This window comes from Pristis pectinata, chromosome 23 (genome assembly GCF_009764475.1).
Source record: "Pristis pectinata isolate sPriPec2 chromosome 23, sPriPec2.1.pri, whole genome shotgun sequence".
NCBI classification, from domain to species: Eukaryota; Metazoa; Chordata; class Chondrichthyes; order Rhinopristiformes; family Pristidae; genus Pristis; species Pristis pectinata.
Genome location: NC_067427.1, coordinates 19803280 through 20005427, shown reverse-complemented (window position 1 = coordinate 20005427; position 202148 = coordinate 19803280). Strand labels below are relative to the sequence as shown.

The window sequence follows — 202148 nt, the reverse complement described above, 5'->3', positions numbered from 1 at the left end:
AAACACATAGTATGGGTAATGTGGGAGGTGATCACTCCTTCTAACGTTTACGCTGGACTTCTGCATAAACCCGAGGTTCTCAGTGCCATCCAGGATGCTCCATCTCTGTTACGTTTGGTCGTGAACCTGGTGTTCCTGTGAGTCAGTAAGGATGTTACAACCTTTCAAGCAGTCTTGAGTACATCCTTGAAGACTCTAACCTCCATATGAGTAATATCAAAACAGACAGTGTGGGCTTCTATAAAGAGAGTGGCAAAGGTGAGTGTGGGATACTCAGGGGACGAGACTGGGGAATTAATAACAGTAAACAAGGAAATGGCAGATAAGGCAAACCAATACTTTGCATCAGTCTTCACAGTGAAGGACACTGCGAATACCCCAAAGACATCAGACGTGTTCTAGTAACAAACAGCATGGAAAAACATGTAACTATCCCCATCATGAGGGACAAGGTACTGGAAAAACAGATGGAAGTAAAGGCAGACGAGAACCAGGACTCAATGGCATGCATGTGAATGTTTTAAACGAGGAAATTGCAGAGGTGGTACAGCCATTGTTTGAAGTTCTTTTTGTCAAAAATCTTAGCAGACTGAATAAACGCAAAATGTGAATGCCTTGTTCAAGAAGGAATACAAAAAGCAGGTAACTATAGGCATGTTAGCTTAACATCTGCTTTTGTCAAGATACAGGGGTCTATAATTAAGGAAGAAATATCTAGTCATTTAGAGAAGCTTAATGTAATCAAACCAAGTCAACATGAATTTATGAAAGATAAATTGTTTAACAAATTTGCTGAAATCCTCCGTGGGCGTAACAAGCAGAGTCAATAGAGAGGAATCTGTAGATGTAATGTATTTGGATTTTCAGAAGGCGTTTGACGAGGTGCCACATAAAGGGCTGGTGCACAAGAGTTCGTAGTATTGGGGGAAATGCATTCGCATGGATTGAAGATTGGTTATCAAAGGGAAGACAGATAATTGGAGTAAACGGGTCTTTGTCAGGCTGAATGGATGTAGCTAGTGGAGTTCTCCATTAATGACCTGGAAGAGGGGGACAGAGTATATCTAAGTTTGCCAGTGACATGAAAATAAATGAGAGGATATTTAGACTCTGCAATGAGATAAAGATAGAATGAGTGAGTGGGCAAAAACTTGGCAAATGGAGCTTAATGTGGGTAAGTGTGAGGTTATGTAAAGGCAGACTATTATCTAAATGGAGAAAGAATGCAGATGAGTGAAGCATGGAGGGATTTAGATTTTCTTGTGAATGAATCACAAAAAGTTAGCAGGTAGGTGCATCAAGTGGCTAGAAAGGCAAATGGCATATTAGTCTTTATTGCAAGAGGTTTGTGGTTTAGAAATAGGGCAGTATCGTTGGAATTATACAAGGCAATAGAGAGGCCATGTCTGGAGTACTGTGCACAGTTTTGGTCGCCTTATTTAAGAAAGGATATACTAGCACTAGAGGTGGTGAAGAAGAGATTCAAAAGGCTAATTTACTGGGATAAGAGGTTTGTCCTATCACAAGCAGCTAAAGAGAAAAGAAGTATCCTTGCCGAGGGAGTGCAGCACTGTCACCGGGCCAGTGCCGACGGAGTGCAGCGCTGTCACCGGGCCAGTGCCAGGGGAGTGCAGTGCTGTCACCGGGCCAGTGCCAGGGGAGAACTGCACACTTTTTGTATTTTTTTCTTGACTAAGCAAGTCACATTTGTGCTTCTCCAATCCACTGATACTCTCCTGGAACTCAAATGAGTTTTGATAAAAATTTCAAACAATAGCTCCATTATCCCTCAACCTTTTTTTTAAAACCATCAGGTGCAGCCATCAGGTCCTGTCTCTTGTCTGCCTTCAGTCCCATTAGTTTTTCCAGTTCCCTGTCCCTCCTAATAAGGATTATTATAAGTTCCCCCATGCTCTTTGAAACTGGTCCAAATTATCTCTTTGGGATAAAGAAATTGTATTCAGTGGAGTTTAAGAAATGAGGGGTGATCCTCCTGAAACATATAGGGTCCTGAGGGAGCATGGCAGGGTAGATGGTGAAATGTTTCCACAGAGTCTCAAAGAAGAGGACTTTGTGGGGGGGTTGGTCACTTAAGAACAAGGTGTGCAGGGATTTCTTCCCATGGTGGTAAATCTTTGGAATTCTCTACTCCAGAGAAATGTGGAGGCTGAATCATTGGAAGTATTTGAAGAGAAGACAGAGACATCTTTGAAATGTCAAGGAATTGAAGGCTGTGGAGAACTGGAATGAAGAGTTAATGCCTGGGGTAGATCAGCCATGATCATGACTCCTGCTCCTATATACCTATGTTCTCCTGGGAAGTTCTTGCCATGATGGGACTGGGTGCAGTGCACTCATCTTGGGACTTTGGGGTTGGCCATGTGAATGATGTGGCCTGCACAGTGATGCTGTCAGAGTGTAAATAGAGGCTCAATGCTAAAGATAATGACCTGGGATATTACTGGTTCACTTATCCTTCCAGTGGATCTGCAGGATAGTGCAGCACTCCCTCAGCACTGCCCCTCTGACGGGGCAGCGCTCCCACTGCAATGCAAGTGTTAGCCGGAACTATGAGTAGAAGTCACTGGAGTGGGTTTCAAATTCCAAACTTCCATTTCTGAGGCAAGCACACAACCTGGGGCTGGGGCTTACCCTCCAGGAGGAAGCAATGGGCAACAAGCAGAAGTATCGTCGCTGAGCTGCTGTTCTGCAAATAAAGTGGCACAGATGTGTGATACCAAACTCGCAAACCAGACCATAATCTCAATTTGTCTGTTTATTATTTGTTGTGAAAGAGCACAGAGATTTTATCTATTAATCCATCATTTGTGACTGCATGCAAATAGGTAATTATTTCAAGCAGGATTCAGATCAATTTCATCACAAAACAGAGGACATTATGCTAAACCTGTGGACAGAACAGGCAGGAGTGAGACACTGATTGCCACAGATGCTGTCGACAGAACAGGATCAAGGGGTGGAACGGGATTCTCCTATTCACTGACAGATTGATATCACATTTACTAGAGAATGCAGCCATGAGAATAATGGAACCTAGAACAGTATAGTACAGGAACAGGCCCTTCGGCCCACTATATTGGTGTGGATCATGATCCCATCTACCCGTACAAGATCTATATCCCTCCGGCCTGTTTACATGACTCTTAAGCATTGCTATGGTATCTGCTTCCAACACCTCTGGCAGTGCGTTCCAGGCACCTACCACTCTATGTGTAAAAACTTGCCAGGAAAATGGAAATAACATGCCTGGAATGTGCTGGAAGCGGATACAATAGCAATGTTTAAGAGGCATTTAGACATTTAACGTGGTTCCAAGGGGAAGTGGTGAAAGCAGATAATAGATTTCTGAAAAAGGTGTAAGGGCCACTGCAGGTCCAATATACCCTGGAACATGGGAATCCTACCCCAGCAACACCCTGCTCCTGACAATCTCTGGGATTCCCATTTGACAGGAGGATATGTGTTGTAACCCCACACTTCTCTCCAACCAACACTGGCTGCACCCCAATTCACCTCCCCCTCCTCAATCACCCCTCCCCACCACATTTGGGTCCCAGCTTCAGCAGACAATCTTTCAGTATCCATATAAAGTTTAATTAGTAAAATTTTGATTGTCAATAATTATAAAGAGTTTAAAATTGCTTTTGATTTAGAAAAATATTAAAAACACCGTGTAACTCTGGAGCAAAGACGTGATCTGTAATTCATTAGTAGATATTCCAGAGTTCCATAAAGGGACCCTCAATCAGTGACAATTGCGGCATATTCCTGGATGCACTCTTCTCAAGGTCAAATCATAGGGATCATGGCAGCTTCCATTTCCAGCTCTTCGTTATAAATCCCCTTTACTCGTTTGTTGTTGGGATCGAAGGGTGATTTGAGGTGGCCTTTGGCTGGGTAGGAGACACCCATCCTCTCCAGCGAGTACTCACCATGCTTCACGAAGTCAGTTGTCACCTAGAGTGAGACACAAAGACTAGGGAAACATATGCATCACACAGAGAAACCATGAACTGTGTACTCAGTCATCTTGACAAGGTCAGAAATAATAGATTAATGTAAATTGGGGACATGCAAGAGGTCAAAATTAGAGGAACGTAGAATTCACAGGAGGCTTGAAGAAAATTGCAGAGATAGCAAGGTGTGAGGTAACAAATAAGATGGATGCACATTCTTAACCTCAAGGTGTTTCCCAATCAGGAGCTGATGTTGGTCAGTGAGCCATAGGCAATGGAAGTTCATACAGTCTGAGTCAAGACATGTCCAGAAGAATTTTGGATGACCAAGTTTACGGAGAATGTGAGGCAAGAGGCTGGCATGAATAGTTGACCAGGGAGGTAATAATGTTTCAAAAGTGGCTGAAGTAAAGCAAGACTGGTGAAAATAATTGATCTGGATGATGGAGTAGTTGAAAACTCATCTCAGTTCGCAACATGGCACCAAGACTGTACGTGGTCTGGTGGAGGGAAGGAGTCTGTGGGGAGGGAGCTTGTAGTCGGCACAGAGAACAATGGCCTAAGTCTTAATAATTGATGGAGGACCTACTCATCAAATAATGGTCATCAGGTGTTGAAGTAAAAGGCGGCAGGGTGGCAATAAACTAGTAGAGAGGGATCCAAGAGGGGGAAATAGAAAAGAAAGGCAAAGAGAATTGGATAAATACATATAAACATAAAATTTCTAGGGCTATTTGGAAAGGCTAGTGGAACTAATTAAGCAGCTCTTTTAAGGATCCAACACAGGAAAGATGAGACAGATCATCTTCTGTGGTGGTCAAAGTGTGCACAAAGCAGAGGAGAGAGGTTTCCTGTCAAACACTCCCACACCACAGTCCCACTAAATACGCTTAGGAGTCTATATGACTTCTACTCACCACAGCCCCCTCGGGATCCCTGATGTAACCATAGGCTACAGACTTATTGAGCGCAAATGCATAATCTGCCCTCCGGATAAGTCCGACCACCTTCCCATTCCTCCAGATAGCTTCCAGGCCAAGCAGCGGCACCTTCCTGCAGGATAACAATCAGCTTTTATATGAGCAACCAACAGAGATTAAAACACATTCAGTGCTTTACACCCATAAACATACAGGAAATATCACCAAGGCAGGAGCAAAACTCTGGTCTGCTATAGTCATAACAAACATTAAAGTAAGGGTGACTTGGTTCGAGGCCCAGTCAATGAAGGGACAAATATAAAGCAGAGGTCAAGGACTGAAACTTGCCCTAATCAGGAGAAGTGATTACAGGAGGGCTGGGATTTCTGTCGGAGTGATTACAGGAGGAGATCAGAGGCTAGGATCCAACCCAATCAGCTGGAGTGGGTACTGGAGAAGGTGAGGGATTCCCTCAGATCCATGTGTGTTCTGGGCACATCCTGCACTGAGCTTCTTGGACAGGAGAGATAAACCAGAAGAGAAGGGTCCAAGAGGGGGAAATAGAAAAGAAGGGCAAAGAGAACTGGATAAATACCTATAAACGTAAAACTTCCAGGGCTATTTGGAAAGTTTAGTGGAACTAATTAAATGGCTTTTTTTTTTAAGGATCCAACATGGGAAGGATGAGACAAATCATCATCTTCTGTGGTAGTCAAAATGTTCACAAAGCGTGGGAGAGAGGTTTTCTGTCAAACATTCCCACACCACAGTCCTACTAAATATGCTCATCAGGAGTCTATATGACTTTTGCTCACCAAGTTTGGCTCAAGTTCCTGATTCTAAATTAATCAAGTTATGAAATACTCAGCTTTCTGTCATTCTTTTCCACAGCTCCAGTCCCTTGCGTCAGACTTCAGAACAGTTATGCTGCATTTTAATTGGCAAAACTACCTCTCAAAGATTATTAATACATTGAAGCACTAATGATGGAAGCTGTTTCAGCATTAAGTAACTCAGCAACTAAGAATGGGTGAGAACTAGATCAGAAACTCACTCTTCAATGGTGAAACACACCAGGCGTTTAAACAGCCCCTGTGTCTTTTGCAGCTCCAGCGCTTCTCGGCCAAGAAACGGAATCTTTGACTTCAATTTGCAAGTGAAGGCGAGCCCAGCTTCAAGAGGAGTGTCATCGGATCGCAGATCAGCATGCCAGTGTCTGTACCCTGCAAAGGGAACATGACAACAGCTAGAGGTGTACAAGATGATAAGAGGCATAGATCGAGTGGATAGTCAGAGACTTTTTCCCCAGTGCAACAATGGCTAACACAAGGGGACATAATTTTAAGGTTAGTGGAGGAATGTACAAGCTGTCAGGGGTAAGCTGTTTTTTTTATTTTACACAGAGTGGTGGGTGCATGGAAAGCACTGCCTGCAGAGGTTGTAGGGGCAGATACATTAGGGACATTTAAGAGACTCTTAGATAGACACATGCACGATAGAAAAATAGGGGGTTATGTGGGAGGGAAGGGTTAGATAGATCTTAGAACAGGATAAAACGTCGGCACAACACTGTGGGCCGAAGTGCCTGTACTGTGCTCTAGCGTTCTATGTTCTAGACACAAGGCCTGCAGATTCATTGATGACCCTTCTCATCCCTCCCACGACTTATTTGTCCCACTGCCATCTGGCAAGCGGTACCGGAGCATCCGGGCCAGAACTACTAGACTGTACAACAGTTTTTGCCCCCAGGCTGTCAGGCTCCTGAATACCCTGGAGGCAGTTTCAGACAAATGCTGCATCAAAAGCCCTTGTTTGCACAACGACGTATAAGAACTTCAGCTGCTGCCGAACATGTTTTTATATTTAGTGCAACCCACTGAGTTCTGTATTTTCTTCGTCCAGCTCGGTTTTGCATTAACCCTGCACTAATTTTTAATTCTGTATATACTGTTTTTCACGCTATTTGTACTTGCACAATTTTTTTGTCTGCATTTATTGTATGTCCTCTGTTCTATGTACGTCATCTGTTGTGAGAGTCTGGGGGACACGACATTTTGTTCCTCCATGTGTTTTTATAGCATATGGGTGAATGACAATAAAGTAGAACTTGAACTTGAACTATGTTCTATGAATTATCTGCATCTCAAAGTCCTGCAAAGCTTGGGCAGACAGACAATGCACAGACAAGATCTATCAAAATAAATGACTGAGCCCGGAACAAATGCTATCCAAATCCAATCAGAAGGCTAGACAAGGCCTTGGTTTAACATCCAAGCTGAAAGACAGCACCTCCAGCACTGCAACATTCCCTCTGCACTGTTCCTTTACTGGTGCCACATTCTTTCAGGGTGGGTTGGTGTTGGAAGGGTGGACAATCTTTTAGTTCAGGTTTTAGCCAGGCAATGGAAGCAATCTTCACGAGTGTAAATGCTGATCTCTCTCATCTTCTCTGCCTGCTCCTTCTCGGAAGGGAATTAAAGTGGAAGCGCTTTTATCATTTGATAGGAGGTTGTTGGAAAGTGAAACTGCAGATCGATAAAACAAAAAAAGGCAGCTAGTATTCTCATATTCATATCCTCTTATGACAAAGGCCATTTGGCCTATCAAGATAATGCTGGTTCTCAGACTATTCCCATCAGTATCATTGCTCCACTTATTTCCCTATAACCTCTTCTCTCTCACATACACATCTGATTTCCCTGCCACCCACCCACCCTCAGGGAAATTTACTGTAGCTAATTACCTAGCAGCATGTCTTTGCTATGTGGGAGAAAACTAAAGTACCTGGGGGAAACCCAAGCAGTCACAGAGAGAACATGTAAACTCCACACAGACAGTGCAAGGTCAGGATTGAATCCAGATCACAGGAATCTTAAGGCAGCAGCATTCTGACACTCTACTCGGAGGTAAACCAGAAAGCCAAAACTTACCCGGCCCTTTGAAAACAGAATGTATAAAGTTCAGTGTTTTTTTAAAGAAACCAACTGTTCAACCCTCTTAAAGGGGAGCTGATCCCTGGGGCCCTGGTCTGGACCCAGCATCATCTGGGCTTGAGAAAAATTAGCCATGATTGAATGGAGGAGAAGACTCGATGGGCTGAGATGGCGATGAGGAGACGTACAGGAGTGAGGTAGATCAGCTGGTTGAGTGGTGTCGCAACAACAACCTCGCACTCAACATCAGCAAGACCAAGGAATTGACTGTGGACTTCAGGAAGGGGAAGTCGGGAGAACACACACCAGTCCTCATTGAGGGGTCAGCGGTGGAAAGGTTAAAAACAGCTTCAAGTTCCTGGGCATCAACATCTCAGAGGATCTATCTTGGGCCCAACACATTGATGGCACACCAGTGGCTCTACTTCATTAGGAGTTTGAGGAGATTTGGTATGTCACCAAAGACTCTTGCAAATTTCTATAGATGTACGGTGGAGAGCATTCTGACAACTTGCATCACCGCCTCGTATGGAGGCTCCAATGTGCAGGATCGCAAGAGGCTGCAGAGGGTTGTAGATTCAGTCAGCTCCATCACAGGCACAACCCTCCCCACCATTGAGGACATCTTCAAAGGTGGTGTCTCAAGAAGGCACCATCCATCATTAAGGACACTCACCACTTGGGACATGCACCCTTCACGTTACTACCATCAGGGAGGAGGTACAGGAACGTGAAGACCCACACTCAACGTCTCAGGAAGAGCTTCTTCCCCTCCACCATCAGATTTCTGAATGGTCCAAGAACCAGTGAACATTACCTTGCTATTCCTCTTTTGCACTATTTACTTATTTTTGTAGCTTATAGTAATTTTTTATGTCTTTATGTCTTTGCACTGTACTGCTGCCGCAAAACAACAAATTTCACAACATATGTCAGTGATAATAACTCTGATTCTGAAATGGCCTCATTCTGCTCCTCTATCTTACCGTCTTATGGCCCAGAGGTGGCACGGGCAGTGGGAGAACTAAAGTTCTACCTCAGGTCTTTAGCTGCAGCCTCCACATCACTCCAGACTCCAGGTGCTTCCAACTGTACAATGACAGCAATGGTCACTCCTTTTAAGGAGCTGTGACCATCCTGGGGATATCCATCCACTCAGGAAACTGACATCCTGTATCAATGTCATACAAGAATAGCAATTTTCCCTTCCAAATGTTGGATCTCCTGTACCATCAGAAACTGTTGGAAACCCAATCGCACTGCCTCTTTCTATCCAGATATTGGAAATGGAACCGGGAATGGATGGGGAGGAGGTAAGCCTGGCCTGCAACGGGAACAGGTTAACGCTCGAAGGATCATCATTCTGATCGTTTGGAACGTCCATGTGACGTGGGGCTGCGCTAATGCTGCAATGCTTTTACCTTTCTCAATGCTGAGTGAATCAATGGCCCTGTAACCAGCGTTAACTATTCCAAACTTGGCACCAGACTGCATCACGGCACGGTGAACAGGCACACAGGCTTCCCTTGGCACGTGGAGCTCCCACCCCATCTCACCGACGAACGACAGTCTCATAGCCCGCACCTTCCGAAACAGAAAGTTGGATTAATAGGAATTCTCAGCAGGCCCTTGTCAGCAGCAGCTAGAAGCTTATGGAATTATAGGTCCTCACTGCCATTTGGCCAATCATGCCTGTGCCAGCCCTTTGTAAGAGGTATCCAATTTGGCCTATTCTCCTTGCTCTTTCAATATGGTCTTGCAAGTACTTCAAGTTTTTATCCAAGTCCTTTTTGAAAGAGATGATCAAATCTGATTCCACTGATCCAAACTTGTAGCCAATTACAAACCTGTAACCCTTGGCAACTGATCCTCCTAGCACAGAGAACCATTTCTCCCCATGAAATCCATCAAAAGCATTCATAATTTAGAACGCTTCCATTGAATCTGGCCTTAACCATCCCTGCTCCAAGGAGAACAGCCCCAGTTCTTCACAAGCTGGCCTGGGATGAAACTCCTGGTACAGAAAGGCTGTGTCCAGGGACATCTCACTAATGAGCAAAGGAATGAAAAGGGGCAACCAGTGATAAAATAACTTGGGCTCATTAACAGTGGAGTAGAGGTCGGGATTCAAACTGAAGCTGAGATTAATGGGAATACTTCACAATGCAATTATCAGAATATAATTCACTCAAAGTGGTTATTACTTGAACAGGGTGTCAGTTTAAAGGGTCTTACAGAAATAGTTGAAAGAAATATTAAATGAGGGAAGAGAGCGGAGAGACAACAATAAATTAGAGAGCAAAGGGACAACAATAAATTAGAGAGCTGACATCCAGAACACAGCTAGTAGAAACACAAGAGGCTGAATGGCAATTTCTGTAATTCCACTTACAATGCACACAACAGTTTGAGCACCAGCAGCACAAGTGGATGAGAACCTTCCTCTAATGACAGGTAACCATCCCTCACAGGCAGTCGGAGCTGAGCTCCATGGGCCCAGGCATGTCAGAACCTGCAGAATCACTTCACACAAATGGGTATTAACCCTCACTAACCGAAGTGTTTTCACCCCAAGAAGGATCCAGCTGGAGGGTTACTCCTATTAATGCCAGTAAATGAACATCAAGAAACTGCAGGTGCAGAAACACTCAGCGGGATGGGCAGCATCGGTGGAGAGAGGAACAAAGTTAACATTTCAGGTCAAAGACCCTTTTCTGTTCTGACAAAGGGACTTCAACCTGAACAGTTAACTTTGCTTCTCTTTCCACAGATGAGACTTGATCTGCTGAGTATTTCTGGTTTTTTCTGTTCCTGTTAGCACCAATCTGAAGCACAGCGAGTCTGGGTAACGGACCAAAATGTATCCAGCGGTCAACTCATTTATGTCCAGCTCCTGTATATAAATATTCTGACTCAGTAACATGAATTGTTCTCAGTGTTGTACTGCACAAACTCCGGGCATATTACCATGACTTTACTCCATCTGCACCCTGAACCCTCCCCCTGTCAGTGTGCTGACAATGTCAAAGTATAGTCACTGCTCCACCGGCACTCAGTGCTGGTGTATGCTGACAATCATCAACATTAAGTGCAATAAAATGACTTTGTCTTTTCCTCCCATCACAGACCAACATGTGCACAAAAATACAGAGCAATGCACATTTCAAATCAGCATGTGTGCTGACCCCAAGAGTCATTGAACAAGTGAACTACAGCAACCCTGATGGCGAATCAAGACTCAAGCTCGACCAGATAAAGAGCATGCATCCTCTGCCACGTGGCACACTCAGCTTCATTTATGCTCAGTCCAGAGTCATTGACAAAATGAATCCGCTCCGCCTGGCTGGAACAACCTGCTCCATCGCAGAGGAGGGACCAAGCCTGGTGAGCGGTCCCAGGAATGGGGCGGGGAAGCAGGATGGGACCCATAGAGCCAGGCAGCACAGAACCAGGCCCTTTGCCCCACCATGCTGACCATCAGGTAACCATCTGTCTACATCGATCCCATATACCAGCACTTGGTCCACAGCCTACTATGGCTTGATGTTTCAAGTGCTTGTCCACAGGCTTCTTACATATTGTGAGAGTATTTGCCTCTGCCACCTTCTCAGGCAGTGCACTGCAGATTCCAAACATCTGGGTTAAAATGCCTTCCTGAGATCCCCTCTAAACTTCATACCTCTTACCCTAAACCTGTGCTCTCTGGTCTTAGACACCTCTGCAAAGGAGAAAAAGTCTACCCTATCTAAGCCCCTCATAATTTAGTATGCCTGTATCAGATCTCCCCTCAGCCTCTCTACTCCAAGGAAAGCAAACCCAGCCCCTTCAGTCTCTCTTCGGAGCTAAAACGCTCCATCTCAGGCAACATCCTGGTGAATCTTCTCTGCACCCTCTCCAGTGAAATTCTGTCCTTCCAAAAGTGTGGCAACCAGAACCGTCCGCAGTACTCTAGCTGTGGCCTAACCAATGTTTTAGAAAGCCGTACCAAGTTCTTATATTCTATGCCCTAGCTAATGAAAACAAGGATCCCTTATGCCTTCTTCACCATTTTTTCTACCCATGTTGTCACCTTTAGAGATCCATGGGCTTGTACACCAAGATACCTGTTCCTCAATGCTGCCCTGGGCCCTACCATCCATGATATGCCCTAGCCTTTTAAGGCCTCCCAAATGCATCATCTCGGACTTCTCAGGATTAAGTTCCATCTGACATTGCTCTGCCCAGTTTCCCATCTGATCAGTATTGCCCTGTGGTGCAAAACCACTGCAATCCTATCAACACCACCACCAATTTTCCTGCCATCTGTAGTGTGCGTTGTCAATCCATTGGCCGGCCTGGAGGAGGGGGGCCAGTAAGGGGATCCAGGAGGAAGCGGGGGGGGGGGGGGGGGGGGGGTGGGCTGGAGGGTGGGGGATGAGGGCAGGGCCCAGAGATGCCCTGGGGCCGTCTTTTGCCTGCTGAGGTACCCTGGGAGTGGGGGTGGAGTGGGTGGGGATGCGAGGTATGGACAGGGCCCTGTAAGGTGTTCTGGGAGGGAGGGGCTGGCAGGAGCCTCGGGAGTGATGAGGGGTGTGGTCTTTAGGGGCTCCGGGGAGGGGCAGTAACACAGTAACTCCTGTCCACAGCTCAATTGTTCCAACAATGAGCTCTTGACACTGAACAGTGTTACTCCTTGTATTAACTGACTGGTTAAATCAGGCTCTGATTAACTTCCTCGGACAGATTTGATGTTCGTGGGCAGTAAGTTTAGCACGCATTTACTGCTCTGAGTAGTCCCAAAACCAGGGCCCAGGGCCAGCTCTGTCTCTCCCCTCCGGACCCATAACCTCCCCTAACAAAACCCTCGCAGCCTGATATCCCCTTCAGTCCAACAGCTGCCCACAGGTTCCTGTACGAAATGATCAACCCATTCAAATCTCATTCCCACAACTCAATGACTTTTGGTTCCCCAGAGGATCCAGTGAGACCTTTAACCTTTAACCCCCGCTCCATGACAACAGGTACATTAGAAATCCATTAATCCGGCAGGTTCGGAACTTTGTTAGCACAAGACTAGTAGATTTTCCAGACTATCCAATATTATTTTATTAATACTTCAACACATTTTAATTCACCTTTGTAAAAAGTGTTAGACAACAACATATCATTGAACCCGGTAAATTACAAGGGAGGGTGGGAACTGGGGCTGCAGCCAAGTGGTTTGGGGAGCGAGGGGGGGAAACCACCATTCCAGAGAGTGCAAATTATGCACATTACCTGGTGAGCCAGATGCCAAACCATTGGAATTTCCAAGTGGACAATGGATTATCAGAGTTTTAATGTAGCTACCCCCCCAATAGTAAAGGAGCAACTTACCAAATGCCCAGCAGCCTTCACCACCTGGTGTGTGGAGAAGGGAAAAGCCTCATTACTCAGGTCCACGTCAAGAACTTCTTGCAACACTGCTCGACTGTGGAGCAACAGAGAAAAGGTCACAGCATGACCTGAACCAGAGTGAGACCATCTCACAACCCAGACTACACTCCTGCCCCAACTCCCCCATCACATCTACCCTCTCATTGCCCCACACCCAGACCTGGAATACACTGCCACATACCCCCACCACAACACTTTCCCTTTCTGGCCTCTCCCTGAGCATTCCCATCCCAACTTCAGCCCCTCCTCCAACTCCGCCACCAAAACCTGCTTCACCGTCCCAATCGCTTCCCCAGGAGATCCCACCCAGTCCTTTGCTGCCCCAACATCACCACCCAGTAACCCCAAATTCCAGCCCTTTTCACTGCACTTCCCTTCACCTGACCCTTCCTACCCACCTACACCATTTGCCCTCTCTACCAACCCAACCAGCTCAAGACATGCCACCTGCCCTTTGTGTCTCCCACAGTCTCCTTCCTCCACGTGACCCTGGATATCACACACCCTTTCAACCTCACTCCTACCTTCCCCATGTCCTCAACCCAGCCAATGCCTCCCCTTTGCCCAGGCCCACCCATCACCTCCACCACCCTGTCACTCTGCTCTGCACCACCTTCTCCCCAGTGAGAAAGCAGCGGCAGATTTCCTCACCTCAGGGGTCCCTGCACACTGATCATTCCCAGCTCCTCCGAGCAGTCGAGCAACTGGCAGTTCAGCCTTTGGTCCTCAAGCACGGAGATGATGTGGGACCAATTGTGCTGCGCCACTCCACCTCCAACCGCCAGGTAGTACCCATCACCTACATCGGAATACAGCACCGGTCAGGTGCTCAGCCACCCAGTACCCAGCCCAAGCAGACAGGAGGTGAGCAATAGTCATGCTGAGACAAGGCCCAGAGCCAGACCTGGCTCTAATCTAATTATATCACTGCTCAGATTAAACACACTTCAGCTGCAATGTCACTGCAATTGAATTATTCTTGCTAGTGGCTCTTTAAAAAGATAAAATCTAACAAGAAGCACAAGGAAAGGTACAGCCCTCAAGGCTGGAGCCCTTCAATTGAGTTACTGCAGCACAAACAGACTATTCACGGTGAAAGAAAATTTAATTCTGTTGATCACCAAAAAGCCCCAAGAAAAGAAAATATTTTTTTTATATCTACAATTGTCTGATCTGCAGTCACATTTTCACTGTCTCAATATTAATGATCAGGCTACAGACCGTGACTGTGAGCAGAATCCTCCATCAGCCTGTTGGGTAATGATTACTACAAGGGACCTTCACTCTGTATCCAATCCAAGCTGCCTCAGGAATGTTTGGTAGAAGCTTTGCACTGCTTATAAACAGTGCTATCCCTGTGTGTTTGGGCAGACAATGTAGGAGAAGATTTTCTCCAACAGTGTTGCACTTTCCCGAGAAAGCTTTGATGGGATAGTGTCGAGGGAGCACCATCCGATGTCTGCCCATCTCTCAGTACATTTCCATCTTTTCCAACCCAGCAATGGGAAGTCTGAAACAGTCTCAAAGAACTGCAGAACCTGGTGATAAAAGTTCACTGTTACCAAGACTGGATGAAGTTACAGCCACTAGCAAACACTGTTCACTCTGAGTTCAGTTAATCAGCACTGAGTTGGTACGACCTTGCACCTAAGGCATATGATACCAAGTTCAAATCCCACTCAAGATGCATAAGAATCGAGGCTGACAGTCCAGTGTTGAACTGTTGGAGGTGTTGTATATCGAATTAAACATTTAGCCTGAGATCCCATCTGCTCTCTCAAGTTGATGTAAAACGTTCCATGGCACTATTTTGAAGAGGAACATGGAAATTCCTCCAAGAGTCCTCGGAAATATTTAATGCTTACAAAAACAGATCACCCGGTACTCAACAATGCATCGTTTGCTGGAACTTATTAAACACAGTTTGTCTTGAGTTACATTTAGGAGGCTTTTAGATAGGCAGATGAATTTGCAGAGAATGGAGGGATATGGATCATGTGTGGACAGAAGAGGTTTAGTTTAATTTGGCATTGTGTTCAGCACAGACATTGTGGGCTGAAGGGCCTGCTCCTGCACTGTACTGTTCTATGCTCTATGGCTGCTGCATTTCCTACATAATGACAATGTCCACAGTTCAAAAGTGTACATTTCCACGATATCAATGCACGTCTTTATTCTGACTCATTTGTTGGGATTCAGTAATTACCTTCGAAGGTAGGAGTGAGCGAAGATCTTCGTGGAGAGGACTCAATGCGACTAACTGTGAGGTCACTCTCTGCCCCACCTCTACTGTTCAGCATACAGGTATAGACAGTTTTACCTGAAAGTACAGCAATACCTCACTAACAGTCACAGATACAGAAACACCACACCAACTCAAGAACAAAAAGCTAGTGGTCAGCCTGAAGAAAACATTGTAAGAGACGCTCAGGGTAGGTATATAACTGGGAGCCTAACACTGAGGGCAGGGTAAAAGGGAGAATGGTACAATGGGACAAATAAACTGAGGATAGGATTTCACAGAATGACAATCGAGAGTCTTTCACTGAAGGTGGGCTTTACCAGACTAACTGAAATCATTTTGAGAGTGAGATAATTGAGGTTGGGGTGTATGGCAGACTCCCAACACCCCAAGAGAGGCAACTGAGAAAGAGATAAAGAAAGGGCGAGGGACAACAAGAAGGGGGATGGGGGCAGAGGAACGGTGTTGATAGGGAAAGGGAGGATGGGAAAGGTGGGAGCAACTGAGAGGGAGAGACACAGATTGTGGCAGAGAGGCAGTGAGAATGAGAGGCAATGGGGATATGGCACAATGGAGAGGGTGCATGATGAAACAAAGTGTAAAGAACACAGAGAGCCATCATTACCTATCGATGTGCTGACATCAGCAGAAAACAGCCAATCCGCTGCCTTTTTAGCATCTGGACCCACCAGGTAAAATTTGCCAAAATACGACATGTCAAATACTGCGGCTGCATTCCGGCAGGTCATACACTCGGACTTAATCTGCACCAATACACAATAATATCAGCCGGTCTCCTGATGCATCAGGACCCAGGGGCAAGGTTATTGTTGCAGCCTAAATTCCACAAACCCAATAATGTTGGGGAGGGTGCATTTAGAACAGAGATGAGGAGAAATTTCTTTAGCCAGAGGGTCGTGGATTTATGGAATTCGTTGCCACATACAGCTGTGGAGGCCCGATCATTGAGGGTGTTTAAGGCTAGATGGGAGAATAGTTTAGCTCATGGTGAAGTGACAGAGCAGACTCGATGGGCCAAATGGCCTACTTCTGCTCCTTTGTCTTGTGATCTTGTGGCCCCTGGGTGGGATGAGGAATTTTCACCATTTGGGAAACAAATCAGTGCCTTCTGTGTTGGTTAGAGGACAATCAGGAAGCTCACAAATATGCCCCTGTCAGTTGGGAAAGCCTTAAAGGATGGTGAGAGGGTCCTGTGGATGGGAGGTGTGTACAGGAGGTTGCAGCAAAGGGGGCTCACTTTATCCCCCTGACTTCAGTGTCTATTCCTCAGTCTCTGTTGCGCTCACTCTGAACACACCAACTCACAGACACGCATGCACACAGACACTCACTCTCTCTCTGATGAATGGAAAATTGTTGAGTGGCAGGCACTCTACAGGAGCATCTGATTTAGTCCAGACTCTGCATCCTCTGCTTATTTAGCTGGTTACTGTGGAGACACATTTCTGCTACTTTAAAAATAGCAAACTTCTCTCTCTGGAAGTAGACGATGGTGAAGAGGAAACAGGTTCCTACCTGATCATGGTGCGAGGGAAAATCAAAGGTGTAATCTTGCCGCAGCAGCTGATTGTACCTGTAATCCTTATGTTGTTTGTTATCATAAAATCCGTAATAATCATAATCCAGAACCTAGAGGCACAGAAAAAGTGACAACATGACAGCAAGGTAAATGATAGGCAGAACAAGACTGACTGCAGCTAGAGGGGAGGGGAGGTGAGGCAGATAGAGACCAGAGTGGAAGACAGAGACTGAAGGTGTGTTAATCAATGAGTGCTGCCCCCTATTGCCTCAGCATCATTCCTAGAGTGGGGAGCTCAAAACAGCAGAGTGTCTCACTGTGGCCTTATTGAGCTTCTTCATTCACTCACCATTGTACTTCAACTGGAATAGGCCATGCCCTGAAATTAACACATTTGCAAGTTCCTTATTTTCAGTCAGTCTCAAAACAATGCATTTCCAACAGGTAACACACCCACCACGCTCCACCCTCACAAGGCATCAGGCCCCAATGGCTGGGTACAGAAAACCTGTGCCATCCAGCTGGCTGGAGTGTTCAAGGACATCTTCAACCTCTCACTGCTGCAGTCGGAGGTTCCCACCTGCTTCAAAAGGGCAGCAATCATACCTGTGCCCAAGAAGAGCAGTATGAGCTGCCTCAAGGACTATCGTACGGTAGCACTTACATCTACCATAATGAAGTGTTTTGAGAGGTTGGTCATGCCTAGAATTAACCTGCCTGAGCAAGGACTTGGACCTGCTGCAATTCGCCTACCACCACAACAGGTCTACAGCAGATGCAATCTCCACTCTGCTTTGGAACACCTAGACAAATGCAAAACATACATCAGGCTGCTGTTTATTGATCAGAGCTCAGTGTTCAACACCATCGTCCCCTCAGTTCAAATCACCAAGCTTCGAAACCTGGGCCTCTGTACCTCCGTCTGCAGCTGAATCCAAAACTTCCTCATCGGGAGACCACAGTCAGTGCAGATCAGTAGCAACATCTCCTCCTCGCTAACAATCAATACTGGCACACCTCAAGGATGCGTGCTTAGCCCACTGCTCTACCCTCTCTACACATGACTGCATGGCTAAGCACAGCTCAAATGCCATTTATAAATTCACTGATTAAACCACTGTTGTTGGTAGAATCTCAGATGGCGACAAAAAGGCATACAGGAGTGAGACAGATCAGCTGGTTGAGTGGTGTCACAACAACAACCTCACACTCAGTATCAACAAGACTAAGGAATTGATTGTGGACTCCAGGAAGGGGAGGTCAGGAGAACACACACCAGTCCTCATTGAGGGGTCTACGATGGAAAGGGTGAGTAACTTCAAGTCACTGGGTGTCAACATCTCAGAGAACCTATCCTGAGCCCAACACATTGATGCAATCATGAAGATGGTACGCTAGTGGCTCTACTTTGTTAGGAGTTTGAGGAGATTCTGTACATCACCAAAGACTTACAAATTTCTATAGAAGTGCAATGGAGAGCACTCTGACTGGCTGCATCACAGCCTGCTGTGGAGGCTCCAAAGCACAGGATTGCAAAAGGCTGCAGAGGCTTGTAGACTCAGCCAGCTCCCCACTATCGAAGACGTCTTCAAGAGGCAGTGCCTCAAGAAAGCAGCATCCATCACTAAGGACCCTCCCCATCTGGGATATGTCCTCTTCTCATTGCTAACATCAGGGAGGAGGTACAGGAGCCTGAAAACCCACTCTCAATTCAGAAACAGATTCTTCCCCTTCGCCATCAGATTTCTGAACAGTCCATGAACCCTACCTCGTTATTCCATTTTATTTGCACTATTTGTTTGGTTTTGTAATTTATAGTAATTTTATGTCTTTGCACTGTACTGCTGCCTCAAAAGAACAAATTTCACATCATGAGAGTCAGTGATAATAAATCTGATTCTGATCCCCACTTATCCCACAAACCCACCCATTCTTCCAAAATTCCAGAACCTGCAACCCCACCTCCTCACCATCCCACCGGATCCCTCGAGCCCCCCTGTCCCACCAGATCCCTCACCCCTATCTTGCCATTGCTATTGACCCCACCCCTTTTCCATGTCCCTTGATCCCACCAGTTGCCTCCATCCCCACCTTCCCACCGTCTTGCCTGACCACCCAATCCCACTGGCTCACCCAATCCCTCCAACCTCACCGCCTCGCCCAATCCCTCCAAACTTTTCTGCAGGGAATCACTCTGTTAGATACAATATCCTCTGAAGCTTGAAATTTTAATGTGAATATGCCCAATGTCTTTTCAAACCAATTCATACTTCCCTAAAAACAAACTCTTTTTCCCAGATCCTCTCTTTGTTCCCTGTCTAGTCAGCATTGTTACCTTTAGAAAATGGCAATGACCTCAAGGATCAGGAGCTACTCACCGGAGCAAGTCCTGTGGGACTGAACCAGCCTGGTCTCTCCCATCCATGTCGCTCCTGGAATATGCAACCTTGCTGAAGGAGCTCCTGCCAACACAGAAATGTTGAACATCAGTCGCAATTGGAAAACCATCGGTTAAAAGCGTTTCACTGGAAGCAGTGGATGCTCCTGTTGAATTACAGTCTGGAAAAACTCATTTGGGTTTGGAGATGAACCTGGAATTCACCATAAATCACAGCAAGTCTGTACTCCAGCCCCATGCCCCATACTGCTACTTCAACTCACCCCGTCACCATGAGAGGCTCAAGGAATTATAGACAGGGTAAGTGAATGCGTGAGGATTGGCAGCTGGAATGTGGGTGCCACAATGCCACAGCATCAGTGCTGCTGCCATACATCTCCAGTAACCCAGCTGAATACTGACCTTTGGTATATCTGTGTGAAGTTTGCACGTTCTCCCTGAGACCACATAAGTTTCCTCTAAATGCTCCAGTTTCTCAACACATCACACTCGGAGGGGTGAGGGCGGGTGGTGTTTGATGGCAAGGACAGGTAGGTGTTTGGTATCAGAATACAATGTCTATGAACAACTGCAGGACCCAACCTCTCCTCCATTCTCTCTCCTTCTGATCTACCCTGGCCCTCTCACACACACACACTCTCTCACACATACAAACTTCTTTCCAGATCACCCACCCCAGTCTCCCTATCTCCCAGCTTCTTTCCCCTCCCTCACCCACACACCCCTCCCACTGGGTCCCCTCCCCCCACTGTTCCCACCTGCCCACCCCACCTCCTTTATTTGGTTCCACTTCACCTTCCTTTCTTATTCCATAATCTGAAGCCCTTCGTTGCCTCCACTAATCACCTCACTGTCGCCATCTCCACCCTTCCCTCCCGCACCTGACTCCATCTGCCAATCACCCCTCCTCACCTGGATCCACCTGTCACCTGCCAGCTCTTGCCCCAACCCTCCCCCTCACCTCTTTATACTGGCTGTCCCCCCTCTACTCTTTCAGTCCAGATTAAGGGTCTCGATCCATGACATTGACTGTCCATTTCCCTCTATGGATGCTGCCTGACCCACTGGGATCCTCCAGCAGCCTGATCTTTGCTCTCCTCCATTCCTGTACGCCAAGACTCAGCGCACAGATTTTATTTCAGTATTCAGCTAATATGAGGATCTGGAGGATGTCATTAGCAACAACATTGATTTCCATTTATATAGCACCACAAATCCACGGGAACATCTCAAGGTGCTTGTCAGCAGCATTATCAAAGGTAATATACAGGAGTCGCATACAGAAGCTCCAGGGAAGATGACCAAAAGCTTCGTCAAAGAGGTACGCTTTCAGGAGCACCTTTGCAGAGGAATGAAATGGCGAAAGGCAAAGTTTAAGGAGAAGGTTTCAGAACTTGGAATCTGGGAGCTGAAGGCAAAGTCATCATTGATGAAGGAAGTAAATGTGAGATGTTCAGAGCACCAGAATTGGAGCACTTAATATTCTGGTGAGGGGAGGATCAAGTGACTTAGGGAGTCAGAGTAATACAGCACAGAAACAGGCCCTTTGGCCCAACTGGTCCATGCCGACCATAGCATCCTCCCTGCTTGTCCCAGTTGCCCATGTTCGGCCCATAACCCTCCAAGCACCTATCCAAATGGCTCTTAAATATTGCAATTGTACCCGCCTCAATCACTTCTCTGGCAGTTCATTCCAGGTACCCTCCACCCTCTGTGCAAAGAAGTTAACTCTCAAGTCTCTTTTAAATCTCTCCCCTCTTATCTTGTATCTGTGCCCTCTAGTTTTGGACTCCCCAACCCTGGGGAAAAGACTGTGACCGTCCACCTTATCCATATCCCTCATGATTTTATAAACTTCTATGAGGTCACCCCTCATTCTCCGACGCTCCCAGGAATGAAGATCCAGCGTGGCCAACCCCTCCCAATAACTCGGGTCCTCCAGTCCAGGCAGCATCCTCGTAAATCTCTTCTGCACCCTCTCCAGCTTGACAATGTCTTTCCTATAACAGGGTGACCAAAACTGTACACAATACTCCAAGTGCGGCCTCACAACAATTTATAGAACTGCAACATAATGTCCCTACTCCTGAACTCAATGCCCTGACTGATGAAGGCCAGCGTGCTAAACGCCTTCTTCATCGATCTGTCTACTTGTGTGGCCGCTTTCAGCGAACCGTAGATTAGACTTGTAGAGTTAGCAGGATGACAGGCAAGGCCAAGATCATGGAGGGAATTGAAAACATGGATGAAAATATTAAAATCAAGGCTTTGCTTATCAGGTGAATAAGCATGCGAGTGATGGGTGGCCAGAAATTAATCGAACTTTGGAAATGTACCTCACAACACAAGGTAGAAACTGTTGCTATCCTGATATCAAAGAAGCCATTCAGTAATTTTATTTATCAAAATTATTCGACACATTTTCTTCTGTACTTGAACATCCGGCACAGTTTTGTACAATGTGCAGGACAGAAATAGAGTTGAAATGCTGGGCTTCACAGGTGTTGGGGGGGGGTTTAAAGGGCCATTTCTGTGCTGTACAACTCTCTAACTCTGACAACGTTCTACGACACACCCCACTTCACACACAGACTGAGATAGCGATCCTTAGACGGGAAATGTGGGATCTGCTCTCGGTCCATTCCACATTCTGATGGATTAAGAAACAGATGCAAAAATTGACCATTCAGCCCTTCTTGTCTATTCAATAATATCATGACTGATCTTCTACCTCAGGACCACTTCCTGCAAGAACCCCATATTCCTCAATATACAAAAATCTGTGTCTTAAATACACTTCCACAACCATCTTGGTCAAAGAATTCCAAAGATTTACTACCCTCTGGTGAAGATATTTCTTCACATCTCTGTCCTGCACGGCCAACCATTCATTTTTAAGACTGTGTCCCCTGGGTTTTGACACCCCAGCCAAGGGAAGCATCATTCATCGATTCAAGCCTTGTAAGAATTTTGTTTGTTTCAATAAAATCATCTCTCATTCTTCCAAGTTCTTGTGATTAAAGGGACAGTCTGCTTAATTCTCTCATGCATCAAACCCACTGCTCCAATGATCAATCTGGTGAATCGTTGCTTGGTTAGGAAGACCTCTCCAGCACACAATATTCCAGATGCCATCTCATCAGCCTCCAAATAATTGAAGGTAGACATCTTTACTCTCGTACCCAAACCCTATCGCAAAGACTTTCCTAATCACTTGCTAAACCTTCCTGTTAACTTTTAGTGAACCTTGAACAAAAACATCCAAGTTCCTCTGAACACCAATATCTTTCAATGTCTCACCATTTAAAACAATGTTCCGCCTTTCTATTTTTTCTACCATTGGCGATGACCTTACATTTTTCCACATTATATTCCATCCATCATGCCCTTGCCCATTCATTTAACCTGGCTGCAACTCCTTGGAGTCTTTCTGCAACCTTCTCATCGCCGACACTGGCACCCCACCCACAACTCTGCCACTGTATTGTCTAGAGGATCATCACACATTTAAGTGGCGTTTCCTGGCATCAGTCAAACAGACAAAATAAGTGGATTACTGTGTCCAGGGAGGGCTCTCCGAAAGACATGCCCCTTGCAACCCTGTTTCTCCACATGTTCACCCCTCCCATGGTGGTCATCACTGACCTGATGCAGTGGGTCGAGCCTCATGTTCCTCCCAGCAAGGGGCTCATCATGGGGGAAAACCACAGAGTAATTCTTGACATAAGACTCATGGCTTCGCTCTCGGATCCAACGATTATCATTGGTCACTGAGTGATGGAAACGGCTGTGCCAGGAAAGAGGCATTAGCATATATCCTTCCAAAGGTGACACCCCCAGCCTAAGCCCTGCTTTTCAAGAGCCGATCACTGTGCACAACTGCAGCCCAAGTGAGGAAAGAGAGTAAGTTTGGGGGAGGTGGGAGGTTGCAAGTGGAGGCTTCGACAAGCTAGGGTCTTAATGCAGGCAGATTGAAGGAGGGAGTGAAGACCTCTTGAAGGGCCTTTGGTCAGAATGAGTTAGAACAAGAAATCATTCCACACACCAGGGAGCAGGTTCCACAAACACTGACCCTCACTGGGGGACGGGTCCCACACACACTGACCCTCTCTGAGGTACGGGTCCCACACACACCGACCCTCACTGGGGGGCAGGTCCCACACACACCGACCCTCACTGGGGGGCAGGTTCTATGGGTCCTTAAATGGAATTCGATACACTAAGGAGTAGGCAAAGTGGATGAATGGATCTGTGTGCATGGGAGAGAGCAGAATAGTTGACGGAGGGAGTGATTTTGGAGATGGTGAGTTCTGGCCAGGGTGGAATTTGAGGGGCGATGTGCAAATTCACAGGGGTAAGGGGAGATACACCGGTGAAGCGCATCAAGATTGTTCACTGTTCACTCACCGGATGTCGTAACCATACATGTCCTTCTCTGGTCGACCGTGAGTGACCCAGTGAGCGAGCTCCTTCCCACAGCCACCCCCCAACATCATACCTGAGCAGGGGAAATCAAGAGCTTCAGTTACCTCCCTTCACAAAGAACACATCTTGCTTCACAATATCATTGTGTGTTTGCTTCAACATAAGCAACACTGACTCATCAACAGGTCTAAGGGGAAGCTATGGACCTCAACCTCAGGTTGTCGTTAATGAGCAGCATACCCGACTGAGTCAAAAGATCCCGGATACCTGTCCCACTCCACAGAAATCAGCTAATCCATCTAGTGCAGCAGTACTGACCAGGAGTCACACTTGGAGGATCGGTACCTGAGGGAGTCCTACAATCAGAGGCGATGTTGAGCGAGTGTGGTACTGCTGAAGGAGTGCTACACTGTTGGAGCATCTGTAGTGCAACTAGTAGAGCTGCTGCCTCATACCTCCAGTGATGTGGGTTCAATCCTGACCTCCAACTACCATGTTGTGTGGAGTTTTCATGCTCTCCCCCTGACTGGATGCACTTCCCACGAGTGCTCTGGTTTCCTCCCACATTCCAAGAAAATGTGGGCTGTAGGTTAATTGGCCCCTGTAAATTGCCCGTAGAGTGTAGGTGAGTGGTAGAATCTGGAGGGAACGTGGGGAGAATAAAAATGGGATTCATATAGGATTTGAACAAAAAGGGTGCTTGACAGTTGGCGCGGACTCTGTGGCTGAAGGGCCTGTATCCATCCTCTATGAGGGCGCTGAGGGAGTGCTGCAGTGTTGGTCAGCGCTGAGGGAGGGCTGAAGTGTCGGAGGGTCAGTGTTGAGGGAGTGCTGCAGTGTTGGTCAGCACTGAGGGAGTGCTGCAGTGTTGGAGGGTCAGCGTTGAGGGAGTGCTGCAGTGTTGGAGGATCTGTACTGGCAGAGTACTGCGCTCTCAGAGAACAGCACTGAAGGAGTGTCATGTTGTTTATTGCAAGACTGCTACACAGTGGGGCAGCGCTCAGGGCATGCTGCACTGTTGAAGGTTCCATCTGCCATTAAGTGGCACTTCATCACCAAGCTGACACATAGATCTTTCATGCAGTGCTTGGATCCCATCCACACAGGGCGAGACCAGCCTGCAGTTGCCCTGAAGCTGGTCCAGCAGCTCCCAATAGAAACCTGGGAATGCAGAGGTTCAGCCTGATGGCCGATAGTAAAACTATTTCTGTGTCGCAGCAAGAAGGAACTGGAGGAAACTTGCACTGCCCAATGCTCTCACCGGCACTGTTGAATCCACATCCCAGGAAGAAACCTCTGAGTTCCGGAGCCTCACCCATCAGCGGCTTGTGGTCGGCAGTGAAGGATTCTGCACAGACAAGAAAGCATCACCAAAAGGCTCTGTTTAAACAAGAGAGTCAAAGTACATCTGAAATGCAATAGTGCCTGTAGACCCCCAACCCTGCCCCTTCACTGCAGGATTCACCTCCCCCAAAGTTGGACAATACCCAGAGTCAGGGCTGGGACAGAAAGCCTTCAGAATATCCCAAATCCAGGCTCCCAGTCTCACCAGCATGCAACAGCTCCATCTAATGGCCATTAATTGCAGAGCAGGAGAAATTATTTCTTCAAATTCCAGCCTTGGCCAATGCCACAAAACTTCCAAGGATAAATACCCCGTAAACAAGGTATCTATCCCACCACAGAGCAGCGTTCCCCATAAGGATGGATAAGCGACTGCCACGGACTCATTAACATGGACACGTGACTCCTTAATTTCTCTGACACCTTACTGTGTCAACAGACTGGAAAAATCTAAGAATCTATTCAGGTGCTGCATGTTACCTGCTATTGGCTGAAGTCTTGCTGGGGCCTTAGTTAGCCCCTGAGAGGAGGAAACTAAGATTAGCGATCATTACTGTTGATAATTCAACACTCGAAGATGGCAAAGGGTAGAACCCAAACTGCCACCCTGCTAAGTCCTCACTGTGGCTACTGATGATCTGCTTCATACCTGGGCCACACACAGTTGATTTCACCCCGGTCGTCTCCAGTACTGGAATACGCTTCATAGCTCCCTCCATCAACTGAGTGAAGACATCCCAATCCAGGTCAAAGAGGCTGAAGGCAAACTTATCCAAGACCTACATCAAGAAATGGCAAAACTCAATGGGTTCAAAGCAACAAGGCCATTCTACTCACTTCATCTCTTCTGACATCTCATGCATCTGCTCCTCTTGCAGGGAAACTACCTTACCTTATTTATCCCCCACACCTCATGTACACTCCCCCATTACCCCAGGCTCCACCCACCCATGTTACAGGGTACTTACAGCTTAGAAAGAGGCCATTTGGTATAAAACAGTCCATGCTGGTGTTTATGCTCTGTTTGTCCCTCCTCCTGATCCCTTCGTTTGACAACATTAATATTCTAGGAACCTTCCAGTCCTTCTTCCACGTGTACATCCAACTCGTCCTTAAGAACACCTCGGTCAAATTTTCTTTGAGTATCAAGTCCAACATTCTCGCTACTATCTGGATAAAGAAGTTTTTCCTTTAACTGCTGTACTTATTAAAAGCTATTTTATATTTGTGGCCCCTAACTCTCATTTCACCAGTGAAAGAAAATATCTTCACTATGTTTACCTTATCAAACTCTTTCATTAGCTTAAAGACTACCAGCCAGTCATCCTGAGTCTGTTTTTTTCACCCAGAGGAAAGCACTTCATAGTCTACACAACATTTCCATGTGGCACATTCTCTCCATTCTGTGATCATTCCCACAAATCCTTTAAGCCTCTTCAAGTAATGCAGAGAACAGAGTTGTGCACAGTGCTCCATTCTAGCTGAGGTCCCTTTCAAGGTGCTAACTTCTGACTCCCTAAACAGACGCTCATATCCGAGCTCTGTCACGGAAAGGGGAGACCATGTGGACAGAGGAATAGAGTCAAGACTCTTGAGAATCTCTGTAGAGGAGATTTCAGGATGATGGCGAGGATCTCGGGTCCAATTGACAAGGGCACAAAGAAGCCAAGTGTAAATGACGGAACGAGTGAACCACTTTCCAAAGCAGTTACGCATCCGTCCTATCAGGCATCTACTGTCCAGCTTGTGGCAACGTCTGCCCACACATGGACCTTGTCAGGCACCTCAGAATTCACAGAATGGGAATAGAAACAAGTCATCCTTGATCCCAAGGGACCAAAAAGGAGGAAATAAAAGGCTAATATAACCTCCCTATCCCTGGAAATGCACCTCAGTATTCTGTTGCTTTTTTTTTATAGCCTTATTGTCCCATGTTGCTACATTTAGCTTGAGAACATGTACCACCAGGCCCAAGGACAGCTTCTATCCTGCTTTATAAGACTCTTGAATAGACCTCTTATGATGAACTCTTGATTTCTCAATCTACCTTGTCATGGCCCTTGCACTTTATTTGTCTACCTGCACTGCACTCTCTCTGGAACTGTAACACTATATTCTGCACTCTGTTTTGCTTTGCTTTGGTACGAACTTGATGTAATATATGGAATGATCTGTCTGGATGGCACGCAAACAAAGCTTTGCACTGTATCTTACTGTACATGTGATAATAATAAACCAATTATCAATTACCAATTTGTTGTTATTTCTTTCCTAGATCTATTGTTCTCTTCCTCCTTCAATTACTCCCCCGCCTCCTCCCCCACCCACGAGGAGCTTGTGGCCTCCTTAATCTTTCTCCTAAAGCGCCCCACCTCACAGTTGCCCAGGTTGAAATTCATGCAGAGAATTCTTACCTCTTCCCAGAAGTTTGGATTTGGTTCATATCCACCAACAGACAGGGCATCGCCTTGGAGACGGAGATACACCGAGGCATCGTGATCCCGAACATTCGGCATGTTCTGGGAGCAGAAACAATACACACCAAGTGGGCTTGGAACACAAATTATCCACACACAGACTAGCGATCCTTCAACACTCCAGAGCAGGTACAGGCAAATCCTCTAGCCCCTCTCTTCAGCAGAAACATGGGCTCCCAGATGGTTTATGTGGAGATGGATTGTACAAGGTGAGCAACCCCACCAGATCTCAATGGGACCAAAGGTCTGGGAATGCTATATTGAACCTCAGTGAGGTGGAGTAACTCCACTGCCCACCATGAAGGAAGGGGAACAGGTAACCAGTCAGTAAGAGGGCAGCTGTAGATAACCACAATGCTCTCATTCCTCACCAGTGACACTAGCTGGAAGGTACACTGGAGGTCAGGTAAGGGGCCTGTTTACCACGCTGTAAGTAAAAAAATTTTTAAAAAAAATTTAAGGGTAGGATGCAACCGCCTCTGAGGTCAAATAGCCCACTTATGCTTTAAGATTGACCAAGCAATGAATGATCTGACACCAATGAAGCCCTAACCCCTGGAACAGAGTAGGAGCTGGAACTGTTTGCCCCTCTAAAGGAACCAGTCACATTGTGGCATATAAACTGTCTGGTCACATTCACATAAGTGTCAATATAGAACCAACGGAGTTGAGCCCCTAGATTCCAACATGTACCTGGATTCCTTCGATCCGCTCTGTGACCACGTACGCGTGGCGCATGGCAATAAGTGGGACATTAACCCCCGCCATGGCCCCCAGCTTCCGAGCCCATACACCTGTTACCAAACAGAGCAAGTTAGCATTGCCCAGCTCACAGCCTGCCCTCTGCTGTCACACTGCTCTGACAATTCTCCCTTGTCTGAGAATCAAGGGAGGCTTTGTGCAGTTGAAGGGAGCATCGAGGGGAGATGGAGGGAGGAATATAACAAAGTCATTCAGAAATATTAAAAACACATCCATCATATCTAATATTTATCCAGTACACAAAATATCATATTTTATCATACAACATATTAACCCAGCTGTTCTCACCTTCTTTTACCCCAACATCTTTTACCCCCACTTTTCATTTACCCCAACGTCACAGCTAACCTCAGTATTGACGCTGGCCCAGGATTTTTTTGGAATTTCACACATCAAAATGGAGCACCCATTCCAAAGGGCCCACTTTATGAAACAAAATCAGGTGAATAGTCTGGTGCTATAAGACCATAAAATATAGGAGCAGAATTAGGCCACTCGGCCCATCGACTCTGCTCTGCCATTCAATCATGGCTGATTTTTTTTTCTCAACCCCATTCTCCCCGTAATCCTTAACCACCTTACCAATAAAGAACCTATCAACCTCCACCTTAAATATACCCAATGACTCGGTCTCACAGCCCTCTGTGGCAACAAATTCCACAGATTCACCACCCTCTGGCTGAAGAAATTCCTCCTCGTCTCAGTTCTAAAGTGGTGTCCCTTTATTCTGAGGCTGTGCCCTCAGATCCTAGACTTTCCTACTAATGGAAACATCCATATGTAGGCAGAAGTGCACCATTGGACCAAATAGCAGTAAGCAAGAGCTTCAGGTCACAAGGGGTGGCACTGAGGAAGTGTGTGACTCACCTGCGTGGGCGGAGAGAGGAGGGGTACTAGCCCATTGGCACACCCCCCACCCCCACTGACTCCTGGCAAAAGATGCAACCCAAGGCTGATCCCTGTCATCCCTGATACCCCCCCGAGTCCTGATACAAGACTTGTGACCCGCCCCAGACCCTAACATGACAAGTCTCAGGATCCAGCCCTGACACGTCTCAGAATGCTCTGACCCTGGCATCACCCAAGACCCCTGACCCCTGGCACAAGTTAAGATCCCAACTGACCCCTGACACAACCCGAGACCCACAACTGACCCCTGACACAAGACTTAAGACACGTTGTAACCCCAATATAGCCTGAGACCCATGACAAGATCCAAACTCACCCACTGCACCTAGGAGAGGGACTTGCCCCAGGGTAGTTCCAAGGATTGGGAGGTGGGTGGGGTGGTGCACTTGCCTTGGGGCAGCACTGAGGCTGAAATTTTACATCATGTGCAACTGCTCAACCTATCCCTGACTCACTTTGTGCCCTGAAACATATTAACCCCAGTCTCGAAAATACTCAGCATCCAAAGGTCTATGAGATACAGATTTCCAAAGATTTGCATCCTCCAAATGAAATTTCTCCTCATCTCAGGCCCTAGTGCTGAGACTGTTCCCTTAATTCTAGCCTCTCAGTGTCCACCAGCCAGGCCCATGAAGAATTTTATACATTCAAAGAGACTGCTCCTAATCTCAATGACAGTGGATCTTGCTGAGCAGAAATTCCCCACATTATTGTGTTAACCAGAATTCAGAAGTATCTTTTTGTCTGTAAATTACTTTGGGAGCACCCTGAAGATCAGATAATGGGAGATATTAGACCATGCCTTCCACATGAAACCATTCTGCATCAACGACTGGAAACTGTACTCCAGGTTAGTGAACCCAGCGTTTCCCTGACTCTCCCTTTGTCTCACCTGCACAGTTAATCACACAAGCTGTCTCGATTGTTCCATAGTCTGTCTCTACACCAGTGACCCGTCGAATTCCGAAATCGTCCACCTTCACTTGGATCCCCGTCACTGGGCAGTTCTCAATAACCTTAAGAGAGATGAAGCAAGCATGACGTAGTCACAGAGTGCAAACGTTATCCCTGAACCAAGGGCCTTGACACAAGGCTCTTTACCTCAAATCCCCTTGAACACATTTCAATACCCCGACCCCATGACACTGGACCTGCTTCCACTGAACTACAACTCAAGGACCCCCCGACCACAGCACAGGACCTAAGTTGCCCTCCGGCTGCAGACACAAGGCTTGAGCTCTCCCCAACCAAGCCTGTCACCTGTCACGCAATTCAACACCCCCACCACCCAACTCACCCCTCTGCACTAGTACTGCTCCAATAACTCTCCCCAGTTTCAGAGGTCAATCAAGAGAGGCTTTGACTTGAGACCACACCCCCCACCCCCCAATGCTGACACAAGGAGAACTCTCCTTCCCCTGACATGATCCAAGAAGAGCTCTGACTTCAAGATCCCCTCGATCTGAGACCCCCACCTCAACCCTTGACGCAAATCTGCAGAACACCTTCCCCCTCAGCAGCCCCTGGCAAAAGATGCGACTCAAGATCCACTCATCCCTGTCATAATACCTGATAGCCCTCCAAGTCCGGACATATGACTTGAGACCCACCCCAGACCCTAACATGACATGTACCAGGACACCCTCTGACCCTGGCATGACCTAAGACCCCTGACACAAGCCGAGATCCCATCTGACCACTGACACAATCCGAGACCCACAAGTGACCCCTGACACAACCCTGGAACCCCCAAGTGACCCCTGACACAACACAGGATCCCCATGACCCCTGACACAACACAGGCCTCCCAAGTGACCCCTCACACAAGGCTCGAGGCACTTTCCAACCCCAACAAATCCTGAGACCCATGACATAATCCGAAATCCCCCAAATCCCTGACACTGGAGACCACCTCCCCAATCCTTGACACAAGACTCAAGACACCTCCAAACTAACACGAGACTCATGAACCCCCCGCCTCCCCCCCCACCCCCACCCCCCAACCTTGACACAGGACACAGGAAACCTGAAAAAAGACGACGCCACTGAAACGATGCAAGGCCCCAATCTGAAAAAATGAGACACCCCCCAACACAAACACAAGACCCCAATTCTTGATATGATACAAGAACCCTCAGCACAGGGACCTAAGATAATGGAGCCTTGACTTCAGATCTTTTATGCAACAAGGCAATTCACTGCAAATTTTTGATTCAGTTAGAAGTGGAGTGATAATGTCATGCAGGAAGGACACAGGCCCTTCAGCCCACCATATCCATGCTGCCCATCAGGCACCTATCTATTCTAGTGCATTTCCCAGCATTCAGCCCATAGCCTTGGAAGTGTATTTGGGGGAAGAAAACACAGCCAGTATCCAGAATCAGGGCGGTACACAGTGGGGCAGCTCACTGAGCTGCTCCAGCGGCCCGGATTAAATCCTGATCTCTGGAGCTGCCTGTGTGAACTTTGCACATTCCCCCTGTTAATGGGTGCATGTCCTCCTGGTGCTCCAGTTTCCTCCTATGTCCCAAAAACACACTGGCTGACATGGCTAATTTGTAAGTTGCCCCTAGTGTGGTTGAATCTGGGGAGTTGATAGGGATGTAGGGAGAATTATGATGGGTTCGGGTAGAATTAGTATAAAAATGGATACTTGATGGTCATCTGAAGTTGGGCTGAAGGGCATCATTCTGTACTGTGACTCTATGATAACCGTGGAACTGTGTGGCACAGGAAGAGACTATCCATTTCCATTTATTGCTCTTTGCCTGATATCCCTCAGTAATCCTAGTCAGGAAAACCCATCCCTCAGGCCCCTTGTCTTAATTCCCCAATTACAGGACATAATGATCTTGTTGAATCCCGTCGTCGCGCTAAAGACCCGTTAGGTCCTGAACTAACCTTAGTCCACTTACCTGTTGCCCACAATTCCACAAATGCGGATGGGAAAACAAAGACAGAGCTGGTTTTGGCCCTTTCTGCCGCCCAAGGAACAGTTGCTCCCCGTCCATTAACCAACTTTCCACATAAGCTGCCACGCTTCCTTGTCGACTAAACACCCGAGTAATTTTAACAAGCTGTTCGATGAGACAACTCAGTGGATGCCTTCAGAGATGGGTGCAGTGAAGCAGAAACTCACTCCTGCTCTGGCTTGGAGCCCTTACACTCTGATGCATTACCCCGGGACTTCTGTCTACATTAAAGGAGCTGCATAAATGTACGTTGATTGTGATGACATTAACTATTGAGATTTTAAGGCGGCAGCAAGCAAAACTGATGTTTACCTGCAGATGAGCACCATTTAGGAGGTTAAGTGGTGCTGAACAAGTTCAAGTGATTTCAGGACACATTCTTACAAACAGCGCTAAAAGAACATGGAAAATGAACTGCAATCGGTATGGGACAGGGGCACAGATGGGACCAGATGGGAGATGTCTCCTTGATTTACTCTGAATTAGTTCAATCAACCCCTACTACACGTGGCCCAGAATTTAAGTTACAGCTGTTCCTGTGCAGTCCCATTGCTCTTCATTTCAATGGATGTGTCAACCAATTAAACCAGAAATTATATCTGAGTGTTGGTGCTGTGGGCCAATTGTAATCGCAGGTTGGGGGGCAAGAGATGCCACGACCAACTAGACAGAGGAATCAGTATTCATCTGATCCAATAAACGAAAGTCAAATATTTCCACAGTGTGAGCAGTTATAAAATGGAGCCTGGTTGCTTGTCACTGCCCTATAACAGGGCTGCGCATCCAAGTACCACATACAAGCAACTGGTGTGAGGGTGAATCTAAAATCGTTTGTCACAGGAAGGAGCCAGTAACTTACCGTTGCCCCGCGAGTGGTTGCAGCCCGTGCCAAAGTGCTACAGGTTCCAGCAGGATCCATGGTGCCATCAGAGGGAACATATAGAGTGCCATACAGGTCACTCACGTTCATCAATGGGTAAAGGTCTTTTGTCTCCGAAGGTGACAGCACATGAGAGTCAATCCCATAGACTTTCCCCAACTAAAGTTGGGAGAAAAAAAATTTGGTTAAAAAAAAATTTGCATTCATCGGGATGTGGATTCCCTAGAACTGGCACTTCACTGGATACAAGTTCACAAGCACTAAGCTCCACAGTCATTGACCCTCACTGGGGGACGGGTCCTGCACACACCAACCCACACTGGGGGAAACAGAATTCATTGTGCCAGGGCATGGCCTTTAAGAGCATATGACAATAACTTACTGGAACTGCAAGTGGTACATTGGAGGAGAAATAAAATTGTGAAGAGATATTTTAGAGATATCAAGTGTGAAGGAAGCTTGCAGAATGAGGAAACATGGCCAGTCTTGTGGAGAGAGCTATAATTTTCCTGTTTTGTGCTAGGAGTGGGTAATTTGTGGAAATTCCTTCAACAGCCTTCTCCCAACACAGATTACAATCCCCTGGAAAATGGGTTGAAAATCACATAGATCCAAATGGCTGTTTGTGTCTGAACAAGGTGTAGAATAACCAGCTGGGTTTCTGCTTCTGACTGTGTCCTGAATGAGACACCATCAATTTTACAGTCAATAATAAATCAAATAGGGAATCCAGAGATGTCTTCGTGTAGAGAGAGATGAGAATATGGAACTCATGACCATGGAGAGATTGGGTGAATCACAAAGACATACTTCAGAGAAAACTAAACATGCAAAGGGAAAGGTATAGGAGGATATTGTGATTGGTGAGATAAAGAGAGAAGTGACAAAGAGCGTAGTTCTCTGGAGCGAAATGGCTGCTGACTGCTGTATGCTTGATCTAATTTGTGATCAAGTACTGTTAGGAAGACAGGAACATATTCGGTAGCTTCAGGTGTGGCAAGCACCACTTGCTACAAACCATAAATGTGTTCCATTCCCCTTTTCTGAGCGGGAATAGCTTACAATGAGCACTACACTCATATGGGAGTTGCTCTTCTGTGACTCAGTTTCCCCCAAAAAATATTGCAAACAATGCAAACCAACAGTGAGCAAAGGGAAGGATTTAGCAATTTAAATAGTCAATTCCTGTTTGCACATCTCTTCCCCCTCACAAGAAACAAAGCAACATAAACAGGTTGCCATTCCATGATTAAGACCCTTGAAGCTCACATTTCCTCACACTCAGCACTTGGAATGCCCATCCTAGCCCTCAACCTCTGCTCACTCACACCACAAGTGACACCAAACCCATGATCAGGGGATGTTGTTTTTGCTCGTTTAGTTGCAGTGACCTTGCTGCTTGTGTAAGAGTTTATTTAGTGATGGACTTAAACACTGACTGATGCCAGCACTCCTGCAAATATGAAAAGTGATTAATTATTACTTTCAGCCTCTGGTTGCAGTATGTGGCTGTGTTTAATCTAGCATGTTTTCTGCTGTGTATAATAATTCAAATCTTTAAAATGCAAGTTTGAAAAAAAACAAATGTGACACACTGAGTGAGATGCTACACACTCAATGTAGATAAAGTTGGGATGGGGACAAAATAAGAAAAGGGGAAGATTGTTGGCTTGTGGAGAAGGCAGGGGTGTGGGACTAATGGGATAGCTGTTTCAAAGAGCTATGAGAAGTTGAAGAGCCTTGCTCTGTGCTGTGTCATTTTGTGATTCAACCTCAAACCCCTTTTACCTTTTTTTGTTATATTACAACTGAACATCTTGCAATTCAAATAGTGTGTGGTTCTCTGTGTGTCTGTGCCTCTATGTATGTGCTTGACTAGAGTTGCAAATAGGCCCAGGGCAAATGAAACAAATTCCCTTCTCTGAAGGACATTGTGAACCAGTTGAATTTTTATGGCAGTCAGACAGCTTCAAGGCAACTTTTATCTGTCCCATCTGTATTTTCAAATTTCTAAGCAAATAGGAATTCAAATTCTCAAACTGTCTATCTTGTTTCTAGAATTATTGAACCAATAACAGCACTCCCAAGCACGATTACCAAATTGTGTAAACTAGAACAAAAGGCATTTCTTTAGGACAAATGATGGCCTCAATGGATCTTGTCACCATTGTAACATAGGAAGTGCAGCTGCCAAGTTGTCTACTGCAAGACTTCACAAACAGGAATGAAATAAGTGATCAGATAATTCACTTAAAGGCAGAAACGAGGGAGAACAGTCCCGTTCTGCTTAAAATAGTGCTCTGGGATCTTTTACATCCAACTGAGGGAAAGTGGGGCATTGGTTTAATGCTACATTTCTCAGATGGAATGGTGCAGCACTCCCTCAGTACTGCAGTGAGGGGTTTCAGTCTGCAATGGGTAACATGAAGGAGTAAGAACGTACCATGGTGGAATAGAAGTTAGGGCTCCTGCCTCACAGCTCCAGGGACCTGGGTACAATCCTGACCAAGGGAGCTGTCTGCATGGAGTTTGGACATTCTTGCTGGGTGCTCTGGCTTCCTCCGACATCAAGGTACGCCAGTAGGTTAACTGGCTACTGTAAGTTACCCCTTACAGAAGGCCAGTGACAAAGGAATCAAAAAGGGCAGGAGAGAAAGAATAAGTTGGGCTTTAGGGAACTAAAGAAGGGAAATTGGCCTGATATATATATATATTACTTGGATGAAGATGTAGATGAATGGGTTAGTAAGTTTGCAGACGACACAAAGATTGGTGGACCTGCGGACAGTGCACAGGGCTGTCAAAGGATAAAACAGCATGCATATCGGTTACAGATATGGGTGGAGAAATGGCAGATGGAGATTAATCTGGGTAAGTGGAGGTGTTACACTTTGAGAGGTCTAATGTAAGGGCCAAGTATACAGTTAATGGCAGGATCCTTAACAGCATTGACGTAGAGAAGGATCTACCTGAAAGTGACCATGCAAGTTGATAGGGTAGTTAAGAAGGCATATAGCTTGCTTGCCTTCACTGGTCGGGGCATTGAGTATAGGAGTAAGGAAGTCATGTTGTAGCTATATAAAACTTTGGAGCACACTTGGAGCATTGTGTACAATTCTAGTCGGTCCATTACAGGAAGGATACGGTGGCTTTGGAAAGGGCGCAGAAGTTTACCAGGATGCCGTCTGAATTAAAGAGTATGAGCTATAAGAAGAGATTGGACAAACTTGTTTTTTTTTACTCTCGAGCTTCAGAGGCTGAGAGGAGATCTGACAGAAGCTTATAAAAGGCACAGATAGTGTAGACAGTCAGAGTCTTTTACCCAGGGTAGAAATGTCAAGTACCAGAGGACATGCATTTAAGGTGTGAGATGGGAAAGTTTAAAGAAGGTGTGCAAGGCCAGTTTTGTTTTTACATAGAGAGTGGTAGGTGCCTGGAATGGGCTGCCGGGGTGGGGAGGGGGGGGGTTTGTGGAAGCAGATACAATAGTGGCATTTAAGAGGCTGTTAGACACACAAATATGCAGGGAATGGAGGGATATGGATCATGTGCAGGTAGAAGAGATTTTGTTTAATTCAGCATCGTATTCAGCACAGACATCATAGGCCAAAGGGGCTGTTCCTGTTCTGTACTGTTCTATGTTCTATGACACAAATAGCTGAATGGATTCTTTGTGTCAAAGTAAGTATTATGGGCTACACTTTCTGAAACAGGGTTTGATCCTCCAACAAAGTGTCTTGGATTTGAGAATGTAACATGCTGAGCCTAGTGTTTCTGTGTGATCAGAACCATCTCCAAGTTCTCTTCCAAATCACATGATACCAGCTTTGACATCTTCATTGTTATCAAGTCAAATTTATGGAGTATAGAACTCAAGAGCACCTTCACCACATACACTGCAGTCATTAAAGATGAAGGTGCCTCACCACCACCTTCACAAAAGAAGTCAGAGAATGGGTACTAAACACCAGCCTTTCTAGTTATGCACTCATCCTGAGAACACATTTGATACAAGGATTTGCTTACTTATATCTGCAAGATGAAGCAAGGCAAATAACTGACACAGGAGACAGAACTGGCAAACAGCATGCGAACCATAGTTGGGGTTCATTGTACAACAAGATTATTGAAGAGTCTAAGCTGAGGGGGAAAGAGAAGGTTCTGCCATTTAAGATGATCAGCCCCAAACTGAAATGAACTGGTAAAGGAGCCACGAGTAACATTCGCAGTGAAAACGTTCAAATTTGAGAAAAAGGGAGACCCAGCAAGGGGAGAAGCAAATAACCTCCACATAAAACAAGGAATAGACAAAGGATGGTAATGAGGCAGAGGGGGAAATTGGGCAAATGGGGGACATGTCCAAATACCAGTAGATACTGTGAGGGCAATCCAAGCTGTACAGATGTTAAAAGAACAATCACAGGAGCTGGACTATGGATAAAGGAGAATAAAAGTATAACTATGATCCTGAAGTAATTTGATTCTGTTTTCACAAATGAAGATTGGAACAAGACTATACATCATCAGAAGGGGAAATGGAATGAAATTTGGATTGGGGTGGGGGGGGGGGGGGTGTGCCGGGGAAATCAAATCTGGCACTGAATGAGCTGAAGGCAGCAAACAGCAGCCAAGAGAGGACACAGCAGCTGTTGGCAACAGAGAACAGACCATCTACTTAATGATAGCAACATAACTCCTGCCTGCTGTCAGCAGAAGCATAACCAAGTGAGCCATGCAGGATTTACAGAGGGAGACCAGCTTCTGAACGGTATCATGTTGACATAAATCTGCTAACTAACCCATCCACATGTATTATTGCTGACTGCCTCACACTTATCAGTCTAAGTATTGACTCATCTCACATGTGTCGATGTGACAAAAGTGGAAGTGCATTCTAGTGATTTCCTGGAAGTCTACACACTGCCATGGAACTTACCGACATGAGGCGTTTGTACTCATCCATTCGCTGCTTGTTGGAGGCTACGAAGAGCCCACCATTCTCAATCCAACCGGTGTGTAGCCCAGTCTCCTGCTCTAGATCTTTACTCACAACCTCTCGAGTGTACTTCAGGAGCTCAACCTCAGTGTCACTGGGTCGCAGTTGCCACAAGAGTCCTGTGGAAAGTGAAGGGGATTGAACTGAGGAAGGTCACAGCCCTGGGGACCACAGCACTCATGATACACTGGTGTTGGGGTGAGAGCATTGGCAGAATGGATTTATGAGAATGACATGAGGAAATCAATAGTTAAGTTACAAGAGCAGGCTACGTAGACTAGGCTTATATTCCCTTGACGATGGAGGTCTATAACTCTATAGTCAAGTGGTAATCTCATTTAGGTCACCTTTGGCCCGACAAGTCCACCCCGACCACCAAGCACCCATAATCCTACACTAATCCCATTTTATTCTCCCCACATTCCCATCAACACCCTCCACTCCCAACGCCACACCTGCCCCAGATTTTACCACTCTTCTAAACGCTAGGGGCGATTCACAGTGGCCAATTTACTGACCATCCTTCACACCATCAGGAATGTGGGGGAAACTGGAGCACCTGGAGGAAACCCACACAATCACAGGGAGAACATGCAAACTCCACACAGACAGCCCGAGTCACAATTGAACGCGGATCACTGGAGCTGCAGGACAGCAGCACTGACTGCTGCGCCATTGTGCCATCCTTCCTCTTAAGCTGTCGCTGGAGCTGTGAGGCAGCGGCTCTACCAGCTGTTTAAGATGATCAAATGAGTTGATCGAGAAGGCACAGAGAAACATTCCCTCCGGTGGAGTGTTGCAAAGTAAATAAAACAACCCATCTGTTCTGGAAACACTTTACTCACACAAGGGTTAATGAAAATGTGGAACTCTCTTATCCTCCTCCCCACATCCCACCAAGAAGTATTTTTTGAGACTGAGTCAAATGAACATGAATAAAATGAGAACGAGGGATTTTACTGAGGGCAATAAAACAGAGAAAGAAATTATAACAACTATGATCTGATTAAATGATGGAACAGGCTTGAGGGGCTGAATGGCCCAGTCTTGCCCAAGAGATATGTCTGTGGTGTCCTTGCTGGGGCACAACCTATGATTCCCTGAAGGGTACACACTCCTCCTCAGTTCCCCACTCATTCCTACTGAGCGACACTATGACCACTTTGAACCACAATAAACTTTGATTTCTTTGTTCTAATGATGTTCTTTATGTAACAATTGTAGATAATTTATGCTGTTTTGTGAATGGTCATTATCTGATGCTACGTGCCTGTGATGCTGCTGCAACTAAGCTTTTCTGTGCACCTGTGCATACTTGTGTATATGACAAGAAACCCGACCTTGACTTCGGACATTGACTTTGAGCAGTGTTAGGCTTTCACTCCATTGGCTCCTCCATCGTGGATGTGAGCTGCCTCTGCCACTCTGACCACATACTTTCCCACCCTAACCCAACTCTCATCCTTACCAGCTGTGTGCCAAGTAGTCCCAGCCATCAGCTGATCCCGTTCCAGCAGGACCACGTTGGTGATCCCCATTTTTGCCAAATGGTACAGTGTTTGGCAGCCCACACTGCCACCACCCATCACCACCACATCGGCGCATTTTGGCAGTGATTTTGTTAAACCTTTACTGTCTAGTTTCTCTTGTCTGAGAGATTTTCCCTCCAGCGTCGAGCTCCGAGTAACTGAGCTGAAGTATCGTAGGCCAGGTTTTGTCAGGAAATTCCGGGAACTCCTGCAGAAAGTAGCTATTCGGAGAGTAGAAGCAGGGGAGCTCATGGTTATCTGTAAATCAAAGAAATAAAACTTAGATTGGCGACTCCTGGTCCATTTCAAAATTCTCATTCTTGTTTTCAAATCCCTCCACATCCTCACCCCTTTCCATCTCTTCAGTTCCATTATCCAAGAAATTTTCACTCTTCTGATCTCTTGCACATCCCCAGTTTCCATCATTGGTAGCTGTGTAATCAGTTATCTCGGCTTAAAACTCTGAACCTCCCTTCTTAACTCTCTTTTGATCTCTCAGTTTCTAGCATGTTCCCTAGCACCTACCTACCTCTTTGACCAATTTCCTTGCACTTGTCATAATACCTCATGTGGCTTCATGTCAGTTTTCGACTGATGATATTTTAATTATACTAAAAGGTGCTATATAATTGCAAGTCGCCATAAATTCTCTAACTCCCTCATTAAAAGTAGATGGCACTCTCAACCATTGAGGCTCTAGACTCTCATCAATGGTCTTGATGAGCTTCCTACACTATGTAGCAAGGTCTCTTGCTCCCATGAAAACCAACACCCTCCTTTTTGTCCCTTACTTCCACAATAGACTGGTACTTTGCAGTGTTGCCAACTTTTCGGATCTGAAAGTGGCCAGACAAGCCTCAGAAAATTGCTATTTTAAAGCAGAAGTTGTCAATTTGGCCAACTATGCGAGGTAAAATGGGGCAGAGTTGGTTACAGTAATACAACTTGTTGCACCAATGTATTACATACAGTTCTGATGTTATCAAGTGTGTCACTTCACTTGTCACCATCTTACACTCATTGTATATAGTCTTATTCCACCCGTCCTTTCAAACAAATAATAGATATTATGGGTGTTGCCAAAACCATAGGAAGTTAGGTAAATGCAGGAAGAGAATATCAATGCTGATAAAGAAATATTGCTTGTCTACATACTATAAGTATCTAAAAGGTTTCAAGGACTGACTTGGAAATTGCTGGACTCATCACCATTTTCTAGCTCAGAGAGCCAAAACTTAATATTCAGAAAGCAAAAATTTGCAGAAAATGCTAGGGATACTCAGGCAGTATCTGTGGAGAGAGAAAAATTGTTAATGTTTCAGTTTGATGACTTTTTGTCAGTTTTGAAACATTAACTCTGTTTCTCTCTCCCCAGAGGCTGCCCGAGCTGCTGAGTACCTCATGCATTTTCTGTTATATTTTGGCAGTTAAAATGTCTCAATTTTGTGACAAATCCACTAATTTGTCAACATTGCTGTTTAATTTTGAAAATGAAGCGAGGGGGTAGGTTTAATATGCAAACTGTTTGTGTGCACCCTGATGGGAACTTGTGGACCATTAATGGCCTTGGTAAAGACTGTCAATTATTTTTTTTGCTTTGTCAGCAAAGCAAACATTGCTTGGCACAACATTGTGAGCTGAAGGGCCTGTACTGTGCTGTAGTGTTCTATGTTCTATGTTTATATCCCATTAAAGAATGGGGTGGAAGGGGAAGGGATGGTAGTAGAATGGGAAAATGAAGAAACAATCTTGTAAACGCTGTCACTTCATCTGAGCCATGGCATTTCAGAATGGGCTGCAGAGCTGAAGTTATACAATGTGGGACGATCCACCTTTTTTTATACCCGGGGGTTGAGCACAGAGAGAAATCTGTCCATGTTTGCAGATGATACAAGCTCAGAGCAATGAGTTGATTTGGCTAGATGATCTCCTTTTGTCCCTATGTAACAAACCAATAGTCAACCCTAAAAACTATTACAGCAAGTGAGAAGGACAAAGCAAGGTGTAATCTACATGAAACAGGTTGCTGGAGGGTGGATGCTGGGGGGGGGGGGGGGGGGGGGGAGAAGGGGGGCGGAGGGGGGCTCATAGTGAAAATGAGCAAGGATCAGAAAATTCTGGAAGTACTCCTCAGGACAGGCAGTGTTTGAGAAAGAAGCATAATTAAAATTTCAGGTCTGTGATCTTGCATGGAAATAAAACTATAAAGGTTTAAAGGAAATGCAGTGGCAGGAAAATGGGGTGGGAGGAAAGAACGAAGGGTATGTCTATGATATTGTGGAAGGCAGGATAGATTGAAAACCAGGACAATGGTGTTAAAAAAAAATGGGACAGCTAAAGGAACAAAAGATGGATTAAGGTTCCCTTCGATTTGTTTTTCCTTATTTTCCCATTTCCCTCTCCTTTTGCCTTACTCCAACATCCCTTCTGCCATTTAGTCCTTCCTGCCTGCAACCTTGGCTGCCTCCTGACTCTATTTAACAGCAGAGTAGGACAGCTCCTGTGTCTATGTAGCGTTCAAAAGGATAGGATGGTCTCCTCCTCATCCTACACAACACTCAGAGGGCTCAATGATTTCCTCTGGTTGCCTTTCCCATAAATGCAAAGAAGTCAAGTAAATAATTTGCTGAACTGCACGTACAATTACCCAAAGTCATTGGAGGCCGAGCCCCGACCCGACCAGCGGGGATGCCCGACCCAGGGCCCGACACCAGATCCCCTCTGGATCAGAAGCCCGACCCTACGGAGCACCATGGGCCGAGTCCCGACGTTGAGCCCCCCCGACACCCCCACTTACCTGCTGGGGCAGATCACTCCTCTTCAGGATCTTCAGACCTGTATGTAAACAGCAACTTACCTCACAGGCCAGCTGAATCCATTCCAGGTTTTCCAAGCCTGTTCACAAGCAGTCACCTACCTTCCAGTCCAGGAGAATCCTCTCCAGGTCTTCAAAATCTGCCCAGAAGAAATCACCTACCTTCTAATCCAGGTGAATCTGCTCCAGGTCTTCCAGGACCGACGAGTCGCAGCCACTTACCTCAGAATCATGGTAAGAGGACTGGGCTGCAGGTGAGGCTGAAACAGCGTGGGTACAAGACACCCCGCCCCCCCCCCCCCCCCCAAGCATACTACTAATTAATGTCCAGGCCATTGAGAACAAAGTTGATGAACTAAGGGCAAGACTAACCTAACAAAGAGAACTGAGGGACTGTTGTGTTCTATGTCTCACCGAAACATGGCTTACACCTGCTTCACCTGACTGTGCCATACAACCAGAGGGCTTCTCAATCCACCAAATGGACCGTACAGCGTCCTCGGGCAAAGTTAGAGGCGGAGGGGTCTGCTACTTAATCAATAACTCGTGGTGCTCGGACGTGACAGTCCTGGCGAGCTCCTGCTCACCCAGCCTGGAATATCTAACAGTGAAGTCTCAACCATAACTACCTGCCACAGGTGTTCACTTCAGCTATCCTGATGGCAGTTTACATCCTACCCCAGATGGACATGAAACCTGCACTTAATGAGCTTAATGGTCAACAGCCTTGAGACAGGATACCCTGAGGCCCTCTTCATTACTGCAAATGACTTCAACCAGGCCAACCTCAAGAGCGTGTTATCAAAGTACTACCAGCATGTCTCCTGTCCCACCAGGGGCCCTAACACCCTTGACCATTGCTGTACAATCATCAAAGATGACTCTCGAGCCATCCTTCACCCTCAATTTGGTGAATCAGTCCACCAGGCTGTGCTCCTTCTCCCTGCCTACAAACAGAATCTGAAATGGGAGGATCCAGAACAGAAAGTCATGCAGTGCTGGTCCACCACAAAACAGGGCTGCAGTGGACACCATCTCCCTGGCCCTACACTCATCTCTGGAGCATCTGGACAGTAAAGACATCTATGTTAGACTATTGTTTATTGACTACAGCTCCACCTTCAATGCTATAATTCGAAGAAAACTCATCACCAAACTCTGAGACCTGGGACTCAACACCTCCCTCTGCAACTGTATCCTTGACTTTCTGACCAACAGACCACAATCAGTGAGGATAGGCAGCAACACCTCCAGCATGATTATTGGTGCTCCACAAGTGTCCTCAGCCCTCTACTCTACTCCATATATACTCATGGCTGTGTGGACAGCTTCTGCTCTAACTCCATCTACAAGTTTGCAGATGATACCACCATCGTGGGCCATATCTCAAATAATTGTAAAAGGCACACAAGAACAGCTCAGGGGTATCATTGAAAATAACAGAGTAGGTTGAGAAAGTGGCTTCAGCACAAAAGTATACAGGATCCTGGGCTGAAGAGGACCCATAAAAATTCTTTGTAAAATACCCATTTCTGGTCACGCTGAGGTATTGTGCCAATTACTGCAGTTTGGAAAAGATGTGTCCCAGATCCTTCATAGCCTGCATTAACTCAATGGCATGAATTTCCTATGTTATAAGGAAATACGAGCTCTGAAGCTCTTTAACAAGGTATCAGAATGTGTCCACAGGGACTTTAGGACGGTGTTGTAAATAGACTGCAGAAGCCAGTGTTCTCCTTACAACAGAAGTTGCAAAGAGATAGAAGTGTTTAAAGTCATGAAGGGACTACATGCAGAGAAACTGTTCCCACTGTAGGAAAGGTCAAGGACCTAGTGGACAGGGATTGAAGGTGACAGACAAAACAATGCAAAGTGACGTGAGGATAAATTTTTTAATACGTTAAGAGTGGCTAGGGTCTGAAATGCAATGCCAGGGTTATCAGTGGATGCAGATTCAACTGAACATTCTAAAGGAGATAAGTACTTGAAAGGCAAGAATTTGCAGGGATATGGGAAAACTTGATTGCTCTTGATCACAGCCAGTAACAGTACCATGAGCCTAATAGGCTCCCTTCCTGCTGTAACCTTTCTGTGACTCTGAATTTTGAAACAGAATTTTGTTCATCAGCTTCCAGGCGAATGAGCAAGCAGTTGTTAAGTACAAAGTCCCCAGCTCAACCATGTCACCACTTCCACAAATATGTAAATCAGTGGATACACAGATTCTGGACCATCAATGTTAGGCATGGACATTGAACCTCTTTCTGTTCAAGCATTACTTTGACATCAATATCTTTATACTTTGCATTCCATGGTAATGACAACCGCTGGGAAATTACAAATGTGTCTCTTCTCCTCCAAACATGGCCAGATACCCTGAGTGCACTCTGACCCACTCAATGTCATAACAGGTTGTTATGCTCGGGAGTTTTGATGTGTGAATGAGAACTGAACTAACGGGTTCAATAATAGGGGAAGGGGCTCCAGGAACACGGACCTTCAGCGATGTCTCAGTTGGACTCCAGATCCAGATGGGGTGGGAGAGAAGAAGGGGTGGGAATCTCAGGACATACTGAAACGTGGCGGGAGCGGATCCCCGACGCAGAGAGATGGCAGGAAGGAAGGGGACTAGATGAGAGATCGAGATGGGGTGACGGAAATCGGGGGGGGGGAGGTGGGGTGACGGAAATCGGGGGGGAGGTGGGGGGAGGGAAATCGGGGGGGGTGAGGAAGGTTGAGGTGGGGTGAAAGAGATCGAGGGACAGGGAGATCGTGGGGGGGGTGAGGGAGCTGGGGTGGAGAGGGGAGGGAAGGGAGATTGAGGGGACAGGTCTAGAGGGGAGGGGAGGGGAGGGAGATTGAGGGGACAGATCTAGGGGAGATGGAGGGGGAGGGAGAAACCAGAGCGTACGAGAGGGACATCCGGGCAGGAGGGGCTGAAGTGTCCCGGGTCTGGCCCCCACTTCCAGACCCAGCGGGGACGAGGAGTCCCGCTCCCAACCCCGCGCTCTCTCGCACACCGAGTACCATCGGTCTGACTCGGCGAACCGCGGCGGCAGGAGGACACAGCCCATGAGTGCTGTCCGGCCCCGCTGCCGAACCATCTCCCCTCTCCCCACTCCAGGCCGCCCTCTCCTCACCTGTCTTCCAACCCCACCCCAGAGCTCGGCACCGCGTCGGCGAGTGGACGCAGCGGCTGGGTTGGCCGTCGATCAAATAGAGGACTCCGGCCGGACTCAACGCAACCGCGGGGGTCAGTCCCAACCCAAGGTCCCTCAACCCCCCCACCCTGCCCACCCCTTCAGCGAGGGGTCACACCCACTTTCCGGTCTCACCTCCCCTCTCCCGGATCACAGTTGAGGCTGCCCAAGATCGAGCGGACTATCCTCTCACCAACGAACAAACCAAACACGGGCAGCCTTCGGTGCGTTAAAAGTCACATCATCAGGCTGACAACAACACTTCAACCTCCAGCCATGCGTGAACTCAAAGAAACAACGGTGGCGGATCTCAGCAAAAGTCCAACGTGGGACTGTAGAGAAAAGAGCAACGGACTGAAAATGTCGTTCAAAAGAAAGGACCATAGGAGATAATACCAACCTGCCGATGGAGCGCTGTTAAATGCTGGGTTAAGGTTGAAATTCTGATCGGTCGGTGGTCACGTCCCAGGACTGAGAGCTTGGGATGCATAGGGACTGGGAGATTAATTGGAATTGGTTCATTATTGTCACATGTACCGAGCTTGTCTTGCATACCTTGCACACAGATCAATTCATTACGCAGTGCACTGAGGTAGTACAGGGTAAAACAATACAGAATGCAGAGTAAGTGTCAGAGCTAGAGGGGAAGTGCAGTGCAGGCAGAGAATAAGATGGAAGGACATAACAAGGTAGATTGTGAGGTCAAGAGTCCATTTTACCGTACTAGATGGACTGTTCAATAGTCTTATAACAGTAGGATAGAAGCTGTCCTTGAACCTGATGGTATGCGCTTTCAGGCTCTTATATCTTCTGCCTGATGGGAGAGGGGAGAAGGGAGAATGTCTGGGCTGGGTGGGGTCTTTGATTATGCTGGCTGCTTTTCTGAGGCAGTGGGAAGTGTAGACAGAGTCAGGGAGGGGAGGCTGGTTTCCGTGATATGCTGAGCTGTGTCCACAACTCTCTGCAGCTTCTTGCGGTCACGCAAGAAGGAACAAAGGAGCAAAACCAAGACACAAGAAATTCTGCAGATGCTGGAATCTGGAGCAATACACAAAAAGTGCTGGAGGAATTCAGCAGGTCAGGCAGCATCTATGGAGGGAAATAAACTGTCGACGTTTTGGGTTGAGACCCTTCAACAGGACTGGAAAGGAAGAGGGCAGAAGCCAGAATAAGAAAGTGGGGTGTGGGGGAGGAGCACAGGGTGGCAGGTGATAGGTGAGTCCAGGTGAGAGGGGGAAGGTAGGTGGGTGGGGGAGGGGGGTAGATGTAATAAGCTGAGAGGTGGCAGGTAGAAGAGGGAAAGGGCTGAAGAAGAAGCAAAACCCCTGGTTCCCTCCATTGTCCTTCCAGGTGTTTTCCACCCCCTTGATCACGACCATGCCCCTGATCCCCTCAGAGAGTTACGCCATCCCGTTGGTGCTCCAGTAACCCGTTCCCATCTGGGGTGAGGCTTTTGCAACCACAATCTGATCGGCAAGTCATCATGTTAGTTGTTAGTTCTGTTTCTCTCTCCACAGATACTGTTGGACCGGCAGAACCTAGTTCTTAAGTCACATTTTCACTATCCACATAATTTTGCTTTTCTACCTCCATATTAGGCAACCTCCATCGAGTTTTTAAATACTCTGGATGTTCCCATGTGGGCCAGTATTTTTTGCCTATCCCTGATTGTCTTTAGAGAAGTCATTGATGATCGTGTTGAATTGTGGAGTGGTTAATGTGTTCAGGCCGCTAAGATGGAGGCTGTTGGGGTGGGTGGTGACAAACCAATCCCCTTCTGTTCAAAACTTGAATAGAATACACAAGCTCATTGGGAAGGGATGTGCTGTCGTCAGCGATGCTGCCCGGCTTCGTTTTGTAGCCCGTCATAGCACGTAAGCTCTGCCATAACTGACAGTTGGTCTGGGACTCAATTTTGGACTGATGTTGTCTCTTGGCATCTATGTTAGCTTTATGGAGGGCTTATAAAGGTCAAGGTCACTTGATTTGAATACTGCAGTCCCGGACTTCAGTAGGGAGTGGATTGCCCTCTTTGGTACACAGTCCTCAACACACTTGTTGATAAAGTCCGTGACAGTGGTGACATACTCATCCAGACTGGCAGCTGAGTCTTTGAACATGGACCAGTCTACTGATTCAAAGCAGTCACATAGAAGCTCATCTATTTCCCCAGACCAGCACTGTCTGCCTTCCTGTACAGGATGCTTTTGTTGCAGCTTCTGTTTGTACACAGGGAGGAGGAGCACAGCCTAGAACCATACAACACAAAACAGGCCCTTCGGCCCACCATGTTGTGCCGTCCATCAAACCACCCTCACACTACCTAACCCCTTCCTCCCGCATATCCCCCCATCCCACACTCCTCCATATGCCTATCCAACAAGCTCTTGAACCTGTCCAATGTATCAGCCTCCACCACCACCCCAGGCAGTGCATTCCATGCACCAACCACTCTCTGTGTGAAAAACCTCCCCCTGACATCTCACCTGAACCTCCCACCCATAACCTTAAAGCCATGCCCTCTCGTCTTGAGCATTGGTGCCCTGGGAAGGAGGCGCTGACTGTCTACTCTATCTATTCCTCTCAATATTTTATATACCTCTGTCATGTCTCCTCTCATCCTCCTCCTTTCCAGTGAATAAAGCCCTAGCACCTTAAGACTCTCCTCATATTCAATACTCTCTAATCCAGGCAGCATCCTGGTAAATCTCCTCTGCACCCTCTCCAACGCCTCCACATCCTTCCTATAATGAGGTGACCAGAACTGAACACAGTACTCTAAGTGTGGCCTAACTAGAGTTTTGTAAAGCTGCATCATCACCTCGCGGTCATAAACTCAATCCCGCGATTTATGAAAGCCAACATCCCATTGGCCTTCTTAACTGCTCTTTCCACCTGTGAGGCAACTTTCAATGAACTGTGAATATGAACCCCCAGATCCCTCTGCTCCTCCACACTGCCAAGTACCTTGCCGTTTACCCTGTACTCTGCCCTGGAGTTTGTCCTTCCAAAGTGTACCACCTCACACTTCTCCGGATTGAATGCCATCTGCCACTTGTCAGCCCAGCTCTGCATCCTATCAATATCCCTCTGTAAGCTCCGACAGCCCTCCACACTATCCACAACACCGCCGATCTTAGTGTCATCTGCAAACTTACTAACCCAGCCCTCCACCCCCTCATCTAAGTCATCTATAAATATCACAAAAAGTAGAGGTCCCAGAACCGATCCCTGCGGGACACCACTAGTCACTGCCTTCCAATCCGAGGGAACTCCTTCCACCACAACCCTCTGCTTTCTACATGCAAGCCAATTCCTAATCCACACAGCCAAGCTTCCTTGGATCACTTGGCCTCTGACCTTCTGAAGAAGCCTACCATGAGGAACCTTATCAAACGCCTTACTAAAATCCATGTAAACCACATCCACCGCACTGCCCTCATCAATCTTCCTGGTCACCTCCTCAAAGAACTCTATCAGGCTTGTGAGGCAAGATCTTCCCTTCACAAAGCCATGCTGGCTGTCCCTAATCAGTCCATGATTCTCTAGGTGTTCATAAATCCTATCCCTTAGAATCCTTTCTAACAGCTTACCCACCACAGATGTGAGACTCACCGGTCTATAATTCCCTGGCCTATCCCTATTACCTTTTTTGAACAAGGGGACAACATTCGCAACCCTCCAATCCTCCGGCACCATCCCCGTGGACAACGAGGACTCAAAGATCCTTACCAGCAGTTCAGAAATCTCCTCCCTAGCCTCTCAAAGCAGCCTGGGGAAAATCCCGTCAGGCCCCTGAGATTTATCTGTCTTAATATTATTTAACAACTTCAACACACCCTCTCTCTTGATATCTACAACCTCGAGAACATTACGCCTACCAGCACTCCCTTCCGCGTCATCAAGACCCCTCTCCCTGGTGAATACCGAAGAGAAGTACTCATTGAGAACTTCTCCCACTTCCGCCGCCTCCAGGCAAATTCTCCCACCTTTGTCCTTAATCGGACCTACCTTTACCCTAGCCATCCTCCTATCCTTCACGTACTTGAAAAAGGCCTTGGGGTTTTCCTTAACCCTACTAGCCAAAGCCTTTTCATGTCCCCTTCTAGCTCTCCTCAGCCCTTTCTTAAGTTCCTTCCTCGCTACCCTATATTCCTCACGGGCCCTGTCTGAACCTTGCTGCTTATACCTCATGTACGCTACCTTCTTCTCCCTAACAAGTTGTTTCACCTCTCTTGTAACTCACGGTTCCTTCACCCTGCCATTCCTTCTCTGCCTCACCGGGACATATTTATCCCTAACATCCTGCATAAGATCCCTGAACATCGACCACATCTCCATGGTACATTTTCCTTCAAAAAGAACATCACAATTTACACTCCCAAGTTCTCTCCTTATAGCCTCATAGTTCCCCCTTCCCCAATTAAAAATCCTCTTGTCCTCTCTGCACCTGTCCCTGTCCATGACAATTTTAAAGGTTATGGAGCAATGGTCACTGTCCCCCAAATGCTCACCCACCAATAGATCCTTCACCTGTCCCAGTTCATTTCCTAAAACTAGATCTAACATGGCATTCCCTCTAGTCGGCCTGTCAACATACTGCGTCAGGAATCCCTCCTGGACACATTTAACAAATTCCGTCCCATCTAAACCTTCGGCACTAAGCAGGTTCCAGTCTATATTTGGGAAGTTGAAGTCTCCCATTATAACAACCCTGTTATTTTTGCTTCTCTCCAAACACTGCCTGCCAATCTGCTCCTCTATATCTCTACTGCTACCGGGGGGCCTATAGAATACTCCTAGTAGAGTAACTGCTCCTTTCTTGTTCCTTACTTCCACCCATACGGACTCTAGAGATGATCCTTCTAAAACATCCATCTTTTCCACAGCCGTAACAGTGTCCCTGACCAGTATCGCCACCCCTCCTCCTCTTCTCCCCCCTTCCCTATCCCTCTTAAAACACCGAAAACCAGGAATATTCAATATCCACTCCTCTCCTGACGTCAGCCACGTCTCAGTAATAGCCACGATATCATAGTCCCCCATACTTATCCAAGCCCTCAGTTCATCCCCCTTATTCCTGACACTTCTTGCATTGATCTGACTTACCAAGGTGAGGGCAGGGGAGGGGAGGTGGCTCGGTAGGCATCTTTGATGGTTGTATAGCAATTGATGGGATTATACTACAGTCCCCCAATAGTCACTGGACATTGAGGAACAGATATGCAGGCAGATTAAGGAAAGATGTAAAAATAACAGGGTTGTTGTAGTGGGTGACTTCAACTTCCCTATTGTAGACTGGGACCTCTTGAGTGCAATAGGTTTAGACAGGGCAGAATTTGTTAGGTGCATCCAGGAGGGTTTCTTAAATCAATATGTAGAAAGTCCTACAAGAGGGGGGGCCGTACTGGACCTGGTGTTGGGTAACAAGTCTGGCCCAGTGACTGACCTTTCAGTGGGAGAACAGTTAGGGAACAGTGACCACAACTGCTTAAGTTTTAAGATACCTATAGATAAGGATAAGTATGGACCTTGTGGGAAAGTATTAAATTGGAGTAGGGCAAATTAGGAGACTATTAGGCAGGAACTAGGGAGAGTTAATTGGGAACAGCTGTTTTTGGGCAAATCCACAACTGACACATGGAAGGTGTTTAAAGACCAACTGCACAGAGTACAGGACAGGGATGTTCCAGTAAGAAGGATGGCAAGGTAAGAGAACCTTGGATGTCGAGAGAGGTGGTGAATTTAGTTAAGAAGAAAAGGGAAGCATATGTAAGGTTTAGGAAGCTAAAATCAAACGGAGCCCTTGAAGAGTATAAAGAAGCCAGAAAAGAACTCAAGAAGGGAATTAGGAGAGCCAGGAGATTGGCAGGGGGGTGGGAGTCTGAGAGGAGCAAGTCATGGGATAAAGCAGTTGTATTGTGAAGGGTTGTGGCTGTCATGTGACAGCACTGCCACCTACCTGGTCGGAAGACGCACCACTGCCAATCAAGGTTTGGCCGTGCCCCACCCATCAGTGCACACCTGACCATTGGCTTTTGTAATTGATTAGTCCTTGCTGGCACCGGGCCATTGGCCTTTGTAAATTACCTGGGCTGGACCCCCCAGCTCTCCAGCACTATAAAGAGCGCCACATGTGCTCGGCTCTCTCTTTGCCAGCTTTGAGGGACCACCCTGCTTCGCTCCAGGCTGAGTACCGTGGAACAGTGCTGGAGAAATCATTGGTGAGGTGTGCACTGTTAAAGGGTTGGGAGCGTTTTAGTTAGTGTCCCTACTAGCATAGATCTGTGCCTGCACTGAGTCAAGGGGTGGCAGATATTGTACTGTTTTTCCTTGATTTTATGTACTTAGTTTGTTGTGTGTGTATTTTACCCCCATTGCAATTTTCCCACGCTCGCTATAACCCGTGCGCGTGTGTTATTCCCGTTTCCATTTTCCCACATTCGTCTTTTGTAAATAAATCATTTACTGCCAGATTGTGTTCAGAGTCCTTGCCCTTTTGAGACCCCGAATCTGTTTCCTCACTCACAACATTTGGTGCTGCGAGCAGGGTCTCAAAGGTCTTGGCTGAACACAGATGCAGGGAGGGACGTTATGGAATGGGACAAGAAAGCCAGTGCAGGCATCAAGGATAGGATTCCCAGGTGGACCGATAAGAAGGAGGGATTTGGGAGCTTGGCCAGCTTGCTGGCAGACCACGGTAAGCCAGTGGACTGGGCGGAGCAGTTAGACCCGCATGGTGAGAAAATGGAGCACAATGTGATCCTCTTCCTTAAGAAGTCGGGGTTCCCCAAGGCTAAGGGGAGTCAAAAGGGTGCCTTCTGGCTGCTTGTGTCCCTCCTGAGATGCCAGGTCAGGATTAATGACCAGATACAAGATATGTGTCACCGAAAAGATAAGGAGATAGAGGAGCTCCAGCAGTGCTGCTGTACGCTGCAGGAGGCAGTCCAGGCTGCCCAAACCCAAGCCAACGACCTCAAGGCCAGAGGAACTGAGGTCGCCTGCAGGCTGATCCAAATGCAGCAGGCGCAGGCAGCCCGCCAGTCTGGCCGGCAGCCAGACCCGATCAAAATTCGAGCTCTGGTCCGGCGCAGCAACAAACTGGATACATGGCTGGGGGATGGGAATATATGGATGGATAATGACGAGGAGGGGGTGCCCAAGGAGACTGGGTCCCATCACACCCGGCCTCCCCCAATGCACCCAAACCCCTGCATGCTCGACCTGTCACCACGCAGTCCCAGGTCCGCCACGGGGTGGGTGGGGGGGGGGGGGGGGGTGGTGGTGGTGGTGAGGTTTAGGAGGCCACAGGGGAACGTTCCCCGTGGTCACTCCGAGACTACAGAGACCGGGGATTTCTCAGCCAAGGAGCTGACCCAGGTGGCGGATCGGTACTGCCAGCGGCTGGGCAAGAACCTGGCCGCATGGCTTCTCTGACTGTGGGATGAGGGGCCCTCCCAATGTGAGTCTCTCTCACCAGGAAGCAAGCTCCCTGGAGAGCCTGTCCAACCAGTAGAGTGTCAACAATGCCCTACAGGCGCCACAGGAAGGGATCTGGGACAGCACTACACTGTGGGATCAGGTAGTGACTGCCATGAGGGTCCAGTACCCTACCCTTCTCGAGTGGGACTTACATGGGCGACCGCAATGGAACACGGTCAGTGAGGGCACCAGGGTCATTAGGGAGTGGGCGCTGGTGAACGGCATTTACGAGGGAGCCTGCGATCACAACTTTTTAGAAAATACCAGGGTGACCAGCGCGCTAGCAAAATACCTGGTCACCACTGCACGCCCCGATTTGAGGCCAGTGGTCCTGCCCCTCATGGGACCAGCTAATGGGAAGACCGTCTGGGATGCTATCACCCTCCTGGCTACAGTACTTGCAGCAGGGGCGCCAACCCAAGTCTGTAGGGCAAAGACGAGGGCTGGAGACACAACCCCTCGTTTTACACGCAAATGGCTATACTTGGACCTGCGGCGCTCAGGGGTGGACTGTGCCAGCATAGATGGGATCCCGACCTCCACCATTTACATGCTGTGGAAAGAGCTTTGCAGGGGGAAATCTGGCCAGGGGAAAACCCACAACCACCCTGGGATCAAGCCAGACACAGGGGGCGCCCCCAACCTCCGGACCACACGGGCTGCCCCCGCCGACACTGCCTCTGCTCCTCCCCCACTCAAAACAGTCTCTCCTGCCCTCAAGGCTGAGCTCTGGGACCTGCTGAGACAGGAAATGTCCCACCTCTGCCAGCAGGAACCTCCACCCATGGGGTGGCAGTCCTCCACCTCCCTCCCACAGGATGAAGGCCAGGGGCCCCGGCGCACATGCTCCATCGCCCTCACCCGCCCAGGAGACCTGAAGCCACATATACCCGTCGTTGTACATTGGGGAAGGGGGAACATACAGAGGTGGATGGCACTCATCGACACGGGTGCCCAACACACCAGCATCCCGCGTGACCCTGCTGGGTGGAAAGGGACACAGATGCAAATAGAGAGGTTAGGGGGCTCCCTTTTACCTGCGAGGGAAGTCACGATCCGCATGGCCATTGGGAACCAACCTCCTCGACCTGTAACAGTTTTGATAGCTGCTTCGCCTGAGTGCATTCTGGGAAGCAATGTTTTAGTGGGACAGTCCCTCCATACTAACAGGGGCAAGTTTACATTCGGGGTCACACGGGCTACAGTTGTAGTTGGGGCAGCCAAATGGGAACCAGTTGTTGTCTCCCCTCCCTCCAAGGTTGTCTGTAGCCGACAGTACAGAGCGCCGGGGGGGGGGTGGGGGACACCAAGATATCACTGAGGCTGTCCAAGCCCTACTGCGGGAGGGTGTCATTAGACCCGCAGCCTCTCCCTTCAAGTCCCATCTGGCCCATCCACTAAAAGAATGAGACGTGGAGCATGACGGTGGACTACAGCCACCTCAACAAGTCTGCCCCCCACCCCCCTCACTGCCGCCGTGCCTGACATAGTCACCTTAGCAGAGGACATTGCGGGGTGCAAGGCCAAGCCTTAGTATGCAGTGGTGGATTTAGATATTCATAGCCCCACTGTCTGCCACGGTTTAATCTCCCGTAAGAAAGTCACATTCTTATGGGAACCCAAACAACAGGCTGCTTTTGAAACAGCAAAGCAAGCTGTTGAACAAGTACTGCCACTTGCTCTCTGCCAGGCAGGTGTCCCTTTTGAATTACAGGTCTCGACCAGTGAGACGGTTGCTGAATGGAGCCTCTGGTAGGAGATCCAAGGGCGCAGAGTCCCGCTCAGTTTCTGGACCAAATCTCTGCCTGAAGCTCTGCCACTTATGCCGATCCTGCTGGATGACTTTCAGATGAACTGATTGCATAGACTATTTGCTCCTATGGGTTTTGGCATATCTGTTTGGGGGGCCCAAATGGCCAAATCTCACCACTCCCCTCACCACTACATAACATCTCTTCCAGCGATCCCCGATGGGGTGGATGTTTCAGGAACTAGTATTTCCCTCCCTACAATTTGACCTCCACCCAAGTCCTGACTCTCAGGGTCATTCCACAGTCAGTGAGCAGACCTAAGGAATGCTGGTGCAGCTCCCGAATGAGCACGGTTCCACCCTTTCAGTCAGTCACAGTGACTGTGAGCGAGACTGGTATCCGGGTGCCTCAGTGACCACTGCCAATGGTGCCGCTAAGCTGGGGGCTCCCTGGACTTTGAATGGGACTCACTGGATTTGCGGCCACCGTGCCGAACCGTGGCTCCTTGCAAGCTGGTACGGTTGCTGCTTTCCAGTGTTTATGGTGCCCTATATCCACGCCCTAGACGACATTGGGAAGCACCCGGCATACAGCGGCCACTGGAACTTGAGGGCCATTATGGAGGTGGAGAAGTTTTGGATGATAGCCTTTCCCAAGTATGGCACGGCCCGATTGTCCCATGAGGTCATCTAGATGACCAGCGTGCTCGAGACGCTGCGGACAGTGGCAGAGCTGACGGCCGTCAGGATGGTCGGTCTGCAGAATCGAATGGCCCTGGATTACTTACTAGCTGTGGATGGTGGTACCTGTGCAGTGATTGGTAAGGGGTGCTGCACATTTATCCTTGATGAGTCAAGGAACATCACGCACTTGGCTGCTCACATTCGGGAGTTGGTGGCTAAAATTCAAAAAGGGACCAGTTCCTCCAGCACGACACCTCATGGGGAAACTGGTAGCCGTTTGGGTCTCTAGGGGGAAGGTAGGCAACTGTCATCCACTGGGTGACTGCTCTCATTCTTGTTGTTATTGCTGTCTGTATATTATGTTGTGCTTGCCAGATTATCAAGAGCACACCTGCCTTTCATTAGTGCTGTATATTAACCTAAAGCTTTAAGTTTAGAAATAGTTGTTACCATGATTTATTGGTCTGTTAAGGGTAAGACTTCTATTATGATATATGGGTTTTCTTCTCACCGTATTCCATGTAATGATTGGTGAGTGGTGTGACTTCCGATGGGTGGATTGTATTGTGAAGGGTTGTGGCTGTCACGTGACAGCACTGCCACCTTCCTGGTTGGAAGACACAGCACTGCCAATCAAGGTTTGGTCCCACCGCACCCATCAGCTCACACCTGACCATTGGCTTTTGTAATTGATTAGTCCTTGCTGGCACCAGGCCATTGGCCTTTGTAAATTACCTGGGCTGGACCCCCCCCCCCCAGCCCTCCAGCACTATAAAGAGCGCCACATGTGCTCAGCTCTCTCTCTTTGCCAGCTTCAAGGAACCACCCTGCTTCACTCCAGGCTGAGTACTGTGGAACGGTGCTGGAGAAATCGTTGGTGAGGTGTGTACTGTTAACTGGTTGGGAGCGTTTTAGTTAGTGTCCCTAGTAGCACAGAGCCATGCCTGCACTGAGTCAAGGAATGGCAGGTATTGTACCGTTTTTCCTTGATTGTATGTACTTAGTTTGTGTTGTGTGTATTTTACCCCTGTTGTGATTTTCCCATGCTCACTATAAACTGTGCGTGTGTGTCATTCCTGTTACCATTTTCCCATGCTTGTCTTTTGTAAATAAATCATTTACTGCCAGACTGTGTTCAGAGTCCTTGCCTTTTGAGTCCCCGAATCTGTTTCCTCACTCAACAGCAGTAGCCAGCGAGAGAAAGGTTAGTAATCAGGAGAGCCAAGGGCACAGTAAAGGGAAGGAAAAAATACTCAGTTAAATTGCATTTACTTCAATGCACAAGGCTTAACAGATAAGGCTGATGAACTGTGTGGATTGGCTTTGGGGGCTGGGATGTTACAACCATAACAGAAACATGGCTGAGAGAAGGGCAGGACCGGCAGCTCAATGTTCCAGGATAAAGATGCTTCAGGCATGACAGAGGTACAGGTAAGCAAGGAGGGAATGTTGCCTTTTTGATAAGGGAGGACATAACAGCAGTGCTTAGAGATGACATTCTTGGGGGGATCACCCAGTGGGGCCATATGGGTAGAACTTTTAACAAGAAGAGGAGGGTCACTCTGGTGGGGCTGTATTATAGAAACCCCCCCCACACCAAATAGTCAGTGGGAACTTGAGGAGCAAGTGTTTAGAGAAATTGCTCATAGATGTAGGAAAAATATAACTTCCCCAACATTGACTGGGTCACACAGAGTGTTAAGGGCCTGGACAGGGTGGAATTTGTGAAATGTGTCCAGGAAAGTTTCCTGAGTCAATATATGTAGGGCCCTACTCGGGAGGATGCAATACTGGACCTCCTCTTAGGGAACAAGCAAGGGCAGGTAACTGAAGTGGCAGTCAGGGAGAATTTTGGCTCTAGTGACCATAATTCTAATAGTTTTAAGATAGTGACGGAAAAGGATAGGACAGGTCCATAGGTTTGCGTCGTAAACTGGAGCAGGGCTAATTTTGAGGGAAGTAGGCAGGATCCAGCAGAGGTCAATTGGGTGAGGCTGTTTGAAGGGAAAAGAACGAATAACAAGCGAGAAGCTTTTAAGAGTGTGATATTAAGAGTCCAGGGGCAGCATGTTCCTGTTAGGGTTAAGGGTAAAGTTTAGGGAACCCTGGATGGTGAGAGATATTGAGGCTCTAGTCAGGAAAACAAAGGAAGCATACATTGGGTTTAGGAGGATGGGGATGAGTGAATCCCTTGATGACTATAAAAAGATTAAGAATACACTTGAGAGAGAAATCAGAAGGGCAAAGAGAGGGGATGAGATGGATCTGGCAGGTAAGGTTATGGAAAATCCCAAGAGGTTCTATAGCTATATGGAGAGTAAAAGGGTGACTAGGGAGAGAGAAGGTCCCCTTAGAGATCAGCAGGGCTGCCTATGTCTCAAGCCGCAAGAGATGGGTGGGATTTTTAATGAATATTTCTCCTCAGTATTTACTGAAGAGAACATTATAATTGCTTAAGAGATAAGGGAAACAAGTGGAGATGTTTTGGAGAAAATTGATATTACCAGGGAGGAGTTGTTTGTAGCCTTACAGCGCATTAAGGTGGATAAATCCCCAGGGCCTGACTGAGTGCATCCTTGGACTTTGCAGAAGGCCAGAGGAAAAATTGCAGAGGCCTTTGTGGAGATATTTGCTTCACTATTAGCTACTGGTGAAGTTTCTGAAGACTAGAAGGTGGCTAATGTCATTATATTGTTTAAGAAGGGCTGCAAGGACAAGTCAGGGAACTATAGGCCAGTCAGCCTGACATCAGTGGTGGGGAAGTTACTGGAGGGAATTCTTGAAGGACAGGATCTACCAGCACTTGGATAGACAAAATCTGATTAGGAGTCAGCATGGCCTTGTGGTTGGGAAGTTGTGCTTGATGAATCTTTTGGATTTTTTTTTGAAGAGGTCATCAAAAGGGTAGATGAGGGTAGGGCAGTGGATGTTGTCTATTTGGACTTTAGCAAGGCCTTCGACAAGGTCCCACATGGCAGGCTGCTCTGGAAGGTTAGGTCCCATGGAATCCAGGGAGAGCTGGTTATGTGGATTCAAAATTGTCTCAGGTAGGAAGCAGAGGGTGGTGGTTGAAGATTGTTTCTCGGAATGGAGGCTGGTGACTAATGGTGTGCTGCAGGGGTTGGTGTTGGGACCCTTGTTATTCATTATTTATATAAATGACTTGGATGCAAATGCACAAGGCTTGATCAGCAAGTTTGCGGATAACATGAATTTAGGGGAGTTGTTGATAGTGAAGAAGGTTGTCGCAGATCACGGGGGATCTTGATCAGTTAAGGAGGTGGACTGAGGAGTGGCAAGTGGATTTCAATGCAGATAAGTGTGAGGTGATGCATTTTGGAAAGTCAAACCAGAGCAGGGCTTACTGTATACTATGAATGCTAGGGCACTAGGGAGCGTAATTGAACAGAGGGGCCTAGGAGTACAAGTGCATAGTTCGTTGAAAGCAGCGTCACAGGTAGACAGGGTGGTGAAAAAGGTGTTTAGCATGCTGGCCTTCATCAGTCAGGGTACTGAGTACAGAAGTTGCAGTTGTATAAGTCGTTAGTGAGGCCACACTTGTAATACTGTGTCCAATTTTGGTCACACTGTTATAGGAAAGATGCGGTTAACCTGGAAAGAGTGCAGAGAAGATTTACGAAGATGTTGCCAGGACCAGAGGGCCTGAGTTATAGGGAGAGGTTGGCCAGGTGAGGTCTTTGTTCCTTGGAACATAGGAGAATAACACCTTAAAGTGTTTAAAATTATGAGAGGCACAGGTAAGGTGGATGGTAACAGTCTTTTCCCCAGGGTAGGGGAGTCCAAAACTAGGAGGTATAGGTTTATGGTGAGGGGGAAAGATTTAAAAGGGACCTGAGGGATAACTTATTCCACGCAGAGGGTGGTATGTGGAACGAGCTGCCAGAGGAAGTGGTTGAGGCAGGTACAATAGTATCATTTAAGAAGTACTTGGATAGGTACATGGAGGGGTGGGCTTGGAGGGATATGGGCCTAAAGCAGGTAGTTGGGACGAGCTGGGCCGAGGGGCCTATACCTATGCTGCATTGCTCTGACTCTATGAACACAGAAACTGACTTTTGTAACATTCCCCACTTCTGGCTAGAACGCAAGTGTAGTGGTTTTAAGTGCTGGATTGTGTCTGACAGACATCACAAGAAAGATTTGAAACTTCCTGAACACAACATTCAGAAAATTAAAAGAAACAGTTGCTTTTATTTGTTGTTTTATGTGAAACATTTACAGTCTGAGTTGCAAATCTCTGCCCAATCAGCTTCTCTGTCCCAAAACTCCAGTCAGTGACTTGCACTGAAATCCATGCCCTGGTTCTTTCCTACAAGCAGCATACCAGGAATCAGATTATCCCAGTTTCTCTCCAAACCAGTTGCATTAACCATGTTAACAGTGCAAAAAAATTGTACCAATTTACATTTTCAATTCATTCCTAAACAAATTCTGTGATAATTTTAACTAGAATTCCATTCAACCCACAATGAACCCAAATATATACATTGGCATCAGCCTAAAAACATTCCTTAAAATATTCACATACATTGTGGCATTGGTAAAATAATTACAATGATTTTAGAAAGGATTCTCACACTAACAGGCACACATCAACAATACCCCATACATCCTTAAAAAAAACCCCACTTTCCCCCAGGAATGCACACAAACATACACACACACAATTCCATACACACATGCCTCTGCACACCCTACTAAAAATTATTTCTAACTCTGACTGGCTTTTCTGAAAAAGGAACTTATATACAACATTGGGATACTCGTGGCAATCAGTCTGAAAGTTATGAAAAGTCTCAACAGAAAAAGCAGTAAGGATGATGAAAGACTGTTTGTCATCAGCACTCTCTTTCTGGGTTTTGGATATCAGATGTGCATGCTATGTTCTTCCAGAATGGGTGATATTGCATCCACCAGTCATGGCATTCCTTCCTCATCAACATACGTTGAGGGAAACCAACCAATCTGCCGTTGAGGAAAAAAAACAATTACACTCAAAACAAAAAGCAACCACTAAACACAAAATCCAGGAGCCAATTACTTCCCAGGCTCTGGATATATCAATGTCAAAGGACTGTAGATGCCCTTATTATTTATTTACTCTTTAACAAAAAGAGTTTGCTCTTTTATTACACTGCAGTGAAGTTCTATGGACCATTATGCAAGGACAAGATCAGAATCTAATGTACACGAGAGTGTGTTTACAAGCATACTCTTGGCATTAGTGTATGTGTGTGTGTCCATGTTTGAGGAGGAAGTTACTATTAGTTTCACCCTACTTTGATATCAGGTTATCATAATCTGGTGAGTCTTCAGTTTTTTTGAAAGCTGCAAGAGTGGTTGAGGAGCTGTTGGGCATATGTATGAGAGAGAGGTTACATGGAAATAAGTGGGAGAGCAGGACTGATGCCAGCTCAAAGGACAGACCAGCCTTCTTTTGTACTGTAAGGAAATATATACTGTATGTGTGAGAAAAATGAGAAAATACTAAACACTTGAAGAAAGAATTTAATCAGGTCAGTCACAGGTACTTCTAAAGATAGATGATTCAGAACCCAAAGTGGTACACTACACTAAAGTGTAACATAATGTGTTTTCTCTATTTAAGAAAAATTGATTTAAGTTTCCAAGGGCTTTTGCTGACAGTACTGACAAGAAAATGTTCTGCAGATTCACTGGATGTTAACTGGGATGAGTGGCTGGAATTAAGAAGGGAAAGTTAAGTTGTTAAGCTTCAGATCAAGATCTTGAATCTATTTGTTCATTTGATTTCGACAAACAAGATGCTGGAGGAATTCAGCCGGTCAGGCAGCATTTGTGGAGGGAAATGGACAGTTGACGTTTCCAGTTGAGATCCTTCATCTGGACTGAAAGATAGAGGGGAGAGAGCCTTTATAAAAGGGTGAAGGGAACCTTTTATAAAAGGCTGAGGGGACCTCTTTATTCTGGCTATCTCCCCTCTATCTTTCAGTCCAGATGAAGAGTATCGACCTGAAATGTCGACAGTCCATTTCCCTCCATTGATGCTGTCTGAGCCGCTGAGTTCCTCCAGCATCTTGTTTGTCGCTCCAGATTCCAGAATCTGTAGTCGTGTGTCCCTATTTATTTGAATTGTTTGCACAATCTGAATGTTGTTTGAGCCCAGCATTTATTGCCGTGCTAGTTTCTAAAAGAGTAAAGAGTTATTTGCTCCTATTTCCAATGACTAATGAGATGGTAAATCAACAGCATGAGGAAAAAAGCAGATAAATGAACTTAGAATGAGAAGAACATTTTAAGGTCTAGGAAGTGAGCATAACAGCGTTAATCAAGATGGGATGTAAAAAGACATTGGGAGTAAGGAGGAAGCAAGATATGGTTTGGTGAATCACGTGCCCTGGAACATACTCCAATTCCTGTTTCACTGACACTTACCTTGCCATTTGCTTCACCTTTCCACCATCCCTGGTCACCTCCGATCTTGCTGTAGATCTTCACTGTGTCTCCTTCTCGCAGTGAGAGCTCTCGCATGTCACGGGCTGCAAATTTATATCGTGCTATTGCCATGCCGATGGGTCGAGGATTGAACACTGTCCAGACACACAAACTAAACTTCAGCAAAGGTTAACAAGAAAATAGGCAAACAACAGGAATGCAATCCATGTCACTGGTGCATGGCGGGGTCTTCAAGCTTTTTGCTCATTCATGCAAGACCTTATTGTTCCTGGCAACCATTGCTGTTAGGTTCAGCCAAGGTTCACCAAGAAACAGAATGGCAGCAAATCATAGTTGCTCATTAAAGTTCCTTTTGAGAAGCGTGTTGCTCACTGAATTGCACTCTTCTTGTAATTGCAAGAGCAACTACATTTTAAAAGTACTGTGTAGTACTTTGGGATGATTTGAAATTATGTAAAAGTACGTTACAATGGACGTGTCTCTTTATTGCTCACACAACATTGATATTCATGTTTCAGTTATAATGGGGCCCGAGAATCTATCTCACACACGGAACTAGTTTTCTGTCAAACCTGCAGAGTAAATTTTGGTTAGTGCAGAAGGAATTTTCCTCCCTGATCTGGAGTTGGCTCAAGGTTTCTGGCTTTGCCAGTGATACGTCAACACAGGCACCTGCGCTTGTCTCATGGGCTTTGGTAGTGAGTCAGAGATGTTAGTAAAGGGAGCTGTACCTGACCAGAAAGGAGCAGAATTCTGAGACCCAACACTGAAGCCCTGAGGACTAAGGAAAGCAAAGTTGTAGGAAGAGGAGGAGGAAGAGGCTGCAGGAGGTTAGAAAGAAAGGAACAGTCAGTACATGAGCAAGGAACAGAAGAATCATATATAACAGCATCACGAACAAAAAAGGAGAAAGCAACAATTTTCAGAAATAATATCTCCTTCTATAAAATAGCACCTGGATTTGATTAAACTGGCTGCAATATTTGCTACCAAACTTCAGCAAACTTACTGCCTCACCATGAAAGAGAAAGGTCCTCTGATCTCTCCATGAAGGGACACAGAGGCAACCAGCTCATCATACAAAAGAGATTAGTCTTTTGTTAGTTCTGACAGAAAACTACCTTCCTGAATGTTCTTGGATTGACTCTAGCTGAAAATGTAGCATAAAATGGGCAAAAAGATTGCAACAATCTATTGAAATAATTTTCACTTAATTGGCACCCAATCCAATATTCAGAATCACCCACTCACTGATACCCCTGTTCCTTACCCGTCCTATTGATATTTACTCCTTGTATTACTTGTGTGACACTTATTAACCTCACAAATTGCATACTCATCACGATATTTACATACTCCCTCATGTTAATCACTCTCTCCCATAATTTACTTAAACTCTTGGGTAATTTATTTACCCCCCACCTTCTAATTTAAGGGAACTGACCAGTGGATTAACTTGTTTCCTACCAATGATCTAGTTACCTGGAGTCCGTGAGTTTGAACGCTGAACAGTCCTATCCCGTTGTTTGTATGGAAAGCGTAATGCTGTATCTAGCTGCTTGAAGCTCTCTTTCAGCGAGTGTGTCTGGTAATATTCTACCAGCTCCTACAATTAGAGAGTTTACATGCTTCATTATTTCAGTAACCTGATTCCACATGGATAACTTGTGCATAACACTTGTCTCTCCCAGTCTCTTAATAACACTTCACCAATTCCTTTCTCATGTCTCCCGGTGCTTTTTCCCTGCTTCAGGTGGTTTGTTTGGCATCTTCCCTAACACATGCCAGGGTAACAGAATACAGTGTGAATCAGAAAACCTTCTTGAGTTGTAGATGGAAAGCCAACTAATGAAGAATCATACAAAGATAAGAACAAAGGTGGGCCATTTGGCATCTCTGGCCTGTTTCAATGGAATCATGCTGCTCTGTGACAATGTATGTTTTCTCAATATCCCTTAATACTTTTGCTTACCAGAAATCTCTTGGTCTCAGTAGTAAATGCACCAATCAATTACTACTTACAGAAGAGAGATCCAAACTTATGTTATTGATTTGGAATATCTCCCCTGCCAATGGAATCCCCAGAACCCTCCCCTGATCCACATAATGCATCCCTAAATTTCACCTGAGAACCATTGAAGCTACATTAGAATCTTGGAACCCTATCCCATTAATAGAAAACGCGGCTCACTGTTCCCGGAGGTATAACACATATACCAGTCCCTCATGACGTAACTATCCAGCCCTGTATGGGTCTGAATTTGAAAAAGATTCCAAATTCTTAAGCAATGGCAGTAGCAGAAACCCTACATAAGGGGAAGCTCAGCTACATTCCTTCCAGTGAAGGATGTGTGACAAGACTGAGCTGTAGTAAGATGTTAAAAGAGCCTGGTAACATGTTCTGATCTGGGAAGTACAGAATGGTCTGGGAAATACAGGAATTTTAGGCTGACAGGGAACATACCAGCAGACTCTCAAACTTCTTGGCCTCAGTGATGTGGATCCAATTATCCTTCTCTACAACTTTAATGTGTTTCACCTCATCATTAAACCTAAGGAGAGAAACAGTTATTATTCGGTATTGCAACAAGCAAAGCAACAGAATATCATAAGAAAAAAATTTGCAAATCAATGTATACATCAGATTGTACACCAGGAGGTTAGAAAGATCCAAGCCAACTAAGACCAGATACCAGCTGAGGCGAGACCAGTTAATCTTAAGCCCACATCTTCATGTGTCACAGGTTGTATTGTGGAGGGTCGTGGCTGTCACGTGACAGCACTGCCCCCTACCTGGTCGGAAGACACACCACTGCCAATCAAGGTTTGGCCCCGCCCCACCCATCAGCGCAGACCTGACCATTGGCCTTTATAATCGATTAGTCCTTGCTGGCACTGGGCCATTGGCCTTTGTGAATTACCTGAGCTGGATGCGCCCCCCCCCCCCCCCCCCCCCCCCCCCAAGCCCTCCAACAATATAAAGAGTGCCACATGTGCTTGGCTCTCTCTCTTTTGTCTCTGAGGGATCACCCTCCTTCGTTCCAGGCCAAGGACCGTGGTATGGTGCTGGAGAAATCATTGGTGAGGTGTGCACTGTTAAAGGGTTGGGAGCATCTTAGTTAGTGTCCCTAGTAGCATAGAGCCATGCCTGCACTGAGTCAAGGGGTGGCGGGTATCGTATTGCTTTTTCTTAATTGTCTGTACCTAGTTCGTTGTGTGTGTGTTTGTTTTTTTTTAACCCCATTGCGATTTTCCCACACTCGCTATAAACTGTGCTTGTGTGTGTGTTATCCCTGTTACCATTTTCCCATGTTCGTCTTTTGTAAATAAATCATTCATCTCCAGATTGTGTTCAAAGTCCTTGCCTTCTGAGACCCCGAATCTGTTTCTCAACACAGGTCCACACATCTTTGCAATAAAAGCAAATGTTCATCACCAACCTGATACTAATTGCAAATCTCTCAGCCTCTGCTGTCCGCTCACGAATAAGATACGTCCCGCTGACATGTGACTTTAGGAGATTATCGGCCTGCCCTCGCTCAAGGTTACCTGCAAACCTAGAGAGAGAAGAAAGTCTGGAAACTGCAGTTCCTCAGTTGCACATAGGAACCTGAGAGAATCACTGGGACAGTGTAGAGGGAACTTGATATATAACCCCTGCTATACCTGTTCTGGAAGTGTTCAGTGGGGCAGTGCAGAGGGAGCTTTACACTGTATCCAGTATTCTTAATCTAACCTATACTATGTGTGTCTTGGGTGTGTTTGATGGGTCAGTGCACCATCAATGACTTACCAAGGATACGTGCTGTAGTCAAGGTCTTTTGAAGCTGATTTAATAACATGCTGAAAGGAAAAATAAAAATCAGTTATTTTTCTATTGGACATTTCATTAAATGAGAGAAACTTTCACAACTGCACAGTAGCTCAGAGTGTGGGAATCTATCACAAAAACTCACCACAAAACTCAGCACAAGATATCCTTGAGTTTGGTGCATTTGCACAATATTGGGTCAAGGTTCCTTCTCCAACATGGACTAAGTGAGGTCTTAGTTAAACACAGAGTGCAATTGTAAGTCATGGAGCTTACATGGATCAGTAAGTGATCAATGATCCACTGCAGTACAAAGTTCCACAGACAGGATCAATCTTTCCAGTGAGATACTGAGCTCCACAAAGCAGTAACAATCTTCCCAGCAATATTAATAAGCCTCACGAAGCAGTAGCAATATAGCAGAAGTAATTTTCCCACTGTGATCCTGACCACTACAGCAGACTCTCCCAATTTCATCCAATTTTTCTTATTCCATCTGAACCAGTCAGTCAAGATATCTTCTTTTCAACATCCTAAATCTTGCTGCTTTCTATATTAAGTACCATTTGTCACAATCCGCCCATGAACAAATAATGTGCATCCTTCTATAACTCCTTGGCTACTGCTATTCCTTACTTTTCTTCCCTTACAGTTTAGTTTCAACCATTCATCTGACCAGTCTATTCCGTACCATTGCATCTAGCTGTTCTGCATGGATGAAAGTCTGGGAAGATCCTCAGAGTTTGGTATCATGACTGACCCAGCCCAGAAGACGGACATGTTTCATATACCTGATGCTTTTTTTATACTTACTCGGCAGTCAACTGGACAAGGCTTCACAGATGAGCTTGGAAAACAACCAGACCTTTTGGTTTGTATTACCCTCCCCTGGAACAGACACAGATTGTTATATTGTAGGTCCTCAGTAGCGGTGAACCACAGTGAAAAGGACAAATACAGCAGAGGTACCGCTGTGAGACAAGCAGCCTTATACAAACTAAATGCCTCGCACTCACCCCAGCATACCATGCCCTCCCAACATGGTGCATGGTGGCCATCCCTAACCTGACACATCGACCATCCAACCCTTCCCCATCTCCTGCACCAGGGTATTGTCCTCAACCCTGCCCACCTTAAGCTGGCACACTAGTTCCTCCCCTTCCCATCACAGAACTGGTACATTCACCTTCCCCACTCCAACCTGACAAGTTAATCTCTCCCTCTCCTGAACCTGGCACTTTGCCCAGCAACTCCGCCCCCACGCTCCTGAGCACAGTGTGTGGAGCCCAGAAACAAAGGCTATTTAGTTCCTCAAGCCTGTTACAGCCTGAATGAGCTGGAGAATTAAATCAATTTCTCTGCATATATAGGTTAGGATAGATATGGAACCTAGAAAAATAAAATAAATACGATGGAGTGGTTAAAAAGAAATTGAAATGAGCACTGTAAGTGCAGTAAATAAATTGGCAGCAATTATATGACATAAGTGACTCAACAAAAATCTGTCTGTAAACTGAAGGGTGGGTATAGATATATTGGAGTATAATATACTTATGATAAATGGAAAGAATAAAAAAAAGGTTACAGAGAGGACATGTAGCAGGGAGGTGCAGACACAGTTACATTGGGTGTAGCTCAAAGAGTTGTTCCATGATATGACTTAGAACCACAAATGGAGGTAAGGGTGGGAGAGAGGATATCTACTTAATGATTAGAGAGAGCAGCTGGAATTACAACATCCCAAAAGATACTTTTTTGCCAGATTCTGGTGGAACCATCAGCTAGGTGCTCTTCATGGGTCAGTTCATCTCTGAATGGGGCTGCATATTGGAGCATGGAAGGCAGAGGTGAGCTGGACGTCAAATGCCGGAACATCTGACCTCTTGCTCTGCCAGGGGTGGGACACAAACGGACTCAGCTAAAGGACTGAGTGCACTTCACAACCAGCCCCACGCAAGGCTCATCTATTGTGGGCCTATCTGAATAGGGTCAATAGCTAAATTGAAAAGTGTTGGTAAGCATTTTATTTCTCTCTTTATTTACTTAATGCTTCTATTTGATTTATATTCCTTATGTGATTTTGTAAATGTAATTTTTTTAACTTTATTTAAACCCTTTTGCATTCTTGTTAAATATCTAATCTTCAGACACATTTAAACACATCTCTGTGGCCTTTGTCAGCAGTGCAGTGTCAAGAGGACATCGGGCATTCAGAAGGTGGGTGTTCAGGACCTGCTGCCTGAAGCTTCTTCACTACTCACAGATCTACTGAGGACATGCAGGGCTGCAAAAAGTGTGGCCACAGAAATAGTGTCGGAGGCAAACATGAGAAGTGAGCAAAATTGTGCATGATCTAGTCCTGTGGTAGTACTCCGCGAGTGTTTAATTATCCTGTGATTTTTGTTTAACTTGTTCAAGCACAGGGTGTGGACATTGCTGGCAAGGATAGCATTTACTTTATATCCCAAATTGCCACAGGCATTCAGAGTCAAGTAGACTAGGTCACATATAGGTCAGATCAGGATAAAAATGGCAGTTTACCTTCTGCAAAGTCCTCATGTGAACCAGATAGGTTGTTGTGTCAAAGGAAACAGACAATGTTTCAGTTCAACAACTTTTCATCAAAAAACTATCCTTGACCTGAAACAACTCAGGATCTCTGTCACTGACTTGCTCAATATTTCCAGCACTTTGTTTCATTTCAGGAAACAAGACTCTGAAGAGTGAGATGGGACCTCCAAGGAGAAGACCATCAATTGATAAATAAAAGTGGCATCGTTTCCTGTTGACGTTCACCGCAGAGAAGGTTGCGGATGAGAAGTCCTGAAGGTGTTGATTCAAGGAGTCTCAGTCTGATTACTGACACACAACAGCCGGATGACAACTAATCCTGGATATAACCCGCCAGAACTGGCCTCTTCCCTTCTCTGAGTGATAGCTCAGTCCTAACCCCAGAGTAGACAAGGGGATTTGATATGTATCTTGAATCTGTTTCAAGACACTATGGGTAGGACAAAATGCCAGTGACCTTCAGTGTCTGCCTCTTGAACTGGGCCAGCTGAACATGGAGGAGCAAGAACAGAGAACACAGGTGTTTCAATGAGTCACAAAATGCCAGTCTTGTAAATTGGGTGTCTGCCTGTAACCGTTTAAGCAGAGACTGTGGCGTTCAGAGCTTTTGGACAGGGGACAGTATTTTAGTTGTACTTGCGTCCAGTCTGTGAGGAAGGAGGGGTAGGAAGGGATGGAGGAGGGGGTGGATAATCCTCTCCATTGAGGCTGGACCTTGAATTCTGTGCGGCTCATAGAGTCAGACAGCATGGAAACAGGCCATTCGGCCCACCACATCCACACCGACCAGTGCTCTCCCGCCTGCGAGCAGATATTCTGCCTGTTCTCCACCTCATCACAACCCCAACATTCGATGGGCATGTCATGGGTCTCAGAGGTTTGACTCCACTGAATAAGGGTGAATAACCTTGGGTTTGATGAGACCTATATTCCAAACTGCAATTGTTTGATGTAACTATTTTTGATTGAGAAATACACTGGTCATACTGCAGCCCTCTAACTCAATGGAACTATTGTTCAAATTTCTACACTTCAACCATCTCCTCTGCATCTCCCTCGGGATCCTGCAAGGTATCCTGCAGCCCCTCACCATGTAACTTACCTTCTTCAGCCCGATGATTCTGTTACCCAGCACAATACAACTCATCTTGCATCCTGCCCAGTGTATTACGCACTGGGAGAATACAGTGACTGCAGCCCTGCTTGGTATTGGTATTGGTTTATTATTGTCACCTGTACAGAGGTACAGTGAAAAACTTGCCTTGCGTACCGATTGTACAGGTCAATTCATTACACAGTGCAATTACATCAGCTTCAGTCACAGACATTTCTGTATTAATCTCGGTGAGTTCAATCTCGCCTGCTTGGTTCAGTTCTTCATCAAGTGAGTCTCACCTCCCACCATGTTGAATCTGGATCTCCCTTGAGTAGTTCAATGATTTCTCCAGTCTGGAAACTGAGGACTGGTTTTCCAGTGGGTGGAGGGGGGCTGCCCTGGTAGGAACGGATCGCAAGCATTCTAGGACCTGAAAAACAAACCCACAGGAGATCCATTTCCATCACATTTCCAAATCCCAGCGAAAGCAGTGAAAGGGGCAGGATAATAGCAAGTCAATGAGGAAGCACAATCTGCATCAGTCCACTGTTCACAGACACAGAAACAGGGCACAGTGAGCACCAAGTGTAGTTTGGGGATTGGAATTTTACCTCAAAGATGTTAATTTCCTGAACCTGGTTTTGGTGAGTTTCACTTGCACAGTTACTATCAACAAAGGTTTATGGTCATTGGGAAACCACAAATGAAAGAAACTGTGTCAGCTGTGGCTCAGTGGTACCACTCATACCTGTGTCGAAGTCTGTAAATTCTGCTCCCAAGATACGAGCCCACAGTCCAGAGGGAGGAATGGGGAGGGTGGCAGAGAAGTGTTCAGGAATGCTGGGGTGGCAGAAAGAGTGCCAAGTAGGGGAGGGGAGGCGGAGAAAGAATGCCGAGGAATGGGAGGGGCTGTGAAGAAAGACTGTTCAGCAGTGGGAGGGGTGGTGGAGAGGCAGTACTATGGACATGCTGCTCTGTCAGAAGTGTGACGGTTAGGACGTGCTGCATTGTTGCAGATGCTGCATGCTCCGCTCTACCAGGTGGTATAAAAGATCCCTGGACCACTGTCCATACAAGGGCTGAGCGTTCCTCCCCATTATTTACCTCTCAGCATTAAGATTAGATAAGATATCTTTATTAGTCACATGTACATCGAAACACACAGTGAAATGCATTTTTTGCGTAGAGTGTCCTGGGGGCAGCCCGCAAGTGTCGCCACGCTTCCGGCGCCAACATAACATGCCCACAACTTCCCAACCTGTACATCTTTGAAAAGTGGGAGGAAACCGCAGCACCTGGAGGAAACTCACGCAGACACGGGGAGAACGTACAAACTCCTTCCAGACAGTGGCCGGAATTGAACCCGGGTCGCTGGCGCTGTAAAGCGTTACGCTAACCGCTACACTACTGTGCCTGCTATGTGCCTGCTAAAACAGATTAACCATTCACATATGCCACAGCTTGCTCTGTGTTGATTGACTACCACATTTTCCACTTTATAACAGTAACGGCAATTCACTTGGGCTGAATGCTTTGGCATATTTTGAAGTTTGGAAAGGTTTAAATTTGCATTGAAATTGCCTCAGCCGTGTGCTGACTGTACTTACCTGTTGTCTGCTGTTGCCCTCCATCCTGTAAGGAAGAAGAAAAGGATTATTTGTTTTGCATAAATTTCATCGATAGTTTCTTTTTATTCTGCAAACCTGTGTTGTAGCTGGTTCGTGCTGTACTGTGGCGGTGCAGCATGAGAGCCTCAGCCACCTCCAGCAGCCTCTCAGGTCCTCCATTCAATGAGTCTCAGTCTAATCACTGGTGCACAACAGCTGGATGGCAACTCATCTCTGTTTCCATGTTTTTTAACACAGAGAGTGGTGGGTGCCTGGAACACTCTGTGTGGTGGAAGCAGATATGATAGTGGCGTTTGAGGCTTTTAGATAGGCACAGGAATATGCAGGGAATGGAAGGATATGGATCATATACAGGCAGAAGGGATTAGTTTAATTTGGCATCATGGCCAGCACAGACATTGTGGGCCAAAGGGCCTGTTCCTGTGCTGTGCTTTTCTGTGTTCTATCTTGGCTTCAGTCCTCCAAAACTGATCCCTTCTCTTCCTCAAGTGATAGTTCAGTCCTGACCCCAGTATAGACAACAGGAGTTAATATGTATCTTGACTCTATTTCAAAACACTATGGGTGAGGCAAAATGCCAGCAACCTCATCTCCTAACCGGACTTTCAGCCTCTGCCAAGGTCTTCCTACGCCTTAAGCTGGGCAGACAGAGAGATGAATGTGAGTGAATTTGGGAACATGGACACGAGGAAGGGTTCAGGGAAGGTTTCTAAGTTTAGAGGGAGCATGCAGGGGCACAACGTCAGTGGGTTGCTGTTAGGACTGTTAACGCTCAGTGTCTATGGAACCCATAATCTAGTGAGATCAGTGCAGATCAATGCCTGCAGAACCTTTACCCCAGGAAGAGTCAGCAACTTGATGGGGAGAAATCTGGCAAAAAAGTAATTGGCATCTCTTCATTTCCTACTAACTTACCAGATCATCGACTGGTGTGTCTGTAAGAGGAGACAGAAAGAAAGATTTAAAACTTGCAAAGAGTTGGCACCTTGTCTTATACTTCCATTCACAACTGCCTGCCTTCACCTCTCACGGCCTTCCCTCCAGCCCACAACTTCCCTCAGTGTACTACAGGCTGCCACTAACCCACACAGCCAGCCTACACCAACCAGCACCACCCCCTCCACCCACCACTGCCCCCCTCCAATCCACCACCATTCACCTCCTCAGGTGAAGGCACATTGGAGCGATGGGTGTGGGAAACAGAAGAATGGCATGAAGTAGAGGGTCTGAATATGCCATACACCATTGTGAAGTTCAGCTCCACACAAGGCATCACCTGGTGCTGTTGCACTTTTATAAACTGCAGATAGGAAAGTTCAGGAGTCTGCATGAATCAGATCATTAGGAGTCAAAGGTGACTACACTGACAATGAACTTCACAAGTGATAAAACAACATTATAGTTCACACCGCAGATCTCCATGTCACTGGTAAGAACTGTTGGAGAATCAGCTCTCTGAAGAGTGACTGCACCTTCAGCACCCACACGCACCAAGATGACCTCCCAAGGCCACATTCCATGACTCTCAATCAGCAGCAGCTGCTGTTTCCCAAAACCCAAATGCTCATGTCAAAAGATGCAGTTCATTGAAGGAGCCACGTCGGGTGAATGTGGGCATTGTGAATCCTGCTTCTAATCCATGTCCTGGGAGGGTTTAATGGGACAGAGTAGAGGGAGCTTCACATATTATCTACTTTGTGTTGTGCTTGCCCTGAGAATATTGGAAGCTTGGTGCTTCAAGCTCAGGGAAAGTGGAATCCCCCAGAAGTTTGAAGAGCTGTGGGGGTCATAACTCCTAATGAAGCTTGCATGCTTACGCACTCAGCTTGCAGGTTCCCAAAGGTATTTTACATAAATTCATTCTATTTCATCAACCAAACTGCAATCAGAGTTTCCTTTGTGATGAATCTCTGAGTCTAGTCAATTGAGAAAGATTTGCATTTATACTGCACCCTTCATAATCTCCAAATTGTTCAAAGTGCTTTACAGCCAAATGTGCGTTTTTAAAGTGTGGTCATGGGGGAATGTTGGAAGCATGACAACCAATTTATACAAAGCAAGCTCCCATAAATGCAAATGTAAAAATGGACAGACTCTGTTTTAGTGATGTTGATTGATGAATAAGTATAGGAATGGGATAAAATGCAGATCGCAGAATAAGGGTTCCCCAGCAATGCTTGACAATAGCACAAACCTCGGAGCAGGTGCCTCTGGCACAACTAATAACTACAAGCAATGGGTTACGTACTTAACTTGCATTGTGCCGCCGTCTCCAGACATTCTTTGTGGGCTCCAGCCCCACATTTGGAACAAGTGTACCCTTGGTAAAAGATTCCTCTGCGAGAAAGGGACAAAAGAAAGAAACAAAATTTGCATATAGACTAAAACACAAATAGAAAATGCTGAGGGTGCATCAGTTACAGTAAAGAGATAACTTGATCTGTGCTCACTCAATCCAATTTAGTAGCCTCACACTCAATCTGCTTTTACTCTTGAAACACTGATGCATTGCTGTGTGTATCAGGAACGACCAATTCTTCCATCTCAAGTACAACCTTTGAGATATTCTTTCACCAGATGTTTAACGAAGAGCCCATCTGCCTTTTCATGTGAAAGTTAAGGACCAGGTATTTCAGAAAGCCTGCTGTGTTCCTCCAGCATTTTGATTTTTGCTCCAAGTTCCAGCATCTGCAGTCTCCTGTGTCTCCAGCCTGAATTATGGGCTTGAGTTTCATTGATCCCCAGAGGCAAGAATCATTTCTCAGGTCTCCTTTTCAATTAGTTACAACAAGTCAATGTAGAATTAAAAAAAAACAAGATACTGGAGGAACTCAGCAGGTCAGGCAGCATCTATGGAGCAAAACAGACAGTTGACGTTTTGGGTCGAGATCCTTCATCTGGACTGTCCACTATCTGCAGTCTCTTGTGTTGCCAAAGTACAATTACCTGCTTAATTTACACAGTGGATTCCTGACCTTCATCAGACATTTACCAGGAATCCAGCTGTGTGCAAACTGGCAGCACTATGTACTTTGGAGTAGTTAATTGCACCAGAAGGCAACACTAGCAGTTTCTCTCTGGACAAAAGAGATGTTTTACCTTTTATATTCTTAACCAGCCTTCATTATACCTCCAGTCCAACTTTGAGATATTCTGCACAGGCCACTGCTTCTATTCATGGTGTTGTCAAACCATGTGGCATGCATTGTGATGCTGCAAGGCACTTCAGCAAATGGTTCCACCATCAACTGCTCCTCAGTTCTACCCATCAGTTACTAATTAATAACTTATTAATTAATAATAATTTAATAATTATTATTCATTGTTAACTATGTCTTCATTACGGTTCCCTGGGACCATCACCCCAATGCAGTCTGAAACCCAGCCTCCATGAGGGTCACCCTACAGCTGCTCCGTGCTCCCACCCCCTCACCTTGGGGCCACACAGCTTGCTTTCAGTTTTACCTTAACAACATCCTGCAGGCTTTACAGTTTGTGAATTTGTCGAATGTTGTCATTTGGAAATTGTGATAATTTGCTGTCGCTTTCTCAGGTTTAATATTTGATCTGAAAAGGAAATTAATTTAAGTGAGAAAAGAAACATCATCAGTAGGCACTTCTTTTAAATATATAATTAAAGCTTTTTAGTTTTATTTATCCCCTCAACAGAGATGAAACTACTTCTGCAGAGCACTCAGGAGAGCAGAACTGAATGCCATGGCTGATGTGCACCGTGGTAAACCTGGGATTGGGAAGAAGTCACTCAGCTCCTATCCTGGTGTTCAGTAAGATCGTGGATGATTAACATCATATCTTCACTGACATATTTTAATCCCGTAAACCTAAACAACCTAACTCAGCAAAAATCTACCTACTTTAAACTCTAAAGTTGTGAATTAATCTCTAGGTTTTTTGTGGGGAGAGTGCCAGACTTCCACCACCTTTTGAGTTTAACGTGCTTCCTGGCAAAACCCTGGAGCAGCCTGACACTCAATTTATTGCCGTGCCCGACTGTTTTGATCTTCCTACCACAAGAATTAGATTCCCTGCATCTACTCTATCAAATCAAATCCTTTATTCAACTAGAACACCTCAAAAAGATTTTAATCTCCAGGGAGTACATTCTTAATCTATGAAAACTGTATTTGTAAGTTAACCCTCATTGTATAGGTATCATTCTGATACATCACCTACGCTGGACCCTTTCTGAGTGTTATTTGATCCTTTATTTCTGGGTCTAGCATCTCAGAAAGGATATAGCATAGGTGATGTAGTGCAGATTTATTAGAGTGGTAGTTTGAGATTAAAGTCTTTTGAGGTGTTCAAATTGAACAAATTATCTAACTTAATAGGGTAGTCAGAGGGAATCTAATTCTTCTGGCTGGAAGACCAAAGCAAGTAGCAAACTGTGAAGACATTACTGAATCATTCCCTTCGTTACAGATACTGATCACAGAGCTCCCCCTGCAAACTTCCTGGAAGAAGTGGGAGCACATCTCATTTTGCTTCATGGAGCAGACTCTGGATTGGGAGATGGTTTTGGAGGAATCTGAGGAAAATAGTGAGGCTTGCAGGTTCTTTGCCATTCGAAACCCCTCCTCAACATCCACCCCCATTGACTGCAGCAGGAGTTTCTTCAGTGCACACAACCTTGATAAGGCAGAGCATTTTATACATTGTGCCTGCAATGAGGAGACGGCTGCCACTCACCTCTCTGACTTAACTGATGGTGAAGTTGTTTCCCTACAGCAGGATCTCCTGGCCAGAGGAACATTTACCTTGCTTCCTGACCAGATTGATCACCTGTAGGACTACTGACAACACCCTTCTGATAGTTGCCGAGATGAAGTAAAGCTCCCGTCCTACAAAAACAGGCCAACAGGTATCCCAAGGTTTCCAAGAAAGTGTGTAGTGCTTTTAACACTGTGCAATTGTTAAGACCATCACATTGCAAATATATTGTCTAAAGTCACAGCAAAAAAAGTTCAGTTACATTGTCCCAATGCACCCACACCCCATGTAAACTGCTGCAATTTCCCTGAGCAGGTCCTGATCTTCCCCAGAATCCATGAAACAGGCAGCATTATTGGCAGAAGACCCATTTGCTTCCCAGTTGGAAGGATGTCCTACAGCTGCTTCATGTCTCCAAGGTTGCAGCTCCCAGGTCGTCCATGCCGGTGTGCTTCACACTGTGTGGCTATCCTGATGTCCCTGAACTGGAGGGCATCAGGCCTGCTGCTCCACCACTTTGGTTCCCATCTTAACCCATCCTGAGGCGTGTTGGCAGTATCACCAACTTCCCCCATGCTGTGCTGATTTCCCTGAAAGCAGAAGAGAGGTCCAGACATCCAAAGCCCTCCAGGCATCCCTCGCAGCCTGTAATTCCTTGAACCCTGGCACCTCAGGATCTACAAGCCTTTGTCTCCCCTGAGTGACTAGCCTACCCCAGTCCCTTGCTCTCCATCTCTGCAGCCTCTGGACTGGGTTCAGTAGTAATTGTCAGAGGTTCATTGGACTCCTCCTCCACACTGTCCTGTTGCTCTATATCCTCCTCCTCCACATGGTCCTGTCTTGCCAGGTGATGGTGGAGGTCAGAATTCTGCTCTCCTTTGGAGCAGCCGTGACTGGCGCTATGTTTCCTCCCGTCCCACTGCCTGGCCGTGGCTGTGCTTGTGAACTGGGCAGTTTTTGCGACAGTGACCTGCCTCCCCACACAGTTTGCAGCATTTGGACTCGTCTTTAGGCAGCCCTGAATTTTCTTCCAAGAAATATCAAAGTATCCACTCCAAGATATAAAAGTCTTGGAAGGTTAAGATACCTTCAGATCTAAAGCCACACCTCAAGCAAGACAAACTTCATAAATGCTCCCCTGGTGCATTTGCCTCAGAGGACATAATCTGTCGTCACATAGTGTTCCACACCCCACGTCTGTCACTACCATGGCTCTTGACCAATCTCTACCGTGCCAACTTACTGCCCAGCCGGTATAGAAGGGTGCACAATCACCAACAGCATCAAGAACCCCCTTATAGCCTTCTACCAAACCTTTCCCAGGCAAGGTCCAGGCAAGTGTGGAGGAACGAAGAGGAACTTTTAAGAGTAGTTATAGAGTCATAGAGAGAAACAACAGGGGGAACAGGCTCTTCGGCCCACCATGTCCATGCTGACCATCAAACACACATTTACACTACTCGTGCGTTAATCCCATCTTTTATACTCCTCATATTCTCATCAACTCCCCCCAGATTCTCCACTCACATGAGGGGCAATTTACAGTGGCCAATTAACCTACCGACCCATATGTTTTTGGGATGTAGGAGGAAACCTGAGCCCCCAGGGGTGGAGACCCACGTGGTCACAGGGAGAACATGTAAACTCCACACAGACAACACCGGAGGACAGGATTGAACCCGAGTCACTGGAGGTGTGAGGCAGCGGTTCTGCTATCTGAGCCACCCAATTAATCTATATTCATCTTAATCAGCACATGTTTTACCGTATTAGGTTATGCATCTAAGTTTCTGATGCTCACAGTCAGAAAGAAGTGCTAAGTATCTTGTCAGCTGTGAATACTTATTACATAGAAACATAGAAAAACTACAGCACAATTCAGGACCTTCGGCCCACAAAGCTGTGCCGAACATGTCCCTACCCTAGAAATTACTAGGCTTACCCATAGCCCTCTATTTTTCTCAGCTCCATGTACCTATCCAACAGTCTCTTAAAAGACCCTATCGTATCCGCCTCCACCACCGTTGGCGGCAGCCCATTCCACGCACTCACCACTCCGAGTAAAAAACTTACCCCTGACATCTCCTCCATACCTACTCCCCAGCACCTTAAACCTATGTCCTCGTGTGGCCACCATTTCAGCCCTGGGGAAAAGCCTCTGACTATCTACCCTATCAATACCTCTCATCATCTTATATACCTCTATCAGGTCCCCCTTCATCCTCCGTCGCTCCAAGGAGAAAAGGCCGAGTTCCCTCAACCTACTTTCATAAGGCATGCTCCACATTCCAGGCAGCATCCTAGTAAATCTCCTCTGCACCCTTTCTATGGCTTCCACATCCTTCCTGTAGTGAGGCGACCAGAACTGAGCACAGTACTGCAAGTGGGGTCTGACCAGGGACCTATACAGCTGCAACAACACCTCTCGGCTCCTAAATTCAATTCCCCGATTGATGACGAACAATACACCATATGCCTTCTTAACCACAGAGTCAACCTGCGCAGCTGCTTTGAGCGTCCGATGGACTCAGACCCCAAGATCCCTCTGATCCTCCACACTGCCAAGAGTCCTATCATTAAGACCATATTCTGCCATCATATTTGACCTACCAAAATGAACCACTTCACACTTATCTGGGTTGAACTGCATCTGCCACTTCTCATCCCAACTTTGCATCCTATCTATGTCCCTCTGTAACCTCTGACAGCCCTCCAAACTATCCACAACACCCCCAACCTTTGTGTCATCCGCAAACTTATGGTTATTATGGTTACATAGGATCTAGTGCAATATATTTAAATTATGTTTACCATCCATAGCACATTGCAGTGTAATCACTTCATGATAAGTGAAGCTCAGCTGTCAAGCAAGACCTGCAGTATACAGAGGATACAATTTCCCCAAAAAATCTTACATAAATCCTTAAAATTATCAGAAAAGCAAAAATCTGAAACAATCACCAGATTAAACATTTGAAAAAGACCTGAAGAGAAAAATAAATTAGCTTTGACCGGAACACACAATCTGAAACCTAACTGCATTAGCAGGGCACTCTGAAACATTAAACCAAAACAAGCCCTACCCATGAATGTTGCTGGGGCGTGCCCTCTTTTCAAATGGCATGCTTCCCATTCGATCACTTTGAAAAGTTGCTCACCTTCCCTCCATCCATTAATTTTCCAGCACTCCTGGGTTTTAAAGCCAACATTCCATTAGCCTTCGTAAATATGCTTTGCAACTATACACTAGCTTTCAGTCATTACTGTTCTTGAAAATCCTAAATTTCTGCTTTGTCACAGCTGAAAATGCCCCACCTTTACCTAGGAACCCCACCTGCCACAGTTATTCCTACTCATGTTCTGCATCAATGTCCAACGCACTGGGGGAGGAGAGAATTCTGGTTTTCATTTCTAATGATAGAATAGAACGATTCATGGACGTCACTCAAGCCTGATTTCAAAAGTTAAATTTCAGTTCAGAATAACCAGTGCAGTGACCTTTGAAAAACAGCCCACTATAACATCTTGTGCAGCTTATTGCATCAGCCAAGAGGCTGTTCAGAGACTTACAGTGCCATTTCAAACTGTTCCATCCACTTCCTCTTCATATCCTCTGTTTTACAGAACAGCTGGAACCCTTGTTTGCCCTGAAGGTGAATCAAATAAAATGCGTAGGACCACTGAAAAACAGAAAAGCAAAGTCCCTCAGTTATAAACACAGAGAAACAAGGTCACGCACTGAGCCCTCAAACTTAGCCTTGCTGAAGACCAAATACCCAATGAGGGGCAACTCATTCAATAAAGGGCAACTACTGAGGGGAATTACTGAGAAATAAAGTCACATTACTTCTCCTATTTCATTTTATTTATTCATTTTTCACAACCTGGGAGTTATTAGCAAGGTCACAATTTATTACCCATTCCTGATTGCCCCTGACACAGTGGTGAGCCGCTGCCTTGAACTATTGCAGTCCTTGTGAGGGTTGGGTTGTGAGTTCCAGGACCTAGATCCAGCAACAATCACGGACCAGTGATAGATTTCCAAATCAGGATGGTGTCTGTTTTAAGAGGAACCTGCAGATAGTGCTGTTCCTTTGCACCTGCTGCCCTTGTACTTCTTGGCAGTAGAAGTTATCATCTTGAGAGCTGGTGTCAGAGTAGCCTAGGTGTGTAAGTTCAGTGCATTATGTAAATGGTACACACTGCAGTCACTGTGCACTGGTGCTGAAAGGCAATGAAAGTTTAGGGTGGTTGATGGGGTACCAATCAAGTGGTTTGCTTTGTCCTGTATTGATATTCTTGAGAGTTATTGCAGCTGCACTCATCCAGACAAGTGGAGAGTACTTCTTCATATTCCTGACTTATGCTTAAAGGTGGTGAAAAGGCTTGGGGTCTCTGGAGGCTAGATGCTGCTACAGGATTACCAGCCCCCAATCTGTTCTTGTAGCCATGGTATTTATGTGGCTGCTCCAGTTGAGATTCTGGTCAATGGTGGCCCCCCCCCCCCCCCCACCACACCCCCAGGTGTTGATAGTGGGGGACTCAATGACGGTAACGCCATGGAATGTCAAGAGTTGGTAGTTAGACACTTTTCTTGGAGATGGCACTTTTGGTGGCACAAATGTTACTTGCCTGTGACTACATGTTGTTTTAGTCTTGCTGTATGTCAGCTTGGACTTCATTTGCTGAGGAGTTGCAAACAGAATTGAATCAACAAATATCCCCACTTCTGATCTGACGGAATAAAGAACATTGGTGAAACAGCTGAAGGTGGATGGGCTTAGGATGCCCCAAGGATGTCCTAAGGATGTCCTGAGGCTGGGATGACTGACCCACAAGGACCACAACCATCTTCCTTTGTGCAAGGATTGACTCCAACTAAAAGACATATTTGTCCTTTGCCATTGATTTCAGCTTTACCAGGACTCATTGATGCCACACTTGGTCAAACGCTGCCTTGGTGTCAAGGGCAGTCACTTTCACCTCATCTCCAAAATTCCAAGGTCGTGATGAGATTTGGAACTTAGTTGTTCTGGTGAAACCCAAACTGGGCATTTGTGAGCAGGTTACTCCTGACAAAGTACTACCTGACAGAACTGTTGATGACACCTTGCATCACTTTGTTGATAACTGAGAGTACACTGATTGGACAGTAACTAGCCAGAATGGATTTGTCCTGCTGCTGTGAACAGGACATACCTGGGCAATTTTCACACTATCCAGTAGATGCCAATGTGGTGTCTGGATTAGAACTTGGCCAGAGATATAGGTCCTTAGTTGTCTGGTCCTACAGGTAACCATTACCTTAAGCTATTTCTTGATGTCAGGTGAAATGACTTGAAATGGCTGAAGATGAGCTTTGATAGTGGGATTTCCGGAGGAAGCGGAGATGGATCATCCACTCGGCATTTCTGGATGAACGTGACTGCAAATGATTCAGTTTGGACTTCAACACTGACAGGCCAGGACCCACCATTGTTGAGCATCCTCCTTCTGTACACCACGACTAGATAGAACCATACAGCACAAAACAGGCCCTTTGGCCCACCATGTGGTGGGTCTGCAGAGCTTTGGTCTGATCCATTGGTTGTGAGATCACTTAACTGTCTACTGCATGTGGTTTTTACTGTTTAGCGTGTTGCAGCTTCTCCAGGCTGGCACCTCAGCATTTTCAGGTGAGCCTGATGTTGCTCCTGTCTTGCCCTTCTGCAGCTCTCATTGAACCACAGTTGATCCCCTGGCTTAATAGCAGTGGTAGAGTGAGAGATAGAGCAAGCCATGAAGTTACAGATTGTGATGTCTTGGAGCACCTCATGGATGCCCGTTCCATTTAGCACAAATGTAGTGTCACACAATACAATGGAGGGTGTGAAAATGTGACTTTATGTCCACAAGATCCATGCAGTGCTCAGTTCTACTGATAATATCATGGATGGGTGCATTTGCTACAAGTAGACTAAAAGAACATGGTCAAGTGGATTTATCCCTTGTGTTGGTTCAGTGACTACTTGCCACAGACACAGTCTGGCAGCCATGTCCCTCAGCACCCAGCCAAAGTCAAGCTTATTGTCATGTATGCACAGGTGCAATGAGAAACTTCCTTGCAGCAGCATCACAGACACATAGCATCACATAAGCAGCATTCACAAGAAAAACATAAATTAAACATAAATTATATACGTTTTACAACAAAGAACACAATTACAAGAACAGAATTAGAACAAAATAAAATAAAGTCCATTTTAGTGCAGTGATCAAAATAGTCATAGCATTGCTAAACTGTAGTGATTATGGTTGTGCCGGTTGGTTCAAGAACCAAATGGTTAAGGGGAAGTAGCTGTTCTTGAAGCTGGTGGTGTGGGACTTCAGGCTCCTGTACCTCCTGCTTGATGGTAGCTGCAAGAAGACATCATGGCCTGGATGGTGGGGATCTTCGATGGTGGATGTTACCTACTTGAGGCAGCGCCTCCTGTAGATACTACTGATGGTGGGGAGGGATGTGCCGGTAATGCATTGGGCTGAGTTCACAACTCTCTGCAGCTTCTTACATTCCTGCACATTTGAATTGCTGTACCAGACCATGATGCAACCAGTCAAGATGGTCAACTTGGTCTGTGCTGGTCCTCTTAGTGATGAACTGTGAAGTCCCCCACCCTAAGAACATCGTGTGTCCTTGCTTCTTCCAGTACTTCTTCCAAGTGTTTGTCATCACAGGAGTGATACGTGCAAGATACGATTCCATGACTATGACTATTTCAGGCTGCACTTGACTAGTCCATGGGATTGCTCTTCCAATTTCGATCCAGTCCAGGTGTTGGAGAGGTGGGATTTGCAACGTTGACTGGGTTGGGAGCAACTCTTCCCTGTCTGAATTGAGTGCTGACGTTGACGCCGGGTGGTCTTCCTGTTGTTCTTTCTGTTTGAACTCAGCAGTAATGGTACACAGAACGACTTGCTAAGCCACTTCACAAGTCATTTGTGGGCCTGGAGTTACATACAAGCCAGACTGGGTTAGGATGGTGGATTTCCCTCTCCTCATAGATGATAGTGAAGCAGATGGGCTTTAACCATAATCTGATTGTTCTTGAAGTCATCATGACTAGGTCACGTCGTTGTTTTTCTAAATTCCATAATGTTATCTGAATTTCTATTTCATACCTGCCATGGTGAGACTTCAACTCGGGTCTCTGGATTGTTAGCCCAGGCATCTGGGTTCTTGGTTTCTGCACCATTGCTGCAGCCAAATATCTTCATACAGAACCTCACTCCTTCAGACTGAACCTCCTTCAATTTTGCTGCAGTCTCCAATTTTCTATCCTGTACTGACACCCTGGCATCATAAATATTTTTGCTCTAACCTCCTAGCCTCAGAGTGATCCCTTGGTCATAAATATAGATCCACCTTGATCTTGCCACTCACCACTGGACACACCAGCCTACTCCCTCTGCACCCACTTTTTGGTCCCAGCCCCAATGGATACAACTTCCACTTATTTGCCTGACTGAGCTAATGGTGACTGTTTAACCTAGACCAAGCAGCTGGTTACCAGGGAAACATTTGCTCATTGATCATTTGGGCTTGTGGTTTTCAGGTTGCTATGTTGATGAGTCAGGTTGTACAGTTAGACCCAGTGGATGAGTACACTTAGCCCGGGAAGCTGCTCAGTACGATACACGGAGCTGAAGAAATGTGTTGTCACTTTTTGACTACAATTTCCAGCTGTCATTCCTGCCCTTTCCCATTAGTTATTCTTTCCTTGTTATGTAACACTCTGCCATTTTGTTGGAATCACCCTTTCCATTCACACTCCAGATTAGGATATTATGAGTTGCCTGCAATATAAAAAGCCACTGTTAACTAGTAACAGCAGATTTGTGGTTAGGCTGAGAACTCTCCCTTGGTCCAGACTCTCCCGGATGCTCCAAAGAGTCAAATTCTTTCCCTGCTTGAACAGCTGGGAGAAGCACACGCAGTAATTAATTTCAGCTGTGGAAGACCAGAGTCCAGACAAGGATCCCAGATCCAGCGGAGCACAAAGCATTAACACTAAACAGTCACCTGGCAACTATCAACAGGTAAGCATTTGCCTCATAACCAGCCCACATGATAACACCTTACCCAGCAACCAGCAGCCCAATCTATCAGTCCATAATCAGCAGCCCAAACTATCAAGTACACACAGTCCTTGTTATGCACAAGGGATACGGGCAAGGACTTTCCACACATGAAACAACCCACAGATACTCCTCAGGCCCTTTCCTATGTAAAAGCTTTAACACGAGTGGCCATCTCATGTTCCTAATCACAGCTGTGGAAGCTTTAAACGTATTTTGGTGGTGGTGGTGGAAGGGGAGATGCCTCGCTGAGATTCTCCCTCGTCTCCACAACAACCTTCATCCTAACGATCTCTGTGAATCGAGGCCTCTCATGTCACATAGCCCAACTCGTACTGCTGGTGATATACTTTTGGAGCCATGTTGTTGCTTTGCTTGAAGTGAGACTACAAAGATTTCCAGGTGTTGTACCTTTCATTCAGAGCTCAGACCTGCTCCCAGTCCTGTTCCTAATTAGGGTAAAGGTGAACGTATGGTTCACTGGGAATCTCCAGGCAGAAGTTACCCTACTACTCCAGACACCACAGGAGAGGGCTCTGGAGGACCTTTTGGTGTTTACTGACATTGCCACCAACAGTCTGAACTTGTGAGTACATGGAGAGCAAGTCAGCAGATTAACAAGGACATGTGGAGTAAGCACTCGCTCAACAACTATCACCCAGTAACGAGTCACGCAAACTATCACCTCAGGCAAATGGTCACCTGATAACCAGAACTAACTGTCTCCAGGTAAGTGCTCACCCAGTCACCGACACCCTCAACTATCAACTGTAAATGTTCACCTAGCAACCAGTTGGCCAAAGTAGGCAACCAACCAGCAGCCTAAAGTTTCACCACAAAACAAATATTCAGTAATGAGTAAAGAAAGCTATCACCCTGGATAAACATTTGTCCAGTAATCAGCAGCATAAACAATCATTAGTTAAACATTTCCTGGTAACCATTAGGACAACCTACCACCAGTAAACATTCTACCAGTAACTATCAACACAGATCATTAGCAGGTAAATCAGACATATCAGGTAAATACACATGTTGCCATAAACTATCGAGGTATGACACTCAGGCTCCAGATGCCATTTCATAAAGGAGGTTAAAAGCACTGTCCTAGGGTTGCTTCCTCTGATCCATTCTTCTGCTTATCAAATATTTTCTTTTATTAAATATTAGAGCTCGAGCCAGCAAATATAGCAGTAAAATCCAGGGACACCGGCTCAGAGCAGCTGGTTAATTAAAACCAATATTTAATAGGGAGAGAATATGGAGCCCACAAGTATTTCTCAGCAGATTACTTGCAACTACTCACCATTTTCCCATGGGACTAGGAAGCATGAAAGAACACAGCAGAGAAATCAGTCAGCATGGTGCTGGATTTAACAAACATGAAAAATAAATGAGATTGATCATAGGTTTTACTCTGCTCAGGATTCTCTTATTTACTCTGTCATATAACATTGCCCAAGATGCCAAATAAAACTAGTGACAACTCTCTTGGGATTTGTCCCATTTGGCAGGTTACGGAGTAAAACAGTTCAGGGAGATCCATCACCTTATTTCACATTCAGAAGGGGCCTGCAACTGATCTGCAAGGGGAAGGTGGGGAAGTGCGATGGTGATGGAAGGGAGGAACTGCGTACGAAGGGGAGGGGCAAGGGGAATGTACAGAAAGGAGCATGGGATTAGGGGAGGGCTGTCAATGATGGGAAGGGGGCTCAGGGGATTGGGAAAGGGCTGCGAAAGATAAGGGAGATGTTGTGTTTGATGGTAAGGGGCTGTTCAGGCTATCATAGAAAGCCATGGGTGGAGAGGTGTGGATAAACCAGCCTAAACTAAAGCGTAAAAACTTAATGAGTGGGTTGGGAATGGGTGGTGTTGAACCAGTTTCTATTATAAGATATCTTTATTAGTCACATGTACATCGAAACACACAGTGAAATACATCTTTTGCATAGAGTGTTCTGGGGGCAACCCGCCAGCGTCGCCACGCTTCTGGCACCAACATAGCATGCCCACAACTTCCTAACCTGTATGTCTTTGGAATGTGGGAGGAAACCAGAGCACCCAGAGGAAACCCATGCAGACACAGGGAGAACGTACAAACTCCTTACAGACAGCGGCGGGAATTGAACCTGGGCTGCTGGCACTGTAATAGCATTACGCTAACCACTGCAGCACCCAACACTGATGTGGTTTAAATTCCAATTCTGAAGGTATTTCTCCACTTTAAGGGCAATCGGCACTGATTGGAGCCCAGGTTTCAGTCACAGGAGGCATGTACCTTCAATCTCACTCATGCACAAACAAGCACAATCTATCTACACACGTTCTTATGAGCTTTTAACAGACCTGGAAGCAAGTATTTCATCACCCCAATAACACTGCAGCTTAATGAAAACTGCCTGTTGGAATGCAATATCGTGAGCTCACAGGCACAGTTACCTTTCTCAAATCCTTGTTATTCATGGGGTCATCAGTCATTTTATGAGTCTGTAGATCAATCGTCTCTTTCAGTTCATAGTTGTAACCTTTCCGCTTACATACAATCACCGCCTTATCAAAGAGGAACAGGTACCTGGAACACAAACAGCAACACTCCAGTAATACTCAGCTCCAACAGGGCTGCACATGCTTCTCACGCACACAAGTCAAAAAGACAAGACAATACAGCTTAGCACCTCCACTTGCAAAGCACTAATTCAATACGTTCATAGGGATCAGCTCTGCTGGGGTACAGGTTCCCTGGGCACTGGTTCACACTGGTGGATGCTCCATAGGAATCAAATTCCTGGTGTCCATTCTTCCACAGACTCTGCATCCTCACTGGGGAAGGGGTTCTTGGGATCCTGATCCTCATATGTATGGGCTGAATGTCCTTCTATTTCCCGTGTTGCTCTAGGTTATTCGTCAATACACATCGCTAAAACCAATGAAATGGTCAGTTATTCCTTTGATGCTGGTGGGATCTTGCTGTGTGAAGTACTTGTCACATTTTTGACTGGAGAGAGTGAGAACATGACAGAGGTACCTCACTGGTTCCAAAGAGGTAGTGAAAAGCAGAACAGTGACGCAGGGCTTCTCTTCAGACTGAAAAACATGTAAATCAACAGTCTCCAGGGAGAACACAACACCTTGATCATTGGCCCCTGACCCCAACACAATCCAGGACAGCTAAACACCTTGAACCTGACCTGACCCGGGGCAGATTCACATCTCAATTGCCGACCTGGGCAGCTCAACCAGGTGGCCGGCAGACAGCTGAACCTCTGAGCTGCAGGTTGACCCCAACCTGGGACAAACCAGTTCCTGAGCCCGGTCCCAGGTTAGTTCAGCAGTGTATTTCCCAAGCCTGTCCCCAACCTGAAAAACCTGATGATGCTGGAGGAAGTCAGCAGGCCAGGCAGCATCCGTGGAGAAAAACAGGCGGTCAACGTTTTGGGTCAGACCTGAAGAAGGGTCCTGACCCGAAACGTTGACTGCCTGCTTTTCTCCACGGGTGCTGCCTGGCCTGCTGACTTCCTCCAGCATCATTGTGTTTTTTATCTAAATTCCAGCATCTGCAGTCCTTTGTTTCTCTGTCTGCGACCTGACACTGGACAGTTTATTACCCCAAATCAACACCTCAATCTGACCCCAAATCACATCAAACTGAACTTCCGAGTTTTTCTCTGGACATTTAACACCAACTTTCTAATGCTGCACAGCTCAACGATGAGGCTCTATTATCAGACAATTACTTGGCTCTCAATCCCAGATCTGAGTTATCTTGGCATCCAACCATCCGAGACCCTACCACTGACAAAATGGGTTCAACACCCCAATCCTGTCACTCTACACCTAGGGAACTCCACCCCCAGGGAAGTCCACCCCCAACCCCAGACCCAGACCCAGGGAGCTCCACACCTGACCCCAGACCCAGGGAGCTCCATCCCTGATTCCCCCCATCCCAGACCCAAGGAGTCCCACACCCAACCCCAGACCCAGGGAGCCTCACACCCAACCCCCAACCCCGGGAGCTCCACCCCCAACCCCAGACCCAGGGAGCCCCACACCTGACCCCTGATCCAGGGAGCTCCACACCTAACCCCTGACCCCAGACCCAGGGAGCTCCTCACCCCAACCCCCGATCTCAGACCCAGGGAGTCCCACACCCAACCCCAGACCCAGGGAGTCCCACACCTAACCCCAGACCCAGGGAGCCTCACACCCAACCCCCAACCCCGGGAGCTCCACCCCCAACCCCAGACCCAGGGAGCCCCACACCTGACCCCTGATCCAGGGAGCTCCACACCTAACCCCTGACCCCAGACCCAGGGAGCTCCTCACCCCAACCCCCGATCTCAGACCCAGGGAGCTCCACACCTGACCCCAGACCCAGGGAGCTCCATCCCTGATTCCCCCCATCCTAGACCCAAGGAGCTCCACACCTGACCCCAGACCCAGGGAGCTCCATCCCTGATTCCCCCCATCCTAGACCCAAGGAGCTCCACACCCTGACCCAGACCCAGGGAGCTCCAGACCCAGGGAGCCCCACACCCCGACCCCAGACCTTGGGAGCTCCACCCCCGACCCCAGACCCAGGGAGCCCCACACCTGACCCGGAAGCTCCACCCCCTGACCCCAGACCCAGGGAGCCCCACACCCCGACCCATGAGCCATTCATCACACAAGGACATAAGAATTAGAAGCAGGAGTGGACTATTCGGTCCTTTGTGCCTCCTGCCCAATTCAGAAAGATCAGGGCTGATCAGTTATCTAGGAATCACTTTCCATCATAATCCCCATATCTCTCAATTCCCTTACTATCTAAAAATCAATCAACCTCAGTCCTGATACACTGTGAGTGATCCACCATGGCACTCTGGGGTAGGAACTTCCAACGATTCACCATTCTCAGATGCAAGAAACATTTTTTGCATCTCTTCTGAATTGCCAACAACTTATTTTCAGACGAGACCCTCTGGATGACAACTTTCAATCCCTCACCATTTAAAAACATACTTTGCCTTCCAGTTCCCTCCATCAAAGCTCAAACCCTGTCGCCAGGGGTGGAACAACACCCTGACTGCAAGTCAGGGCAGCTTCACTGATGGTTCCATCCCCAATCCTGGGAATATTAAAAACCTAACCATATCTGGGCAAGAGTAATCCCTCACAGAGAGCTTAACCCTTACTCAGGGTAGGAAATGGGCTGTTAAGTGACCAAAGTTAAATGGGAGGGGATCATTTAACACCTTTATCTCCCTGACCTAGGGTAGCTCAGGCTTCATCTGCCACACTCAACATGGTCACCTTCGACATACTCACCGATCCTGTTTTGTTCTGTTAACTGTGGAACAGACCTTCAATTCACCATCAATCTTTGGTCTCCCGTAATTTGCCAGTGACGTTTGCTGTGAAAACGAAACCTGTTCTCAGATAAATTTTAACTTCCATGGACTCCTAAGAAACCCCAAAATCTGCAACTCTTGATCTTCACTCCTTGGTAAACTCCCATCCCCCCCACCAAAACAAATAAAATCCCAAACCTCTCCCCCCAAAGAACTTTGACTCCCAGATATTCAGCAACACAAAAAGTCTTCAGTCCCCAACAAACCCCAAGATTTCAATATACACTCTTTAAAAATCAACTTCAATATTTAACCCAACATCAGTATTTAGCTGCCGAAAGATACTGGCAACTTAACAAATCCCAGTCTTCAAAGAAACCTGATCCCTAAAGGCAAACCAACCACATAAAAAATTTCCCCCAACCCTATAAAACTAAAGGCCCCTATTACACTGACTATAGCAACACATTGCAGAAGCCCTCAATTAGTACGACCCCTTGTAGGAAGCCAACAAGTCATCAAGCTAGGGCTGGTGAGTCAGCCTGCCAGGGTCAATGAGTCACTTTATCCTCTTGGGCACATGATTTATTGAGAGGTCAAGGTGATATTAAGATTCTCCATGAAAGAAACACCTTGGGGTATTCCGGTCATTGACTGAAACCAGACACAGTGATTGCTGTGCTAATTCAAAGTGTCCATTTGGAAGTGTGGAATTTGCAAACAATTTTGGGGCTAACTGATGTTAGCATGATTCAAATTCATCTGGAAATGCTGAATCCTGAGTCAGATACCGATTATCTGCAATTCTCCTGGAGGTACAAGTAACCTGTACCTTTAACTCGACGGAAATATCGAGTGCACACGCTGGAAGAGCAGCAAACACAGATGATTCACGCATTAACAGGGAACCCAGGTTCACCAATGTGACTGGAGGGTATATTGATGGTGGAGGTAGAGCAAGAGGGCAAGGAATATCCTCTTCTCTATTCTCATAGAGGCAGCTAATGTGGCAGAAGTGTGAGATTACTTGAGAGTGAACACCCAAGAGTCCCGGCCTCAGAATGTGGCTCCTTTTTGTAAGAAATGTTACAACTAGACAGGAGTCATAGCTATGATAACATGTAGCCTCCGAGACCCCTCTGCCTGTAGTCTCTCATCTTGCCTGTAAATAAGAAATAATAAATTCACTCCTCAGAGCACAGAGCCAGGGAAACCTCCTTTATGCAGGTGCACAGATACATCCAAGATCACACATATCCATGCATGGAAAGATTTAATATTCTAGCATGCTGTTTCAACAGGGCAAACATCACTTTATTGAGATCCAGCAGCTCATGATGTCCCACAATGGGCAGATGAACAAGCTGTACAAACAAAATGTGGGAGATCCAGGAATCTTCAATGATAACTGGTCTAAAATGTTACAAGATATAAAACAGTACAAGAAGTTTCATTGAAGGCAGTCAAGGAAAAGAGAAAATAACCTTTTCCCAGTGGAATATAGTAGTATTGTGTCTGTTGTTTTAATCATTTCTCAAGAAATAGTCTTCTTAACTCTGTGACTGCCATGTGCTTTTTTTCAAAATCTACTAAAATAGAACTCACACTGATTTTTCTCTCCTTGGGAAGGTCTTTAACAAGAGGTTTGAGAAATGTGGCTTTATCACTCATGTCAAAAAGGTTAAGTGCTAAAGTGCTACTGTAAACTTGACTGGCCTGGATGTGTTGTGAAGACAGAGTCTTTTCTTGCCAAGGTCACATGTCTTTGTAACGACTTCAATACTGAAGTATAGCCACCTCAGGCACATATACAAGGTCATTTGAAGATAGGAGTGCTCTCTAAAGATGGCGGGTAGAGAGAGCACTCCTGCTGAGAACTCTCCTCACAATACTGCTCCTCTCCCCTTCACCATCTGGTGTGGTTTTGTCTGGTCTCATTTGTTATGCAGGACAAAAGGAACCCCAAGCAAGATATCCATGCATGAGTTCTCCTGATTATTTTTGGTAGGTGCCCACTGACAGAGATAAATGTGCTCAGTCTTTTTAGGTGAAATACAGAGAGAATATCTGAAAAAAATAGAGGCGTTGGTGAAGTCTTGACAAAGTGTCCAAAAAATAGTTCCTAGTGTGTCTCCAAATAGTTGTCAGTTAATCTCAATCAACAAGTGAACATTAAAAGCTGAATGTAGCTTTCTGTAGCATTCAAAATCCTCAGTAATGATTGGTTTACTGGTGTCCAGCTAGCCACTGGTAGTAAGTGCAATGTTACCTATCAAAATGACTTGCAGCCTGCTTAGTGGTTTGGAGTGGTCAATTTACTTGTCAGTCATCCCCCTGACAATCCTCTGGGCATCAGTTCCCAATGCTCACTTCAACTCCTTTACCAAGCTGCTGACTTGTCCATTTACATTGTAGCTTACACCATCTTTGCCATCTCTTTACTGTCCATGGTATTTTGCCAGTACTGCAGATCCCCTTAATACTTATCTGTTAATTACTGAAAAATATCATGAAAAGCTATATGAATATTCGTTGACTTCAACTTCACTGGGGCTACTTGTTGTCACATTTGGTCAGTCACTCTCACCTCACCTCTGGAGTTCAGTTTTTTGGTTCATACTTGGGGCAAGGCTGGAAGAAGGCTAGAGTCAAATGGTCCTAGTGAAACCCTAAACTGAGCACCAATGGTACCTCCCTTTATGGTTGAGAGAAGGATGGGCAGTTGAGGGTAAAAAGACTGAGTGGTAATTATCCATATTGGATTTATCCTGCATTTTGTGGGAGAGGACATCGGTGAAACATTTTCCAGTGTCAAGTAGATACCAGTGTTGCAATTGCACTGGAATAGCTTAGATAGAGGCAGAGCTAGTTCTAGATCTATAAATACTACAGCCAGGATGTTATCTGATCCCATTACCCACTGCATCCACTGCTTTCAACAAATTCTGTACACGGAGTGAATCAAATTGGCTTTATAACGGCTTTTGTGATGAGGGAAGCTCCCTATCAATTCCTTTAATCAATTCCTCAGTAAAACAACTCCATAATCATCTGCATTCAAAGAAGTACAATCCTGATCCATGGTGACTCTTAACCATGTCTTGGGACAATTAATGCTAGACAATGAATGTAGGCATTGCCAGTGACATCCACATCCTATGAATGAACAAGTACCTCAGAGACACTGACCATTGTTCCATTGTCAATAGATTTTAATCCGACATAACTCCAGTGAATCTGCTCTGCACCACACCCAAGCCAAGTATCTGCTAATACGGCCCTCGCCAACTCTGCACTTACGAGGTTCTCAATGGAACACTGGAATTCAGAGATCTTCTTCAGTGTCTCGTTATCTCTTTTAACTTCATTGATATACATGGCCAGATCCTGAAATAAAACCAAACACCCAGTTATATCAGAGACCAACAAACAGCTGTCATTGGACACGATGGCATGGATATCCTAACGATTCCCTGTTCTGGAGTTTGCTCTTCCACAATGTACTGAGTTCATGTTTGGAGTCTGATTTTCACCTTTTGCAGAACTGGTGACCTTGCACATTTCATTGACAACCAACCTGTCAACTTCAGTTTGTTCCTTTATTTACACCTTTTACAGACCTTTCCATTTCCTTCCTCTTCCTGCAACACATCCCTGGATGAGCTGCACTTCCAAAGGCATGTCTCAAAGGTACATGAGCCCCAGCTCATGAGTGTTGGTTAGATATTTGACTGTGGGGACATCACAGCTGAGACTGATCCTGTTCTCACTCAATATTCCTGTAACATGCAGTCCCCAGGTGGCGTTCAACCATAATACTCCTGTCTTCAGCTCTGACAATTAGGGATGTACAATAAAGGCTGGCATTGCTCTTCATGTCCACATCCCATTAACAAATAAACAGAAAAAAAAAACCTAGGGGTATTGGCACTTAAAACAGCCCAGAATTGGGGCAACACAGTAGAGCTGCTGCTTCACAGCTTCAGTGACCTGGGTTCACTCCTGACCTCTGATGTTGTCCATGTGGACTTTGCACATTCTCTCCGTGACTGTGTGAGTTTCCTCCCACATCCCTATGATGTGCAAAGTGGGAGGTTAATTGGCCTCCGTAAATTGTCCCTAATGTATAGGCAAGTGCTAAAGTCTTGGGGAGTGGGGGGAATTGATGGGAACATAGGATTAGTGTAAATGGGTGTTTGATGGTCAGCGAGGACCTGGTGCGGTGAAGGGCCTGTTTCTATGCTTTGATTCTGTCAAGGAGCTCTCATTCAACGTCCACGGATGGAGCCTGTCATCCCTGTGGTGTGCATTTGTAGCTCCGGGCTGGGCATTTATTGATTGACCATATGTCAGCCCAAAGAATAAAACTAGTATTTACCATCAAAAATATCACCAACATGAAGAATCAAACATGACAGGATTATGCAGATATCTCTTGTTCTGTAAATATTCATGAGAATCATACTCCATATTGAGTGAGCTACTGCCGTTTAATCAAATCGGTCAACAATGGCAAAGAGGTAAAATTGCTTTCCAAGAGGGAATAGAGTGAGGCATAGATATGAGGGAGGAATTAGTGAGGGGAGCAGATACCAGAGGAATAGAGTGAAGCAAATATCAAACAAAGAATAGACTGGGGTTGGGGAGGGCATATGCCATGGAGCAATTAGATAGGGGAGTAGGCACCAGAGAAGAATTAAGGAGAGGGGCCCAAGTCCAGATGTAATGTGTTGCCATATCCCTAACTACACTGCATTCTTCACCCTCACACCACGATATTAAGCCCTTACCTGCATCGCCTCCAGGGCCTCCTTCAGTTGCTGTTTCTCAGGGCGATCATTGGAATGGCTCAGCAGCTCCTAGGAGGGAAAGGCAACACAGGCTGAGGAGTTGCACATTTAGTGCAACATTCAATTAGGAACTTGAGCCTTCTGACTGAGGTGTGAGCGACATCATAGACTCAAGCAGAAGGGCAGAAAGTGGAGAGGTTCCCGGATCACAGGCCAAAGGGGCAAAACAGGTCAGTTAGTGCAAGTGAGTGAGTGTCAGGAGACATTGCTGAGGACCAGGAATTGGTGTGTGACACAACAACCAAGCTCTTGCCCTGACATTTGACTTCTGATTTACAATAGCCTTCCACCTATTCCACAGTATCCACCTCCAACTCATTAAATTGCAATGAGCTTGCAAAAGGACTCCATCACATTGATCTCCAACCCCTTCCATTGTACTGACATCTGATTGGCTTGAATGTAATGAATCAGGTTCAGTTGCCTCCTTTCGGAATGATCCAGTGTGCATTTGACACTCACCTTCAGCAGGAGATGATACTTTAAAATGCGCTGCATGGGGACCACCAGCAGATCCTGCAGTTTAAACTTCCCTTCCTGAACTTTCAGGGTACACTCCTGGACAAAGGAAACAAAAATAGATTGGAACAAGATGAACAAATGTTCAGGAAAACTGTCCCTCAGATTGAGCCTTGATCCAAAACTAATCCTACTGCTCATTGATGGTCTGAAAGTTCCACCCTAAAGCACGGCAGTGCAGAACAGGTTGGGTAGTGGCACATACCAGCAAGAACACAAACAAGTACAAAATTCGGAGGAAAGAATCAAACCTGCTCCACTAGGGAGCCAGGCAGAGAGCAAGAGTGAACATGTATACATGCCGACCACAGAGATTGTACGAGGGAGAGAGAGTGTGAGGAAGTGTGTGAATATCAGAGGAGGGGTAGGGGCAGAGGGTACATAAGAGGATGGTGTGCAGGGATTAAGAATGAGGGGAAGAAAAAAAAAATCAGACATAGAACAGGGTCACATGTCACATCATCACAAGATTACATGTAGGAGAGTCACAGTACTCTATAGCACTGTGCTGCCATATCGTCAAATTCACCCAGTATACAGTATGTTAAACTGGGTGGAAGCTCACTGTTATCTGGAGGAGCACTTTGTTGTTTAATTCTACCATCTATCCTCCACTACCTTACAGAGTGACTGAGAAAGATACCAAGACATGCATTCCATAAACAGATCTATCTCCTCTCCTTCTGCCACCTCCATTGTTCCATCCTTGCATTCCTCCACAACCCCTCCCTCACAATTTCCCTCCAACCCCTCCCACAGCATCTGCTCTCACTCCACACCCAATCCCTCCCTCCCACCTCTCGCTGATTCCTCTCATCCTGCATTGTCCTACTCGTGGCCTCTCAGCCCCTCCAGCTCCAACAGTCATATAAATCATATTGTCGATTGTTATTGGTGTGTTTACTTGCCTCAATTTTGTTTCGGATTTCTTCTCGAGATGCCATGAGTTGGTCCAAGGTCTTTTGTGAAGTTTCCATTTGGCTGCAGTACTTGCCATAAATCAAGAGCCTAGAATTATAGACACAAATGATGGATGGGTGAGAGAAAGTTATGGCAGGATGGAAGGGCAGGGCAGGAGGACTTATCTCCCTCTCTCTTTGTTTGGCTGCACTGCTAACCCTGGCCCAGAAGTTCCTCAGTAGTAACTAGCTCAAGGGTGGTCACTGCCCATTGAGGTTGCGACCAAACATTAATATTTGGGCTGGGAAGATAGCAGCTTCCATCACAACCAACAAGAGGTGATGAGAGGGATGATTTTATCGAGGCAGCCAACAATGCCCACACTCACAGTGCTGGCCAGGGTGAGGCCCCAAGCACGACATCTCAGCGGCAAGCAGTTGCACGGTTTGAGTTAGCTCGCCCAACACCAACCCCAGCAGGCAGCCTCTCCACACCAAGCCATGGGTGATTCATTGCCTCAGGAGTGCCAGCTGGGAGGGCATTGATGAGTGCCAGGTTCCCAGCACGATAGCTCGCAGCCAAGTAGACATCTTTTTAAAGTGGGGGGTTTCCAAGTGTTCTGACTCCAGAACCAAGAGAGTTAAAACAGATCAGCACTTTGTGTGCAGTGCTAAAAGGCGTACCAGACTGTGTAGGCACCTGTTCACTGAGCTTGATAATGGTTTTCTTGTCTGATTAATAATCCCGGAGCAGTTAACAGAACACTACTTTATAGGCAAAGACAGGGCCATATACTTCCCATTTTTAACTCTCTGCTGATTCCAATTGCATTTCAGATTTCAACATTGAGGCTCTAAATTTATACTGTAACTGACCTGACCTGGCACATGTGAAGCAGTCTGCAGCAAAATGTGGTAAACTCCAAATGGGTCCTGGCTGTTCACGGTATTTTTGCATTGAACATGAGCAGAATCTCGAGGCTTCACTGTGCATACATCAGAATCACCCCCGGGCTCAGTAAACTATCAGTGCTCTTGACTGCTCTCTCCTGCTGATACCTCTACTCATCAAAAGACTGAATAAATTCATTGTTCAGGTCAGCTGTTTCTCTCACACCCCTCAAACTTAAGAGAATGTTTGATTCAGCTAAGTTTGTGAAAGAGACTGATTTTGAAGAGATTAGGATATTACAAGACACCACTCCATCTGACATATTGAGATGTTGGGTAGACAAACTAAAACTAAGTAGTGAGCTTATGGTCAAGAAACCTTCACATTCCTTAAGGAAATGTCAGCTCCTTGACCGATGCCACCCAGTGCTGACCATCAAACTTATTTCCTGGCCTTGGCTGATCGCATCAAAGGATGCTGTTCCTCAGATATTAAACCCCTTTCACCAACATCCTCTGTTCTTGACCATTTGATGTTTCGTCCTCAGACAGATCAGTAACGCATTTGGGACTTTACACAACCATCAGGTCAGGCTGAATATGGGAAAAATCATTAGTTCTTGTGGTCAGGTCAGGTTGACAATTGATCAGGTCAGGTTTCCATTTTATACCTGAGCTGTTCTATCTTCACTCTCACTTTCTTTTACAAAATCCTTGTCTCTCAAAATTTGCATCCCTTTCCTACTCCTCATTTGAATCACTCGAATCAGGTTCCCACCTGCGTCATAGTCACAGCTCTTATCAAACCAAAAAATGTTATCATTTCTGAATAGATCAGTGCCAATCTATTCCTCCTTTGATTTATCTGTGCTTGTCGATTTGACAGTCAACCTCACTGTCTCTACATTCACCTGGTTCCGGTCTTACCTATCCAGTCACAGCGGCTCTGTTATGGTTTTTCTTTCCACTCCCTCAACCATTACCTCTGGTGTCCCTCCAGGGGCTGATTCTTTGCCCCTCTTCGCTCTCCAACATTATCCAAAATCACAGCATCAAATGTCATTGGTGGCAGCCAGCTCTACCTGAACACCATATCTCATGGCCTCTCTTCAGTTTGTTGCCCAATATCTAATGCAGGGTGAGCAGAGATTCCTAGAAGTATATATTAAGATTACAGTGACCAGCTTTCCTCTGTTTCCTGGCCACTAGCTTCATTCCTCTCCCATGCAACTGCCTGAAACCAGGCCATTGGCAATTTTGGGTCATATCAACTGCTGCTGAAATGCTCAGACTGCCTTTTCTTCTTCTGGTCTTAATTATTCGAAACATTTCTGGCTGACCTCCTTTGTACTGCTCTCTGCAAATCTGAGATCATTTGCACCAAGTCCTGTTCACCACCTACTCCTCCACTCCAAAACCAAAGAGCTGCAGTTGCAGGAACAGCAATCTGCTGGAGGAACTCGACGGGTCGAGCAGCATCTGTGGGGGAAAGGAACTGTCAACATTTCGGGTGGAACCCTTGCATCAGGATTCCAGCACCTGCAGTCTCTTGTGTTTGCAGATGTTGGAAATCTGAAATTAAAGCAGAGAATACTGTAAATACTCAAGTCAATCAGCATCAATGGAGAAAGGAACCCCAGTTCTCACTGATTAGCTGCCCTCCAGTTAAACACCGCAGTTTTAAAATTTTCATATCCCTCCATGGTGTCATCTCTTTCTCTGTCATCAGCTCCTAACTATGAGATATCTGCCCTCCTTCAGTTCTGGCCTTTCAATCGCTTCTGAATTTAATTATTTTATGGCCAATGACCATGCCTTCAGCTACCACAACACCAAACTCTAGAATCCACTAAAACCTCTTGCTTCTCTCATCCTTAAATACGATCCTTTAAATTGAGCTTTTGAGCAAGTTTTGATCATTCCTCTAAAACCTGTGTAGTTCAGCGTAAATATTTCAAATTTGCTTTTGTGATGTGCCTTAAATTGTTCCAGTATGTCAAAGGTGTGACGTAAATGTAGTTTTGGTTGTCATCACCAACTGAGCAAAGCAAAGCTTCCAAAACTATTACATGTTTCTAAACATTGTTTCACTGCCATTAGAGAGATGCCATTGAATCATTTGGTCCTTCATGTCTATCCCAGTAGAGGAAAATATATCTGGCTGAATCCCAAACCAGGTACAATGCTCTGGGTCTGGCAGGCAGCAGTGATCCCTGCCTTACCGCATGCTCCTAAGGACTGGTCTACCACGGTAGACACCTCAAAGCACTGCTTTTACAAAATACTTCAGATCCACTGAACTAGCATCAACATCCCCTCCTAGATCCTGAACATCAAGGCTCTAGTTACACTCATTCAGCTCCAAAGGACAGGCCACATTAATCGCACTTCCAGCACCAGACTCCCGAGACAGGCATTCTGCTACGAGCTTCATCAAAGCTTCATCAATCCTTGTTGTGACCTTGCACCTTATTGCACTGCACTTTCTCTGTATCTGTGACACTTTACTCTGTACTGTTACTGTTTTTTTTACCTGTACTACATCAATGCACTCTGTACTAACTTAATGTAACTGCACTGTGTAATGAATTGACCTGTAAGATCGGTTTGTAAGACAAGTTTTTCACTGTACCTCCGTACAAGTGACAATAATAAACCAATACCAATGGCAAGAGATTATCTGGAGCAGAGGAAACGATTCAAGAATGTTCTCAAAGGCACCTTGCAAACATTTAAACACCCCCAAGCACCTGTGAAAAACTCTAGCCCATGATCCTTCAAAATGGAGGAGCAACATTTGGAATAACACTGAAAACTTCGAGTCCTTTGACAGAGATTTAAGCAATAGGAGGTACAGGGGGAGAGAGCAGGACAGTGGTGTCGAGGTCATGGCTGGATCAACCGTGATCTCACTGAATGGCAAAGCAGGCTCATGAGGCCAGTGGGATTGCTCCTGTACCTATGTTCTTGCCTTGGTAGCACACAGAAGCCCAGCTAAAACGGTAGGAGTGCAACATTTCCCCAACTAAGCACTCGAGCTCTCCCCGTCAAGTACATGCTTCCCCACCTGTGGCAGAGTTTGCTGGTTTCACACTGGCCTCATCAGCCAGCTCAGAACCCACAGAACTAGAAGAACAGAAGCAAGTCATCCTTGATGCAAGGGATAGCCTGAGGGGGAGAATGGACTTCTGTCAATGATCAACACTTAGCCCTCCTGGACAAGAAGCTGGGGCAGAATGGGTTGAAGTGGGTGGGTTTACAGAAAGGATGGAGTAGGGCAGTTGCTGGGGTGGGCTGCAGGTGGAGGTTATCAATGGGTGGTCATATGATGTACAGGGTAGGACGAGGAGGTCAGATGGTGTGGAGAGAAGGTGTGGAGAGCGACTATGGAGTATGGTGGCAAGGATTATCAGATGAGGTCTGGAACTGATGTCGGATGAAGTGTGGAGAGGTTTAAGAGGAGATTTAGATGGGAATGGGAAAGAGCTGGTTCGTATGGGATGGAGGGATCAGGTGCTGTGGAGAATGTGGGGTAGAGGGGATGGGTATTTTCATATGTTGGGGAAGGTTAATGGGCTGATCTGAGGAGTCAGATTGGGTGGGGAGAGGTCAAGTATAATAGGAGGGGCTAGAAAGGGTGAAGTTGTCAGATGGGGTGGTGGCAGAGATGAAATGGGGTTGAGGTCTGGTGTGGTGAGCAGCAGCATAGAAGAATGGAAGAGGAGCTGGCTGACAGTGTGGTGGGAGAAGCCAAGTTGCGCAGTGTTAGTCTGCCTTGTCTGAATTCACACAGCTTGTGATAAAAGTAAAGTTTGTCTTGAGAAGTAATTAGAAATCCCAGGACAATCCCATAATCAGTTCTCTCCCATGGTGACAGTGAAGACAGCTGCTTCCGAGTTCGGTTGGCACAGCAATGTGGGTGATTTATGGGCAAAGGAAGCAGGATTCTTTAATTGCACTGCCGAATCTCTGGCAACACATTGCTGAAAAGTTGTGACAATGGCAGGTGATTAATATTCCAGAAAGAGCAGCAATTACATAGAACTTTTCTACACACATTTGGAATTAAATCCAATTTGGCACTTGCTAATTGAAGGCAAGCGTGAGACTGCATGGAAATAATTAGCAGTGAGAATCTCACAGTCAACAAACCCAGGAAACTTTCATTAAATAATGACCTGCTGAGCAGTTATAGCTTCAATCTTTGAAACGGTCTTCATGAATATCAGAAAGAGCTTAAATAATTAAGGAAAGACACCAAAATGTTAACAGTTTCTCACTTTACCAGTTTATTTTACATACAAACTTTTCACAGTGCTAAATTTGGTACAAAGGTGTATACCAGAGAATTAATCCACACATTGACAGAGACATGGTTAAACAAAATGACAGTATTATGAACATTGATAGAGACAGAGACCCATAAAGTACGAGAGAGAGGAAGTCAATGCGACTGAGTCTCAGTTATACAGTGACATAGACAAAAACAGTGTAGCACCAGTGACAGAGAGTTCAATAAGCACACACAGATATATTACAGAATCATAGGGAGATATAGCACAGAAACAAGACTTTGGCCCACCAAGATTCCACACCAACCATCAATCACCAATTTATACTTAGCCTACATTAATCTCTTTTTTTTTAAATTATCCCCATATTCTCATCAACTTCCCCCAGTTCTGCTCCTCATCTCCATATGGGGGCAATTTACAGTGACCAATTAACCTAACAACCTGCATATCTTTCAGATGCAGAGGAAACCCAAGCACCTGGAGGAAACCCCTGCAGTCACAGGGAGAACACGCAAACTCCACACAGACAGCAACCAAGGTAGGGATTGAACCCAAGCCTCTGGATCTGTGAGGCAGCAGCTCTAATGGCTGTGACAATAGAGTTTTACAGTAGCAGAGACAAAGACACATTCACATTATACGGGCACCTAGACAGACAGTGTAACAAAGAGACACAGACACAGACACAGACACACACACACACACACACACACAGTGAGCTATAGTGAAGGACATATGGTGACACAATACAAATGACAGGGGTACAGTCAGACATAGACTGACACATATAATGAGAGACAGAAATTATCTATGATCCTGGATTTGGAAATCTTACCGCTCTTTGAAATCCAGGAAGACTTTATAGAGTGTGTTGCCTCCCGAGATTGCAGCCAGATCGATGGCTCTCAATAAACTGTAATGTACTCGGATTAATTCCTGAAACGGAGGCAGAAATAATATTGTTAAGCAAGCAGTTCCCAGCAGGCATCGACCGCACAGTGGAGAGTTCCAACTCTCCCAGAGAGACTAATCACAGACAAAAAGAGCAAAGACCAGAATGTACCGAGAACATGAAAAACACTATTATGCTGGAGGAACTCTGCAGGCCAGGCAGCATCCGTGGAGAAAAGCAGGCGGTCAACATTTCGGGTCAGGACTGAGGATAGGAAAAGGGAAAGCCCAATATATAGGAGGGAAAAGCAGAGCAGTGATAGGTGGACAAAAGAGGGGAGGCGGGGTGGGCACAAGGTGGTGATAGGTAGATGCAGGTAACAGATAGTGATAGGCAGATGTGGGAGAGGAGGGGAGAGCAGATCCACCGGGGGATTGGGCTTCCCCTTTTCCTATCCTCAGTCCTGAAGAAGGGTCCTGACCCAAAACGTTGACCGCCTGCTTTTCTCCACGGATGCTGCCTGGCCTGCTAGGTTCCTCTAGTATCATCATGTTTTTCATCTAGATTCCAGCATCTGCAGTCCTTTGTTTCTCTAGTATACCGAGAACATACCATGATCTCCATGTCCATGGACGCAGCAGTTGATGACAGAATGTTTTGCATTACTCTGTCAATCAACTGACACAGACCTTTATTCTGACAGCAACATGGTTACATCCAAGAAGCCAAATGTATAAACGTTATTAAATGACAAGCCCAAAACATATAACCAAACCTGGTCAAGGATCACTGCCACCTAAATGTGCGGCTCAAAAGGGACGTAGCTGTTCAATTGCATTTAACAGATTGTAAGGCACAGAAAGAAGCCCCTTGTTCCAACAGGTCCACATGGGAGGTTATGTTCCATGTGTCTTCAGCCCTCTGAACTCTTCAAACTCAGTCCTCGAGTCATGCAGCATGGAAACAGGTCCTTCAGCCCACTGAGTCCACACCAAGCAGTGGGGACCTGTTTACACTCATCCAATGCTGTTCTCCCCACATTCCCATCAATTCATCCCAGATCTTACCACTCACTTCCACACTAAGGGCAAGTTACAGTGGCCAATTAACCTACCAACTCATACACCTTTGGGATGTGGGAGTTATAGGGAGAACATGCAAATGGTACACAGACAGCAACAGAAGTCAGGAATGAACCATTGGGAACAGTCTGTAGATCAGGGAGCCCTCCATTACGCAGTTACTTGGGATGAACTTTGACAAGGACCCTTGCACCCTTTTTCAGACTTTCTTTGCAAATGCACAGTCCACAATGAGGTGGGCAATCATCTCATCCTCATTTCAGCCATCTCGAGGGTAGTATGCTTTGAGAGTGAGACTACAGCCGTGCAGGAAGGATCTGACAGGGAGGGCTCTCTCACTGATAGCCAAGCGGAGTCTTGGTGCTTGTTGGTGAGTTCTAGTGAGGAGGCATTCTGTTAAATGGTTTTGACAGTCTGCTTGGGAAATCATCCCACAGGATCCACGGTGTCCTTCTCCTTCAAGGCCTGCAGGATGTTCCACGCTGACCACTGCTTGATGGATTTGTGGTGAAAGGTGTTTTTCTTAAGAAACATTCCTATGGAGGACAGGCAGTGCAGCGATGTCCAACTGAGAGCGTGGTAGAAGCAGAGAAAGCACTGTCTAGATGAGCATTTGAATCGTCCAGGCATAGAAGGGTACGGGCTAAGTGCTGGAAGGTGGGATTAATACAGATGGGTGTTCACTGGTCAGCATGGATATGGTGGGCCGAATGGTCTGTTTCTATGCTGTGTGATACTGTGACTCCATGATTGGAATATTGTGTGGCAACAAGGCCAGGCCCATCCTTCACAACACCACGGACAGGTAGAACCTCAGCATGTGGAGACAATTGCGGTTTGTGTACTTCTGTTCTACATACAGCTTGATATAGCCACACACAAAGGTGGCCATCAAGACAAGGGCAATGTCGGGTATGCTTTCCCTCCCTTTTCTCCAGAGACGTGCATCATGACCTGAAAGACACGCTGCATCTCGGATCCCCAAATGAAACAGAAGATGGCTTGGGTGACTTCCACAGTGCAGGAGAAGGGTATGGGCCACATCTGTGCCACGTACAGCATCGAGAGGGAGCACCATGTTCCCAGTTTTTGTTGGACCACTCCAGCCAATTATTGCCACGTGTCCTGGCTCCTCTGAACTAGATCTCCAGCAACTTCAGTTGGTCAGTCTTGATGGTGAAGGAAATGGAGGATCGGTCAGGCCAGTTGCCAAAGAACATGGCCTTGCTCTTCCTGTGGTTGACTCTGGCCCCCAAGGACAGGTCCAACTGGTTGCAGATGCTAATCAATCTTCAGACCAACCATGGATCAGAACAGAAGATGTGATACTGTCCATATACTGGGAGGCTTTGATCTAAGTGCTGACTGACTGTCACTCTTCTTATGTTCAGGTCCTTCCTGATTGATTTAGCAAAGGGTTCTGTGCACAACAAGACATGGGAGGATGGGCAACCCTGCCTGACTCCAGAGTTGATGGGAAAGCTACCTGTTTCCCACCCCATTGATTTGGACTGCACTACAGATATCTGTATAGAGCAGATGGATCCAATTCCCTCCCCAAAGCCCACTTCAGAGTGCACGCCCATCGTATATGTGTGTGGTACCCTGCCAAAGGCCTTCTCCCAGTGCAAGCTAACCAGGCAGGTGTCCACCCCTCTGCTCTGCAAGTAGGTGATGATATCCCTGAGCAACACAATGCTGAGAGATATTTTCCTGCCAGGCATGGTAGAAATTTTGTTTAGGTGGATCACATGTCCCACAACAATCTTGATCTCAGACAGGATTTTGTAATCCACATTCAAAAGTGAGATGGGTCTCTAATTCCTGATCTGTGCCCTCTCGCCTTTCTGCTTGCTGATGCAGGTTATGATGCTCTTCCTCATGGATTCTGACAGACTGCCAGCTGGAAACATAGTGTTGTACATTTCCAGCAGGTCTGGGTCCATCCAGTCCCACAGAGCTGTGTACAACTGGGCTGGTAAGAAGTCACATTCAGGAGTTTCATTCGGCTCATGGGCATGGATTTAGCCTGCCAGCTACTCCAGGTTCAGCGGCTGGTTCAGACTCTCCTGCTTGCTGTCGTCTAAGACTTCCATGATAGTGGACAGGAAGTTCCGGGAGGCTGCGCTGCCGGTGGCCTTTCTGTCAGACAGACTGGTATAGAAGGACTTGTAGATCTTCAATATGTCCGTCTGACAGGCTGTTACAGAGCAGTCCTCTTCCTTAATGCTGTGCATCACTGAGCTCCCTGGTGAACCTTTTAGAAGAAGAAGCACGAGCATGTCTCATCCTGCTCCACGGAGTGAACTCTGGAATAGAAGCTATCTTAGAGGATCCCGAGGCAAAGAGTGATGCTTGTTGGTCTTCACCTCTCGGAGTTCCTCCCTCACATCCACCCCCCTCAATGGCAGGAGAAGATTCTGCAAGTTTGTCTGGCGTTGACACAATTCCCTCTGAAGCTGTCTTTCTTTCTGAACACCTTTGAGGATGAAGAATCTCTTGATGTTCTCCTTAATTAATGCTGTGCAGTGGTGGCACCCTAACACCCCTGACAGCAACACAGGGCTCTGCGATTGGACTCTATGGGGACTGCAAGTCCTGGACTCTCAAATTGCATGCCCTGATCTGGGACTTCCTTCCTTCCATCTCAGTGGCTGAACAGAGATGGCTCCTTTCCCAACCACCATGATTCAGCCCAGTGCCTCATCTTGCTGTTGAATCTTTACATGTGCGTCCCTTTAAAATTTTAAGATTTAGTTGTGAGGTAAACATGACTGGAAATTTGTCAAAGAGTAGGAATCCTGCCCAAGGCCCGAGCTCTTCAACTTCCAGCTCTGTTCTGAAACCCATATCCTCAATTCTCACCACACACCCTCCTGGGTACCTAAATACTCACCATGAAACATCCCAGCAGAGCCCTTGTATCCTAATCATCATCACAAACCGCCACTTCTCCACCAAAGCAGCACATGTACCCCAATCCTCATCAAAAGAACCCGAAGCGACATGTATACCCCTTCCCTCATCAGGGTCCTCTGGCAAATACATGAAGTGGGACCCCTAGTTTCTTCTCACAGCTGGCACAGGCAGGGAGACACATACCTCCAGATTAATGAAGATAGCTTCCATTTCCTGGGGATTCAGGACAGCCTTTAATGGGATCATGTAATTCTATAATGGAGAAGGTAAACAGTGATGAGCATGGAGACTTCTCAACAAAGGACCTTACAATACCCAAGCCTCCTGGTTCATACCTGTGGCCTCCTGGTCAAGAACCAAGCACTCTCGACCTCTGCCTAATTAGGCACTAATGGTGTTGGCAAAAGCTACAATCGTGAACTGTGGCTCAGTGATAACACCCCTATCTGAGCGAGAAGGTGGGCTCAAGAGTCTGAGCTTTTCTCAGTCTTGAGCCTTTGCTTTTATTTTTTAATTAATTTTACGGGATGTGGGCATCTCAGGCAAGGCCAGCATTTATTGCCAGTTCCTAATGGTAATTGAGCAGATGGTGGTGACTCACCTTCTTGAACTGCTGTAGGCTTTCTCGTAAAGACACTCACTCAACTCTGTAATTAGGGATTTAGACCCAGTCACACCGAAGGAGCAGTGATATACTTCCAAGTGAGGATGGTGTGTGACATTTGAGGGGAAACTGCAGGTGCTGGTGATCCCATGAACCTGCTAAGCTTGTCCATCTTGGTGGCCGAGGTCTGGGACTTGAGAGCAGCTATTGCTGTAGTCTAGGTGAGTGTCTGCGATGCATTTTGTAGATGGCACACACTGAAACCATTGTTGACTGGTGCTGAATATTTGAGGTGGCAGAAGGTCCCAATCAAGATTGTTGCTTTGCCTTGAATGGAGTTCAGCTTTCTGAATATTTTTGGCGTTGCACCCATCCAAGCAAGTGACGAGTATTCTACCACCGTCCTGCCATGTCCCTTGAAGATGGTGGAAAGGTTTTGGGGTGTCAGGTCAGTCTTCAGACTTTTCATCTTCCTGGCAATGTAAATCTCCTTTCTTGAATTACTTATCAAACCCTCTACCTATTTAGATAACCACAGATTGATCATTTAATCTCATGGTTTTTTTTTGTTATTTCTCAATGGAATGCAAATATATTGAATATATTTAGATATTTCTTTAACAGTTTGCTGTACAGCTTGGAAAAGATGCAAGGTCTTCCTCTAAACTTTCCCTTCAAACACTTCAGGGCAAGTACCATACAGGTTGGATATAGACTCGTGCTATTGTCACACTATTTCAGGGTAGGTACAACACTATAGGTTCAAGGTAAACATCCCTGAGCAGCTCATCAGTATCTGTTCTTAATATGTGCCTCTGCAACATTTCCTACAGCAGCCTTTTCAATTGGAGGAGTTCAATGGAGTTAGAGGCACCTCAGTTAATAACTGGGCCAGGTCTAATCAACTCATCTCACATAAACCTGCAGTAGGTCAGGAGAGCATCACCAAGCCCTGAATTCAAACCTAGTTCCTACAGTGGAACCAAGATGTGTACCTCATGCCTGCATTTGTTTCAATCACTGTTTGAGGACCTCTAAGCCTACAACTTAATGCACGCAGGCACTGTGGGCAAGAAGTCAGTGAAATGCTCCAGTACACTTGCCTTCTCAATGTCCTCAAGTGTTTTGTAATACTTGGCCTCAGTTTCTTGGATCTCCAGAAGGCAGCAGTTCCTCTTGTCATCCTCTGTCATTCCCAGCTTCTGTTAGACCAATAACACACAAAAAAATAGCTGCCTTATCACATAAATTGGGGGGGGGCAGTGCTGAGGAGAAAGTGCGCATGGGTGGGGTAATGAGGAGCATGGGCGGGTGAAAGCCAGAGGGGAGGGGGTGGCAAGAAAAGCATGAGGGGGGAAGGGAATAAGAAAATGAGGGCTGTGGGGGAAGACAGGGCATATGTGCAAGAACACTGGGTAAAGGGTGTGAAGTGACAAGGATGTGGGAATGGGATGAAGCCCAGAGAGGGAGGGTGGTGGAGTTGGCCAATGTGCAGTTGACCTGGGATCAACGATAATGTCACATCTGCTCTGTAGAATCCTTACATCAACAGTAACTGGGCTCTCAGTGAAAAACACATTTAAACTCTTCAAGCATGCTGGGTCACAGTCAAAGGACAAATGAACTGGAACTGCTTGTCACACAAGACCACATGTTGAGGCTGTTCCAACACACCAGAGACCACATCCCATGACTACTGATCAGATCAGATCATGTCCTGGGACTAGCACTGACATAGAGCTGTTCAAGTTCACATGCAACACTATTCCAAAACAGAGCAGACAGGTTAACAAGGAGTGCTGAAGGACAAACTCTAGGGGTGCAAGAGGAACACAAAATTAGGAGAGGATTGATAGGCACGAGGATTGATTACATGTCGCCTTACCTGCATGTACCTAATCTGCAGCATCAAAAACATAAAGAGCTCTAATAAATAACATCAGCAACACAATTCACTGCACAGCCTTGCAGCCCTGCACATTAATCCATACACTCAAATAAAAAGGTCTTGCTCCCTCTCTACGGAAGGTGCACTTTAATTACAGGTGATAAACGTTCTTCATCCTCAAATCCAGTGAAGAGATGAATCAAAACCACATCTTCACAGTGACGATGCCCTGCACTGAACAATGCTGGGAAGGAAGTGAATACCATCACCATGACTAGAGAAGTGGCATTAGGCAAACAAAATGAGCTAAAAGATGTTATGTAAAACATTCAACAAGGTCCTTCATGGGAGGATCCAGAAGATTTAGGCACATGGGATTCACGAAGACTTGGTAGATTGGATTCAAAATTGACTTGGTGATAGAAGACAGAGGGCAGTGGTGGAAGGGTGTTATTCTGACTGGCGGTCTGTCACCAGTGGTGTTCTGCAGGGATCACCATTGGGACCTGTTGCTTGTGATATATGATTTGGACAAAAATATAAGTGGGCTGATTAGTAAGTTTGCAGAAACTGGTGGAGCTGTGGATCATGAGAAACGTTGTCAAAGGATTCGGCAGGGTAAAGAACAGTTGGAAATAAGGACAGGAAAAAGGCAGATGGGGTTTAATCCGGAAAGTGTGAGGTGTTGCACTTTGGAAGGTCAAATGTGAGAGGAAAGTATACAGTAAATGGCAGGGTCCTTAGAAGCATTGATGTACAGAGGGATCTTGGGGTGCAAGTCCATAGCTCCTTAATAGTAGCAACAAAAGTAGATAGACTGGTAAAGAAGATATGTGGAATTGAGTTGGGGCATGGAGTATACAATTGGCAAGTCATGCTGCAGCTGTATAAAACTTTGGTTAGGCCACAATTGGAGTATTTTGTGCAGTTCTGATTGCCGCAATACAGAAAGGATATAGAAGCTTTGGAGAGGGTGCAAAAGAATGTTCACCAGGACCCTGCCTGGATTAGAGGGTAGGAGCTATAAGGAGAGGCTGGACAAACCTGGATTGTTTTCTCTGGAGCGTCAGAGACTGAGTGGCGACCTGATAGAAGTATACAAAATTATGAGAGGCATAGGTCAGGTAGATGGTCAGAATCTTCTCCCCAGGGTGTAAATATCAAATGCTACATGGCATAGATTTAAGGTGAGAGTTGGGAAGTTTAAAGGAGATTTGCAAGGCCAATCTTTTTCTTTTACACAGAGAGTGGTGGGTGCCTGGACTGCACTGCCAGGGTAGGTGGTGGAAGCACATACAATAGCAACATTTAAAAGCCATTTAGACAGGCACATGAACAGGTAGGAAATGGATGGTTATAGACCATGTAGAGGCTGATGGGATTAGTATAAAAAGGCACCATGGTCAGCTCGGACATTATGGGCCGAAGGGCCTGTTCCTGTGCTATACTATCCCATTTTATGTTCTATGTTCAATGTCCACTGGCTCAGATGCTTTACGTCCTCAGATCCTAAAAGAAGTGGCTACTGAATAGTGGATGCATTAATTGTGACATTCAAAAAAATTCCTTAGATTCTGGAGAATGCCAGAGAATTGGAAAACTGCCAATGTGACACAGTTACTCAAAAAGATAGAGAGGGAAAAAAAACAGATAACTAAAGGCCAATTTGCCTAAAAGCTATAGTTGGTAAAATATTAGAATCAATAATCATCAAACTAATAGAATATTTGGAAAATCATAATCTAATCAAGCAGAGTCAAAATGTGACTGGCAAAGTTATAGGAGCTTTTCTGAGGAAATCTTAACCAGACTGGATGGAGGGAAACCAGTAGCTGTACTGTACTTGGAGCTTCAGAAGGCATACCATAAGGTGCGTTACAAAAGGTCGCAAGAAAGAGCCCATGATGTTACAGGTAACATATTGGCAATGGATAGAGGACTGGCTAACGGGCAGGAAGCAGCGAGTAAGGTTCAGGGGCAACTGGCGACCAGTTGGGCATCACAGTGATAGATGCTGGGGCTGCAATTGTTTACAATACATGTTCATGATGTTGAGGAAGGAAGCAAAAGTACGTAAGCCATATTGTGCAGTTTACACAAAAATAAATGGGAAGCCAAGTTGCGAGGAGGATACGAATAGCTTACAGAGAGACATTGATAGGTTGTTCGTGGACAAAATGTTGGCAATATAATAAGAGAAAAGGTGAATCTCGGAAAGAAGAACAAAAGAACAGTACAAATGTAAGGAAATCTTACTGCAACTGTACGAAAACATTAGAGGATAAGAAAATAGGAGCAGGAGTAGGAGTAGGCCTCCTGGCTGCTCAAGCCTGCCCTGCCATTCAATATAATCATGGTTGATTTGCCCCAGGCCTCAACTCTTCTTTTGTGCCAGTTCCCCGTAGCCCTCAAATCCCCAATCTTCAAAACAAAAACTACATTTAACTATCTCAGCTCCACAATTCTTCTAGGCAAAGAATTCCAGAGATTCACCACTCTCGGCAAGAAGAAGTTCCAATAAAAGACCATCCTCTTATCTTGTAACTACATGCCGCGTTCAAGACTCTTCCACTAGTGGAAGGATCTCACATCTACCTTGTCAACCCATGTGGGATTTTATGTGTTTCAATAATATCGCCCCTCATTCTTCTGAAGAAAGAATCCAGGTCTAACTTAGCCATTGGTGATAAGACAACCTTCTCATCTCAGGAATTACATCAGCATATCTCTGCTTCACTTCTTCCAATGCTTGCATATTTTTTCTTAAATAAGTAGACCAAAACTGTACTCCAGCTGTGGACTCACCAAAATCCTGTACAATTTTATCAGTACTTCTCTACATTTAAACTCTGGCCCCCTGGTAATAAAGGTCAATATATCATTTGTCTTCTTAATTACTCATTACACCTGCATGTTAACTTCTTGTGATTCATGCACAAGAACATCTAGGCCCCTCTGTACTCCCCTCATTTGTTGAATTGAGTACGGTGAAAATTTTGGTTCCCTTTTTTAAGGATGTGGTTCAGAGAGGGTTCACTGATAGGATCCCAGGTATGGAGAGGGTGTCCATGAGGTTGGGATTCAATTCATTGGAGTTTACAAGAATTAAAGGTGATCTTAATGAAAATTTTAAGATTCTTAGGGGGCAAGACAGGGTAAGTACTGAGAGGATTTTTCCTTTCATGGGAGAGTCCAGGACCAGAGGGCATGGACTAAGGCGGCCTCCATTTAAGACTGATATGAGGAAGTGTCTTCTTTTAGAGGTCTCTTTGAACTCTTTGCCACAGAGGACTGGGGGAAGAGTCCTTGGGTATATTTAAGACTGCAATAAATAGATTTCTAATCAGGAAGGGAATCAAGGGTTTTGGGGATGGGAGGGAAAGTGGATTTGAGGAATGTTGGACCAACCATGATCCCACTGAATGGTGAAGCAGGCTAGAAGAACAAGGTGGCCTACTACTGTTCCAGACGTTTATGGTCCTTTGCATCAACAGAGCTTAATATTCTCATGGCAACCCTCTAGTTCTGAGGTTTAGCCCAGCTGGAGTGATGGAGTGAATGAGAAAAAGGGCAGAAGTGTGAGGAGAGGAGGTAAAGGTGGGAAAGAGGAAGCAAGGGCGCAGGGGGTGAGAGGAGGTGGGTGGTGGTGAGGGCTGGGGAGGGATAGGGGCGAGAAGAGGTGAGGAATGAGGGAGGATAGGAGAGAAGGTGTAGGGAGGTGGGGAGTTTACACAGAGCAAGGGGGAGGGAGAAGACAGACAATCCAGCTGAGCTAAGGGCTGAAATGAAGTATGTCTGCTTGCACTATGTCAGCAGTGTGACTCCCGGTTAACACTCAGGACCTTCAGTCTCAAATCACAATCGATTTCCTTCCTCCTCTCTCCTTCCCACACTCCATTGATTGTGCAGAGATTGAGAGCGTTTACCATCGGTTGCCGGACTTCCACCTTGATGATGTCCTCGTAAATATCGTCACCATCATCGTCACATGGAACACAGTCGTAAATTTCCTCTCCCAGGTCGTGCTCGCTAGAAGAATGAAACACGTCAGAAGAACTGCGGCCTGGAAAGGGTTTGAGAATTGGGAGATGGATTGGGAATTGGGAATTGGGAGAAGAGCCCAGGGATTGTGCAATGTGGGATTTCATTGGATGGGTTCACCATTCGCTTAACAAATTCAGCACTGGATAGTGACATCATCGGGTGAGGAATCCCATGAATTATTCCCAACAATCAACCTGTAAAGGCACAATTAACACCTTGAAGTTTTGAGAATCACTGGCTGTACATTCTGATCAAGCCACAGATCCACATTTCCTGGAAATACTTCCTTGGTTTCACAGCCTGACTCCATTTGGTTTATCATGAATGCCCCAAGATGACATTGTGAACAAGGAGCCTCAGGTTTTGAAGTCCCCAAGGCATTTCCCAATGATCCTGATGAAAGAGCTCCATCTGTAGTTAACATATGAGCACCTCAGGCAAAAGCTGAAAAGTATTACACTTAACATACTATGTGCAAACTGTTGGCATAGTGCACACTGTAGCTTCCTAAACACAAATCCCGCTAACTCTATCCACGCTAACAGATACTGAACCTGGAAATCTTCAAAGTGAGTTTGATATCAAGCATAGGTTTTGTTCAGTGTGAGGCTGATACTGAATCTGTTTGAGGCAGGATGGCAAATCAAGGGTTAGTCGTGCTTGGTGGCAGCGAGTTGTTAGGTTCCATCCACTGATCCATGCAGAAATCTAAGGTCATCCATGTCCCGAAGCAGACCCACAAAGGAGCTATTTGCATCAAGTCCCCAGAACCAGAATGGGCTGTGGGCACTAAATGCTGATGTGCCAAAGCCTCTTAATCCATCTCAGTTATTGATTGAGCTCAGGACAATGTTTAAAAACAACCCATCGGTCACACTCTATGCCTCCTGGTAAATGAGGCTTTGATATCAGACCCTGAGAACAGGTGGGCCCTTCACTCCCTGTTTTCTCAAATGAGTGGATGATTTAATAGCAACAGACACAAGTCAAGTGCTCTCTGTGGCCTTTCTCTTGGCAGTTTTTTATGCCAAGTGTTTGCTACAATGAACATTCTCTGTCCCTGACTCCCACATCACGCAAGGTTTGAAATCCAGTAGCCAAACCCCTGGGACTCCCTTTGGCCAACCAACAACATTCTGCCTCATCCACCATGCTCTGTCAGTCTTTCCTCCTCCATCTGGACATTCCCCCATCTGCATAACTATACATCCCCAAGCCAGCCTGCACACTCACATACATGGACACCTTTATTCTTCCCCATCCTGACGTTTCCCTTCTCCTTCCTAACCTCTCCCACTCACAACCTGTTAACTCCACACTCACCACTGCCTTCACCCAAGTCTCCATCCCTCACTTGTGTCCCACTTTCATACACATGACATCTCAACATCTCAGCACTCTTCATAATCACTGCATGGACTATGATTCACCAGAGTACATGCCACAGGTATGGGCTCTCAGTGCAGTATGAATTCAATGAGCACCTTAATTACCATCCTATACCCAGATCCATATATAGAGACCTTAACACAGTGCCGTCAATGTTCTGGACCAGTCTTTATACTTTGCTAAATTAAAGAATTTTACCTACCATATTTCAACAGTTAAAAATGATTATCATTTCTGCATGATTTAATATCCAGTTTAATCCTACTGTCCTGATTGTCTCCTGTATCCCTTAAGATCTTATTCAGTCTAATCCGAATCTCCACCTCTCTCCCCATTCTTCTCAATATGTCACCAGTCTAATGTCTTTACTAGCACCCCACAATTTCCTACGCCAGTCCTGTGTGACACCAATCCTCCGACAGGACCACTCAGGCTATGATATAAATAAATTGCTGAGACTCACTCGGCCAGCTCCTCCAGGCTGCGATAGACATCATCGTCATCCACTGCCGTCTCCTCCGTGGGGAAGGGCCTGAAAAATGCAAAACAGAAACACTGAACCTCAGCTACTTTACCAACATGATCCACAGAGTGAACTCTGCCATCAGCAGAGGAGATGGGTGCCCAGAAAATATTCCCTCCAAATGACACCCACAGCGAAAATGTGAAAGCACAGCTCCAACAGTCAGAACTACCAAAACCTTAATATCCCTGTAAATAAAATGCACGTTACAGACCTAAAAGGTAGTGTAGCGGTTAGTGTAACGCTATTACAGCACCAGTAACCAGGGTTCAATTCCCACCGCGGTCTGTAAGGAGTTTGTATGTTCTCCCCGTGACTGTGTGGGTTTCTTCTGGGTGCTCCGGTTTCCTCCCACATTCCAAAAGACGTACAGGTTAGGAAGTTGTGGGCATGCTATGTTGGCGCCGGAAGTGTGGTGACACTTGCGGGCTGCCCCCAGAACACTCTACGCAAAAGATGCATTTCACTATGTGTTTCGATGTACATGTGACCAATAAAGATCTTATCTAAAGCTTCATTTCTATACACATATTCTGTATGTAATGCAGTTTCCCTGAAAATAATACTTGCCTAGAACAATGGCCTGAGAGTGCACCTACACATTCTATATGCAGTATAATATCTCTATCCACAAAGCCTGTATACATACTTTTTAATAGAGTACACTATCCCTGTTCAGATGGCACCATATATACATGAACCATACACACCATGTACGCAGCACAAGATCTCTGCAGAACTCCTGTACATAGAGCAATTCCCTGATACACACACCAATTCATAGCACATTCCTTGAAAGCTCAACTTTCCTGTGAGGCCCCCAACTCTCTTGCTTATAATCAGTGACCAGTCATCCAGTGAGGTGGGATGACCAGGGTATTCCAAAAGACTGACAGACCATTGAAACTTTTCATCTCAGTCCTGTCTGTCCTACTCCTTTTCCTAAGAATAGGCCTTGGATTTTAGGATCTCCTGAAGGAGGCAGAGGCTTATCAGGATGTACCCTCTACCCTCTCAACCCTTGAAAGTCCAGTTTATCCAACTCAATCCTTTCTTCTGTAATGCTATGCTTCTGGACAACTATATCCTTTGTTTAGATGTGAATTACACTTGGTACTCAAGGTATGGTCTCCACGTTTCATCCTCTAACCCCACCCCACCCCCCCCCCCACTTGTAATAAAACCTTTCAAGCCTTTCAAACTGCTTGCTGTGCCTGCAGGTTAATTTTCTATACAAAGACAATAAAACTCTCTGAGCAATAACATGCAAAAAAAATGAAACCAAAACAAATAACTTTACCATTTTCCCCACATTATACTTCTTGTATCATGTTTTTACCCATCACTGAACCTATTTATTCCTCTTTGCAGACTTTACACTGACTCCTCTCAGCCATCTGGCTTTGTATTATCAACAAACATGCACACTTTACATTTAGTCCCTGATGCTCAAGCACCGATTCACACAGCAGTCCATTAGTAACAGCCTGCCAACCTGAAAATGGCTCATTTATTTCTTTCCTTTAATCCATCACCCACTTTCATGTATTACCTCAATGCTGTGACCTTTCTTTTGTGCAGCAACCAATTTTGTGGCACCTTACCAAAATGCTTTTGAAAGCATTGATAAGCTATATCCATCTGTTCCCCATTATCTAATCAAACAATTACATCACCAAAAAATATTAGATTTGTCAAATAAAACTTCACTTTAACTAAGTTAACCTTCTGAATGCTCTGCTACATACTAGAAAGTGCAAATTTTCTAAACTGCATATATTCAGAATATAGGCATACAAAACCTATTCACACCCACTCCACAATGCATAATCCATGTACACAGTACTCTAACCTGAGAAAACTATCTTACCTAATAGACTACATGCCATGCATCTCCACACACTCTGAATATAGTGTGACATCCCTACACACCATGTGATATTCACGAACCCTGTATAAGGTACTTCACTGAGCACAGCATACATAAGGCAGATGGTATCAAGTTCCTGTAGGGGTCTGCACACATGTGCATCATGCACATGCATCTCACACACACACACACACACACACACACACACACACACACACACACATGCGCAGGCGCACACACACAATGTTGACTAAAGTTCAACTGGTGATGGACAGAAAAAGGAAATTTTATAGTGAAGTCTCACTCAATAGATTTGAGCACCAACTTTAGACGGATGCTGTAGTATAATACCAAGGGATGCCACCTTTCAGATAAGGACAGAAGCTCCAGCTGCTCTCCCAGGTCCCACTGCACTACCTTGAAAAACAGAGGAGTTACCCTGGCACAGTGACCAATCTACATTTCTAAAGCAGTTTTGGTCATTATCACATTGCTCTATATTGGAGCTTGCTACATTACAGCATTTTCTACATTTCTAAAAAGTAATTCATTGACGGTAATGCATTTTGGAAAGTTCCAAATAGACAGGTGAAAAGCGCTGTGCATATACAAGCTGACCTTTTGTCATCAGTCACAGCACTGGTGGAATTATCACATTGAGCATGCACCCAAACAATCTAAAAAGGCATGAAGTTGTACAGCACAGAAACAGGCCCTTCAGCCCACTGTCCAAGCTGACCTTTCTGTTCATCTATACCGATCCCATTTGCTCGCATTAGGTCTGTATCCTTCTCTGCCTTATCTATTTAAGTGCCAATCTAAATGTCTCTTAAATGTAGTGATTGTATCTGACTCCACCACCTCCTCTGGCAGCAAGTTCCAGATATCAACCACTCTCTGTGTAAAACACCTTCCCCTCACATCCCCTTTAAAACTCCTTCCTCTCACCTTAAACCCATGCTGTCTTGTTTTTGATATTCTGACCGCGTTAAAAGGATTCTGACTATGTATCCCACCTGTGCCCCTTATAATGTTATCTACCTCTCTCACAATCCTTTGCTCCAGGGAAAACAAGCCAAAGGTGTACAATACCTGCCGCATTTCACCCACACGTGGAACAAGACAGAGTGTGGTGTGCTGGGAGTGCTGTGTGTCGGGACGGAGTTTTCAAAGTGGTCACACCGCAGGAGAGTTACTCAATACTCAGAGAAGCATACCTTGCTACTTAAGGAGACATGCCATACTTTAGATAGCTCCTTTACATAGCACTGGACAGCTGAGAACTGCATTAATGTGTTTATGGAGCACTTTTCCAGGAAATTTCATTACCAGTACCTATGTATATGCTCATCTGATAGTCAATATTTCCATGCTTAGTCTCTAACCTGCTACACTTTCCACAAGCTAAACGTGGAAAAGGTACATCACAGGTGATTTATGGGGTTGAATTTGTTTCAGGGAGGTCAATAATTTGGTCTGAATGCTAGGCACATTCACTGAAGTTCCACAGAGATTATTGACCATACCGAGAATGTGGGGCTCCTTTGATTTGGTTTATAAATTTGTCGAGAGGCAGGAGGCAGAAGGGCTAAATGTTCCAATAACATTGCACACTAGAACCTCACCTTTTCACCATGTTTACCAAGGACAAGGATGAAGGATAAGAAAACTGTCCATCAATGTTTTCCGATTGCATAACATAGAATAGAAATGGAAGCAAAGGTAATACAAACAGAAAATGTTGGAAATAGTCAGCAGATCAACTAGCACCTGTGGAGAGGGAGACAAATTTAACATTTCAGATTGATGGCTTTTCATTGGACCTACGAAAAATCACAAGGGATATTGATTAAAGTGAGTGATACTTTGCGCTGGGCACAGTGTCGCAGCTGGAGGCTGCCTCCAAGTGCAGTCTGTATGGAGTTTGCACGTTGTCCCTGCAACCGTGTGGGTTCCCTTCAGAAGCTTCGTTTTCCTCCCGCATCCCAAAAATGTACGGGTTGGTAGGTTAATGGACCACTGTAGATTGCCTTTTGTGTGTAGGTTGGGGTGTGGAGAGAATAAAATGGGTCAGGGTAGGATCAGTGGAAAAATCAGTGCTTGATCCTCAGCACATTCTCTAAGGGACAAAGGGCTTGTTTCTGTGCTGTATCTCTCTCGGACAACAACTGGGGCAAATATAGCCCAATAAAGGCTGACATGAGAACATTCAATTTGGACCAAAGAAAAGTTATACTTTTTTTTAAGGTGGAAAAGGTGGACACTGTTAATGTGCAACACTGGTGCACAGGGACAAAGAACAATTGAAAAGTCTAAAGGAATCTCAGCCATTATCTCAAGTGGTTTTAAGTACAAAGGAGAGAGAGTGATGCTTCCTTTCACAGTGCCTTGATAAGACCTAACCCGAATTCCTGCATTTAGTGCTGACACTACACTTCAGGAAAGATACACTGGTATTGGAGGGAGTGTAGTGCATGCATATAGATACATACATGTATATATACACAGGGCTTATACACATGCTCCGATGCTTACACTCAAACGCACATATATTGCCGTTCTGGTCACCACATGATAGGAAGGACGTGACTGCACTGGAGAGGGTGCAGAGGAGAATCACCAGGACGTTGCCTGTGAAGGAACTTTACAGTTTTGAGGAGAGACTGGATAGGTTGGGTTTGTTTTGCTTGAAGAGGAGGCAGCTTAAGTGGAAGGGGAGGAGGGGTAGGGCTTCTGATAGAGTAAAAGTCCGATCACCCACTATCCAATTGCTCTGAAATCCCAATGGTTTGGCACCTGGCTTCCCAGGCCCTGTTTCCCAAGTTCTTGCTGAAATGACCAGGGCACTGTTTCCAGCACACCCTATAAAATGATAATGTTCATTGGAAAATTTATTACGATATTGTGAACATCCAAAAAACAATTTAAAATGGGTTGGGGTATTAATACGAGTTAGATCCAATAGTCCAACACCACCAATGTCCCAAGGATGCCGGATTATCAGAGTTACACAAGGTTATGAGAGACAAAGATAGGGTTGACAGTAAGACATATTTCCCATAGCGGAGGTGTAAAAAGCCAGAAGGCTGTTTAGGGTTAAGGGTAGGAAGTTTAAAGGGGATCCAAGTAAGAATTTTTTCACCCAGAGGGTGGTTGGAAGCTGCAATGCTCTGCCTGAGGAGGCGGTGGAAGACTCTCACAGCAGTTAAATATCTCAATGAGCTCTTAAATCACCAAGATATACAAGGCTACAGGCTAAGTGCTGGAAAATGGGACTGGTATAGACGGGTACCTCAATGGTCAGCACGGACATTACTGGCTGCAGGGCCTGTTTCTGTACTGTGTAACTCACTGACTCTATACACAGTCACCCAATGGCTACATCACAGACATTCCCACAGCTGCAAACAGACTGCCCCACACAAACAAAAATGTAAAAGCACCCTTCCCCACAAAGGCACAGACATGGATATAGATCGCCAGGAACATACATTTCTATGCCATCTCCCACACACAGAGACCAGAAGTGGTACTGTAAACATTCAGATAAGTCTCAGCAAAGTAACCCAAGAAAATGCAATATTTACCTGATGCCTTTGCTCTGGACAACAGTATGATGGGAAATTCTGGAAATGGCTGAGATAACCTGAGGCAGAAAGAGACAAAAGTGTTAAAGCAATAGATGCAAACTATGTCATTCCCTCCTGCGACAGCTGGCAGACCCTCAAGATGACTCTGGGCTTATGCAGCAAGTTCTTGGCCTCCACTGTGAGGATCATTCCCCAACAACATGGCACATACCAGATCCGCACAGTGACACCAACCATACGAAGTACGGAAGCAGCGAGGGTCCTGGAGCCTGGGAAGTCAGCAACTCCAATTGGATGAATTCATGGAAGTTTATGTGATCCCTCACCCATCCAACCCTACTCCCAGCCAATAAATGCACAATACAGTCACCACGCAGGCCTCCACCCTATTCTAACGACTCACTAACATCTTCATAGCGCCCTTCTCCATGATTAGCATAATCACTATTTGACGGGATGAGTTTGGACAGTCATACAGCCAATTTTCCATCTGCAGTAGTGTAGTGGTTAACGTAATGCTATTACAGCGCCAATGACCCAGGTTCAATTCCCGCCGCTGTCTGTAAGGAGTTTATACATTCTCCCCGTGTCTGCGTGGGTTTCCTCCGGGTGCTCTGATTTCCTCCCACAGTCCAAAGACATATAGGTTAGGGAGTTGTGGGCATGCTATCTTGGCGACGGAAGTGTGGTGACACTTGCGGGCTGCCCCCAGAACAATCTACGCAAAGATGCGTTTCACTGTGTGTTTCAATGTACATGTGACTAATAAAGAAATCTTGTATCAAAAAAATCAGTGATCAAAGAAAACGAAAATAACATTTTGTTTAATGGTGCTGTAAATTATGTCCAAACATTGCTTATACAATCCTGGGGATTAACCTTCAATTCCAGGACAATCTGGACCAGTCCCAGGGGATTGGCTACCCATATCCCCAAACATGATTCAATCATCTTAGTCAGTTCACTGTACCAAAGTTTTAAAGGATTGTGGCTGCTGTAACACTTTCGAGTGGCCAATGAATTTTCACAATGAATGCTGGCAGAACTGTTCCTCTCTGGAAGGCATCTCTCGCCTAGCCTGCAACAGGATTGCAAATTACAGCAGCAACCTCACACGGTTGGAAGAAGGGGCTCTGAACTGCTCAGTAAAATCACGTCTACAAACTTGGACACGCATACCTTGAAACCCTCGGGATTTGCCTCTGATAGGTTCTGAAAATTGCCAGGCTCCGAGCAGAAATGCCCTTTGCCCCCACTCAACCCCAGGGGCACACCTGAAATTGCTGTGCACGTGCTTAGCCGCAGACCCCACAACCTAAAACATTTTGGGTCAGCAAGGCACTGAAGTTCCTGGTATCCATTGAAAGGATCTGAGCCATCAGGGAATGGAACATGCCCTTAAACAACAACAAAACTTCATCAAATCTAATCTCAATTCAGCTCACTAAACAATGGAAATATTAACAAACTCTGCCACCTCCACACATTATAAGCTACGTTGCCTATGGCTCTCACGTGGGCTATTCCATCTCCTAAGGCTCACATTTAGTGACAACTTAATCTGATTAGAAAGTGTGCTGAGTTGCAATAACTTGCACAACTGCAGCAAAGACTAGCTCTGGCCCCGCCCCATTCATTATCTGTGCACATGACTTTCAATCTCCCACTGCCAAGTACATCTGACCCATACTCTCCAGTTCTCTCCCTTGGCAATGGGACATCCCAATCTTCTCTACAAAACCAACCTCTTCAATCAAAACGTGACAACTACTCATTGCTTCATTGACAAAGCATCTACTTCCCCCCATTTACGAAACTAAAAAATAAACAAGAATTCTACAAACGGAACCAAAAGAAACTGCATTTGTATTGCACCTTTAATGTCATGAAATTTCCTAAAGTCCTTCACAGAAGTGTTGTCAAATTTTTTTCAGAGGCATGTGAGATATTAGGACAGAAGTTTGGCCAGCAGTAGGATTCAAGAATCAGCTTCAAGGAGAACAGAGATAAATTCACCAGTACCCGGCAGCCATCAGTGGAATGATGACATTCGGAGATGATCAAGTGGTAAGACATGTAGACAAGCCGGTAGCTCAGATATCTGTAGATCTGCTGGATTTCACAGGAGGAGGAAATGGTGGAGCCATAGAAGCATTTGAAAATAAGGATAAGAATTTCAAAATCAAGAGGGGTTTGTTTAACCACAAGTCAGTGAAGGTCAGCAGTCACTAGTGGGCAATAGGACTGTTACTGTAGGAGAATTTGGTGACAGTTAGGATCTGTTGTTGGAAGTTCTTCCTGGGGGCCAGATTATGACACTAAAGGTTGCAAAGTGTTTAGCTCAACTGCAGAGGTTGCCAGGAAGAGGGGTAAAATCAGGGGCCAAGGACTGGAGCTAGATGGGGACCAGAAAAACAATATTTTCAACTCTTCTCGTATTTAGAAAGCCAAACAGCTCATTAAGCCGGTGCCAGCTCTTTGAAGGAGCCCTCTAATTCATCCCAGCCCACCTCTTTACTCTTTGTTTTTACTCCGAGTTAGAATTCATCTGAATGCATTTTGAAAGTCATTGTTCCATCTCCTCCCCCCCAAAGGCTTTGTTCTCTGGGTTACAATTCATTGCCAACTATCTGTGCATGACCACTAATCATCAACATTCCACTCGTTTCTTTTTTTATTTTCTCTATCAGAGAGGAACTGAGTGTGTGCCTTGTCCATAAACCCAGGCTTAGATAACATTCACCCTCCCCCTCTAACAGGGAGGTCAGCATGGAGAACATTACAATGTGAGCCCCTCTGCTCTGAGACAATTCTTGATTGTTTTTAAGTCGAAAAACTGAAGAGAAATGCTGTCAAGTATGTATGCACAGAAGATGCTTTTATCACAGTCCATTGCAAAATACACAAACTTCTTCACAAAACAGGCAGAGGTCTCAGTCTGCGTGTTTATTCAAGAACTCCTAGACGGCCTCTCTGGCACTTTCTACAAAATACTGTTGTAATGCAGAGCACAGTTTTTCACATAACACAATCCTTAAAGGGTTGATGGCCTTAAAGTAACAATTGTTGTTCACAATCAACACTGCATATACTACATTGCTACAAGATAAATACACTGGTATTTATGGATTTTACATATACAACTGACTCCCCACACAATGATTTGTGCAACGATGCTGGTATTTCTTGTGTTGAATGTGAAGGTTCACCACATATTGCTAGAGTACCATTTACTGCTGGATTTAATGATGTTGCAACAACTTGTTTTTCATTGGTGAAGTCACGCCTACTGTTCCTGAACAATCATGGGCCTGACTTCAGAAATATCCCCAATCTCACCGACTACTTTGCCAGTCTCCTGGATATTGTTTGCTAGGATTAAGTGGTCAACATGGACTTCAAGGAATTTTTCTCCAGTTTTCACAATATCATAATTTCTAGACTCTCATCCTTCCACTAGAGATAGCAGGCACAGTAGCACAGCTAGTAAAGATGCTGCTTTGCAGCACTAGAGACCTGGGTTCGATCCTGACCTTGGGTGCTGTCTGTGTGGATTTGCTCGTTCTCCCTGTGACTGCATTTCCTCCAGGTGCTCTGGCTTCCTCCCAAATGCCAAAAATGTGAACGTTGGTAGATTAACTGGCCGTTGTACATTGCTCCTGGTGTGTAAATGAGTGGTAGACAGAAATGTGGGGAGCATAAAATGGTTCAGTGTAGCAAAAGGGTGCTTGGTGGTCGGCACAGCCTCAGTAGGCTGAAGAGCCTGTTTCTATGCTGCATCACTCTATGACTATTTTCTTGATACCTTCCTCATCTTTGACCTGCTGCGATATCTCAGTAGACCAACTCTATCATACAGGACAAACCACTTCTCCCCAAGGCTTGTGAAGTGATTCTTTAACAATCAATAACAGAAAATGCAGGAAACACACAGCAGGTCAGGCTGCATCTGTGGAAAGAGAGACAGGGTCAACATTTCAGGTCGGAGATCCTTTGTCAGAACTGGGAAGAGGAGAAATGCTTGTAAAAGTGGAGGGGAGAGGGGTTAATCACTGACAGGCTAAAGCTGGGTGACCATGGGGATAAACTGTAACCAAGGGTATCTGGTTGATGAGTGAATGGGAGCAGTTAGAGGGTGAGAAAATAGACAAAAGAACATAAGGCTGCAAAATGCAGAGCAGGAAGAAAAACCCAGTAGGTCAGTTTACAATCTTCTTTTGTCTCCTTTAATGTTCTGATGAAGAGTGTACAACCTGAAACTTTGACTCTGTTTCTCTTCCCACAAATGCGGCCTGGTCTGCTGAGTATTTCCAGCATTTTCTATTTTTGTTTTAGATTTCCATCTTCTGCAGTTGTTTTGACTTTTACTTAGCTGTGATTCTTTCCTTGCCTTTCCCCCACCTTCCTTTCCAAGTTGGTTTGGACAAGGTTCACTTGCATTCAACCTTCTATTCATTAATGCTTTTGCAACAGAAAATCCTGTTGTGGATTGTGGCACTGTCTTATTGTTTAGGAAAAATATATCGTGATGGTTGATCAGCCTTCCAATATAAGGTTTTTTGATGCCTACTTTACCATGTAAACTGACCTTTCTGTTTCCCTACTTGAAGCTGGGTGGGAGGGAGAAATGGAATGGTGTTTTATTCCATTGCCCTTCACAAATCTTACGAATTAAAACAATCTTAACCCTGGAGCTTTATCTGATACGGTTTCTTCAGGAAATCCCCATATGTCAAAGGTTATATTTAACTTCTCTGTCACATGTTCTACAGTAATACACAATCTCACATGTTTTTGTTTTAGCCAAGAACGTGCCACTCCACAATAATTAATCTGGACCTATTGGAATGAGTCGGTAGGCCACTTCCAAAGCAATCCACTTGATAGGCACCACATCCACAACTATTCACTCCCTCCACCACCAATGTACAATGGCAGCAGTTTGTACCATCTACAGGATGCACTGCAGCAACTCAGGAACAGTCCTCAGACAGCACCTTCCAAACCCATGACCTCTACCAGATAGAAAGACAAGGGCAGCAAGAGAACAAGAAACACCTCCACCTGGAAGTTGCCCTCCAAGCCACACACCACCCTGACTTGGAAACGTATCGCTGTTCCTTCAACAACACTGGGTCAAAATCCTGGAGCTCTCTCCCGAACAGCATTGCAAGTATATCCACACCTCAAGGACTGCAGCGGTTCAAGAAGGCAGCTCACTACCACCTTCTCAATGGCAACCGGGGATGGGCAATTAAATCCTGGCTCAGCCTATGAAGCCCACATCCCTTTAATGAATCAAAAAGGTGGTGCTTTAGTTAATTGTATTCGGCCCTCTTAATTGCCCAGCTCTCTGAAGCTGGGCCACTGGGCAAATCCTCTGCACCCATCTGGTCTACGTGCAGTTCTTCCACACAGAATTACACCTAGGAATGATCAAAGCTCAGTCACAGTTTTGTTTTTTTGGCTCTGATGATAATCTCAGCTATCTATTTAAATAGCTGTAACTGGTTTTCACCTCCTTTCAAAACTAAATTAGTTCCTCTTGCATGAAAGCACAATTGCCCTTTTTGAAACTTCATATTATGTTGATGCACTCTTCGGAACACTTGCTTGAGTACCCAAGGGCTTTCTACCTTCACAGTTGTTGCAAATAGAAGGTCATATTGATTGCATAAACAATGCTGGACCCCTGTAGCATCTTACACGTTGTAGCTTGGAATATTTTAGATGAGGAATTAACCCCATACAGTAGCACGGTTAATGAGTCAAACTGCTTGTGGGTGTTTTCAACTAGCTTTGAGTTTTCAACCAGCTTTTAGCTTTCATTGACATTAAGCTAGGCAAAAAGTATGAAGAAATTCAGCTTTGTAAAGCTCTTTTGTTCCTTCCAACTTGACATAAAAATCTTGAGATAAGGGCAGAGAGACACTGGTCATCATCTGCTGCTCTATTAGGGGTAAATGAAGGCAAGGACAAGGATGGCAAGGCAAAGGAACATCGGTTGATGAGAGATATTGTGAATTTAGTTAGGAAGAAAAAGAACATGCAAGGTTTAGGAAGCTAAAATCGAACAGGGCCCTTGAGGAATATAAAGCCAGAAAAGAACTCAAAAGGGAACTAGGAGAGGCAGGAGGGGCCATGAAAAATCCTTAACAATTATGTTTCCTCAGACCAGCACAACTTTCTGTACTGGATCCTCCTGTTGCAGCTTCTGTTTGTACACAGGGAGAAGGAGCACACAGCCTAGTGGCCTGACTTACCAGAGCGAGAGGGCAGGGAGGGGGGTGGTGGTTCGGTAGGCATCTTTGATGGTTGTTTAGCAATTGATGGGATTATACTACAGCCCTCCAATAGTCACTGCGACATTGAGGAACAGATGTGCAGGCAGATTAAGGAAAGATGTAAAAACAACAGCGTTGTTGTAGTGGGTGACTTCAACTTCCCTATTGTAGACTGGGACCTCCTGAGTGCAAGAGGTTTAGACGAGGCAGAATTTGTTAGGTGCATCCAGGAGGATTTCTTAAATCAATATGTAGATAGTCCTACAAGAGGAGGGGCCGTACAGCACCTGGTGTTAGGTAATGAGTCTGGCCCAGTGACTGACCTTTCAGTGGGAGAACAGTTAGGGAACAGTGACCACATCTGCTTAAGTTTTAAGATAGCTATAGATAAGGATAAGTATGGACCTTGTGGAAGATTATTAAATCAGAGCAGGGCAAATTGTGAGAGCATTAGGCAGGAACTAGGAAGAGTTTATTAGGAACAGCTGTTTTTGGGCAAATCCACATCTGACATGTGGAGGGTGTTTAAAGACCAACTGCACAGAGTACAGGACAGGGATGTTCCAGTAAAGAGGAAGGACAAGGATGGTAAGGTAAGAGAACCTTGGACGTCAAGAGAGGTGGTGAGTTTAGTCAAGAAGAAAAAGGAAGCGTATGTAAGATTTAGGAAGCTAAAATCAAACAGAACCCTTGAAGATTATAAAGAAGCCAGAAAGAAATTCAAGAAGGGAATTAGGTGAGCCAGGAGGGGCCATGGAAAGTCCTTGGCAAGTGGGATTAAAGAGAATCCCAAGACATTCTATACATACATCAAGAGCAAGAGGATAACTAGGGAAAGGGTAGGGCCACTTAAGGATAAAGGAGGGAACATGTGCTTGGAGGCGGAGGATGGGGATGAGGTCCTTAATGAGTACTTTAAGTCAGTATTCACCAAGTAGAAGCACGTGGAGGATAGTGAGACCAGTGTGGGGCGTGCTAACATGCTAGGGCATATTGAGATAAAGAAAGAAGTGGTGTTGGGTCTCTTGAAGAATGTTAAGGTGGATAAGTCCCCAGGGCCTGATGGGATATAACCCAGGTTATTGAGAGAGGCAAGAGATGAGATTGCCGGGGCCGTGATCAAGATCTTCGTGTCCTCTCTAGCCACAGGCGAGGTTTCAGAGAACTGGCAAGTAGCTAATGTTGTTCCTTTGTTCAAGAAGGGAAATAGGGATAATCCTGGAAACTATACACCGGTGAGTCTCACATTAGAGGTAGGGAAGTTATTGGAGAGGATTCTTAGGGATAGGATTTATGACCATTTGGAAAAGTATGGCTTAATTAGGGACAGTCAGCATGGCTTTGTGCGGGGCAGATCACATCTTACTAATGATCGAGTTTTTTTGAGGTGGCAAAGGTGGTGAACGATGAAGGCAGAGTTGTGGATGTTGTCTACGTGGATTTTAGTAAAGCATTCAATAAGGTCCCTCATGATAGGGTCATCCAGAAGATTAAGATGCATGGGGTCCTTGGTGACTTGGTCATTCGGATTTGGAATTGGCTTGTCCATAAAGGATGGTGGTTGATGGGACTTATTATGGATGGAGGTCCATGACGAGTGGTGTTCTGCAGGGACCTATACTGGGACCTCTGTTGTTTGTGATATATACATACAAATGAATTGACTGAAAATATGGATGGGTGGGTTAGTAAGTTTGAAGATGACACAAAGATGACACAAAATAATGTGAAAGATTGCAAAGGATACAATGGGATATAGATCAGTAGCAGGCAGATGGAGTTTAACCTGGGCAAGTGTGAGATGTTGCATTTTGGGAGATCAAATGAAAAGGGAACGTATACAGTTAATGGCAGGACCCCTAACAGTGTTGATGTACAGAGGGATCTTGGGGTCCAGGTCCATAGCTCCCTGTCAGTGGTTGCACAGGTTGATAGAGTGGTAAAGAAGTTGGATAGCGTACTAGCCTTTATTAGTCAAGATATTGAGTTCAAGAGTCAGGAAGCTATGTTGCAGCTTTATAAAATTCTAGTTAGGCTGCATCTGGAGTATTGCATTCAGCTTTGGTTGCCCAATTATAGGAAGGATGTGGAGGCTTTGGAGAGGGTGCTGAAGAGGTTCACCGGGATGCTGCTTGAATTAGAGGGTGTGTGCTACAAGGAGAGGTTGGACAAACTTGGGTTATTTTTTCTGGAGCAGCAGAGGCTGAGGGGACAGCTGAGGCGGTGGAGGCAGATACGACAGAGGCATTTAAGAGGCTGAACTGTTCTATGTTGAATCTGATGCTGGGTTATTGGAGTTTTGCTGTGTGACATGTGTTTATTCAAGGGCTCCTCAAATTGCTTCCCTGGAACCTTCTCCCATCACTACTGCAACCCAGCCAGTCAAATAATACAATCCTTAAAGGCAAGTAACAATAATTGTCCACAACCAGCATTACATACACTTCAAGTCCAAAGATGAAACACCAGGAGAGGAAGTAAAGTGAGTTGCAGAAAATGAAGAAAAAGCAGTTTGTAAAGGACAAGAGCCTCGGGGATGTGAGGATGAACTGGCAGAGAATCACAGGCACATCATCCAAATTCACGGCAGGGTTAGGCTGATTCTTACAAAAATCATAAAAAGCAGCAGTGTATGCCCCAGCTGTGAACACAGCAATAAACAGGAGACAAAACACCAGGACATTTATACAGAATTATTACTGTAATAATTTACAGCAACCAGGAACAGTTTAGGGCAATGTGGGAATGAATCTGTCTCAGTTCCTGGGGGGTGGGGTGGGGGGGGGCGGTGGTGAAAGATAACACACATGGAAACACATCATTCTTGTTATTCGGAGAGCGTGCCCTCTAATCTCATCCAAAGCACTGACTGGCTGCATGCTTACAGACAGCAACGAGCCAACAACCACAGTGAGAAGGAGGGAAAGAGAGAGCAAGGGAAGGGAAAGAGTGGGGAAGGAGAGAGCGAGGGGGGAGCTGGGGAGGAGAGCGAGGGGGGAGAGGGGGGAAGAGAGGGGAGAGAGAGAAAAGACTCAAAAAGTGAGAAAAATGGGACAGACAGACAATAGGAGAGACTGAGACACACAGGGTGAGGGACAACAGAGGGTTACACAAGTGCAGTCATGGATTCAATCACAAAAAAGGAGGAAGCCTGAGGAGACAATGGCAGAGCTACAGATTGATAGAAACAAGGCACAAAAATAATTTGCTGTCTTTATTTCATACTTCCCATAGTTTATTCATTACTATTTTAAGATCTAATATTTGTGTCAGGAATATATTCTATTATGACATTACTGATTGAATCGCTCTTTAATGGGGATTATAAGGTCTTGCAAGATACAATTGTGAGAGGGTCGGTCTGTATGGAAACCTTCCAGCCGCCAGCTCATATTACTGATGTGTGATATAGGGCCTTCATTGTTCAAATGGTCAAGCTGTTAATCCCAAATATTTCATCCCCATATCAAGCAACATTACCATGGAACTTAATGATGGGCCATGCATCACTGAAATCAATGGGATAGCCCCCACCCCCACCCCACCAGGGAGATAATATCAAGCACGGTTGCAGTCTGTGATCAGAGAATCACTTCCTGGTTCAAACTCTGCACTTCTCAGTTTAATTGGTTAAAGAAACCAACGCAAGTTACTTCAGTCACGTTGGTCCAAATGTTCTGTTGAGAATGCTGTGTGATTTCTGTCTCCCAAGTGAAAGAACTTGCAATACAAATAGTCATGGGATGGGACAGACACAGAGGACTCTCACTCATTGTTCCACCAATTCTTTAACCGAAGCTGGATTGTGTTTGGCCACAGACTTTAGCATTTTTGGGCCAATATTCCATCAGAATGATTCTCCTCAAACCAACATCCCAAGGATCCCAACCAATATGAAGCACCAATTATGGTAAGAGAGCAGAGTGCTGTCTCGGTTTCCGGGCACACTGTAGAAATAAACAGGAAGACACCGTTTCTGGTCAAAAAACGGTTGGTAATCAGAGCACACAGATTTAAGGGAAATTATCAAAACAACCAGTAAAGGGAGTTGAGGGTGGCAGTGCTGTGTTGCTAAGTTTGTTCAGCAGAAAGCAGAGCATCATCTAGTATGCACAGACTGAAAGGGCAAAGTCAAAGTCGAGTTTATTGCCATACGCACAAGTACATGTATGCACAGGTGAATGAAAAACTTACTTGCAGCAGTATTAGAGACACAACATTCACAAGAAAAACATAAATTTACAAAATTGTACAAGAATGAGCACAACTAGAACAAAAAAAAACAAAGTCCATTGTGGTGCAAAGTGATCACAGTGTTGCTATACCGAGGTAGTGATTAGGGTTGTGCAGGTTGGTTGAAGAACTGAATGGTTGAAGGGAAGTAGCTGTTCCTGAACCTGGTGGTGTGGGACTTCAGGCTTCTGTACCTCCTGCCCGAAGGTAGCTGTGAGGATACTTGATGATAGATGTTGCCTTCTTGAGGCAGTGCCTCATGTAGATATTTTCAATGGTGGCGGTGGGGGGGGGCTGCGGAATCTGCCTGTGATGTATTGGGCTGAGTCCACTAGTCTCTGCGCTTATGTTCCTGTGCATTCGAATTGCCGTACCAGACCATGATGCAGGGAACTAAACACAACAGTAATGTTCAAAAAGGAACTGGATAAATATTAATAAGGAAGCCTCCAAGGCTAATGGGAAAGACAATGGAACCCTAATTCTGTGCATGTCCCTGTTACTCTGCTCTTTGAATCTCTATCTTTTCACGTGATGTGAAAGTCCACATAATACAACCGACTGGTTTATTGTTGATACAGTAAGCTCTCGACTGGTTCCAATGTTGCTGCAGTTTACCATACAAGCAGCAGAGGGGGCACTTCTCCAGTCAGGCTGCAAGCTCATTGAAAGGAACCAACTACAGTAACAGAAAATGTCTCAAGCCCAGGCGGTGCAAAACAGTGACACGGGAGCTTAATTCTGTATCTAACTGTGTTACAAACATCCTGGGTGTTTTTGACAAAATATTGTAGGGGGAGCTTTACACTGTATCCAATCTGGGTTTTATCTTGGCCTTTATCTCCAGATCCCCATTTTGTGTGTTTTATTTTTAAATAAATTTACAACATGAGCAGCAAATCAGTTGAATTAACATTTTATCCTTGCTGTCCAAGATGTTCATCAGTCCCAGAAGGCCTCCAGAAGACCCCACCTACTCCCTCTGCAGGGTTACCAGGCATGAACACAACTTGGGAAGAGGGGCAAGCAGGCTTGGACAGCCCCAGGTAAGGCCAACCGTCTTGCTCTGTGAATAGCCACCTTGGCCAGGCCCAGGGAGCTGACCAATGAGGGAGTCCCCTAATTAACCTGCCCTCCGCTGCAGTGGGTGCCCAAAGATCAGAGGCACCAGAACAACCAGCAACCTCCTCAAATACTCAAACAGGGGATGCAACCTCGCACTTCCCACCTATACACAGAAATAGGCGGTGTCATCCGGCTGCAGAAATGGCAGGCAGTCGGGGCATCCATGAACTGGTTTATAAAACCATTGCATGCCTCTGCATCACTTGCCCAGCTCCCAGGTGTAAGAGGGAAGAAAGGACCACCATGGGATTTGAGGGCGAGGGAGTGAAGAGTGTGCAGGAACAGCCTGCTCAGGGAACACATCTGTGAGGACATGGAAAGACACAAAGGGGCATTTCCGAGAGACAAATCAACTGAGCCTCTGGGTGCAGGCTGCTCCTGTCCCGTATCCAGTCCATCCCCAGGTCCAGACACCCCGACAGCCTCCACAAGCAGGTGAGGAGGTGGGAGGGCACGCTGGTGGCAGGTGACCTCATCCCAGACTCTGACAAGGTCCTGGCAAAAGACGGGCAACTCCCTCCAGAGAAATCCTGCCACTGAGAGCTGCAAGTTGTCCGGAAGGCAGTACCCAGCAGGAAAAAACGCTCGCCAGCGCACGCCATCTGGGAGATGCTCCAAGCACAGGTACCTATGCAGGTTGTAAAGGTGGACTTTTGTGACCCGAGTGCAGGCACACCTCAGCGACTGAATTCCCTCCTCCATCAGAAGTCTCAGCTCTGCAGCAGAGACCCAGCCTTTCTCTTGCCTCAAGAGAAATCAGCAAGTTTCCTCAGGGTTTTGACAGCAAAATCAAGGGGTGGGACTAAAGTCACCAACTGGTATCACAGCTTGGTGGCCCCCAGTTAGATTTTGACTCGTGCTCAGCCCCTGAGTGAAAATACTTGAAGCAGTCCTGTGCAGTGCCCCTGCTTACATTTGCCTCCAACTCCTGCCAGTTTGTTGGCCAGACTTCTCCAGCTGGGCTGAGGTAGACTCCCAGATGGAGGGAGTGCGAGATGCTCCAAGTCAATGGTCTCACCTCCTCTGGGAGGGAACTGACCCATCAGGACTCCGGAACACTTCTCCCAAGTGATCCTGTGGAGAACACGGCTAAAAAGACCTGCAGGTCAATGGAACTGGTGACTGTGAGCTGCACAGCATCGGGGTAAAAATAATATGGAATGCTTCACAAGTGTGCATCAGCCATCCTAATCTCTGTATTTTTGTATCAATGTGGCATAACCTGTCTAACCTGTGCTGTACTTGTCCCAGGATGTGACACTGATTTAATTTGTATCCAACTACCATACTATACCCTGCCTGAAGTGGCTGATAGATCAGTGTATAGAGGCAACTTCACTGTCTCTCTAATTTGGGCTGTAAATGTTCTGTGAGTACATGATGCAATGATTCAGAGAGAGGGTGATGTAGCTGATGAGTGAGAAATATTCTGACAAAGAAGAATGAAGGAGGGAACTCATGAGTGAGCAACAGGAAATGATACAAAGGAGAGAAGAACAAAAGACAGAACAAAACAATTAATGTTAACAGCGTGAAAAACCGTGCAAGAGATACACACCACTGAAACTTCAGGAAGCTAAAATTAGAAAATTAGAAGGCTGTCTCCATAAAAATCTGTGAAACAGGCAATGTCCATACTCCCTTGAAAATATCAACACCTACCTTCACAAGTCAGCTCCTGCCCTCTGGCACTGCGCATCTAACTTCCTAACTTGCCACTTTAGTGGATCTTAACATGACCACTGTCTCCACACATTTCACACTCACTCAGCAAAGTGCTGAAGCTCAAATTACCGGGGTCGAGCACCAAGCTCTGGGCACAGAGTGGTCAGAAACGGTGACAGATCAAATATACTGGAAGCAAACGCACAATACAGGCTCTAATTGAATTAGCAGACGTCAAAAGGATTATTTCTGTATCTCTTTGGCTGCAGGAGCTGAAATAATCATCCGCACTGCATCCCGGGCCTCAGTCCCTTACACAAACGAGTGTTAGGGAGCTGAGATCAGAGTAGAACAGAAAACACAACCATTCTCTTACTCCCAACTCACCCTGTTTCCTGGGCATTGTTTGATAGCCACAAATGAGCACTCAAATCCATTAGAAAAACAGGTTTCTGCAACTCCAGCACTCAAATAATTCCTCGCACACTCACACTTTGAGCACACACGCACATACCCACTTGCTCCATTGTGACTGGGGGGACAAACACGCTCTCTGCCCCCTCCCCCCGAATCAATGAACTTATAAAACTGTTCATAGAGTCAGAGTCACACTGCACAGAAACAGGCCCTTTGGCCCAACTGGCCCATGCCCTCCAAGGTGCCCCATCCAAGCTAGTCCCATTTGCCAGTGTGTGGCCCATAACCTTCTAAACCTTTCCTGTCCACGTACCTGTCCAGCTGTCTTTTAAAAGTTGTTATTGTACCTGCCTCAACCACTTCCTCTGGCAGCTCGTTCCACATACACACCACCCTCTGTGTAAAAACGTTGCCCGAGGTTCCTACTAACTCTTTCCCCTCTCACCTTAAACCTTACGCCCTCTAGTTCTGGATTCCCCAACTCTGGGAAAAAGACTGAGTGCATTCACCCCTCATGATTTTATACACTGCAATAAGATCACCACCTTAAGAGACTCTTGGATAGACACACGGATGATAGAAAAATAAGGGGCTATGTGGGAGGGAAGGGGGAGATAGATCTTAGAGCTGGATAAAATGTCGGCACAACATTGTGGGCCGAAGGGCCTGTACTGTGCTGTAGTGTTCGATGTTCTATGTTCTCTCCATCTCCTACGCTCCAAGGATAAAGTCCCAGCCTGTCCAACCTCTCCCTGTAACTCAGTCCCTCAAGTCCTGGCAAAATCCTTGCAAGTATTTTCTGCAACAATCTCTCAAATTCTAGAACAGCACAACGATAGGCCGTTCAGACCATCACCCGTGACTCCTCCCTCAAAAAGCACTCTCCGCAATCCCCTTTCTTGCCCCATCTTCCCCACAAGCACAAACTGTTCTTTTCCAAATAATTGCTACTACTTGTGGGTTGTCACAAAGATCAGTTCTGAAGCTTTGGATATTTTTAATTTATATTAACCTGTTAGAAAAGGCAGAGCTTAACCAAGTTTGCTAATATAAGGCTAGATGGGAAAGTAGGCTGTGAAGATTACACAATGAGTAAAAGAAAGAGGGACACAGAGGGTTAAGTAAGGAGGAAAGAGAGAAGACAGCGAATTCATGAGAAAAAAATAAATGCTGCTGGGAAGAATAGAAAAGAAAACAATTTTCAAATGGCAATGATCTAGTCAATAGTGGTGTGCAGAGTGTTCTTGATATGCTGATTGACAAAATGCAGCAAGTTATCAGGCAGATAATTATCTAATAAATGCCTTTTACTGCAAGTATTGGAGTACAAGAGGAAGAAACTCGAGACCACACAGAATACTGTTTGCAGCTTTGGTCTCTATACTAAACAACTGCATATTTGCCTCAGACGATGCAAAATGGGTTCACCAGATTTATTCCAGGGATGGTGGCAGTGACCCATGCTCACTAGAGTCCAGAAGAATGGAAAATGATCTCAATTTAACACACAAGATTGCGAGGGGTATAGGCAGGGTAGATTCTGAGTAGCCATTAGCTTCGGGTGGACCATCCAGAACAAAGACAGTGGCTCAGGATAAAGGGTCAACCATTTAGTACCAAGTAGAACTCTCATCACAGGAGCTGCACGTTTGGAACCGTCTACCACGAGGACTGTGGAAACTCAGTTGTGAATTGATTTAAGATCGACACCAACAGGTTTATAGGCACAAAGGGAAACTGGGTGATCCAACAGCAAAATGGATGAGGTAGAGGACCAACCCCAATCTTATGGATCATCAGAGCAGACTTAATGGGCTATGGACAACTCCTGCTTCTACTACTCACGCTGTTATCCACCCTCACTGGGGGATGGGTCCCACACACACTGACCCTAGCTGGGAGACAGGTCCCACACACACTGACTCTCGCTGGGGGATGGGTCGCACACACACCGACCCTCACTGGGGGACGGGTCCCACACACACCGACCCTCGCTGGGGGACGGGTCCCACACACACCGACCCTCACTGGGGGACAGGCTCCACAGACCTTTATCTATCCATCCCGGTTCAGCACTCTTGCCTCAAGATTATGGGTTCAAGTCTCATTCCAGAGCAAATGATCCAGGCTAACTCTCCAATGCACAGCCATACTGACAGAGGGGAAGTGTTGAGAGAGTGTTGAACTATAGGTGGTGTGATCTTTCAAATTAAGCATTAAATTGAGACCTCTGCCTGCCCTTGATATCAAGGAATCTCTCCTGCACTCATGTGAAGCAAGGCCGCTCCCCCGGTCAACATTAAACCCTCAACCAACAGCACAAAAACAGATGATCTGAATATTATCACACCACTGTCTGTGTGGCCACAAATTCCCAGTCTCTCTTCTGCAGATGCCTTTCAGTTAATAATGGGGTCAAATGTTCAAGTTGAAGGACAGGGGTTGCTACGGAGATGACCCATCAGTTTACAACACAAGTCCAGTAATTATGAAAAAATGAGCCAATTTATGTCTCATTTACAAACAGCAAAAAGCAGGCAAGTCTGACAGACACCTCTCAACTAACAAACCCCCCCCCCCCCCAGCCAACAAATATACTTGTCCCCAACTAACAAAATATCAATTCAAACAATGCAATGCCAAAAGTGCAAATAACGTATTTCTGGACACCAAACAAGCCCTTCATCAACACCGCCCATCAAACACTACAGTCTGATTTCTGATCAGTAAGTCCGCCTGGAACACACTAGAAAACAAGCAGCAGCTCAATGAACATGAATTAAAGGTCATTTAAGAAAATACTTAACATTCCAGTAATGCTGGTCAAATACCCTCCACTTAAAACTGCTCACAGTTTAAACATCTAATGTATCTCATCTCTCCTCAGTGTAACCCAGAACAACGATCTTCACAATGAATCACAAGGTCTTTGGAACCCCGTCCCCCCGTGGGGGTCGGTGTGTGTGGGACCCATCGCCCAGTGAGAGTCAGTGTGTGTGGGACCCACCCCCCAGTGAGGGACAGCGCCTGTGGGACCCATCCCTCAGTGTGGGTCAGTGTCTATGGAAACCGTAGCCCAGAATGACTTAGTATCTACGAAACCCACATCCCAGGGAATCAATATGAAATGTAGTTGATTTGTAGCCTTTCCAAGTGCTTCTACCCATCCCAACTGAGATCTAATTGGCTGTTATACTCCCAGACTTCCTGCATCACTGCAGAACTCAATAATCATAAAAGGAAATGATTTTTACTCTGTCGGCTTGCAGGAGGTCTCTGGATAGCAATTATCTTCGGGAAACATCAGCAACAACCTGCTTGTGAAGATGCGATGGTAATGAGCTGCCTTCAGGTGCTGATTATATTCTGGTGCTGATACGTACTGATCACATTAGATGAAGCATTATAATTATCAGATTCTCTGGCAGTAAGTGGCCTTGTGTTGTTTAGTGGTTGCTGAGAAGGCTTTGATGCCAGGGAAAGGTAACTCATCTCAATGATATTCCATACTTAGTAATTTAATGGCCTGGGACATATATTGAAAGTGAGTTTGGACTTTAACCCTTTTCTGCTCAGTCTAAACTTCTTCAAATCAAAAGAGTTTAAAATTAGCGCCCAAATTTCTAACTTGCTCTTCTAAAGACACTGGTGTATGGTTGCCATGAGCACTGATTTTCTCTGGGTTCTACAGCACCGACACATTGGGTCATAGTTTCCATATATCTGGGCTACAAGATCATGGGCTTCTAACTACCAATCTGCGAGGAACCATGCTGGAGAGGGGGAAATAGAGAGACAGGCCCCTGTCTTACCACTCACCCCCTCCTCGTTATACTGGCTGTCTTCCCCTCCAAGTCTTAGTTCTGTAGCAGGGTTTCAACCTGAAACGTCGACAATTCCTTTCCTCAATGGGTTGAGATGCTGCTCGACCCATCGAGTTCCTCCAGCAGACTGCTTGCTGCTCTAAATTCTAGCATGTGCAGTCTCTTGCATCTTCATCGACTTGTAATGTCTGTTTCTACAGCACCCATAACATTCTGATTCTGGGAAAAACACCTTTGGGTGTTTTTCGACCTTAAAAAACCTCCATAAACATACAGCATGCATCACTTGTGCTGGATTCAGGGTCTGCATTCTTCCCATCAGCTCACAGTTTTAATGAATTACTTAGCCAAAGAGATTGCTTCAGGGATTGGGGAGAGTTGGAGGATGTGGGGACAAAGCACCAAGATGGATTGTCAAAGCCTGGGGAGACTGAGTCCGTGTAACTCGATTGTCCGAGAAGGCTGCCTCCTGTGGAAATAGCCCACTCCTGTTCTTGGACTCAGAAGTGTGCAATCAATGCAGGTTGTTCGGTGTCACAGCCCTCCCTCTGCAGGAGTGGGATGTGTGTTGTCCCCAGAGTACAGCTGTTACACAGGTAAAAACTCAGTCGGAGTCAATGGGGACCTCACTCACGTCTGAGTTAGCAGATCATCTATACTGAGATGAACTGCACTGTCTGATAGAAAGCACCAAGGAAGTGCCATCTCTTGCCTGATACATGAAACCGAGGCTCCTTCCAGCTTCTCGGGAGGACACGAAGGGTTCTAGGATTTCTCAATATACCTCCCTCAAAGACTCTCACTAAACAACACCTCGTCATCACAACTGTGGCAACACTTCAAATATAATGAAGTGTTTTGGAACATCCGGAGATTGTGTACAAATGCCCATTCATCTTTTACCCTTCAAGGTTAATGAGAAGAGCAGAATAAAATAGATGGTACGATTTTGATTTGTGTGAAGGAACAGGGACATCAATGGATCGTGTGCAGTTGTGCCGACCACAATTCCTGCCCTGCCCATCCAACATCCCACAAAATGTGCAAGTTGTGCCCACTGGTGTTTAAGGCAGAGATTGATAGGTTTTTTATTGATTGGTTGGGGGTGGGGGGGGGTGGTTTAAGGGTTTACAGGGAGAAGATGGGACAATGGGGTTAAAAAACAAAATCACCCATGATTGAATGGCGGAGCAGACTCGATGCGCTGAATGGCCTAATTCTGCTCCTATATCTTATGGTCACCTCAAATTCCCCAATAGTGTGCAAAATTGCCCCAAGTTATAGTTTAAAAGCTCTTGACTTCTGGTTTAAAGTGAAAATAGATTCCAGAGCCCCACCCTCATTTAAGAGGGGATGAAGACACTCGGGTGGGGGAGGGGGGGTGTGGTGGAACTTGGAGGAAAAAACTCCTAGGGTGCAAAAAAACAACTATAGTCCTGCATCACATAAGCTTAATTCCAACACCCTGCACTCCCACCCCATCTCGTCCATCACATTCTGGCCTCTCCCGCATTGTTGAGCCATGGGGTTGTTACTATATGCTCAACCCATGTAATGATCTCTCCCTTCAAACTCTTCCCCCTCCAGTGAGCTCCCCACACACCCAGTGATGCCCAGCAGGTGTTCTGTCGCTGAAGAAACATTTGTTTTTACAGCTGAGAGTTTTAGTTTCCAACTACATTGAAGGAAAAATTATATTTTTTTGGCGAGATTTGTTCAATTTGGGAGGAAACGTTTCTTTCACAAGTGAGAGTCGGTGACAGAAAGGCAGTGTATGCAGCAGGAGAGAGGATGGTGGAGAGACGGGTGGGGATGGGAAAGACGGGTGTCGGGTGGGGGGGGGGGGAAGGGGGCAGAGTGAATGGACATTGTGGGAGAGAAAAAAATCAAGAGAATTCCAACCCATATCCCAGTACTCTGTTCTCTGAGAATGTCCCACAATTTTCCCCATCACAACCACCAACCTCCTCCCCCCACCTGTACAGCAAGCAGGCCAAAAATGGTGCTAACAATCTTTAGAAGCTCCAACACTATGCTAGAGCCTTTCCCTACATCTTTCCCATAAATATCAGAGCTGTTACGGTTTGAAAATACAGCACTACGCCATTCCCTGTGGAAGGGCAGAGGTGGATCGGGAGAGTGAGCCAGAGCCATACACATTGACTGGGGACTCCTGTCTGTTGCCTCCGGAACCAGTGTCCAGGGCAGACAGTCCCTACTGATTTGTTCACATTAATCAAAGATGAGAGTCACACAATTCAATTTCAAGAACTAACAGGTTTTTTTTGCATATTATGTTTTATTAATATATATAATTAATCCTCATTGATCCATATTAATGCTGCATTAATGATCCCTCGGGATGTGTACCATATGTGGAAGCTGGAAATTTCCATTTCTTGGAAACAGTGTTTCTACCAAATGAGTACAAATCATTTCATTTCACAATTTCATTTAATTACTTCAGAATTTAACACTTCAAGATCACCATCAGTTTCAACATCTATTAAAGGTACAATTCATGGAGTCATACAGTCATCAAGAGATGCAGCACAGAAACAGATCCTTCGGCCCACTGAGTCCATGCCAACCATCTACCACCCTTTAATCTTACGTTAATCCCATTCTTTTTTTTATTCTTCCCACATTCCCATCAACTCCTTCCACACTCTACCACTCATGGTAATTCACAGTGGGGGTAATTCACAGTGGCCAATTAACCTACCAACTTGCACAGGGAATCCCACACGGTCAAAGGGAGAACATGCACACTCCACACAGACGTGTCGTTTCAATATTTACTTACAGCTCTTACCTGATCATTGACACATGCCTATTAACAATCTTTCACGTTATCACTGAAGGTAGAAAGAGGAGGGAAATTTAATAAACACACCATGTGCATGAGAATGTGTGCAGGACTCCAATTCACAATCTCTACATGGGAGATCAGAAGCTTGGTCAGGACAGGAATCCTAAACCCACCGTAGAGATTGAAATCACCCTCACCTCAATCATATTAACCTCCCTCGCACCTCTTCTCCACCACTCCCCTTCTTTTTGGGGGAGTGAGGGACAAGGGGTATCAAATCTGAACCTTTCCTGCTTGACAAGTCAGTATCACACAGGGTGGTGTATTTCGTGGGCGAAGAGAATGAAAGTTTCTGAATTTACAGAAGTGACCAAGAAACACTTATCTGCAAATAGCCCCAGTCTGAAGAACCCGATAATCAGAGCCACTGATGGTGAAACATGGGCCAACCCTGTCCATATAACCATGGTGACATACACGGCACAAGAACTCTCAATTGTTTCTCTCCCCAGAAAATGCTCCAAATTTATCCCTGACTCTTTCAGTGATTTCTCTCTCTCTTTCTATTCCCTGTTCCCTCTCCGTTCCTCCCCAAACCTTTCCTGGTGTATAATCTTTCCAACACATATGGAAGACCACAGTTTTTAAACAGCCAGTTGTCTCTCTCTTGTAGATGTGGCATTGAGTCAGTCACTAAGACTGTCACCACCTAATTCAAAACATATTATTTCTCTGTATTATCTTTCAAACCGACTTCTTTAGCAAGCCTTAATTTTCTAAAGCTTCTCAGTTTCCTTTGTTATGTTACTGATTGACAATCTCTCGATCTCCATGCAATAATCAGATAGTCTGCAATATGCAGGGACAAAGTAGTGCAGAAAGGATCTGCAATTTCTGATAGGAGTATTGAACACAAACACAATTTATAAGCAGAATAGATCGCTGCTGGAAACCTTCTTTAAGCCAGGCAACATTTGTGGAGAAAAATGAATTGAGGCTTTAGGCACCAACACATTTTAATCTTGTTTATGCATAACTTCAAATGTGTTTTATCTGGTTTTAAGTAATTCAACCCAGAGAGTTTATCCACTTAATGAAATATTCTGTGTGAATAAAACTGGGTGACAATTCCCACCAGTTGGAACCTTCTCGTTAGACTGGTTCCAAGGAAGAGCAGGTTTGCTCTGAGTGGAGATTAAGTAGACCAGGCTTCTATCCTTGGGAGTTTAAAAGAGACAGCTCATTGAATTTAATAAAATTCTTATAGGAGCAACACACATAAAATGCTGGAGGAGCTCAGCAAGTCAGGCAGCATCTGTGGAGGGAAATAAACAGTCAACGTATCAGATCGAGACCCTTCATCAGAAAGTCCCGATTGCTATTGGTTTATTATTGTCACTTGTACCGAGATACAGTGAAAAACTTTGTCTTGCATGCTGTTTGTACAGATCAATTTATTACATAGTGCATTGAGGTAGTACAGGGTAAAAACAATAACAGAATACAGAGTAAAGTGTCATAGCTACAGGGAAGTGCATTGCAGGTAGACAATAAGGTGCAAGGTCATAACAAGGGTCTCGACCCGATACATCGACTGTTTATTTCCCTCCATAGATGCTGCCTGACCTGCTGAGTTCCTCCAGCATTTTGTGTGTGTTGCTCCAGATTCCAGCATCTGCAGAATCTCTTCTCTCTCCAAAATTCTGAAAGGGCTTACAGGCTGGATATCAGGAGGATGTTGGAATCTAGAAGAAGGGTCCCAACTCTAGAATAAGGGGTAAACTGTTGAGAACTGTAATGAGGGACATTTTTCCCCCCCTCAGGGGATGGAAGTTCTTTGCAGTTCTCTCATCTGCATGGTTGTGGAGACTTAGTCACTGAATTCATTCAAAACAGAAATCAATAAATATCTGTATATTAAGGGAATATAGGGATATGCAAATAGTGCAGGAGAATGGTGTTGAGGTAGATGATCTGCTATGATCTTGATGAATGGAGGCGCACAAAGGGCCAGGTGCAAGCTCCTGTTTCCATTTCTTATGTTCTTAGGTTCACTGTTAAAGCTTTCCGGTGTGCAGTAAAACAACATACCTCTTAAAAGTGAAGAGGAATCTGGCCATTCCCCCACTTTTTATGTTATTTGGGGGGAATTGTGAGCAATTGTAACTGAGCATTCCCCTGCTAACAGGCCAATTCCTGAGCTATGTCCTTATGTAAGTGTTTTCACAAGCGCTGGGCCCTAACAAATGGTTATTTATTTTGGCTCAGTTGCAAATAGCAACAGCCATTTGGATCTGCTTGATTGTGATGCTTGTAACACATCCCCTTTTTGGTAACACAATTCTTCTGGGAATAAAAGGAATAAAGGATTTGCATTTAAATAGGGTTCTGTCAAATCTCTGCAATTTCTCTAAATGTGTCACAAAATGAATCACTCTGAGGCACAGTGCTGGGATTCAGTACAAGTATCATCACATTGATCTAATTCTTTCACAGTTCAGATTTTGGTTCTAAAGTCTCACTTGTTTGCATGCAAATTTCACATACTCTAATCCTTAAATAAATAAAATGCCCTTTGTCTCTCATTTGTTCAATTTTAATGCAAATGAAATCTTCCTGAAATTTACACCTGACTTAGTTCTCTCTAAATACATCCTGCGTGCCTTAAACAAAGGAGGGGGGAGGGTGGAAGAAAGAGAATGCTTCAATCTGCTCTGTATTCCATATCATTTCCTCTTATCACTCTGACAGCACAGACCACATTTCTGACTTCCCACTTGATTAATCCTCAATCTTTTTTTTTGAATACCTTTCTCACCACACTGGTTCTTGCTCAGTTAAGTCATGCTGATCAGAGGTGAGTAACAGGCATGACTCACACCTCAGATATTCAGAGAATTACAAGGATACTCAGGAACCTATTCTCCCATCATCAAAGGTTTTGGTCATTTACCAACTTGTCCTGTCTGTGTAAGAGATCACATTTCAGTTTCACATTGGTGCTATGTACAAAGCAAAAGATGTGCTCACACTACTATGTATAGAACCAGCTGAATGAAAAGACTGAACAACACTAGAATCTGAAGAGTAGAACACTGTGGTATTCTTTTGTAGATATTTGTATTTGGAATAAAGATTTTTGAAATTAAAAAAATCATTTTCACATTTACTATCGTTTCTCCTCCTGCTGACAAACTTACCTTTCACGTCACATTTCATTTTGCTATGCATCCATTCCCTGCGTTCCTCAAACCTACCACAAAACATTCCTGTGTTCCATCAATACCACCCCTCCAGCAACAGATATCCCACAGTATCACCGACTCCAACAGTGATCCATTCCATCAGAATTGCACTACAACAGTGTCGCACTCCCTCAGAATCACACCTGTAACTGTGTGACATTCACTCTCAACTACATCTCCAATTCCTTCAATGAAGCACTGAAATACAAGTCTGATTTATGGGTCATAGGTCTGGAGAATAATTTAAACCCATGGCCAACATACTGAAGGATGAGGGCTGTTTTACTGAATGAATCAAGCCTAATAACAATAACCGAAATAATAATGATAATGCAGATCATAATATAAAACTCATGTGGCAAAGCTAATAAAATAATCAGAAGGGATATCAATCTACATATAGATTGGGCAGACCAAACTAACGTTAATAATGTGGAGGACGAATTCATGGAGACTCTAGACCCATTTATTGAGCAACTATGCATCACGGTTTGGTATGGCAACTGCTCTGCCCAGGACTGCAAGAAACTGCAGAGAGTTGTGGACACAGCCCAGCACGTCACGGAAACCAGCCTCCCCTCCACGGACTCTGTCTATACCTCTCGCTGCCTTGGTGAAGCAGCCAGCATGATCAAAGACCCACCCACCTGGGTCATTCTCTCTTCTCCCATCAGGCAGAAGATACAGAAGCCTGAAGCCACATACCACCAGGCTCAAGGACAGCTTCCATCCCACTGTGATAAGACTATTGAACTGTTCCCTTATACGATGAGATGGACTCTTGACCTCACAATCTACCTTGTTGTGACCTTGCATCTTATTGTCTACCTGCACTGCACTTCCTCTGTAGCTGTGACACTTTACTCTGTATTCTGTTATTGTTTTTACCTGAACTACCTCAATCCACTCTGTACTAAATCAATGTATCTGCACTGTGTAATGAATTGACCTGTACGATCAGTGTGTAAAACAAGTTTTTCACTGTACCTTGGTACAAGTGACAATAATAAACCAATACCAATATCAAATCTAGTTTTGCACAATGCAAAAGGGTTCATCAATAACTGCAGAGTTAAGGGGCCTGCAGGGAAGAGTGATCTTAATATGACAAAATTTTACATAAAGATTGGAAGTGATTCAGTTCAATCTGAAACAAGGGTCTTAAATCTAAACAACTACAAACGAAAGAGGTGAGAAGGGACTTGGTGGATTGGAAAGTTACATTAAAAGCTATGACAGTAAACAACTGATGCCCAAGATTTAGAGAATTAATATATCGTTGACAACAAATACCTATCCCTTTTATGGGACAAAAACCAACAAGAAAAGTGGCCCAGTCATGGTTAATAAGGGAAGTTAAAAATTGTATAAGAGCCGTGAGCTTGATTGGGAAATTTTCAAATTTCAAAGGAGGACCAACAAATCAATAAGGAAAGGGAAAGTTGAACAGAAAAATAATCTAGCAAGAAATATAAAAACAGACTCTAAAAACTCTGAATATGTAAAAAGGAAAAGATTAACAAAAGTTAACATAGGCCCCCCACAGATAAATCCAGGAATAATATATAGGGGGAAATAGCCGAGAAATTAAGCAAATACTTTCTATCAGTTTCGATCTCTCAGTCTACCTCATCATGGCCCTTGCATTTTATTGTCTACCTGCATTGCTCTTTCTCTAACTGTAACAGTATATTCTGCATTGTTTTTTCTCCTTTTTTACTACCTCAATGTACTTGTGTGAGGAATGACCGGTCTGGATGGCAGGCAAACAAAAGTTTGACACCGCATCTCGGTACATGTGACAACAATAAACTAATTACATAAAGCTTTTTGGAAATGATGGAGCATAATAAGTGTCGAGTGAATGAGGAGCTGAAAGAAATTAGCATTAGTTAACAAAAATACTGGAGAAAGGGCATCCTGATGGCGAACTCTGGAATCTGTTCCAAGTGTTCCTTGAGACGTGTCTGTTAGAGGCAGCTGTCCACTGATCTTCCTTAATATAAAAATTATTTATACAAAGCTACCCTAAAGATTCGCTGGATTAGATGGAGTTTATACACTAAAGGCTGGAACCTCGGGGTGATTAATGAACCTGGAACTGTCCCAGGTGGAGTGAGACAGTTGCTGCCGTTAGAGTCTATGTCCTGTTAGAAAAGCCACACTTCAATGTCTGGCTCCCATTAGGAAACCCTGGCTGATCCAGGCTCGGACTAGCATGTTTGTGCCCTCTCAAATATCTCAGAAGTCAGCAGCTGATTCACTGTGGTCACAAGCCATCAACTGTACAGTGTGTGAAACAACACACAGGTACGGGTTGGGAATACTGAGGATCCTCTTTCTCCTGTTCCCCACCCCCATCCCCCCTCTCCCACCCACCATTTCAACACACACACTGAACCTGGGAAGCAGAGATAGGAGGTAAGTTCCTCCCCACACAACACCTCCACCTTCCCCACCCACCTACCCCTCACTCTGTCAATACAGGGTCCACTTGAATCCTGGATTGCGGAGAATATCTTCACACGCAGGATAGTTCATTCTCTGGGGCGGACAACTCGGTCACTGTCAGAATGTGCAGTGTTCTTTTTGTACTCCAAGCAGTTTGACAGAGATAATGAGAACTTAACAGTTCCACAGAAACTTTGAAGCAACATTGCAAACCTCAGTCACACAAACCTTAACAAATATAAGAGCCTGTCAACTTTGGGATACCTCACAACCAATGATGTACTAGTCACCAGCAGCACTGTGGTGTGTCTGGTGCAGCTGCTGCCTCATGGCTCCAGTGACAAGGGTTCAATCCTGACTTTGAGTCCCATCTCTGCAGAGTTTGCACGCTCTCCCTGTGACCTCCAAGTGCTCCGATCTTCTGCCACACCCCAAAGAGGTGTGGATTGGTAGGTTGCTTGGTCATTATAAATTGCCCCTAGTGTGTAGATGCGTGGTAGAAACTGGGGGGAGTAAATGGAAAAAAATAGTTGATGACTACTGTGGACTTGGTGGGCCAAAGGGCCTGTTGCCATGTCCTTTCTCTCTACAACTCTAATAAAGCCAAGTCGCTGTTACATTATAGGCAGTTATCACATTGGACAAATTTATTTTACATGCTGATACTTGTGCCTATACAGTAATCTGATTTTTCTACTTCCAATAATCCATTTACTTTTGTTACAAATTGCTATCATGTTTCCAATGAGATCACAACACAAAGTCAAATAGTGCAGACATTATCATTTAAATAGTTACAAACCAAATCTTTCACTTGCTGCGAGCACTCCAAACAAAGGCTTACATGACTGCAACAGAAGTGGGCAGGTGGATGCTCTTTGGCAATTAACAAGATGGGCAGGAAGCAAGATGTTACCGCATTGTAATAGGACTTGTAATAGAAATAGTCAGGTGGTTGTTACTGGGTTGTAACGCAGTAGGCTGGGGGATATTATTAGTCTGAAATGTGCTTGAATAATGTCACAATCTGCAAGAGTTAAGCTGATGAGCTCTAACAATTATGCATTGAGTTACTGTAGCCGAGTATCAAATGGGATTGAACGATACAAGGATTTATACAGGACAGGCAGAAAGCTTTACAATATTGCGGAGGATTTCCAGTTGGTGACGCAGACTGTGAGATACAGCCAGGCAGCATTCAATGTTATGCAACACTGATAGCCCAGTTTCTGGCCAATTACCTCTAACAATAGGGAACAGGGGGAATTAAGTGAAAACAGAAATCTCTCCATCTCTCAGGCCCCGAGAGAGTTTATGAAGACAAAACGTTGTTTCGTCATGCCTCAGCAATAAGGCAATGTCCCTCTGTAAATACAATTCAAATAATCCAGATCTGCAAACACTTTTCATTGGCACCCACACAGCAACTCATTCCTTCCTTCCACATGAATCCTATAGGAACATTAATATTGTGGAACACACCCAATGTGGAAATCCACATTAAACAAGTCGCAATTTTTGGCAAGGCCTTTAATGCACTTCCTTCAATAAACATCAAACCAAATGACAACGTTGAAGAATTTGAAGGGAGCCAACTCATGGAAGACCAGTCCATGCTGATATTAACCAAACCCTGGAAAATACATCTCAAGGGTAATAAACAAAAATCGGTCACACACAACCCAGTTTAAAGGTGCTCTCTGAGACTGTAGCTGAGACCTAATATGTTTAAGGCCATCTTTCAGCCGTAATTATTTCTCCTCATGACCCTAAATTTCTGGAGACCTTGCTTTTCCCGCTTGTCCTCTTGAAGTGCTCCTACACAAAGCAGCTTGATGCAAGTTCACTAATGCTCCAACTTTTTAAGATTAGAGTAGCGTGCTTTAAATTACAGGCAATTACTCTGTTATGCGGAGACCATTCTTGGCTTCTTGACCGAGAAGCTGTACAAGGCAGGAGCTCAATGCTTGCATTCTCTGCCACATGTGTGGAACTGCCTTTGTAAAAGGTCAGCTAAAACACCAGGAAAGCACCTTCCTACATCAGACACAGACTGTGGAAACTGGAAGATCCAGGTTTGTACAAAAACAGAATTCCTGTTAGATTTAAATGACGCAAGTCCAGAAGAGAATTTAGGATTGGCTAAGAAGCAAGATAAAAATAAGAATGCAAAGCCACACTGCTCTGATGCAACCAGTCTAAATTGTCAGGTCAGTGGGAGCAGACTGGGTAAAGTGGAGGACTGACAGGAGACCAGGAATGACTTGCATTTCTAAAGCTGCATCCACATTAACTATGCCCACAGGTGTTTCACAATCAGGTCCCTGCCATGTACACGCCACTTCTTCACCTCCATCTCCCCCACAACTCCTCCAGATCCTCCCAGCTACAGAGTTCTTGTGCCCATCACCGTCCCCAAGTCACAGTATATTCACAACTTGCTGAAGTAGTCATTTAACAAAAATTTGCCAGTCTCATTCTGTGACAATGAGCCCAGTTTTAGACTCTCCAGCCACAGTAAGCAGCCTTCCAACATCTGCCCTGTCAAACTCCTAGAAATATTGTGCTTTGGATTCATTTCCTTTTTTTGTTACAGAGGTTGCAAGGAGGTCTGCTGGCCAGGGTGAATGTACCGCAATGCTAACATTTAATTGGAGGAAATTTCCATTCACCCAGCACAAGATATTGGACAAGCACTGTGACAACTTAGAGGCTGTGGAGGGGTCGAGAATGGTGACAAAATGGAGCAGTGCCTCAGTAGCTTAAGCGGGGAATGTGACGTGGCAGAGTCTTCAGGTAATGTTACCAAAGGGCAGCACGGGTTCATCAGTTGCCTGGGCTGGGCTGCCAAGGTTACAGTTTGTGACCTCTGGTTGAAGGACAGGAAAATGAACAAGAATCCCTGATCAGAGAACAATACAGCAGCACAATACAGGCCCTTCGGCCCCACCATATTGTGCCGACCTTTAAGCCTCGTCTAAGACTATCTAACCCCTTCCTCCCACATATCCTTCTATTTTAAATTCTTCCATATGCTTATCTAGCAATCTCTTGAATTTGACCAATGTACCTGCCTCCACCACCACCCCAGGCAGTGCATTCCATACCCCAACCATCATCTGGTGATGCTGAAGCGCATGTTTTGAAACTGAGCTACAAGGGCATTGATGATTCACTTTTCTGTCATCCAGCCATCACGAGTTCAATCCTATTATTGCAGTCTGAGAGTTTGAATCCGGTTTTTAAAAGTAAAAATATCTGATCGATGTAAAACCCCCTCTGGGTCAGTGATGTCCTGTCGGGAAGGAAACATGCTGCTCTGGGTCGATGTGATTCAGTCCCGAAGCGACTGCCCTCTGAAATGACACAGCAAACCCACAACTTATTTCGTCAGCTAATTATATCCCCTCAGTGCAACCAGGTTGAACAATAAATACACCCTTGCATTTGACTGTGTTAGCGGGAGGAGTGAACACGATTCAGTCAAGTGAACCGTCTTTGGTCACTCCACTAAGCACAGGAACCCAAGGACAGGCAGATGTATGTTTGATATGGTTAATTACAACTAGTTAAATAATTCTCAACTCATTTCTAGCCAATGTACACAAAATGGCAAGTGATTCTGAAACTTCCATTACGTCCCAGCCCCTTCCCCACGACAGCAGTAAATATCAGTTCCTCTCCCCAGGGACAATATGGCCCCAAAATACTTATTACAGTAAAGCCTTGTACAATTTCCGTTCCAGTCTTGTTAAGATTAGCTATAGGGAAGCAGAGCTCTGTTCATTGGCGAGTAGTCGAGATCCCCAGGAGACTTCGAGCTTGTTGCTTCACGTTACACAAATGAATGAGAGCTAGAGCAAATCACAAGGTTCATTCCCAAATCCAGTCAAGATCCCCATACATAGGCCAACACAGGATTGGGGTGGGAGAAGCTTTAGACCTATCAGGTCTTTAGGCTCACTCACCTTCCCCTACAAGATTTGGTGTGGAAGGGGAGTCCGAAACTGCCATAAACAGACTTACCAAAGAGGAGGGGTGGAAAACAAGGGGGCTTGCTTAAAATTGGGGTAGAGTTAGAAAACTCTGCAGAAAAGGTGAAAAGGAACAGCAAATTTCAGAATGATGATGTGGAACAAAGATACTATCATGTGATCGAGTGTCAGCAATTTCCTGAAAATATAAGCTACGCTTCAAACATTAGTCTTTGCTTACAGGTGCAACAGATGAGGATTTATTCCAGATTTGCTAAATTTAGTTTAATTCCACATTCTCTGCTGACAAACTTACAAGCAACTCTATCTCACCTCAAAAACTCTGCTGCCTGTATACAAACCCTCACGAAATCCAGCTAAGAACATAATAGCATAAGAAATTGGTGCATGAATTGGCCATTTTGTGTCTCACACTAGCCCCACCTTTCAAGATCATGGCTTTTTTTTAACCTCAGCAGCATAATCCTGCACTAATCCCCTAACCCTCAAATCTCAATATCTAAAAATCTACCAATCGCTGCCTTCAATATACTCAACGACAAGCCTCTACCACCCACTACCAACCACATGGGGAGGAAATTGAAATGATTTACTGCCCTGTGAAAATATTTCTTCTCATTTCAATCCTAAACAGGCCACCCCTTATTTGGAGACTGTGATCCTGGGTCTAGACACTGAAACCATCCCTGTATCTAACCTGACAAACTCTCTTAGAACAGTTCCCACTTTCAGCCAGTCTCAAGTCAGTGCCCCATGAACTGAAACCTATTTTTCCCACACCAATCTTTGAGCCAAGCACTCAAGGTTTTGACTTTGACCCTCTGCTATTTTGCCTGTGGTACAAACAGTAATCCAGAAATTAGTAGCTTTGTGGCCCCACTTTTAAATTTGCACCCTAGCTGGGTCATAAACTTTCAGCAGAACCCCCTTTTTGGTCCCATCTATGTTAGAGGTTCTAATACAGACCACCATAACTGGATCTTTCCCTTCTCATACAGAGTTCCCCTCCAGCCCCAAAGAGATTGTCAAGCCTGGCACAGGGGAGGCACCCCAGCCTTCTGGACTCATGCTTGCAACTGCAGAGAACAGCATCCATCAGACTAACTATATGGCCCCTCATTAATACTACATTCCATGCCCCAACTGAATGCCCTCCCATGTGTTCAGTTAACTTATCCTTCCTGCAGTCTCTGCTCTCACCCACACAGCCTACAAGAAATGCAAACCCGATGGACGTTGAAGGGCTAAAAATCATCCCAGGTTACCTTCCGGATCTGCACCTTGGACTCATCTGTTGGGAGTTGAAGCTCCTCCATCTGCAGACAAATATAGCCAATGTGGTCACCAAGGATCACAATGCCTTCCATCAGCTTCCACAAAGTACAGCTGCAGCATATTAAATTAATACAGGCACGTCATGAATTAATCTAATCCATTAAATGTAAATTTGAAATGTAAAGCTCCACCATTGCCTCTCCTCAAAGTTCCTTCATCACTCCATGGACGCGAATCTAGGTGGCCACTTCACCTCACTGAATCTGAGGACAAAAGCAGAACACCAGAAGAACTCAGCAGAGGCAAAAGGAATGAGTTGATGTTTCGGTTCCCTGTACCATGTCCTGATGCAGGGTCTTGACCCGAAACACAGACTTGCACCTTTTACCTCCACTGATGCTGCTTGATCCGCCAAGTTCTACCGGCATTCTGTTATTTTACCTCAAGAGAGGATTCATATTTGCCTCTAGTCCAGCAAAACTTAAATTTTTAATTTCACTTCCTTTTTTCCAAATCCCTTTCCCTGCCTCAAGCTCTCTCTATCTCAGTAAACTCCTCCAATCCTGGAAACTTCAGCTCTGCACACCTCAGGTTTTGCCGCTGAGTATCCTCAGCTTTCATCACACCAACATTAGCAACATGTACAGTATGTGGTCGTCAAAGTCCTGAGCTCTGGAGTTACCAACTGAAACTCTCCACTTCCCAACTTCTCCATTAAGACACTTATCAAAATCTGGCTCTGACCAAGCTTTTAGTCATCCTGTACTATTATTTCACGTGGCTCTCTGTTAAATTTTGTCTCATTCACTGCTTTGGACATAATACTACATTATTTATATATTCATAGAGATATACAGCACAGAAACAGGCCCTTCAGCCCGACTTGTCCATGCTGAACAGGATGTTTATCTACAATAATCCCATTTGCTTGTGTTTGGTCCATATCCCTCTAAACCTTTCCTATCCATGTACCTGTCCAAATGTCTTTTAAACCTTGTACTTGCACTTGCCTCAACCACCTCCTCTGGCAGGTCATTGCATACACCCACCACCCTCTCTGTGTGAAAAACTTACCCCTCAGATCCCCTTTAAATCTTTCCCCTCTCGCCTTAAACCCATGCCCTCTAGTTTTAGACTCCCCTAACCTGGGGAAAAGACTATCTACCCTATCTTCAAAGATACTGATGCAATTTGTTGCACTGTCTGCAGAACACCCAATAAGTACCATGGAACAGAGGTGGGAAAAGTGGGAGGTTAAAAAACACAGACAGTATAAATTAATTATCATGACCTATGCAGCAAGGTGTACACTGTGATGTTCCGCTGTTCCCAAGGGCATTGGGACTGGGGTGGGTGGGCTTTTTCCTGTGGATCTTATTATTACTGATTGTGGGGGTTGGAAGAGGAGAGGGGAGTGGGCCGGCAGTGGGAGGGAAGCTAGACTATTCCAAAATCCAACAGCTGCTGCGTATTTGTCACAACATAATTCTGACACCAAGATGAAGGATTAATCATTACAAACACTGCAATTTAACAAAGAAAACCACAAGCCCTGCCCAGGAATTAATTCCAGTTGGCACTGATGGAAGCAATAGATACTGAAAGCATTGGACAGCAGGTAAAATAGACGGGATGACAGAAATTCTTCCTGAGGAGCAGGCACTGCACCAACAGGGTGCTGTCACATGCAGGGAAACACACTCTCTGGCTCCTCCTCTAATCTGGGAGGAGAAAACTCAACCAAGCTGCTGCCTGGCCAAAATTGGTCTCGAGACCAATGGAACAGGGAGGTTAGATAAAAAAGTTTTGGTATCAATGCCCGCCTTCGCTGAGAAGTGGAGACCTGTTCTATCAGGGTCAATGTTGTGTAGCAGGAGCAGGATAGTGGAGGAATTTAATTCTGTGCATGCTTAGACTAAAGCCCATTCTCTTGTATTCTTCAAAGATTAGGTTGAAGTCGAAGTTTATTGTCATGTGCACAAGGGCATGTACGCACAGGTACACTGAAAAGCCTACTTGCAGCAGCATCACAGGCACATAGCATCATATAAGCAGCCTTCGCGAAAACATTAAACAAACAACTTTTTTTACGAGATTAGAACAAAAAAAAACAAAGTCCATTTTAGTTCAAAGTGATCAAAGTGGTCATAGTGTTGCTAAACTCTAGTGATTGGGATTGTACAAGTTAGTTCAAGAACCAAATGGTTGAAAAGAAGTAGCTGTTCTTGGTGGAACAGGTTCGTGGTGTGGAACTTCAGGCTTCTGTACCTCCTGCCCAATAGTAGCTGAGAGAAGATGGCATGGCCCGGATGGTGGGGATCCTTGATGATGGATGTGCCTGTGATGTATTGGTCAGAATCCACTACCCTCTGCAGCTTCTTACATTCCTGCGCATTTGAATTGTCGTACCAGACCATGACGCAACCAGTCAGGATACTTTCAACAGTACATCTGTAGAAGTTTGAGTGTTCAGTGACAAGCTGAACCTCCTTAACCTCCTAAGAAAGTAAAGATGCTGACGTGCTTTCCTTATGCGCAAGGCTCAGGACAGGTCATGGGTCCAAGAGTGTGCACCCGTGTACTGCAGCTGGACTGGAGGTTGAACAATTTCCCATCATCCTGCAAGTTAACTCCACTCTAATTCAAGTTTCTTGGAGGAGAGCTGCAATGGTGCAGCAAGAGAGCTTGGATGGGTTGGATGACAGAGTCTTGCTTCACCCCAGCCTGTGCTGGGAATGGTTTTGTGATGGACATATTTGTTTAGAATCAAAGCTTGCATGTCTGCATGTAGCAGATGTAACCTAATACCGAGATCAATTAAGCATGTAATATCTGGACAATTCCCAATATTTGTCCAAAGTCTTGCACGTAGCATCGAGAGAAATCCTGATAAACTGATCCATTCCTGGAACACCTGACCAGATCCCATTGTACATGACAACCCATCTGAGTAACATTTGGACAGATCTCGACATACACAACTAATACGTGTGACATCTGGACAGATCCTCGTATACACGCCAAGACACATGTGCCACAGATGACAACAGCTATATTTTGCCAACTAGTGCTGAGGTCCCGCTTGTGTAGAGATCCCCTGGCCCAGCACAGGACCCACGTCAAAGCAGTGTTTAATTTAAGGCAACTTATTCATGTTCGAGCTCTTTTTACAGAAGTTGTAGGAGGACAGAGTGCTTCCTGTGCACAAACACAGTAAACGGAAGACCCACATCCTGCACCTGTGCGCCGTCACATTCCACACCAGACAGACCAGCACACTCTGCTACACTTCCACATCAGGGCTCTTCATCAACACCAGACACAAGCTCAAGCAGGGCACTCACTGGCTAGATTCCAAATGCCTTTGCACAATGTCATTTACAGCCTAGTGATGTCTGATCCATCTAGTGAAGAGTCCAAGGCACCATCCCTGGCATTTACCAAGTTAATTGATCTGTTCTTAGAGGACAGGGTGATTGCTGGACTAAAATGTCCTGAATGACAGACTGGGGAATCTGGCAAGATTCCTGTTCCTGGTTGCAGCCAGCGACCCCTTGATTAGAGAGGGGTTAAATCAACCAAGGCCAACCCTTCGCACTCTCTAACCAAGTCCAACTGTACACCCGTGATCTCTTCCCTCCTCCGAGAACCCAACAACTAACTGTGCAGAGGTGGGGAAATAAAATGGATTTAGAGTAAGCAGGTGCTTGATGGTCAGTCCAGACTTGGTGGGCCGAAGGGCCTGTTTCTATGCTCTAAGAGGTCAGTGTCAGAACCTGGGACTCACCAATTCTCAACATCAAAAATCAGGCAAGGACATTTAGCCACGGATGGGCTGTATAAATCCAAGTTCTAATTGAAGGGAAACAGCCCCAACCTGTCCCCAACCAGCAACAGACCCATCTAACCAATGTGAACCGCAGGCTAAAGAGAAGGGAAAGCACTTGGCATTACCTGGGAGAAACACTGAAAGATACAGCATGGAAACAGATCCTTTGGCGCACTGAGTCTGCTCTGACCATCAACCACCTATTTACACTGATCCTGCATTAATCCCATTTTTATTCGCTTCCCCCAGATTCTACCACCCACCTATACACTAGGGCCAACTAATCAACAAATCTGCACATCTTTAAGATGTGGGAGGAAACTGGAGCATCTGAGGAAACCCACGCAGTCACAGGGAAAATGTGCAAACTCCCCACGGACCACACCCAGTGTCGGGATTGAACCCATGTCTCTGGTGCTCTACCAGATGCACCACCGTGCCACCTGCAAACTGTCCAGAGCAAGCTCCTTCCTTGAGAAGATGGTGGTGAGCTTCAATTTCTGAAGGTACAAATTCTGTTAGGTAGGGAGTTCCAGGATCATGACACAGCAACAGAGGAAGAATGTGGACAAATGTCCCAGTTAGGATGACGTATGACACAGAAGGGAATTTGCGAATCGGTGGCATTCCTTGTGGCATTCAGTCACTGCCCTTTCCCATCTGCTTCCAGAGAGCTTGGGGCACGCTGCAGAAGACTATCAAAACATGGGAGGCACAGGACTGCTGGATCACAAAGCAGGATCCTGAGATGTGTTCCCAAGCCTTGCCACATGGCCTACAGCAATTCAGGGCACCACCCTCTCACAACAACTCCAAATAGGCAAGAAATGCTCATTTTGCCAATGACGGTCCTATTCTGAGAGGGAACAATCAAGACCTGAAACGCTTCACACAAATCTCACGAACACCACAAACTCGAGTAATGAGAGGGGCGAGATAGGTTAAAGATGAGGTTTGGCAAGGCCTGACTCAGATTGTACTGAAGATGCGCTTCACAGCTGGAAGGTCTGAACTTAGAAAGCACAGCATCTAAGCATTATTAGTTGATGACTGTTATTGCTGAAGTAAGTACTAAGGAAGCACTATATGGAGGATCAGGAGTGAGAGTGCTATGCTGTCACTGATGCTCCCTTTGGAGTGAAATGTTAGACCACAAGCTTATCTGCTCTCATGTGAATGCAAAATATCCACATCACCACTTGGAAATTCCTTCCAGTGACCTAGCCAATACCCACCTCTGAATAACCATAATTGTAAACAAATTACTTGGTCAATTGCATTTATGTGTGACCTTTCTCTGTTGAAATTGCTTCCCACAATACTACGTCATGGGAGTGACTACACATCAAAGCTTTCAGTTGTCTGTGGATTATTTTGGGACATTTAGATCTTGAAAGAAAGCTATAGAAAGGCTTGCCTTGACTTTCTGTAATCCTGCTAAACTGGCAGAGGAGAACCAGCAGATATTAGAGGGGTTTACACAGAGAAGCAGCATGTTATTCCCAGCCACCTCTGCCAGCCAGTTATTAAATGGTCAGAGCTACAATGGAGAAATGCTTTTGACCATAGGAATGTCAACCAGTCAGCGTCAGCTCCCCATCACTGGTTGGGATCAGACTTCACTGGGTTGTGAGTGAAGATTTGGAGTGAAGCCCAGAGAAATTCAGTCACCATCAGGGGCTCCACATCCTGTGCTCAGCTAAAGCTCATTGTTTCTCAAAGGACAGAAAATGTTTTCAATTAAACACGCTGCAGTGAGATTACTGCATTAGACTCAGAGAGCTGAGAGCTCGCAATCTCTTGCCAGCTACAATCGCTTCACACAGACCAATGCGGCCTCTCTCAGGCTCTCTGAAAGGAAACACCCTTCAGCAGCCCTGCACAACAGCTGGCTGAGGCTGCAAGAGCCAGAAACTTACTGCTCCTCCCACCAGAACTAGAAGTGGAAGCACATGAGGTGATTCTGGGGAGAGAACATTAGTGGATCCGACTGACCATTGCCTGACAGGGAGAAAAGGGGAAAATATATGGAGCAATGCACAAAGAAACTGTTACTGGGTAACCTCTGCTGATCCCCATGGAAACAGGATGTCAGATTCAGCAACACTCCTTCACCTTCGATGCACTGAAGCAACTCCCATTGAGTGGGGGAATTGCTGTGCAGTGGTGACTCAATGGCTAAAATTCAGTGCTCCATTCTAGCCTCAACTCGAGGAGGAGAGCAGAACACACACTCACTAGGATGACACAACCAAACCTGCACACACCAAAACACATTCACTACCAAATCCCAAAACACATTCTCTACCAAATCACACACTCAGCAGGAGCTCATCACCACAAGATATCGGCCCCACTCGCTGGCACCAGGCTCCACACTCACCAGGCTACACACTTACTGCACTACACACTTATAAAGTTTCACAAGACCAAGTTGCACACTCACCAAGCACACACCACCAAACACACTTGCACTGTGCTCACACTACTGATCTACACAAGCCCACTGAGTAGGTCATTACACTGTTAAATTATACACTTACCGTATTCTCACCACAGCACAAACATGCACATTGGTCTTACAGTCGCCATTACAACTGACTTACAAAGCTCTTCCCAAAACCTTTTATACAGGGGCGGTGGGAGTGTGGGGAATCAGCTTGATTTCTGCATCATCCCTCTAAATTTAATAGCACAGGGCCCTGGATTTTACAGCTGAAAAATAGGCCAGTCAGCTCTCTGCCTGTGCCTATGCTTCACTCAAATCTCCTTCCAACCTTTTTCCTATCATCTTATCAGCATATCCTTCTATTCTTTTCCCCACCATGTGCTTATCTAGCTTCCCCATACACATGTATGCTGTGTATCATAACCGCACACTGCAGTACAAAGTTCCACATTATAGATCTGTCTTCCAAGTTCCATATTGCCTTTATTAATGACTACCTCATATACTTCATATTCTACATTTACACCCAAACCTGTCCCAACCCAAGGGAGCTGGCTGGAATCAGCAGTGTTTCACAGAACTTTTCTGCATAACTTCTGAAACCACCTTTCAACTCTTTAATATTCCTCCATCTCCACACTCATCAGACCATCACACTCGATCCAATTTCTCCCTCTGCCACACTATTATGTCCAGCCTCCAATTACCACAAACTTTTGCTCACTCCGCATCCCTCAATACCCCCATTGCCATCGCCACCCACAAACCCACTACGTCCATCTCTACTTCCCGTTAGCTAACCTCAATCACACAAATCGTACATCATTTCTGGCTGTAGATAAGTAGCTGGCTTTTAGCAGTTGTTACCTGTGAAATGTTATGTGCTTAGAACAGGTCAGTATCTGTTCAACCGCACAGCAATTACCCTGACAGCATGTCACACCACATTTTATAGCTCCCGATATTTAGCTTCAGCAAGAGAACTGAATAAAACATTGCAAGGACATGTCCAATCCCATTAGAGAACCAGAGATATTCACACTCCCTAAATGCTAGCTCAATCTGTAGAGAATGTTCTGCTAGTTTAGCATGTCTGCCCTAAAAGTCATAAAAGCACTGAGAAAGGCTGAAGAGGATTCAAATACCATTGTGTCTGTAGCCAAGACATCCAACCCCCTTCCCAACCCAAACACCAGTTTAATCAATGATGGGGCTAAGAACAGTGGTCAAACCGTATCCCATCATGCCTGCCCATAGGCAGTGTCATAGGTGCCAGCATAGGAATTCAAGGGACACAGCCACTGTTGAAGGGATGGTTTGTGCTGGATTGAGTCTGAATGTCAGCTTCTGTGGAATATAAGATAGAACAAACTCAAAATCCAATCAAGGCCATTAGTTACGGCAACGGGAATCCTATTTGTGATCATTGTAAAATGTCCTGCAAGAACCAACACCACCAGACAGGCCCTGTTCATTGGAACACAGGAGTGCAGATGCTGGAAGCTGGAGCAACACATAAAATGCTGGGGGATCTCAGTGGGTCAGGCTGCCTGACCTACCAAGTTCCTCCAGTGTTTTGTGTGCTGCTCCTGTTCATTGGGGCACTCTCAACCTGCATAATTCTGTCACATAGCACTTGGCAACAAATGAAGTACAGTCAGAGAGAACAAGCTTACAAAACAGGACATCCTCCCATACCACACACTAACATTACAGACCCACCCCACCCCCCAACCAGAACCTTATCCCCTCACCCTCCACACACATCCCATTCATTGCCTCTCCCTCTGTTTTCACACCATCCCCTCAGCAGAAGAACACTTAATCTCCTGAAGGTATCAGCAGATAAAAACTAATCAGGCTATACAAGAGGTCAACATTCCCTGGGGCACGGAAGGAAGACAAGAGGAGGATGAATGCACAACAGAGATTTTAACCACCAGTGAGAAGTCCTACCATTCCACAACCTCGGGAAACATCAAGACAAACACAGGAGTTTTTGCTTTCCCTCAACGCACTGCCACAGGGCAAGCAACACGTTTCTTCACACAGAAGTTAACCTTAGGTACAAGGGGTTATCAAGAAACATAGCCCGAGGTGATTGTGGGGGCAAAGGGCTGTCGTAATCAATTCCCAAATGACCCAAGGCTTCACATGAGCTCTACCCACCCTGAGAGTTGCAACAAGCAGCCAAGCCCTCAGGGATATACTTAAGTATTTTCCATGAATTGTACAGGGTTACATTAGAATGAGAGAATCATTGCATACCTTCCCAAAGTCCCTCACATCAAACAGGTCGAACGGGTCAAAGAGCTCACTGTTCCTCAGTCCAAATTTGTCATGACAAACTTTCAGGAACGTTCTGATGTTCTTCAGGCACAAAAACTGCAATTAAAAGAAACACACGATGTTTAGAAAGCACTGATTACTTCAACCGTTGCTGCAAAAATGCGTCATAACCTCAGCCACTGTAAGGTATACTTGAGGCCAGAAAGTCCCTGGGGTGAGAGGCTGCTGCGAGAGCAGGGACTTGGGGCAATAAACAAGCAGCGGGTCGAGTAGCATCTGTGAAGGAAAGGAAATGTCAATGTTTTGGGTCGAAACCCTGCATCTGGATGGATTGAGGTATGGGGGGGCAGGGTATTACATGTTACCGTACCCCACCATAACACCAATACACATGTACAAGACCACTGATTTTTCTCCCTCTATCCAGGGATCACTACGCAGAGATCAGGAACAGGGACATGGGATGAATTCCCCTCCATACAGGGGTCATTTATCCCTGCCCTGACGGTGATGAAATAACTCACCTTAGAAGAGAAATAGAAACCAAGATCCTCCTGGTGACATGCCTCAGTACCACAACAGCAGTGCTTTTACCTCACGTAACACAATTAAATAGATTAACCTTTCCAAATAGATGTATTTTACATCAACATGAACTAGCAATACTAAAAGGGTAATTTTTCAGATATACAGTGTAGAATGATTTCAAAATTCATTTGATCAATTAATAGAATGGTTAGTAATAAATAGAGATTAACAGGAATATGAAGGCAATTCAAATTCTGACAAAGGGCTTTTTATCTCTTCCATCTTAAAGAGCACAGTGGTGCCATTGACACAGAACAGGGCAAACAGCAGCCAGTTAGATTGCATAACAAAAGGAAACTGCTGGCTAAATTAAAATAAGGAACATTTCTGTAGATACTGAAGGAAGGTTATTACTAAGTGGTCATGAATGGCGTAAGGGCGGTCACTGTCAACAGATCTCCATAAGCAGCAGCAAGTTGTTCTGTGGACACTACACTCATTTTTTTCAACTTCTCCCAGAGGCACAGTTAACAGAACCTACACAGACACACGGGCTGAGGTGTTACAAACAAACTCCAGACTGAGAGATTGTGTTGTGTACAAAAGGGGTAAAGCTAGTTAACACTACTGAATGTACTGACCGTATGACACTAAGAATGTAAGAGGTTTTGCACGGCATTTATTCTTTTGTTTTTTTTATTATGAATAAAGTTTATTTGTGAAATAAAAATACTCTTGGGAGAACACCAAGGAGAGACTAATCCCTCCCCTGAGGCCCCTTTCAGAGAAGGCAATTTTTTCCCCATACAAGCATCTGCTTGCAGCATTGTCATGGGAGTTACAGATAGATCCATTCAGATGGCACAGAATATTGAGGTGAAATCCTCCGACATCATCAGCAAAACACAGAAGATTCCAGGACTGAAGATTTAAAACCTCAACAATCGACCATTAATCTAGAAAATAATTCATTGATTTAAGGCCAGAGATCTAGAACATTGCTCAGTGAGGAATTAGAGAAAGAATTTTTGGTGAAACATCTTATGGGATTGGCAATCAAAATCCTGCAGCAAGTGAGGGGATCAGCAGGTACACTGCTGGTCAAAAGTAAAATAAATCAAGCATGAACAACATTGTACAGAGGCAAAATCTAGAGCAAATCATTTTTAGTCAAGACTCACTTAAGTCTCCAGCTAGTCCAAAACAGTAACCCAAAGTATTCAACAAGGTTTAAAATATTGGGATAGCACATTCAAATAATGAGCTTAGTGGCCACACCCCTCCATGACATGTCCAATTATAGTGAAGGACCTTATGTTGAATTATGCTTGCGTCATCTTGCTTCCAACAGAGAGCAACTAATCTCCAAGAGAAAGCAAATAAAGGGTGATGTCACTCTCAGGACCTCTGTCTGCTTTCAGCTTGCTTAGCGTTGATTAACATCCATTAGCTGGGCCAATTATCTCCCTGACCAAAGTATACCAGATTGCTAATTGTTTAGGCTGCTTCAAACAGCAAGGCAAAGTGTCCTTCCTGAAGAATGAAGGATCTTTCTCCTCATCCTTTTTAGCCCACTCCTGATGTCTGCACAATCATGGATGCCACTTCTCCCAATTCAACATCCTTCCACATGATATCAATGTCAAGTGTATTGGATGCATCAAAGGCATTGGGCCTTAACAACATCCATCTGTAGGACTGAAAACCATGCTCCAAAACCAGCTGCACTTCTGGTAATGCTGGTCCAGTATAACTTGATCACTGGCATTAATGTTAGTGGAAAATGGAAACCAGAGTAAATTCATTGAGGCTAATTCCCAACCTATCAATCTACTCTCAATCACCAGAGCAATTTAAGGAATCCTCAACATGCTGTGAAGAGGCACTTATTCACCAATGACCTACCCACCCATGCTCATTTTGGCCTTGCTCAGGACTGCTCTGCTCCAGACCTCATTACAACCTTAGCCCAAACATGGACAAAAGGAGGGAAATCCAGAGCAGGAGAGGAGGAGTATTTATTGTATATGGAAACAAGCAGTCCTGGTAAAATTAAAGTCAGGAGAAAACTCTCCATTGGTTGGAGTCATCCTAGCACAAAGGAAGACGATTGTGGCTGTTATAGGCCACTTATCTCAATCCAGTTTATAACTGTAGGGAGTCCTTAGGGCAATGTCTGTGGGCCTACCATCTTCAGCTGCCTTACAAATGACCTTCGTTCCACCATGAGGTCAGAATTTAGCTTGTGTTCAGCTCCAGCTAAAACAATGAAGCAGTCTGTCTTTGCACGCAACAAAATCTGGACAACATTCAGGCTTGGGCTAATGTAATTTTAATTAATATCATTCATGTCACAAATAAACTGGGCAATAATCATCCCCAACACAAGAATCTAACCACTCACCCATTGCTTGAACAACATTACCATCAGATTCCCCATTAACATCACTGCACTCACTGATGTTTAGAAACTGGATCTATGATATAAATAATGTAGCTACAAGAGCATGTAGCGGCTGGATGTTCTGAGTTGGGTGGCTCATCTGACTTCCAAAAGATTGCCACAATTTACTGGACACAAATTAACAGGGAGATATGAGTAGCCGCCATTCATCTGATGAGTGCATCTCCAACAATGCAAAAGACTATCCATGACAAAGGAACCCACATAGTTGGCAGCCAATTTGCCACATTAAACACTCCCACTACCACACCATGTCTGCACAAGATGCATCAGATCTACTACCACAGCCACGTCAACAACACTTTCTCCACCAACAATTTCTTCCACATTGAAAGGGAAGTATACCAGACACATAGAAACATCTCCATTCTACACATCATCCTGACTTGGAAATCTGTCCCTATTACTTCCTTAAAGCTGGGCTTTATTTCCAAACCTCACTACCTAATAGTACTGCAAGAGTCAGATCATCATAAAAAAACTGCAACAGTTCAAGACAACTCACCATCAACTTCTCAACTGCAATTTAGGCTGGCCAATAAAGATTTTTCACCAATGATACCGCTAATCTGTGAATGAATGAAATACAACTATTACCAGCGAGAACCACGGTCTGTGGAACCTGCACCTTACTGATGAATATGGATCCTGTGGGCACCAACTTGCACTGGGGTGCAGGTTCCACAGGCCCTGTTTCTTTCTGGGGTTTAGATTTTTATTTTGCAGAACAGAAGTGTCATTGATCTTTTGCTGCCCTGATTTCATAAGGATTCCCAGCTGTTTAAGTGCAACTTCCAAATCATACCTATTCCACGTTCCAGTGCAACTAGACCAGAGGATAATCTAAATTTACTTGGTTAAACAGGCAAAAGAAAACATGCTTGTACAATTTGACAAGGAGACTGGGGCACAAACCAAGGCTTTTTATTTCTTATACTGTTACACTGTGATTTTATGACATTAGGGAATTGTGAGAATTACAGCACAGGAGATAACTACAAGGTTGTCCCAAGAACCCATCTGGGTGACTATTGTCCTTCAGGGAAGGAAACCTGCCATCATTACCTGGTCTGGCTTATCCGTGGCTCCAGACTCACCAACTCCTCAGTTCAGGAGAAATTATGGAAAATCAAATGCTGGCACATCCTTTGAACAAACCTATTTTTTTTAAACAAAAGGTAGGCATTTAGTGCAGTATGGTGTCTCCTTGAAAAAGCTCCCCTGCTTTTTTAAAGAGCCAATTTATCAAATTCCTTACTGAGATTGCCCCACACCAGGTCACATTTATGAGAGATGTGTGGGGAGGGTGTTCACTGAGCAGCTAAAACCCCTCTCTTTTGGCTCCAAACCAGAGGTCTGAGCCCATGAGTGAAGCAAAAACTTCAGGGCCACACCGAGGGAATGCAGCATTGTCAGAGGGGCATTATTGGAGTCTGTATCTTTCAGATGGGAAAGCAAGCAGAGACCCGCTCTAAATTACTTTCTCCTTCAGCCATAGCTCAACACAAGAGAGGATCCCAATCTCTAGCAATTGTGCCTAACCTCTCTCGAGCTATGGATACTTCTGCAGGAAGTGTGCATGCATTCCGTAATTGGTAATCAGAAACTCCCAGAGTGGTTCTCTCAGTAATTTGGTTTGCAATAATATTATGATGGTTTCCAGTTATTACTTGTTCTTTCAGAAAACGATCTCAAACCTTGCACATTGCAAATGTGCCCCCGGAGGAAAGTTGTGAGAGAGCTCAAGAGAGATGAGCTGATCCAAAGGCAAGGAGGCAGAGTTATTGAGGTGGTGCATTCCAAGCCCAAGATGTACCCATGGATCCTATTGATGGCGGGGATGCGCTTCCCAAGGTAAGTTGCTTTGGCAGAGCTCTGGGACAAGTAACTGAAGTCCTTCCTGTTAATGATGTAGGGAAGAGGGCAGAACTGACGGAACTAAGGTGAGACGGGACCACAAACTTGTGGAGGAAGAAGATTTTGAATTCAATGTATTTAACAGGTTGCAAGTAAGGACAGAGCAAAAGTGAAGGAGATGACCAGAGGATTAGGCAGATGGTGAAGATGCAGTCTGCTCTGTGCTGTTGCAAAGATGGAATGTGACCACCTGCATCTATACAGCATAATTCACAAAGCAAAATATCCCAAAGTCCTTTACAGGAGCATAAAACAAAATTTAAGATTGAGCTACATGAGGAGGTATGAGCGAGAATGAACAAAAGCTTGGCCAAAGGAGTAGATTTTGTGAAGCAACATAAAAATGGATCCGAGATAGACGGGTGGACTCTTCATCTCTCACTTCTCCTTCAGGACATTTCTTGAAACCCACCTCTTTTGTCCCAGCTTCTGGTCACCTGCCCTAAAAACGCTCGATGGGTCCATTGTTAATATACTTCTGTGAAGCACCTTGGAAAGTTTTATTGCGCTGAAGAGCCTGTTTAATGCACAGTTTGCTGTTGTGATTCACCAAACCCTCAGATATTGCACTGAGCACAAGGCTGGATTACGTCAGACTTGTGGAACTGGACTAAGAGCACATTACAGAAATATCACAAGCTTTTCCAGGAAACATTCCTGAATCTCAAGCACTGCACAGAATCACTGCAAATTGGAATTGGTCTTGCAGCTCTGTGCGCGACTGTTCATTCACTGCTAATCTAACTGCAGGCGGCAGTGTAAACGAACTCCCACAGCTGCCTGACCTAGGACAAAAAGGCCATTCAGAGCTGCAAGGAGTGACAGAGCCCCAGTTACAAGTGTGTAATCCAAGTACGACGGGTTCATCTTGTCACAAGCCGTCACCCTCCCACCATCCAGCCATTGACAACACATCAAGAACTTCATTCCTGTTTTTCATTTATACTCTAACAACCTGCTTATTTTGTGAAACAAAGTCTGAACTCCTGGTAAAATGCACACAAGTGGTTATTCTCCCACTCAAAGAAAAAGAAACATATTCAAAATGCTTCTCTGCTTACAAGTCTAAGCAGCCCCCACTAACTGAAGAACAAGAGGAACCTTCACTAACCAGTTTCTGCTCACCAATCCCCCTGTCAATCATGCTCCAAGCATGACCCAGGAAATTGCAGAATGGTGAAGTAGCTATGGCAGTGGGAGTGCAGGCTATTCAACACGGGGTGGCATTACAAGTGATCCGATCCTGCCTTGTCCTCATCCAGGGTCAGCTGGTGTTCCTCTACTGTCACCTCTCTGGGGTACAGAGCAGTAAAAGACTTGCATTTATATAGCAACTATCACACCCTTTTCAGAATGGCCCAAAGATCCTTACAACCTGTGAAGTACTTTTGAAGTAACAGTCTTTTTTACTCAGCTTGGTCCGGATCTGGAATTCACTGCTTGAGCGGGTAGTAGAAACAGAACCAATTAGTGCCTTCAGAAGGAAATTGGATAGGCACACGAGACACAGGGATAATTTGCAGGACGATGTGGGGAAAAAAAAAGTCAGAGGTTCGGGACTAACAAGATTGCTGTATAGGGAATGTGCACCAAGTCTTGGGGCTGGACAGCCACCTCCCATGCTGCGACAACTGTATGCAATACAGGGAACTGTAGCAGCCAATTTACATACAAGTTGTAAAGTTTCAGAAGTTACTAATAGCAAAATTGTGATTTGTTTTTAGATTCAGTAACTATAAATATTAGCCAGGATTGCTGATTTAAATCCCCTTCTTCAATTATTGCCTCTTGTACAAATACTGGAGATGGAGCCTTGGCTTAGTACCTCATCCGAAAAGTAACACAGTCGAAGAGTCAAACAGCAGAGAAACAGGCCTTTTAGCCCACTGGGTCCACACTGACCAGCAAGCACCAACTTGCACTGACCCCATTTTATTCTCCCTACATTCCTATCAACTCCCCCAGATTCTACCACTCGTTATCCATTAGGGTTAATTTATTGTGGCCAATTAATCTAGCAACACTTCCAACAGGACAGCATTCTCTCAATTCTGCACACAATTGTCTACATGGATTTTTATGCTTAACTTTCTGTAATGTGACTTGAATCCAGAACCTTTTGGCTCAGGAGGAAAAAGTGGCACTCACCCAGCCATAACTGACAACAATTAAACTATAATCAGAATCAAACAATTAATTACCTTTTAACTAGTTTCTGGTGAACAACTGTTGAAGGAAGTCTGCACTGCTCACATACCAGCGTTCCACCCCACAGCCACTGAGTGAGGACTATGACCACCTAACAGGGCAGCTCCTCATCCCACCCATTGGAGGACCCCTGCTGCTGGAACATGAGGCTGAGTTGCTGCTTGTATTGTGTGTGATTGCAGGGAATCAGTGGAGATGGAGAGAGGCAGAGCTCAAAACACATTTGCCTGCAGTCCAGAATCGCTTGTCACACATGCAATGGTTATGAGGACCCTACGCCACAATCCAGCAATATAATTACAGGGTCTTCACCAAGTACTTGTGTTACATAATTGTCTAGCACAGCCCCTGCCAAAGACAACAAAAATACAGAGACTATCTCCTCAGTGGGCTGCGTTACCTTCTGCAATTACCATCACTTGGACAGTCAGATGATGTGACAACTAATGCATTATTCTTGGAAACTGCACTATGTGATGAGCCAAGACTCACCACTGTGACAATGACCTGACTGAGAACTAAAAGCTGAAACGAACAAGGTTGTGAAGTTTCAAAAGTCCCACCCCATCACCATTGCTACAACACCCTCATCCCCCTCCCCATCTCACCAATCCTGGCAATAAGTGTACACCAGGACTGGCACTAGGAACCTTGCTGACTGTGACCCCTTAACTCAAATGCTATAAAATTCCCAGAAAATCAGCTTTAGAGCTTAATACACAAAGGAAGACATCGGGGCCAATCATCGTGCAGTAGTGGATTAGAAGGTCAAAGGCTAATCTGCCTTCTGTTCTGCTATTAAAACCAATTCACGTCATTACACTTGTCTCTAATCCCAACATGAGAAAAATCAAACAGACATAAACTGGGCAGCTGAGGGAATAGAGGAGGGAAAGTGGAAAGGACACTATGTAAATATATATAGGCCACAATTTAGAAACAGGCCATTCAGTCCATCTATGCATGTCCTCTAAATGAGCAAGCAGTCCAAATCACATTTGTCCATCCCACTCCCATTTCATTCATCTACCCCACCCCTACCCAATCTCATCTTGATGAGTGTTCCTGCCTATTATCTGACAATACAGACACATACGACAACCTGGGCAACATTCAGGTTAAATTATGTGGCTTGGCCACATAAGTATTGCAAGCAGAAGTAGATATTCTGCAGTAAGTGACTCACTTCCTGCACCGTCAGTAGTGTTAGAACACCGTGTGATGGGTTCTCCAAAGACTGGGTGTTGTCCCCACAAGGTCAGAGCAGTAGTCACTCATACAAGATAGTTCTAGAGATGCACATTGGTCAGGTAGATTGATAAGGACAAGTGCAGGAGGAACAGGAAGTTTGACACCTTCCAGGATAAAGCAGCCAGGTTAACGGCATTCCATTCAGCAGCTCGAACACCCAAGTCCACCCATCAAACCAAGACTAGTGTGCTGTCCAGACGATGCACCACAGCAACCCACCAAATCTTCTTTGATAGAATCTCCAAAATTCACAACCTCATTATCACTGAGAAGGTTAAGGACAGATTCTGTGTGGCAACAACACCAGCTAAAGTTTTCCTTCAAGATTCACGCCATCCTGATATGGATCATAATCCCCTCTATTCCTCCACAGTCACTGGGTCAAATTCCTGGAACTCCATATCACTCGACCATCGTCACCACACAACCTGCAGTGATTCAAGGCAGCAGCAGCACACCATCACCTCAACAACAACCTGGGATGGAAAATGAATGCTGTCCTTAACAAGGATGCCAGCTTCTTGTTAATCAATAAATGACAAAAACCTGCAGAAACCAGCAAGAAGAAATCTAAAGGGTTTCTCTGGGACAGTCGGAAGTGATCCTTCTGGAGATTATGTCAGCTATCTTGCTTTGAGTAGCATTGTCCATTCCAAGTCAGAAGGTTCCAGATTTCAAGCCTTTCTTCAGAAGCCTCAGCACAAAAGTTTTGGCTGAAACTCTACTGAAGTACTGAGGCAGTGCTGTAAGGTGACTGCTTTCATATGAGATGTAATCTGTGGTCTCCTCTGCTCCTACTCTGAAAGCTCCCATGGCACATTTCCAAAGAGAAGCAAGGGAGTCAGTCATCCTTAGTTTCCCTAAATTTAACCCTAAATTAACATTTCTGAAAAAAAAGTTATCTGCTAATCATCACAATGCTGTCTGTGGGTGTGATTACACTTATAAAATATCTCAATGGCTGTCATGCACTTTGAGATGTTCTGAAAAGAACACAAGAAGGTGCCAAATAAACCCAAGTAGCTTTTATTGGAACTGAATGATGTGGGTGAGTACAGTGTGCAAGGGGTTCTGCTCTGTACTTAACCTATGGCATACTTGCCCTGAGACTTTTTGATGGGATAATGCAAAGGAAGCCGGTTCTGACAGAAGGACCTCAAAAGCGATTTATCCGACTGGCAGGATCACACCTGAAAGTTATGCTGAAGCACTTGTCAATCTCTGAAATAACTGTGAAAGTCAAACACAAAATGGATACACATATGCTGAATAAACCAACATAACACTAAATGGGTCATACAGCTGCTCAGACCCATTATTGCTGGACAAAATTATGTCAGGAATCTCAAAGTCGATTTTATTGTCATATGCACAGGCACATGTCTGCACAAATGCAATTAAAAACTTACTTGCAGCAGCATCACAGACACATAACATCAAATAAGCAGCATTCACAAGAAAAACATAAATTAAATATCAGTCATACACAACTTATGTACAATTGCTCAACCAATTTCATAATAGTTCACCCCAATTCAACCTTCACCACAAGCTATATTCCAGTAAAACCATTTCCTTCATATGGTTAACCCCACTGATACCACTAGATCATTCAGCCAATCCCAACCACTTTTCAGCAGACATCGCTGAATATTCTGCAGAGCAAGAATTCAAATACCTCCCTTATCACTGACACAGGTACGAATGTGATCATTCCCAGTGCAGTGTCAGCACAACTATCCAGAGGCACAAGTTGCTCAACATCACACCAAAGCAAATTGCACCTATGTTGCCCCAGAGCAAAAGACCAGATGATCTTTTTTTCACCCTGGTCTGTTTTACAAACACACGAGTCACTCATCATTCTTCATAAATTAACTTGGCTTCAGACTAAGTGAAAAAGCAGGAAGCTGATTGCTTTCCACTTCCTCATACTCAATGCCCTGGACTTGAAATGCTCTGACAGCCAATTGAAAAGATTTACTGGAAATCTCCTGAGGTAGCCAAGGCATTTTGCCAACAAGAATAAATAGCTGGCAGACACATCCTAAAAATCACTGGCATCAAAACCTCAAACAGCTTCACAGGCTTTCTAGTCATATGACAGCAAGAGAGAGGGGGGGGGAGCAGGGGAACAGAGCAAGAGAGGGTGGGGGGGGGAGGCGAGTGGGAGAGACGGGTGAGGCGGAGCTGAGTGGGAGAGAGGGGTGAGGGGTAGGCGAGCGGGAGAGAGGGGTGAGGGGTAGGCGAGCGGGAGAGAGGGGTGAGGGGAGCAGGAGAGAGGGTGGGGGGAGTCTTATGCCTTCATCCTTTTATATTTTGACCAGAAATACTCCCAATACTTCCTATAATCTAAAAAAGGTTCAAAGAAGTTTAGTACAACTCCTCTACTTTTCAACTGTTTCACAGTGGAAATGAACCTTAGTGCTCAGCTCGATTTTTGATGACTTCATCATCTTCAATCGGTCTGTGTTTTTGTACTGCCAGGTCCCATTGGTCCTCCACACCATTCACAATTTCATTTTAAAATAATTTGATCTCAATTTTCCCTATCAAAATGTAATACTTCACACTTGCCCATGTTCAACCTCATTTTCCAGGTAAATGCACATGTACCAAATCACATGCCCATGACAACAAACCTTCCCCTCCCACCCCCCACATTCACATTGTTTGAAGGGATTGGGTGTTGCACTTCACCCCTCACCAGAGCTCAGGTTTAATATGAATCTTCCAATAAAACCCAACAGACTGGGGAAATCTGACTAATTTCCTCCCCCGTCCTCAAAGGCTGAAGCTATCAGCTGTAGGAACCGCAACCATCTGCCTCTGAATGTGGAAGAGGTAGAGGTCAACGAGCAAGGCTCCTGCTCCAGGTCATCAGTGTGTCATGTCAGTAAACGAGGAAGGTGTCAAATTCTGCTGTCACACTGATACTGCTCATGACACCATTCAGCCCAATGAGGATATGGCAGGCTTCAGAGCTATTGCCCCATATTTCCCAGTACCTGCTCTCTTTCACAAGACCATCAGCTCTCCCCAACAATTGTCCTGTCACTCACCTATTTTACAGTGGCCTATTAGCCTACCAACAGCATGTTTTGGGATATAGGAGGAAACCAGTGCAACCAGGGGAAACCCACATGATCAAGGGGAGAACGTGCAAACTCTACACAAACAGCACCCGAGATCAGGATTGAGCTCAATCCCTGGCACTGTGAGATAGCAGTGCTAACTACTGCACCCATGTTCCACCTCACAAAGAGCTGACTAAGGCGGGAAGAAAGCCAAGATCTCCAAGGAAGAAAGGAAGGAGTACTAATAATGCAGGGTGCAAGCTTCAACAATAGGCAATCCAAGACAAGACAAGACAAGACACTGCACATTTTATGTTGGGACCTATAGAATGACTGGGTTAGTGCTGTTCACCCAAACCCTTGGCCAACACACACAGGAACCGGGCATCTGTAGTGAGACACACAGCAGGATTGGAGAGTTGGCACCCTCCCTGCTATTTGGAACAAATTCTATGCTCACATATGAAAGCATTACTATTTGCTCAGACGTGCTGGCTGATAGAGCAATAGGAAACTATGAATGAGTTTTGTTACAGCTGCAGAGTATTGTTGGGAAGCTTACCCAGCACACTCTAAACACCATTCCTTTTCAGCCCTGCAACAAGCCCACAATTGCTTCAACAGGATGGATTTCTCACTAATCACTTAAGCTTTACACCACTGGGAACCTGGGCACAGATCCTACTGACTGTGGGAGTTAAGCAACTGCTGTAATGCAGCAGATTTCAAATCTAACTGCATGCTTAAAACAGATTTTTTAAAATATAAATAATGACCCTCTCAAACCCAGAGTTCAGGGGCTTCTTCAACCTAGAGTTCTAGGACCTCCACAAATCCAGACCCTCCTCTGTGAGCCTCATTAGATGCACCCATGCACCTAGAGGCCTCATGAAACAGACATACAAATATCCCTTACCTTGGTACTGCTCTTCCAGGGTGCAGCATTACATGAGTGCTGCTATCAGCACACCAGGAAGTGCTGCAACGTTGCAGCAGTGATACTGAAGTACTGGATGGACTCGCCAGAGTCGGTACATCATCGAAGACTCTGACAAACTTCTACAGATGTGCAGCAGAGGCACTCTGCCTGGTTGCATCACGGCCTGGTACGAAAATTCCAATGCACAGGAATGCACGTGGCTACAGAGAATAGTAGACTCAGCTAGGTCCATCATGGGTACAGCTCTCCCCACCATCGAGGACATCTACAAGAGGCGATGCCTCAGGAAGACGGCATCCATCATCAGGGATCCCCACCATCCGGGCCATTCCCTCTTCTAGATGCTGCCATCAGGCAGGAGGTACAAGAGTCTGAAGACCCACACCTCAAGGTTCAACAATAGCTTCTTCCCCCCTGCCGTCAGGTTCTTGAACCAACTTGAAAAATCCTAACACTACCTCAGACTATATACCTTTTACTCTCTCTCAACTTGCACTAGTGTCATAGAGTTCTACAACAAGGAAACAGACCCTTAAGTTGAACTTGCCCATGCCAAGCAAGATGCACATTTGAGAAGCTTGTCCCATTTGCCCAAATTAGGCCCATATCCCCCTAAACCTTTCCTGTCCACGTACCTGTCCAAGAGTCTTTTAAATGTTGTAATTGTACCTGCCTCAATCACTTCCTCTGGCAGCTCGTTCCATATACCCATCACCCACTGTGTGAAGAAGTTGCCCTTCAGGTTCCTTTTAAATCTTTCCCCTCTCATCTTAAACCTGTCCCTCTAGTTTTTGATTCCCCTTTCCTGGAACAAAGACGGTGGGCATTCACCCCATCATCATTACGTTTATTTGTTGTTTATTTTTGCACATGTGCAAGTTATTTACAATTTACAATTTATGTTAATTTAAGTTTATGTTAACTTATTTTTGTCATGTTTGTAATGTACTGTGCTGCTACAACAAAAAACTAATTTTCATAGCATTTATATCCTGTTCAGAATCAGATTTATTATCACTGACATATGATGCAAAACTTGTCTGTATGCCTATGACAATAAACTTGAACTCTAATGGGAAGAGACCATCTTTCATATGAGACAGTGAACCAAGGTCCAACTTTGGTTAGACAGGGGATTTCCACCTAGTGCTTTGGGCATTACTTATCTCTGAAACAGCATCAGTATAACACCAAAGCTCAATAAAGTATTATTGAGTTTTATCGAGTAAGAATATGGCAAGCAATGACTGGAGGCTGCTGAAACAGAGGGAGCTGAAGGAAATGGAAGCAAAAGATTGTGACGTCATCATTAAGTAAATGCTCAGTGATTTATAAGTCCTACTTAAACTTACTTATAATTCCTGTTTATAAGCTTACACAATTTTATTGGACCAGGTCCCAGAGCTTCAACGCTCCACGTTATCCCATCTGCTGCACTCTCTTGGGATATCACGAGCAGAAGAGAGGTTGGGAATGAACCAGCTCCAAGATCAGACAGAGTTCAACTGCACCGACTTCATCCATGTTCCCAGAAACTTAGCAGCAACTCCTCCCTACTTTCAAACTCAAGATGAACCTGAGGATATTTTCCAATAATCTTTCCTGAAAACTGGGTATTGAAAGCAAAAGCTGTATCCTCTCCTGCACCTGGCAGCTGTTGGTGAGAGGAATGGAGTACAAATGGAAATGGAAGAGACAATAACACCTAATTGAAAATTGGCAAACTGCAGATACTCAAAATATGAAATAAAAATATAAAGTGTGGGAGGTATCACAGGAGCATCTGTGGACAGAGAAACAGAACTGACATTTCAGGTCAATGATCTTGATGAAGTGTCATTGAAAGAAGACTTTAACTTTGTTTTTCTCTCTCTCTCTCTCCAGAAATGCTGTCTGACTTACTGAGTATTTCCAACAACATGCAACAAAACATTCCAAGGTATGGATGAATGACCAATGATCATAAGGTTACTTCAGAGTCAAATAATGATACCAATCCTGTGAAGAGCCGATGAAGATTGGTTAATGGACAAAAATAGGAAATACTGGCCATTTTCAGTGAGGGGACTGTAATTATGAGGTACTGCAGGGATGGGTGCAGAGTTGTTCATAACTTTTTGGACATTGAGTAAATCAGGGATATGGGATTAGTGCAGCAAAGTGCCATTCTAGTAAAAGATCTGTCATGTTCTTATTGAATGGGGTAGCAAACATGAGGGGCCAAATGGCCTATTCCTACTATTTCATATGTCTGCCCTTATAGGCTTGAATTGACAATCTCTGATTCCGGAAAAGATACAATGTCTGAACGAAAACATAACCAGTCACAATTCTAATTCCCACTCTTGTCCACATCTTCCCCCTACCGACAGCCTCCACCTCCAGCAAAGACCTTAGCTCCCACACCACCCACCCCCCCCACTCCCACTTCCCTCCATCAGATTACTGGCAGATTTGGGAGCATGGGCCAAGTCAGCATGCGTCAGTGATAGAAATAACATTTCAGTGGTCCAATTTCTAGACTAACAATGCAAAGGTTCAAAACCAAGTTCAACTACAGAAGCTAGGGGATTTAAATGCACATTTAAACATTGCAAACTAAGTAACTGATATTTGTAATGGTGACCATGAAACTACCAGATTGTCACTAAAACCCAAATCAAAACCAGAAAATGCCGTAAGCAGTCAGCAGGTCAGGTAGCGTCAGTGGGACAGAAACAGAGTCCATGTTTTCAGACCCTACTTTGAATTGGAAAAGTGAGAAAACAAGAGTGTTGTATGTGACAGAGGAGGGTGGGGAAAAGAGGGAGATGTTTGTAATAAGGTACAGATCAAAGTTGACACTGTGAGAATTACATTAAATAAAATGTGCATTGGAAACAGAGGAGAAAAGAGAAAAAAGAATTTGAAGCAGAAAGGTACAGTCGCATCTGTGGAGAGAAAAAAAATGGGTTGGTACCTGAAACAGTGAAATCCAACCTTGTCCTGAGCAGTCCTCCCACCCGTCCCGTCCCATCAAGAACAAGCACCATTTAACCATCTCCAAAGAGCGCTGGGCAATATTTATGCACCAGTCTATAATCACAAAATAACTATTAAGTTACTTGATTTAGGCATGACAGTGCATGTTCATTGTAAACTGGACAAATCTGTTGCAGGGTAAAATGACAGATCAGTGGGAGATGTTTATAAAAGAATTTAGCATGATATCAAACCACTTCATGCCAAGAAGGCAAAAGAGCTGCAATTGATAAATGAATAACTTAAGATGTAAAGGACAATATAAAAAGGGATATATGCAAAAATGCAAAAACTAGTCCAGATCCCACAGTCTAGAAGAGAGCAACATAATGTGACAAAACAGACAGTATAAGAGACAAAAGCAAAACATAAAAAAAATGAAAGGAATATGGAAGTTCAACACAAAAATTATCAGAAAAAAGTGCTCATAAGCAATCTGACCACATTGAAACATATTATAGCACATGAAAATAAGGAAATGGCAGACAATGCAATGTTTGAAAGGAGAAAACATGAAACTGCTGCCAAAATTCTAGGATTGGGTAAAATTAACTTCAACACAAGAATTCAGGCACTGTCTACAGCAACATAACAAGCTTGTTTTCTCTTTTCTTAGTACTGACAAAAGGTCTCAGACCTGAAGCATTTCTCTTTCCACAGACATTGCCTGACCTGCTGAGTGTTTCCAGCATTTTCTGTTTTTATATCAGATTTCCAGCACCAACAGTTGTTTTGATTTTCATTCACTGTCTACAGTGTACTGGGCAAATCTTTTAAATAATCGAATAACTTCTTTGTGTCAGTATTTACAGCAGAGGAAGAAGATAACATACTGGAAATTAATCTTAAACTAGGAACAGGAAGGGCTCACCAAAACTGACATAAACAATGCAGCAAAGATGAAGAAAATAATGTCATTAAACAGTAGCATTTCCAAAGACTAGATGGTTCCATCCTGGAGTTATAATGGAAGCAGGTGACAACATTACAAAGGCTTTAATTAGCATTTTCAAAAATTCCCTTGATTCAGAATCCATTCCTTGCTTTGGAAAATTGAAAATGACACTCCACAATTTGAAAATATTGAGGGGGAAAAATTAGGGAATTATCAATCCTTTAGCAAGTTGTCAAGAAGTTATTTTAGTTAAGGACAGAGTGACTTAAAATCTAAAATTGTCAGCTAATCAGAGAGCCAGCATTGATTTATAATGTTGGCCCTGCTTGAGGAGCCTGACTGATATTTTTTTAACAAAGGTACCTAAGTAATGGGCAAGGAGGTTAATTACATGGACTCCCAGAAAGCATATGATAAAGTGATATAGTACCCGTCACCACCCAAAGATGTTCCAAAAGATTTTACAGTAATGAAGTGCTCTTGACATTCCTATAATAAACATGACAATTCATTTGAGTATAGCAAGCCCTCTCACACAGCGTCATAATAATGACCTGAAAGTGACTGCACAGTCATGTCAGAATGTGTTTTTGTGTCAGTCTCTGGACTTGGACACACAACCAATGACTCGGAAACAAATGTTCTAGAAACCGAACCATAGTTGAAACCAGTAAGAGATGCAGCTGAAGTTAAACTTAATGGAATTGAAGGCAAATTATTTATTTTGTTAGGGAATTGTCTGAGTAACAGCAGAGGAATGTAGGAATGGAGGTGTTCTCAATAGTAGGAAGTGATTAATAGCCCCTCACAAGGATTCATAATGGACCCTCAACTACTTATCACATTTATAAGCAACTGGATATGCAAAGGATAGTCAATTATCTAAAATTGCCATTGTCAATGTGAGCAGCAAAGGTAGAAGCAAAAAATTTACCCAGTGATATCAGCAGATTAAATGAAAAGACAAAACTATGGCAAAAAGATATCAACTCAAGCAAGTGTTATATTGCCCTGTTCATTTCCCATTACAGGAAGAATATGAAGGCTTTGGAGAGCATGCAGAAGAAATTCACCAGGATGCTGCCTGGATTAGAGAGTATATGCTACAAGGAGAGGTTGGACAGACTTGTATTCTTTTCTCTGGAGCAGAGGCTGAGGGGCGACCTGATAGAAGTTTATAAAATTATGAGAGGCATGGATAAGGTATTGGTATATTATTATCACTTGTACCAAAGTACAGTGAAAAACTTGTCTTGCATACCATTTGTACAGATCAATTCATAACACAGTGCAGATACATTGAGTTAGTACAAGTAAAAATAACAGAGTAAAGTGTCACAGCTACAGAGGAAGTGCAGTGCAGGTAGACAATAAAGTGCAAGGTCATAACAAGGTAGATTGTGAGGTCAAGAGTCCATCTCATCGTATAAGGGAACCATTCAATAGTCTTATCACAGTGGGATAGAAGTTGTCCTCAAGCCTGGTGGTATGTGCCCTCAGGCTCCTGTATCTTCTACTCGATGGAAGAGAAGAGAGAATGACCCAGGTGGGTGGGGTCTTTGATTATGCTGGCTGCTTCACCAAGGCAATGAGAGGTATAGACAGTGTCCATGGAGGGGAGGCTGGTTTCTGTGACACGCTGGGCTGTGTCCCAGAAACCAGCCTCCCCTCCATGGACTCTGTCTAGTCAGAGTCTTTTTCCCCAAGGTAGAAATGTCAAATACTAGAGGGCATAGCTTGAAGGTGAGTAGTAAGTGCCTGGACTGCACTGCCGGGGGCGGTGGTGAAAGTGACACAATAAGAGGCATTTATATGGGCACAAGAACATGCAGGGAATGGAGGGATATGGATCATGTGCAGGGAGATGGGAGTAGTTTAATTTGGTATCACGGTTGGTACAGGTATGGCGGGCCAAAGGGCCTGTTCCTGTGCTGTAATGTTCCATGCTCTATGATCAAAGTAGATAGAGTACTTTCTAAATAATAAAAAGCTGGAAGGAGTGGAGGTCCAGAGAGACATATTTGTGCAGTAGGGGAAGCATTCTTAGATTGGGCTATTCCTCTTGTCCCATTATGGAGCAGGTGTCCATAACATTCCTGGCCTGTCCTCGAGCAGTTGAGGGATGTCTAATCTTTCCTTGGAAGGTTAAAGCCTGGACTTCATTGCTCAGGTCAACTACTAAACGACAGCCAGTGATGTCTGCGGTCACTCAGGACGTGTGCTGTCACATGGTCAGGCTGTTCCTTGTTTGTTGGATTTGGAGTAGATTCCAATCTGGGCTACAAGAAGTAATTGGCAGGCAGCAACCTTCACTTGGTCCTCCCGTTAAATCAAGCCTTCAAATTTGAAATCCTACTGCCATCGATCGGTGGCAATATCTATTGGGCTTCTGGTTCAAATGGTAAAATCCCACTCAGAAATGGGACATGTATAGAAAACAATTATAAGAGATAAGATATCTTTATTAGTCACATGTACATCGAAACACACAGTGAAATGCATTTTTGCGTAGAGTGTTCTGGGGGCAGCCCGCAAGTGTCGCCATGCTTCCGGCGCCAACATAGCATGCCCACAACTTCCTAACCCGTACGTCTTTGGAATGTGGGAGGAAACCGGAGCACCCAGAGGAAACCCACGCAGACAAGGGGAGACAGACAGCGGCTTACTGAACATTAGGGAGTAGAAATTACACTTCATTGATGGAAATATCCAACGGCCATTTCAGACCAGCCTCCTTCACATGAATCCGCAATGTAGTCTCTCTAAGTCCACTATATTCTTGGCTGAGAAATGGTATGCAGTCCAGAACAGAATGTAGTCCTCCACTAGGGATTTAACAAAGAATTAATTACGACATGATCCATTCAATGGAAAATAATTTAGGATAACCAGCAGGAATCTGCTGCCAGCCACTGTCTCTCTCACCCACATTTTAGTTCCAACAGAGCAATTTGCCTCCAGCTGGAAAATGCAATGTGGCAGAGCAAGAACTTGCCTAACTTCAGCTGTGATGCAGCCCAAAAGTGAGACTCCCATTGGAACTAAAGTGCCATCTTCAGAACACCTTACTTTCAGATGGCTGGAGCTAAGGCAAGGCACAGTTCAACAACTGATTCTAAAGGAACAGCAGTGTTGAAAGAGTGCTGTGCAATTGGAATGTAACTTAGAAAGGATGTTGCACCATTATAGGGACAAATCACCCCCTCAGGTACACTGAAGAGATCCAACAGCTACTGGAAGAGGAGTAGGGAAAACCTATTGAAAGCTCAGCAATATTCTTCCAAAAAAAAAATCAGCTGTAGGTTTATCTTTTTGCTGATTTTTGGATAATTCTGCGTTCAAGAACGCAAAACAATCAGAACAGGAAAGTGAAAATGCTTGCTGGCTTTGAAATGCTTCAAGATGTCTCAAGGGTCTGAAACATACTGCTAAATGAAAGTTTATTCTACGTTTTAACTGGAGTGAGGAATGATGACATGTGTAAGTTACTTGGTACACAACCCAAATGAGGCTGTGCTCCAGAGGCTAGGGACAAAAAGAAAAGATTTTTTGGGGGGAATTTTTAAAAAAATATACATTATTCTCCCTCCAGCCCCTTTCACTGGTTGTCATCCTTGGCTCTCAAGCATTACTAGGTTAAAACAGCTGTGTGACTCACACAGCAAGCTGACACCCCCACCTCCTCCCCCCTTCTCGAATGCTGTTAAACTGGGTCAATCTCTCTCTCGATTTAACAAGCATTTATTCAGGTTGCTTTTATTTTGCTTTTGACAAATTATTACACACAAGGCATGCTAGAACACATCACTGCAGATCAAATTTTCAGAGGATAGACCGTATCAGTTCTACATTAGCAGAGCCTCAGCATGTCACACAGAAGGCAGGGCAGAGACGGCTGGCGAGCAAGACACAGATGTGGGGGAAGGGAAGAAGGCAGATGGACACAGAGTGTGAGGGAGAGAAAGAAACCAGGAGGCAAGGCAGAGAGGGAAGGGGGAAAAAAACGAGATAGGAGACACTTGAAGCTGTTTTCTCTGTCCCTTTTTTGAGAAGTTCTCTATTTTCCACAATCTTCAATGTTTGTTTTAAAAATTTCTGCATCAACTTTGTATCCTTTTAGGTTATTTTTAGCTTATATGCTGTTCTTTCTCTTCAAACCAACTCTACTGCAACCCACGGCCTGCTGGTTTTGGCTACATCTCAGTACCACTCCCCTCTTTTTCTTTGCCTGCCTCTTCCTTCACACCTTGAATCTAATTAGTATCTCCTTCCAATTATTTTGCTTGATCTCTCCCTGAACAAATTATAGATAAAACAAGCAGTCAGGGTGGGTTGCGCATGTGAGTGGGTGGAGGTGAACTCATACCAGGTGAGCGAATGTGAGAGGATTGAAACCATCATGGGTTCTCTACTCACTGGTTTCTGGGTCACTAAGCTTCCTGTCCAACACCTACCAGCTGAACAATGAGCATCAATCAAGTAAATTGTTTTAGTAACACATTTGTAAAGTAGGCTTAAGTGATTGTGGCACCAAATTCCATCCAAAATCAGTAATGATGTGCAAAGGATTACTGAGCAGTGAGGGGTGGTAGGAAAGAAAATGAAAGGAACAAGGAAATACCTAGTGGACATGCATTAAAGCTGAGAGAGGAAAAGTTTTAAGGGAGATGTGTAGGGCAATTTTATATTTCCCCCCCCCCCACCCACACAGAGGCACTTGGAATGGGCTGCCAGGGGTAGTGATGAAATCAGATACAATCCTGGCATTTAGGAGGCTTTTAAATAGACACTGGAATATGCAGGGAATGGAGGAACATGGATATCTGGCATTGTGTTCGGTATGGACATTATGGGCTGAATGGCCTGTTCCTATACTGTTCTATGTTCTATACCCCATGTTGAAATGTAAAAAACTACTAAAGGAGAAAAAACTATTTCTACAGCATTTTTCACTAAGGGCATCCTGAAGTAGTTTACAGCCAACTGCATATTGTGAATTGTAGTCACTGTGGTAATGTAGAAAAAAGAGCAACCAATTTGGGCACATATGGTCAAACTAACAGCTGAGAGAACATGGTTTTAATCATGGTTGAGGGATAAGTATCCCCTGGTCAACATGGGGAGCTCTCCTGGCGAAAAATCAAAACAAGTGCTGGAAAAATAAAAACAGAAAATGCTTGGAAACCCAATGGGCTGAGCAGCATCTGTGGAAACGGAAACATTTACCATTTCAAGTCCAAGACCCTTCATCAGACAAAGGTCTGTGACCTGAAAGGTTAACTGTTTCCCTTTCCACAGATGCTGCCTGACTGCTGAGTGTTTCCAGCATTTTCTCTTTTTACTTTAGATCTCCGATGCTTTTCTTCGAACAGTGCCATTAAGATCTATGATGTCTATCCAAAATGTGAATGGAGTCTTGGTTAAAATGCTTCATCCAACTAAAAAACAGAATCTCGGAAAGGGCAATGCTCCCTTGGCACTAGTACACAATGAGCTTAAATAATAGGGAGAGAAAAAACGACTCCAATTTGAAATGTGGCGCATTTCTTTGACTTGGTGAAAGGAGTCAGAGAGTTGTTTTTCAGATTGGAGGCCTGTGACCTATGGTGTGCTGCAGAGATTAGTGCTGGGTCCACTGTTCGTCATCCTTTGGATGAGAACGTAGGTGGCATGGTTAGTAAGTTTGCAGATGACACCAAAATTAGTGGTATAGTGGACAGTGAAGAAGGTTATCTAAGATTACAAAAGCAACTAGGAAAGTGGGCCAAAGAATGGCAGATGGAATTTACCTTGGACAAGTGTGAAGTGTTTCATTTTGGAAGTTAAACCAGGCAGGAATTACACAGTAAATGGCAGGGTCCTGGAGAGTGTTGTAGAACAGAGAGACCTAGGGGTACAATAGACTGTGAATGCTGGAAACTGGAGCAAAAAAAAACAGCTGCTGAAGGAAATCCATGGGTCAGGCAGCATCTGTGAATCTCTCTCACCTGGGAGGGCTATTCAGGTCTCTGGATCAGCTTCCTTTCTTTTCAGATTCCACAAGCTGCAGCCCTTTGTTGCCTCCACCTACCATCTCATCTCCACCTGACTCCATTGCCAATCAATCCCTCCTAACCTCGCTCCACCTATCACTTGCCAGCTCTTACCCAACCCCTTCCCCTCACCTCTTTATACTGGCTATCTCCCCACTAATCTTACAGTCCTAATGAAGTGTTTCAACCCAAAGCTTCAACTATTTCCCTCCATAGATGGTGTCTGACCCAGAGTTCCTCCAGCAGCTTATTTATTCCTAGGGATACAGGTAGATAGTTCCCTGAAAGTGGTGATACAGGTAGACAAGGTGGTGAAGAAGGCATTTGGCACACTCGCCTTCAACAGTCAAGGCACTGAGTACAAGAGTTGGGACGATATGTTACACCGTACAAGATGTTGGTGAGACCACACTTGGAGTATTGTGTGGAGTTCTGGTCACCTAGCTACAGGAAGGATGTCATTAAGCTGGAAAGGGTGCAGAAAAAATTCGTAAGGATGTTACCAGAATTGAAGAGCTTGAGTTATAAGAATGGTTAGGCTGGGGCTTTTTCTCTGGAGCATAGGTGGACAATGGGTGACCTTTTAGAGGTATATAACATCATGAGGGACATAGATAAGGTGAATGGTCACATCCTTTTTCCCAGGGTTGGGAAAGATTTAAAGGGACGCTGAGGGGTACCTTTTTCACAGAGGGTGGTTGGTACGTGGAATGAGCTGCCAGAGGAAGCAGTAGACGCGTAAAATTACAATGGTTAGAAGGCATTTAGACAGGTACATGGATAGGAAACGTTTAGAGGGATATGGGCCTAATGCAGGCAAGTGGGACAGATACGCACCTTGGTCAGCATGGACAAGTTGGGACAAAGGGCCTGTTTCCATGCTGTGTAACTCTATGACTCTGAATGAACACATAAGTAAGGGACTGATGGTACAGATCCACCCCACCACCACCCCCCCACCCCCAACCAACAAGCCAGCCTCCTGTTCCTTACATTTAACTGTTTCAGTAATTGGTCAAGTGAAAGGATTTTTTTTCCCCATGTTAAAGATTATGTCCCTGGATTCAGCTCCTTGAGCAATGGTCCCTTTGGGTTTCTCCTACACCAGATGCTTCACTGTGCAGCACAGTGGCTGAACAGCTGCAGAGGTCAGTGAATCTCATTTCGGAAGTGTTTGTGTTAGTTTGTATTTTGGGCCCCCAGGCAGGCTCTGCCAGGGTGTCAGTTTATTCGGAATCTGTCATCTCTCTGCATTGCTCTCCCAAAATAGAATCCTCACTCTGACAGCCTGAACGTATCTCCACACCCCTCACAGGAATATCATCAGTGCCCTGATCTACACGCACACAAGTGACCTCAACATTAAGCACAACACTACGACACTCCCCGCACTGTCCTCTTGTCGGGATGAAAGAGATTTAAATGTCAACACACCATTATCAGAGTGGTTGGGGGCTTGGGGGGGGGGGGGGGGGGGGGGTGCGGGGAGGAGGTGAAAGGATCATCTTTCAATAAGTGCCCTTCCAATGCCCAGGATGCAAGAGATTCTGAACCCAATTTCACGGATCCCAATTGCATGCACATTCTACCTTCGAGGGACAAGGTTAACCCTCCAACACTGGGTCTCAGATAGGAAGGCACAAGGGCTATGTCATGCCATTAGGGAGGTGCTGGGGATGACATCATTGTGCACAAGGTCTTGCAAAGTGCACCCAAACTCACAGTGGCTCACTTGATAAAGGTATCACCCACTGCAACAGCATTCTACATATCAGAAGATTCCACGTCCAGCCTGTGCCCACCTCAGCCCACATCGAGTTATGTAATTGGTTTATATTGTCACATTTACCAAGATGAAGTGAAAAACTATGTTTTGCATGCCATCCACGCAGATCATTTCAAAACATTAATGTAGTACAAGGGAAAAGCAATAACAGAATGCAGAATATAGTGCTACAATTACAGAGAAAGTGCAATGCAGGTTTACCATAAGATGCAAGAGCCACGAAAAGGTAGACTGCGAGGTCAAGAGCTCATCTTTATCATACAAGAGGTCGTTCAATAGTCTTATAACAGCGGGATAGAAGCTACATGACCTACAGACCTGCCATCAACACACACAGGTCAAGAAGGGAAAGAAAATCACCAACATTCCACTGCTGACGGGGATTTATTTTGTTTGTGACAATCTCCAAGATGTAATATTTGCCAGCATTCACCACCCAGGCACAACTGAAGAGTGATTGGCTGGTGAGGGAGAATATCCAGGAACTGAAGTCCAGTGGGAGTCAATGGGTATGCAGAAGAAAACAGGTGGGTAGTGAGGGAATATTTGAAGCAAGCATCCAAAGCAGAAGCAGAATTTATGGAGAAGGGAACATTGCTTTAAAGAGCCTGGGAAAAAAATCTACAATAGTTTTCACCTTAACTCAGGATCTTCCAAGTACTCAAGATGATGCAACATTATTCAGCATTCCAGCATTCCATTCCAACACTCCCATTCCAACACACACCTAATTAATGCAGCTTTTGCATATTTCATAATATTTTAAGAATAAATATGCAGCAATTTTACTTTCCGAAGTAGCAGCTCCCGGCGGCCCCTCAGTGAGAAGTGACAAGTTAACCTCTGGTGCCCTGCTGGCTGGTCAATATGTGGACCAGAGTAATACATTTGAGTTCTCTGACATCGTAGCCAATCTAATAGTTGAAATGCAACTGGCCTCGGTGTCCATGTGCTAGGGAAAACAAAATCAGCTGGGGCTCCTGTCCATAATCATTTATCTAGTGTCACTGTGAAAGAGCATGTTATGGGGAGAGGGGGGGAGGGAGAGGGGGGGGGGAGGGAGGGGGGGAGGGAGAGGGGGGGAGGGAGGGAGAGGGGGGAGGGAGGGAGAGGGGGGAGGGAGGGAGAGGGGGGGAGGGAGGGAGGGAGACGGGGAGGGAGGGGAGGGAGGAGGAGAGAGAGAGAGGGAGGAGAGAGAGAGAGGAGAGAGAGAAGAGAGAGGAGAGAGAGAGAATCACGAGAAGCTTGCAGCATTGAACAAAATCTGCTTGCATCATCCTTTCAGGCATTCCATTCCAGAACAGTAACCACGTAAAACAAATTCTCCTTAACACCTCTCTGACTCTTTTGCCTTCTCCCATGATCAGAAACAATTTCTCCATATTTCCTACTAAAAAACACAAAAATTTTGAACACCTGTATTGTCTCCCCCCAAGTTTCTCTGTGGTAGGGAGCCCAATCTCAGTTCTTCAGTCTCTCTGCGTTACTGAACTTCACTGCTACCATTCTATTAAATCTGCTGCACCTTTCTTTGTGGGGAAAGAGGGAAGGGTCAGGGCAAGCTCCACAGTTTGTACCTCGAGGTGACTAACCATGGCAGATATTTACAGGTGTGTATGGTGTAAAAGAGTCACTTCCTATTTTACTCTAACATATAAGCAGTGATTCAATACTTACAGCTGCCACACCCAAAATCAACAGGATAGGGAAGACTATCAATAAATCAGAATCAATACCCTAGAATCTGATGTAATAATAGTAGAATTTCCCCAATTTTCTAGAGATCAGTGTCTGTGACCACAAGAAAAACCTGATTTAAACCAACACGCTGTAAAGTAACAATCAAAATTACAGACAAGTAATATAAATGATAAGTCTTTGTGTCTTGCATTAATAGTCTCTCCCCAGAGCATCCAGAGTAAAACAGATGCACCAATCATACTGTACTCTGGTGTGATAAGTGAAGACTTATACCCACTAGCCCTGTATTGCAATGAGATACTAAAAGCACAAGCAATTACCAGCAAGACAGCAAGGGACATATCAGCTACTCCTCATAGTGAGGGGGAGGACTAATCTTCTGAATGCCAAAGAGATGGGGAAATCAGTCAACAGACCCACCCCACAAATGAGATGGAGTGTTCAATACACCAGTCCCTGAGAGAATCAACTGATCCTCCAAAGGGATCAATCAAATTCCACCCCACAACTGGAGATTATGATTGATCCCCGAGAGAGGGAGAGAGGGAGAGAGGGAGAGAGAGAGGGAGAGGGAGAGGGAGAGGGAGAGGGAGAGGGAGAGGGAGAGGGAGAGGGAGAGGGAGAGGGAGAGAGGGAGAGAGGGAGAGAGGGGAGAGAGGGAGAGGGGGAGAGGGGGAGAGGGGGAGGGGAGAGAGGGGGAGGGAGAGAGGGGGAGGGGGAGGGGGGAGGGGGAGGGGGAGGGGGAGAGGGAGAGGGAGAGGGAGAGGGAGAGGGAGAGGGAGAGGGAGAGGGAGAGGGAGAGGGAGAGGGAGAGGGAGAGGGAGGAGGGAGACTGATTCTCCAAATACATTGAGACCCAAGATTCATGTGCCATTATTACAATAGTAATGAAGGCAAAGCAATATGGTATAGGGTTTAAATATTCAACAGCCGCCAGGTACACTTCCAATCTGCAAACTGCCTAGTGGCTCGAGGGAAATATAAAATATCTTTACAGAAGGTTAATTTTTAATTATTAATCTAACAGTTCTAGCAAAATCAGATAGTAAAGAAATTACAGTTTAAGGCAGGAAATATTTCTGTTGCAGCTCAAACAAACTGATGTATGAAATATGTTAAAAAAGCAGAAAATGATACTTTCTGCACTCCTAATTAGAAATACCCCTCACATTTTGTTCTTCCTGGCACTCCCACATCGCAGTAATCCTTTATCACCCCATCCCTGATCACTACAGCTTACCCATATAATGCTACCAACCCATCATTTCCCTCCAATGCACCAACCCACTTCCTTGTAGGTGGGAGAGAGGTCACAGCTTTGGGGGGGCGTGCATTAGGATTGGGGTTAGATCTGGTAAGTTGTTGCCAAAGATCTTGTCGATGGTACACAGTACAACTATTGTTACATCAGTGATTGGAGGAACAATTGTTTCAGTGATGGACAGGAGTCTAATTAAATGTGCGACTTTGGATAAAAACAGGAAATACTCAGCACATCAGGCAGCACCTATGGAAAGAGAAGCAGAGTTGGCATTTACCCGACTTAAAACGTTAACTTTTTTCCTCTTTCCACAAGTGCTGCTTGACTCGAGTGTCTCCAGCATTTTCTGTTTTTATTTCAGATTTCCAGCATCTGCAGTTTTTTTTTTATTTTCATTTCCTTTGCCCCGGGTTCTGTGGACCTCCTTCATTTTTGGAGCAGGGTTCATCCGGAGTTGACCGGAGTAGTGTTGCAGGTTCCATCATAATCTTGACTTGTTAAAAGTGATTAAGCTCATGGGAAGTCAAGTGAATCCCTCACCACCGGCTTCCCAAGACATTAACGTGACTGGGCCCATTCAGTTTCTTGTCAAACAGTAAAATCCAGGAAACTGATGGGGATGAATTTGACATTTATAATTCAATGAATGTCAGTGACTGGTGATCAGACTTCCTCTGTTTGGAGATGATCACTGTCTGGTATGAGCACATAGTACAGAGAATGTGCGCACCAAAAAGAGGAACAACTGCGAAGCCTCCATTTGTGGAGAACAAGAGAACCTTGACAGTCTAGGTACACAGATGTAGACTAGTTGCTGAAGTCAGTGTCTGGCTGGAGGAGATCTGATTCCCAATACAAGAATCAAAAGGAGGAAGAGAGAGAGGGAGGAAGCACTGGAGATTTTTAGCCTACACCTTCCATCAATGAGCTCCTGCATTGCTCAGCTCCTAACCTTTGATCCACAACCAACCTCTGCCAATCGATCATCGGCTATCCCCCATTTCCCCAATTCCCAAAGGAGGCAGAGGTCAAAACTTCAACCTCAACATCTGGGCACTATCAGGGCAATATTAAGAGCACTGAGGAAACATATCTGTGAGAAATTGGCAAAAGGTCCCTCCTAAGTACTTGATACCATCTTACAAATGACTCTCACTCACAACAAAACACGTTTAAACTTACCATCTATCTCCACTGATCAAGACCCCCCACAGCATGATGCCCATTCGTTACCTCACTTCCTCTCAAGCCAAACCAATGCTCATTTATTTCTGTTGTTCAATCCCCACCATTGCTACTATTCACCAAAGAGAGCGTGGCAGAAAAAGCAAGTTACTTCAGATTCTCAGTAGTTTTGCACTTACTGACCTGAACCCACCTTAAAAAGTGACAGACCTGTACCTTACAGTATGAACTTCCAGTGCACTATGTTGTGCACACCAGCATTCTGCATAATTCTACACTTGTCAAACTCCGTATTCAGTGGTATAAAGCACCAGTACTATGCCTTAGTGTCCCACAAAGACTGACCCAATACATTACCTAATTGTATTTTATTGTAATGGGTTGGTAATGCCTTTGCCCACCATTATTGCACCACAGTGTACTCATGACATACTCGTCTCCATCAGTACTCTGTCCAGTCCAATATCATACTGATACCCACCAGTATCAGCCAGTGACCCACTGGAACTGAAACAGGTGTTCTGCAGTGACATACCTGTACTCACCAGTATTATCCAACCCTAGGAGCAGGTGCAGTGAAAAGCCCGTCAAGAAACTACCTTCAAATTAATTCATTCTCTTGATACAGTTTCCATACGAAGATCAGGATTTCTTTGAAAACAGCTTTTGGTCCAAGAACCCACCCTAATGATTTGATTACAAATTTTCCATTCACTTTTGCCAACTAATTGACCTTTGAACTTGTGAGACTAAACATACATTGAACCAATCCCGTCACAGAACTGCGCTGCTCGGTCCGTCCAACAGAACAGGCAGGATTACTGAACACCTTTTCTCTGCAGCCAATCATTACACAATGGTGAGGGAATCCCCAGCAACCCACATCTCACTGTCCAAGGAACCCAGGGAAGGGAACATTTCAATAACGTTAACAGTGATGGAGCTATTTGGGGATAGACCCTCAGTGTAATTGTCCAATGAACCAATACTCCCCAAAGCTTCCAATCAACAATCAGAACAGGTAAAGCAATCTGTTGGCAAGCCCATTAGACGTGGCATCCATCATTAAGGACCCGCGCCATCTGGGACATGCCTTCTTCTCATTACTCCCATCAGGGAGATGGTACAGGAGTCTGAAGACGCACACCCAATGATTTAGGAACAGCTTCTTCCCCTCCGTCACCAGATTTCTAAATGGTCCATGAACCCATGAACACTACTTCGTTATTCCTTTTTTTGCACTATTTAGTTATTTTGTAATTTTATAGTAATTTTCTGTTTTTGCACTGTACTGCTGCCCACAAAACAACAAATTTCATGGCATACAAGTCAGTTATAATAAACCTTATCTGATTCTCAAAAAAAATCACCAAGTAACTGATTAACCACCCTATCGTAGATAAACGAACCCGTAAACTCATTATAAGATCAAATATTGGATTAGCTTTATTGCAATGACCAGGGAACTACCTCATACAAATTTGAATGAAAATAAGCTTAAGGTACCTGGCATTATCCAGCAACACAAGGAACTTAAACGGGAATCTGATTTCCTTAAAACAATGTGTCACAATCTTATCGACCATGCTGGATAATTCACATTCCCAGAAACAACAGTGGTCCAGCATAAGATTTAACCACTGACACAGGACAGTGTGTTTCTCTCTGTTTCTCTCTGCACAAAGACTCCTCGCCTACTGAGTACTTCCAGCACTTTCTGTTTGATCTCAAACTTCCAGCATCTACAAGTTTATTTTTGGTTTTTGGCAGAAGTCAGGAGCTGGACACTTAGTCAGTTGGTGATTTACTGAGGGACAGACTTCTCACAAGAGCTGATCTCTTCAATGAATCAGGTCCCAAATATCACATCTCCTATTTCAAAACCAATCAACCGAAGAGCCAGACTTGGGGGATCCCAGTTGTCTCTCCAAGTAGAGATGCCGTGAGGCACCAGGTTTCTCCTCAGATGTTGTTGTCCAAAACTAACTGTCTACCCCATTGCAACAAATAAAGTGCAGAAAGGAACTCAGAAGGTCAGGCAGCATCTGTGGAGGGAAATGGACTGCTGATGTTTCAGGTCGAGACCTTTCATCCAGATTGAAAGTCTTTCAGTCTAAATGAAGGATCCCAACCCGAAACTGTCAGCTGTCCACTTCCCTCCACAGATGCTGCCTGGCCCATTGAGTTCCTCCAGAATTTTGTTTGTTGCCCCAGATTCCAGCGTCTGTAGCCTCTCGGGCTTCCACCCCATTGCACTGCCCTTCCCCTCTACCCAAGCAACGCCTACCTGGGACATCTGTGGTCTGAAGTTGATGTCCTTGAGATCAATGGACCCAGGGCTCAGGTTGTGCAGAAGCTGACAGAGCAGCACTCCATCTCTCAGCGCCTGTGCCAGGTCAAAGACCTGGGCTGCCGGCCACACCACACGGTGATTGGGGGGCAGCACCTTGCAGTCAATGAGGCCAGCGCCCACACTGGCGCCACTCCTCCATCCTGCTGGGACTGGGAGACGGAGGCGCAGGGACGTATTCCGAGAAAGGACCAGCAAAGGGATGAGGTGGAAAGTAAGGATGAAGTGACGGGGTAGGGATGGAGAAAAGCGTTCAAGTTCCTGGGAAATTAATTCTAGAAATGACAGGGGAGGGGGCAGGGTGAGAAGGGGGGGGGAGGAAAACAAGTCCACAAGACAATGGGGAAGAGGGAAAAAACGTGTAGGGACTGGGGAAGGAAACAAGACTCAGAGAGGAGGAGAAACGAGACTCAGGGTGGTGGTGCGGGGCGGTGGTACGAGGGTGCTAGGGGCGAAGTGTCCCAGGTGCTACCTGGGGCGGCGGGGTGTTCCGCGGACGGATTGGGAGGATGCGGGGACTGGGCACGACAGGAGGTGGTGGATGGAGGACTGAACAGCAGGTTCTGGGGAGGGTGGGGCAAGAGATGCCGGTGGACGCGCCGTCCCTCGGGGACTGTTGGTGTGTGTGTGTGTGTGTGTGTGTGTGTGTGTTGGGGGGGGGGGGGGGGTCGCGGTCCCGAACGGGGATTGGGAGCGGGCGGTGGTGGAGTTGAGGGTCGCGGTCCCACCAAATGGGGCGAGTGCGGGTCGGGTCTCCTCCGCGAGGTGAGGTGCTGAGGTCCGAATGTCCCTGCCACTGAAGCGCTGCTCGGTAGCCGGGCTCAGGGTGCAGCTCGCCGGGCTTGGAACGGGATCCCGGGCCGGAGCCGGGGCTGGGGCTGTTCCCATAGAACCTGAGCGGGGAGGAAGCGGCCTTCCCAATAGCACCGATCCGACGCTCAGTGAATCCTCTCTCCGGACACAATGTATCTCCGCCCGGCCGCTCTGTAACTTTGTATTCCAAGCCCCGCGATTCCCTCCAAGCGACTGATCGGCGGACACCCAGTGGCCAACGTGCGCGCCACCCGCCGGGAGCGCGCGAAGCGTGGACGCGCATCGGGGCGCAAGCTTTCCGGCTGCAATCAGCGAAGTGGTTTCCTTTGGTGTGGTTAATTCTGATTTACTGTTTGATAATCTTAAACTCATTCACTGGATTGCATGGCTCCGGTCAAAAAGGAAACACTGAATTTAATTTGACATCTTGATTTGGTTTGAATTTGTTTTCTAAAGTACAATTATATATATTTTTTTAAAAATCTATTCAATCGGGGACTGCTGGAAAGAGAGAGCGGTGGAATAGATAAAACCCTGCGACCCTTAGTCATGTTTCAATTATAATTTCCCATATCCTCACGTTTATTATTTTATTCCCAGGTCTCTTTATCCTTTAATATTCTTAAACAATTGTCAGCTCCCTATTAATCCCATTCACCATATCCCAAAATATCTTTACATCGCTACAAGCTCATCCTTTGATCTGAATCGTCCATATCCCTGAACAGCTCTACCTTCCTAACTCTTACCTGTTAAACGCCCTACTTTTAATGTTTCTTCTAACAACCTCCAAGGATTGTACAGGATAAGCCAGTGGCATCATGAAAGATAAGTAAATGTGCCTCCTCTGCTAAAGGGCAAACAAATTTTAAAAATATTAAAATATACACTCAAAGGAACAATGGAGTTTTAAAGGGCTAAATTATATTATATGTTATCTATAGATGAGGGAGAAAGGAAGAGAGTCCTTCTCGCTGTTGTTTAGAAGGATGAGGGGGGAATCTCAATGAAACCCACGAATATTGAAAGGCCTGGATAGAATGGATTTGGAGAGGATATTTCCAGTGGTGGGAGAGTCTAGGACCAGAGGGCATAGCTTCAGAATAGAAGGACGTTACTTTAGAACAGAGATGAGGATGAATTTCTTTAGCCAGAAGGTGGTTAATCTGTGGAATTCATTGCCACAAACGGCTGTGGAGGACAAGTCTTTGGGTGTATTTAAAGCAGAGGTTGATAGGTTCTTGATTAATAAGGGCGTCAGAGGTTACAGGGAGAAGGCAGGAGAATGGGGTCGAGGGGGAAAAATAAAACAGCCATGATCGAATGACAGAGCAGACTCGATGGGCCGAATGGCCTAATTCTGCTCCTATGTCTTATGGTTTAAGAGAGGCACACATTACAGTGTGACCTGAAGTCTTCTGTGCATCATATACACTGGATGTTTGGTCAGGTGACTTGTTCTGGCAAATAAAACTAGGAAATGCCACTAATATTCAGCAGATCAGTCAGCATCTGTGGAAAGAGAAACTGAGTTAATCTTTCAGGTCAGTCACCTCTCCTCAAAACTGGAAAATATTAAGGGATAAATAAGTGTAAAGATAAAAAGAAACCGTGATGTGTTTGAGTTGAGGGGAAAAGACAAAATAGTGCAGGAGAGGTGACTGATGGTAACGTGGGGCAAGAGAAGCTGCAGTGGGACAAGAAACAAGAGGCATATTGACAGAGTAGAAGAACCATTATCTGAAATTATTGCTGTTTCTATGCTGTAAAATCCTTCTAGTTCAATACTATATTACATGCATCTAAAACACATTCCAGTTTTCAGATATTGCCTGAACAGCTGTTGTTTCCAGAATTTTTTGCATTGTTTTCATATAAATATGGAGTAATTTTTACCCCCTGTCTGAGACAAACGGTTTTGGTAGTGAACCCACTCTATTTTAGTAACCCAAAATCTCACCCGAGTCAAGGAATGGGACAAATTCATTTCTGATGAAGTCTTTGACCTGAAATTTTAAACTGCTTCTCTTTCCACAGATGCTATCTGACCTGTGATTCTTTTCCCCAACATTTCCAGCAAAAATTTTCCCCCATCCAGTACAGGAAGTTTGACAGTGTCGTTTATTTAGAAACAGTAGAGAGTATTTTGTGTGTTTTCAGCTGGGTGTTTTCAGCATACATGTGAAAAATAAGCAAGCACCGACAAACTGAGACGATGAGCAAAGAAAGTCTGCATTTAACAGCGATATTTTCAGGGATAGTGGGGATGATTGGATAATTCCACTGTCAATCAAGCCCAGGGCTCGCTCTGCTGTAAGTGACTGCCATTGATTTTATGCATTTAATTTCTATGTAATTATCCGGCACACACTGTATTTTGTTTTTGTAAAAGATATCCTGCTTTTATTGGGAGATATAGCAAAACCTTTTGTCATGGCTTCTGTTTCCTCTGTTCTTTAAATTGTCAGTGTTTTCTGAGTAAACTGACATTAAATTCTGTACAATAACTTCTGCTGAAGCGCAGTCATATGTCCTGCACCGAATATCTCATTGGCTGACAGTATTACCAATTGACATTCATCAAAGAAAAATCCCAAAGCATTATCTTCTCCCTGACTATTGTCTTTCACACCCCTAGTGCCCTCTTTGATACCAGCTGTTATTTGCTTTACTAAAGCACCCTATTTCCAATTCAAGAGCTTCACGTATCCCCATCCTCCAATGTCTCACCTGCCAGTATCTTTTTGAATAGCAGCACAGACACGAAGGGGCATGTATGGAATTCCCCAGTGGCTAGTTCCTATTTTCCTAAATCTCCTTCATTCCACTTCTTTAGGGCGCTTAATAATCTTTCCGATTGAAACCGGCGCTGGACGGGCAGAAACAATGGGCCTACCAGGACAATCCGGATCTAGAAATTGATAAGAGATAAAAGCTGTTCCAACCGAAACAGTGATTTGCTTGTACTTCTTCAATTAAGATGGTGTATGTGCTGCTTATAACGACGAGTCGTCAACACTGGGGAGGGTAACCGGCTGCAGAACAACTCCATTCAGATCCCCAAGTTTTTGGTTGTCTATCAGTTAATTCTCAGCCTAATTCTAACTCTGATCTCACCTCCTCCATTATTCCAGTGAAGCTCAGTACAAACTCAAAGAACCGCACCTCGCCTTTCAATTGCAACCGTCTGTACTCAACAGAGTTTTAAAAATCCAGATAAGGATTCTTTCTCCCGTTTATACCTCCCGAAGACACAATCTTTAGTTTCTGTAATCGTCACATTGTCTTGCATCATCTTCTATTTAGTCATTTAATCTCTCCCGCCTTCCACTCTATCACACTTTCCCTCTTGTTCTTTCCTCTCTCATCCCAGCACCTTAAAACTTAAATTATGCACGTTTTTCCAAGTTCTGATGAAAAGGTTAACTCTGTTCCGCTCCACGCATATGCTATCTGACTTGCGGAGTATTTCCAGCAGGTTTTGTTTTGCTTTTACTCATGGGCGACCTGCTGCTAGTGCAATTTCCCTTCAGATTTGGTCTTTTAAAGACTGGTGCAGGGGAGATGCGCTCGGAGACAGCGGCGTGAAGGGAGGCGGCACACACTTTGTGAATGAAATTCGTTTCTCATTACCGGGCCGGGCTGCACATCCCCCGGAACGGCAGCTCGCTCCCGGGGTTCGTGGCTAATTATCCCGGGAATGTGAGCACCATCTGCCGGACTGTCCGACAACCGCGCCTGGGCTTCGGAGGCGGGTTGCAGCCCGAGACGCCGTCCGTTGCCTTGGTTGCTGCCGCTCGGGTGTTTCCCGCAGACGGTGGTTGTCATGGTTCCCCCGACTCGGGTGTCTCCGGGGGCTCGGAGTACCAGTTGTTTGCCATTGTTCCGGGATTCGGGTGTTTCCGGAGACAGTGAGTGGCATTGGTTGCCATGGTTCCCAACCTCGGGTGGTCCCGGAGACAATAGATGACAGCGGCTCCAGAAATTGACCGGTGATGGTTGCCGTGGTTCGGGTGTTTCCGGAGATGGATTGCCATAGGTTGCCGTGGTTCGGGTGTTTCCGGAGATGGATTGCCATAGGTTGCCGTGGTTCGGGTGTTTCCGGCGATTGGCCGGCGGTGGATTGCCGTGGTTCGGGCGTTTCCGGAGACATTGAGTGACAGTGGTTGCCATGGTTCCCGCTGTTCGGGCGTTTCCGGAGATTGAGATGGATCCCGGGGCTGGGATCCAGCGAAGCGGAGGATGAGCGCGGCAGCGAGCGGGCGGACGCCGCTGGCGGAAAAGGCCCTGTCGGAGTCCTTACGGCCGGCTTCCGTTACACGACACGTCGCTGCTGATCTGGACGCAGCAGCAGCAGGAGCTGGAGAGGCGGGCGATGGGATCAGGCCCGGGACCGGGGCCGGACAGTTTCCTGGGCCGGAGTCAGAGCATGTGGTACCGACAGTACGGAAACCAGCCCATCCTGATCCGGGACAAAAACAAAGTGGTCCCGGGCCCGGACCGGCCCGCTCCCAGTTCTGCGTGGTGATGTAAATGGGATTTGGGTCCCCATGACAGTACCGTCCGAGGGGTCTTCAGCCGGAGTTCACCCACGGCCGGAAAATAAAACCTGTATCTGCATTAATACCCAGCGTATCCACGTCCAGAGCGGCGGACGCGCCCAAGCGATGAACCCACCGTGTGGCTCAACCATTGTATCCAGACCTCTGGAGCACCCACACCTGAAGCAACTCCCTCAGCTAAACCTTGGGGGATTTCATCTGGATTGACAGTCAACTGGAGCACCTCTGCGGCTGTATCATCTAATACACAGTAACTACATCTGGATAAACCAACACCTTGATTAACGTGTTTTGATCATCCGGTATCCGGTGCAACTCGTCCTAATGATCAATCAACAGTCACTGGTCGTTCATTTGGATTAGAGCCCTGCAGGCGTTCACTTGTTCCGATGGGAATGTAGATTCCAGCCGCACGGGATGTAACCAGATAAAAAGAATCTACAGCTATTCATAAACCGCGAAAAAACGGATGAAACTGTGCCCGGAGCGAGTGCTCACTACCTGTTCATCCTCCCAGCAGCAGCTATTTATTTTTTTATTCATTTATTTATCTATTTATTTATTTGTAGATTGCCACTGAAAGTCTCACCTAATAAAAGTGGTTATTTGCACCCAGTTTCACGACGAAAAACGGGCAACAGAAAACACTTGGAGACATTAGAAGGTGCGAGCACATGGCTCAAGCAATCACAGGGACCGACAGTCCACCGCGGGAACAGACCAAACTTGAATGTTTTGTATCAATTTTTTTCAAATAATAATTTACAGTATTTTCGTGGAACTGCAGTATTTTTGCAATTATGCCTTTTGTTTTACTCACTCCATTTTCATATCTAACAACTTTACAAATGTCTCGTATGGTGAACTCTGTTGGAACATTGATAGCAGCTACCTAATTTCAGAATATGACAACAATATTATATTCCCAGGGATACTTTGTGTCCAGTACAATGTAATCATATTATCTGAGATTTTGCTTTAATGGAGACTAGCTGCGTCGAACAGGTACAAAATAAACCTCAAGTACTGAAAATCTGAAATAAAAACTAGATATTCAGAAGCTGGGGTGTTATTTGTGGAGCAGCTCAGTGAACTGATGCATCCAGATGCAAGGTCATTTTCTGTTGAGAGGTCACCCATCTGAAACATGAACGCTGTTTCGTTTTTGTTCCACAAATGCTGCCTGACTACCGAGTATCATTCAGAGCTTGCAGTAGAAATAGAAGCCCCCCAATAAGATCACATCTGATTTTGTACCTGGGGACCACCTTCATCCACTAACCCCCATTTAGACCCTAAGAAGACATAGGAACAGAATTGGGCCATTCGGCCCACAGAGTCTGCTCCACCATTCAGTCACGGCTGAACTTTTTTTTACCCCATTCTCCCACCTCTTCTCCCCATAAACCTTAACCCCTTTACCAAACAGGAACCTATCAATCTCTGCCTTAAATACACCCAATGACTTGGCCTCCATAGCCGTCTGTGGCAACGAATTCCACAGATCCAGCCCCATCCCCGAAGAAATTCCTCCTCATTTCAGTTTTAAAGGGACATCCCCTAATTCCGAGGCTGTGCCCTCGGATCCTAGACTTTCCTACTGATGGAAACATCCTCCCCATGTCCACTCTATCCAAGCCTTTCAGCATCTGATAGGTTGCCAATGAGATCCCCCCTCATCCTTCTGATCTCCATCTAGCACAGCTCCAGAGACATTAAGCCTATCATTCTTGGGAACCTCCTCAGGACACCTCCAGGGTCAGCACATCCTTCCTTAGATGCAGAGTTCAAAATTGCTCACAATATTCCAAATACAGTCTAACCAATGCCTTATAAAGCCTCAGCATTATATCCTTGCTTTTAAATTCCAAGCCTCCCAAAATGAATCCTCTTTACTACAGAGTCAACCTGAGATAAGATTTCTTTATTAGTCACATGTACATCGAAACATACAGTGAAATACATCTTTTGTGTAGTGTTCTGGGGGCAGCCCGCAAGTGTTGCCATGCTTCCGCCGCCAACACAGCATGCCCACAACTTCCTAACCCGTATGTCTTTGGAATGTGGGAGGAAACCAGAGCACCCAGAGGAAACCCATGCAGACACAGGGACAATGTACAAACTCCTTAGACAGCAGCGGAATTGAACCTGGGTCGCTCGTGCTGTAATAGCGTTACACTAACCGCTACACTACCGTGCCTGCCCTGAAGATAACCTTAAGGAAATCCTGAACTAGGACTCCCAAGTGCCTTTGCACCTCTGATTTCTGAATTTCCTCATTTGGAAAATAGATTACAGCTTTATTCTTCTTACAAAACTGCATAACCCCACATTTCCCTATGCTGTATTCCATCTGCCACTTCGTTGCCCACCCTCCCAACCTGTCCAACTCCCTGCTTCTGCAACACTATGTTCTTCCACCTATCTTGGTATTATCTGCAAAATTGGCCACAATGCCGTCAGTTCCTTCATCCAGATCATTAATGTATAAAGTGAAAAGTTGTTGTCCCAACACTGACCCCCGTGGAACTCCACTAGTCACCGGCAGCCATCCTGAAAAGGACCCCTTTATCCCTGATCTCTGACTTCTGCCAGTCAGCCAATCTTCTATCCATGCTAGTACCTTGCCTCGTTCTTGTCTTGCTTGGTAGCCTCCTGTGTGGCACCTTGTCAAAGGCCTTCTGAAAATCCAAATAAATAACATCCACCAACTCTCCTTTGTCTAACCTGCTTGTTACCTCCTCAAAGAATTTTAACAGATTTCTCTAGATTCCCATAATACCTAAAAATCTAATGATCCGCCTTGAACGTATTCAACGGCACAATGCACACAGCCTTCTTGAATTTAACAGGTTCAATACATTCTGGGTGAATAAATTTCTCCTCAATACCATCCAAAATGGCTGATTCTAGGAATCCCAGCCAAGGAAAACTTCAGCTTTGTATCAAATCTGTTAAATCCCTTAAAACCCATCATTCTTCTGAACTCTAGAGTGTATCAGTCCAGTCAGTTTAATCTCTCATGACAAACACACCATCCCAGTAATCAATTAGCAAACCAGTGCTGCACTCCCTTCACCCCAAGTAGGGAGACCCACCAAGGTTCTATCTATTTAGAATAATATGTCTATCATTGTGTTCTCAAATTTTCTTATAATAATGGCCAACACACCATTTTGCTACATACCATACCAGTCCAGGTGAAGGGTCTCGACCCTAAACATCCACTGTCCATCTTCTTCCATAGGTGAGTTCCTCCAGCACTTTGTCGTTCCATATTCCAGCATCTGCAGGCCCTTGTGATACCATTTCACTTCCTAATTTCTTGCTGAACTTGCATGTCAACCTTCAGTAATTCAAGGAATCACTGAATACTGTACAATGAGACCCAGTTCCCTCTGAACATAAACTCCTTTCAATTTCTCACCAGTTAAAGTGCTCCACCTTTTCAGTCTTTCCACCAAACTGGATGACCTCACGCTTTTCCACATTTCATCTGCCATGAATCATCGGCAAACTCTAATGTTTTACACAAATGCCCAACCAGATCTTTGAAATAGATTGTGAGCAGTGAGCCCCAACACCTATCTGTGGGCCCCATTGGTTGCAGTCTCCCAACCTGAAAATCACCCATTTATGCCTACTCTCCATATCCATTAACCAAGGCTCCAACCACACAGTATTTCACACCAATACTGTGCGTGCTGATTTTGTTAAATAACTCTGTAGCACCTCATCGAAGGCCCTTTGAAAGTCCAATACACCACATTCATTAGTTCATCCTTACCTACGCTGCTGATTACAGTAAAAAAAGCTCAGCTATCCAGTGCAAACTTGGACTTGATAGGTGCAGGTTAAATAAGAATGGTGGTAACCTGTCAACCCAGATGCTCTCCACAGTATACCCACTGTCGGGCACGAGCTTCCCAGGGGCCATCCCAATGTCAGTCAGAATGCTCCCAGAGTGCTGTCCCAATGTTGGCCTGGGCACTCCCCCTACAGTGCTCATTGCTGGTGAAGTACTGGATAACTGAGATTTTTAATGTACGACCTCAAAAAATGGCAAGAGATTCTTTCCATCCACCTTATCATTAGAATCATACAGCACAGAAACCAGCCCTTTCAGTCCACTTTGTCCATGCCGACAGTGGTGCCCTCTACACACATCCCATTGCCCACATTTGGCCAGTATCCCTCTATGCCTTTCCTATCCAAGCATCTGCCCAAATGCCTTTTATATGTTGTAAGTGTATCTAACTCCATAACCTCACTTTGCAGCTCATTCCAGATATTCACTACCCTCTGTGTGAAAAACTTACCCCTCAGATCTCCTTCAAATTTCTTCCTTCTCGCCCCCTAGTTTTTGATTCCCCTGCTCTGGAAGAAAAGATTCTATCTATCCAATCTATGCCCCTCATAATTTTATAAATCTCTGTAAGGTCACCCCTCAGCCTCCTACCTTCCAGTGTGAATAAACTCAACCTATCCAAACTTTCCTAATATATACAGCCCTCCGTTCCAGCCAACATCCTGGGGAATCTCTCTTGCACTCTCTCTATTGCTGCCACATCCTTCCTACAGTGTGGCAACCAGAACTGTACACAATACTCCAAGAGCAGCCTAAACTCTTTTGTACAGCTGCAACATGACATCCCAACTCTTTCAATGCCTTGGCCTATAAAGGCAAGCCTACCAAATGCCTTTTTCACTACCCTATCCACCTGTATCGCCACTTTCAGGGAGCTATGGACTTGCACCCGAAGGTGTCTTTGTACATCAACACTCCTAAGGTCCCTACCTTATATGTCCTACCAGAATTTGACTTACCAAAATACATTAACTCACACTTGTCTGGATTAAATTCCATCTGCCACCACTCCATCCAACTTTCCAGGTGGTCTATATCCTGCAGAATCTGTCTTCACTGTCCACAACTCCTCCAACTTTCAGGTTGTCTGCAGACTCACTAATCCATACCACATTCTCATCGAAGTCATTTATATATATTATAAACAACAAAGGTCCCAGCGCTGATCTATGAGGTACACTACTTTTTACAGACTTTCAGACAGAAAAACACTCATCTATCATTCCCCTCTGCCTCCTATCAGCAAGCCAATTTTGGATCCAGTTTGCCAACACATTTCAGATCACTTGTGCCTTAACCATCTGGACCATTCTACCAGGTGGGTCCTTGTAAAAAATACTTTAATCATTTAAACACCTCAACATGATCATCTCAATCATTTATAGCATGGAATAAGAGCTTTTCCTTTACCATCTGTTCATTTAATTTAGCTCTTTCATTTCCAGTATCATTGTGGTGCATTGAATGTTGCACCTCTTTGAAAGCTTCTTGAGGTGCAGGGCACAGAATTAATTACATACAGCACTCTCAATGAGCTCTGATCAGAACCATGCATCTTTCCAACTTAACTGCTATCCTCCTGTATAGGAGGCACTTTTTAGATAAAATCCAGCAGCATATTAGCCTTGGTTTTTTTTGTATATGTCTGCACACTTTTTTTTTATTTTTTGTACTTGGAACCCAATCCTTCTGATCCTTCCTAGTTCCCACTGCTTTACCATTTAGAAAATACACTGATCTACTTATTAGAAACAAACTAGATTGCTTCATTCAAAAATTGCCACAGTTCAGCAGCTCACTAACTTACCAATATCTCTTTCTGCTCTAGTCAACACAAATTATTGCACACCTAACTTAAGTCTCTCTAATCTTTCATCCAATCCATTGGTAAGTATAGCGAACACCAAAGCCTGCGTACAGACCCCAAGGGGACACTACACAAGTCAGTGAATATGCCTCCACTACTATTCCATGCAGTGAATGACATACCCAAACTACTCGTTGCATAAAGGAAATTCATGTCACTTTTGGTTCTTTTGCCAATCACATTCTTTCTATGTCCCCTGGTTCTTGACCCCTTAGACAATGGGAACAGTTTCTCTATTTTCAATCTAGACCCTGCATGTCTTAAAATACCTTATCAGATCTCATCCGCAACCTCCTCTGCTCCCCACTTCACTGATTGTACATTCTCCAGTCTGCCAACATACTTAAATCCCCCTTCCTTGGAATGACTTTGGTAAATCTCTTCTGCACCACTTCCAGGGCCTTCACATTTTCCTAAAGTGTAGGCACAACCATCCAGTTGCGGCCAAACAAATGTTTGATAAGTATTCACCATGACTTCCTTGCTCTTATTCTCTATGCCTCTGTTGATAAGGCCCAGAATTCTGAAGCTGCTGAAAGAACTCAGTGGGTCAAGCAGCATCTGTGGAGGCAAAGGGATGGTCAATGTTTTGGATGGAGACCCTGCATCAGGTCTCATGTATCAGTCTTTCTCCAGATTCTAGCATCTGCAGTTGCTTGTGGCTCCAGGATTCCTTATGTTTTTTTAAGCCACTTTCTCAACCTATCCTTACATTTTCAAGAAACTGCACATATTCCCCTACATCTGTTCTTGTACCCCTCATAAAATTGCACCCTCTAGTTTATATTGTCTCTTCTCATTCTTCCTTCCAACAGGTAACACTGCACATTTTCAACATTAAATTTCAGGTGAAACCTACCTGTCCATTCCACCAACCTGCTTATACCTC

At 45.2% G+C, this 202148-nt stretch overlaps 3 protein-coding genes across 5 annotated transcripts; 1 reads left to right on the top strand and 2 right to left on the bottom strand.

The window, feature by feature from the left end:
* Positions 1 to 2761: 2761 nt before the first annotated feature.
* On the bottom strand, positions 2762 to 46356 carry sardh (sarcosine dehydrogenase). 3 transcript variants are annotated; one of them, XM_052037243.1, is made up of 21 exons: positions 46135 to 46356; positions 39659 to 39977; positions 38131 to 38309; positions 33174 to 33353; positions 30235 to 30358; positions 28365 to 28465; positions 27609 to 27713; positions 25844 to 25973; positions 25112 to 25198; positions 23833 to 23923; positions 23071 to 23212; positions 19406 to 19489; positions 17024 to 17137; positions 16113 to 16251; positions 15452 to 15565; positions 13897 to 14044; positions 13186 to 13279; positions 9252 to 9414; positions 5952 to 6120; positions 4895 to 5030; positions 2762 to 3978 (listed from the first exon to the last, which is right to left on the bottom strand). In XM_052037243.1, exons 1-21 carry the CDS (start codon positions 46285 to 46287, stop codon positions 3811 to 3813), a joined length of 2940 nt encoding a protein of 979 aa, XP_051893203.1. In that variant the 5' UTR covers positions 46288 to 46356; the 3' UTR covers positions 2762 to 3810. The 3 variants fall into 3 exon arrangements, with proteins under 3 accessions (XP_051893203.1, XP_051893205.1, XP_051893204.1); XM_052037245.1 differs by lacking the exon at positions 46135 to 46356 and adding an exon at positions 45870 to 46047; XM_052037244.1 differs by lacking the exon at positions 46135 to 46356 and adding an exon at positions 45675 to 45804.
* A 13486-nt stretch (positions 46357 to 59842) lies between these two features.
* On the bottom strand, positions 59843 to 191203 carry LOC127582142 (guanine nucleotide exchange factor VAV2-like). Its single transcript, XM_052037190.1, is given in 29 exon segments — positions 59843 to 60636; positions 62086 to 62240; positions 62838 to 62927; positions 63589 to 63712; positions 64571 to 64658; positions 65547 to 65663; positions 65900 to 65949; positions 66731 to 66805; positions 69884 to 70014; positions 71192 to 71216; positions 72128 to 72147; positions 73461 to 73549; positions 74678 to 74779; positions 79514 to 79623; positions 86498 to 86630; positions 89363 to 89448; positions 92686 to 92772; positions 94176 to 94244; positions 94698 to 94793; positions 95663 to 95762; positions 101675 to 101775; positions 105916 to 105984; positions 107440 to 107538; positions 112151 to 112253; positions 114121 to 114189; positions 119638 to 119696; positions 159513 to 159629; positions 190087 to 190260; positions 190262 to 191203. Coding segments are annotated over 29 exon segments (2616 nt in total). The 5' UTR covers positions 190292 to 191203; the 3' UTR covers positions 59843 to 60588.
* A 4001-nt stretch (positions 191204 to 195204) lies between these two features.
* LOC127582298 (putative uncharacterized protein BRD3OS) lies at positions 195205 to 196730 on the top strand. Its single transcript, XM_052037476.1, is given in 2 exon segments — positions 195205 to 195261; positions 195263 to 196730. Coding segments are annotated over 2 exon segments (285 nt in total). The 3' UTR covers positions 195491 to 196730.
* Positions 196731 to 202148: the final 5418 nt, after the last annotated feature.

What these genes read in the sequence shown, in the direction of transcription:
- sardh (XM_052037243.1), bottom strand. Translation starts at nt 46,287, where the DNA reads ATGCAAGACAAGCTCGGTACATGTGACAATAATGAACCAATTCCAATT. An exon ending in AGTGTGCAGGGACCCCTGAG is followed by an intron (nt 13,280 to 13,896) that starts GTGAGGAAATCT and finishes GTTGCTCCACAG; the next exon opens with TCGAGCAGTGTTGCAAGAAG. An exon ending in GGGATCCCGAGGGGGCTGTG is followed by an intron (nt 3,979 to 4,894) that starts GTGAGTAGAAGT and finishes GTCTCACTCTAG; the next exon opens with GTGACAACTGACTTCGTGAA.